The 288,358-nt window shown below is 41.9% G+C and overlaps 12 protein-coding genes across 12 annotated transcripts; 6 read left to right on the top strand and 6 right to left on the bottom strand.

The window, feature by feature from the left end:
* Positions 1–2,116: 2,116 nt before the first annotated feature.
* BCL2L11 (BCL2 like 11) lies at positions 2,117–13,405 on the bottom strand (the record flags this gene model as incomplete). Its single annotated transcript, XM_081997326.1, has 3 exons — positions 2,117–4,365; positions 8,065–8,177; positions 13,039–13,405. The coding sequence occupies 3 exons, from the start codon at positions 13,403–13,405 to the stop codon at positions 4,276–4,278; spliced, it is 570 nt and encodes a 189-aa protein (XP_081853452.1). The 3' UTR covers positions 2,117–4,275.
* Positions 13,406–25,156: 11,751 nt separating this feature from the next.
* Positions 25,157–43,076, bottom strand: BUB1 (BUB1 mitotic checkpoint serine/threonine kinase; the record flags this gene model as incomplete). Its single annotated transcript, XM_081998634.1, has 24 exons — positions 25,157–25,352; positions 25,796–25,902; positions 26,156–26,333; positions 26,424–26,581; positions 26,770–26,931; positions 28,258–28,373; positions 29,016–29,156; positions 29,648–29,871; positions 30,427–30,505; positions 31,059–31,239; positions 31,840–31,921; positions 32,323–32,413; positions 33,082–33,177; positions 34,198–34,335; positions 34,865–34,917; positions 36,366–36,700; positions 37,051–37,211; positions 38,682–38,872; positions 38,978–39,030; positions 40,440–40,546; positions 40,814–40,854; positions 41,866–42,062; positions 42,459–42,603; positions 42,682–43,076. The coding sequence occupies 24 exons, from the start codon at positions 43,074–43,076 to the stop codon at positions 25,157–25,159; spliced, it is 3,627 nt and encodes a 1,208-aa protein (XP_081854760.1).
* Positions 43,077–43,799: 723 nt separating this feature from the next.
* LOC309403241 (two pore channel protein 2-like) lies at positions 43,800–58,371 on the bottom strand (the record flags this gene model as incomplete). The annotated part of the gene is made up of 19 exons (XM_081997308.1): positions 43,800–44,077; positions 44,809–44,927; positions 45,292–45,405; positions 46,167–46,284; positions 46,548–46,779; positions 47,339–47,408; positions 47,711–47,798; positions 48,073–48,137; positions 48,576–48,761; positions 50,259–50,403; positions 51,085–51,286; positions 52,309–52,435; positions 53,413–53,514; positions 53,695–53,813; positions 54,942–55,058; positions 55,244–55,372; positions 56,014–56,128; positions 58,054–58,136; positions 58,351–58,371. The coding sequence occupies 19 exons, from the start codon at positions 58,369–58,371 to the stop codon at positions 43,932–43,934; spliced, it is 2,298 nt and encodes a 765-aa protein (XP_081853434.1). The 3' UTR covers positions 43,800–43,931.
* A 1,933-nt stretch (positions 58,372–60,304) lies between these two features.
* NPHP1 (nephrocystin 1) lies at positions 60,305–78,299 on the top strand (the record flags this gene model as incomplete). Its single annotated transcript, XM_081998384.1, has 20 exons — positions 60,305–60,373; positions 60,469–60,533; positions 61,131–61,191; positions 61,648–61,784; positions 62,232–62,436; positions 62,742–62,843; positions 63,691–63,782; positions 64,325–64,367; positions 64,890–64,974; positions 65,599–65,693; positions 66,357–66,485; positions 67,665–67,739; positions 68,440–68,550; positions 70,253–70,335; positions 71,622–71,698; positions 72,528–72,627; positions 72,790–72,902; positions 75,308–75,381; positions 76,183–76,227; positions 78,021–78,299. 20 exons carry the CDS (start codon positions 60,305–60,307, stop codon positions 78,297–78,299), a joined length of 2,040 nt encoding a protein of 679 aa, XP_081854510.1.
* A 1,936-nt stretch (positions 78,300–80,235) lies between these two features.
* Positions 80,236–82,526, top strand: MALL (mal, T cell differentiation protein like; the record flags this gene model as incomplete). The annotated part of the gene is made up of 4 exons (XM_081997528.1): positions 80,236–80,337; positions 81,483–81,650; positions 81,989–82,117; positions 82,464–82,526. 4 exons carry the CDS (start codon positions 80,236–80,238, stop codon positions 82,524–82,526), a joined length of 462 nt encoding a protein of 153 aa, XP_081853654.1.
* Positions 82,527–83,277: 751 nt separating this feature from the next.
* Positions 83,278–96,643, bottom strand: ASB3 (ankyrin repeat and SOCS box containing 3; the record flags this gene model as incomplete). Its single annotated transcript, XM_081998633.1, has 9 exons — positions 83,278–83,546; positions 85,435–85,568; positions 87,696–87,947; positions 91,055–91,252; positions 92,612–92,789; positions 93,588–93,723; positions 94,312–94,424; positions 95,904–96,062; positions 96,448–96,643. The coding sequence occupies 9 exons, from the start codon at positions 96,641–96,643 to the stop codon at positions 83,278–83,280; spliced, it is 1,635 nt and encodes a 544-aa protein (XP_081854759.1).
* Positions 96,644–97,029: 386 nt separating this feature from the next.
* On the top strand, positions 97,030–107,345 carry CHAC2 (ChaC glutathione specific gamma-glutamylcyclotransferase 2; the record flags this gene model as incomplete). Its single annotated transcript, XM_081997731.1, has 3 exons — positions 97,030–97,199; positions 103,552–103,587; positions 106,962–107,345. Exons 1-3 carry the CDS (start codon positions 97,065–97,067, stop codon positions 107,343–107,345), a joined length of 555 nt encoding a protein of 184 aa, XP_081853857.1. The 5' UTR covers positions 97,030–97,064.
* Positions 107,346–113,782: 6,437 nt separating this feature from the next.
* Positions 113,783–126,537, top strand: ERLEC1 (endoplasmic reticulum lectin 1; the record flags this gene model as incomplete). The annotated part of the gene is made up of 14 exons (XM_081998498.1): positions 113,783–113,959; positions 114,652–114,756; positions 115,079–115,159; positions 115,979–116,056; positions 116,203–116,266; positions 118,210–118,250; positions 120,606–120,829; positions 123,234–123,363; positions 123,797–123,958; positions 124,628–124,687; positions 125,179–125,303; positions 125,730–125,807; positions 125,998–126,073; positions 126,466–126,537. The coding sequence occupies 14 exons, from the start codon at positions 113,783–113,785 to the stop codon at positions 126,535–126,537; spliced, it is 1,473 nt and encodes a 490-aa protein (XP_081854624.1).
* A 5,797-nt stretch (positions 126,538–132,334) lies between these two features.
* On the top strand, positions 132,335–135,937 carry LOC309403528 (toll-like receptor 2). Its single transcript, XM_081997688.1, has one exon. It carries the CDS (start codon positions 133,178–133,180, stop codon positions 135,818–135,820), a length of 2,643 nt encoding a protein of 880 aa, XP_081853814.1. The 5' UTR covers positions 132,335–133,177; the 3' UTR covers positions 135,821–135,937.
* Positions 135,938–141,900: 5,963 nt separating this feature from the next.
* On the bottom strand, positions 141,901–143,550 carry GPR75 (G protein-coupled receptor 75; the record flags this gene model as incomplete). Its single annotated transcript, XM_081997399.1, has 1 exon — positions 141,901–143,550. The coding sequence occupies exon 1, from the start codon at positions 143,533–143,535 to the stop codon at positions 141,901–141,903; it is 1,635 nt and encodes a 544-aa protein (XP_081853525.1). The 5' UTR covers positions 143,536–143,550.
* Positions 143,551–152,234: 8,684 nt separating this feature from the next.
* Positions 152,235–212,011, bottom strand: PSME4 (proteasome activator subunit 4; the record flags this gene model as incomplete). Its single annotated transcript, XM_081998312.1, has 45 exons — positions 211,956–212,011; positions 211,298–211,414; positions 206,332–206,376; positions 204,824–204,973; positions 203,582–203,645; positions 200,238–200,312; positions 199,634–199,756; positions 199,047–199,139; positions 197,902–198,167; positions 196,141–196,327; positions 195,360–195,449; positions 193,532–193,596; positions 193,286–193,436; positions 191,536–191,634; positions 191,076–191,145; positions 190,567–190,634; positions 189,799–190,014; positions 187,634–187,791; positions 185,479–185,574; positions 176,052–176,107; positions 174,858–174,914; positions 174,617–174,672; positions 174,435–174,533; positions 173,870–173,932; positions 173,614–173,709; positions 172,690–172,821; positions 170,961–171,170; positions 170,135–170,271; positions 169,760–169,813; positions 168,818–168,947; positions 168,095–168,176; positions 167,359–167,512; positions 166,765–166,834; positions 165,894–166,019; positions 165,396–165,548; positions 164,519–164,623; positions 163,559–163,650; positions 163,038–163,169; positions 162,233–162,441; positions 161,842–161,927; positions 160,751–160,879; positions 159,541–159,696; positions 154,814–154,976; positions 153,362–153,495; positions 152,235–152,369 (listed from the first exon to the last, which is right to left on the bottom strand). Exons 1-45 carry the CDS (start codon positions 211,994–211,996, stop codon positions 152,235–152,237), a joined length of 5,190 nt encoding a protein of 1,729 aa, XP_081854438.1. The 5' UTR covers positions 211,997–212,011.
* A 24,572-nt stretch (positions 212,012–236,583) lies between these two features.
* ACYP2 (acylphosphatase 2) lies at positions 236,584–279,420 on the top strand (the record flags this gene model as incomplete). Its single annotated transcript, XM_081997074.1, has 4 exons — positions 236,584–236,653; positions 237,353–237,369; positions 239,626–239,735; positions 279,306–279,420. 4 exons carry the CDS (start codon positions 236,584–236,586, stop codon positions 279,418–279,420), a joined length of 312 nt encoding a protein of 103 aa, XP_081853200.1.
* Positions 279,421–288,358: the final 8,938 nt, after the last annotated feature.

The raw sequence follows: 288,358 nt of genomic DNA, 5'->3' as shown, positions 1-288,358 counted from the left end.
AAAAAAACAAACTCTCATGCTTCCCCGAACTTCTTCAGCAACTATGAAAACCAGGGGCGACAGGGAGTGCCCCGCGGGCACGAGGAAGGGCCCAGCGTTCAGGTTCAAGCCCCTTGATGCAGCCCGTGGCCACGGAACCCTGTAAATACATCTGTGCCCATAAATCATAGAAGAGGTTGGGAGGGACCTTTAACCATCAGGAAGGGATGTGGGGAAAATAAAAGGAAAAAAAACCAAAAACCAACCAAACCCAAAGCACTCCCAGCTGGGGCAACAGAGGTGCTGCTTTTGGGTTTGGAAACGCTCAAGGCAACATCTCGCAACCCAGCTTCATTTAACAGAAGCATCTTAGTGTCCTGGGAGCTTCAGAGCAGGTCAGAGCAGAAGGAAACCCCGGGTACATGCCCACATCCTGAACCTGGGGGAGAACCGGTGATAAACAGGGAGAACTGCTGATAAAGCAGCAAATATCCCCTCCCAAGCCCTTCCTCAGGTGACCCTCAAGCCCCCAGAGAAAACAGCTCTCGTGACAAATAGTTGAAAGTTTTTATTCATATAAAACTCATATTAAGAACATAAAAGATTGCATCTTACAAAAAAAAAAAAAAAAGATCTGCGATTATTTACAGCAGTATTGCACAAGTAAAGTGGCAATTACCCTGTCCAAAATTCATCAGTGCAAAACACAAGTAAGCCAGGGAAATTGCAGTAAAAATGCTACATATGCTGGGTCCTGTGAAATGAGTTAGTGATTCATCAGCCCATCAGTGTGCACTGGGGTGGTACCTGATGTTAAAGCTGGTCCAGGGAAAGTGGCCGAGATGGAGGAAAACGTGGCTTTTAAAAGGGGGGGGGGCGGCAAAAATCACAGGGACAGAGAAGCCAAATTCCCACCGAATTTCACTAATGCTGAAGTCTTTGATGTGCCTAAATCACTCCTGGAAAGTGGGACTCAGGCACTTTTGAGGAAAAAAAAAAAAAAACCAAACCCAAAACCAAATCTCATTATTCAAGCCGTGTTGGCTGCACTGCCGGGAGAAGACAGTGCTTTGGAAGGTGACCCATTACTTATTGCAGGGGCAGGGAGGAAAGAAAGGGGAAACAAAATCTTTACAGGAACTTAAATAAGCAGAAAAATAAATATACGACATTTCTACAAGTTACAGCATTATGGAACAGTAGAGTGCATTAATTACACAGGGGAAAAAAACAGAATCTACAGTATTTACCAAGTTCAACTCTAAAAAAGTTTAAGAAAAAAGTAATTTTTTTTTTTAAACTTATTTATAAGCTGTACAAAACTTACATGAGAGAAAGGAAAGGAAATACATTGCACACAGATATTTGGCTCAGATGATGAAAATATACGGTGCCCTACTCTAATAAATATTCAGGTATTTACAGTTCTGGAAAAGAGGAGAAGCGTTAACACATCGTGTGAGATCACCCGGGAATAAATCTGGCTTCCCTGCAACCAAGGAGAACTCTTCATCACATCCTTTTGGCAGAACAGAGACCACAGGTTACGCTTAAAATGACCCGGAGCAGCCAGCCAACGCGGCTAAAACAAGCATAATCACTACTTAAAAACATCATTCTTCTGTTTAGAGGCTTTTTGTTTTGTTTTCGTGTTTTTTTTTTTTTCCCCCCTAAATCTCTCAATTCTACAGTGGTGAAACCTGGTTTTTGGGGGCTCATTTTCCTACGCCTAGCTTTTGGCCAGGAACGCCTCCTGCGGAGAAGTCCCAGGCAGACAGTGCCAATACCTTGATTCCCCACCCCCCCCCTTAAAATTAATATAAATTTTTGTCTCCATCGTTGGCTGGGGCAGCCTGGTGGGGAGGACTAGTAAAGTGCTAGTCCTTTACTACCTTAGAGGGGTAAAGTGCTCGGCGTTTCTTTGGTGTACTCCAAGGGACACATTCTGGGTGGCGGGATGCTGGGATGCTGCAATGCTGCGAGACCCAAAAGCACCGTTTCATCCACTGACGATGGATGAACCTCAACTGGGGAAAAAAAAAAAAAAGCAGCTCATTCGATTTCCCTCGTTGCTGCCAAATTTTGTTGGGTTTTTTTTTCCTTTTAATTTTATCAACGGCCATGCAATTCCACGAAGGTTCCCATGGGAAACCCACAGCGGCAGCCTCCCTGCTGGGGTTTTCTACATAAACCCTACAGAAAAAAACATGATGGCTCGAGCACGGCTGGGGTGGCACGGCTATGGCAAGCCAAAACCAAGCGGACAGTGAGCCAAAACCACGGGGACAAGGAGCAGGAACCTGCCCTGGCCAAGCTCACCAGGTATTTTAACCGCTTGCTCTCTACCAGTGCAAAGGTTCCCCTCACACCCTCTCCAAAATACCCTTTCCTAAGCATCCCCTACTCCTGCAGCTAAGGCCAACTCCTGCAACCGATGCTCATCTTGCAGGTCCAAAAAAAATAAAGATAATACATTTAGAATAAAAATTAAAAATCGCTCCATAATCCTCCAGAGGAGTGCAATCAGAGGCACGCAGCCCCGCACCGACACCACGGCCCTTCACCCGCCCGACAGGCACACGCAGCCAGTGCGCAGAGGTCAGATTGTACAGTTTGTCCATCACTAAAAACACTAATAATCATACATGGCACTCGGAACAGCTTCTCCCTGCACACATATTGCAGGAAAAACCGCTATGGTGGGGTTTGGTCGTTTGTTTTTTGTTTTGTTTTGTTTTTTTTTCTTCCCTATGGTGCTGGTGAAACTAGAAATAAAACCGTGGCGTTTGAAGTGGATTTGAGGACCACTCGCACCAGCCAGAGGAAAGGGGCGGCTCCGGAGGCAGAGAGGGGTACGTTTGTGCATAGATACGGGGGTGGCCAAAGCAGCCACCCCCCCAAAAACGCCCGGCGTGCAGCAGCTGCCCGTCAGCAAGATGAACCGGAGACCACAGCGGGCCCGAGGAGACAGACCCGCTTCTTCTGACAAGCCCTTGGGGCTCCTCCAGCAAGGCTGCAGGGTCTCCAAGAAGGAGATGCCCTGGGACGGCATCGAGCGCCCGGCCAGGTGTCCCGGGGGGAAGGAGGGCAGTTTGGGAGGACACGGGGCAGTGGGTGGGGAGCAGACCCCACATGGCAAGTCCCTGGGTGGATCCGTATCAGGTCAGAATCCTTCGGCCCCTCTTCCAGCTGCATCTCTGCGCACCAGCATCCAGGGTCTTCACGCTGCCGGTCCCATCCCGCTCGTCCCCCTGCTCCAGGCTGTCCTGTCCAAACACAGAGAAGATCCCAGGGGGGGGAAAGAAAAAAAAAAAAAAATCCAGCGCCTTAAAAACCTTCCTGGGTTCAAGAGCAAGGTACAAGCCACGACTTATAACAGTTCCTGAAGTCAGGCAGCAGGAGCTGTCGTCTCCGGGTGCGAAGCTGCGGTGTGCTGGGAACTGTTCCCACCTGCCTCCGAGAACATTTTATTGCTGAATTACTCGGTCACTGACATTATATATTATATTATACAATACATAAGCGTTTTCACATGTTTTATAGAAAGAATTTCTAAAAAAGGCAACCTGGTGGATTTTTTTTTGTTTGGTTGATTATGATATTTTGGACCCTGGGAGTCTGACAGCTAAGTCTTGAAATTCAGAGTGTAAAAAAAAAAAAAGATTTAAAAAATAAAAATCAGTCAGCAGGAAATAGGCTATTTGCATGATGCAAATGAAGGTGGATTTGGGGTAGCATTAGGTATTTACAGGTAAAAGAAGTGCTGATTTAAATCCCTCTGCCCTTCTTCCATCATCGCCATCTTTTTTGGTGCACAAACGCCCAGGAGGCGGAGGGAGAGGGGAGGGCTCCGCGAGTCTCTGCAACAAGTTTTGCAAGGCAAACTAAGGCAGCTCTGCCCATCAGCTGGCTCAGGCTTTCCTCTTCCCCCGCTGCAGGGTTTATCCCAGACGAGCTGACAGGTTTCCAGAAACGATGACAAAGAAATTATTCCATCGCCGTTGACCATCTTCTCTGAGACTCTTTTGAAAAAAAAAAAAAAAAGATAAAAAGTAATAGAAGGGTTGAGAGAAACGCAGTAAACACCACTCTCTGACAAAATCCTGCGTTGGAGAGTCCCAGCAGGTCGGCATGGGATGTCCGCCCTCGTCCGACGGCCCCTGCCGCGTGTCCTTGGGGGAGAGGCAGGGTGGGAGCCGGGCGGTGCAGGGAGCCCCACATCCATCCGTCTGTCCATCCTCCCCGGGCTTTCCCAACGAGTAAACAAGTCCCGGTGCCTCGGGATGCGTCCGACGCTCACTGCATCCTCCAGATGAGGCGGATGATGTAACGCAGGAGGCGCAAAATGATGATCTGGGGGTTTCCCGCCTGGTTATCCAAGAAACCCTAAAACAAAAAAGGAGGGAAAAAAAGGAAAAAGAAAATAAAACCAAACAAGACAGGGACTTTAGCCTCCAGCGTGAAGCCCCCCGTGCTATGAACACCTTGTGCGGTGCCACGCAGCTATTTCAGAGGTGCCAAATCGAGCATTGTACAAAGAATGAAAATAAACCCCGCGACCTTTCATGTTTTTCTTCAATAAAAAGCTTTACAATACTCAAAGGGTCGCAGTTGGCCACCCCCAGCCACGCTTGCCTTGAAGGCGGCCGGGGGGATGTCACGTGCGAGTCCCTGCGCGTGGGCACAGGGAGGCGCGTGATGCTGCCGGGAGGTTTGAACCGTGGCAAAGGAGCCCTGCTAGCAGAGTCAGGGGGTTTTAAAAGCCACAGTGTGAGAAGGCTGAGAGTAAAAAATTAAATTAAAAAAATAAAAAAGAGTAAATAAACCCCCCCTCAGCGGGGAGAGCAGCACGGGTCTCTGCGGCGACGACCTGTGGATTTTAGTTCAGACCACTCCAGGCATAACCACCGCCTCATTCACAAAACACGGCAGCAAAACGCTCCTCCCCAGAGCGAGGGGTCTTTGTATCGCAACAGCATACAAGGAAAAGAAAGAGGAGCAATCGCCAAACGAGCGTTTATTTTTAAGCCTTTTTTTAAGGCAAAAGATCAGCCCAAGCACCCCCTGTCCCATACCGTCCCAAAACAATCCGATCTGGCCTATATTTAGTGCAGTAAAATCATGCCTGTGCATGCCCCGGAGAGAGAAATTACGCTGTTTACACCGATATGCAAACCGCCGTGCCCGCTACGGGGGCGTAACGCAAGAGAGACGACGCTCGAGCATCCCCCGGCCGGGTTCCCGGGCCGAGCGTGCCTCCCGGCCTGGGGCATCCCTGCACCCCCAGGCATCGGGTCCCCACACGAGTGGGCTTTGCCCACTCGGGAGCTGCCCCCCACCAGCACAACGCTGAGCCCATCGACACTGCCTGATCACCAACACAGCAGCGAGCAAGGAAAAAAACAAACCAAAAAAAAACCCCAACAGGCTTAGAGAAGGATGCAAGAGACATGCCAAAATTAGGTTTTCCTTAATAACGGGGTATTAAAAAAAAAAAAAAATCAGGGAGTTGAAACAAGACATTTTCCACCTCTGCAGGCAGCTCAGGTGCGGGCAGGAAAGCTCGGGGTACGTGACGGTGGCCAAGCGATGCACCCTCTGCCAGCAAAAGCCTCGGCGTGGAGCTGGTCTCTGTGGCCAGAGGGGCCCGTGGCCACTGCCACTCACCGCACCCATGAGCTTTGTCGGGGCTAAGAGGGGCTGGATGATGAGCTGTCTGATTCCCTGCTGTCTTGCCCAAGAGACAGTCCTTGGGGAGTGACGTGCAGGGCGCACCGAAGGGGAACGCCGTGGGGAACATGCGGCTCCGACCTGTCCGACAGCTCCGACCTGCCTGGCAAGTGCTATTTTGGCAGGGCAATTAGTTCCCCATTTCTAACCTCGGGCTTAAAGGGCAAAGCCCAGCGAGCCAGCGGCAGAGCCAGGCGTGCCGGTAAGGCTTCCTACCTACCCCTCCTGCAGAAGGGCTCCAGCTTTTCTCCAGAAAAGCAGAGACCACCTTTTTTCCAGAGCAGCCAGACGGCTTGCAGAAGGAAAAGACACCTTCCCGTGAAGCAACAATCAAGCGCGTTGGGGGACAATAATTCTACAGCAATTGCCTAAGTGCTCTGAAACCTCCTCGTTTCTGGGCACAAGACGCGAGAATTGGTCGGATGCTAATTAAGCCAGCTACAAAGTGTTTTCAGGGTCATGCATGACGGCCTCTGCTCAAGTCATCTAGCAAGCAGGACGTGGTCCTCTGCGTTTTCAGTTCTCACCCCGGGGCAGCAGGTTGGAAGCTCAGCCACGGCGCTGGGAACCAGCTCGTGCAAACCTGCGTGATGCTCTGTGACCGGCCACCCACACCTCATCCCACTGCCAGCTTCACCACCCACCCTCTCGGACCCACGGGGAAAACCCTTTCCCCACCCTTCCTCAGCCCTCCGTTAAATTCACACCCTTATAACCCAGGCAGCACGGATCACGGATTTGTACAGGGCGGCGCAATGTGCCTGGTGCAGATTTCCAGCGTGCAGGGTCCCACGTGGGGCAGCACTGAGGGAGCTGGTCCCAAGACAGGTAACGCAGGGAGGACATTCCTGCTCATCCCAAACCTGTTCCCAGAAGGCATTCAAAGGGCTTGCCTGCACTCCAAATTTAAGCCACCGCTGCAAGAGTCAGGGAGGAGAAGGGGCGGCACGGCACTCTGCATTTCTGCCGGACCTTCTGGGTCAGCTCGCCGCTGCCAGGTGCCTTCAGCTTTCTGAACGCTGGCAGGATTGGCCGAGTCCCTACTTTTCATCAAAAAGTTGTCCTTTAAACAAAAAAAAAAGAGCAGGTATTTCGCATCACGAGGGATCAGCCTGGACAGGGGAGGTCGGATGATGCGTATTCCGGATTCGGGCTAAAACACAGCTTATCTCCAGTTTGTTGCAGGTCAGGAAATCCAGAGCGTTCAGAAAGAAAATGGAGCCGATGGAGAAGTCTCCAGCAAGGCGATGCGGAGAGGCCGTGCGGAAGGAGCCAAACCACGGCAGCCTGGCACCCGTTTTGGATGTAAAAGCTCCAAATGCCTACAGGCATCCGCCGAATGGACCCTGGGAGTGGTGAGGAAACACGCTGCAAGAGTGACTCACAAGCCGGGGAGGACGGATAAAGATCCAGGCAGTCAGCATTTCATCACCAACGCTGCTATCTAACGTGCTTCTGACTCCTCTTCCCACAGACGAGCGCAAGGGCGAGTCGATGGAGCAGAAACCACATGCACGAACATGCAGCCATCAATAACGTTTGGCAGGCAAGTCACTGTCTAACATCGCTCTTCTGAAAACTACTGTTACTTCATCTCTCTGGGTTGGTTTGTTTTGGGTTGGTTTGGGGTTTGTGTTTTTTTTTTTTTTTTTCCTTTCATTAGTGCCACCTATTTTTGTTGCAACACTCAGGGGTGAGAGAGTTTACAGTCTTTAATAAATACACGTGTTTCAAAACAGCTCTGGCAGATTCTTCGTAAGAAAAATAAGTTGTCAGACCAAGACTACCCCTGTTTCTTACCTGCAACTACACTTCCATGCACACGATCCTCAGCAGCAGGAATTTGGGAGCCGGATGCAGAAACCTGCTACGTTCGCTCCCTGCCTGTTTTCCTAAAAATGCCGGAGTGGGCACCTGACAGCTCCCCAGCCCCTGGCCAGGCACCGCTTCCAGAGGGGCTCTTCCCAACGCCAAAAATACCCCAACGCACCCAAACTTTCTCTGCCTCTTAACTTTCAGAAGTTTCTTCCTCATCTTTGTCAGGTCCAGCCCCAATTCAGCAACACGCTTTATGGGCCCTGGGTGCTATGAAAGATACTGCGAACTTCGTACCCGAAAACCTCAAGTCCCAGTTTAAAGGTTATTTTTAATTGAGTTAATGATGCTGCGGCAGCAGACGACTCGCCGGCGCAGGCAGCACACCCCTGCGTCCAGGCGAACACAACCACCCGCGCATCCTTTTCTACATTTGAGTGAACGAAACATTCACCGCAGAACTAGTTTCCAGAGATGATTAAGCTTTTCCCTTTTAGAGACCGTGAGTAAAGAAATGGAAAGTAAAAAGATGAAAGTTACCCTTCTCGGACAATAGGAGGCATTGAACTCGTCTCCGATGCGCCGCAGCTCCTGTGCAATCCAGATTTCGGGCTGTATGTCTTCCGCTAACGAGTGAGACTGCCACCGAGAAGCTGCACGGAACAAGACCGGAGCATTTGAAACAGATGAACAACAACAACATGAAAAATACTCTATAAAAAGTTGGCAACTCCTATTATTTTTTATTACTATTCAATTTTTTAAAAATACGGTTCCCTAAGCGTTGTGCAGGTGCCAGGCTGCTAGGGCCTGCACATGGTATGCAGCACCAAGGGGACTTGTTGCACAAGATGTGCATTGCAGGAGAGGCTTTTATTACTTATTATTTTTATATTATTAGGCTTTTATTAATTAATTTTTTTTATTATAGGCTTCCCTTAGGAGCACCTCCTCTGGCACATCCAAGCATTGGTCCCCTCTTAAATAAGGAGGAATGCCGAGATGCCACTCTCCAATTTCTTTCCCTAGCAAACCCTTCTCTCCCCTTCTTTTTAAATAATTCTCTTTTCTTGCAGGCACAGCAGCAACTTCTTCCCTAACCTTGAAAAACCTCTGCCTGGATAGTTTAATTGAATTCTCACATTTCTTCCCCAAACAGTTCTGAAGCGCTCGACGAGAAAAGGAAAACGATTGGTTTTGTCGTACTGAGAAGAAAGCCACAATTGGATTTGTACGCTGAGAAACCACACTTCCAGCAAACTGAGGGACTTTCCGTCTGCAGGAGGGAACCGGGACGCTCGTGTCTCAAACAGCGTCTTCCTGCACTTCAGCAGAAAATAAACCCGATGCAAGAAAACAGTGTTGGCTTACAAAAGGTAAAAAAAAAAAGCTAATACATCAATTATACTGTACTATACATAGCTATTTTAGTCTCCATTTTAAGAGGTTATTAGACACGTGATAAAGCCACCATGCACTCCCCCAAATAGCCGGGGGAGAAAGGAGCAGCCTGTGACCCAGGCAGGACTCCGTGCGGTACCTGCACCACCTCTTCCGCCTCCCGCAAACCCAAGTGAGGGATCTGAGCAAGAATCACAGCCTTAAGGGGAAAAAAAACAACAAAAACCAAACAACAAAACACCACCAAAAACACAACTAAACAAAAAACCCAGAACAACCCTACACAATCCAAAAAAACCACCGCACAAAACAAAACAGAGCGTTTTGGCACGACAGCTTGAAAGGAATCACAAGGGAATAGAAATAGCTTCCAATCTCAAAATATTCAAAGGATTAGTGGGGCAGTAAAAAAAAAAAAGAAAAAAATTAAAATAAAAGCCTGGCTCCAACCTGACTGGAAAATGCATTTCTGAGCCAAACTAGCACTGCTTGGCTCAAGGATCTGTTTTGTTTTCACGCTGTAGTAGCGCAGGAGTAGTACCCGCCGCCTGCCCGGGGACGGCCCCAGTGTATTTATTTTTCTCGCTGGTGAATGAAACGCAGCACAGCCCTCGCGATACTCCACCCCGGCGCTCCGGGAACGCAAACAGGATTTCGGCTGGGGCGGGGCGACAATCCGAAATCCCACTGCCGTCACCAGAACCCCGGGCTGCCATTCCCAACAAGAGCTAAGCTAGGAAAAAAAAAAAAACAACGGGGAGACAGGACAAAAAGATGCAGAGTGACCCAGGGATGCAGCGAAAACGGCGTGGGGGAGAGCTATCACTCCCTCTCCACCCTATCCCCCTGCCCCAGCATCGCGTCCAAGAGCTCATCTGCTCGAGAGATGAAGGCTGGGGTTGGTGGCTGAGAGCGAAATCAGGCTGAGGTTTTCAGAAAGGACTTTCTGTGGCACTGCCGAACAGCGGCGTCAAAAGGGTCCAGTCATAACTGGTCCCAAAACCCGTCAGAGGTGCTTTCAGAGGGGCCCCCCAGTCATACTGCGAGCCAGCGCCCGCCGCCGAAGGTGAGATGGCTGCCGTGAGGACGAGGACAAACCAAGAGGCCGCCGGCACTCCCGGGACGTTGGCATCTTGCTCTAGCCCACGGGATGCTCCAGCCAGGGACCAGCATGGCCATGCTGTGGTCCCGGCTTAGAAACAAAAAAACAAACAAAAAAACCCAAACAACAACAACAAAAACCAAAAACCAAACCAACCCCAAATTGCACCTCCACCTCCCGGGCTTGGTCATCCAAACCCCACCCTGGAGAAAACCTCCTTGAGAACAACTTCAGATGAACTATGCACGAAGCTCAGGGAGAAAAGGGTAGCGGCTCAAAAACGACAGCAACCGGAACGACACCCCCAGCTTCTCAGCTCGAGGTTCCCCCCCTTAGATTCACCTATTACTGGCAGGGGATCTCCTTCAGAGGCAAGAGCAGCTTCACGCTGCTTCTCTCCCCTCTTCCACAGTGCAGGAAAACACACCGGGATCAAAACAGCACCAGGAAACCCCATTTACCGAGCACTTGCATGCGCCTGCTCCAAACACATCCCAAAACCCCGCCTGCAAGCCCTGCACTCCTGCATCTTTAGACCGAGCTGCTCTTTGAGCAAAAAACCCCAAGCAAATAAACCAAGCAGCTCCCATTAAAAGCCAAAGACTTGAAATACTAGCATTAAGACCCACACAGCCCCACCGAAGGGTGGGTTTCTCATCTCGGGTGACTTTAAAGTGAGCACTCCCACATGCACGCCACCCCCAAGCGCCATGGAATCATCCCTGCTCCTCTCCTACTCATCCCAAAAAGTGTCTTGCTGGATACACCAAGCCAGCACTGCACCACTTTCCACCTCCCATCCCACATCCCCTAATTCCCCAGGCAGGGCTGCCTCCGCTTTTTTTTTTTTCTTCTGTCTGGTAGGGGCACTTTCCGCACTTGGAATTATTATTTGGGCCATCATCGCCGAAAACTTTGGGGAAGGTTTTGTGAGATTTAGAAGAGGCAGCTTCTGGGCAGAGCATGAACTTGCTTTGCTCAACCAGCCTTGGAAACAGTCCACCGCTGCCCACGGGAGAGGCCGAGAGCACCTATCGCACACAAACTGCTCTTGCTTACAGGAAACGCCTGTTTATTATTATTATTATTAAAGGCCACTTGCTTACGCTTCCTCAAGAAGCTCTCCATCTCTCAGTGCCTTACAACAGATAAAAATCAGCACATAAAAAAACACAACAAAAAAAATTATACCCTTTGCTTCCTTGCAAACCGACCCGTTTCCGTGCGGAAAACTTAACGGCACGCATCTGGCAGGACACCGCCAAGGCAAGGGGACTGAGGAAGAGGTGCGCAGGGCAAACCCACAGCCCTTTCTCGAGGGGAGCCACACGGTAAGTCACAGCCTGGGAGTTGCAGTCCCTGACCGGGGATAAAACAGCTCTGCAGCTCCGCACTCCTAGCTTAATCGTGCTTGAGAGTAGCCAAGGGTCCCATTTAAATAGCTCGAGTATTTTCCATTTGCGTATATAGTTGTTTAGGATGATGCCCCTAGCAACAATAACAGAACAAAGGCTCCAGTAAAACCAGCATTTCAACAGCTTTCCTACCGCAGTGAAAAAGCAGGAGCTCAGAAAAAAATCGGGGCAAATTTCAATTTCTTCCTGCAGCACCAAAAATAGAGTCACTCGCTGCTAAAACGCTGGCCGCGGCAGTGTCCCTGCCGAGGAACTCCAGCATCCTTGCCTGCCTGTGCCACGTGTGTTTGCACTACACGAGGTTGTGAAACTTGCATTAAGCTGTAATTACTGCAGTAATGTCAGAAAATCTTTCCTAAGGGCATATTACAGTAAGCCCTCTGCAGCTGTAACCACAGCCATTAACCAGGGAGGGGGGGAAAAAAAAAAAACCACCAACAAAAAAAGATGATGTTTGGATCATGTAAAGCTTGGAGTTGGTGTTTGTTATCCCCCAAGGAGTGCTACTGACACGCTACCTGCCTCACTCCCACCTTCCCCTGGTTTCGCCCGGTGGAAGTTACAAGGTTTCCTCCAATTAAGGGGAATTAATCACGAGGGGAAAGGCATCGCTGGACGGCTAGAGCAGCTCAGGCAGGCATGTTTTCCCCGCCACTAGAGGCTTCAACCCAGCCTTACCTGGTAAGCCACATGTAAACACATGCCCGCCCGCTACCACTGTGCTTGCAAGCGCTGATGTCGGGTTTCGCCAAAACAAGCGGGAGCTGGATGACCCCAGCACCTATGACACCGTGTGACTTCTTGAGAAAGAAACAGGAGCAAAAAAAAACCCGAAAACACACCAAACGAACAAACAAAAAAACCAGCGAGAAGGCACTCGTCTCGCAGCAGCACACAAACCCTGGCCAAAAGCAGCGCATAAAGCCTTGCGAGAAGCAAGCCGTGACTAGGAAGCTGCATTAAACAACTTCATCCCCTCCTCCCCAGGCAGGGACTGACCCATCCCGGAAAAGAATAAAAATAATAATAATAATAATAATTACAAAGTGCTGGACGAGCGGGTGTTCCCCAGCAGCACGCGCGCTCGGCGGGCCCGGCCAGCTTGCAAAAATCCCACACCTCCGGCTGCCCGGGCGAGCGTCCAGCCCGCCGCCAGCCCCGAATGGGCCAGGTTGCCCGCCGCCAGCCCCCTGCGTGCCCCACGGCTCGCCCTGGCACAGGCTCAAGGCCTCGCCGGGGCCTTTCGCAACCGCCCCGCAGGTACGGCGGGCGCTCGGGCAAGGCGAGGGTGCGGCAGGGTGCCGCTCCGGCACGGCGGCGGGGTGCTCGACCCCCGCCAGCATCCCGAAAACGAGACGGCGGGATGCAGGAGGTGTTGCTGCAGGTGCGCCGCGGCCTCTCGCATCGCTACAGAAAGATTGCCTTTTCCACATCTTTTAACAGAAAAAACAAACACGGCGAGGAGCGGAAGGTGCTGCTGCCGGGGCAGGGGTTAGGGGGGGGGGACGCAGAGGATGACGATGGGATGGTTTGGGGCACCCCGAAGGGCGCAGCCCCCGCCCCGGTCCCCCCCGCCCCGACCCCCCGACGTCTTACCCATGGCGCTGAGGCAGTGGCTGAGGGCCTGGCAGGGCGGGCTGGGGGTCTGCGTGGCCTTGTCGCAGCTGAGGGGCGCGGGGCTGCGCTCGGCGTCGAAGGAGAAGTACCCGCTGGAGGAGCGCGACAGCAGCGGCGACCTCCGCACGAAGATGAAGAGGGGCGAGCGGGTGGCGAAGGGGCCGGGGCTGGCGGGCGGGCCCCGCGGCGGAGGCCCCGCCGTGGCGGCGGCGGCGGAGCCGGGCAGGGCGGCGGGAGCGCCGGGGCGCAGCTGCGCGGCCGGGCCCGGCCCCTCCGCCGCCGCCGCCGGCAGCCGCCCGCCCTCGCCGTCGCGCTGCGCCTTCACCTCGGGGGGCTGCTTGGCCATCGGGGCTGCCTACGGGCGGAGCGGGGCGGTGTGAGGCGAGGAGGAGCGGAGCCGCCGCCGTCCCGGCCCCTCCCGCCCCCCCGCCCGGCCCCATTGTTCTGCCGAAAGTGCTGAGGCGGCAGCTCCGCGCCGCCCCCCCCCCCCGCCGCCGTCCCGCCGCCTCCCGCCTCCCCCGCACGTCCCGTCCCTCGCCCCCCCCGCCTCGCCCCCGCTCACGGTGGCTCCCCGCCGGCGGCGGCTGTCGGCGGAGCGGAACGGTGCAGGTCGCCCGGCCGCGGGCTGGCGGCGGTGTGCGCAGCGGCCCTGCGCCTGCCCCGGGCCCCGCGCCGCCCCCGCCGCCCCGCCCCGTGTTTACAGCGGCGCCGGGCCCCGCCCCGGCCGCCTGCACCGCCGCGGCCCTCCGCGGGGCCGGGCCGGGCCGGGCCGCGCCGGGCCGGCAGGGTAAGGCCGCGGGCCGGAGGGACCGGCTGCCCCGCGCCCACACCTGCGCTGCGCGAGCGCCCGCCGCCCGCCCCGCGCGCTGGTAGGCGCCCGTCCCGCGCGCACACGGCGCTGCCCGGCCCCGCCTGCGCCGCGCGCGCGCACCCTTACACGCACCCGTGCGCTGCACACACGCACCCTTACACACCCCGTGTGCTGCACACACGCACCTTCACACCCCGTGTGCTGCACACACGCACCCTTACACACCCCGTGTGCTGCACACACGCACCTTCACACCCCGTGTGCTGCACACACGCACCCTTACACACCCCGTGTGCTGCACACACGCACCCTTACACACCCCGTGTGCTGCACACACGCACCTTCACACCCCATGCGCTGCACACACACACCCTTACACACCCCGTGTGCTGCACACACGCACCCTTACACACCCCGTGTGCTGCACACACGCACCTTCACACCCCGTGCGCTGCACACACGCACCCTTACACACCCCGTGTGCTGCACACACGCACCTTCACACCCCGTGTGCTGCACACACGCACCTTCACACCCCGTGCGCTGCACACACGCACCTTCACACCCCGTGTGCTGCACACACGCACCCTTACACACCCCGTGTGCTGCACACACGCACCTTCACACCCCGTGCGCTGCACACACACACCCTTACACACCCCGTGTGCTGCACACACGCACCCTTACACACCCCGTGTGCTGCACACACGCACCTTCACACCCCGTGTGCTGCACACACGCACCCTTACACACCCCATGTGCTGCACACACGCACCCTTACAGGCACCCGTGCGCTGCACACACGCACCCTTACACACCCCCTGTGCTGCACACACGCACCCTTACACACCCCGTGTGCTGCACACACGCACCTTCACACCCCGTGTGCTGCACACACGCACCCTTACACACCCCGTGTGCTGCACACACGCACCTTCACACCCCGTGTGCTGCACACACGCACCCTTACACACCCCGTGTGCTGCACACACGCACCCTTACACACCCCGTGTGCTGCACACACGCACCTTCACACCCCATGCGCTGCACACACACACCCTTACACACCCCGTGTGCTGCACACACACACCCTTACACACCCCGTGTGCTGCACACACGCACCCTTACACACCCCGTGTGCTGCACACACGCACCCTTACACACCCCGTGTGCTGCACACACGCACCTTCACACCCCATGCGCTGCACACACACACCCTTACACACCCCATGTGCTGCACACACGCACCCTTACAGGCACCCGTGCGCTGCACACACGCACCCTTACACACCCCCTGTGCTGCACACACGCACCCTTACACACCCCGTGTGCTGCACACACGCACCTTCACACCCCGTGCGCTGCACACACGCACCCTTACACACCCCGTGTGCTGCACACACGCACCCTTACACACCCCGTGTGCTGCACACACGCACCTTCACACCCCGTGTGCTGCACACACGCACCTTCACACCCCGTGCGCTGCACACACGCACCTTCACACCCCGTGTGCTGCACACACGCACCCTTACACACCCCGTGTGCTGCACACACGCACCTTCACACCCCGTGCGCTGCACACACACACCCTTACACACCCCGTGTGCTGCACACACGCACCCTTACACACCCCGTGTGCTGCACACACGCACCTTCACACCCCGTGTGCTGCACACACGCACCCTTACACACCCCATGTGCTGCACACACGCACCCTTACAGGCACCCGTGCGCTGCACACACGCACCCTTACACACCCCCTGTGCTGCACACACGCACCCTTACACACCCCGTGTGCTGCACACACACACCTTCACACCCCGTGCGCTGCACACACGCACCCTTACACACCCCCTGTGCTGCACACACGCACCTTCACACCCCGTGCGCTGCACACACGCACCCTTACACACCCCCTGTGCTGCACACACGCACCTTCACACCCCGTGTGCTGCACACACGCACCCTTACACACCCCCTGTGCTGCACACACGCACCTTCACACCCCGTGCGCTGCACACACGCACCCTTACACACCCCCTGTGCTGCACACACGCACCCTTACACACCCCATGTGCTGCACACACGCACCCTTACACACCCCGTGTGCTGCACACACGCACCTTCACACCCCGTGCGCTGCACACACGCACCCTTACACACCCCGTGTGCTGCACACACGCACCCTTACACACCCCGTGTGCTGCACACACGCACCTTCACACCCCGTGTGCTGCACACACGCACCCTTACACACCCCGTGTGCTGCACACACGCACCTTCACACCCCATGTGCTGCACACACGCACCCTTACAGGCACCCGTGCGCTGCACACACGCACCCTTACACACCCCCTGTGCTGCACACACGCACCCTTACACACCCCGTGTGCTGCACACACGCACCCTTACACACCCCGTGTGCTGCACACACGCACCTTCACACCCCGTGCGCTGCACACACGCACCCTTACACACCCCGTGTGCTGCACACACGCACCCTTACACACCCCATGTGCTGCACACACGCACCTTCACACCCTGTGCGCTGCACACACGCACCCTTACACACCCCGTGTGCTGCACACACGCACCCTTACACACCCCATGTGCTGCACTCACGCACCCTTACAGGCACCCGTGCGCTGCACACACGCACCCTTACACGCACCCGTGTGCTGCACACACGCACCTTCACACCCCGTGTGCTGCACACACGCACCCTTACACACCCCATGTGCTGCACACACGCACCCTTACACACCCCGTGTGCTGCACACACGCACCCTTACACACCCCGTGCGCTGCACACACGCACCCTTACACACCCCATGTGCTGCACACACGCACCCTTACACACCCCGTGTGCTGCAGACACGCACCCTTACACACCCCGTGTGCTGCACACACGCACCTTCACACCCCGTGTGCTGCACACACGCACCCTTACACACCCCGTGCGCTGCACACACGCACCTTCACACCCCGTGTGCTGCACACACGCACCCTTACACACCCCGTGTGCTGCACACACGCACCCTTACACACCCCGTGCGCTGCACACACGCACCCTTACACACCCCATGTGCTGCACACACGCACCCCCTCGCACTCGCGCGCTGACACACCCCTCCTCGCGCTGTTCACTCGCACCCTTACAGACACCGCGCGCCACGCGCGCACCCCTTAGCTCCGCACGCTTCCTCCGCACGCACGCACCTTACGCGCCCCCCGCGCACCTTGTCGCGCGCCCACCGCCCTGCGTGCCCGCCCCTTGCACACCCGCCCCCCCCACGCATCCCCCCCCCCCCCCGCCACCCTCCGCTCCCCACCTCGGCGCGAAGCTGCGGGCGCACGGCGTCCGCCCCGGCTCCCGCGCGCTGCCAGCGGCCCCGGCAATCGGCGTCGCCCGGCGGCAACCCGGTTTTACCGTGGAAGAAGAAAAAAAATTAAAAATACAAAAAACCACCCCAACCCCCCCCCGGCAGCCTCTTACGATACGTTTTGCATGAACAATCACAATATTATTTTGTGGTGACTAACGCGAACCTGCGCCCCGGCAGCCGGGAGCCGCCGACCGCAGCTTCCTCCGGCCCCATCGCCCGCGCCGGGGAGCGTGGCCGGGCGTCCCGCTGGCAGCCGGGGAGACCCGGGGCCCCGCCGCGCCCCGCGCCGGCCCGGGGGCTGCGGCCTCCTGCCCCCAACCCAAGAACCGCGGGGGGAAGCCCGGGAGAGGCCGGGAGCCGCCTGCGTCTCCGCGGCCGGGGCCGGCGCGGGGAGGTGACCGGGGCCACGCGGCTCCATCGCTGCCGCTCCTCCCGCGGGCCCGTCGTGCTGGCGGATGGCACGGGACCGGGGGTGAGGCTCCGAATAAAGGCGCCGGCTGGAGAGGGGGGCGGTGCGGGGGAGCACCCCAGCGCCGTGCCGGGACGGGAGCCGGTGCGTCCTTCGAGCGCCTGCTTCGACGCCCGGCCCTCGCGCGAGTCAGTAAACGCCCGTCTAACGACACAGGCGTCCGACGCTTTCGCTCACTCCGGGGGCGGCTGGTGCCCTTCGCCTTCCTCCACCGCGAGGGAGGGAATTTTATCGGGGACGCGAAAACAAGCCCTGGCGAAAGCCCGGGGAGCCCCGGCGAAGCGGCCCGAGGCTGCCGAGATCTCGGCAAGCAGCCCGCGGCGCCTGGGGACATCTTGTCCCCCAGCTGCCGCCGCGAGGGCGTGCCTTTATCAGCCGAGGCCGGGGCTCCCCTGCCCCGCCGCCGCGGCCGCCGGCGCCGAGACGGGCTCGCGGGGGACGGCCCCGCCGCAAACCTTTGGGGAACCGGCTCCGGTCCCCGCCGGCCTCGACGGGGCTCCTTAGCCCAAACGCCTCCCCCTCGCCGCTGACGGGGTCGCGCGCCGCGCAAGCGCCCGGGTGATCGACGCGCTCCCGGCGTTCGGGGTGACCCTGCCCGCCGTGACGAGCGCTGCTCCGTCCGCTGGCGCTGGCACCTCTGCCACCGGCGGGAGCCGGGGAGAGCGCCGTCATTTCTCCAGCTGGATCGGGAAGCTGGTTCGGAGAGAGGCAGGAAGGTGGCCCCAGCTCCCGAAAGCTTGCGCTGGGGTTGTAAACCGTCCCTCGCGGGAGGTCCCGGGGCTGAAATCCCCACCTCCAGCCCCAAAAGCAGCCCCGCACGTGCCTGATGTGCAAGGGCCCAGGAGGGACCAACGCGCTGATCTCGCTCGCTGCCGGAGCATTCCCGGCCGCCGGCCGGGCGGCCGCCCCAGCTCCGGCGGCTGTGTTCCCATCCCCTTCGCGCGGCTCCGGCGGGACGGGAAGAAAAAGGGCTTGCGGGTGTTTGCGTGGGGAAAAAAAGAGTTTGGGAAATTTATTAGGAAAACTCACTAGGGGAAAATTCGGAGGCAGGGACCAGGAGCCGAAGGGAAAGGCTCGAGGGTCTCTCCTGCCGGCTTGGCAACGCTGTCACCTTTCCGCACGCTGGCGAGGCAGAAGCGGGGCTGAAAATTAAGCTTGTGCCTCCTTTCCCGGCCCGCCGGCAGCCGTACCCGCAGCACGGGGCCGGCACGGCTCTGCGAGGGACCACCCGCTTCCCCAGCACTCCCCTTGGCGTCCGGCAGCCACCCGAGGCTTTGCCCCTCCGCCGGAGACTGCGGAGCATCCCGGGGGCCCGCGGCGCTGCGGCGGAGCGCGGGGAGGGTCTCTCGCAGACGCTGCGTCTATTTTCTCCTCCTCGTTCATTTTGGTTTCTGTGTGGGTGGCTCATGTGAACAGCAAGGTGATGGGGAAAGCATCATGCGAGCACAGCCCATACTTTCAAACACCTAAATTCAAGCCGGTGATTTCGGTGCCTTTGCCGGGCTCACATGTCCCCGTGATTTTCTGGAGAGCCGCGGCAGCCGCCGGCTTCACCCCCTCTTTCTCCAAGCGCATTTTTCCCCCGTGAATCACGGCACCAGCCTCCTGGAACAAATCTGTTTCGACTTTGTCCTTGTTCCTATTGTTGTGAACCATCTACGAGGTATTTGCGCTGAAGCCGCATCCCAAAGGTCATCCAATTTTTGGCAGGCTGGCGCAGCCCTCGTCAAGTAGACGTGGACGGAGAGAGACGGAGTTTGCAAACTCTGGCTGCTGCCTCGGTCCCCCCGGCATCCGCCCCCCAGCCCCTCGGGGACGCCGGGTCGAGGATGCCACATCTCAGCCCTCGTCCCGCGGCACCGGCACACGCTGAGGGCCAATTAGCAAAGCTCCCCTCGGACCCGCTGGCATCCGTCTGGCAGAGATGCCACCAGCCGCAGGGCGCTTTCTCGTCTCCCACGTGGAAATCAGAAGGGAGAAACTAGAGGGGAAGGCGGAGGGGGGTGAAGAACGGGGACGGCGGGGATCCCGTGCCGCCGCGGCACCCCGGTCCCCCGGCAATGGCCAGCGCCGGCCGGCTGCACCTCCCACCCAGCCCTCCCTCCGCGCCGTCCCAGCGGACGGTCCCTGCCACCGGGAAGCGTGCGGGGAGGCGGGATGGAGGAAAGGAGACAGCCCCCGGCTGCGGAGGAAGGATCCCCGGCGCTGCCGGCACAGCCCCAGCAAGCTGACCCACCCCCTCCCCCGGTGTCGCAAAGAAAAACAACCCCCAAAACACCCCCCCGACAAGCAGCTGCTCACCAAACCCACTTCTAATTATCCAGCACGCTAACGGAAAAAAATGACGACGACTTCTTCTCCAGCTCATTGTGATAAATGTTATTTCACTCAGCGCTGACAGATAAAATCAACTTTAAGCCGCATGCCTTAAATACGAGGCTTTATCTGAGCCGGGTTTTGGAGCCTGACCTTTACGGGGGCGCGGTGCCGCGCGCTCTGCCGAGCGCCGCCGGCTTTCGGCGCCGGGAGCGCAGAGCAGACGCAGCACTCGAGGCACAGGCACCCCCGGGGTGGGATGGGGGCCGGGGAAGGAGAGAGAGGAGGGGCAGGAGGAGCTTTTCCTGGCCAGGGATGGGAGGAAGAAACGGAGGGGCTCGGGGATGGATGGGCTGCCCGGTGGAGCGGGACGAGCGGGCGGCGCACGTGGGTTACGGCAGCCTGCGCCGGGGCACGCAGCTGGGCACAGATGTGGTGAGAGTAGCCGTGGGACGTGCGCCGAGCTGCCACCGGGCTCAGGCACCTGCGGGTGACGTCACCAGCGCCAAAAAGCCCCAAACGCTGCCCACCCCGACCTCTCTCCCACCCGAAGGGTGTCTCTGTGGGAGTGACCGGGCATCGCCTTCCCTGTGCCTCAGGTCCACGTCCCCTGTGCCGGGCAGGGACCAAAGCCGGGTCCTCCATGTCCCAGGTGAGCACTGAGCCACTGAATTAAAAAAAAAAAACACAACAAAAAAATAGAGCCATTGCTCCTCCATCAGCTTGCTCCACGTCCCTAGTGGCTACTGCGAACATGCAAAGGTTATAGATAGATATATACCTCTATATATCTCTCTCTATCTAAAAAAAAAGTGGTTTTTTTAATATATATATATGTTTGTTAAAGAAACATCTAAACCATCTCTACGCAGCGTGTCATTATTCTTCACCCGTCCGTGGTGGTGATGGTGACGTGGTGATGGACCAAGGGACAGTCCCTCAGCAGCGTCTTCCAGAGGCAGCGGTGGGTGAGAACAGTCCCGTCGTGACCCGAGCGGTCCCTGGCCCGGGGCATCCCCCGGGGGCTGTCGCTTTGATGCTGCTGGCCCGGGTTAATTTGTTACCCGGTTAACGGGCATTTTGAGCTGGGTGAAGGTGTTTGTTGCCCCTGGTGGGGCTGAGTGACATTGCCTTTGGGTGACATTAACGCCTCACCTGTACGGGAACCAGGACCGCTGCCTCGTTAGCCTGCGCCTAACTAATTAGTGAGGCGCCTGCAACTTTTAACAACCGCAAACTTTATTTTAATGCCTTAAAAAATGCAACGAAGCAATTATGGCCTCTGCCTAGCGGTGGTAGGGAGACGTTGCCGGCAGCAAGGGCTCGCCGGGGCTGCGTGGTGATGGGTTGCCACCAGCAAGTGACGGAGGACCCAGTGACCCCCAGCTGGGGGTCCGGCTCGCCACCGAGGCACAGCACAATGGCAAAGGGTGAAAAAGTGAGTAAACTTGGGTTTTCTGCAGAAGAACAAGCGAGCCACCCACGCGCCAGGAAATCTCTCCTCTCCGTGTGGGTGGTGGAGGCCCCAAGATGAGTTATCTCTAAAGGGCGACTCTGGGGATACCTAGAGATCTTCATCAGCGTGGATTCGGCGCGCGCCGAGGAGGAAATATCAGCCTCGCCAGCTGGCGCTTTGGGTTTTTGTGTTGTTGGTTTTTTCAAAGCTCTTTTTTAGCAGCTCGTTTTAAAATCGGTTAGAAAAAAGGAGCCTCCAACGCCCCCCGGTCGTCTCTCCGTGGACCCGTTCCCATGGCCCCGATGCCGCTTGGCCCCTCCTGGGATGGTCTTACCCTTCATCCATCCTGCTTCCCCATGCGAGAGGGTGGTGGGACCCCCAAATGAGGGGTTCCTGGTGCAGGGGCTCCTCGTTTAAGGCCATTTAATGGGAAAAAAACCAGGGCACCGGCAGCCTGAACCCAACCCTGCGCGGGCAGGCAGCATCCCTTTAGCCGGCCCCATCTCAGACCTCCGCTCCTCCCCGGGGCTCAGCTGTAACCATTCGGAGCAAAACTAAGAGCCTGGGACGACAAAATCAAGGCGATCGCAAGCGAAAATATCCCGCCGGGTGGATCCCTGAAGGCACCCCGGGAGCCGACGCCCGGCGTCCCCGGGACGCTCCCGGGGGCGGCGCTTGCGGGCGGAGGGGCCGCTTGCCCCGCGAGGAGGGGGGGATGCACGGCCAGGTACAGCTGGCACCCACCCACCAGAGATAACGATGTGAAACTCTGACACCCACGCGAGCTCCTTCTCCACTCGCGGCGGCGGGGGCGGGGGGGGGGGGGCTGACATTTAAGCTGTAGAGGCTCCCGCCCGGCGCAGCTGGCGGGGACACACCTGTACCGCAGCCGAAAAGAAATCACTACCCCGAGGTGAGGCTGGCAGAAATCAGCTTTCATCGGGGGCAAAGGCACAGGCGAAAACGCCGCCGTGCTCATAAGGCGGCGTCACGCGCCACAGCGGCGCTTTTTGGAGCGGCGTATGACTCTGCATCGTGAGATGAGGAACTAAAAATATATATGTATATGTTTTACCATATATATCTATTTTTTATATATATATATATAAAAAAAACCTTGAGCCTGGCAGAGATTTTTGCCTGGACTGAGGACAGCTGACTCCAGCTCAGCTTGTAAGAAAATTAAATTAAGGAGAAAGGGGAGGGGGGGGGGAAGGAGTCTCAGTTTTGGATGTTTGTATTTCCACCAGCTACAAGGAGGCTTCTCCAGCTGATCTGTCTCACCGTGCAACTTGCTACAGCTGACTTCTTAACCAGCTGCTTCGTATCAAACCCGAAGGCTCCTCCATATGCCACAGAAAGCCTAACAAGGGGCAAAGCAGGCTGCATTGAAGGGTAATTTGAGATTTATTTGCCGTAAAGGCAGGCAGAGGAGCCCCAGCTGCAGGGGGATGCTCCCTGCTGCTGGTAGGAAACATCCTCCACGGAAAAGGTTTTCCCAAAGCGAGGAAGGAGCAGTGCTGCCGGGTCTCCCGAAACCGCAGGCAGGTGGACAGGCAGCTGCGCAGCCCGGGGAACGCAGCACCGCGTCCTGCGGGGAAGCATCGGGCCGGGGCAGGTTTGCAGGGAGAAGAGCGAGAGCCCAACGCGGGAGCCGGGAGGAGCAGACGAGCAAACAGCGCAAGGGGGAATTACCCAAAACGACGCCTTGGCTGGGGTCAGCACCCCTCCCGCCGCCGCGGGCGTTTCTGCGGCGCAGCCGGGTTTAGGAGAAAGAGGGAGCGAGCGCTTCCAGTACCTCCGCACGCAGAGCGGCCCCCGCGTCCAGCCTTCCCCGCTGCGGCCCCCAAGGCCAGAAGAGCAAACCCTCCGAAAACCGAGCCCTCCGCCCCCGCCTGCGGCCGACCCAGCGCCCCTCGGCACCCAGGCGGGCTGGGCCGGCTTGGGCTCAGCTCACCCACCTCAGCGCTGGGTGGTTGTCAAGTTGCACAATTTAAGGAGAGGAAAAAGACCCCCGAAACACGACGAGAGGCAGGGAGATTTATGAAAGGCTGTTGTTTGTCTCCCTCCTGTGGATAAACGCACAAATAAAATTAATGCCCTCACCCCCCGCAGCCCTGCTGATAAAACATCCTTTTTTCTCTCCGTTTCGCAGGGTTGTAAAGCAGGGCACCGCACGAAGCCGACGGCTGCGAACCCCTCCCGAGCCCCTCCGGGGAGTGCGCTCCAGCTTCGTGGTGGATCAAGCCCACGCATCGCTCGTATGGCAGTTTGAGCGAGGAGCGTCTACCGGCAGCAAAGGCAGGCTGAGAGCTTTCTGTGGGGTTTGTGTAATTCGGATAATTCAAGTTATTTTGACACTTCACATTTGACAAAATAGAGTCACGCCAACCTCACGCAAACTCGAGCGAGGGACTGGCGTAGGCGGCAGCCATCCAGCGCGTTGGTGTATGGCCACTGTAATTACGAAATGTAAAAATAGATAAAAAGGTATAAGGGGGCACTTTTAAAGGAATGCTTTCCTGGCGTTTTCCCAGAGTATCTTCAGGACATTCTGCCACAGCAAAGGAAAACAAAACCTCATAGCAAACAGAAAATAACCCTTGCAATTCCAGTAAGGAGATGTTTGCCTCTCGGTTTCCCCCCCCCATCTCTAACAAGCGTGTTGTGGCTGGCCAGAAGTGACCTTAATAAAAGCAGCAAGCGCAACTCTAGTCCCATCTAACCTAAATCTAACCGGTCAACCTCGGTTTCTTTCAACTTAGAAGCTCCTGAGAGAAAGGGTAGAGCAGGGGGCTGTGATTGTAGGAGCCCCAAACCTCCGGGAGCTGTGGTAGCGGCAGTCTGAGCGCTGTCGCCAACCCAGAACCCTGTTTCCTCCTATTCGTTAATTATCCGCAGCGGCTCTTTTGGGAGAAGACACCTATGGACCCCCTGTCCTCCTTCCACCTACCGACAATGGCTGTTGCCCTGACCAGGTGCAGAAAGCCACACGAGTTCACGCTGGCATAGCCCACATTCCGTACATGCCGTTTCTCTTCCAAGTGCCCCCTTCCCTTCTCTTGGAAGAGATGAGGTAGTCTTCCACGACGGCAGGGGCTCAGTCTGGAATTACGTTCCCGTTTCCAGCAGCTTGCTCCTCCCCAAAGGCCTCTCCGTTCTTCATCATCCTCAAGGCCTCACGAACGCCTTCCGTTTCCAAGCTCAGCCCACCCTTCACCTGGCTGGTCTGCATTTCTCACGCGCACGCGTCCCAGCCTCCACACGAGAGCTAAGGGGTGCCAGCACAGTTGGGCTGAACTCGGCCTTGACCTTGCTTTAAGGTCACAGCAGCAGACTCCCCAAGGTCCCTTCAACATGAATGGTTGGATAGACTTCTTCAAAAAGCCCAGGGCAGGTTGAAAGCAATCACTTCACCTGTGCAATACTTCTCACCAGCTTTTCCCTTCCCTCACCTTTAGGAACACACAATATTATGACAACTGTCTGCAGTCTCCAGCACACCCCACGCCCCCCAAAATAGACAAGTTAAATTAACAACTAATTTTTTTTCCCCTGAAGTTAAACCCGAGAACATTTATTTTTAAAACAAGTTATTACAAAAAGATTTCACATCAATAAAACGCCAGTCCTCAGTAACTGTGCAAAGCAAACGCTTATTTTCGGGACCGTTTGTGTTCTATGAGCAACACAACAAGTCTGTTCCGAAGGAACTTTATTTCCTTCGCGTATGACTTGCAAAATAAGTCCTTCAGCCTTTTGCGTAAAACTCCTAGAGGAGGCAGACTGTGGCAACTGGGTATGTTTAGCATGCTCTCAAAGAACTCTTTCCACAGGTCAGTATTGGCAAGCCTGCAAAAGAACAAAAATGTGTCAAAAAAATTTCTAAATTCAAGCTGTTAAAATACTATTTCCCGTATTTACCCTGCTCCCTCCCCAGTTACAGGCTGGAGCAGCTGCAGGCATCGCTGTAACGTAACGCAGTTTCCGTTGTGGCGTGCTGCTTAATGAACCAGTGGGATTTTTCCTCGTTTGTTGTTGTTTCCTCCTTCCAGGCAGCAAGTAGCCGAGGACGCCGTGCAATTTGCCACATCCACTGCTGAAACGCTTCCTGTGCTTAAGTCAGTGAATTTTATGAAGCAGTTCCCACGCCCTGAACGCCCACAGTTTTTAGGGCATCCAGAAGTGCACGCCAGCAACGCTGAAAGCTGTACAGAAACTAACCTCAAAGAAACGTGGTGCTAATGACGCATCTTTCTAGACAGGGAAAGGTTTTGAAAAGATTTGATACCAACCTTCTGAAGGCTCCCTCAGGCTTCCAGATACCGTTTTCGTTCTTTACTTGCATGTAGGTACCAAAGAGCATGCAGTACACTGTTGCTGCAATGCCGAAGTAATCCGTCTAAACAAAGTATACACGAGTTTCATATTAAAAATGTATCAAGACCACTAAAAATTAGCTGAAAAAACCCACACTCTGAGGAGCCAGCGGAGCAAGGTCTGTAAGAAGAGAGTTCAGGATCGTATTTTTAAAGCGAGAAGCTGAATCTACAGCTCTATTGCAAAAGACTAATATTTCTATACTCCATTTATTCATGCCAGATGAGTAAATGGAGCAAGCTCCAAACGTTCAGGCTGTCTGTGCAACCTCATACCTGGTAGTTCCACGGTTTCTGCGTCAGCATTTCAACACACTGAAATCCAGACGTTTCACACTTTGCAGTAAATGCTGTTCCTTCAGGAAAGAGTTTCATGTCTATACTCTGTCCCAAGTCAATGAGCGTCAAGCCGTGAGAGAGGCCATCTATGTCACACGTATCGTTGTCCAGAAACCTTCAATCGTGACATGAAGCGATCACGTAAGTACCAAGGCTATGATATCATGATATGCTGGCATCTCAGGCAGCAAAGGGGTATACTTGCCTTTCTCCAAGTATGAAATTGTCAGGCTTAATGTCACCATGAATGATTTTGCAGCTGTGGAGCTCTTCCACCATATAAAGAATTTTCACAGCAAAGTAGATTACAAGTGCTTGAGGCATCACCTTCTCAGGAAGCTTTTTGTAAATGTTTATGGCATTCTGTAAAGAAAAAGATAGGGAAGAACCATCGGCTACACAGAAACAACTCGATATGGATTACAGGTCCACGTTGATAAACACAATGAAGCTCCATAAAGTGGAAAGTAGAGGAGACATCCGAATATTGTAATATAATAGCACTCCAGAAAGAATATAGATGTTCCAGATCACAAGCTGATTACACTTACTAGCAATGTTCCGTAGTTGTAGAGCTCACCAACCAAAATGCTTCCATTTTGAAAGAAATGAGCAGAATAAAAGTGGATGTAGAGATGGCGTATACTTGGATTGAGCCTTTCTACCAGTTGTGTTGCTATATAGAACTCCCAAGGGTTGGCAGGCTTCTGGACCTGTAAGCAAAAAAGTTGATTTACGAGGAAAATCTCTTAGCATTAAGAGCAGAAGTTCTTCTCAGGTTGGGGTTGGTTGTTGTAGCTTTTTAATAGCAAACTCGGCATTTTTCCTCTTGACCAACTAAAATACTTTTATCTACAGTAATTAACCTCGGGTTGATACACTCAATGATTAATCCTCTTGAATCAAGCCTTCGATTACATGCCACAATTCCATTCTGTCTTACAGACTCTTTCGTGTTCTTTAAAATGTCAGTCTTTCTGCAACATTGATGTTTCTGCTGGCAATGGGCATTTTGTGTAAGAGAGAAGGCTTTTGAAGTCAAAACAGGAAAACCCTTCCGATTCCTTCCCCTACATTAAACACCTGACGCTCAAAAAAAACCTTAAGTCACCTTTACATGCGAGAAAGCTCCCAGTTAAGGTGGTACACTAAAAAGATTTTTGCTGGAAGATTAAACGTTGCAGAAGAGACCCACAAAAAGACTCCAAAGGTAGGAAAAAAAAGATCCGACGTGGAGAGGCTAAGGGGTTGTGTGTTTGTCAACTCGCTCATATAACCACGTTTCAGCCAGACTGTAGTAACCGTACACGTGCCCTCTCCGCCAGCAGCAGATGCAGGGATGCATGACCTAGCGCAACCCTCTTGGGCTAAGCTGACCTCGCAGTTGCACAGACTTTCCTTTTGGCAGCGGTTCTGCTGTAAACACGTGCTATCATCTGTTGCTCATTCCTGCACTGAAGCAGCCTGGAAGAAGACAGGGCAGAGCAGAGAGGGAGCTGCTCAATCTACAGTTGCCATTAAGACAAGTGTGTTTATGAATAAAACTGCACCAGAGAGGTATCACCCAGCAAAGCCTACGTAACAGCCAGCTGCCACCAAACAGGCTGGCTGCACAAAGTGCAAAAATGCTTCTGGAAAGCTAGTTGGTATGTATCTGGAGCAGAGAGTGGCCCCAATTTTATCATCAGTCCACAAACATTTTCATTTTCTGTGGACTAAGAGCACTCGCACAAGTAGCTGCCTTTCTTCAGCTGAGAAAGATGGCCTGGCTGCAATTCTTACTGCTTAGGATACTTCTGGGTACTTTATAAAGAAAACACGAAGAGGAGGCAAGCTGAGTCAAGGTGACAAGTAACTTCCCACATAGAATGAATCAGACATCACAGCACTCAACCTGAAAAAGGCTTTGAGGATAGACCGATATGCTTTACTTCGTATTTATAAATAAGAAAACTCAGCAGAATCCACCCAGGGCAGGTGTCGTTACTGTAACACTCCAGAATTTCCCAGCAGAGCTATTCCAAATCAACACTGCTTACCTTGAATATTACTTTCTGATTGTTTCTAGGGTTACTTGCATCCAGAATGGAAGCTTGATAGACTTGGGCAAAAGCTCCCTCTCCTACCAAGCAGTCCACATGGAATGAGCTGGAACCTTTAAGAGATTAACAACATTAAGTCCTGGCTGCAAATTTATCAGAAGACACCATCATCACTCAGGGGAAAAAAAAAAGAAAAAATAAAAAAGCACCAGCCTATATAAGTTATTGCTTTAACCCTAGTGCTAGTCTTTCTCTACAAGTCTCTTCTTGCTAGCCATCCTTTCCAGAGAAGAGAGCCTGTACTCACTCTTGAGAACAAGAGTCCTGTGAAGTGCTATATACTAAAAATCAGTGTTTCTATTTTAGTCTGACTTCCTGGAAGTAATCAAATTCCAAAGTGCATTCCTTAAAAAGTAAACACTAATGTTTAAGTCATACAAGTATGTTGCAATTACTGTCGTACAGATTTTGTTGACACAGGACTGCTGCTGTTCTATACAAAGTTTGAAAGTTGTGTCACAGATTACTAGGAAAGGAAAATTAGGAAAATTCCCTACTCAGAATGCCTAATCAAAAATGCTTATGCTACAAGAGACAAATAAAAAAACAGGTCTAATTTCAAGTCTGACATTTAGATAATCTGGAAGCTATCTGGATATACAAGCAATTAAACTGAATTAAAAAAAAATACTTCAGAGGTTCCCAGAAAAACTTGAAGAAATGCTTTAAAGTGAAACCTTTGAAGTAGCTCTTACCCAGTCGGAGTTCAGCCTTCAGTTTCATGGATGGAAGAGTAGACTTCCATTCAAAGTAGCTGGCATAGGTGTGGAGTGGTTTAGGAAGCTCCGTTAAGAATTTGCAAATCAATTCCTTATCCCAAGGGTTCTCAACAAGGACTTCATGGAAAGAAGAAAAATATTTAAGCTATACGAAAAGTGTCATTTCAAAGAGGTAACACAAGCTTATACTTGAATGACTATCATTGATTCGAGGAAAAAAAAAACCCAAACAAAACAAAAACACAAAGAAGGATAAGTATTCCTCAATTTTGACAATCCAGCTTTTATACCTATGTCTTCCCTGTTAAAGCTGCCCAGACAGACAGATGTTTCTCAAGTATTTGGCCCTCAAATAGCAAAGAACCCTTAGGCACTCCCGAGTACTCCTGTACTTCAGAATATCTTTGGTACCATGTAATACAGGCACGACCCACACTTGTCCTTCTTTACATCACTTGTACGTACGCAGCGATCTCCCTGCAGGAGCCACAAGACAGTTTGCTCGCTGCAATGACCACCATCACGTTGGAACAAAGTGCCGCTGCAAGAACATGACACCGCTCCGGTCTCGGTCTTGACGGAAGAAAACTGTAGGTGATGCTCCGTACCTGCAGCTCTAACACTCCGAGCTGTCCTGTCCTGCCCAGTTCCAGACAGCTTTTCATGAGGAGTTTTGTCCACCCCAACAGACGAGGAATATTCAGTTCTGCTCATGGCAGTGTGCTCATGTAACCTTTGAGAAGTAACTGTGGCAATTCCTTGAATTCCATTTCCTTGTTTCAAGACACTTCTTTGAAGTTCTCCTCGCTCTGCAATGTGTTCAGGAGCAGGGCTATGTATTTAAAACAAAATATTATTAATTGACAGTACTGCCACGGTATTTTCACATCTTCAGTAAGCAAAAAATGTGTCAAGTGTCCGTGCTTGCAACTTTGGCCATAGCCAACATTAAGATGAATAAAATGGACATTTCTTCAGAAAATAAGATTTGGTCATATCGTGCTACCCATAGTCTAATAACTTTCAAGTTCATTGGCCAACAAGTTCAGCCAATATTGAAAATAAAGCAGTATTTTTACACACACAGCCATTAAAACTTTCTGGACAGTTAACTTTAAGTTTAAACTGACCACTTCTGCATTCGATGCCCACACGCGTCAGAAAGCTAAATCATAAGCATTTTCAGGGGCACTATCACCATACCCAGGTTGATTTAACTCCACAAAGTGCTGAGATGTATGCCATGCAGAGTCAGTCTGACACGAATACGTCAGCTCTAGATTACTTGGAAAACTTGAAGCAAGAGCAGCATAGCAGACCTGCCTGCTCTGGCATAGATTAGCCCGGCACTCTCAAGTCTTGAAAATCTCAGCAAGTCATGACATACCTTAGCTGCTTAGTTTTTGTCTGCTTGTGCAGTTCTTCAGAAAACTCCAAATCCATTTGCGGCAAGTCATCCCCACAGGCTGAACAAAGGGAGCAACAACAATAGCAAATGTTTATTTTCCCAAAAGGCACGCACATTTAGAGTATTCTTACCAAGACAAGAAGGTTAAGTCACACTGCAGCTGTGAAGGCTGCTAAGGTATCACAAAAGCTAGAACCGAACAAGCCTATTTTAAAATATATGAGGAAAGACAATAGCTTGATTTCTTTAGGGAGTGTATTCCAGGACTAACGAGGGGCAGGCAAGCATAAAGGTATCCCCAGAAAAAGGTGGCTCTGGCATTTCAGTCAGTTTTTTGCCTAGTTACAACCCCTTGGAACAGTTCAGAACAGCAGTTTGACAGCACAGTCAAAGCCTCTCTTGTCCCTCGCCATCTTCTCTTATTCCCCCAATTAAAAAATCTTGGAAATGCTCCCAGCTGCCGTTCTGCAAGGAGTTTATACTCAGAAGTGGCAGCAGCGGGAGTCATACCTACGCGGTATTTGGCAAGGCCTGCGAGGTAACCAGAGCACAGAAAGGGAGTCACGCAGCACTGAATTAGGTGCTCGCAACCTAAGTATTCATTATTTTACCCTTGCCCTCCGAAGCTTGTCGCGAATGTGCCGACAGGTAATTAAACGGTGTCGATACAAGCTGGGCAGCTCGTGCGAAGTCTCTCGTGTTGTTTGGACTGGGAGCTAACGTTTTATTACTACTTGGTACATTCCACACCGTATAATCATCCCTCAAGAACTCCGGTGTCCCTGTTTCTTCCTAGGTGGGGAAAAAAAAAACAAAAAACAAAAAAATCAAGATTTAAAACTAAGCCATCAAAACTATCCTGCCAGAGCTGCACTGTAAGCTGCCAACAGCCCCTGCAGTCAGCTTCAATAATGTTGAGTCTGCATGTGTCAACTTACAATATTAGAAAAATAAAGGAATGGCAATGTAACCTAAAACACAGGTTTACATAGTTTTGTATCAGACCCGAATGTTGGCGATAATCAATACCACAGCAAAATGCTAGACAACAAAGAATTGCCATAAGAGTCTGAAAAAGCCTAGTACTTAGTGATTACTTATACCCAAGCAGGCTGAAGTTTTATGCGTCTCCTTGGGTATGGAAACTCCCTGTCTTTCCTCCCCCAACAGATGCCAAATCTACACATAACTGCAGTCGGGTTTGTTCTAGGGATGGAGGTCTCCACCATTAAAGTCCTAGAAGTTTTGTGAAAATTAACAGCTGAAAAAGTTCATCCCATTGGCAGGAAATGGGAAAGGGCATGTAGACTTCAGCTAGGTATCATTCATAAGGTAAATACAACCACCTCCGATATCCTCTATAACTACGTAACCCATTTTCAAGACACTCACTTCTGTACTTGCTGTACAGTCAGTCAAGGGACGTTCTCCAATAGTTCTAGGCTCTTCTGGCTTGTTTTTATGCTGTGGGAACCTGACAAAACAGGTAGTTTAGAATAGGTTTTCCCCAGAAACTTTCCCAGGCAGACTGATCATAACAAAGGCTTGCTGTTTTTAAATTTTTTTAAAATTATTTTTTTAAAGAATCCCATTTGCAGATACTTAGAGAAGTTGCAGTAGCTCAAAGGAACAAGCTATCCACAGTTATCCAGAAAATTAAGCATCTCAAGCACGCTGTCCAAACAGGAAAGTTGCGCAATTCCACAGAGAAGCAACTACAGCTTTCTCATGCCACTTCCACACAGCTGCTAGTGATTGTATTCAGGCCAATCCTGATACAGCAAATACAGTCACAGCAAAATTATATGGAACAGAATCAATCCTATATGTAATGCTTAATAAACTGAACTCAGCTGTTACTTTTTCCCTCCTTACCCGCTGTTCTCTTTTTCATTCTCATCTTCAAAGATAGAAAATGCAGGCATGACAGAGGCAACAACATTAGTTTTCAGACTTCCATCAGGCTCTTAAAAATAAGAGATAACCAGTATTATCTTCACCCAATGAAGATTATACACACAGTCACATTTTCACCCCTAACCAGGCAGTTGCTGGTCATGGATACATCCAGCTAGACCAGGAACATCCCCAGAATTGCCATGCAAATCATCTTTCCTATAAGCTCTTGGAAATGGGGAAGATTTTTCCATCCCAAAACCAAGACTGGCCAGAAGGACAGAAGCCTTCTTGGCTGCATCTGACCGGTTGTGAAATATCTCTGTGCTCATTGTCATAAGCCACCGCTACAGCCTGGTGTTCAGACAATTTTCACTGTTATAAGCTGGCGGTTCAGATACTAACACCCAGCCTGCAAAATGTTTTAGGAAAAAAGCTTGACTCATATGAAGTACCAGCTATGCCCTTTTCAAAGTTAGGTTTTAAGTACCAGAGAAGCAACATGTTTAATACACATATTAATAGGCTTGTGAATAGTAAAGTGCTTCTGCCATTCTCACACTGTGCAAAATTTAGAACCTGTCAGTAAATTAAATTCATTATCAGGGAATTAGTGGCTTCTTCACTCCACACATAATCAAACAACCTCTTATCTCAAGCTTATGAGGACTGGTGGGAGGGCTAAACAGGAAATAACGGAGTGAAATATCAGGGACTGAAAAAATAAGTAGTACTTACCACCTTTTCTGCAAAAGACTTCAAATTGCTCCTCGCTTTCTTCAAGAGGAGATGGTTCAGGTAAGATGGGTGTTTGAAACATATCCATTAGAAATCCTAAGGCGGGGGGGGAAAGAGAAGTAAAAACTACAAGAATATCACCCCCAGTAAAAGTAAATAAATTTTCAGAGGTTCTTCCACTGTTTAGTAGTCAAATCAAATCACAGTTTATTATAATATTCTTATAATTTATCAAATGCCAATAAGAAATTATTCCTTCATATTGCATTTAAACACTCCAGACAACTGAACAAACACAGGAAGACCCAACTTGGCCAACACATACTTGTTGGCACCATAGCCTTTTTTGTTTTCCTCTCCAAGATGAGATTTTAAGTTCTCCTAAAGGAGCAAATTCTCCTTTATCTTCTTAGATATTTGGAAAACTAATGAATACCATAAGCTTTTTGTTTTTATTTTTCTTGTTACACATATATATTCAGCTGAAGCACTAATATCTAGCAAACTGCTGAACAGGCTTATTATCAAAACAGAAGAACATGGGAGAAGAGTACAAAAGGGATAAAAAAGGATCAGGATATTATTATTCCACGTCTGACATCAGATATACAATTGCAATTTCTCTTAAAGCATTTTGAAAAAAGCAATGTTTAGAATTGACAAAGCTCATTAAATAATCAAAGCCCTTTTGCATGTCACCCTTGTTTCAGCTTTGGGGGAAGCTCAGCATCAACCAGAGCTGACTTGCTAACTTCCTAACATTCTTCCACATTAGTGCGTTGTAGGTCATCATCCCAGAAACAGGAGTCCCCACCAATGCTGACAAGAGCAGCGCAGAGCACGCGCTGCCCAAAGAAGCCTGGCAGGCCTATCACCAGTGACTTATCCAGGAGTTTATAGGATGAGGCTTCTGGGACGAAATTTCTGGTCAAAAGCTTTGGGTCATCCAGACAATCACAAAAAGAAGAGCACCAATTTAATTTTTTTTGTCCTCTTTGATGGAATGGCGCACATGTCCATCGCTAGATAGCCTCCCTGTGTATTCAGCTACACTAAAATTACCAAGCAAGATCCCATTAACTCCAGTGAAACTCGCATGTTGTTCCAGATGCTTACCCAACGCTTCCTTTGTATGAACTGTAGGCGAAGGCTGCACTTTGAACGGTGTTGCCTGCATTGCTCCTCCCAGCGAGGTGTTTGGGGTAGCTTCTGAAGCATTTCCAGAAGCAAAGGAAGAATTTCCAACTCTAGATGCTAGAAATGAAAACAGCAAGATCATTTGTGAAGGAGCCTGGGATTGTTTATTAACATTTCAGTAGCTAGCAAATTGTTAGTAGAAGAAGTAAACAAGATGAGTAGCAGAATGACAACGCAGAATTTTGGGAGAGATTTTGGCTCGTTCAGAGATCTGCTTGGCAGATTCCCAAGGGACACTGCCCTGAAGGGCAAGAGGGACCCTGGACAGCTGGGTGGCCTCTGAGGACTCCGTCTTCAATTCACAGCAACAATCCATTCTGACACAGAAAGTCAAGGAGGCAGGAAGCCAGCAAGGACAAACAGTGAACTGCTGACCGAGCTTGGACAAAAAGGAATTGCACAGAAGGTGGAAACCTGGACTGCCTCCATGGAAGGGATCTAGAGACATTGCCCAAACGTGTAGGGATGGAGTGAGGGGAGTCAAAAGGCTTAGCTACGGTTGGAACTGGTAGCCGCGTGCTACCGATCCCCAGCCAGTAACAGTCATACCAATAGCATCAGTCTTTATCAAAACTTGGCTTATTACCTTCTTTCACGTCCACAGGAGTAGTTAGTCCAGTGGATCTTTTCTTAGGGTGCCTTCAAAGGAAAGGTTAAGAACATTAGCTTGAAATACAAGCTATTATTTAAATTCCAGCTTCAGTTCAGCACTTAGCAGTACTGCACTCTTAAGCAGTAAGGAGGCCTTTCCCACTCTAGAACAAAGGAAACATCCCAGACAGAGAGGAACTAGTGATCCTATTTTTACCCCCCACAAATGACTGTAGTCACACAAATAAAGCAAGTGAACTATCCTTTAGAATATTATTAGAGACCGTCCCCAGAAAGTTTCTCATCCAGTTGCCAATAGGTACAAAACCTGAAAGGCAGCAGAGTCCTTTAAACAGGTTAAAAAGCTGGCATTAAATACTCTTCTTGGTTACAATTTGCCTCCATGTAATTCCCTAGTATGAGCGAATAACAACCGGTTCCATTTGCTCTTTGTCCTGGTTTCAGCCAGGATAGAGCTGGTTTTCTCCACAGAAGCTAGTGTGAGGCTATGTTGTGGATTTGGGATGAGAAAATGTTGATAAGGTGCTGATGTTTTGAGCTGTTGCTAAGCAGTCAAGGACAATCCAGCTCCTCGTGCTGGGCTGCCAGCAAGGAGGCTGGAGGTGCACAGGAAGCTGGGAGGGGACACAACCAGGACAGTGACCCAGGCTGGCCAAAGAGATATTCCCTACCATACGACGTCATGCCCAGTACATAAACTGGAGTTAGCTGCGGGGCGGAAATCGCTGCTCAGAGACGGGCTGTCGATCGCCGGGTGGTGAGCAATTGCTGCATTGGGCATCATTTGTTCTTGTACATTCCTTTGTCAGTATTATTATTAATGTTTTCATCGTTGTTTCCTTCTCTCTTGCTGTCCTCTTAAACTGTTTTTATCTCAACCCACGAGTTCTTTCCCAATTCTCTCCCCCGTCCCACTGAGGGAGGGGGGAGTGAGCGAGCGGCTGCGTGGTGCTTAGTTGCCGGCTGGGGCTAAACCACGACATTTTTGTTGGCCAAGCCTACTCAGCCATGCTTGCTTTGCCAATCTAGGTTTCTTCCTCCATCCCCCAATTTTGTCTCCTGTATTAGCTAAGTCACACAAGCAAGAGTGAGGAAGACAAATACAAGCTTTTCTTTTTTTCTCTGGGAGAAGCCTTCACGGCCAAGATCTGCATGAACTAAGCATGTACCATCCATTGTTGTCTATTTCAGGCATGCCAGGGACAGCAACGCTGAATAATTCCTTCAGTTACACACTGAATTTCCTCTTAGTTATTACAACTAAAACACAGGGTTAAAGGAATTGAAAATTGAAATGAGGACTGTAAGTTATGTAAGTTTGATCTATGCTTTAGCATTGGTTTCCACAGGCTACTACAGATTTTTTTTTTTTCCAGAAGAGGAAGAAAGAGACTTTTTTAGTTAATTCTCAGATGAATTGTAAATACTGAAGACTGCACAATTTGCAGAACAAGAATTAGCCTGATTATACATACCGTTCTCCAGCGCTCCAATTAAGAGCGGAGTCAGCATGTGCCCGTTCCTGAGCCGAAACATTATTGAATGGAGGGTGTAACAAACTGTTCTGGAGTTCTCCAAGCTCTAGCTGAGGTTTGACTGCATCCTTCTTATATGTTACTTCCCACAGGGAGGTTGATGTCATCTGGTGGCCAACGGGTTTCACTGACTGCAGTGTAAGAGCAGTGGATGATAAAGTACTTGACTGCGGCTGGTCTGGCACCAGATCTTGGGGGTTTTGCAGATCTGAACTCTGACAGGATGCCATCCGGTTCTGCTGTAGCGCTGCACTGGGGGTCACACGTGGGTGCACCTTTAGAGATGAGAAAAGTTCTTTTATGCTCAAAACCCCTCACACAAGTATAGCCATTGCCATTTTCCCTTTTATTTCTGCATAACTGGAACAGTTTTTCATGCATAAGAATACTTTTGTATTTCAAGAGAACTTTACAAAACTCAATCACAGAAAAACAAAAACAAACTTTTGGGTTTAACAATTAAAATACATTTCATCAAGTATATAAAGTTATGCCAGATATCTATACTAGTCAGGTATTACAGCCTGAGCTTCCTGATCTGGTTAACAAACTACTCTGCTTACTGTCTAAAGTATGGTTAAATTTTGTGAGATAAGTTCATGAAGACATCACAGTACATACATACCACCATCTTATTTGGTTCAGCCGATGTTGTAGATGCTGGTTCCAGTCGAGTTTCCTCCAAGCTTTTGGTGAGCTGTGTGAGCTGTTCCAGCTTCTGCTGCAGGGCTTGCAGTTCAAGGACAGCTGATTCTTTTTTCCTGATGGAGTCTCTCTCTTCTTCTTCTAAGGATTAAACAATGATATTAAGTGAAACAGTTAATCAGTATCCAAATGAGTTGTTCAACACGGACATTACAAGCTGCTTGGATTGAAAATTTAGATATATAGTTCGTACAACAATAGGATGACACTCAGCTCCAGAGGCATAAGTTCGGGAGAAAGAGATGTTTCCCACATGACCCACCACGTCTAACCTCTCAGTCCTGATCCCTCAGGGAAGGGCTACACAATGCTATCGCAGCACTCGCCTGGCAACCGGCAGCAGCCAGCACTAATGCTTTTCAGCAGAGTTCACAGGCTTAGCCTACCTCTCACCTGGCGTGCGCTTGTGGTGCCAGGCTCCATCCTCAGCACAAGAGAAAACCAACTCTGAAAAATTCTACCATGACCCTTTGATAAAACGTGGGTAGGGAGGGGGCCTGCTGTCCCCAGGGTAAGAGCTGACCCTGCTGGAAATTATCATACACAACTACTGGACTAAAAAGAAATAAAAACGATCCAGACTTAACACTTGTTTTAAAAATGCACTTTTAAACCCACTTTTAAAACATTTGTTTTTAAAATCCCTCCCACTGAATCTCCCTCTGTTCTACTGACTACAATTTATCCATTTCTTCCTTTACCAAATGAGATAATTACTTCTTTTGTCCAGCAACATCCCATGGCAATTTTTTTTCCCCCTCCATTATCTACCCCCATCCATTTGTAACTGGCCAGATAAACAACTAACTCACCTCTGAGCAGCCGCCCTTTAATTGCACTCAGTTTTGGGCTTGCTTCTCTAAGACCTAATTTTTCTATTTGAAAGCCCATTGCTTTTTCTCCAAAACATCACCATTCAGCAAACAAAGGTATTACCTCTAATTACAAACTTGGCGTTGAGACCAGCCCAGCCCCAAGCATGCCATCGCTGACTGTACAAGGGGCATCCCACAGCTACATTTGCCAAGGCCAAATGAAGACAAGAGTGCTGCTCTCTGCTTGCAGAGTGCCTTTAAATTGGCTTGGGCAAAGTGTGGCATCATACGTAGCCATGTGACAGTTTAAAGCATACTCCGGGCTCTCTCTGATTGCAGCTGACCGATAGGAACATGAAGACACTTGATCTTGAATTACAGGTGGCAGAGAGCCACAGCTAGAGCTCACATCAGGGTAACAAGCACTGCTAAGAGCTGCTCATGCTTTCCTCCTGTTTCCTCAGGAGAAACACCACTCTCTGAAAATCTAGGTTTGAAAAGAGAATCCCTTGGGTTTAGAACCCCTTTGAGTAAATATCCGTGTCAGTCGTTTGGCATGCTACCCGATGTTTCCAAGCTCACCCCACCCTGCTTCTGTACAGGGATGCTAACTTGGGCTTTGAGAAAGTTGTCAGGCTTCACTACAGAGTTTGAAAAGAAATGAATGCAGCCAAGTACTAGTTTTCCAAGAATATGAGAATGTTTCTGAAATAGCTAGATGGAAAGAAAAGAATACCCCATTCTTGCTGTCTTCTGAGGCGCTCATATTTCTTGAAGTATCTCTTGGCTCTTAGCTCCTCAAATGAAAGTTCAGAGCCTTCGCATATGAGCAGGTTTTTATCATACATTGCAACCTGCTCACATTCGACAACAGTAGATGATGACTTTGGAAGAACTTCAGATTTGGAGATGTACGTAACGTACTTTCTGTGAGGAAAAATAAGGAAAAGCTCTATTCAAGTTTATTGGATTTATTCTGGAAGCCTGTTCATTTTCCCCACAGTATGACTTTAAAACAACCCCTACACTTACACTTCTTCTTTTCCACCAGAAGAGCACGACTGAATACCAACAGAATCGGGACCCTAAAGCAGGGCGGGGGAAATAAAAAAAAAATTCCAATATTATAGTTAACCATCCATTTTAAGACCAACAACTACAAAGCCCCTAATATTTAATTCTGATTGAAGAGATGACAATTCAGACCACAAGCACGGCAAGAACAGATCAGAAAGAGAGCTCTACAAGTCATCAGAGCCTGAGGAAGTTCATCTTGAAGAATTAGCCATATAAGAGTTTGCTGTAACCTCTGAAAGCTTTTGGAAGACGAACAAGATCCCAGAGGACTAAGATGGGCAGATGTAGTTCTGGAAATCGCAGTCCAGAAGGACACTGGAACTAGCTGAACAGGTAGTTTCTATTCAAAAAAACAGGAACGCAAGTTATAGATCACTTGGGTTTGTTAAGAACAGACTGAGTAGCCTCATCCAATTTTTTTCTTTGACAAGCTATCCAACCTTGGGGCTAAGGAACCGGCAGCAGACACAGTAAGTTTTAAGTTCTATTCCATCATCCAAGATATCTTTCAGCATTTGCAGGCAATACCAAAACCAAAAGAATCACGAGCACTTTAGAAAAGAGGACCAAGTTGAGAAAGGTCACATCGGTTTCCTACCCGCAGTCTTTCAGTCTTTAATTTCACCCCCTGTTCACCTTTCATCTGACTGTGCCAGAAAGACTGTGAAGAATCATAACGAGCTTTGCCAAACCTCAGAATAATGAGTGCGCTGCGTTCTGGCACTTAGCTGAGTTACAAGCAGCATGGTTTCTTTCTCTGTTGTTTTATTGTGGGGAAGGGGGTGAAGAGAGATGACTACAGGGTGACAGGATTTGGACTGTAAAGTTAACGCAACAGTTCTGATGAACAGAACCTCAGCTGGAACTTGTTGGAGACTGACCTGGCAAGCTAGAGGTGCTCGTGAACTGTGATAAAGTCATCTCTTAGTCACTTCCCAGCTCAACAGACTGACTTCTACTAGAAGCCACCACCCCACTGAGGACCAGCCTGGAAATGTCTCTTGTTCCTCTGGCATTATCTTTTATTCATTCTTAAAGAGGTTATTTAAGAAGTAACTTGTGAGTGAATTCACCAAAATTCAGAGTAGGCAATTTCCAAGAAGCATGACTGGCACAGAATCCATCGATAATATTACCCCTCCAAAGAATGCTAACTAGCTGGGCGGATCACTCTTTGCCTGTGGTTCTGGAAATGTGTCAAGTGACTAAAAAGTGTGTCCCAACGCTTCCCAATTGAGATCTTTCTATAAAGTTGTGATGCCTACAGCAAAAAAAAAACATCAGTAAAACATTTCTGAGATATATTTTTGAGTATATATTATCTTTCTTATTCAGTCAAGCTCATCGATCTAAACTTTATGTGAGGGCTCCACATTATTCTCCATAATGTCTAAGTCACTTATTAATAGTAATTTACCTGATTTTTTGAAGCGGTCACTGGGTCATTAACATTTGAAACACCTTTCCGAGGAGCCATTTGATTCGCAGCGTGCGAAGTTTGAAGTGGTTTTATAACAGCAGGACCTGGGACAGATAATAAAGGTCTGCATTGATGAGTAGAAACCATTTGCTCATTTATGAATTTCTATCAACTTTAAGCATTAGAAAACTAATACCTCATTTTGAATACACTCCCCTTAAGAATTTTAAATATGGGCAGGAAAACAGAGGGGAAAATAAAAAATCAGTTTCTACAGGAAACTTATTTTCTTCAGTGACAAAACTCACTGATGGAGGTAGAAGATTCACCTAATTGAGCTACAGCTCATAGGCAGATTTCTTTAGCCTTACCTTGCAAAGGAGGATTCCGAGGATCATAATTCTGCAGCCAGCTAAATTGCAAGAAATGTCAGTTATTATCATTAAGTCACCTGTCCCTCATTCCTCCCCAGCTCCCAGGGACCTCCGATTTCCTTGTACGGTCATCATGCCATGCAAGACTAAAAAATTCCAGTTAGTTACAGGACACTTGTTACTGTATATGGACATACCCTGTTAGCTTCACATTGACAAAATCAAAAAAGCCTGCAATAGGCAGCAGCGTATGGAAACTGGGCTCTTGTTTTATCATCACCGGAGGGAACATATGTCATCACAATAAGCACCAACTCTAGCGCTTCCAATGGCTAAATGCTAAACTCCAGCAGGCACCCACTTGCAGCTAAGCACTGTGCAATAAGCACAAGAAACTGGGTATTATTGTCACGTATTGTTGTCGGCATAATCCCAAGGCAGACTTAAAAAACCCAGCTCAGATCAGGAATTGATGTCCGATTTCACTGCAGTTCCAGCTACGGCCACAAACCAAAATCAAAGAGGGTCCAAATCAAGCAGCAGCTGAAGCACGCGTTCCACTGGCAGCGTCAAAAGAAGCACAGGCAGCAACAGGGTGAGCTACAGCCAGTTAATGCCCTCTGGAAAGCACACAGATGTCCCTAACTTGAAGAGCCGGGTGTCATTAGTGCGGCCAACTTGCTTGAACTTCCCAGTAATGAAGCTCACACGTAGTATTTCCCAGGTAGGCTGCCTGAAGCAGGCCAGGCTATGCATCTTTATAGTCTGGATTTACTTAACAGACACTAGACAGGAAATGAATCAATTAAGGGATTTTCTCTCTTTCTCTCTCTCTTTCTTCTTCACTGAAGACACTCTGGTACACCTTTTCTCAATACGCTCCCCCCCGCCCCAAACACCCAACAAATATTGAAGAGCAAAGTATTGCTAAGCTTATGCCTGACCAGAGGTCTACCTCTGCTACAGCACAGGGCGTAGGCACACGAGAAAAAAAAATTAACCGTACACTATCCAAATAGCTCAACAAGTAAAAGACACATCAGAATTACCAATACAGCTGTTGCAAGTTCTCTTGTGGCTGTGCCTGGTTGTGAAGTCCTTTTTGAAGGACAGCTCCTGCACACTGCACATCACCTTCGTTTACAAGCTGCTGAGCCCAAGCAACATAGAAGTTAGACACCTTTGCACCAATTCCCTGTCCATACAGGTAGTCAAAATACTGGCAAGGAGAAGTGATGAACTCCGCCTGCGTAAGAGAAAGATGCATAAGCCATAAGCACTTTCAAAAACATCCAAGGAAGTTGCAGGTAAAAAAACCCCCACAATAACAATAATAAAACTTTTTAGTTACCACTAACTAAAATGGGAAAGCATTGTTTTCTAAAGATAAAACCAGTTGGTAGATAAGATACCACTCACAAGCTAAACAGTTTAATAACACAGCTTTAAAAAAATACACTATCCTTCAGCAAGACTGAAAAGTTCTCAGAGCTCCTGCATAGAGCAATACACCTGAATTCCATGCCACATCCCCAAGGGCTTCTTTTCCTCCCACAGCTCTTTATGGTCACAGAACTACAGAATAGTGGGACAACTGTAATTGTTTAGGATAGCTTAATTCCCAAAAAAAGCAAGTACTTACCAGCTTAACGCAGTAGTTAACAAATCTTGGATCTTGGTGGTACCTCTTGTCGCTTAAGAACATCTTCACCAGCTGCTCCAGGAGACCAGGCAAGCGGTTTTGTTTTTCTTGAAGGGGAAGGCATCCTTCTATCCACCGCACGTACCTGAAAGGCACTCGGGCAAGTTACGACCCCGCCGCGCACCCGCAGCGACGCTAACGTCCCAGCCGCGGCCGCCCTGACCTGTCCCATGGCTCCAGCGGGTCAGTCCCTTGGTAGTTCCGTATCTGAGCCTCGTAGCTCCTGCAAGGCAACGGGCAGGTCAGGCTGGGCCAAGGGGAGACCGCCCCGCTCCCCTGCCGCCGCCCGCCCACCCACCCCGCCAGCTCCGGCAGGCTGAGGCCTGCACCCCTCCCTCTCTCCCCCCCGCGCACCTCCGAACCTCCGACAGGCCTGCCCTTTTGCCCTAACGCGCCCCCGGGCCCGGCCCGGGCGGGCCCGGCCCGCTCCCCGCACACAGCGGCCCCCAGGGCGGGTCCCCGCTCACCGCACAACCCCGTCCATCGCCCGCCCGCCCCAACCGCCGCCGATTCAAACCCGCCGCGCAGGCGCGCCGCGGCCCTGCGCCACCTTTCCATTGGCCGCCCCGCTCCGCCAATCCCGTCCGCTTCCGGCGGGAGGTCACGCCTCCTTTATCATCTCATTGGGTGGGCGCAGTCCGGCGAGCGGCCGCCGCCATGCCGGGGCAGAGGCTGTAGGACCCGGGGTAGCCCCGGCCCGGCATGTGGGGGGGAACACCCGTACATATAAACCCGTAACTTCCCGTTTAGCAAAGCTAGAAGTGAGGTAGGGCAGGTCGAGACGGCGCTGTGCGCTGCACCTTGGCCTCGGTGAGCAGCAGTTGGCGTCTGCTTTGCTCGGACTGCAACCGAACACGGCAGTTAGGAGCAGCCCACAGCTCTGCCCCGGCTTTGTGGCCCAGGCCCAACAGGAACCACGTTCAGGACTTCGCACCTGTTAACGGCCCCCAAGGGATATGATGCAGCCCCCACAGCCCCCTCCCACCATTAACGCTCTGATAAGTGGTCATTTTTTCAGACTGCCACATTCAACGTACTAAAGAGCTGTTTAATGCAGCTGACATCGGTCCATAGACACGTATAAAAGTGCTGTAATACAAGACTCCAGTTACAAGAAGTAGGTATTTCATAACACACGGAATACGGCACCGTTACTCGACCAGCACAGTCAGAATACACCAACTCTCCCGCTGCTTTCCTGCAAGAGTATTTCCAGTTTCAACATTTATATGAGACTTCATGTGAGATAAAGCTCCTTTACATGACGAAGCCACTTCTGGCATCAGGTGCCCCTTCCACTGTGTAGTCTGGTCCCCATGCCTGTGAGCTGAAGGCAGCCAGCCAGGGAACATGCTCGAGACCCAGGCAGCTGAGAATTAGCTCGTTCTCGTCGACTGCCGTGGATCACCCCCGTTACGCGGCGCTCTCTGAAGTCAAATTACTGGGTACAGCAGCAGTTGGGGACAAGTTTGAGATCTCTTCAAATGAAGGGCCTTCGTCTTCAAGGGGTATCTCTGCCTCAAACATACGCTGGAGCAGAGCATCAACTGTCCTGTACCCTGCAGGGAGTCAAAAGAAAAGTGGCTGTAAGCATCCCTTCCTGTTCCTCGGCAGAAGTTCAGCAGCTGCTACCTTACGGGGCCTTTGAGTAAGAGCTGTGTGTTTTACACTAAACAGGCAAGAAAACAAATGCTGCAGATGATGCTCCCTGGTATTTTAGCCCATATACTTTCAGCACCATGAAAAATTGTAAAGGATAAGACCATTATTTTAAGATTTTAATCACTTCTATTCCTGTGTGTCCTTCAGTGGATTTGTGATCCTAGTCAGCTGCCATGCTTAGAAGCACAAGACTGGGGAACTGCTAAGGTACAGCAAGAAAGCCAGAAGAAAGTGTTAAGCTAGAGGACAGGAACATATAGTCACCCCGTGATCCAAGCCAGGAGGAATGCAGAATGCATACAGGGAGGAGAAAAGCAGAAAAAACACACTTCTTGGCAACAGCAGGACCTCAGCCACCAAGGCAGTGTCTTCACAGACTGGCTACTGTGTGCGCAGCAGCAGGGCCTAAGTAGGAGAGAGGAAATCAGGTTGCTACAGAGTTAAAAAGAAACAGCAAACATTAGAGCTTCTGCAGTTCTCTCAAGATCTCCAGCTGTGTTTTAGCTGCTTTTATAGCCCAAAGGAAGCAGAAGAGCTTGGGAACTTCACCGGCGAGAGGGCTACAATCAGGGACAGTTCAGAGCCTTGGCCTCTTAAAAAGACAGGCACACTGTAGGGCTGTACTTACGCTTGGAGGCAATTTTAAACACCAGCCCTTTAGACTGTGGCTTTGTTCCACCTTCCCCATCAAGGTCATGCTCAGCACTCTCCATGTTATCAAGGAGCTGTTCATCCTGGAGCTCATCCCTACACAAGAAGGACCAGAAGTTACACCAGGGGCCACATCTTGCCCCAGGGGGCCCACAGGTACCCAGCAGCAATGGATTCTCTGGGGCAGGGCAAGCACCGGTCATGCAGTTAGCCTCCGGCATCTCCCCTGTCCTCTGGGCAACAGCCCTGGGCTGGAAGAGCTCAGCAAGGCAGACACAAGGCCAACACAAGTAGCCTTCTGCTGACATCTAGACCAAGCTTACACGGTCGTGACAGATTAGCAAGAACTATGTGGCAAGGAAGACCTTGGGACAGAGGGAGGCATTTTCCCGTGGTCCCACAGCCCTCATTGGATGTGCCAAGCCAGCCACATCCAGCATGACACTTTTGGGGGGCTTACTCTTGAACTCCCATTCCTAGCTCCTGGATTTTCTGTTCAATAGCTGTTTCTACTTCGCTCTTCTCTAGGGAGTACTCCACAAAGAAAGCTTCCAAAATGAACGACACAAAGATACTGAAAGAAATGATGAGCAGAATTACATAGCAGCATTTCCTTATCATAGAAACATAGAATAGTTTGGGTTGGAAGGGACTTTTAAGGTCACCTAGTCCAATCCCCCTGCCATGAGCAGGGACATCTTCAACTACCTCAGGTTGCTCAGAGCCCCGTCCAACCTGACCTGGAATGTTTCCAGGGATGGGGCATCTACCAACTCTCTGGGAAACCTGTGCCAGGGTTTCACCACGCCCATTGTGGAAAATTTCTTCCTTATATCTAGTCTAAATCTACCCTCTTTCAGTTTAAAACCATTGCCCCTTGTCCTATCTCAACAGGCCCAGCTAAAAAGTCTGTCCCCATCTTTCTTATAAGCCCCTTTAAGCCCTGGCAGGCGGCAGTAAGGTCTCCCCAGCGCCTTCTCTTCTCCAGGCTGAACAACCCCAACTTCTCTCAGCCTGTCCTCACAGGAGAGGTGTTAGGAGTGTTCCTACTGGCACCCCCCTGCTTTTAGGCATCAACTACTGTCTCAGTATTCCCAGGGTCATTCCCCGGCACTCCATTCCCTCCTCTGCTGGAGATGGGGAGCTCGTAAGTCAGAGCAGCAGGAGATGAGAATAGATGCAGCAGATTCCTCTATAACACGTCCTGCCTGTCTCTAAGTCACACCATGTGTGACCCTGGGACCACCATCAGTACCCTGGCACCACCATCAGTACCCTGGCAAGGGGCAGAGCTGCTCTCCCCTCCAAAATGGATGACAGCAACCCAAAACTTACTTGACAATAATTATCACCATCACAATGTGGAAGGCAATGAAATACAGCTTTGCAGGCTGAACCGTCACGTTGGCAAATCCATTGGCAAAAAGTATAATGGGAGTTAAGGGCAAGAGTGCTAAACGAGGAGAACATCTTGCTGTAGGGTAGTGCTAAGGGAAAAACCCGATAATACTGTGCAGCAATGACCTTCTGAACAAAGCCCTCTGCAGGGACCTTCTCTTCTCTAGGCTGAAGAACTCCAACTTCTCTCAGCCTGTCCTCACAGGAGAGGTGTTAGGAGTGTTCCTACTTTCTCTGTTGTCTGGCACTACGTGCATGGCTGCGTGCAATACAAGGGGAAGAGCATGGATCACCAAAGCTCTAGTTTGGACCTTCCACCAGAAAGGATATCATGCCACTGATTGACTACAGTGAGCTCCATCAGGACAATGAAGGATGATGCAAAGTTGTTGAAGTTGTTCTTGCAGTATTTTCCACGGGCAAACAGAGAATCCTTGAGAGCTGGGTTTCCGCATTCCAGGGCATGAGGTGCGTTCGAGTTTGCAGGGAAGAACTGGATTTTCCCATGGAATAACTCCATGCCAATGATAGCAAATACACAGTACACAACCTGGGAAGAGAAACCCCATCTCCTGCTTCTCCGGTGAGCAGCAAGCTCCATGGCAAGTTTAGAGTTCCAGCAGGTTTTCCAGTTTTTACAGACATGGCAAGCTGCTGAGGAGCAGCATACAGCTTAAGAGACCCAACCACTCAAGGGCAATTACCAGGCAGGAATAATAAGCCAAGAACTACAGCTCAAATACATGGAAATGAAATATTCTCAAATCATAAGATGAGATCTTGTTTTTAGGAAGTTATTTGAGAAACAGGTTTCTTGTTCAGCTTCTTGCTCAAATCAGTTTGATTCCTTACAGTGTGAAGCTCAGACCGCACAGAACATCCTCGCTGCCCCATGCAGCAAAAAAGAATGTCCTGACCTGGGAACTAACAGGAACCCAAACCCTTTGCACACATTTACATGTGCAATGACCAAGAATCAAATGGACACTTACAGTTTCAAAGGTCAGCCATCCAGAGATTTGCATTTATCCTCTTGAAAACAGCATGAGACTTAAGACACATTCCTGTCAAACTGGAGTGCTTTGAGCTAAGATATCAGGATTTCTTACCAGAGTCAGCCCGCCAAATGTCAACATTGTTGGTACGATGTTTATCAGTGTGTTCATGATGACACGGAACCTACAGCAAATGATTCATGACAACACCCGCTGTGGGGAGGCTCTTTTAAAGCCCATGCTTGCTTATTGTCACATCCCATCCAGCACATGCTCCCCACATGCCCTTAGTTATAAGCAAGTCTCCAGAGAGGCTGCAGCAACTGGGCTCATCCCAGGCACCTGGGGACAAGGCTTTGGGATGCTTTGTTTAGTGGCCACGGTCAGTCCAAAGCAGCCATGCAGAGCAACTCAAGGCACTGTCTCAGCCAGCCTCTGGCACAGCCTGCCCCAAAAACCATACCCCTGTCCCATTCTCTTCATTACCTTTGAATGCTGTCAACAATCCTTATTAGCCTGAGGACCCTTAAGATGAAGACAATGTCCAGGATCTGTTGGCTGTTGTACTTCGTGGCTGAGAAAGCAAAAAAGGTTTTGTTACGAAAAATAAGCAGGGAGGTTTAGAGATAAGATATGTTCTTATATTTCTTACAATTATGCCCTTGTTAAACACTCTTTATAACAGGTATTTATTTAAAAAAAAGTAGGAAAGACTGGGTTAGTTCTTAAAAACTGTATAGGAAATTCATTGCCTGTCAAAAAGCCTCCCAAGCCCAAGGTGATGGCAAAAGATGACTCAAGACCACCGAGTTTCCCAGATGCATGCAGACTGCTTAAGCTGCACTTACTCGATTTGAGGGTGGTATTGAGTACCGTTGCAGTCAAGGCAGCAAAGATGATGAGGGTATCAAACCTAGCACGAGGGAAGGCAGTGCTGTTAGATTTGTGGCAACAGGGAATGGGCACTTAAGCTGCCACACCACATGTGAAAGTAATAACCCCTCTTCCTCACAGCTGTGCCAGGCAGCCCTGCATCATCTCAAACTGTTTGCACGGTGGGCAGATGGGAAAGCTTTGTTTAGCAAAACACTTTCCCGGGCCCAGCCACTATCTTCACATGCTGCAGAGTCACCTCTGACTGAGCTAGCAGAGCAAGGCAGAGAACAGTAGTCTCTGTCAGAGCCAGGAAAGAGCACAACGTCCTCTGATACATACAATCATTTTAATTACACTCTGGCACATGAGGTAGGCAGCCCATGTCTCCAAGAGACTTTCAGTTCTTGAGAGGCTGAACACAAAGATCTCATCACACTTCACACCACTTTTAAATACAAACATTCATCCCACTCACCAGTTCCAGAACTGATTTTTGCCAAAGAATGCCCTCGGTTCATAAGTGTACACTTTCAGGAGTATCTCAATTATATACAAAGCAAGGAAGACCCACTCTGCATAAGAAATATAGGGGGTTTCCTCATCCAGAGCAATGAAGATAGCATTTATTAGGATGATCACATCATAAGTCCAAACAAATCCCCTGCAAGAAGAAAAAGAGAAATCCATTTGCCACTCCCAAGAAGGTAAAAGTTAGACAGTTATTTCAGGAGCTCTTTGCCTCCTCTCACACATTGCCATTTAGGTAAGCTACTTTCACCCATCAATTCTCCCCAAACCTGAGAGTTTAGGAAAGTTACTCCAGAACTTAGCTTTGCCCTTTAAGTCCAACACAAAGCAGAGCACAAGCTTTCAAGGCATACTACTGCCAAGGCTCTCAGCGTTAAACAAACTCTTAGAGAAAGTGGGCAGAGAGAAATCCCATCATGTTCAAAGGGAAATGCAAAGTCCTGAGTTCCTGAGGAGGAATAGCCTCAGCCACCTGTGCAGGCTGGGGGTCAGCCGTCTGAAAAGCAGCACTGCAGAGGATGGGAGGGAGCCTTGGCTGACAAGTTGAACATAAGCCAGCAATGCACCCTGGTGGCAAAGGCGGTCAACAGCATCCCGGGCTGCATTAGGAAGAGGGTTGTGAATAGGTGGAGGGAAGTGATTTCCCCCCCCGCCATCTACTACTCAGTACTGGAGGCCACATTTGGAGTGCTGTGTCCACAACTGGGCTCCCCAGTACAAGAGAGACAGGAAAATACTACAGCAAGTGTGGCAAAGGGTCACAAAAGCGATTAAAGGATAGGCTAGTCTGACACGTTACATGTTGAGAGGGCTGGGATCGTTCAGCCTGAAGGGGAGAAGGATCAAGGGGGATCTCAGTATGGACAGTGTAGAGAAGACGGAGCCAGACTATTCTCAGCAGTATCCAGTGAAAGCACAAGAGGCAAGGGGCACAAGTTGAAATACAGGATTTTCCATTTAAACAAAAAAGTTTGGGGTTTTTTTTTTTCTCCAAACCAAAGGTAGTCAAACACTGGAACAGGTTGCAGAAGGGTTATGGAGTGTCCATCCTGGGAGATACTCAAAGCCCAACTGGACATAGCCCCAGGTAGCCTACTCTAGCTGGCCCTGCTTTGAGTGAGGGGGTTACACTAGACCATCTCTAGATATTCCTTCCAATCTCAGCGATTTTGCAAGTCTGGGAAGACTCAGATGTGAAACAGAGCAGTAGTAGCTTATAGTACCACCTTGGTAAGAACTGATGAAGCATCACAATGCGCTTTGCAGCGGAGACTGATGAGGTAAGATTGCCTTTAAGTGAAGCATTTAATCTGGTCCTTCAATGCAGGCCACAAAGAGCCTCTTGCTTCCAGTAAAAACTATTTACATCCAGCACCTATAGAAGGTCTGAACAAGAGGGACTAGAAGAGGTAGGGACTTGCCAATAGCCAAGACTAGTTTCTCCACACCACTGAAGGTAGGCTAAGAGCAGAGCTGCTCCACAGAACACTTAAAAACAGAACCCCCAGCATTTGCCTAAATGCAGTTTTCACTTTCCAGCATGACACCCAGATCAGCATTTGCTTGCAACACAACTGCTCTGCAGTCCTTTGACTGTTAAGAGCCACTTGCTCCACCAGTAGAGGCTTACCTGTGCCTAACCATGCTGTGCAGGAACCGACTCACTGCAGACTTGTATACACGAGGCATCCATTGCCCCAGCGGATGGCTGCGTATTTTCAGAGTAATCACCTGGATGTTGAGGAGATCTGCCAGTTGTACAAAGGACTTCTTGTCTGCAGTAGGGGAAAGCGCTACACATCAGTCTACTGTCATTAAAAAAAAGACAGTGTCTGGCAAATGCAAGCCTATACACACACGAGTTGCAGCAATCTGGACTCAGTATCTGTTCACAGCAGCAGGCAACGCACGTGCCCAAAGTGGTATCCACCACAGAGCAGGCTGAACTCAGTACTCAAGCAGCTCCTCTGCCCCATTCCTCGGGGACTGGCTCAAGCCACAGTCCAACAACCAACACAAACCTTTAATGATCAGGATGGGCACCGTCTAGCATGAGACGGACCCATCTCTCTTGATATCCTGTCTCCAGCAGGAACAGAGCAAGAGGCTCCAGAAGACAGTGTGGGAAGCCACATTGCTTGGAGGAATCTGATAACAAGGGAGGCTTGCTTTATCCTGTGCCAAGAACAGGAGGTTCCATTCTCCATTGCGATCTTGGCCTGATGTCAAACGGCCATGAAGAGCCACCCACAGCATACATGACACGGGCTACAGCACAGGCAGAAAGAACAACCTTTTAGGACTTAAGCAATCTGGAAGGAAGCAGGAAGAGGGGCCTGGAGTCCCTCTCGGTCTGCTACAGACCACAAGTCCCCGTGCCAAAACTCTTGAAGCATCAGGCTCCTGACACAGGCTCCTCCCCAGTCCCTTGAGCATAGCAGTGCCCCACTGCTCACCTATGAAACCCTTCTGCTCATCATCTGAGATGCGGAGCAGCAGCTCTCGGTGGGAGCTGCTGATATCAGGAGCCACCAGCTTGACAAGCTGCTTCCACCGGGCTTCTCTAACCACAAACTGTGCTCCTTCCTCTTCCTTCAGGAGGTTGAAGGCCTCTATCATCTTGCGGTGCTTCATGTAAGCAAGCTTACGGATCTCATTCTAGAGAGAATATTGTGATTCAGGCAGCTTCAGTCACCCTTCCCCCTCTTTTTTTTTTTAATGATCTTATTTTCATGACACAGAGATGCAAGAAGAGACTCAGAGGAATACACTTGGTGTGATATTAGACAAAGTACAGCACAGTGGGGGTGATGAAAAAAGCTATTTAACAGGCAACCATGGACTCTGCACAGCACTCTGGAAGGACCAATAGATTGCTTGCTGCTGGGAGATGCATTGAAAAACCGGAAGAAAAGACAAAGGATAGAGTCTAACAGGAAGGAGATGACAAAGATCACAGGATCTGCATGTCCACAGGTCACAGAAGCAAAGAGGATGTGTCCACACATGCTTCCCATCCATAAGTGAATACTGATGAGTTCAGGGGAGGAGATCCTCTCCTGCTCAAGATTATAAGCAGGCTGAAGAACCCTTGGGAGATCAGCCTCTGGGAAGACCTAGCAGACTCTCACCGAGAAAGACCCAATCCCCTCATGGGAGCACCCAGGAATTTCCAGCTCTCACCCTTTGATCACAAGTACCAAACTGCACCTACTCGGTTTGGGTAGAAGCACCAAGAGTTCCAATTTACTTAGATCTCCCTTTAAATTTCCTTTGCTTTAAGAGCACATGCAGTGGCAGAAAAAGTGTGCTATGCACTTACAGCCAACTGAAAACAGTTGGCTCTGACTCTCCTGCATAGAGACATCGTTTCTGAGCTAGGACTAAGCCTCTAACAGCAATAATGCAGACGCATGTGCTTCCTATCTGTTGCGACTTCATGGGTCCACAGCACCATAGAATATTTCGTTGTTAAATGCTAAAAGCAGAACTCAGAACAATCCCCATGAGAGGAAAGGGGGACCTGTGCTTGTTTCTTGCAGAGCAGCAAAGGCAAGAAGCTGTACCCCCCGTTCTCCACACTTTCCAGAAGCTTTCCAAGGGAAAGCCAGATATTTCCTTACAAGGTTATATAGAACAGCAGGCAGTCACTGATCACAATTCACTCCTCCAAACATTACCTTCAGGTGTTTTTTGTAGTTGTTGTACACAACAGCCAGGAAGAGAGACATGAAGATGTAAGTGTTGACAATGACAAAGGCAATGAAGAACAGGGCATACCATGAGCTGAAGTCAAATGCCGGCATCCTAGAGAAGGGGAGAGAGATTGCTACTTGCTAGGCAGACAAACAGGGAAATAAGAGAAACCACAACAAAACAGTCTTCCAGATGGATCTCTAAGTACCGTTTTGGATAGCCAGATCAAGCTTGACAGATAATACCCAAGCTAAAAACTGTGCATTAGTCCAGTTAGAGAACAGTTTTCTTCCACTAGGTTTTCATCCTAATTTATCAGGCCCCAATTGAAGGGATGCAGAAGAGAACGCACCGACATAAACTTAACCACACTGGCAGAAGCTTAAAGTGCAGAGTCTTGAGGCGATGTCTCAGTCATAAGCTGATTATTGGCCTCACAAACCCTCACTGCACTCAGACCTCCTCTTCCACTGACTCTAGGAGGACTAGCAGCTTCTCAGTCTGTATGTCAGGGTCCCTGTAACATCTCAGTTCTGTTCAGTACACCTCCAGCACACAAATGAGCACGCCATTCCTCCCTGCCCCTCTCTTTGATGGCACCTTCACAGTACAAACTGAAATGGGAACCCAGTTAGAACAAATGAGGATGGAAAGCCCAACGCTGACATAAGTTTAACACAACTGTGCAAATTAAAAAAACTTGCACAGAAAGCCCTACAAATATTACAAGAAGAGGCATCTGATCACTAGAGCACACCCTTCCCTTCCAAGAAAGGGTTTTAATCAAAGAGTGTGTGTGTTCGTGCCTCCGGTTGAAACCTTGATCAGCTACTGTGTTGTTTGGAAAGCAGTATTTTTAATGCATCTTTTCTAAAAGTCTTCCTAACCTCAGATTCTGGTTCAGAGCATTTATAAAACAGATGGCTGAGAATTCATGAAACCCCTGCAGGCTGGAAAACTAAAAACTCTGTTGCCGCTCTGAAATACTTTGTTGTGCAAAACACGGTATTGTTCTAACCAGAGATCCTGCCACTAGGAGCAGGACACCGATATTCACAACAGAAAGACTGCAAGCTCAGCATACATACATGACATCCGGACTGTTTGCTGTCGTCACCAGCACATAGAGGTCAAACACAATTTCTAGGTAGTTTTTGAAATACGGCAAGCCTTCTGCTGTCTGGAGGTTCCTAGGAGGAGAAGGACAATTTGAAGTTAAGCACAGAGATCACACATCCCACCACAGGAACTGCACATTTCAGCAGTGCTTGTATTCACTAGTAACTGCTTGGAGTTGCCAGATTCCCTCCTGCCCAAAAGCATAACACACATTCTTCCCACTCAGCATTGAGCAAAAGAAGTATTCACACCTCTCACCAAACAGCTTCAAGGCCATGAGGGAGAACATGAGAAGGCTAAACATGAAGAACAAGAAGACGTAGGTGATCTCTGGCAGCGTGTTGCGGATGCTGCGGAAGGCTCTCCGAATCTGCCAGGGAGAAGGGAAGCATTTAGAGACAAGGTGGTACCCATTTTTCCCCTCACCATCCCATCTGGATCAAACACCTACACAGGGACAGGCAAGCAAAGTGGGACACAGGTACTCTTCTGTCACCTAGCAGGAGTGATTCTGACCCAGATGTGCCAGCCTGCTAAAACTTCTGCAAGAGTACCAGGCCTTTCCTCCTCATTCCCCAGAGGAGATGCTAGAAGGAGAGACCCTACCTATGTACCATCAAGAACTCAGCTAGCCAAGGGACAGAGGGCCCTCTGGCACTGCTGAAATGCTCTTGCTGCAGGGGACTGGTCAGGCACAGAAGCCCATCACTCCAGGCCACAAAACACATGCTCTGAGCCGGAGAGTTGAACTGCTCCTTCCCCCAGGCCTCCACACCACAACGGTTTATTCATTTCTAAGTTAGGACCAGAATGGTCTTGGGCAGCAGGGCAAAGATCTCTCCGTGACAAGAGGAATCAGAGTCCAAATCACCCAAATCGCTGGACTACAAGTTCAGTTTCTGAGAACAGCATGACACTTGTGCTTGTTTGCCTAGGAGACTTCCAGAAATAAGTAACCTGGCCCCTGACCCAGGGCAAAACAGTTTTCTTGTCTGTGGTGCTGCTCATGTCGACACCTCCTGAGGACAGCATCTAATTTTGCTTGCAAACAGCGGCTGCTCCTCCACACAGGCTGGACTAAGCACAGCCCATGGGCTGACCTTACAAGAAACACTCTTCCTTCTCCACCCAGGCTTACACTTTGTTAAGCATGATCTTCCCTAAATCACCACAGCACTATGTTTGGCAAGAAGCTCTAGTTCCAGCCCCAAGCACGCTCAGGGCTCTGGACATCAATAAGCCAGCCCATAGGTACAGGGAGAAGCTGTTTGGTACTTTGCACAGTGCCCAAGCAGCGCCAGTGAGAATGCACCCTTTTCTCCATCTCCAATTATTGCTTCGGGCCACCTCTGAGAGAAACCTTCATTCGTAGGAACTTAAATTCTGCCATTTCCGCACAGAAACCTTTCTACTAAATCCCCTGGATCTCAGAAAGAAGCAAGCTGTCCAAAAATAGGACCCTGCACCAGAGGTACATCCCACCAGACCTCTTCCTTACCTGGCGACTCTCTGCAAAGTTGATCAGGAAGATGGGCCTCACAATTCTTGACCATCGAATGCTCCTCACGTCGTATATCCTGAGGACCCCATGTATGGCCAAGTCTGTTAGGGATAACTGTGGAAGAAAGAAGGAAAATTCCCAGAAGCAACGTTGGAAATGTCTCTAGATGGTGAAGACAATAGCTGATACAAGACAGATGTACACATGACAGGTTTGTGAGAACAGGAAAGCAACAGAAGGAAAAAGCTACCTCCACATCAGCCACTTCAACCTTGGAGGCTCCCCTAGGCCTTACTCACCAGGATTGCAACCATGATGCAGATGTTCTTGGTATCCTTCCAGAATACATTGCGAAGGGTGACTTTTGCAAAATGTGTCAGTCGGCCAAAGAACACCAGAAGGCACAACACTTCGACCAGAGAAGTGACCTGCAGAGAAAGAAAGGGGCTCAAGTCAGGATAGCAGAGAACAGTGCTGGCCCTCTTTGCACAGATGAGGATGTTCAGGCTGGGGTACAGGCAAAGAAAAAACAGGCAGAGTCAGTATAAAAGTTTTTCCAGGGGGTTTTGCTGTCAGCTGTTTTCCAGGCTCACATACCTGGCACTGAGCAATAGTTTCAGGCTTCCTTTTGTGAAATCCCCTGCCACAAGCAGGTTAAAGCCAGTAAATTTGTATTTGCTTAGGACTCAAGGAGCACATCTCTCACACACACACTAGTGCAGAACAAATAAAGGCTACAGAAAAGTTAGTCCTAAGGGCAACACTCCACTTCTGCTTTTAGACATGAGGACTGGACTTGGGTCTTGTCCTCTGAGATGCAGAAAAGCAACACAACTTTGTCCACAGTCACATCAGCCATTGCTGATGGCGATGATGGCTCCCATACTCCCCATCTGGCTCCTACGCCCTTGTTTGTCTCCATTTCCGTAGATCAAAAGATATCAACAGAAATATCAGCATCACTTATCTCTTAACACCTTTGACAACTGATTTCAAGCAAGAAACCCTTGCTTGCTCTACCAAGCAACCCAAAATTAGTAGCATTGCTGCTTCTACACTGAAAACCTACCAGGAACGGGAGCGGATACACAGCAGGTTCTTCAAACACCGCAAGGGACAGGTTGAGAAAGATGAAGAAGTAGGTGGTCGTTCGCATAATCCAGTGGTTATAGAGGTAATAAAGCCTGCAGAAAGAAGGCAGTGGCACCATAAATAAAGGCTGCAGTGCACATACCCGTGGGCTCACCCAGTAGGTCTTGGAAGAACAAGCACATGCTGTCCCGAGCAGTCATGGAGGGAGAAGGGTTAACAGTAGCACAATTTCTGACAGTCAGTGATTTGGCAATTTGTTTCCTGGCCCTTCCTTATAGTCTTATAGCTGATAGATGCTATACTCCCTTTCAGGGAGCAAAAAACGCAGGAAAGTGGAATACAGGCACTCTTCAGTTCAGTCTAAGGCTGCAACATACAGATTAGGTAAAGCTGCTTCCTTTTTGTAACTACCTTGTTCCTCAATTTGAGTGGAAGCTTCTGCTAAGCTCAGGTATCCACGTGAGACAGAAACTAAGTCTGATTAGTTATCTAACACCCTTTCTTTGCAGGTTAAAAAGCAAAGAGATAAGAAAAGCCACTAGAGAGAAGTATGGAGCTGCACAGTAAACTGTTTTTTCATACAGAGCTTAAGCAGTATTCTATCCCCTATGGCAGCAAAACCTCTGGTGAACACTAGCAATAACCATGAACACATCTAGCTGTAAGCCTCCTGCAGGAGGCTTCATACAATGGCATGCAACAGTGGCTCCTTTGTGGAGATGCGGAGCAGATCTGCAGAGCATGTTGTTTCTCTGCCAATAAATAAGCTGACAACATTGCCAAACAGCCACCTCATCTGCCCAGTAACCACCTGCATAAAGGCTACAGGGCAGGTGATTATACAGATGACATGATATTATACTCTTAATATCACCATCAGACACAAACGCATAAAACCTGCTCATTTCTACTATGAAACTCCAAGTTTCTACTTAAAAGAAACTATATGCACACAGTCTGTTTTTCCAAAGCAGAGAGACCTTACAGCCACACAAGAGCACACACCTGCTCAAAGCCTTTGTAACAGACATACGTAACCATACCTGCATCTCCAAGATGCCCAAGAAACTTCATTGGCTAAGACATGAGAACTAAGTAAAACGGGAGGGTGTGTGGGGAGGGCTGCAGGAGTTTTTAACGCTTGCACGCAGCTTTGCTGGCAGCCTGTTGTATTGCCTTTCCCTTTCACACCAGCCACCTTCTCTCAAGTTTTACACATGGAAATAGTTAGCCTAAAGCAGTCCAAGCCTGAGGGAAAGTCACCTCTCTGAAGTTACTCGGCCTTTTACCAGCAGCTAAAAAGGGAAGAGAGTTACTATTGCAGGCAAAATGGTCTTGACTTGGGGAATTTCACTTAACTTACTGCCAATTAATATAAGCTTTTAATTACTCCTGCCCGTAGCAGCTACCACTCTTTCTGACGTACACCTGAGCAGAGGTGCCATACACTCCTTTGATTAACTGAAGCTTTGGTGTGCGCCAGGTTGGTGTCACCAGCTGGCGATGGCTGTGACCACCTGGCACAGGGCTGTTCTCCCACACAGGCCAACTGTGCAGCCCCCTGCTACCAAAATCCTGCCACTTACACCCAGCACGGCCACACTCCAGCACCCCGATCCACACAGGCGAGGGCTGGCCAAGCTTCCCGTACTCTGCATCCCGACAGAGCGCTGCAGCTTCAGCCTTGAAAGATTTTTTTTTTTTGTCTCCAGAAAACCCCCAAATCTTTGTTTCCTTTCCCATCCTTAACATACAGATGCACTAAGCTCCACTCAACAGATGCATTTCAGCTTAAATCCAGTTCTTTGTATCCCACCCACCCAGCCTTCCCTGCAGCCAGCTGGTGAACCCAAAGTCCCCAGCCTTTGCTGGCTGTTGTTCTTTGGACACAGTGGTGGTTGGTTCTCCCCATCCCACCTCGCGCGCCCCATAGCACCACACGCTACCTGCAAGACCAGTGCAGAGCCATGCTCCAGCACAACAGTGCGAGCCTTTGCAGGGACGCAGACCTCCTTACCTGACCGCCTCCGGAGAGGTCTTAAAAGGAATATTTCTGTTGTACTGCGCATCGGAGACAAACGCTGCTGCCAGCAGGAGATCCTGTAGAACGGGGAAAAGCACAGGCAGCCAGTCAGTAGGTGTTGGACCTTGACATAAACTTCAAGCAGATATTCAAAGAAGGTCTTTTTCCCCCAGGGCGCACTACAGAGGCGAGAAGCGGTACAAGGGATGCCGCAAACCGGGCACACGCGCATCTCTCTTCTGCTAAAGAAGACCCATCACCGCCCCAGCCCAGGACGAGCCACTCCGTTACCTGCGAAGCCGCCTCCGCCATGGCGCGGGCAGACAGTACGGCCCCCCTCTCCCCGGCCCCTCCGCCTTTAACGGGGCCCGCCCCCGCCCCGGCGGAAGCGGGAGGCGGTGCCGAGCCCGAGCGGAGCTGGAGCGGGGATGGGGCTGGAGGCCCTGCGGCCGCGGGTCGTGCGCTGGGCGCTGCTGGCCGCCTTCGCGGCCGGGGTGCTGGTGGGCTGGCAGGCCGGCCGTGCCCGCCGCCGCTTCCTCCGCTGGCGCCAGCACCGCCTCCAGCGCCGCCTCGCCGCCGCCCAGGAGCAGCTGGACGCGGCCTGAAGCGAGGGGAGCCCCCGGTGGGCCCCGGCTGCCGGGAGCAGGCCTCTCTCCGAGCGGGTCAGGGGGGACGGCGCGACCCTCCGGTTGTCTCCTCCGGCAGCCTCGCCGTGGTGGACGGGTGCGTGAGCGACAGCGGATTCGCCCCGCGCCATTGTCAGAGCCGGTTTGAAAAGGGACGGTGAAAATGGTGTTGAAGCGCTGGCAGGAAAAGGACAAGGATCCGTGCGATGCCAGGGCCTCTCTTCTGTCCTTCAGCAGGCAACATCCCGAACTGCGTCAGACTGACCTAACAAAACATTGAGGATACGGGAACGACGACACCAAGTGCGTTTCCTTATGTCAAAGGGTTGTCTGCTTTTGTCTTGCTGGAAGCCTGCCGCTGGGGTACGCCGCTCTGCACTCGCCAAGGTGCGCTGCGATACATTAAACTAGCAAAAATCATGACATGATGTTCCTGGACGTGCTTATTTCTCTGATAACTGAAAACACACCTTACGGGCACTTGTAACAAGTGGTGAATCTCATGACAAAAGTATGCGTCTGAAAAAAAAACGTGGGGACGGCTAAGCGGTGAAATAGCTGCCTGGGTTGGTCGGATGAATGAGAAAATTAAATGAATGCTTGTGCTTTGGATTCTGAATTTCTTCTTGTGCTTTGGACAAGGAATTGTGGAGATAGCTGTAGCGTGTTCCTTCTTCCCCTCCCATCATTAGTGAATTCCAGAAGAATTTCCTTGAGTCTGAGAGAAGAAGGTGCTCCTGCGCTGGAGGATTTACTGCATGCTGTACAGGCTGCTGGTTTTCAACTATATTATTGAATTGTGAAAGTTTTAAAAGTTTTGGGGGCAAAAAAAATACTTCCCACCACACCTTAAGATCAAAAAATGCTGATTTGTAGACAGATAAATAGTCCTATGGCTTTTTGGTAGAAATAAGGTTTCAGACCTTTGGAAGTTCCTTCAATGCAAGCACTGGGGTGTGAGGTACCCCATGGGATTCACCGCCCAGGTTGAGCAGAGCTGCAGTTCCTGGGAGTGTGTGGTTCAAACCACACCTGTGCGGTCCAAGCTGTAGCTACTTTACCAGCGAAGTGTTGTACCTTTGTGCGGTGTGTCTTCTGGTGTTACTAACCTCAAGACTGGCAGGCTGTTAAAAGGGGGGTTCTGTGCAGCTCCTGATGCCAGGTCATGGCCTTGTCTGGGTGCCATTTTGTCGGGGTGAGGGGAGCAATTACCAGGAAGTGCTGAGCATGCACTCGTGTACACTTTTCAGCACGAGCTAGAAGCTGACATACCACAGCCTTACGGGTTGCCCTGGGGAGGGCAGGCACAGGACTGCCCTGCAGGGTGGCTGCAGGCCGGCCATCTGTCAGTCCCCAGGCCAGGCCTGCCTGGCCAGCAGTGATGCCCTTGGCTGGTGGGCCAGGCCTGCGTAAGGCCCTTCTGGCTCTGACTTATAGCCCAAAGCGGGGTGCGGCGGGGCAGCCCCGAGCGCGGCCAGCCCGGGCTTGGCGATCCCCGGGGGCGGCCTCCGCCAATTCTCCCTCAGGCGGGGGGCCGCGGCGCCTACGACTCCCAGCGTGCCGCGCGGCCCGGAAGTGACGGCATCTCGCAGCGTCGCAGCGCCCGTTGCCTAGCGACCATGTCGGGGCGGCGGGCGCGGAGCCCTCTACAGCGGGTGCAGCGGCGGAGCCGGGAGCTACAGGCGCAGGTACCGGGGTGGACGGCTGGCTCGGGGTGCGGTGCGGCACGGCGCGGCCCGGCCGGGCTCCGCCGGCGGCTGACGGCGCCTGTCCTGTGTTGCAGGTGGAGGCGCTGCGGGCGGAGAGCGCGGCCCCGGCCCCCGGGCAGCGGACGGCCCTTTCGCAGAGGTGAGGCGCTGTCCCACCGCCCGGCTCCTGCCCACTCCGGGGGACGCGGCAGGCCGCTACGGCGCGTTCCGTGCGTGAGGAGGTGGAGGCCGTGCCCTGCCCTCGGCCTTTATCCCCTCTTAACTTCAGTAGCGCTCTGTGGCCAGGAGCTGCTTGGCTTAACTCTGTGTGGTGGAACGAACCATCTCCTGGTTGCTCTGAGCAAAGCCCCCTGGCAGATTCGCTCCATTCCTGCCACTTGTGCACCTTCGGAGCAGACGATTCCCTGTACAACTTCCATTTTCCTCCTAATTGTACCGATCTCTTCCCTGCCCCTTCTTACTCATCTGTTTTCCAGGCAGAAGCAACACGGTAGCTGCTTCCCAGCCCTCAAGGGCTGAGGTAGTTTTAAGTGGGAACTTGCACATCGCAGGTAATGATCAACTAAGCTGCCGTTTGGGCTCGTATTGGTATTTGTCAAGCTGCATACACACACAGCTGCGCGAGGGTCTGAGGATCAAAATTCACAAGTTTCAGTAAGCACGCATCATTTGCGTCATCCATCTCTCCAGCTTTTAGGAAAACGCTAGCTATCTGTCTGTCTGTCTTTCAATGCAGATGTATGCAGCTGAAGAAGTTGGTGGATGAGAATACAAATGCTCTTCATAGTTTGAGAAAAGTAAGTATGGGGACAAATTTGTTAATGGTTTTCTCCAAAATGCATCACGGTGAGTGTTCACAGAACACCAGCCTCCTTTGATTTAAGATGCCTCAAGAGCAATGCCTAGCACTGCAGAACCCCCAACTGGGATCTCTGAAATCCATTTATATAATTTAAAAGCACATTTTTCATGCTTTATTACGTAGAAATTCTGTTCTTAAGATCTTTATCAATCTAATACATTATAAAATGTTTATCAACCCAAAGCATCATATTGGAAGCGGAGAATGCTGATTTGAAATTTAACACAAAATTTCACTTTGGCAGCATAAAAGGGCAAGAAAGATGTCACTAAACGGGGAGTGACAGCAGACCAGGAAGGTGAAAGTTTGTAAGACATATCTGGAAAACTAACCTAATAGGGGAACTTTAACTTGGATTCTTTGAGCAATTTGTTGTGTTCTTCTTTCTCAGGCTGATGAGCCTGCGCCTGTGGGGAATTATAATCAGAGGAAAGAAGAACAAGAAAAGCTATTGCTAAAACTCTCTCAGCAGCTGCAGAAACTTGTTCTTGTGTTGGATCAGGGTAATGTGACTACGAATTATGCAGTGTAAGTAGCTTAAACAAATACAATCTGCACTTTCATAGAATTGTACATGTACGGTTGGAAAGGACCCTGAAAAATTGTTAGCTCATCCCTTTTATTATCTTAACATACAGTTAAAAAAGAAGTACTGAAGAGCCAGCTCTTATGGGGCTTGTTTTCTTGATACAATCAAGAAGGACTTGCTGGAATTTTCTAAGGGTGCTGGTTAATGGCTGAAATGTAATGTGTCTGTTGAGAGGAGAGGATGCAATGTGGTCTGTGCCCTTAGGGAGGAATTGCCATTGGCATTTTGGAATTTTCTCGGATCAGGACAGATTGTGAAACACAGAAACGAAAATTCTGTATCTGGAGAATGTCCTTGCAGAGAAGCCCATATTGCAAGGCTTTACAGAAATTTCAAGAAGTTTTGTTAAAATAATAAAAAAAAAAAGTTTTATTTATTTTGGGTAGGGATGAGGAATATCAGAAAGATGCTCAAACAGAAGGTGAAAATAAAGATGATGACGAGAGCGAAGATGAAGATAGTAGTGAGGAGGAAGACAGTGGAGACACAGATGATGATGATGAGGATAAATTGTTGGATGATCCAAATGTTAAAGAATGTATTGCAGTTGGAAACTTTAATGCACAGCAGGAGGGGGATCTCACATTTACGGTAAATATGTCTCCTGCAGATCACTCTGTATTAAGCAATGACTATGATTAAATCCTATGCATCTGGGATTCAGCCGGTTCCTTGCAGGATTCAGGGGGAAATGGCTTTTCCCAGTGTACATTTGGCTTGGTGGAGTCCAGTGTCCTTTTGCCACCTTCTGTAGTGGCAAGGTCTGTTGCGGTATTCTGTGACCTCTGTTGTGGGAAAAATTAAGCTTTCATGTTTGTTGGTTTTTTAATTGTGCCTGGAGATGTTTTGAAATATTTGGTTGTCTTTTGTCTTTGTCTCTCCTTCTAATGGCAAAGAAAGGTGAAGTCCTACTTATACATGACAAGAAGGCAGATGGCTGGTGGGTAGCCGAAAACTCAAAAGGGGAGAGAGGCCTCGTTCCTAGAACCTATCTTGCGGTTAGTGTGCTGCAATCATCTTCTGTTTTAGTCTCACCTCTGTTACTTTATGTATATTAATGATGATATAACTGCATAAAATTAGTCACAGTGCTTAAACGGGGACACACAGCAGTGTTTTGCCAGTTATTTGGAAATAACACCGTATTTGTATGCATGTGTGTGGAGATCACTAGCGAAAGCAGTATCTTTGTGCCTTAGGAAGACATGACATATAAATGCAGAAAAGTTTCTTGAATATGAAAAGCATAATCTTTGTCACTAAAGGTCAAGTCCAAGCTGCAATGGACTAATTTGTGCTTTCAGTAATTTATATGAAATGTGAGTCCATGTAAATGTTGGAGTATCTTGTAATTCAACAGATTTTAAAGCTTTGTAACTTTTTTTTTTCATTTTTAAAGTCGCTTACACATGTTAGTTTATGTACTTATGCACCTATATATCCAGTGTACAATTGTGGTGAACATTTAAATGTGGGTACAGAGTTTGGATTGAGTGAGTCCTGTTAGTCCAACCTTCACCTCGTGGAACACAGCTTTTCACAAAGTAACTAAAGAGGATGTTGAGTAGCTAGCTTTTCACTTCAGGATACTGATGTATTTCTCTTTCTAAAGAGTCCATTTTGCAAATGCATTCTCTTGCTTACTTACAGGAATGCTCCAATCCCTTGCTGTAGCTGCAGAACTGAAGGCAGTGTTCTGCAGTTACAGTAGTCTGGAGTCATACATCACAGACAAAAAAGTCTCCTCTTCTAAACCATTAACATGTGCTATGGTTAGAGAAAGCAGAAATAAGAACAGAACTGTGCAGAAAACAAGCACTTTGCCACTTTAAATCTGAATTACAGGTCCATAATGAAGATGGTGAAAGCCAAGAACAAAGTGAAGAACACATAGAGGTGGAGGATGAAACAGCAGATGGAACTGAAATTAAAAAAAGGTAAATGGAGTGATGTGAAAGCAAGTAAGGATAAAATTATTCCTCCTCTTCCTTAAATCTGGCAGTACACTTCTTACAGTGAGAATACCTCACAAGGGTATTTGGTTCTTTGCACTTTTCAGTACAGCAGTCACTTGCTTTTTTTTCAATTTGCAGACACACTTACTTCAGTAGGTTTCTTGGGGAATTTTGCTTTGTTTTCCAAAGATTTTCCTCTTTGGAAGATACTTCCTGTTGATATTGCAGGAAATCATTATTTTTTTTTTAATCTTCCCTTTTTCTTGGAGATCTTTTGGAGTCTCTTCACCGAGTATATTACACATCCCGTATTTTCTTAGTCTTTTTTTTTAAATTGAGTTCTGTTCCAGCTCATGAGACAGTCTAGTACTTAGTCTTAGCGGCTGGAAATATGTCATTATTAGTATCTCAGATAGATATGGGTATTATGCTGCTGCTATTTGAAAACAAGACAATATTTAGTGTTTAAAGTTTTATCCACACGAGGATGATACATTATAAAAAATACATTATTTTTCTTCCAGAACAGATTCTCATTGGAGTGCTGTAAGAAGAGCTATCGCAGAGGTAGATGTATACCTTACATAGCAACTTTATCTACCATAATGTTAATTATTTTGTAGACAAGGTTTGCCTTTTACCAAACACTGTTTCTCAGATTCCAGACCAGTGTTTTTAATCAACATCTCTGTTTTGTTTTTTTGTAACAAGAAATGCTACAAAAATGTTCTCTAATGCTTTAGAAATAGGCTGCAGCCCAGCCCATGAGGTTGAATGAAGATGCAATTAAGATGTCTTTTGTAGTAGTACTATACCATTTCTTTTTCATGAGTGTGGTTTTGTTCTGTAACTGGCTGCTCTGCTGCTGCTTTGAAATGGAAGAGGGGTTTAACAAAAGGGGAGTCTGGCTGGGTTTATACATGAAACAAAGTAAAAGTTCCTGAGGATGGGCCAGACTAGCTTCAGATGAGAAGAGATTTCTGATGCCCCAGGTCTCTGATACCGGTTGTGTGAGAGTTCTAAATTAGAATTAGCTGTTAAATAGCAGGAATACTAATATTCTTTTTTGTTTTGTTTTGTTTGTAATAGAATGACACAGTAGAGGTACTGGCAACCACAGGAGCAGTTCCTGCAGGATTCCGCCTATCCACGCTTTTCCAGCTCTTAGAAGAAGGTAAGGTTTTCTCACCGTAATTGCAGTGCAGGATTCTCAAGTGTCTGTGCTGAGTTTCCTATCCTGGTTATTAGCCTATTGGACTGAATTCAGTATTGCTTAATTATAATTGGTGATCTGTGCAGGCTATATTGACCCATCAAATAATGTAGAAAAGGCTTTTTTTTCTGCTTCAATTAAGTTTTAATTTATCTGTGTGAAATCCTGGCCACATGAAGGCAAAGACAAATTTCCTAATGAGTTCAAAGATTTTCCTCTTTGCAAGATACTTCCTGTTGACATTGCAGAAAATCGTGATTTTTTTAATCTTCCCTTTTTCTCAGAGATCTTTTGGAGTCTCTTCACATCCGGTATTTTCTTAGTCTTTTGTTTAAAACTGTTTCAAGTCAATAGCTCTTTTTGTTATTTAAATTCCTGTGCTTCTGGAATGAAATACTGCAGAACACTTAGACTTTTACAAATAGTAAAAGTACGCTTTTTAAAGGGTGCTTGTAGAGGATACCTCCATAGTTTTGTTTGGACCAGTCAAATATTCAAATGGACTTTAACCACATCTGAATTTTGGGTGTCGTTCATTTTGTGGCAATAAGATTATAAAAATTTTAAAAATTACTCTTTTTGTAGGCAGTCAGTTTCGAGCAAGTTACTTTTTGCAGCCTGAACTTACTCCATCACAGCTGGCTTTCAAGGACTTGGTGTGGAACTCTGAAAAAAATACTGTGAGTATTACTGGTAAGAAAGACATGGTGCTTTTGGTTTGGGAGAAATGGCAGGGTAGATGTGAATTGCTAGCAATATGTCGTGCTGGTGGGTAAATGGTGCTGTGAAACAGGTGATGGATTTTGAAGTCAATCCAGACTCCTTAGGCAGTAGATGTTATCACATCCTACTCTCTAACAGGCAAAAAATCGGTCCAAGTTGTCATGTTGGGTATCTTTTAAGAGTCATGTTTCATCTTAAGTTTGTGGGTTCTGTCCTTGTCTGGGGTGGAGCAGATCTGCATGGGTGACTAATTTGAAAATTTTTAAACCACATACTTCTGCTAGGCACTGTGAAATCACAAATTTAGTTTGTCTTCTTTCATTTTGGCTACTGATTATGTCTTCATCTCCACCATTTTTAGAGTATTTCATTCTTCTCAAACTTTGACAGGACCTTCTAGCTGTGATGTTAAAACATTTGTAGCAATCTCCTTAGAAGAGAGCTAAAGGCTTACGAAGAAATTTTGTTGTTGCTGCTGCTAATACTACACAAGCTTTGTGGTTAGAAGAATCTGGTCTAGGGAACACCATACTCTATCATCTCAGTAAATAAAAACAAACTGGTACCACATTCAGGAGCAGCCTGTAGATTTAATCCTTCTTCTGTCGTCTATATTTCAGATCTATCCTAGACCAACTCGAGTATCCCTGATTGTAACTTTATGTAGCTGTAAAATGATTCCTCTCCCAGGAGTCAGTATACAGGTTCTCAGTAGACATGTTCGACTCTGTCTGTTTGATGGCAGTCGGGTAAGTTGTTTGGCTATCAAAAAAAAATCTTGAGGGGTCGTAGATCTTTCATGCTCCGGTCCCTCCGGTATAGCCAACTCCTCCAGTTGTCTCACTTGAAGAGAGACACACACACACCTGCCTGCCAAGCCGTTTAACTTGCTCTCCCATTAGTCTGGCTTGATACTCACCTGCGATCACATGCTGACATACCCTCACTCTCTCCAGTTGCAGACACCACAGACAGGTAGGCTCCCAGTGACCTGTGGTCTCGCCAGCTGCTGGTACCTAGACATACACACTCATGCATTCAGAATAGAGAGCCCCTTCACCCAGAAAAATAGTTATAAATGGAGTCTAATGAGAAAACAGGCCAGACTGCACTGATCAGGTGCCAGGCACGGCCAGACATGCATACTTATCTCTCTATTTCCCCCCTCTTGTTACTTCACAAAGCACCTTGATCCCCCCCTTTTTCTGCCATTGGTTTCTCCCCTGAACACCCCATAGTAAGTCAAGGCGGTCCCAAAATGCTCTTCCCCTGCAGGCAGTGTCTCATACCCCTAAGCAGTAACCCCTTTCAGTCTGTCAGGTGATCCAGCGAGCCGCTCCTCTTGATTCATCGCGATTGGAGTCACACCCGGCCCCTGGGGCTGAGGGCTGTTCTGGATGGCCCTGGGAGGGGCTGGGGTGGGAGCTCCATTTCTCCATAATTTTGGTTCCCCCACCTGCCATTGTGCCTCTTTGCTCCTTTATGTTTGCGGAGATGAGCCTTTTCTGGGCTGGGCTGATCTCTCCTGTGATGGGCCTGGGAATAGCTGGGTCAGGGTCATATTAAGATTCTCCCACCCGCCATTGATCCTCTGTGCTCCTTTGTGCATATGTGTAGAGCAGCTTTTTACAAGAGAATCTAACGCTGAAGATCTGGCAGTTTTCTTCCTGCTGCACTGTGCTCCTGGGGGCAAAGGGAATATTACTGGTGTATGTGAAGCCAGGATGGTTGGAAAGCGCTTTGTGGCTTCAGAGAAAACTTCCTCTGTAGTCCTTTAAACTGAAATCATCTGATAAAGTTGAAAAGCAATTTTATCTTTGTTGTGTGCAGAGTGTTGGATTAATTGGGGATAATACTGCATTTTCTTAAAGCTCCATAGCTTTCCAAAAAACTTGTCTTAGCTTTTTTTACCACTTGTAATATTTTAGGTGCTGAGTAACATTCACACAGTGAGAGCTACATGGCAGCCTAAAAATCCTCAAACATGGACCTTTTCTCCAAGGGTAGGTATCTTGCTCAGGGAGTGACATAGCCAGTAACCATCTATTTACAGCATCTGTTACTTCTGGCATTTGTGTTGAAATAAAATGTATTGCAACCAAAATGAACATGCAGAAGAGAAAAGACTTGCTGAAGTGCATGAATTAAAATGAAACCAAGTGTTCTAGCAAAAACACTTTGGAGAGAAGAGTTGGAGGGTAGGAAAAGCAGCAGAAGGGACTGGTGATCCAGCCCGTGGCACTGGTTAGCTTTGAATTGATATCAGGCGCATGCTACGTGGTGCTCATGGAAAAGAGAAGACACTAGCCTCTTCGTATGTGAGCTTTTGCTTCAATTTCAGTAAAAAATGCTTCCATGTTCCAGGTGCCATGCTCACAGTTGCATTGACATGTTTTACCCCAGTTGTTCCTGTGTTCTTGGAGGGAATTAGGTGCTTTTTGACGTCTAAAATGCTTTAACAGCTTGTCGTCACACACAAAAAGTGTACCTTGGTAGCACAGCTGTGTTTCATGGCAAGATAAAGAATGAGAGGAGCAAGGTTTCAACTGAAATTGTTTCTCTACTTGGCAATTTCTTTTATGTGCAATGGGATTGGGTCTGAGATCTGATGTGAGGGATGCGTTCGATGGCCTTTAAAAATCAGAGTTTTTTTTAATAGGTATGTTCACCTTATTCACCTTTCCCCCTCCCTCTCTGTATTAGGTAACAGGCATTTTACCCAGTTTGCTCGATGGTGACTGTTTTGTCAGGTCCAACTCTCTGTCTTCAGACATCGGTGTATTATTTGAACTTGGCATCACTTATATTCGCAATGTAAGTGTGTAAAGTTGCAGTATATATCATTCCAAGCACAGATTTATAAAGTGAACCTGCTGTCCCATATTTGATGTTAAGCCGTAGTATCCCAGCAGAAAACTCTGAGATCCGCATGGAAATTTAGCTGAACTTTTCCTAGCTTACTATAAGATTGTCTTCCTTTTGGCTTCTGGGAGGGAGGAGAGAGATGTTGGGGTTTGGAACTTTTAGTTCTAGTCAGCGGTTAGAGAATGAAAGACTTTCTGACTAGTGGACATGCATGTATCTTTAACACTGAAATAATTTCTGTTGGTCTGCCAAAAATCTCACATAATGTGATCGCAAAGGACCAATTCTCTTTTCGCTCCTGTGTTGTTTTTCTATCTTTTTGTCATTTGTTTCAGACTACTGTGCTATATAGTTTGAAAACTACATTTTTAACTGTTTAAATAGTATGGACACTGGTTTCTATCTGTGATTGATACACATATATCCTACCCATGTAGGATATGCTTCCGCAAAGGACAGCGGGTAGTGACACAACAGATGGTAAAGCCCGTAAGAACTACTGTAATAGAAGGCGGATGCATGCAGGAGCATAAGAAACACTAATATTTGGAGGATACAGTGGCTTTTTTCTTTCACTGTTCTGAAAGATCTCAGCCATTTTGTCTACAAGACTGACTTGAGTCTTGCTGCCTCTTACATTTACATTAAGTGGCATTTACATGCTACTTACATTTTCATTAAGGTCACAATCTTCCTTAGATGAATCTTGGAAATCAAATAAATCATGGGTGAAAGATGGAAAGTTAACAGTTAGCAAGCAGGGTATTAAATGGTGGGCAACAATTCTGAAAAGATGCACAGAGAAATTGCAAAGGGGTGTATCGCTGCATTTTCTCTTTCTCTAACACCTGTATGAACTTAGGGTGCAAGAGTGTAGCGCCTATGGAGATGTGGAGTATATGATGGATAAGTGTACATCTGTAGGGAATTGGACTATGTAAGTCCTGGTGATGAACAGCACGTTGCTAAGTAATGGTTCACTGAGACCTAATGGGGCATAATGGCCCTCCTTACGCTAACTGGCGTTGTCAAGATTATGCAAAGTCGTCTGCTTCTATTTACACTGTAAGTTTAAATAAAGGCTGGAGCGTTTGCAAATTCCTACCTGTTGTTAGTGCTTTTGGGGTCTGGAAACGGATGGGCTGGTGCACAGGATCAGCTAGCTCCCTTTCCCAGGCACTGGGTCTGGTACTATGCGTAAAGCCTTCTGATGCACAGGGTCACTGGCTTGGAAACTGTTGACTCTGGAATCAGACAGGTAAATCGTCTGGGTATATTTTTTTCCCCTCCTTCTTTCTGTCCTGCGTTCTTTAGAGCATCAGTGCAGGTTTGGGGGTTTTTACCTTTTGTGTCTGTGCATTTCTTCTTTTTCAGGAGCTTGATATACTTAGGTTTCCCTTAAATATGTATTCTTTGGCTTCATAAATCCTTGTCTCTTAAATATGTTCATGGATGATCAACTTCAGCATAACTGTGTGTGCTGCTTGGTAAATGTCTTCAAACACCTGTGAATGTGACATAGTCAATGTTTGCTTACCACAAATCTGTGGCTTTTACCATTTTAATGCGATTATTCTAAGTAATTGTTTGGTTCAGTTACTAATTCTGGTTTAGCTGCTCAAGTTATTTACATTTCTCTTTTTTTTTCTAGTCAACAGGTGAAAGAGGAGAGCTAAGCTGTGGCTGGGCATTTCTGAAGCTTTTTACTTCTAATGGAATGCCTGTTCCTCCCAAGTAAGTTTATTATGTTTTCCTTTCTCTCTTTCTGTATTTATATATGTATGTATATAAATATATTTTAGGCTAGGAGTAAAGTTCATATTTCATACTTACACACTTATAGGGGCAGGCATAATCCAGTCTAATGTACTGGGTCTTTCAGTGAGAATGCTGGTCCTGCTTTCACACCCAGCGTACGTTCTACTAAGTTTGTGTGGGAAAAGTGCTCCCTGGACCCAGCATTCAGGTTTGAAATGTTGCAAGTTATTATGTGTTTAAAGATATTCTTCAGTGGAATTTTAAAATTATGGAAATGTTTGAGTTAGCAGGGAGTTATTTAGAGTTCTGTTTATACACAATAGAATCATTACCTAAATTGAAGGTGACAATCTCCTTTTTAGTTCTGGCCTCCTTATGTGCACTTTGCTGTATATCCCTTTCCCATTTGAAAATTAGGAGATTGGTTTATCAGACTTGGAAGCAGGAGAGAGTTGTTCTGAGTTAATCCCTTATCATTCATTTGGAGCATGTGAATAAGCTTATATTTTGCAGCTGATTTGTGATTAGTTGATGGGTCCAACAATCTTAAAGAATAACAAAATGTACATATTTCTATTTAATAAAATATAGGAAAGCTTTCTGTTAATTTACAGAAATAAGTCATTGTACATCAGACTGGCAATACTTGTTTTTTACCAAATATAGAGATAGATATATATGGGTATCCTGAAGATATTTGAATTACAGGGCAAAAAAACCCCCATGGGAGACTTCTACTCTTCTATAAGTCTCTAAATCTCTTCTAAATCTGCTCTCTAACATTGTTTTTCTATTCCATTAAGTTGAACATAGTATCTAGAGAGTGAAATTGCATGCTTGCTTCAACAGTGACTTACTCTTGACAGAACTGGGATTACATTATTCTTCAACATTTTAAACTTTCCATATCTAAAATTTGATAACCTAAGCGATGACTCCTCAAATACATTTTAGTGAAACAATTGCTAAATTTAATCTAAGAAAAATATTTGACTCATGTGGAAGAGAATCAGTGTTGCTAATTTCTTTTAAAATCATTAACTAGCTTCCCAATTTAATACAAGTTTCAGATTTATCATTTGAGTTTTGGTTACTTAGTTAGGTGTAGTCATTTCATATCAAACACTAGTCATAACCTCAAGCACCGTGTCAGTTTATTTGAGATAGCAGGGTTTTTTTTTTTCTTTCTTGGAGAGCGATTGTGCTGTTCTCGCACATCCTTACATCCTTTTTATTTTAACTATGCTGCTGCTCTTTCACAGGACGTATGAGCTGCTACTGAATGGTGGTACTCCCTATGAGAGGGGCGTTGAAGTTGACCCATCAATATCAAGAAGAGGTGTGATTTCTCATAAGTGTTATATAAATGAAACGATACAACAAATGCTATACCTATTGTACAACAGGCAGTGCTCAGTCAGGGCTGTCATTAGCATGCAGTCACCACAGCCTGGTTTTGTTTTGTGTGTTCTCATTTTGCATGAGAGAGTTGATTGTTAGGGCTGGTGGCATTCAGAACTGTCTGCCAGTGATAATGTTTCTGTAATTTCCAGTGTTTGCAGGTTGAGGATTATTTCTGATAAACGTATTACATTATTTCTTTATCTGCACTTAACGCTTCTTGCCTATGGGGTGATGGTACAACGCTCAGCAGTAACGCTGGTCTAAGAGTTCCCAAGTCCCACATCATCAATCCCATGTCACTTATGCACAAGTTCCACATGTGCATAAATACGCTACAGAACATCTGTACTGGTTCTTCCCTGCGGGGTTGAATAAAGCTTCCCTAAGAGTTGGTTCAGATGATAGACCACTTGTGTTTTAAATAAGGGCCGCCATGGCTTTCCTCTGGAAGCTGTAATAATACCCGTTTGCCAGTGACACATTCTGCAAGCTAGAGAAGGCCTTTACCTTTTGGGTTTGGACACTTCCTCCACGTTACTTCACGTGTATTATGAATCCACTATCCTAGAGAGAGATAATAGCTTATGTAGACCAAATGTTGACATATTTTCAGATGTTCAATACCTCCTCGGTTTTAGACCATCCTTAAACCATTACAGTTTTAGCAAAATGTCTCTTGCCAAATTTAAATGTACATTCTTGTAATATAATTCTTAATGTTCTTTCAAAATGACTGATTTCGTATTGGGCATTTATTTCTTAAGCAGGCAGTGGTGTTTTTCATCAGTTTATAACACTCAAGAAACAGCCTGTGCTTCTAGTGAAACTGCGGTCATTAAGCATGCAGTCGAAAGACATCCTGAAGTAAGTATGCATGTGTGTTTTATGGAGATTCATGGAGATGCCAATATGAGCTAATAATAATCTCCATGAAGCTATCACTACCCTCAAGTTTTGGTGAACAATGCTTCGTAGGAGCGGTTTTGAATAAAAATCTCAACTGCATGTTGTTTCTTTTCCCAATAGTTTGCTACCAGAAACATTAATTGGCAGTATGTGCTACATCCATCTCTTACTATTTTATCGACAAATACTTGGTGATGCACTCCTGAAAGACAGGATAAGCATGCAAAGCACAGGTAAGAACTGCTGTTGTGAGGAACTCTGTATTGGAGAGTGTGTTGGAGAAAGATCAGGTTCCTAAAGAGAATCACTCTCTCCAGATCTGGTCTCCCATTTGTAAGAGAAAGCAGGGGTCTGCAGGAGCAACTCACTGACACAGGGTACTCGTAGAATTTTACTCCCTGGTATTGCTGGCACTGACCGACCATCTCACAAGGTTAGGAAGTCATGCTCCCTGTGTAGAGGGTTTCAGTGGTTTAACTTTCAGTCTGCAGATGTTGTGGGGACAAATAGAAAGCTGTTGTCCCTTTTATTAAAAGGGAACAACATCTTGCAGTGAATAACCCCACTCGGTGTGTTTGCATTTCAAACTAGTAATATTTCAACTCGCATCTAATGTCTTGCCCTGTTTGACATCAGTTCACATGGCAGAATGCAAAAACCACAAGAATGGTTTTGTTTCTGTGAACTATTAAGTGTTTTCAGTGAAATTCTCATTAAAAAAAAAGTCTATGTGAATAAGTAAAGGGTTATTTATAAATAAATAAAAATAAATAAAAAGCAAGTAAAGGTAAAGGATTATTTGGAAGAGAAATGTTTCCTTTTCACCACCCATGCAATGAGAGATTAGACATGCACACAGGTTTACTCATTCATTTCTAGTGTATGCGTGTTCTCATGAGTTATAGAAGAGATTAGGCAGATCTTTTTGTCACTGAGGCTAAGTCATCCTCTTTTGTTTTTCCTTTTTAATCATTATTTACTTATTGGCCAATGCAGCAGGGAGAGACAGAAGCGGAAGAGTTCTGGTTTTAGAAGTCGGTATCTTGCTCTGATTTTGGAACCCTGTATCTTATTCCTTCCACATCTTTCCTTCAACAGAACTGTAACAGTTTAGTCTCCATTTTAAAATCACATTTGAAATATGGAAAAATTAACATTTCTTTACTGTACTACAGGTGAACTTATATTTGTATTGCAAAATAATTTTCTTGTGCTTTCTCCTTTGTTTCTTCTCCAGACTGAATCGTAAATCTGCTTATGCACTTGCTAACATTTTTAACTTACAATCTTTAGCCATATTTAGGCATCTGAATTACAGGTTCATCTTTCAAAGGTGCTCAGAACTGAACTCCCTGATTTTCTTAAACTTCAATACACATTCTGAGAATACCAATTTCAGTATTTGAAAGTCAGACCATTTAATAAACTAATGCTTTATTTAATAAACTTACCACAGAGAAACCAAAAATGCTTAGTTTATAAAGGCCAGTTGAGAACTGCCATACTCACTTGATTAGATCTTTATAATGTAGGACAATAGATCAGGCTGATGACCTCTCCTGGAGTTAAGTTGCATCCATCTGGATTCAGTCGTGATTTGAAATGGCGTAAAGGGTTTACCCCAGCATTTCAGAAGTTGTTCTGGTAGCCATTTTCTACTTCTTTCTGGTGTAACAAAAGAAGATTTCTCTTGTTTCAAAATGAACTATTGATTTAGAAATAGGCAACTTAAAATGTCTGTTATATTTCACAAAAGCAATCAGTTCTGGCTTGCTTCTGTGAAATGTTTTGTTATTAGTAACTAGTTAGTATTTACAAAACTTTCCATCAACTTCAACATGAAGAAACAACAGTGTACATTAAATTTTTAACATCACAAGAGATACTTCAACCAGAATTCCTCTGTATGTCACTTGTAGCACGCTAACAATCTTATCCACACTCTCATTAACTAAAATAATGAGAGGACCACTGCACCCCTGGGGCTCAAGATTTGCTGTGCTTCGTAACCAAGAGCCTTGATTCCTGCCAGTCATGGGGAGGCAGCTCTGCCCTGCCTGGTATTGACAGAGCAGGTCTGTTCAGCTCAAACAGGAGACCCAGCCATCACCCGGTAGCTAACCTGAAAGGCACGCAGGAGACCTATGTACTTTGATGATGTGCCCCATTTGGTAAATTTACTATGCCACTTGCCCCGTTATCTTAAAATCGCACACAACACAAGCCAGATTAAAGTAGAATGAAAGTGTGTTTATTCATAACATCCAAATCAAGCAGCACAATTTCAGATGTTTATTAAAAAGACAGGTGCAGAAATGAGAAAACACACCTCAATCTACCCTTAGGTTAAAGCAGTAAGGTCTCCTGCTTGCTGCCTTCTCCTGATAAGACAGCAGTTGTTTTTTGTGTCCCTCCTCTCTCAGGTTAACTGTCTCTCAGCCATCAAGAGTTTGCTACAGTCAGAGAATGCAGTTAGAGAGCTCTTCTACCATCCCTGCTACTCTGGAGTACTATTACAGCTAATTTTCCCTTTGAAATAATCTGAGGGGAGAGGATGTGCTGAATACCTTGATGTGTTGATACCTTAGAAACCATCTGTTTCTTCCTCAGCCTTCAATGTGTTTGTCTTCTGTTTCAGATTTAATCTGTAATCCTATTTTAGCAACTTTCCCTCAACTCATGGATCAACCAGACCTGATGGATGCACTTCGGGTATGTTGTCTATGTAGCATTCAATTACATCTGATGCGTCAGGATTTCCAGATAGTTTGCAAAATTTAAGCTTTTTTTATCCTGTAAAAAAAGTGGAAAAGCCAAACAGCAGAAGAGTCATGAATGTTTTCAAGTACATGCAGATCTCGTGTCTTAGTGCCTTCAAAATTGCAAGAGAACCCTTGAGTACATTCAGAAGGGATGCAAAGACCTAAATGGGCTAGTTTGAGCACTGCTAGCCATGTAGCCACAGCAGGAGCGCTCAGGTGGATTAGCTGTCTGAATCTTTGGCTTCTAGGACAGTGCTGCTTTCCTGACAGGTAGGAGCTGACTTAGCTTCTGACTGGCAGGACAGTGCTGACCAAATTTACACTACAGTGCCTTGCAGGTGTCCTAGTACCAGACAACAACAGCTGAGTTACTTCTGCCTGGAGGACACTACTAGTAGTTAGAAGTTGTCAGCCTTTGGGGTTAGGCTGTATTTCTCCATGCCTGTAGGGTGGAAAATATCAGCCTCAGTTATGATTGTTTTTTTTTTTTTTCCCCTGAAAGGTGGATCCCCTTGACTTCATTTATATGGCTCTGATAATTGCAAGTCTCCAAATCCTTGCATCTGTAAAACTTGGCGGAATGGCTAAACTGGCACAAGGGAGGAATGAGGAGTGTAAGGAAAGAAGTGGGACTGCAACAGGAGCTTAAACTACTGTGGGATTGTAGCGAGAGAGATTTTTGCAGCTAAGTAATGGAATTGCTTTAGATCTCCACAATCTTAGTCTGATTTTACATTTCATTTCATTTTAGAGCGCTTGGGCAGACAGAGAAAGAACGCTGAAGAGATCTGAGAAGGTAATAAATCACACATTTTTCTTTGACATACATTCAATCTAATTTGAACTGGAAGCTTTCTGTCAGTGTTATTGCTGGTTAACTTTTCCTCTCACTGTACATTTATTTAGAACATTTAGATACGCTAAATGCAGTTCTTAACATTTCTTACCCATATTTACAACAGTAAACTAGGAGAAGGAGGAATATGAAATTCACTTGTAACTTTTTGTCTCAGTGTTTGTATGTGGTTGTTAGTGGGGAAGCTATTACAGGTTCATATTCAAAAGTGTGGCTCCCTTTCATGACGTGCTTCCAATAGTTGACCGGTAAAAGCTTTCCACTGGTACAAAAGGGGCTATGTATGTCTGTCCACAAAATAACCTTTTCTCCTCCAGCCTCTGAGATCCAGTCCTCCCACAGTCTGCCTTGAAATTCTGCAAATCTCCCTACCTCAGACAGCTATAATCTCCCATTTTGGCGTGTAGACAACTGGAGAAGAACTGAATTGTTCATGTCACCAGGCTTACCTGTACCTTGTCCCACCTCCTGTCCTCTGGACAAAGAGAAGCTGTAGATAACTGCATGAGAAAAGCACTGGCTCTTGATCCAAGACACTTTACTGCTTGGGAGCAGCAGCAGGATATTTCATTCATGGTGCCTGCTACTGAATAGATACACAAGGAGATGTCCCCATTTAAGCAAACAAAACAGAATGCTGTTGAGTCAGAATTGCTTTTTCAAGGCCATTCATCCAAAATTGAAAGCCGATCTGCTCAAAGAACTAGTAACTCCTTGGTATCCCAGAACCATCCAGTTTTACCTGATTTGTCATGTGCCACTCCCATGGCAGGATTGCTGCCTGGCGAATTCTTACTCCTTCTTGCATGGTTCTGTGACGCTTAGCTGCTAAATCTCCTGCTGAAATGTGAGCTGTTCAATGCCAGTCATAGTGCTCACGTTTCTGGAACATTTCTGGAAGAGTCTTGGTGGTCAATGAATTTTCCGGGAGACAGTGCTCTGTGTGTGTCCTTCTTGCATGAAGGGGTTTTTCTAGTGTACATGTGGCAAATGAGGCATGCAAATCTTGTCTAGTTAAAGTGGTTGGGATCTTTCAGTGTTTGATAATTGAGCAGGTGGATTCTTAGCCTCTGGGTTTTGCAAGCTGGCCTTTACAGGGGACGGTGTAATTCTTGCCACACACAGAATATCCTGTCAAAGCGGGAATAACAGTACTTATGGCATGGACCTACCTCCTGCTAAGACCCACGTGCTGCGAGGAGCGTGGGATTGCTGCAACTCTCTGCGTAGAGCAGTAAAGAAGCAAGTGGGGTTTGGGTTTCCAAGGCAGGGAGGATGTGGCAGTTCCCTGTCGGCCATGGCAAACAGTCCCAGTCTGTACCTGCAGAGGCCGTGGGCAACAGCTGTCACACACTGGTGTTTTTAGGAAGAAATATAAATACCCCATGAGCAAAGGGCTCTCAGTGAACATTGTACAGATTGCTGTTTTGTGGTAACACTGGCAGCGTTTGGCTGCATATCGCTGCTCTTTGTCGTTTGGAAAGTACGTGGGTTGGAGAGCAGATCTATAGTTTATATAGTATAGTCCTTGGTGGTGAGTTTGAGGCTTATCTGAGCTAACTGATGTTTATTTAGAAGGTCAAATCTCTTCGCGTTGTTATCCTGGGAACTGGGGGTTAGTTTTCTTATTTGTTTGTGTTTCTGGTTTTTTTTTCCTGTGTACACTACTCCTGTAGAAGCACTTGGCAACTGCATATTTGCACTGAAGTATTTTCAAATACTCTTCTCTGCAGAGAGATCAAGAATTTCTGAAGTCTCTGTTTGTCCTGGTGTACCACGACTCTGTCTTCCCTCTCCTCCAGTCCCCTTTCCTCCCTGCGTACAAATGGGCTGAGGAACAGTCTGAAGCATCTCGCTGGAAGGCGATTGCTGACTTTTTGAAAAAAAGCCGAGAGAATGATGGTGCACTTCAGTACCTGCTGTCGTCAGAAAACACTCACAAAGCCTTTGATATCTCAGAGCTGGCTTACGATTTCTTAGGAGAAGAGAGGCAAAATAATCCTGGAATATGAATGGATTATAGAAGAACAATACAGGCTACATAAGAACAGGCCTACAAATACAATAAATAAATTCTTACAAAAAAGAAACTATGTGTACTATCTGAATTGTAATGAATATTTTAACATGTCTAACATTTTCAGAGACTAAAATTATTTTATCAGTTTAACTAATGGAAATTATAGTTTAAATTTTCCCCTTTGCAATGTTGGACAAGGGGTTGTCTGTTGCTACATGTACCTGTTGTAGCCACGTTGAGTGTCGTATTTTGCTTAAGCTGAGCAAATGCTGAGGCAGCACTTTTATCCTCCCATGCAGCTTCCAATTAACTTCCAGTTTTGTTTTAATCAGGGTGAACAAAAGACTCTTTGTCCCAGTACCCCAGTAGACTGGTAACAGGCAAGGAAAATAGCAGTGATCTTTAAGAATGCTGCTGAGCAAGGTCAGCCAGGTTAGGAAAAAAAAATCATCTCTTGTCCAATCAGTGGACAGCAGCTTGCTCTGTATTTAGACTGTTCTACTGTTTTTCTTTCCCACTCAGGAAAAGGTTGGGTTATTCATAGGAATGTGCTTGACCCACCTAATACAAATAAAAGCTGGTGAGAATTCAGGGCATGCTACGTTTCCCCTGTGCACGGCCCTGCCATACGGTAGCTCCCTCTGTGCTGGCTTTCTAGGGCAGGCTAATGAGCTGCGGGGTATTCCTCAGGTGGACCGGGACCTTAAAGGCTTCTTTTCCCCGAGCAGCTTGTAACCACAGGCCATATGTGCTGCCTTGCTTCCACTGGGAAGTTATTAATCCGATTTCTCTTTTGTGCTGGAGCACCTGGATGCTTTCTCCACGGTGATGGGTACGTTGCCACCTTATCTGATCAGGTAGGCAGGCACCAAGTCACATGTGGGTTTAACTGTGAGCCAGGCACTAGTTTTGTCTGGTGTGAAAAGTTTTAAAATGCCACCTTTCAAAGACCACAGCATTTGTAAACTGGAGCCTCCAGAAATGCCACACAGCACTTCCCCCCTGGGCCTAGGAGGGGCTCCGGCAGTAAGAAACATCATGGATTTGATCTTTGCTCTGTATTGTGCAAGAGGTTGGCATATAAGCCAAATTCCGAGGGCATCACTTAGCTCTCCTAACAGGGAGATATGATATCTTACTAGGATATCGTCCTCCTCCTGCTGCGGAGTACTGCCAAAGTTAGTGGAGTCACGATGTCTTCTCTAGGCCATGAAGCAGAGATGCCACCTTCAGCCTTTCATCCTGCCAGTTATCAGTGCGTTATGGGGTGAGGCACAGTCCTCTGCAACAAACAGCATGTGCTTGTCGAATCCAAAGCGCATCTGCCAGGAGGTACAAATCAAAGCTGTCCCTGTAGCTGCCCTTCAGGCCTTTCTGGGTGCTTAGCAGCACATGGGCAAACCTTCCCATCTTTTACCAGTGCGTTGAGTTGTCTGTAAAAATTGTTTGGCTGCAAGTTTTTGAAGGCTGGATGTGCCCAGTGGGTACGGGTGTGCTCTGAACACAGAGCAGAAACCTGAACAGAAAGGGGAGGAGGTAACAGTGGAAGCAAAAATATTTCAGGCTTGAAAGTGTGCCAAAGACAAAAATTGATTGCAGGAAACGTTTCTGCCCCAGCGTCGTGTGGGATTTTTTTTATTTCCTCTCTCATTAAAGACCTTGAATTGATTGTGTGCTAGTGGCAGGGGTGGGGTCCCCTCGCTCTCCCATCCCGGTGCTGGTGGCAGGATCTGTGGAGCCAGCCGCAATAACTGGAGGGCTGCTGAGGGTTCCTTCAACCGGAGGAAGCGGCGTGGTGCCAGCCTGGGCTGGTTTCTGCGATTACGTCCCTGCGGGTGTGTCGGTTAAAACCCCGCATGGGAGCGGCACGGCGCAGGCAAATGCGAGCGGAGCGGAGCCAGAGCAGTCGTGGCATCAGCTGAGAAGAGATGGCCTCGGCGTGTCCCCCTGCGGCCTCCACGCAGCCCGTCTTGCCCTCCGGACCCTCCGTCTTCAAAACCGTCCCCTACGCGTTCATCCTACCAGAGATAGTGAGTATGCCGAGCTTTGCTGCATTACAGCACCCCACTAATGGCTCTAGCAAGTCATGGGGCTAAAAATCTGGGAGTTGTCCCCAGAACAATCCTGAAGACAGCATTAATGGGAAGTAACGCTGCTTCTTTTAGCTTATTCTGAATACACAAAGGTGATCTTCGTGATGTGTTTTTTTGGAACAGCTTGAGGATACACTTCCGCTCCATCCCAAAACCTGTGCGAGGGTCACCAGCTGCCATGGGGCTGGGAGAGGCTGCAGAGCTGCCAGCACCTCTGTGGCAGAAGCAGCTCTAGTTATTGCACAGAAATTGCTTGAAAATAGAGATAATTTTGTTCTCTGTATTAAGTCTTTCCAAAGGCTTGAAGGCAGTTGGGTGTCTTGTAACGTGTAACATTCCATTTATCTTTCAATTGCTTACGGGTCCAGAGAGCATCCGGTGGGACTGGCTGAGATAACCACTGGTGTTCTTTGACACATTACACAGTGCTGGTGCCCCGCACCACCCATGCCCCACGGGTGCAATCGCTGTGGCTGGGCTTTGCCGTGAGCTACCCGTGGCGGCGAGCTCAGCTGCCCGCTGCAAATCTGGGGTGTTTCATCCACCGGCACTGGAGCGGCACAGGGCAGCGTGAGCTTATCCAGACAACCCCGCGTGCTATTTGTGCACTGTAAATATTTTAGGTGGATCCAGAGCAAGCGACTCACTCTTGGGCTCGTGCGTGGAGTCAGGAGGAGACTTCCTTGTGCCGTGATTTCAAGCCCAGGAGATTAATGAGCGGGCAGGGCAGGGCTGGGCTGACGCTGGCCGTTCACCTTTCCCAGATAAAAGCACATTTTCTCCCTTCTCCGCCAAAGCCCTCAGGGTGAGATGTTTCTTTGCGTCAAACAAGGCAGCAAACCTTTCCCTTTTGTAAGAAAGGTTTTGAAGTATTTCCTAAGAGTTCAGGGAAACTCGTGCCAGCTCACGGTACTGCTGTCATGCCGGCATGCTCCGGGAGGCTGGTCTGCACTGCCCAAAGATGCAGGGATCCCAACGGCTGCCGGGGCTGCCCCTGGAGGGAGGCCAGGAGGGACTCGGGGAGGAAAAGGGGCTTTCCTCATCCTATGCTCATCAGTGGTGCGTGTGTTTGTCCCCGGCAGCTCTGCGGGACCTGGGTGTGGATCCTTGTCGCTGCTACCTCCGTCTCCTTCCCGCTGCTGCAGGGATGGGTGATGTACGTGTCCCTCAGCTCCTGCCTCATCTCCCTGCTGCTCCTCTTAAGCTACCTCTTTGGCTTTCACCGAAACAGCGAGAACTGGAGAGTGCTGGTAAGGAGGAACTGGGACACTGGCAGATGTTGGCAGCAGCAGTGTGGGCACAAGACCACTGTGGCTGGTGACAGGTTAGCTGGCCCTTCTGCAAACAACTGGCCCTTTCCTCCTTTTGCCTTGATTGGAAATGCCAAGGGAAGCTGTGCTGTGCCATGGGTGCTGCATGGGCACAGGGGTGGGTTCAGCATGGTACGAGGGTTTGGTCCCAGCCCCTGTCTGGGCATGTGTCCCCTGTTCGAGCGCTCGCATGTGCAGAGGATAGACCTCGTCCTCGGGGCGAATCAGAGGACAGTCCCAGGCAGGCTTTGAATCCTCACCACTCCCTTGTTTTGCAGGACAGTTTGTACCACGGTGCCACAGCCATTCTGTACATGAGCGCTGCTGTCTTGCAAGCCAATGCGACCATCCGCTCTGAGTTTGGCCCCAACTCGCCGCTTTACTACCAGCTCAACAGCGCTGCATCGGTGAGTTGCTCCAGAAAACCCCAGGCAGGCCAGAGTGCCCGCAATTCCCCTCGGGGAGACGCAGGAGCAAATATTAAAGCCACAGCAGAACCAGCCCAAGCCCAGCAGTGTCAAACAGGTCAGAGCTTCGTCTCCTCATCTCTGTTGCGTTGTGCAGCCAGCATGGGATTCTCCAGCAGCACACAGACAGCCTTGCGTGGCTGCCTCCTGGGAAATGTGGGGGGCTTTGCCTCTTTGAGCCTGGAGAGAGGTCTAGGCTGGGAGGTTTCCCTAGGTTGAGAGCACTGAGAGGAGATGGGCTTAGACTCTCGAGCTGACGCCAGTTTTCACTCTTCTTCTCATGCAGTTCTTTGCCTTCATCACGACCTTCCTGTACATCCTCCATGCCTTCAGCATCTATTACCAGTGAGCCTGGCAGCACCGGCTTCGCCTCTGCAGGATGAGGGCTTTCCCAGCTCGAGGGATGCAGCTGTCTTCCACCAAGGTGTCCCTGCCCTAGCCCTGTCACCCACGCCGTGGGGATGGCGGTTGCTTCTTCACTTCATTGAAGGAGGGATTTTTGTACAGCTGTGCCACGTCGGTATGCTTTTGGGGACGTTTCGCGCCTGGCCCATGGGCTACACAAGGGGAGGGACAGGGTGCAGGCTCCGAGCCAGCTTCCCACTCCAGCATTCCGCCAAATATAGACAACCAAGAAAAGGGGGGCGGGGGGAAATCACTGTTCCTTCAGCAAACAATTTCCTCTCTTATATTAATTTCCTATCTCTGGTTCAGCTAGATCACTCCCCAACTTACAAATTCATAACAAGAATACAATATTGTGTTCCTTGACTTTTATATAATTTAATTTGGTATATGCAGTACTTAGAATAAAGTGTCTACTAACAGTGTCTGACCAAATAGATTTTGACCACTGTATAAGCTACGTTAATCAAATAAGCTCCTTTTACTTCATAAGAGTTAAAAATTTCCTTTCAAAAAACAGAAAATATTCACAGACTTAGAAAGCTACAATAGACTTTTAAAACAAGTGAATCACGGAACTCATAACAAACTTTTAGATAGAGTATAAAATCACAGCATGAAAAGACTTATTACTACAGTTATTTACAGTACTTCTCCGGTGTCTGTTAACTGCCATTACAAAATCTGCAGCGCTGTCACCTAGCACCAGCATTACAGGTGTCCTTCCTCTCTGTATCTTCAGTGCTGGAGTGACTGGTAGAGGGAGCTCCCTCCTCCCTCTGCCCCAGATAATCCTCTGCTTCCAGAACAGCGTTGACTCGCAGTACATCTAAGTAAAGAAGGTAGTCCTGGAGACAAGCTGGCAATGGCAATTCCCGGATAAACCGGTCCGATCGCAGGCGTTCGCTCGTTAAAATGGACCGGATCTCAAGACGACAAAGATGAGACAGGGAAGGAATGGAGGCTGAAACATTAAAAACCAAATTGAACACTGAACAGGACACCATGGGATTACATCGCGTGCCTACAGTTACCTGGTTTAGCTGGATCCTATCTGAAACCCCTCAGCCTCTGGCAGATAACGAGGCAGAGTTCTGGATAGTGAAGGGCTGTTGCCTGCCAGAATCAGTATTTTCAGAATTTCCCTATAGGAGCTAGAAAAGTTACCTTCAACTTCTAGAAACAAAGCGTGAAAGAATCATTTTATCCTTAACCAGAAAGTTTCATCTAACCAGCCTAGAAGAGCTACCTGCGTGGTGAGATAAAGGCCTGTGCCACCTTACAAGAAATGAAAAGTTAAGTCTAGAAGTAAATCAAGCAACAGGGTAACACAAGGAAAAAAACCTCAGGGATAAGTATTAAATGATAGCATGACTCAGTTGGCATATGATGCCAAATGTTCCAACATGTTGCCAAGTAACTTGACTTCGGACAAGCACCGGGCCAAAAGATACACAAACATGCCGCACATGTGCATTCGCTTGAACACAAACTTCCATATTATGGATCAACTTATCCTGATACAGAACTCTAGCCCCTCCAAACTCTCCTAGAGTAGCTAGGAAGGAATCTGTAGTATTAATTGCAGTCATTTCCATATTTCAGTCTAGAAGGGTAAGTATGGCAGGTGTACAACTCCACAGGGTTACACATTTTGCAAGCCTTCATCTGGAGGTGTGAACACCGGTTCTTCAACCCTTCATTTTTAGCTTCCTATGCTCACTCACACGACCAGCTTATCTCAGTTCAAGTGCTTGGTACTTCTCAAGCAGGGAAGCTTGCCTCTCAGCACAGCAGCTGGGCTGCTCGCCCTGACTGCTTTTGGCTGAAAGAATGAACAAGTGAAAGCTTGCAAACTTGCCTCCCCCCTCCCTGCTTTTTCCTCTCTGCTTTCTCTCTTCAGCTTTGGTTACTGGATACTGTTGTAACACAAATAATTTTACTAATAGCAAAGGAAATAAAGAAAGAACTTAATCCACGAAAAGAAACCTTTTTTTTACTCAAAAAAGATATCCTAATTAGCATTAAATATTCCAAAGGAATAACATCAACATCAGGTAGATATTTTAAAAATTATTACAGCCCCCTTTAAAGAAGAATTTGTTTTGAAATGAGTCACTAACAAAGACACTTGAGCACAATTTTTCAATAACAATGCATAGGGCACAGCGCAAAGTCTGTATGTTAAAGCTGCTTTTCTGGAGGGTGAACAGAGTGAGCTCTAGTGTTTTCCTGGACAATCAGTTATTGAATCTTTTTGGCTGACCACATTTTGACTATAGGAGTGACAATAAACTGCTAGATTTGTAGGTATTTAGTATCATGATTTATATGGTTTCTATTTTAATTATGGTCAAATGCTTACAGAACAGGATAGACACTTCATTGGAAATACAAATCAAATTAAAAAACAGTAACGTCAGTGGGATATTGTCTAGAAAATGTAACCAAACCATCTTCCCTTATATTATCCAAGAGGCTGAACAAATCATTTCAGGAAGGCGCAAGTACTAATTTACTGGACTGTATTGAATTGTATGGATTGAATGCCCATATTTTATACCACATGCATTAAATTTGAAGTGGACAAGATAGCCTAAACTGAGAATACCTACTTGAAACATGCTAACTCTGAACTGAACGATGTAATGAGTAAAATTCATTCAAATATGTTTTGCCTGTTTGTTTGTTTAAGGCAATGCTATTTCTGCTCCCCAGTTTCTAGACAAGCAATGTCTATCGACTATTGAACCTTCTTTGGCATCGTGCATTAGCACACAGAGCTGCTCCCCCCTTACAGCCTGAAAGCTGGCATACACGGAGACTTTTTTTCCCCTAACTGTATTGCTTACCAAAATGGCTCTTGGGAGTCCAAGTGAACTTCTCTTTGTAGTCTGAAAGGTCTTGCTCTACAGATGGAGGAAGTCTCTTCCAGTTTGTGAACTCCAGGATAAAATTAAGGGCATTCTCGCTCACAGAAAAAATCCTGCGTAACAAAAACTCCCATTTTACACAATAGCATAAATAGAATAATGGAAACAAGGCATAGAAAGCTTTACTATTTTCTAACAAATCCTTAATATTCTACATCCTAAGCACAGAAAAAGAAAACCGTTAAAGGGAAATCCACAGTAACTCTGACAGCACAACCTTTTACTAATAATGGAATCTTTCTCTATTACTTTTTAAAAGTAAGTTTGACTGTAAGAAAAAAATATCTGCTTTGAAATGAAAATACCTCAGCAATAGGCAGCACTCTCTTCTGCACTAATTTCTTATTCCGTTTCCACTTAAACAGAAAAAACCCCAACCCACAAAATTTGCAAGTGTTTCAAACTCTCCTTCTACCAAAGGTCACATTTATATGTATTCAGAAATCAGTACGATTTACATTTCAAATCGTTAGCATGTGTGAAGAACCTTTAAAGCTAGCTTAGCTGAATAAAGTGTTTAAGGAGGTTTAAGTAACAGCAAGTAAAGCAATTGTTTTAGCATTATGCATGATGAAGAGCCATGCAGTTTCAACAGAGCAGCTTCTCGGCTAGGTGTGTACAATCCTGAATTTTCAAGTGAATGGAAATCTAAATGCTCTAAACACAGCTCTAAAAACACCAGACTAAAAATTTTTAATACACTTGCTTTTTACAAGAGATTAATGTCAAAAGTTATTTTATGTCCTTTCTAATTTTTATTATTTCGTTTTTCATATTTGACTGAACTTCTACACATTCACTGAAAGCCATATGGGAGAGAGATCCGACTGCCTAGCTTTCTTTAAGAAAATGGTGATTTTACTTTTCCCACTGGTAATTAAAATTGTCAGTGCTCTAGGCTGACCGGCTTATGATTATACAATTGTTTTGCACAATGAGCCAGAGACAGTTAATAAATCATATACATAAATGTCATTTGCTATCTACTATCCTCCTGTTATTCTCCAGGACGGAAGAGTTAATATTGAAATTAAACTTACAAAAACATTAGTTTTGTAGATTATGATGTAAAACGCTATTTTAAGAAGTGGGGATTTAAACAAAGGAAGCAATTGGTATAAAAGTATTAGTGGATTACATAACAAAATACAAAGAAGCATCATATATTATCTACATGGACAGTGAGATTTGTTTACTCACTGAATTGCAATCTTGTAGTGTTTACTTTTGCAAGCACTTAGTCTTCTCTCAATAAATCTGACAGAAGCACAGATATACCATGCTTTATATATGCTCCTCTGATTACTATTCAGAAAGCTGTGGATGCTAGAGATTAACAGAATCTCACTAAGTCATAAACGAATGCATTTAAAACTACCAATGATATCCTGACCATGATATCTTAACAGTGTCTGAAATGTACATCAATATTTAAGTAAACCTTAAAATCCTACTCCTGTCATACAGTTAAGTAATGCATATGAGTTTATACATCTCCCATGAGGTTGTTAACAGCTCAGATACATGGTAGTAAAATCTAAGCATCATCTTCATGGACAAGAAAAAAACAGACAAAAATGCAAATACATCATAATTTTAAATGTAAGTTAAATTCTGTAGTGCCTAACTAAACATAAAACATCACCAAGCAGTTATTTGTATGTGGAAGAATTAAAAACAACACAAAAAAAAGACCAACCCAGACTGGAATTTTGGGCACATTATTTTGTTTAACACAATCTCTAACTGCATCCGTTTCCTCTCCTCCTAGCCTTGGCCCAGCTTCACCTTACATTTGTTTCCGATCCTTCCTAACCTCTTCCTCGGTACTTGAAATTCTTCTTACAATTACCGTATTAGACACACACATGCAATTTGCAACTAAATTCAGGGGCTAATAAGAGATGTTTGATACAAAAATTGTTAAATGATGCCTTTCTCCAGGGTAGTGATAAAGCAACTTCCATTCTGGCTTTCTTCCTAAAAGAAATACCTTTTACTGAATCCAGCCATCACCCACCAATGTTTTATTTCAGACTGTCCGAAACCCTCACCATTCCTGATCACGGACTCTGATTATCAAGTTCTATCCTCCAAAAGCATGCGCTAAATAACATTGGCAACAGCTCTGCAGGTTAGCATACAATACTTAAGTAAACAAGGTAACGGTATCTGCTTACCAGAATCTGCGCATTAAATCCACTGGATTAAAACCAGCCAAGAGCAGATAAGGCAGCCACTCCTTGTACTCCTCATGCGCCTTAATTGTGTAACTTATGAACTCCGATAACTGGTCCTCAGAAGGCAGCGAACAGCCCAGCTTCAAGAAGCGTCGAAACAAAGGAAACTTTTCATGGAACAGGCAATATCCCAAATTAATCCCAAGTAAGGCGATCCCGTATTTCAGGAAAATATCAATGAAATAAAAAAACCTAGGAAGTGCACACAAAGCACAGGACATCCTGTTAGTTTTTCCCCAGCAAGCATCTACCATTTTACTTCTTGCTTCCAAGCAAGCAGATTTCTCCTACCAAAAATGCCCCCAAACCAAAGAAAAACCCAGCGTGCCATTCTGACTGCAGTTCTTTCTGGAGAGCATCAGTTTAAAATGTAGAACTACTTCAGGAGACTCCAGTTCCTACATTTAGCACGTTTGTTCTTTCTTTCCTGAAAAAACCCTATGGTTCCAAACAGCTTCCAGCCCTTCAAAGCCAGCCTTTTGATCGCAAATAGAAACTGCCCAAAGGCATCAGTTACTAGTACCTGTAAGGCAGAGGTTAGAGCACTGCACCGCTGATCTGCCACATGCTTGCTAGAAGCAGAAAGCACCGTGCACGCTTTGATTAGGTTTCACCTTAAAAATACGCCACATGCAGCAGATGGACAAGTATGTGAAAACATCAGACGACTGCACCCTGGAACTCGGGGTCCAGGCCTGATGTTCAAACTTGTTAAGGGTTTAATTTATATCCAACTGTACTTGCAGGAAGCTCTGCAACCCGCCAAACTATTGTAAACACTTTAAAACTTTTTTAGTAAAATAATTTTATCAGTATCAATTATACTATGGTAATATGATAATGAATGAGATTATGACTGATAATTAGCGTGTTGCTTTTTAGTTCCCAATTAGATTGCACATTACCTCCTAGAAGTGGTTTTGAAGTGGTGATATATGTTACCTGCCTCATTTACAGGACATTTTAGTAGCTACCTGGTCTGCATCCCTTCCTACATTATTTATTATATACTAAGAATAGGACAGAAGGGGAAAAACGATGTCCAAGGATTTTTAAAGACACTTTCTAGGAGTCTAATGAAAATCAGTAATAGCAAACCCTATGCACTGCTTCACTGCACACCTTATACGACATGTATAGAGATACGGACAAGCACATTCTGCCTCGTACCCCGATGTGTGATTTCACATGCACCGTTTTGCATCTGGATGAGTTCCTGCCTCAAGCAGTTCACAATCACCTGCAGCCTGACCAGAGACACAAGAGGCTGAAACAAGCACAGTCACTGGGATGTACTTTCACTATTCAAAAAAAAAAAATTCTGCCCTTGATTTCCCTCTTTGAAATGAGCCCTTTTAGTTCAAGGAGGATAAACTCGATCAGAGTATTACTGTAGTATTTTCACTTCAGGAACATGATGAATGACTGGCAAGTTATTCATTACAATTACGGCACTGTAGATGGGTGGCATGTATTTGGTGAAGTTAAAAAAAATTTTCCTAAGCCAACTGTAAGAATGTGCAATCCTGTTAATTAATAGCGTTTAACGAGTACACGCTTGACAAACACATATATTCAAACACATTCAGCAAAGAATACCCCAGCCAAGTTAATTCTTTCTCCAGGGGAAAAACACCTCAAGACCATAGTTTTTAATTAGAACAGGCTTTCTTGTAAAAAATAATTTCTCAAATAGCCTCTGCCCATCTGTTATACAAGCCTCAGATGTTTATAGGATTCAGGGCACCAAGGCACGTCCTCTAAAAGTTAGTATTTTGGCTAAAAAAGTTTGCAAGTGATGAACTTCTGGAATCTAAGGACTGCTAAAATATTGCGTATTTTGATTTTTCTTCCTTAAATAAAGGAAATCAGAGTAGGTCACGTGGGGAAGACAAGAAGTCAGAATGAGAAACTGAAATCATGTTTCTGAAACGTAAGCCAGCCCCAAAAGCTACATTTTTGCATCTGCTGGATAAACTGCTTTTTAATGGGGTGAACTAAATTCACTACTACCAAAACCTCATTAATTTAAATGGCAGCATATAAGCACTAAGTTGTGATCCATATACCTGAGATATTCTGTTAGAATCTGACTTTTAAGAAGATTTAAAAGCCTTTATTGAAGATATTTTCCCTAATGCAGCACACCAGTCACATAACATTACTTCACATTAGTATTCCTGAGGAAGAGTATCTACAAAGGGTGAACTAACTAGAATTCTGAAAAAATATTAAATGATAGACAGCAGTCAGATGAAGAAAAAAAAAGTTTCAAATGTATTCTCTACAACAAGAAATTTCTCTGTTGTTCTAAGGCATAAAGCAGTTACCAGGTAAGTGCTCTCAAGTCTCAAAACCTAAAACATAATGACATTACAGCTCTATACAAAGGTCAGAACTGCCAAGAAGTGACTGAGATTTGATTCTCTATCTCAGTTTGAAAAAATTTGAAACTGTGCCACTATTCAATCCTTTGAATGCTATTTTATACATTGAAATAGTTTGGGAGGCGCATAAGGTGAACTTGGGGGCAGCAACATCTAGATCTTTTACAGTAATAGCCCATTCCTCCACAACTTAGTTTCCCACAGAAAAAGGAAGAGGAGGCTTCTGTACTAAAGGAAAAAAAATCAGCAGTAAGGACATGAAGAGCACCTCACTGACATACCATATAGATACACTTAGGAGTAAGGCTTTTATACCTCATTATTTTTACTCTAAAATTATAGCCTTTGCATTATGAAGTAAGCATTGTTTTATTTCCTGTTGGCTACCAGGGGTATGCATCACTCACCAGGCATAAAAAGAAATGGGTCATGAGCTAAAAGAATGTATCGTTCAGTTTCTCAGTCCTCCTCACAGCTATAGTGTTGAGATAATTCATTCTGCTTGTCTTATGCACAAGACTGGCATACAGAAAAGAAAAACACTATTTTCCAATAACTCATCCTTACTGAAAAGACCCTGGCTACTTAAGAGTCCTTTTCACCCAAATTACAGTGTCGAGTCGTGTTCCCAGAAGACAGACACGTGCTGATAAGGCCTTCTAAAATCACGAAAACTGCCGTTATGTTCTACAAGATGACTCTTTAAAGAGCCCAGCTTCCCCTCAGAGATTTTGGTGAGGTTCTTCAGCTCGTGCATGCAGTCCAAACCCTGTGCACCATTCAGATACTTACAGTTTAACTCCAGCAGCTCAAGCATTGAGGAAGGAGAGCAGGAAAACTGCACATTTAAAAGAAGTTAAATAAAGGCCAACAAGATTATTAATAGTTTCAAAACATAAGAGGTATACTTACTCTTTTTGGAAGACCATACACATGGGTGATCTGCAGTCAAAGTTAAGGCACTCTTGAGCATCTGGACTGTAGCCTTCTTTAAGTAACATTTCCAAACATTCTTTATTACCACCGTATACTGCTGAATACACAGGGCTCACTTTGCCTTTGCCTTTGTCACAAATCCGATCAGTAATGGGTATTAGCAACTCCAGTATCCTGCAAATATTTTAAAACACTTCTTATTTTGTCATCTTATGTGATCTTATGGTGATTACAACTTAAGAAGAAAATCCTACCTGTTTATTCACTACTGAGTTTGTATAAAGGAACAACCTTTATCGTCTCTTACATTGACCTGTAACAAACACAGTGCTTTGGCATGGATTTAGGCTGGCAATAAATATTTTAATCTGAATCAGAGAGAGATATTTCCTATTATCCAACAATCCTTTTTACAGCAATAGAGTACATCTGCACATTAAATCCAGACTTCATAGAAGTCTGGAAGCAAACTGAAAATGCGAGGTGCAAATAAAATTAATACTTACTTTGGTTCAACACCTCTGAGATACTAGAACAGAAAAATCATTCTGTTTCGTAGCTTACACCTCCGGTCCACATCCTTTCCAGCTAACACGGATTAGCGGCAAACACCAATTCCTTTGCTACTGGAACTTACTGGTGCTGCTCAGAGGTCACCAGTTACATACTGCTGCAAAAGCTACAGAGGCAGCATTTGATTTAAAGACATTTCTAGTACTGACAACTTTGCTAACCCACCTTCTGTTTCTGAGAAAATGAACAAAAACCAGCTTCCTCAGTATCTACTACAGTCCACCCTCCTCGTCTGTTTGCAAAGAGGCATCAATTTGATGCACAAACTTTAATGACAACTCAGCTGATGACCTCCTTTTGCTAGGTGTTAAGATTAAGCATCTACTAATAATTTTAATTTTGCAGTTAGTATCATCATTAATATATTTGATTTTAGATGTTGTCACACATGTGCAAGTCATGGGGTTCCTGAGAGATGCTTCTCCGCAATGGCCTGCTACTCTGGGTTTTCTGCTACAAAAGCAACTTATATCATTGGGATTCGGCAAAGCTAAAAGCACACTTCTGGAAGGATTAAAGGAAATGTTTTGTGGCTTTGATCTCCTGGCTGGTTCAGCTAATTTATTATTTGCATATGATTATCTCTGCTACTTAATGGTCAGGACTGTAATTCCAATTAAAAGCTGTTTAATTGATGTATAAAGCATATGCTATTATTATTTTTATTTTAAAATATAAAAGTGATATGGCTATTGAGTGAACTGGTATCTGATTCAGCACTGTGGAAACCCCTCTAAACTCGTTCGGATGTGAATCAGACCCAGATTAGCCGCTGAAGTCACACTGGTTGTTCACTTTACTGGCACTAGCAGACATTTAAAATTATAATTTCTAATTGTTTTCATAACTACAAATCAGCTTGAGAACTCATTTTTCTTTCTTTTAGAGCTGAATATCCTCTCTGTCAATTAGGTTCTTGTTCCCCGAATTTTTTGCCTGAATGTCTTTTTAATCACCTACCTTTTATGGCCCATTTCAGCTGCTGCGTGAATAGGTAACTGCCAGTTATCCTCGTTGCAGTAGAGATTTGGATCTGCCCCTTTTGATAACAGCAGTTCCACGCATTCGGCATGGCCTTCCTGCGCAGCAATCAGCAGGGGAGTGGCTCTGTCCTTGGCTTGACAGTTTACGTCTGCACCTGACAAAAAAAGCCAATACTTTACATCACCACTGCACCACACAAAATGAAGAACAAATCAAAGTTAATCAGCAGTTGGTTTTCACAGAGTGACTGCACAACGCAACAGGTCTTCCACAGCAATAAGGAAACATTTACTAGCTTGTTGCTAACTTTTTAAACAGTCGGTATTTTAATGTTAGCTCTGTCAAAGATCAGCACAACATGAGATGAACGTGCTGGAGGAAAGGCAATGAGCTAGGTAATCTTTTGATTGCAATTATTTTTTAAGATTCTCCCCCTGTTTGGTAGATCAGTTAGTACTATTTAACCAGTCAGGCCATGGCTCCCTCAGGCTTAATAGTTATGGCAATTAATTTTGATTGTAAGGATATATGCACTTAGGCACATAAAACCTGTTCATTATGTGAATGAAACTGCTGCTGTCGCTGTCACTTTATGAGCAGAGAGAGGTATCTTCACTTAGCCTGAACGATATCCTATTTACAAGAGAAAGGTCATCAATATCAGACCACGAATGTAGCGCTATGGAGGGCTTCTAGAAGACCCTGATGATCCTTCATCTTTCTGTAGCTTTGATTTATTATTTCCGACCATTACTTCCTGAAAACTACATTAAATTTCTGAAACAAGATTTAAGCAATTAAGATGGTTTTGCATACCCATCTGCAACCAAAATTACATTTAAAAATAGTAAAATCTGAAGTTACGAAGTGCAAGAGTAGAAGTAAAATTGTATACGGTAACAGAATGATGCAAGATTAAAAACAATGAAGCTAAATGAATGATCGCTATTACCATGGGATACAAGCAGTCTTAAACTCTCCAGCTTTCCATACTGCGCAGCAACAAACAAAGGTGTAATTCCAAAGTCATCCTTACATTCCTTGCTTGCCCCTTTCTCCAGGAGTATTTTCATTATCTCAGTGCATCCCTGAAATAAATATTTTGATTCTTAACCAACAAAAAAGTGGGGAATTGACATAATCTGTTTTTCCCAACATTCCAAACAGAAATAAGAAAAAATGCAATATATTTCAGTATCCCAAAAATGTACCAAAAAATAAATGTCAGAAAAAAATTAGACAAGTTTAATTTAATTTTTCACATTTTCTCATTCACATGCTACATACAAATGAAAATTAAATTAGCTTATTAGAACCATTAAGCTAACATATTTCGGTTCCGGGAATAAGTCACACATCTCACTGATGATGGGATACTAAACAGAACTCTTTCCCAAACAATCCTGTAAGAGATTCACCTCCCAAATACAACACGTGAGCTTGTGAGTACATGCAATATTAATAATACTTAAATAATTATTGCGTCCCAACATCAACATCTCATGTAGTTTCACATACACTCTTCAGTGCATTGCAAGACCTTCAGCATTTAGACAACCTTATGACTGCTGGGGTAGGTTAGGAAAAATTACCTGATCAAAAGGCAAAGAAATAGATAAATTATCACTCAAAATACACCAGTTACATGGAAATTGTATGATACACTTACAGGTTACCTGAAAAGAAGCTTGGTGCAAAGAATTCCATCCAGACCAAGAATGAGGTCCTTTAACATTGGCCCCATGTTGGAGCAGAAGCTTTACAATGTCTGCATGTCCATTTTCAACAGCTTCAAATAGAACAGAAGAAGAAAAAAATTCTTATTAACTGGATTTAAAGAACTCAATGAAAAACTCAAATGGTCTCACTGCTAACTTCCTGACACAATAATCACAATTCTTATAAACTTGTCTTATATATGCTTACTTGCCTTTTACATTTATACCCCCAGAACAGAGTGGGGGAATGGGAATTTATCCACAAAAATTTCAGTTAGACTTGTTAAAATTCCACCTAGACTGTGCTAACACAGATAACAGAAGCAAGTTTCTCTCCTCCCTCTTTCCTGTGGAACACGGAGACAATTCTGCAGCAGGCACCTAACTGCATGACAGTTGCAACAGCCTCCTGAACTTGGGAAGCCCTGTGGGGATCTTCCAATAAATTCCCTCAAACATAAAAAAAAAAAAGGTAAAAAACTGTTTTAAACACCTATATAAAATTAATTTATAATGTGTACATTTAACTTATGCTAATGCATTAATTGACAGAGTCTCCTTTAGCACCCTGATTCATCCTCAGGATTTTGCCACAGACAATTCTACCAAGGCACATTTCCCCTGTCACCGTAAAAGCTTGCTATGATCACAAATGACCTGCGAAGAGTTGCTACTGGTTGAATAATTTTTAGAGTATTAGCGCAGGAGCTCGCCAAAGGAGTGCCTCTGCCTTGTAGTACTCAGTGTCCAACACAGAGCTGTGCTATAACCCCATTACAGAGTCTGGACTAACCTGACCATAAACTTTTTCCTTTTTAAAGATCTCTTGGCTACACAATCCAGGACTTGTTCCTTTGTCCTGTCTAATCTATGTAAGCACTTACACATACTGTTAATTACCATTGTCCAGTGTGCTTTTAAGTATGATTTCCCCAAAAGTGCTGCCTGTTACCAACTGTTTGAAGCAAATAAGCTATTTAATTGTTTAAAAAAACAAATGTGGATAGACTTGTAAACAAATGTTAATGAGGCAGTCATCATGTTTGCCTCTGAGTAAAATAAGCATATGTAATCAGATGATTTCAACTCCGAGGATTTACTATAGCAGAAGCTTTAAGTGTTTAAGTATGTCAAACATAAAACGTAGGAAAAAAAACTAAAATAATGGACCTTAATTGCTAAACTAGAATTGCAAAAAGAATGAAGTCTTTTCACATAAAAAGTAGGGAGGAATTAAAAAAAAAGACTTGAAACACCCTTATACAGATATAGATCCTAGATCTTTTCTGTGCTAGAATGAAACAAAAGGCAATGCAAAAAAACCCATTTGGTTTTACAGTTTCGTTTTAAAACACAGTCTGAAGCAGATTTATCCACAGATAAAAACTAATCTCTAAACTCACTCCACCTCTGACTCTAAAGCCTAGTCTTTAGGCCACAAAAATATGAAACATGGTAAGCAGGGAATGAACTCTGGCAAGTTTAAATTTAGTGAATAAGCTTTTCCCCACTCGTCACTTGTTCTGAGACTTCAAGAAGGCTTGTGTCACCTAGGAACAATGCAGTGGTTGCTTCGGTAGTAACTTCATCAGGGTCAGCCCCAGCTTCCAGAAGAACACAAACACTTTCCAAAGACCCGTGGCGTGCTGAAAGATGCAGTGCACACATCCCTTCAAACGTCTTTGAATTTATGTAATCATCAGATGCAGCTACAAATGAGAATAATAAAGGGGAAGAAAAACTGCATTTAGCAATGAATTACAAAACACAGTTATTTTCTTAAAATAACTGAGTTATTTGAGATTTGTGGCCTACAGCGTATCCACGAATGCGCTGTTACCAACTCTTTCAAACAGCAGCATCGGTTATTGCTGGCCCTATGCTGATACCCGCCTTGGATAGAGAAGGTAGAGTAAAACAAATGTCATTCACAGACTACAACGTGCCAATTTGTCTTTACCGTAGCTAGTTAGTACCTGTGATACCACACAGAAATTTACACAAGTTAGAATATGATAAATCCATTTAATTTATATATCGCAGGGGAATTTATCAGAAAAAAAATCACACTATTTCACATTGAATTTTCCTTACCTGCACGAACTAGCAACCTCAGACATTCACTCGAATTGTGAGCTGCTGCTTCGTGGATTGGCACCCACCCCCTGTTATCTGGAACATCAATGCTGTATCCCTGCTTGATTAGTTTCCTCAGCATTTTAACGTTTCCTTCTCTGGCCGCAAGCCCCACGGCAGAACATCGATCGGAATAGGCTTCCGTGAAATCCATCCTTGCATATGGCAAAGTCTGCAGGAGGAAGGCGGAGGGATGAAAGGGAAGGAGAGAAGAAAAAATAAAAGAGATGCCCGTTAGTACAAACTACATAAATGAGGTTTCTGTGTGGTCTGGTTTGTGGCTGTTGAGGGGAGTCTGGTTGTTTGCAGAGGGTTGGGAGGGTAACAGCTCCCCTGCTTGCACGCAGCGGCTCCGGGAGGAGCAGGGGGTACCTCTTCCTCGGCCAGCTGGGATAACCGCAAAGCTGAACTTCCGTGGGCAAGACGGGCAGGAGCCCCCCGCGCCCCTCCGCAAAAGCCCCGAGGCCGGTGGCACCTCAGGGGCCGGCCCCGCTGCCCCGCGCCTGGGGAAAGGGCCGCCCGCTTCTGCGGGCCGCCCCGCCGGCAGTGCGCAGGCCCGCGGCGGCCGGTCAGCCATGTGGGTGTTCGGCTACGGCTCCCTCATCTGGAAGGTGGATTTCCCCTACGAGGAGAAGATGGTGGGGCGCATCCCGGGCTACAGCCGCCGCTTCTGGCAGGGCAGCACCGACCACCGCGGCGTGCCGGGCAAGGTGAGGCCCGCGGGCGACTGGCGGGGAGGGAGCCGGGCGGGCCCGGCGGCGCGGCCCCTCACCGCGGCGGCGGGGCGGGCGGGCCTCGGCCTCCCGGTGCTTGCCGTGAGGGCTCCGCGGCGGGGAGCGGGCCAAGCCTCGGCCCCGCGGCTGAAGCGAAGCGGCCTTCGTCCGGCCCCCGCCGCCGCCGAGCGCCCTCCGGGGCCCGCCCCGGCCTGCGGCTGTCGGCCGGCCCGGCCCGCGGCGCTGCTCGCGGTCCCGGCGACTGCCCTTCTTTTTCGGTTTGCGTGGGGTTTTTTTAAACTAAAAAGTATGTCTTATGGGCAACGTAAGACGTACCAGGTATTCCCGTCTTCTTTTGTAGCGTACTGAGGTGAAGTATTTCCACTTTGACTTCTACTTATTTCATTGTGGCAAGAAGTATCTCCCAGAGCTAAGAATTCCCTTTCTTCTGTACTATCAATTGCAAAAAAAAAAAAAAAAAAAAATTTCAACAAACAACGTAATGGACTTCAAAGAGGAGAAGAATGGTTACAAAATTAACCAGCGGTCCATTTTAATGTTATTTTGAAACTTATTTATCGTTATAATATGTTTAAAAGTTATTATAGACACTAAATAACTAAGGGAAAACACCTCAGTGTGGGTGTCAGGCTTCGGAGGGAAAGGCTGGTTAGTAAGGAGAGGCCAGAAGCATTGATCTGAGCAACTACCTCACTGTTTTTCAGCTTTTTTAGTTTCAAATGAAAACTCATGGAGTTTTCTTGCTGTAAACACTTACTGTTTGGAAAGGGGTGGGCAGAGGAAAAGGCACCAGGAAAAAGAAGCCAGAACGCCAGAAGCAAGCATTCCCAATTTCATGCGAACATATGTATTTTTAAGCCACAGGAGTAAGAATAAGAGTCTTATCTGCTTTGAAAGCCTGTACCACCCTCCCCATAGAAGGGCCATCGCCCTTATATAATTCTAAATAGCTCAACAAATGTGAAAGAAACAACAGGTTACAGAAGCACCTGGCAAGTCAGATGAATGACTTTGATGTGGCAGGACTGTTACTTACGGCTGCAGATGCCGCTCACGATTTAGTCATCAGAAATGCCAACTGATACACTGATAAGTGTATAATACCGGTACTTGCATACAGCTCTCTATAACAATTTACCTACTTTGAATGCTGTTTTTTTATCATGAAAGTATGTTTTCCTGATGCTCCCTAAAGTCATCTAACCTGCACCCTGGTAACTCCACTCTGGAACTGGAATATGGTTTTAAAAGAGCTCCTCCAGAAAAGGCATAAGGATTCTTTTTAAAAATAAAACAGAGCATGCTACATGTGGCATGAAAGAAATATTCATCTAGTTCTAAATAGCACTAGTGAAAGCCTCAAACACCGTAAAATAACTTGCACAGTACTTAATATGAAACACCCTCGCATGCAGTTTCCTGCAAGGCAAATCACAATGCTTCAGGTACTAGCAAGAGTTGGGCATCTAGTATTAAAAAAACCAAAAAAAGTTTATTGCAAAGAAACAAATTATGTGCAAGCGGACTGGGGCTTGGCAGGCATGTTTTTCAGGTTGGAGCAATGCTGTGCTAATGCAGCTTTCCCGATTCTGAACTTGAGCCCCAAAAGCCTTTACTATGTTGCTTTTAAGATTGAGTCAAAGCCTTGCTTTGTCACCCGGCTTACATGCCATCATAAACACAATTCCTGTCTCCAAACCTGCCCCGCTCTCAGCCTCCCCTACTTAGGAAACCAGGCTTTAAAAAAAAAAAAAAAAAAAAAAAATTCATCAGTCAACAGAGAAAGTCCTACTCTTGGGGCTTCAGAAAGGAGTAAAACCTGCATGGACCGGTTTTTCTTCCTTTTTGCAAGTATCCTTGGTGACCTCAATGCATTATGTTCTGCTGGGTTAGCTGAAATTCCGGGGAATACTCAAGAGTGATTGTGTACATCTTGGAAATCTTGCAAAATGGCAACGCCTGGTTACTACCAACCAGCATACACTTGGTTCCAAGAAGCTTAGATGTTTTTATTTCTGCCCCAGTCAAGATCATACCCGGAACCATAATCTGCAGGCGTACAGAGCCTTAACAAAAAACCCCCACACGAGCCCATGCTTTGTTCTGTTTCTATTTAGATGCTTGTTTGGACAGACTGAGGGTACAGGTGACTATTTTTTTTATATATATGTATAAAAACATACTGTATTATATATTATATAAAATAAATATAAAATATATAATATATATTATTATATATTATAGTGTGTATATATATACACACTATACTATGTAAACTGCTTAATGGATTTTATGTTATATATAAACACTTAGCATTAACAAAATACACTTCTTGTCAGCATCAACAAGTTAATGCCTTTTTTAATTCCTGCAGTCCGTGAGTTGTTGCTCCTACTTGCAAAGTAAAAAGGCTCCCTCAGTGCAAGCGGAGAAAACACACATCTGGGACCTCTCATTTCACCAGGCCAAATGCTCTCTGCTATAAAATTTTTTACAATCCTTGACATCAGAGATGAATTACATGTCTTGTGGGTGAACTACAAGTGAAATTGGTCTGTCAGTATGATCACATTTTAAAGAACAGAAATAAAATAGTAGCCAACAAGTTAAAAAAACCTCTCCTGAAAACACTTGTTGCTTCAACATTCCATGGTCAATGCAACAAAAAGATGCAGAGCACTTTTATGTACAATGGCTGCAAGCTTTTAGTACAACAGTGGATGACCTTGTACTCTCGTACTTTGAACTGCTCAACTCATACTGTATTAAGACTGTTAACTAGTTATAAAGTCACGTTTAATCATGGTGCCATATTTTACAGTTTACAGGATGTTAAGTTGGAAAAAGTTTTGTTAGAACAGATTAAGAATGCAAAAAAAAGGAATAACCATTTCTTGAAATATATACGGCAACTTATGCATTAGCTGTATTTAAATATAAGATTTCCAGATGATTATTCCAAATACTACATGAAAGCAGCTTGAATTTTACCAGGCAGTAACGGTGTTCCCTGAAAAAAATGCTGTTGGCTTAGAAAGACCTGAATAAGTAACGTGTTTTCATAAACAGCAATATTAAAATTTCTTAGTGCAAGCTTCAGAAAAAAAGGCAACAGAAATGCAAACCTGCATAAGTTACATATACCTTCTCAAACATTAAAATCTGGGGGCTTGGTTTTGCACGGAACAGCACAGAAGTGTAAATGTATTCAACAGTTGAAGCCATTATTGTCACAGTATGGTTTGAACCAAAGTAATAGCTTGCGGCTGCCAAAACACTGAAGTTTGGCTTCCTCTCCTTACAATCCTCCTCCCTCCCACCTTCGGACCGCTTGCTTTAGCCTCTCTCCTCAATCCGGCACTGGCATTCATTTGGCTGCACGGCACAGCGACAGGCCTGACATTTGGGGAATCTCAGTTCTGGCTCTGCCAGAGACTGTCTTTGTACCTGGCCCTCCAGTGTGCTTAGAAAAAAACCTGGGGGAAATTGATGACATGATTAATGTAGCTCCAGCTGTCTGCTGCCACTGTCCAAACAGCAAACTCTGAGCGTCTGCAAGCGTAGAGTTACTGGATCAGCTTAAGGTTGAACCGTTTTAAGATAATGAAGGGCTTTTAGTTTGTTAAAGGTGAAATGGAGGAAAAAAGGAGGTTGGCCTCGAGGATCTCCAGAGGTGCTTTCCCAGCTCCATGATTCCCCCCGATTTACCCTGGCAGCTTCTTCCTGTTGTATGGCTGCCAGCAAGGCGACTAGGGGAGAGGACAGATAGATAGGCTCCTGTTATGCCATCATGAGCCACAAGAAAAGAAAGTAGAAAAGGCTACACTTTGTTTAAATACACTTTTGCTTTTAAGGAAACCATTTTAAATTATTACATTCCCCACTTATTAGCAAATCTACACCTCCCTTTCTGAAAAAAAATTAAGAGGTAATCAAGCTAAAAATATTTCTAAGGTCATACTTCTTTTTATTCCATCTTACTTTCATATCCAGATGCACAAATTAATTGATTCCTCTACCAGTAAATACTTAGTAATTTTAGTAGCTGAGTAGTTCATGGTACCACTGAAAACAATTTAACAGTGGAAGATCTTACTCAGTTTACCCCACTATTTTCATAGCACACATCAGCTAGACCTCAGGACTGTCCTGAGGAACTTTATCTCCATGCAGATAGACTAAGCCCCCATGCCAGGAGAATGTCGCAGACTCTACACCATGCTAATGCTATTTTCCTCTTTTTACCGAGCCCAGGATGGTAAAGCCTAGAAGAATCTCCCATCACATGCACTCTAAGACAGCAGTATGTTTGGGAGCTCTAGTGTATGGTACAGTTGAGGGCCCGAAGTGAAATACAATGCTACGAGCTGAAACAAGGTGTATTTAATTTGCTGCAATGGCTTCCCTTCTGATTCAGAGAGGTGATGGCTGTTAGCCCTACAGAAGCCTTAGAAAATTCCCACGTGGCTGCAGACCACATCGCTGCTCCCGAGTGATCCAATGCAAGGTTGCCTTTGTCAGCCTTCCTGGTAGTAGGCTGTACAGAACCAACACAAATCCCTCAAAGACACTGGATTTGGGAGATCATTCAAGTTTGCCCTTGCCAATACTCCCTGGGCACAACAAAAATGGTTTTGCTCTATATTATATGGCTGGTCATTTATAGATGTGTTATTTCATTTACTTAGCTAGCGGAGGTAACGCCCATGGTTCCTTAACGGTGTTTGTTCGCAGCGTCCTTGTCTTGCCTGGAACTACCTAAAACAAATACAATAAATATCCTGTCCTTCCCTGGACAAACAGATCATTCTTTCATCACACAACCAGTGTGAAGATTAAGTACTCTTCCGTACTTTACTTTCATTTAGTATTTAGGTTTCCAATACAGGCATTCCTGGTAATAAAGAGAAAGTTGTTTCCCACCACACAATGTCTCTTTAATCTGTAATTTACAAAATCTTAGTGACCAGTGTTGAGTACACAAGTCAGGGCTTTTAGCCATTAATTTAAAGCCAAAAAACTTCAGAAAAGGAAACCATGATTGATCAAGAGAACTTAGGTAACAGATCTATTTTCTCTAAGTACTCAAATAGTAATAATTTAGTATTCGTTTAGTTTTGTTGCCTTATTTTATCTATCAGATTAAGAATAGATGCCTGATGCTGGGAGAGAACTGGCGTGAAAGTAAAAAAAATGGAGCACCTCAGAGCTTACAAATAAACAGCCTTTAAGATTATAAAAGATCTGACACTGAATAAATAATATCTACAGTTGATGGTATCTATAAAGTGCTCTACAAAAACTAGATTTCACATTTGGCTTGTTACCAAAAGAATGCATGGCTTGCCAATGACTCAGTGTAGGGGAAAACCCTGCACTCTTACTGTGTGAGAGAGACAAACACAAGTATGGACTTACCAAACAGAAAAGCATGGATATGTCAACGAAACTGTTAGTGATGAATCATAGAAAGGCTGAAATGTAGTAGCCCAAGACAGAAGGTTAGGTAAGACTAAATGAAAGCCATGCATCCAAGTACATCAAGTTCAGATTATCTCTGCAACTCCTAAGAGAATGAACTGCTATCCTACACTAGAACGGAGTGAATGCTAATACCTCCGCTTTCCCTTTCCTCTAACCGAAGACACTTGTACGCTAATCTGATGGCAAAATTAGCCATTTTAAACTACAGATATAGTTCTCCATACGTTTTTATGTTTTAAAATTTTATTCTCCAGGTTATACAACAAATTTCAACAATTTTCTTTTCAGTATTTACAAACTGTCATCTTAGTCTTCCTGCAAGAAGTAACTCTTTGTAAAATTAGGCCATTACCAAGGTATCCTCCCTCTGCCCAGTAAGGGGGAGTGAGCTGGGAGGGGGAGAAGAAAAAAATTGCATAGTACTGTGGAGAAACAACATGACTGAGGAAGGTGCACTTCTCGAGGACAGTTTTACATTCGTGAATTATTGTCACCATTTTAAACAGGAATAGAATTGAGTCTGAACAGCACAAAGCAAGGACATGCAAATCCTCCCTTTTATTTATTATCCCACCCTTAATTTAACTTTTATGTTGCAGATACTTTCCACTCAGAATTTAATATTTTATCACAATTTATCTAATACAGATCAAAAGCTACTCTCAGAAAATATTTATACTGGACCTCAAAGAAATAGAACTTAATGAGATTGTCCTGGATTAGTTCTCTGACCTTTTCATTGCTGGTTTTTTTTTTTTTTTTTTAATTTTGCTTTGGTTTTGCTCATGATTTAGGATAAAAGCCTCTAAGTGAACTATGATTTTTTTTTTTTTTTAATTTTTAGCCTGGAAGAGTTGTGACTCTGGTTGAAGATCCTGAGGTATAGTACTCCTGTTCTGTCTCTGTAGTGTACAAAATGTCCTGTTGCATTCCCAACCTGTGTACTAAGTCTCTATTGATTTTTGCTTCTCTACAAGCAAATAATTCCGTTATCTGTAGTGCAATGAAAAGTTCTCTCAGAATTTCTTGGCGTTAACACCAATGACTCTTGATTGTTTCAAATAAATCAAGCAATCTAAACTAAGGAACTGGAAGTAGTTTGGGTGTCTTATTACCAAAGGTATATTTTAAAAAATATTTTCCAGAGTAGTCACTTCAGCTATCCAGTTATAAGATGCAGAATTTTATTTTCAGCATATCTACAGTACTGACAATACGCCAATAGTAGACCCCCAGATGTTGTGTCAGAACTGTCATCTTGCCTTCCCAAAATAAAAACTGAAACAAACCAAGATTACATTGCAGTGATAAAAAAGGAGATACCCTTGCTTTATTTTTTGCTACACAGATAAAATGCTTAAGGAATTAAGTGCCACAACTGTATTTTTGGTTTCTATGTAATATTGTGATGGTCATTGTCCCAAGTCTACCATTCTTGCATATCTTTTGACTTTTTCCCTAGGTCTCTCTTAGAAACCGCAAGGGAAGTGTTTGCAAGAGGAGTGTCCAGACTGGGGAGGGAGATCAAACAAGGCCTAGGCTTACAGTTGTGTAAGCTGTAGGAAAATGAAGATTTTTCTGCTTATAAAAGTACTTAGTCTTACATTTACCCATTTCTAATTCTGTTTGATAGTAAAGAAGATATCTTACAACTACCTGGAATTTTTTTTTAGGGATCTTACCCACAGAGAGCTCTCAGTTGGACTGTTCACCAGCTAGGAGAAAAGCACTGAGCTAGGCTGGGGAAGGCCAGGGGAGGCTGTTGCAGGATACACCTTGGCTGCAATTGCTTTCCCGCTCCCTGATGATCCTCCATGCCTGCCACGTCCAGCAGTGCGCTCTGTTCTGGCACCTTGCTGGGGACAGCTGCGATGGTCATGTCCATCCGTCTCTACAGCGCTCCCAGAGAGGGAATCCCTGAAGCTACTAGAGCCTCCAGAGGGGCAAGAGGGAAGGAAGGATGGCATGGGAGCAGAGGGAGAGAAAGGCCACAAGGCACCAGGCCGTAAGACACAGAGGATGGGTATTTTGGTAGTAGGTAGTTTTTATTTGCAGTTGCTTACCTATACAATTATGATACTGCTGCCTTACCTATCTACTTCCCTGAGAGCAGCCACAGAGAGAGGTTAAGTGTAGCAGTAATCAAAAAACTTCAACTGTTTTTTGCAGTTAGCAAAACCAGCAAGATGCAGTGCTTTGTGTCTCATTGCAATATTCTGCACCTTTCCAGTATGGGGTTTTTTCACATTACTGTACTGCTGGGTACCATTATGTTACACAGACACCTACAGAGACAAAGAATGCTTACGCTTGTTGTCACTCAGTTTGTATTGTTAAGCAAACTTACTTGTTACCATAGAAACTCTCTGCCCCTTAGCAAACCATTTTTGTTTGGTTGTGGGTTTTTTTCCCCCTTCTCTCCAGAATGTGGTGTGGCCAGATAATCACTCTTTACACGCAAACATCAAATGATATGACAAGTCATTTGCTTTAATTTCAGTGACTCATTCTGCACTTTAACAAGGTAACCTTATTTTGAAGCTATCTTAGCAGACTGCAGAAATTGCTCCCCTACACGCAGACACTGAATACTGGGGTGACAGCAGTGGCACTTTTACTGGCAATGCCAGCTCCCAGGTCTGTGCTAGCCTGTGTGTCCTTTTTCGCTGGTGATACCCATAGTGCAGCTTGGAAGCATCTCATTCAGAGAGTTATTTTAACTTGCTCCATCTGAATTTCTTTGCCAGTTAAGAGGAAACCACACAGAAGAACAACATCATACTCCTTGTCAGATTTCTGGATTGTAATTTTCCATCATCTGAAATAGGAATCCTGTATACTGAAAACTAAATTAATTAAATAGCAGTAACACTTAAAAGTGTCTGCTTTAAATCCCCATCTATACCACACCCATATATATTTTCCTATCAACACCAAAGCAGGTTTGAATGGCAGATTTAACTCAAGAGAGTAACATGCGTAGAAGAGGGTGTTTTTAAAACTAACATGTTTCCTGCAGGCAGCTGGAGTGAACCCACATCCCAGATGGCTGTGGGAAAGCAAGGAACCCATCTTTGTACTCATTAGTGCTGTTCCTGGCCACGGCACATTAAATGCTGTAACATCTACAAAGGATGCAATAGAAAATGACTCCTGATTTTTATTTTTTTTAAATAAAATGCCTTTGACCAGCATATAGTCTGACTGCAAAATTCAACACTTATGATTTAACACCACCCCCTCAGCATCATCTGATATCATGACTAAATACTAAGATCCAGTTTTAGGGGGAAGAAACCAAAATGTTAATTGCTTTGTCATCATTACCGAAGCACTGATATGTATACCTACTTAGCTGCAGGAAGAATTGACATTTGATGTTGCCAGCAGACAGAACAGACTAGAATTTATTTTAAAACAGCACTTTTAAGAAACAATATGTAGCCCTTAGTGGATAACAGACCATCATCATTTTTCTACGCTACTTCAAAACAAAAATCCATGCAAATCAATCCCTCCACTGATCTCACTGTTTATATAAAACTTGGTCAGAGGGCATAACTAATTCACATCACAGTTAAAGACTTTTTCAGAGATGTTTTCTGTGAAGAGGTTGAAGAAATATTCAAGTTTTTGAAGATGGTAATGAAATATATCCTGCAAATGTTTGCTGAGATACTGGGTATGCCACATTTATTTGTGCAAAATGAAGGTTCATCTCGCAGATTTTTCTTATCTGATTCAGTTTCAGCACAGTTAACGTTACCACACTCATCCCTCCAAGTACATATAACAGATGCGACATCCAGGTCCTTAGAAATGAAACTGCAACTAAACAGAGAAAGGACCCGATCAAAATTACTGTTTAAAATTTTAATTTTCAGATACAAATTTTGTGAGGTCAGGAAGATACTTCGTATCCTTTTTGCCAGCTCCTTGGTAGCCCATGCCAAGGGCTATTTACTACTTCAAACTTAATTGCAACAAGAAATTGTTTTGTAAGAAAGGCCTCAGCATGAGCAAGAAAGTGGATCATCAGTCTGCATCATTACCATTTTGACTGAAGATTTCCTAAATAAAACAACCCTTTTAATTTGGGACTCCTATAAACAGCGCAAGAAATAGCTCTAAAAAGACTGAAAATTGAAGAAATTTTTTTAAAGAGAGTTCTGTCTAAATACAATAGAAATACATTAATTTGTGAGCGTCTTTATAAACACTGCTTGGGTTTTCTTTTCTTATGTTCTTCAACAGGGGTGTGTATGGGGTGTTGCTTACAGATTGCCAGCTGGACAAGAATGTGAAGTAAAGGCATACCTGGATTTCAGAGAGAAAGGAGGCTACAGGACTACAACTGTCATTTTCTATCCAAAAGATTCGTCAGTAAAACCATTTGATGTCTTGTTATACATTGGAACCTGTGACAACCCTAACTACCTTGGTCCAGCACCTCTAGAAGAAATTGCTGAACAGATTTTTAATGCAGTTGGTCCTAGTGGAAGGAACACAGAATATCTGTTTGAACTTGCTAATTCTATCAGAAATCTTGTACCGGAAGATGTAGATGAGCATCTCTTCTCTTTAGAGAAACTAGTAAAGGAACTCTTGGAAAAGCATCAAAACATAAATTGTCTATAAGTAACTTCTCACTTTTAATGATCTTGCTTCACCTTCAGAGGAATGGTTTCATTGCACAATTGGGGTATGACTTGGAGGCATGTTTCTCTGTACTGTGCTATCTTATTTATTTTAATATTGCATTCAGAATAGTAGTTGGTCATTAAAACACACTGTTACAAAAATCATTCTTTCAGGAGCCTATAGAAAGGGGAGCAGGGGAAGTATTTTAGGTGTGCATTTGGTATATTGGGTTTTTATCCAAAGACTACATCTTTATGAAAATCTCAAGAGAACCACTTAAGCTTTGCTTTGTTTGAAGATTTTTTTTAAATTATTATTATTTCAGGTTTAAAATAAATCTTCAGAATATTTTTAAGATCAAAAACTGCATTCAGCTACAACTCCGACTGATTTAAGTGATAGTTCTTTCTGATTCAAGACCACAGGCATGGAGCTTAGTGCAGCTAAAGAGATAAATGTTAAGTAGTTATTGTAAATTGCATAGTAAATGCATAGCAGAACATTTATATCCTCAATGTTCAACTTCATTGAAATTAAGTTATTCCACTGAATTAGTCATCTTACCCTTTATATATTAGTTTGTCCTTAAATGCAGAGGATAAGCCATTTCATTGTCCAGGGAATAATTCTTTCCCTTTGTTCATTATGTCAAGCCCCTGAAAACCAAAGGACACGGTACTTTGACACAAACAAGCCATAACATCTCAGTGCCACATTTTATTTTTTTAAGATTAATATAAAGAATAAAGCCAAAATGTTAAAATTAACTGAGAGTTTGACTTGAAGCCACAATGCAGCAAGAATGTTCAGAAACTCTCATCTTTTGTTATTTACCTTTAGATGGTGTTGTAACCCCATCTCTTAAAAGATCCTCCAATCTCTGAGGATAGTTTTTTAAGCCACTAATTTTCAATCACTGTTTCAGGGAGTCTCAGACAAAAGGTTATTGAGAAAGTAAGTTTTCAGTAAACTTACTGTGTGGTCTGGACATCCAAACAAAGAGCATTAGAAAGCCACCAGTTTAGGCTAGTAGGCTTACTTCATGCAAAACATAAGCAAACAAGAGTTTCCGTCCCAACAAGGACTTTATTGCTTCTCAAAAATTTAAGTTATTTTTGTTAACTTTTAACAAAGTATATTTTTGTATATTAATATAGGAAAAGTGCTATTTCAAACACCACGTAATGTCACATTTTCTTGAACAGAGAATGTATAAGTTGTTAGGAGTAGCTTGGAATCCTTTATTTTGCGTCAGTAATTGCAAATACTGCATGTTTCTACTACGCAGGTTGTCCCTTTCTCTTCTTTCCATTTTCCTGTTTTATATTTGTAATTGCTTGAAGATATCAAGGTTATCAAAATAACAAGCTGCTATTATTTTACTTTGCTACCTACAAAAGCCAATGAGAACATAAATGAATGTTAAAAGGAAACATTTGAGAAAGGTGGCCAGGTGAGTAGAAAACAGGATATTAAAATTCCAACCTGAATTTAAGATAATTAGACCACTTAAATTTTTTAGCCAAGAAAGCTGTATGTTTTACAGAACAGATTAAAACCTTAGTGTGCCTCTGAAGCATTGACTCACTGAGGGGAAAAAAAAGTGTATTAGTTTTTAGAAGCTACTGTTTACTATTAATAGTTGAATGCCACTATTTTAAGAGTACATAAGGTACCACTTGATGGACTGCTCTAAACTGCAGAATCAAATGCTCTGATCGTATTAGGAAAATAATCGTATGTATTGAAGCCCCATTTTTCCATTAGTACACGACTTACTTGCAGACTGATGGACTGTCCTTCAAAGGTCTTGACTCTCCACTGCATTGTGCTGGTTTAAGATAGACATAACTGAGTGGAAAAGCAACCCCAACTAATTCAGCTGTACAGCGGGAGAGGAGTATGATCAGAACTTCCAGGTTTCTGTACGTAATGACAGTCATTAAAATGCCCAAAGCTGGAGTTGTTTGAGTGACTTCACACACCAAAGATGGACAGTGATAACCATCACCCAAGTCACCATTAATGAGCATGCTCCATTATGCATTCACCTTGACTTAAAGAGCAACTCTTAAGTGTTACTGGATACTTAACTGTTAACTAAAAATGTTATGTATGATTTATTTCAAGAATATCAGTGTTGAAAAGAATAGTACCCTTAAAAAACCTAAAAAAACTGGCTCTTCCTTTCTTGCACTTACTTCAGTTTTAAGCAGGCTGTAGTAAAGCTAAAACATGTATGATGACATGTCCACTCTATGCATTTTAAAAATTTCTTTCCTCAAAGGCTTATCCTTGTTCCTTAAAACAGGACAGGGGAAGCTTACACTCACTAATGATCCAAAAACATCAGCGATGGAAGTCCCTCTTTAAAACTCCTATTTATTTAAGCACTGTGTTGGGGCATTGTGATTATGTATGGCTCTATATTTTGTATCTTTAATTATATTCAGGACATTGTTGGTTCATTTGCTTTCCATATTCATAAAACTTGCGATACCCAGTTTGTGCATACAACTTCAGTACAATAAAAATGCATCACATTTACTAATGCTGTTGGAGAAAGAAATTTCCAGAAATGTTACGTTTATTTAAAGCGTATCCATATTAGGATGGACATCAATGTGTGTCTTAATTGCATCTGGTTATAAAATGCTGTTAGATCTAATGATGAGAAACAATATACAAGAGCTAGCTGCTATTATACAGTCTTAAACTGTGTCAACATTAGGAATTAATTAAAGCATTGGAAATACACATTTGTTCTTGCTGTGTGGGATTTGAGCCACAACTCTGCCTACAGCTTCAGTCACCAACAAAAGCCCAGTATGCTTTCAGATCTGTTACTTTCCACAAAAAGAAAAATTCACATACTCTTTTTATATGTCATATATGCCTAATTTTTTTTCTCCTACTGGCTAGAACAAAATCTAAATTTGTGACAAATTATAAAGATTTTAGATATGGTGTCATTATGCAACCACACACACACACACAAACACACACTAAGCTACCTGAACTTGTTTTCAAACAGTGTTTGAGGAAACAATAATTATATCCCTCTTGTCAGATTTTGCTCCCTGGGATCCACAGACTCAAATCACCAAGAAAGTCAGCATGCACTTCTGTCCTTCCATGCATGAAGGAAGCAGTATGTAGTAGTATGCAATGATGGTCTTCCCTGGTGTGACCGTAAAATTTGTAAAGCCATGTGTAGGAAAAGGAACTTGCACAGCAGTTGGTCAAGTTACACTCCCCTTATGATGCTGAAAGAGATTATCTTTGAGAAGTACATAGTTGACATATCTGTAAATAATTTTGGAATCTCCCAAATAAAAGTCCTATGTTAATTTAAGGTACAGGAAAAAAAAAGTAAGGTCTGTACAAAGACTGCAATAAGACAGTTTGATTTGATTGTGCTATAATGTGAATTAAAATTAAAAAGCAGATACTGAAAAGTAATTTATGTAATATCTGGTATTCCTTAGCATGATCAATTAACCATTTAATAGCAACAGTCATTAAATATGTAATACTCTTCTGCAAATACATTAATCTATAGCTTGAATATGCAACATTTTACTACTTTTTTTTTTTATTTAGCTTTTGATAATAAGCACACTTCATACCCATTTTGACTGCTAGTGACAAAATCAATGTGTCATCTGACTCAATCATAAAACTTACGTGAACAGATTTGCATCTCAACGCAAGAAAACTCATGGACAAGGGAAATCAAAACATTCTGTAATTACCAGATACTCTGTAGGATCCCAAATAATAATTTCTGTTTTTCCTTCTTCAACCATTTATGTGCTCCGTATTTCCCAAGGATGAGCAAACAACAAAGATCAGATGGGAGTGACCTAGCCTGTTCTAATTTGGAAACTCTGCTGGACCATCCAGGTACTCAGGTATGTATGTGTATCTATCTATCTATATAGACACAGAGAGAACCCTTAGAGTTCTTTTTTTAAACACATAAACCTAGATTTTCTTGTGTTCATTGGTTATGTTTAACAGCTTTTTTCATAAACTAACTACCGAAGTTTGGAGGGTCATAGATCTTTCCAATAACTCTCATGCCTTCACTACACAAAAAGAGGAATTGTTAATGACTTCCTTACTTTTGTAACACTACATCTTTATCCCAACTTTCATGCCCTCAAATTTCTTTTTTCACACAGGTACATAAAGACCAGACTCTTTCTAGACTAGGCTGCTTTCTAGAAACTAAAATTTGATGAAACTCCTTCACAAAGATAACTAAAGTGCAGTTTAGTCCACAGAAGAACACAATGTTTGGTAATCTTTAAAATCACTTTAACATGTTCAGTAACACAACTTTCACCACAGGAATAGCATCATGTCATACTGCAGTTCTTTAACAGCGGACAGAAGAAAGGAAAACATACGGTCCTAACAGAAGCTCCACAAGTCTGAACATTTCAGGGAATTTTGCTAAGACGCACATGAAAAAATGTACTTGTTTGCTTAAAATACGGATAACTTACCCCTTACAAGCTAAAGCAACACATTTACAAAATTGATTGCAGCATCCCCCATCAATATTTTATCATTATTTTATATCATTATTTCCTGCAGTTCGTCATGTCACCAGTTCTCTGATTTGTACCCCTTCCCATCCTTTCCTTCTGGTATGTTACTCAAACGAAGGGGCCGAGGATGTTGAAAAAACGGAATACTACAGCTCCCCCATCCGATCAATTTTTGTACGTCTGTTCTGAGTAACAAAAAGTGTCCTTACGAGGCGATTTTCCCCCCTGTTCAGCCAAGGTGCTGCCTGGCAGAGGGGATGCAAACAAACATCACGGTAGCAAGACCCCAGCAAGAAGCCCTGCATGCAAGTATATAATTGCCACAAGATTAGAAAAAGGCTGTTTTTTCAAATAATGATCCTTCTCTAACAGTCTTCCGCAAAAGCTGGACATGACTGTACACTCACTTTGATTACCAACTACAGTTACAGCCGCAATTATTCCAACTTGGTATTCTTACATTCAAGTCATTTCCTTGCTCCTCCGCCCTTTTATTCGAGCAGCTTCCCTTCACTTGTTCCCCTTCTTTATCTCAAACAAATGTCTTCCCTGCATCTTTCTGGCCTTTTGCAAGTTAGGTCTCGTCTCTGCAGGTATTCATTCTCCTGGCACTCTCCTCTCATTGTGCATGTACTTGAACTGGAAGAATTCATCTCCCACCACAGCTTTATCTGCTTTGGCACCAGTTTAACAGGAAAAAAAGTTACACTCTTAAGCAAATTAGGGTAGCAAAGCTCAGAAGTATTGACTGAATCTGGCGCAGCCATTTAGCCAAGTTTTAAGCTCTCTCACCTGTATTATTACAAACCATTGACTCCAACAGTTCAGACAGACTCAGCCAGTTTTGCCCAATGTAAATGCAAAAGCGCTGGCAAAATAGCAGTAAAGAATGGCCTAAGGCAAACCATCTCAAACCAAACCGCCTGAACTGACGATGCATAATCCAGAGTTATCTTCCTCTGTCACCACTGGGATTTTTCCTGGTATCATCTGCTTCCTTTGCCTTTATATGCTTCTCTTGCTAAACATTTCAGTGCCTGCTGAAATGAGGGTGCATTAAAAATCGCTATGTCACCAAAACGTTACTGCTTTCCCTGTATGTCACCTCATCACCAACTGCACAGCAGACAGTAAACTTACAGATCCGTCTTAATTGGAGATAAAAGGCCTTCATTTTATTTACTGCAACATTAAACGCTGTTCCTTACTTTGTGTCTTCCAGTCTCACTCTATACCACAGAAGTCTTACTGGCACTACTCTTATCAGTAAAAACTTGTGGGAGAAAGAAGAGGAAAACACAACACAACCTAGGCACAGAGGTAGGTCAGCGCCCGCTGCATACTCTTGCGGTAAAAGCCGCACGGTGACCATCCGTTCCGCCGGTGCAGCCTACCGGGACCGAGATCCCGGTATTTAGCTCACTTACAGAACTAGTGCGACTGCAGCCGCTGCCCTCTGAGAGGCTTCTTCTTCTGCTCCTCCTCTTCCTCCTCCTCCTCCTCCTCAGCCAGCCGAGCGCCGAGGGACAACACCCGCAGGGCGGCGGGGGGGGGGTGGGGAGGGTGTCCCTCAAGGCGCTCCTGGACTCCACCACAGCCGTTAACGAGCCCAGCGCCGCCGCGTTTCCCGCTTGTGGGATGGGGGTTTCCACACAGAAACGGCGACTCCTCACACCCCCGGCACCCCCCGCAGCCACTCGCTCGCTCACTGACTGACCGATCGACCGCCCGCCCAGGCGGCGCGCGGCGGCTGCCCCGGATGTTGATGCGCGGCGGCCCAGCCCCGCCCGCCCTGCCCGCCGGAAGCAGACGTGGCGGCGCCGCTGCCCGCCGCTCCCTCGCTCCCTCCCTGTCTCCCCCGAGCCGCCGGCCGGCATGAGGGGGTGCCGGCACCGGGCGCCCACCCCGGCCGCGCCGCGGGCGCTGCTCTGCGGCCTCCTGGCGGCGGTGGCGGTGGTGGCGGCGGCGGCGGCGGCGGGCGGCCGCGCTCTCCCTCAGCTCAGCGACGACATCCCCTTCAGGGTGAACTGGCCCGGCACCGAGCTCAGCCTGGTCGGTACCGGGGTGCGGGCGGGCGGGATGTTGGGGGTCTCTCCTGCTTCGGAGCCTCTCTCGCTCGAGGGGCCGGGAGCTTATAACCGTTAGTAGGTAGCACGGGCGGCAGGAGTTCGGTCCGGGGGCCGGAGCCCCCTCACGCTTGGCGGACATTTTTGAAGCCCCGGCGCCACAGAAAAGGGTGTTTCCGTTTGGGGGTGTTCTGGGCACAGCCGTGCCGGTGCGTGCCTGAAACATCACCCTGTGTTTCGGCAGCGGTGACCGGCGCGAAGCGCGTACGCAGGCACCGGGCCGGAGGGTGAGTTGCAGGCCGTGGCCGGCGTGTGGCAGCTGGGGGAAATGCCAGGGAAATCCGTCCGGAAAGTCAGCGTGGGGACGGCTGGTTGCAGGTGTAACGGTTGGGGGGTGTTCCGTTAATAAAAGTCTTTGGTAAAGAACTGGAAATGAGCGAGCAGGAGTGTGGTCGGAGGTAGAAGGATCGACGCAAGGGAGAAGGAGAGCAGATGCTAGCCAGCCGTTTCGAGCTTAAATGCCAAAGCCCAGTCCCGTGATATAATTAAGATCTAGGATATACTCTGGACCACGTGCCCTACAAATTAACAGTGCCACTTAGAAATGCGGGAGTATTTCTGACAAGTAGCATTAAAAAAAACTGTCTGACTAATCCATAGGTTGGCTGATTTTTTTAGCCTACAACTGGTGTCCTGTACAAAGAGGATAACTACATTATAATGACCACTGTGGATAAAGAAAAATATAAATGTATACTTCCGCTGATAGCAAGCGGCAATGAGGTAAGTTCAGTCAAGTCTTTTTCATAATTATAAACTGTGGACAAGCCTTACAGCATCTTTTCAGTTCCTTTTTTTCTTCCACCCAAAAAAAAGACTTTTTTTTTTTTTTCTGCAAAAAATTTATTTGTGACTTTTATTGGCCCCTTCTTACTAAACCAAGTTATCTTGTTCTTCTAATCACCACACAGTTCTTTCAGGGCAGGAATTAATGAGGTTTTGTATCTTTTAATTTTCAGTAAGGTTTTTTTTAACTATTGGAAATGAATATTAACTAACCAAACTAGTTTCTATTTTAATGTAATGAAATACCCTTCTATTCTAGGAAGAAGAAAAGGACTATAAAGGTCCCACTCCAGGAGAATTGTTGGAACCTCTTTTTAAGCAAAGTAGCTGTTCATATAGAGTATGTTACTTCTGTGTTGATAATTTAAATTCTAATCTAAAGTTTACAATCCTGTGCATTTCAAGCTTTAGTGTAGTAAACTGTTTGGATATATATGTCTCAGACTTCAGGTTCTAATCCAATCCAAAATAAATTCTCCACAACTTTATGACTAGATCTTAATATTGCTGATAAAATTCTATATAATTGAACATCTCAGGATTCAAATAAATTGGGTTGCTCTAGTAGCAATTCAAAAAATGTGGATTTAGAATATTTACTTCCAGGAGTCAACCCATAATGTGTGACAGTCTAATGAAAAGCATTTCTTGGAAAGTGTTAGAAGACCGAAACAAACATACTTCTAGATATTCTCATCTGGCACTGAGAACCAGAGAGAGCAAAAGTGGCCACATATTATACTGATGCAGCATCCCACACAAGTCCTTGAGGAGGGAAGGGTGGGACAAGCACAACCTGTAAACAACCCGTATCTATGGCAGTTACCAAAACCAGTCTGTGCTGAGTCACTACAGCTTAGCCCCAGTGATTTTGGGGCAAGTTTAGTCTTTGCATCTTGTTTATATTTTTTTTTCCTTTATTTTATCTGTGTGTAAATTTAAGGAAACTTTGCCGGTTGTGTTTATGTGGCACTTCATCAAAATGCTTGGGGAACAGTGAGACCATTCACTGTGCTAGTGTTTTTGAGGGTGCCCAAGCCCACTTTCTCAGGCTGCGTTTTATTGCTGTGAAAGCCAAAATTTGGGGGGAATTTTTTTGGAGGGAGGGTAATGTATCTAAACAGATTATTCTTAAATTTTTTATTTTATTTTTTTTAAGATTGAATCTTACTGGACTTATGAGGTCTGCCATGGAAAACACATCCGTCAATATCACGAGGAGAAGGAAACGGGACAGGTAGGCTTGTTACTATTTAGTAGTCTCAACCCCCTTTCCCACTGGCATGTTCATGCTTGACTCCTCTAGAAGACTTGGATTCCTGTACTCTTGAAAAAGTACAGAAAAAGGTAACTGAAATTTGTTTTGACCTCTCTTCACTGTAGAAAATTAACATCCAAGAATACTATCTGGGGAATATGATGATAAAGAACCCATTATCGGAACCAGGTTTGTCTTAGACTATTTTATTTTGCTCATGCTAATTTAATTTTATGTTTTTAAATTATTACTATCTGAGAAATATGCTGTAGAAAACTGATCTGCAGTGCAATAGAATAGAATTTTATAGATTTTTTTTTACAAGATGTATTGTTTTCAATGAATTCCTCTTCAGCACCTTACATTGCATCCGTCTTGTCAGTTTTGCCATGCTGACTGATTAGAGTAACTCATCTGCAATAATTAGTGTCAGGGAAAGAAAATACATAGTATAAGAACTAGAACCAATATATGCCAGACCAGACTTTGATGGTATAGCCTGTTGCCACTCTCTTTCTGGATGGGGAGAGGTGTCTTTCAAACTGTGAGCAGAGGGCAGAGTGTGTAGCACATCTTGGGCTCTGCTATTCTGTAATAAAACGTAGTCTGCAAACCCAAACGCTTATAGGCTTTGCAGGTAGATTTGATCCTTGGAACTCTTTGAGCGTCTTTTTTAGGGATCCTGGTGCAGATCTTTGGAAATACTGAAATGCCTAAAGTGGGACTTCGGTGGAAATTAGGTAGCTGAGCCCCAAACTCAAACTGCAATTTAGAACAACTCATTTTCTGAGCACTTCAGGTTGTTTTTTTGCCTGTAAATTATTGGAGATGCTGGAAATTCTGTGGTTGTACCTGACAAAATCTGCTTCCCTGGGTGAGCACTTTGGCAGTATATTAGTCCAAAGAACTCAAAAAATCCACAGACTAAGTGTTCATTCGTCAGAGTTGATAGAAACAATACAAAAAACATAATCTAGTTGGTTGGTATTTTAATTCTAGGCTGGTATGTAAAAGGTGGGCACCACCATTTTTCTCTTCCTAAAAGCGATTAACTTGGAAGCCTCAGTCTTTTAGGGGGTTTAGCGCTATTAATCCCATTCCTTTGAATTCCTACCCATAGCCTTCAGTTAGGTGTCTTAGACCTGAAAAGAAACATGACTTCAGAAACTGCATTGTTTGGCATTTCTTTATTAGTGAGCTACAGTGCTTGTTTGTGCTGTCAGTAGTCCTGTGCAGAGATGCCTCATTCTCCCTGGGTGCTGCTGTATGGAAAACAAAATGTTTAGCGTGAGTTACCAATTCTTTTGTGGGGCTAGATGTGGAAGTTACGTGTGATGATACTTCAGGTCATCACATCTGAGTCTGTTAGGACGTTGACCCTTTGTCCTTTCCATTTAGGTGGTAGACTGTATTCTTTCTATGCTTCCTATACAGCAATTCCTGCTATTTCTCTTAAAAATAACGTAGATGGTTTCTCAAACCATTGTGAGGCGAATCCACAAGTGTGATACAGTAAACGTGGAACAGCTGCATGGGTGACAGCAAAACAGAGTGGCCTTTTGCTCACCTAATTCTGAATGGAGTCCAGACTGTCTACTGAAGCAGTTTGGAAGGCTAAGGATAGCTCTCACTTGTGATAACTTGCAACCCCTGCTCCCTAACGATGTTTACTCTCATGATCATTAGCATGGCACGCAGCCTGGCCTCACTTCTTCCTACCAGTGTACCCTCTGAGGCTGGCTAGTGGGTGGGCTGAAGTACTTGCCTGTTTATCCCAGCCTGTAATTTGGTCACTTAGAAAAGAGTAGTCAGCTACCCCTCGAAGAACCGTGGTAGTTCTGCCCTGGCTGGCCTTCCTGTGCTGCTAGGGTTGGGTTTGGCCTGTCCTACAAACTCAAAATTGTTTGAAGACGTTGCTAACTCATATTTTGTTCTGTTTGCTCTGGACCCCAGATCACTGTTTGTTTCCTTTCTTTCCTCTTTTGCACCTGCAAGTTCATGAAATTAATTCTTGGCAGTGTATACACAAAGTACTAGCAAATACACAAAACATCCAAACTTCTCTGTATATAATTTCATTTTATTTCAAGTTCACAGACTTTATTCTTACCTCATTCTTAATTATTCCCTAGATCAAGAAGAGAAGGAAAATCCAAAAGAGAGTGCAAAAGAGGCAAGTGAAAAACATCCATTTTAATTTTTGCCATCAATAGTGGAGGCAATTTATATATGATGAGATTATGTAATTAGTTCCCTACCAAAATAAGCATCAAAAAGTGAAACTGTTCCTGAGCTGCACTCCTCCTCACTTTTCATTATCAGTCCCAGCTCAGAAAGCTTATTTAATCTAGCTAGTCAAATTTCTTGCCCTTCTACTTATTTACATTAAAGTTATGCTAATCTTAAACTTAAATGAGATGAATTATATATTCTTCTTCTGTGGAGACAATACACATAACCACAAAGTCACAGTATGGTCTAGTGACAGTTATTTTTCCAGCTACATCAGAGACCCCAGTTCCCTTAATGACACTTTTGTGCATTTTGAGTAGGGAGAAATGCTTAACAAAATCCTACAGCACAAAATCCCTGAAAGATTTCTTACCTGACTTGATGACTCATCCCATAAAACTCTGTGTTTCCCTTTTCCATTAGAGAACTTTTCCATTTGTTTAGGCCCCAAAACTCAATTCTGAGTTACTAACTTTATAGCAAAACAGTGGAAGGACCTGAAGCATGCTGGAGTTTGGAATTAGCAATAGCAGATTTGGCCTGTGGATGGACACGTGCCTTCCTTATTTCCAGTTATCCTTCATTTTAATTCTGAAATTTTTATCCACATGTTCTTTGTAATGCAGATTCACATGGCCCAGAGTAGTTCCTCTTCTGCATTGGATCTCAGAAAATACACTGATAAGCGTTTTGGAGGTAGTTGGGGGAGCAGACCCAAGTCAGACTTTTGGCCCATGCTAATGGCAGTGGCAGTTATGCCTCTTGGAAATTAAAGAAAACTAGATTCTTTATAGTGTAACTTTTAAATTTTTTTTTTACTTTCAGAGGAAGTTAACTCTTCTACTGACTTTTTTTTTTTTGGACAGTATTTACGATGTACATAGGCTGTCTTTGGTTTCAGTCCATAAAGAATTTAGACTTGTAGTTTGCATGGAATCTCTAGTCCTGAAAGGGAAAGAATACGTAACACAGCTGGGTGGTGCTTAAAGGAACCAAAACCTGCTCCGACTTGGAGATTTATCTTCAGTCCTACCGGGGTGCCTTTTGGTCGAGTGCAAACAGCAGCTACCTCCACGTAGATGTCATGAATAGTTACCTTCAGTGAAATGCGTAGGTGTAATTTGTCAAATTTTAAGGAAAAAATCACTCGTTTCATTCAGAAAGATAGAAAGGGAAGGCACTGATACCCTTTTTGTCAGTTCTTTTGTACGCAACCAGAATGTATCTTCATTTCCCACCTTTGAATATTGAAGTATAGAGTGGAGAAGTGACCGGAAGCGCCCGAGCAATTGAGCTGCCGGCACGTGCATTCTTTAACTTCATGAATGTCTCATTGCCTCATTCGTGATGGATCAGTTTTCAGGGAGCCTGTGACAGGGTAACGTGGTTTGAAAACCAAAGTAGGTGAGAGATAGAAGGGTGTCGGGTCCCTGGGTTAATGTCCTGACCACAGAAGGCACCACTGCCTTTTGGCACAGAGCCTGATTTGTTGTGCACTGAAAACCTTCACTAGCTCAAGCAACACAGGTAGAAAAAGGTCTAGTTTGTGGGTTCCAGCATGGCTTTTGCACAAACAGAACTTTTGGTACCCAGGAACTCTAGCTACTTCCAAGATAGGAGCCAGGAGAGGGACTTTTGCCAGTTTAGGGAGTTAAATTCTTAAAGTGGAAGCTGGGTAAAACATATGAAGGAGCAAGTCTGAAGAGAGCTTTCTTAAAGTGTGTACAAAAGTGGGATTTACTTTGTATATATCATTAACTTTGTTAGCCACAATAACAAGTGGTATGGGATGCTCTGGGTAAGGAACAACCCAGGCTGGGTACGCCAAGAGGTGCAGTGCGGGTATTGGGATGACTTCGCTGGGGCATTTTTAGATTCTTTATGGCCTGGCACTGAAGGGAAGGTAACATGCCTGGCCAGACCCGAGCCGAGTCTGGCAGAGCTACGGCCATCTCCCTGTCTCCTAGACTACCAGGTGAACACAGCTGGCTCGGTGCTGTTCCAAAACATTGCCCCCAGCTGGCAAGCTTTCTTAGAACTGAAACATCAGGCAGCCTGTGCAGGGAAACCAGCTGCTTTGTGCAGTCAGAGCTCATGTGGCTCGGCGCATTTGTATGTGTGGTGCTGGAGATAACAGACCAGAACATGTTTGGATGTTGCAGAAATGCCAAGTAACTACACAGGGGCTGGTTTCAATCCAGTAATGCTGGCTCTGCACAATGTAATAGTGCGTTTTGTTTCAGAAGAGTCAGAGGAGCTTCACTGTGATTCTTAACTTCTACTTTCTTTCACCTAGATACCTACAAAAAATATAGAAGGGCAAATGACCCCATACTATCCTGTAGAAATGGGAAACGGCACACCTTGTAGCTTGAGACAGAACCTACCCAGATCAAGTACAGTGATGTACATCTGTCATCCAGAGGCTAAACATGAGATTCTTTCAGTAGCAGAAGTTACAACCTGTGAATATGAAGTGGTTATATTGACACCTCTGTTATGCAACCATCCTAAATATAGGTACGGTATTCACATTTTGGCTAACACTATCACTTCTAGTTTGCATCAATTTCCATGCATGTCTGCGTTTTTGTAAGGCATATATCCAGCTGTGGTTTCTGGTGCAGAGCTGGGACGCTTCTATGTACGCACTTTGGCAAGTGCAGTTTTGCCAAGTCTTCAGTTTTCGTGTTAAGTTGCACAGTATTTGCATTTTCTAAGTCTCTGCTGATGGAGCCTATATGAGAAGCAGGTGGGTAAGTTTCTAGCCTTGCCATTCTGGAGGAACACAAACTAGAGCATTAAGGCAGATAAAGAACACCCTGTCTCCTCTTAATTTATCATTTCAAGGTCTTGGGGGATCATCTTCATGGTACTCAGATGCATATGTGCAATATATGTGTGCATAGACTTTGACTTCTCCAATTTCAGCAAACAAAACATCTTTTAGCCATAACCTTAACATCTATTTTAGCGGTGCTCCCAACCTGAGGAGCTCCCATCTGTCTCTGTCCTGCTTCATGGCCTTACCTTCAGCTGTATAAGTCATTGTCATACGAAGAATTCACAATTTCAGTGTTATTTTCCAAAAATCAAATTTAGGATTCTTTTTTTTTTTTTCCCCCCCTCTCCCTGAACTGTACCATGTATCTAAGGGATATTCTTAAGTCTCAATAGTACAGATTTTTGACCTTTTAAAGGGTGTGAACAGAATTGCAAAGTGCATGACATACAAATTAAAGGGGAAATAATGGACGGGAGTTCTGAATTTCCCATAAACACAGACGTCAGAACAAGCATTTAATTGCAGCTCTGAAAGAGGCAACAGAGTCTAAAGGCCAAAATTCTCAATGGTGCATTTTATAAACACTTGCCAGATGGAGTAAATAAGTTACGCTGTTGTTAAATATTTAGTATCAATTACAAATTGTCTCCTGTAGGTGGGTTTGGTAGTAGGTTACGTGTTGCACTTCTCTATTGCGCTATTGGCTGTTTACTCCGAGTCTTTTAAGCCTCTGTATCAGCAGCAGAACAGAAAGTGCGCAGGCAACTTGTTCTGTCGTTTGGTAAGAAGAAAATCTTGTGCTGCTACCAGGCCACTAGCAGGAAATACTTAAAATAAACATACAAGATCTTTACCAAGATGATGTTAAGTGGGAGAATGAATAAAGATGGGTGGGGATAGCAGGCTGGAAACGCTGCTCGGTGTCAGCAGAGGTAACAACAAACCAACCTCATTTCAAGTGAAGTGCACTTTTCCTCTCATGTGTTCCCTGACACAGCACTGGGCAGTACTTTAGCCACCAGCACTTTTCTTCCACACCCGTTATCTCACCCAATAATGCACTTGCATTGGCTTAGCAAAAGTATATCCATTAGTTTTAGTAGTTGTTCCTATCTGGGTACAATTTGACTTTTTAAAATTGGTGGGAATTGGGGGACAGGGAGGAAGGCAGTGAAAAGTAGTATCTGTCTACTGTAACTATTAGTCTTAATTTGTTTAAATAAAATTCAGATAAAACTAGGCTTCTTCAGAAGGAAGAACTTAATTTCACCTAGAGTGTAGTTACTATTTAGGAAGCGTTTTCAGATTCTTTTAACTAAAGTGGTGATTATTATACAGCTGCTGCTGTGTGTTATCTTCCTAGGAGCACATCACAAAAAGCCACCTTGCCTCTGAAGCCTTATCTGCTTGGTTTTGTACATTTGTACAAAACATTTGTACAAAGTACATTTGTTTTGTAAATGAGCTTTCTCTAACGAGGACCTTGTCAATGAGACGAGCAAAGAAAACGGAACCAATGCTTCACTTGTCAGTATGATTTTCACTTTGTTGTTCACTTTCCTGTACTATTTTCTGTTAAGGCTTATTTGGTGTTTGAATGAGGCCTTCATCGCATAAACTGTGCTACTCTGCTTCATCCTTTTGCTTTTTCTTTCCTGAAATAAGCTGCTTTTTGCAGACATGGCTCCTGACAAGAGTGACAAAGGAATAATGGTGTACATGCAGCATGAAAGCCATACGTGTCAGATAATACAAGAATGTATTATTCTCATTCTGTAGGAACTGTATCTGTCTAGTCTTACCTTTGCCATTTCCTGGCCCCAAGAGAGTTTTGCAGAGCGTTGGCGCTACGTCATGGTGCGCCTAGAAGGCAGTTGGCCTTTTAATGTGCACCTTTGTCATTTTGAAAAGGGGTTAGATTGCATTGCCAGTTGTCTGGCAGCATTAGGAGCTGGGCAAAAAGCGTATTTGCATCAATTGTAAGAACAGCGTAGCTTTCAGACGGTGCAAGTACAAGGTGGCGGGGGGGGAACCCACAAAAAGAACCCGCTCAGCTCAGTCAGAAAGTTAGAGCAATAAAAAAGTATGCCTTTACTTCAAAGTATAATAAAATTATGTATTCCTAACTTGTCTGGGCAGGTTCAGGGCTTCCCCTGTGAATGACATCTTTTGCCAGTCCCTGCCAGGATCCCCACTTAAACCCCATAATCTGGAACAGCTGGAGAAACAGCAGGAAATGATGAAGATGCCTTTTAGGAGGGTTAAGGAGGTAGGATCTCTTTACTTTTAAAGAGGAAATTACTTATTTTCCATGTTACAGCACATACAACTTTCAGTTTTGTGGAATAAGTTCTCTTACCCAACTCTGTCAGACCATGTCAGCCTTTCACATGGTCTTTAAGCTTGTTGAAATCATCTGTAACTTACCTTACTTGGGAGGAAGACAAAACAAGTAAGTTTGGGCTACTGATTTAACACTTATGTAGCCACCTTCATGTACAGTTTACAAACGTGTGAAGTTTTTGACTTTTGAGCTTTTTTTCAGCTATGCTGAAGACAGTGAAAACAATGACAAAATGTTTTCATACTTTTTCCCACAGCCTATGTCACTTAATATTAAGTAACTAAGACTTTGCAAGGGACATATAAAATCTAAATGAATGTATACCTTGTGTATATATTTGTGTCTGCTTTAATTTCAGGAAGAAGTGCATTCAACAAAAGAAGAGAGATTTTCTTCCATTCATAAGCCCGTTGCTGTTGGAAGCCATCAACTATTAACTGTGGGAACAACCCACATCTCCAAATTGACCGATGACCAACTCATAAAGGAATTTCTTAGTGGTTCCTACTGCTTCCATGGGGTGAGAAATAAAGCTATGTATAATAAAATAGCTACTCCTTAATTGCACATACTGGTTTACGTATTTGTTTAGTTTTTCCATTAACTCTGGTAGTTGCCTTCATTATACATGTAATAATTGCTTTTCTCTGCACTGATATAGAGGAGACATATATGAAAGTCTGTGGCACAGAGGCACCTTTAACCTTTCTGTTGAAATTCAATTTATTTGAGCAGAGTGAAATGAAAGTAGATCATGAGCATTGTTCAGTGCTGATTTTGTTAATGAGAAGGAAAAAAAAAATCTGATACAACTTTTCTGGAGAGAACAGCCAGCAGAGAAAAGGCATCTGAAGTTTTACCCATCTTTGAAAGAGAAAAATATTTCTTTAGAAGATGAATAGGGGGTATACTAATAGCTTAAGGAATCGAGTCCTGTGTGGCTCTTCAAAGAGTCTCCATAAAAAATGAGATCCTGATTGCTTAAGCTCATCTTGGAATAGATGGAATTCCCTATGTCAGTCTAATAAGAGATTCTCTCTTAATGCAAATCTTGAATCGACATATTTGAATAACAGACACTGAGTTTTACAGCTAAAATAGCCAGTGGTTTTGGGTCCAGAGGGAAATGGATAGCGTTGTTTTGGGGGGTTTGGTTTTGTTTTAATGCTGTGATTATACCTCTCCCTAGGGTGTTGGTTGGTGGAAGTATGAATTCTGCTATGGCAAATATGTTCATCAGTATCATGAGGTATGTTTAAATAGTTTTATGTTCTGCCCCTGTGGGTGGCTGGGGGGGAAAAAAAAGGGTTAGAGAATCTGTCTCTGTCTTGGGGACAGTGGGAAGCAGAATCTTTTTCTTGGATGATCAACGTCTTGGGTTTAAGAAATTGGATTTCAGGAGAGAAATCCTCCATGTGCTGCCTAGGCTTATGCAGGTGGATGTAAGTACCATGTCAGGCAGAGCATAGCGATAATCAAAGCTGCAAAAATGTGGGGGGGTTTGTGGGAATGCTCTTCTGGTCATTGAAACACTTCTGTCAGCTCACCCAGCCTAGATGGCTGTTCTGAAGAGCCCATCAGCTCAACTCTAATACCAGATCAATCAGCTTGTCCTGAATGCGAGAACAGGTTATGTTGACAGAAGCAGACTTGCTCTAGAAATGACATTCTACTCATTGTTAAAAGAGCCTCGCTGCTAGTATTATAATACAAGGTAATTATCAGCTTTTCCTTTTTTAGGATAAAGAAAGTGGCAGGACTTCAGTGGTTGTGGGTACCTGGAGCAAGGAGGAACACATTGAGTGGTCGAGGAAGAATGTTGCTAGAACCTACTACCTTAGAGAAGACGGCACCCAGACAGTTAGGTACGGCTGCCATCACCATGATTACTACTCCGGTCTCATACTTGCGATAGAGAAGAACAAACGCCAGGGCCCACTTCTGCAGTGCCTGAATATTCACTTTACAAATAGATACAATAAACTGTCAAGAGCAGGGTGTACGGATTTATTTCATTTCCCCCATGCCCCTTAATCCGCTTGCAACATCAGAAAAGGTAATTCAACAATTTGTGTACGACGCAGAGAAAAGTCTTCCACCAGTGAACCAACTGTTTGCTTCTGCAATAACTGAAACAGCATATTACTAAACACAGCCTATTACTACTTTGTTTTGTATACTTGAGTTAAATATTTGAAGAATAATGAGATACTGTATCACACAAGTTAGCTGTGTGCTGAAGAATTGTGTTTACCACTTCCGAACATTTTCATTCCAATCTCTTGTGGCAGGATGGTGTCTCATTTCTATGGAAATGGAGATGTTTGCGACTTAACAGACAAGCCAAGGCAGGTGACTGTGAAATTGAAGTAAGTTAACCTTTTTAGTAAACTGATGTTTTGTGCCTCTGCTTCCTCTGTCAGAGGGGCAAGCCTCTGTGGTCTTCAGAACGCCATGAGTGTTAGCTTAGTAAAAATGCTGTCGATACTAGGGAAATACTTGCTGTAGTTTTGTGCTTACCACATGTTAAACACTCCAAAATTTCTCTTCTGTTTTCAGATGTAAAGAATCCGATTCCCCTCATGCTGTGACCATATACATGTTAGAGCCTCATTCTTGCCAATACATCCTTGGGGTACGTAAAGATGTCAGGTGCCACCTTGTAGAGGATGGCTCCAGGTGCATGTTTAAAATGGCCCCTTCCTTCCTGTGACTCCTCTCAAGAGGGTCCTGTAGTGTACTTTAGCCCATGGACGTAGCTGCTAACTAACTACTGCTTTTTGTGCGCTTGCATTGGTGTAGAGAAAGGGAGGTCCGTCACTATTAATTACACTGGCTACCTTGTTAATATGCTATAGAGTTCACACCCAAAAGTGAAAAGCGCTTACTAAATTTTACAAAGTGATGCTCGAGTACTGTGCAGCTGCAATCTGTTGTCATTAATCTCATGATGGCTGTTGCAATCTCCTGTAAAAGTTCTATCAATGATTTCGTAGTCTTTTAATGTTCTGATACCTTCCGTTCAAGGTGGAGTCTCCAGTCATCTGTAAAATTCTGGACACAGCAGATGAGTATGGGCTCCTTTCAGTACCCAGCTAAAGCCCATGAAGCAAAGCCATACCTGCCGACAGCCCCGCTGGCGTTTTCCGCATCAACGGCCCATCTATGGGAGGACCGAGGCAGAGCGAAGCTTTCAGCCGGCCAGCCTCACCAGCAGAATCCCGTGAGGGACTCGTGAGCCACTTTGTGTATAACTATGTGTATATAAGAGGTTATCGATAAACTTTTAATGATTAAAATCTTGTCTTGCACATCCTGTTTGACTTGTGTATGCCACGTTCTACAATGAAGATCATTAAGATACAAATTATCAACTTGAAAAAGGCAAAATAAACAAGGTCCAGCTTCAAGGGAGGAGTTCACCTGCGTGCAGAACGAAGAAGTGAACCGACACTTCTTGCTCAGGAGCCTTCAACAGCCGCTACAACACTAATGACTGCTCTACTGCCATTACTTACTCTGTCCAACCACCACCATTACCTTGGTTTGACTGCTTGGAACTGTATTAATTTCACAGTCCTTCCTCTTCTTACCTTACCCCCCTTCAACTGTTATTTCTTCTCCCAGCCTGGGCTGCTTTCCAGGACTTTTTTTTTTTTTTTAAATACATATTAACACTGTAGGGTTCATAATATAGTTATTTGGCTGAACATCAGCCAGAGTTGCTGCTAAGGATGCTAAGGTTTGATACTAATGATCTATTATAGGCATTTTTTGTGGTGGAGTTGTCAATATTAGCTAAACCTCTGGGCTCCCAGTTGTCTGTAGTCAGCCACATATGCTGCATCTGTGCCCCAGTCCCTTCCTTTTTGGTGGCGAAGGCTCAGGACACCCGCCTGCCTCTTAACGGGCCCCACAATGATGGACATTCATTTTCCGGTAGCATGCCCACCTCCCAAATAAGACGTTGAAGTCTTAGTCTGTTGGCAATACCCACTCCTAGAAGTAAGTAGAGGAGTCCAATAGTTGAAATTCTACTTAACAGCAGTAGCTGAAGTAGATTTCCATTCTACTTCTAAAATAGTCATTTCAGTACTTTTACCAGGTGTTTTGTGGATGAGTTACTCCAAGTCACACACAGACCAACCTCTTCCATGCATCCTTTAGTCACAGTGCCAGCACATGCCCTGTGCTGAGCCTGCCTTGGAAAAAGCCCAGAAAAGCAAGTTTACAGCTGAAGCAGCTTACTGAACGCTCCCGTTAGTTAAATTCTACCACAGGGTGCTTGAGAGCATCATGTAAGATCTGTAACACTGGAAGAGCAAAAGCTGGGCAGCGTTTCAGCTGTGTATGTTCCATGTCCTGATCACACATGTAAGCCCACTACACTTCCTCTTTTCTAAGGCTATTGCGCAAGGTGTAAGAATTCTGTAACTGATGTCAGACGGAAATCCGCCACCCCTTTGGCATATGACTAGTTGAATGCTACCCAAAATACCAAGTCAAACTGCAAGAGAACCTGTTATTATTGTCTCATAGAGTAGAAAACCAAAACAGCAGCAGCACGATGATACAGCATTTGAATTCAAAGTCATCGTTCCTGATCGTATCCTTTCCGATGGCTTAGCAATGTGACAGAGGAAACTGAAGGGGGGGGGGGGAAGAGTCTTCTACCCAGATTTTTCCCCCCAATCTCCTTGTGAAGCATTAGATAAATAAGCAAAAAGTTGGTTACCAAGTTTTAATCCTGTATTCAGCCAGGAGCTTTTAGAAAAGAGAAGATGTTAAAAGCATCTGTTCTCCAGACTTTAGATCTTCAACTTTGTCTCACTAAAGTTCTTTTACTTGCCTGAACAGTCAACTGGACCAATCCTCCCATTAAGCACCTGGCACTAGGCGGTATGAGTCTGCGCCCAAGGGGGATTTTGGCCACGCTCGAGCCACGTGTTGGACAATCTGCAAAGCTGTGGGGCAGGCTCCCCGCCCGGCTTCCGCTGAGCAGTGCGGCAGCAGCTCCTCCAGCTGCACCGTTGCCCCTTTAGCTGCCTTAATCCCAGCTCTGGCCTGCCAGAGGGGTCACTGGCTCCGGTCCACAGCAGCAAAGGGGCATCCCAAGTCAGCACGCACTAAGAACAGATAAAAGCGTGTTTAGGCTTAGCTAAACTAATCGGTCTTCGCAGTGGGCTGGCTGAATCCTCTCATTAACGCTGAGGTGGAAGTATCAGATTCCTGCAATCCCTTGCCATAGTTTTATTTTGAATCCAGGCTGCCCCGTAGCTGCTCCTAGGAAAGTATAGGTGCTGTGCCGAGCTCTCGAGCACGGAGCGCTCAAGCCCCAGGTGGGATGCGGACCTAACGTGGCACGGTGCCCCCCTGCAGACGGCAGACATGCAGCGTGGGGTGGGACGGCAGCAGGCTTCCTCGGCATCCATGGGGCTAGGCCACATGGAAGGGCAGAGAAACCACAACGCGCTAAACCTTCCTGCACAGCCCTCACTTGTGGTCGTTGGATGAGAGGAAAAGATAAGAATAGTTACTTTGCAGAATGCAAAGAATTCCACTTCCCTGCACAGGAGGGAAGTCCCCAGCGCGATGGGGAAGCACAACCCCTTTGACTAAGCAGCCACAGCACCATAGTGCGCCGCTAATGCCAACTTTTGCCATTTTATGAGCAAACCATGCTGTTGCCAAACCCATGAAATCTGTACCCGGTTCCTCCTATTCCTCAGCCTCTACTTCCCCTTGCACGGGAAGCAATGTGCTCACGGATGCTCCTACCCCGCGTCCGAACCACCCGCTAGCAAACAAATCCACAAAGAGAAAGAAGGTGCTTTTCTCTTCCGCCCTCTCCCATCTCTCCCCGACCAACAGCTGACGCGGGGGAGAACCACCGAGGCCAGGAGTTGATATGGCTAGAAATAATTAATTCCGACATAATTTGATGTTCTAACACATTTGAATCTAAAAGAAATGTGCAATTGAGAGCAACTTGCTGCTTCAACCCTCTCCCAGACAAGCCCTGGGGTGCGGGAACCTGTCAGTACCAAAAACGGGGAAAATAAGCCACTTCTGGTATGCGGAAAGCACAAAGCACACCTGGAGGGCTGCAGGTTTCTGTGCTGATCGGCTTAGGTTTATGCCCAAGATACGATGCAGGTTTGCTTCTCGGCCTGAGAGGTGTAGCTGTTTCCGTGCTCGTTTAAGAATCAGCAACGTGGAAAAGAATGCGAATGGCAGACAGCAAATTCGCAGCAACGGTACTGATCTCATCTGCAATTAGTCAAAGGAAATGCCATCAAAGGAAAGTAAATTTGGGAAACATGCCACTTAGAGAAGACACTTACTTCTATGAGAGGAGTTCAAAAAATGAGCTGTTTTTTAAGCACAGGATTTCTCCACACAGAACGAAACAAACATCAGTAACAAGCACTTAACAAAGCCCCCAACTCACCTGCACGGGAATGCTTAAAACTCGCTTGTGGGCTCCTCCTACACAACCCAAACCAGCGCAGGGACGGCAGCGGTCACCTCTTGCCAAGACCTGCTGACTGAAGATCAGAAAATGAAATCAGAATCTTCCATGTCATTATTGCTATGTCTTTATTTGCAATTCCACCCAAAGACACTGCTCAAATATAGCAGCCGTTAAGACTTCAGACAATGGGGATTCATTCTAAAGCTCATTTTTAATTGTCATTTAAACTCACAAATTATTAATTAGCTGCAAGGCTGGATCAGAAAGCAGGGAGAACGTTTAAGTAAGACATCTGCGCCGACAATGGACACGGCTGAGAGGAGTCAGCGGCTCAGCGTGCGAGGCGAGACAGTCCCTGGGAAGTTTCACATCGCCAAAGGGGTGAAGCAAGACAATCAGCCTGGGAAGGATTTTCTTAAGTGGTAGAAATGCGGGATATTATTCCCTCTCCCTGCGCGGAGGCAGACAAGTGCATTCCCTGGCCATAAATACTGTATTTGTATAGCTACACAGATATGACTTACGGCTGTCATCCAGCACCCAAATCTAAGCCCACCTTACTAAAGAGAAGCTCCTTTGAGGTCTGGTCTCCTGGAGGCTGGTGCTCATCCTCTCTGGATTTGAGCACATCTTGCATAGGTTCAGCTCTCCCCCCTTAAAGTGCATTTCCAGCACAAAAAAAAATCCCCTGCAGAGAGACAGTGAAGAAGTAGAAGACCACCTGTTTCAGGAAAGAAATCTCTTTATCGAGTCCTTACAGGGAACCACGACCCTGCCTCAGTTCTGCTCTCAGCCGCGCTGTGTGTACTTGCCCTGCTCGCTCACACAGACCTTCCTCGTGCGCTGCTTTTCCTCCGCAATCCCCCAAATAAGAAGTTGCCTTCAAAAAACCAAAAGGAGAATACATGAACACACAGAACACGTGCTGGATGAAACAGATGTTAGAATAATGCCAGCATGGCACGTCGATAGAGTAACCATTCTTGTACAAAAAACTATTCTTTTTCACTTTGTCACTTCCAACCGTGATTTAGTCTCCCCGCCAGCCAAAGAGATGTGGTTTGATGGCCCCTGTGCTAGAACATAGCTGCTCCATCTTCCCAAAGAGGGAACTACAGACTGGGTTTCAAGAGCAGCTGTATTTAGATGAAGGAAGAAGACCCGTCGCAGAGAAATAGCTGTCTACAGGGGGTCACCCCAAATTGAAAGGAGCAAGAATCTCTCCTGACGTCCAAAATGCTCTTAATTTCCTGCCTCTTCTACTACAGCAGGTTAGGATCTGTCTGAAGAACGGATGACTTCAGGGCAATTCCCAGAACCTGCCGGGGCAGGAAGGTGCCCAGTCAGACTAGAAAGAGAGCACAAACAACTTTGGGGTTTTCCAGCCCCCCGGGACTGGACAGGGGAGCCTCGGGGCTACTGCAAGAGTTTCCGGTCACTGGCAGTTACAAAAGAGTGGAAAAAACCAAAAATCAACAGTGGAAAAAGCAGAGCAGATGACAGAGCTCTACACCTTGTGCAATCTATTGACCCCCCTTCTGTGGGCATTCCGAATCAAGCTAGCTGCAAAGAGCGCATCTTTCAAGGCAGCACTACAAACACTGAGAAGATCTCCTGTTATTTTTTTCCCCTAGTTAAAGTGTGCAAAAGGTACGACTGCTCACTCCACAGGAGCCCTTCTGTCACGCAAGAACTTGTATACACTCAGAAGAGACCCCAATATAGAAATCTTAGGAAACACACCCCACAACACATCACGTTGCGGAAGTAAATCAGCTTTATAACTCTGTGGTCACGCCTGGTGCTTCCAGACCTTCCTCGCAACACTCGGGCAGGAACGAAGCCAGCAGATACCTTGGGACGACACAGTTCGCAGCGTCTAAGCAACAAAATGAGCAACTTCTACCCTCAGATTTTCCCCTCAGCAATGGGCTGAGCAGCACGACAGGGAAAACTCGACAGATTTCACTGGGGAGAAGCATCTCTGGCACAAGCCCCCTCCACCAGCCTCGCCAAGGGGAACGGGGCTGCTGAAGCTGCTGGAACTGGTGGGGCTGGGCGGTTCCTGGGGGCGTCCCAGCCTGCCCCGCCCCGCCGCCGCCGCTACAAGAGGTGGTGGTGGCGGCGGCTGTGGTTACCGGCGGGTGAGCGGCACCGAGGACAGTGGCTAAAAGGCAGGTAGGAGGAACGGGGAGTGTCGCTGGAAGTACGAGCGAGCTGTTAGCTGTCTTCCAGCCTTAAATCTGCAACGCTTTTAACGCCCCGGGGACTCGCTTACCCGGTGGTGCCTCAGTTGCGGGTTACGAGGCGCGAGTGAGGGACGCGGGGTGGTCTGGTGGGGTCCCGCTGACGGCGCAGGGTCCAGGGGACAGAGCTGCGAAGTCGTTGAGGTCGCTTCTCTTCAGTTTAAACTCGATGGTCCAAGTCTGGTGGGTGGCAAAGGGGACTATGGTAACACCAGGTTGCTCATCTGAAGGTCTGCACCGTTGTTTCCAGGTAATAAATACAGGACATGGACCAGAGGTGCTGGGAGAGTAGCGACAGACAGAGCTGGGGCAGGAGAGGAGCTGGGCAGTGATGCTACCGGGCAGTGGGAAGTCTCTAAAGATGACTGATGCCCAGGCAGTGACCCCTCCTGGCGCAGGCTGCCTCATATAAGCCTCTGATAGCCTTCTTCAAAGCAAACTTACTCTTTTACTCCGATGGGTAAGGCTAAATAAACGGTCACTGGTAAATTCTTGGCAGAGAGCAAACCACCAAGGGGATGGGATCGCAAGAAGATACGTGGTCACACAGTTACACGGGGCTCCCCGCCACATTACTCTTGAATACGCTACTTAAGCGGCTGAACAGGTTTTGGATTGGACAGGCTTACCTGGTTGTTGTGCACCGGGATGGGAGATGTAAAATCCGACTCCCAGGCAGTGGTTACAAAAGCACATTTCAGATTATGCAACAGAAAGATGGTATTGCAAAGGCTGCTCGCTACCTGCCTGGGGGCGAGAGGGGGAAGGAATAAAAAAGAAAAAGGAAAAAAAATTTCTTCAGATTTTATCTACCATGATCTGAAACGAATAGCCCTCTCCTTCAAATCATTCTCTGATGCTGTCTTTTAGCATTGCCTCCTAAAAACAACAACGAAGCAAGATGTATTTTTTCATGCAAGTAAAAAGGGATTCATAGATACAACTAATGAAACAATTTCTGTACTTGCAAGGAAACTAGGAATTTTTAAGGGTACTCATTAATGTGGAGCATCTTATAATGATGGATTTTACATTTCTCTTCTCCAGGATGAGGATCCTTATTGGAAGCCTTCATTTCTACTTCATTTCTTTCTTATTCAGTAGAGCAAATGGATTCCTAACTCTGAGAACACCTGCAGCCCATGTCTTCCCATTCTATAACTACTCCTATTTAAACCTCTCTTCTGTATCAGAAGCACAAGCTCCAAAAACAGCGAGAGCTCTCAATGTCTCACATAACGTAATTGAAAAAATAACCAAGAGAGACTTGGAAGGTTTTGATGCGCTGGAAGTTTTAGACCTCTCCTACAACCGGATTAAGGACGTTGAACCCGGTGCGTTTGAGAGTCTGCTCAGCCTTGTTTCTGTGAATTTATCATTTAATGATAAGAAACTTCTTGTATCGGGTCTTCCACCTCACCTGAAGCTCCTACCCACTGGGGCTTTGCAGCTTTATAAGTATTTTGACAAATCCTCAGAGGCTGCTCTGGAGCCTTCTGCATCCGCCCAGGAGCTGCGGCATTCAGGAGGTCCATCTGTCCTGCAAAATGGTAATCCGAGGCTCAGACGAAGTACAGAGAATCTTCTTCGAAAAGCAGAGAAAAATGTAACGGTCTCTCCAGCAGCCACGTTAAGGCCTAATTTCTGCGGAGCACCAATAAATGGGATACTCGATCTGTCAAACAGCAAACTCTCCGAGGAAGAGCTGACATTAAAACTGGATCCAGACCTCTGCCAAGCTCAGCTGGATGGTATTTTGGAGCTGGACATTAGTCACAGCGAACTGGAAATGGATCTTCTGTCGCTGTTCATCCTGTTTTTGCCAATGAAAAATCTGCATTCCGTTGATGCCAGTTACAACAACTTAACAATTAACATTCTAGACGTTGAGGCGATCTGTAACTTCCCATTCAGCAAGCTTTTGTTTTTAAATATTAGCAACAATCCCATAAACAGCTTGGACACACTGTGTCTCCCTTCAACCATCAAGGTAATTGATTTGTCCTTCACCAACATAAGTCAAATACCCCAAAATTTTGCTCAAAAAATGTTTAACTTGGAAAACATGTACGTTCAAGGAAATCACTTCATATATACCGTACGTCCAGCAATCACTAACGCAGTTCCAAAAATTCCCCCTGGAACTGTACACATTAACGCCATCTCGTTTGTCAGAAACGAGGCTGGAACACCCATCGAAAGCCTTCCGAAGAAAGTGAAACACCTGAAGATGTCCAACTGCTCCATTGTAGAACTGCCAGAGTGGTTTGCCGGCACAATGGAAGAATTATTATTTTTGGATCTGAGCAGCAACCGGATTTCTGTGCTTCCTGACTTACCCACCTCCCTCCAGCATCTCGACATAAGCAACAGTGATATTAAAATAATACCCCCTAGTTTTAAATCTGTCTCCAACTTAACCATATTTAATATTCAGAATAACAAAATTACAGATCTGCATCCCGAGTATTTCCCGTTGACTTTAACAAAATGCGATATTAGTAAAAATAGGTTGAACCTCTTGTCATTAACTGACGCCCTGGAGAAACTGGAGTATCTTAATGTTTCTGGAAACCTAATCACCAGACTGGAACCCGCCAGCCACCTCGCTGCGCTCGCCAACCTGGACAGTAGTCACAATCTAATTTCAGAACTCCCTGATCACTTTGGGAAGTCTCTTTCAATGCTGAAATATTTTAATTTATCAGGGAATAAGATCTCCTTCCTACAGCGTGGCTCTCTCCCAGCTTCTCTGATTGAGTTAGACATTAGCGACAATGCCATTACTACCATAGTGGAGGACACTTTCGGCCAGCTAATGAGTTTGAGTGTTTTGACTGTTCAAGGTAAACATTTTTTTTGTAACTGTGACTTGTACTGGTTCGTGAACGTCTATATCCACGACCCCCATTTGCAGATAAATGGCAAAGGAAATCTCAGGTGCAGCTTTCCACCAGACAGAAGGGGCTCGCTGGTGGAGAGCAGCAACCTCACGCTTCTGCGCTGTTCCCTGGGCATCCAGATGGCCATTACGGCTTGCGTTGCCATCCTGGTTGTTTTGGTGTTAACAGGCTTATGCTGGCAGTTTGATGGGCTGTGGTACGTGAGAATGGGTTGGTACTGGTGTATGGCGAAGAGGAAGCAGTACGAGAAGAGGCCGGAAAACAAGCCCTTTGATGCCTTCATTTCGTACAGCGAACAAGACGCAAACTGGACGAAAGAGAATCTACTGGAAAAACTGGAAACTGATGGATTCAAGATATGTTACCACGAGAGGGATTTCAAACCGGGGCATCCTGTACTTGGTAACATTTTCTACTGCATAGAGAACAGCCATAAAGTCCTTTTTGTTCTCTCTCCCAGTTTTGTAAACAGCTGCTGGTGTCAGTATGAACTGTATTTTGCTGAACACCGGGTCCTGAATGAAAATCAGGATTCCCTCATCATGATTGTGCTGGAAGACCTCCCGCCCAACAGCGTGCCGCAGAAGTTCAGCAAACTCAGGAAACTGCTGAAAAGGAAAACCTACTTGAAATGGAGCCCTGAGGAACACAAACAGAAAATGTTCTGGCATCAGCTAGCAGCTGTCTTAAAAACAACCAACGAACCACTTGTGAGAGCGGAAAATGGATCCGCTCAGGATATGTATGAGATGGAATGAGATACAAGAACGTGTAAAGATTGTGCCCCAAAAGTTTGCAGTCAAATAAAAGCGTTTCTGTGTTTACCTCCTGCAAAGGCTGCAGTGTTGCAATGGGGTTTGTCTCCGATCAGTCCCAGGAGAGGTTTCTAACAGGTTTGCAGGATGCATGTTCTTCCATCTGATAAACAAATCTCTTATCCAAAGGGCTGAGACCCGAGCACTGATAAACAGCCTTTTGCTCCTGGGTGCTTGGTTTTCTTCAGCTATTTCCAGCATTTTTTTAAATGCTGCGGATGTCACCTGGAAGAAAGAACAGCTCGAATCACACTGCATGTGCTAACTGGTTTTTTTGTTTGAGAGTATCGCAGTGAAAAGCGATGTCATTCAAAGGTAAGGCTGTAGTTCAGGTTCTCAGTTCTAGGACAGCTTAAGACGGGAACACACACTGTGTACACGTAAGAAAAACGCAGACCACGACAGTAGGCAGGTAACAGCTTCTTTCTGTGGCGTAGACAGAAAAGATTAAAGATTTACTTAATGTAGCCATCTGAGAGGTGCCAATGCAAATCCATGCTGCTACATCATTTGCTTTAAGTAACTGGTGGAAGAGATCGGATTTTAAAATCTTTTATAATTACAGATTAATATATACAATGAGACAATCAAGAAAGAGCCAGCTGAGCGTGTCAGTCTCTACTGTTAAATAATTAGTGTGAGCTTTATTTAAATGCCATTGTCATCTGAAGAATCAGCAAGAAAGTTCTGTATATTGTTATTTAGACTTGACAAAATCACTGTGACCCATTTCAAATTAATTCAGTGCTACCTCTGTATAGCCCTTGTCATCACCTACTGCCACTTAATAATTTTGGTGGAGGGGGAAAAAAAAAAATCAGTTGATCTCATTTTCACATTCAAGGAAAATCAACAGTGACAGAAAATAAATACCAGGTGAGAACACATCATTTAGTGTAGCACAATCTGGACTCGCTCATAAGATGAGCAAACCCAAATGACTTACCAGCAGAAGATCACAGACCCAGGAATGCAGAACATGTGTACAACATATGGGACAGCACGTTTGAAACACATGCTCGGAAAGTGAATTAGCTCTGCTGTGACAAAGTAAGACTAATACCAATGTATCTGATGCCAAAAGGGGAAACACGAAACAAACATAAGGAGACGTCAGCAAATACAATTCTCTGCAATGTATTTTGAAAGGGAAAAGATCCAGCTGGAGCAGTACGTGGTTTTCACCCTCCCTGTGCTGCTGCGTAGGAGAAAGGAAAAAAAAACCTCACGCTGCAGTGTGCAGCGTGTTTGACTCAGAACCAAGGTTCAGGGACAGCTTTTGTAATGAATGAAAGCGTTTTTCTCATACTAAATATAAATGCATTTTAAATAGGATTTGACAATGACCTGTTGTCAGCATTTAGCAGCACACAATAAAAAACATTTTTAAGCCCATTTGCCAGTACTGATTAAATTTATGGATACTATACTTGGTATAGCCATGAAGCACAGCGCTTGAAGCTGACAATAACCAAAGAGCTATTCAAATCAAAGAAATCCGCATCAGTTGCGCCACAGAACAGAACCTGTGCTCACAAACCCCAGAAGCACTTTGAAGTCACCTCCTCTCCCTTTGTCCCACGGTGCCGACTCTCCAGTTTTCCACCAGTGCAAATTATGAGCAGCAGAGTAGGACTTGCCCTCCTCTACTACCTCCATTTACGGAGAGATCTCTTTGCACTCTGTGCAAACTCACCTTTCCTCAGACGAGTCACATACACTGACTATCGTGAAAACAGAATTATTTTCCTGTTCTTTAAATTGCTGGCAGCCAGCTAACTGGTGAGAGAGAGAGCTGGGACCCTTTTTCCTGCTACATGCGGCGTGAGCAGAATTGCTTACCAGCGCTCAGCAGCAGGACCATTTATGTAATCCTCCATCCACCTGTGGCACCAGTGCAAACACAGTCCTCTTAAATACTTAAAAAATTTTTTTTAGAAAACCCATTTAAGGACAGTCAGAAGGCAAACCTAGAAAACATCCGTAGGACTCCACCTTAATCCCTGCACGACTATTCTATTATTTTAAGATATTACAGCACCTGCCTTTTCTTCGTTTCCACCATGAACATCTCGGGTTGCTCTCTGTAGCCCTGCTTCACTACCTCGTGGAAGAAGGTGAAGAGATAATGGTGCAGGTAAGCACAACCCTCGCAGTTCACAAGTCTCTCTACTTTTTATTCCCTGTGCTGCAGGTGGGAGGGTACTGAAGATTATATGGGGGATAATTTTCACAGCTTTGCTAAGAAGTGACAAATTATATACCTAAACCGTACATACCACAAAGTGCCACAAGATACCACAGAATTATCAGACACTGATCCTTCTTGACTATCGTTTCTCCTATTTTTGCACCCTGCCCTCCCCAACTTGTTGAAGTCTTATGCTAAGGCAAGCTGTCTCTGTGACTAACAGAAATCTCTCTGATCTCTAATCTAAAAAGTTCTGAGGTGGTGCCCAAGTGTTGAACATACTTTTTAAGGTTGTGTACATAGTTTAAAATTACTTGGCATTAGCAGCCTTTAGGTTTAATATATAAATGATTAAAAAATACAATACTGCAGGCCACCAGCTGAAAAAGTCAACTCTGATCACCATAAAGCAAGACCTATGACTTAAAAAAGACTGAATTATAAAATCTTCCAAATACCTTTGTTCATGTAAACGTGTTATTGAGATCAGTCCCAGTAATCCATCAGCTGTTTTTTTAACAAGCTTCTTTATGCTTTCTTTGAGGCCACTCCTTCTTAGCCAAACTGTTAGTAGTACACCTAACACCGCAAACACAGATTTTCAATAATAAAGCATAAACAGTCCTCGGGCCAAATATCGTGACAGCGGCCAACACCAGCAACTTCAAAAGAAGCTGAAAAGCATACTGAAAACATACGTTGGGTAACCTGTTCCACCACAATGGGCTCATCCTAACCCCAAAAATCAAAGATTGCTTTAATTCCTGGAGTAGAAAATGTTATACATATGCCAAAACATGCCGGCATTAACTGTCAGGCTCCTGATTTCTGTATGACCCACATGAAGCACCCTTCCCAGTTTCTTCTAACCAGTTCTATAGCAATGAGGGCCAGAGCGTATGTACAGGCAGTAAGGAAAGTACAGCACTTTGTGAGTCTTGGATTTGCCACCTTTCATGTTTGTGAGATGCCTTCTCGTTCTTGTGTTACGGACCACACCAACTACAGACCTACTTTTTCTAAACCATTCAGTATTCACGTACTCTCTTACCCATCTCCTCTCTTCACGTACATTTTCCACCTCCTTCGTCCAGCACTCCTGAGTTGCTTCCCCTCTCAATTAGATTGCTGCTTTTTTAACCTCGCAGTCACACTTCGCTGGTTCTGTGCTCAGCAGAGGAAGGTTCTGCTACAACAAGGGGGCTAAAGGAAAAAAGAAAAGTTATATTCCAGAAGAGTCTAAAATAATTACTTTATCATGATAATTGATTACTTCGGTTTATGATTCACTTCAAAGAAATTGCACCTACTTATTTTCAAAATCCAATCTCTACTTACTACATTCATAAACCTCCCCCAAAACGGTTATTATTTAGTACAATTGACAACTTAAACCGTGTTTTGTTCCTAGCGCAGATTAAGAGGCATTGGTAGGCCTGCCGACCTGACACCACAAACATATTAACAGATCGGTTGTATTAAGAATACAACTGGCACCAGCAGGTAACAGAAGAGCAATATTGCAAATCGCTTTGAAGGGACTTCAGTTCTTTCGTCTTAATAATACATCACGTAAAAGCAATAAAACCTCCTTCTCTCCTACAGCTGTGCCCTTCTTGCTTTTCTCCCACATGAATACTCAATCCAAACTACCTTTGTGAATAAGGTGCAAAGGATTTAATCTCCTACCATGTGATGAAGTTCATGTGACCCAAAACAAAAGCACAGTAGGAGTCGTACGTACATGCGGCAAACCTCAAAACTGCTTGAAGTTAAAACCAGTCTTAATGCCTATCTTCAACTCCCCTGAAGTACATCCAGGACCCCATCTTGCAACCACTTTTGAGGTCCTGCCCTATACTCCTTCTGATCTGAAACTGTAACTGCTGCTAAGAATGGATAGTTTGACACAAAATGAAAGGATCTCACATATTTTTTCCCTCCAAATTAGTACGCTTTGTACTAGAGAGAAATGCAAAGTCAGAAAAACAAAACAAGACAGATCTTTTAGTTATCTTTTATAATTACTTTAGAAAGAACCATGTTATTTGTTTATACAGAAAAATATCTGGACAGAGAGAAAAGACTTATGGAAATAATTTAAATTTTACATTTGTATTAGAAAGTTATTCATATCCATTTTATTGCAAGAAAGCTGTCTTGAATTATTCAAAATTAATTAAAATTCAGAGTGTTAAACAAAGAACAGCGTTCATAACGTAATAGTCTTCCAGGAAAATCTCAAAAATAGTTTAGTTAACAAATAGCCTAAACCAACAACAACTCACACACAGCAATGATGGGAATGGTCTTTGTTTCTAAAATAACAATCATCTCTCCATCGCTGTAATTTTGCTAAGGATGTGGCATTTTCCTATAATGAGGCACCAAAAGTCTGTGGCACAATTATTTCAGAGGTACTAAGGCTCTGCTGAAGTCCATATAAGTTGAAAGGTGATTGCTTGATTTGAAAAGATCTGGCCACTTAAAGTGATAATTGTCAGGAATTTAAGTGCCTCCGAATCATTCCGTTTCACAAGGAATTCCCACAACACGTGACACAACACAAATGGTCGGATTGATAAAAAAATATTTAACTTCCGTTATTTGCTCACCGTGTAGACCGAACAGATTATAAGTTAAGTTTAGTACTAACTATAAATTAACAGATTATAAGAACAGTTTATAAGTAGACAGATTAGTAATCTTTAAATCAAACTGATGTTAGACTTCTTAAGAAAACCTCGAAAAAATTCTAGTCCTCTTGTTACGCAGTCATTCTGTTTTTGAAAATGCTAATAGCTGTCAGTTCTACCTGGCAGGAATACCACAGCCAAATCCCCGCAATTCCTGCTTTTATACAAAGTCATAGACAAAAAAGCAACCAGCAACGCTACTATTTCTGTAACAGTTTACGAATTAGAAAATTCCAGAGGTGACTGTATTACTAATAGTGTATCAGGATCATAATATTGCAATATTCATCTTTATCCTCAAGTAAAACCTATAATTAGGTATTGCACAGTTACTTCTATCAGATGTAAAATACTTCTCCAAATACATTGTTTTGGGATACAGAACGCCACCGATCCTTAAAAGAAATGTACAGCGGAAATGAATCTATATTCAGAGGTTTATTACGGTGCCACAACGCTTCTCAAAAGCCCTTCCCCAGTGGCAATATAACGCTGTTTGTAAAATGCCTTGTCGTGCTTTAGGAAGCGGAGACTGAAATCCTGAACTTCACTTGAAGTTCATGGAAATGTTGCCATTTACCTCAACGGAATCAGGATTTCACCCTGCGAATAGAAAGGACCTCTATTTTTACTGACACCGGCTACAATAAAATACCACCAATTCTCTCAAACTTCTGCAACAGGAAGAATTTAAACTTGGGTATCATAATACCAAGCATCCTGCTGGTTCTTCCTTCTTAAAATACAGCAAGTATGCAATTTAACAGGTAATACTTCGGTGCAGCCTCAGATTATTCTCAGAGATATTCTGCCTCGTGTCGTAATGAATCGTATAGTTATAACGCTTACTTTTTTTCACTTGTCCAGCAGTAAAATTTAGTAACAAAACCACCCTCGTGTAACAACTCCAAATACAAACCTAAAATACCTTCCTTCTTGACTTGCCGCAGAAATTCAAGAAAGTGTCACGGAGGTAATATCCTAGTATTCGCTTCAAACACAAGTATCTGGATATTAACATTAGCGGCATTTTTCTTAACTGGCAGCAGTACTGTATCACCGAGTTCAGAATAACCATTAACAAAAGCAACGAAGAAGACCCACTGGATCAGCTAGATCAGAACCCTTTCCTAAGGTTACACCGAGGGCACTGGTATCTGCTTAGTCGAAGCACTGTCACAGTCTTGCACCACGTCGTTGGTGGTGTGATAATGCATGGCAATGTAGGATTTGGCAAACCCGAAGGTCGAGTTCACTGGCTGTACGCTATTTGGGGTGCTCACTTCCTGGGACGGGCTGCTGTTATAGATACTGTAATAGGGCTCGATTCGGGTGTTCAGGGGGGTTGAGCTGCTCTGTGCATACTGCTGATGCCCGACAGAAGCCTTGGGACTCAGCACACTTTCCTTGGAGTGGCTAGGACCACAGGCTTGGTCCACAAACTTTTTCTGAGGTTTTGGAGACAGCATGTATGCTGAATTGGTCTCATGGTGGGATGACTTGTTCCTGTTGACTTCCAGGCTGCCTTTGCCCACGGCCCGAAGCCTTGTCTTCTGCTTGCAGCAGAAAAAGACAAGAGCTACGTACTGTAGGCACCAGAGGACTCGTCTCCGAAGTCCAGCGCTGTTGCGGGAATATATAAAGGGATTTAATCCAGATTTGAAAAAAATTAGGGTAAATCCACACAGCTCGAACTGGTAGAGAACAAAGCCACCACTGCTGGACAGCACGTCCTGCACCAAAGAGATTCCCAGGGGCAGGCAGCAAACCAAGACAGACAGTATGATGACAATGCATGTCACCACCGCTCTGGAGTCTTTGGCTGTGGACAGGTTGACCGCCGACACCAGCTGGAGCCGGCCGGCAGCGGTGGCTGGCGGCTGGCCGAGGTTCGTGGTGTGGCTGTGCGTCTGGACGTGCTGCGGCTTGCCGTAGCTCTGGTTCCTGTACAAGGCGGGCACAGCACTCTGCAAGCCCTCCCTGGCCCCGGCGGCCAGGGGCCCCATGAAGGGCTGCAGTCTGGAGGCATCCACAGCCACCACGGGCGGGCACTTCCTCACCTGGGCATTCCTCCGCAGCGCCTGGGCGATCATGACGTAGGAGACAGACACTACAGCCACGCAACAGATAAAGTCGGTGACGTAGAGGTAGAGAATGATCTTCCCCTCACCGCTGGCGAAGCTGGACATGGGCAGGCAGAGGTGGGAGCTGCGGGTTTTCAGGGTGGCCAGGGTGGCCAGGGTGAAGCTGGTGGCCCAGAGGAGCAGGGTGAGGAGGAGGGTGCAGTGGAAGGAGGCGGCGCGGTGTGGCTGCTTCCCCAGCACCATGCGCAGCCGGTGCAGGGCGATGACCGCCACCGTCTTGAGCGACATGATGATGAAGCCGGAGCTGGTGAGGTGGAAAGTGAAACAGAAGGCACCTGGGATGCCTCGGGCTGAGTCGAAGAAGAGGACGAAGGCGAACATGGGGGCGGCCACCCCACAGATGAAGAGGTCGCAGAAGGAGAGATTGAGGATCATGAAGTCAAAGTTGGTCCTGAATTTCCTGAGGGCCGGGTCGAAGAAGGACAGGAGGACGATGAGGTTGCCGTAGGAGCCCAGGCAGAAGACAAGGGCCAGCAGGGAGGCGCAGGCCGCCAGGGTGGCGGCGTGGGTCCCCTCCCGCAGCTCCCCGGGGCCGCCACCCGCGCTGCCGTTCCCGCCCAGCGGCAGCAGCGAGGCGCCGGGGGGCTCCTCCTCGCCCCCAGCCGGCAGCCGCCCCGACGCGTTCATCTCCGCCCGCCGCCTCACCGCGGCTGCGGCCGAGGCGGGCCCGGCGGCGGGGCGGCCCGCCCGCCGCCCCGCAGCACGCACGCGGCCGCGCCGCCGCCGCTCCCTCAGGGCTGCCTCCGCCATGGCGCCGCCCGCCCCGCCATGGCGCCCGCCGCCGCGCCCGGCCCCCTCCCCGCTCGGCGCCGGAGCCCCGCAGGCGCCGCCCGCCCCGCTGCTGGCGGGCTGCGGTCACGGCCGGCGTGTGACGGCAGGGAGGGGGCCCGCCCGCGCACGCAGCCCGGCCCACGCGGGGGCAGACCCGCGGCCCCTCCGTGGCCCCGAGCGAAGCGGCGGTGCCGCACTAGGACGCGGTGCGGGCACCCCCGCCGGCCTCTCAACCGCCTCTGGGGCTGTACCCGCCTTCCCAGCTTGGCAAGAAGCCGCAGCGCACACCCCGACTCCCAGGTGCACAGGCGGCTGCTCTGATGCGGGGTCCTGTAGCTACAGGGGCTTTGGTTTTGATCCCTTCCTTCCTACAGTGTCCACCAAGTCTCTCCCCCTTGACTTCCATCAGCTGTCAAAAGTGCCCCAGAGCCTGTCCAGCCTGACACAGAAGCACCCTCGGAAGCCCTTCCTCCCCCCTGGGGGCCATGCCTCCACGGGGCAGCAGGGCAAAGCTGGCTGGGTGGCCAGGGACACTGCAGAGGCTTACTCCTGAAGCAGAGAAGTCAGATAAAACCAAGGAGGTTTTGCTGTAAGTCATGTCACGGCCATGCCCTTACCCGGATACCAAGCCAAGGCTTTGAGGTCTCTCCATGTTGACCTAACACCAACAAAACACCTGCCCCAAACCAAAAGCTGTTAATCATCAAAATTTAAGGCAGAGTTTTGCACTCCGCGCCTGCCCCTGCTTGCGCTTCTGCATTGCTTTCCCGAGCAAACTCAGCAGGGTAAGGATGCCCTTTTTGTTTGCCAGGCTGCACCCAGAAGCACAGGATCTAAGGCAAAGGATCTTCTGTATTCCCAGGGGGAAGGGGGAATAAGCGGTATGATTTCCTTATCCGTTTACTGCCAACTGCTACTATCACAAATACAGTAGTTGCCGTTTAAAGTGATGGAGAGTGTTGGATGTCTGAGCACTTAAAGGGATCGCTCTGAAATACTTACATGGGCTTGACGATGAGGAAACGCTCAGCGCACGTCCTCCGAGGCAGCGCAGGCTGTCACAGCCGAGGGACCTCAATGTCAGGCACTGGAAATACAGTTGGAAAAGATGAAAGTCCAGCCAGGCAAGGCACAAAAGTACTATGAAAATACAGCAGACCCAATACTTCTGACTTATGCATGGACACTTGTCTTACACTGTACATTTCTACATATACTCATTATATATATATTAATCTGTGTATTGTCTTAATAATCTTCCCCTAGCCCCAGCAATCACATGGAAGCATAGTGGTGCTTCGTAGAACCATCAAGAGAGAAAGAGAGCCAGGTTGACACCTGAAAGCTTGTTGGTGCTACCTGCTTGTTTATTTTTCAATGCATTTCTTTCTAAAACCGAGAGCAGGTTTTTTTTAGTAAAGCTATGACTCACAATGGCAGCCCGGCCTATGAGCCTTGCATGCTAGACACACTTCTAGCTGGCCATCGGTCCAGATCTGTTAGCCAGGTCTGTGGCAGGGAAATGGCAGCAGCATCAGAGCAGGCTGCAACAGTGTCTTGCAACCTGGGCACCTGTGTCAGGTGCATTTGGCCTTGGTTTTGTTCTCAAACTAGTTGCATACAGGAGGAGGGAGAAGGTCCAAAAACCAACACATGACGTTTCCTGTGGCTTCAAGCTATGTTCTCTCTCAGCTTGGCTATCATTTTTATTTTCACTCTTAAATTTTTGTTCTCCAGTCAAGGCTAATTTGAATTCTGTGGGTGAATCCTGTCCCTGTGAGTTGTTTTTACATTGACAAGCTGGGATCTCCCTCCTTGAGTTTTCCTATTTATAAACAATCAGAGCACACTGAACTGCATGATTAAACAAGACTGACAAAATACCAGCCTAATGCAAGAGTGAATTACTTCAAAGTGATTAATGCTGAGGAAACAGTGATGATTGTTCTCTTCACCTGAGACTAACGTGCACACAACATCCACGTCCTTTCAGAGCGGGTAATGCACCCCATTTCAGCTGTAAGCAAGACACACCATAAAAGCTGACTTTAGTTTCACACACTGTCTAATCCCCGAGTTCACATTAGGCTATGACAGCTTCTGGGGCATCACTTACCGAAAAAGGAGGAGTAAGAACACATTTTGCCAAACAGAAGTCTTTTAAAGCATTGGGAAGGTCTATGTAATTCCACATGTTATTTGGCCAAATGCTCAAACCTGGGTGACCACAGGTGAGACTTCTGAACTTCCCACAGTCCCTAGATTAGCAGGTGGAAGCACACGTACAGAAATAAGGCCGCATATGCCTAATGGATAGTTTTTAGCAAGCTCATGGGGTTTAAAGGAGTTGGCAAACTGAGACTCTGATCTCTTAAATGCTTTTGAACCCCACAGCTGAGATGCTGAAAAATGGATTTAAGAGTCAAAACTGTAAGGCTTGGGCCTTACTGCAAGTTAGTTATTTTAGAACTAGTTATGCACAAAATAGCAAAAGAAAAGTCTGCATTTTTCTATCAGTAATAGGTTCAGATTGTCACTCATTTCATTAATGCAGTGTTTAGCAGGCCCATGAGGAGCAAGGGTCTTTTCTTGGTTTTAAGAATGTAGTTATTAACTGTAGTTTGAAATGAAGAAAAAGGTGTTCCTCGTTACAGCCTTCGAGCCTCAAACATTTCGGCAGAAAAGCGCAAGCCAGATAGCGTTTTGGTGGGCGATGCATGTTGAGAAACGCTGCGGCCGGCCGCAGGCGTTCAGCAGAGAGCTCGTGAATGCTGCAGGTAGCGGCGAGTGTGAGAGAAGGTCATTGAACACAGGGCTTTTACTCAGGGAGCGAGGGGATGAGCAGAGGCAAAAAGGATCTCCATGGGAACACGAAACACTGCACGGTCTCTTTGGCACAGCAAAGCATCTCGGGGGCCTGCCCCTTTTTAGAAGAACTGCCAAATATTGCTGCGAGGTAGAAGAGCAGGAAAAGAAATCAGTCTCAGTTTTGCAAAGGAGGAATCACAACCGCAACAACTTTTGCAGCACCTTGTACAAGGCACTAGTGTATTAACTCTTTCTTTGCACCACTTTTAAGCCCTTCCCTAAACTAATTCATTAAAAAACCCAGCACTCTCTAGTACTATCTATCAAGCTTCTCAAATATTAGTCTTGGAGTTCCTACTGCATATGAAGAAATTATGTTCCCAAGACATTTTTTACCACAGCATCAAGTTTTGCAGTTATTTACCACATGAAACTGAAAATTACTTTTAATTTTGGAAGCCTGTCCCCGTCTCAGCCCAAGAACAGTACCTTATGATTTTAACAAGAGTTGTAGGGGAAAGAAGCGGGAATAATAGGAGAAGTTAACCCAGAAAGATAGAAATAAAAGCCAGGAGAAAATAAATAAAAGCTTTTAAGTGATACTCTTAACAGAACCTTTTCTGGGTAAACTCACCTAGGCTTCTACCTAGACTTATTGCTAATCTGACTACACTTATTGCCAAAACAGACTTATTTGGTTTACTGCTTTTTCTCCCAAGTATGCCAATCAGAAATGATTGCACCTCTTATTTCTCAGTACCCCTCACTATCTCCCCAAGGGAAGCGGGTGTCCAGCTCCATCTCTAGCAGCAAAGTCTGTTCAGGTAATTTCTACAAAATACCTGCAGCAGCAAGGGTGCTAAGAGCCCAAGCAGGGAAAGCAGGCTGAACTTCCACAAGCCTTTTCTGGAAAAAGAAATGTCATCTAGAATTAGAGAAGGATCATGGCCAGGCAAGGCTCCCTCTCCTTTTCGCCCTTTGAAAAAGTCTGCCTTGTTAGAATGCAGCTAATTCCTCTAAGCACTGTGCTCTAATCCATCAGAAATCAAGGATAATTTTGCTAATAATCTTTGTAGGCAACAGTCTAAGCTTTCCTCTGTGCTGAGAGAACTATTGATTCACGACTGCTTTACCAAGAGTCACTCTGCTTCCCAGGCAGAGAATACTAACCTTTTTTTCCTCTCACTCATGGAATTTCCCTGCTAAAAATCTTTTAATAGCTCTGAGAAGCACCTGTTGACCAAGAGAGAGAAAAAACCCTCAGTGCAAACCAATTACAATTTGCTTGTAATTTGTGTGCATTGACATAAACAGCTTAGCAATATCCCATCTTCCACACTATTTAATTTTCTTCTGTAATCAAACCCCCAATTCCTTGCAGTAGACTGAAATTACTGCTGCCCTAGTGCCCAGGGGACCTTGTTTGATTAACCACCACAAAACCCCGTCCTTGGAGCATGGTTACCTCTAGCCTGCAGACAACCTGGAAGTCTAGATCAGGTTCAGGTTGACTTCTCCCCTCTTATAGGGAATCCATTTCTCTCTGTACAGCAAGTACTTTGTGATAGGGAAATCCACAGAAGCCACCTTCCAGTTACTGTACAACGCCAGTGAGAATGTAAAACAAATTAGTTGATAATTCACAGCAGGGTTGAAGTTAAAATCTTGCAAGGATGACAGCCAGCAAAATTTTCTACTGCTGAGTAAGTTGGGGTTTTTTTTCCCCTTTTACGTCTTACCAGACTATTGTGTTTTCCATGGCACAGGGGAAAAGGAAGCATGAGTCTCTGCTGCAGAATTCCAGGAACTCTGGAGCTGTGGAAGAAACTGCGAGACTGGACGGAGCGTGGGATGCTGCGGCTGCCTAACTGAGAATTAACTGACAGGAGACATCATCCATGTGTTCCAAGCACAGGACTTCTAGCAGCCTGGTAAAGAAGTAAAATAGATGAGAGGGCAGATAGCTGGACATAAGAGGAATACCGTATGTCAAATAATGACCTTTATATCTTTTCCCCTTTCATTTTTTTTTTTTAAATTCATATACAGATTAGCTTGTTAATAATACAATCCACCAATGTTGAGTCTGTGGTGCCACCCAAAAGCACAAGTTTAAGTCTTATTGCCTAATTGAGAATTTTCTTATACATTTCTATCAAAACAAGCATTATGACTCTGCTGTGATTTCAGCACATTTTCACATGCACAAAATATATCCATTCAGTTATGGAAATACTGGAGATCATGCCATCCTTAATACTCTAGCAAGACAGTTACTGAACAGTAAGTCACTGCAACTCGAGGCAAAAAACCCAACAAATTAATTCTGCCTTGTATCATCACCATTCTTTGGTGCTTTGAACAGTGGTGGTCACTGAGATTATTTGTGCAGAATGACAAATGGTCACTAAGGCTGTCAAGGCTACCAGACCATCTCCAAGATATTTTTCCTTCTCACTTGCTGTTCAACTGGAAAAAGTCTCCCTTCTCACTCTAGAAATGCCTCCCTCTGCAGACGGAGGCAGGCTGTTTCATCACTAAGGCTTTAGGGAGAGACAGCATAAGACAAAGTGATGGAAAGCTCAGAACTCAATACATGTGTATATTGCTTGGGGAAAGTTAAAGAATAAAAGTAGCAATCGAGTTGCAGTATTTGGTGAAGAACTCAAAGTTGTTCCCACGTTCTCAGAATAGGAGACTAACATTTCATCTTTCACCCACAAAAAGTCAATTAGTACAAGTTTGTTCACACTACCATAGGTATGTTTGATCCTATAGAACTGTACTCTGAGCAGGTCCTACATTTTCTGGGTGATCTGGTCGGATCAAGCCATTTATTGCCGATTTCTGAACAGCTATTGTGAATTAAAACCACCGACTTATTTGCCATCATAGCTCTGACTGCAGAACGATTCTCTACAACGCGCTGGATCCTCAACACTGCAACCAATTCCAGCTACACTTTGACTATAGATACATAAGAAAAGAAACTCCCAACTACAGTAAAAAGCAGCGGAGCTGGATCCTATAGTTAGCTGCCTTTCCTGTAGGCAAAATGGCATATATGATCTGCTCCATCAGTTAATGAGCCAACATATACTTTAAAGATGATCCTCTGCAGCAAATATTTTCCATTAAAGGTTTTTTTTTTTTTAAACTCTATCAGCAAAACCATCTCCACTTCAAACTAGTTTCTCCAATTTTAACTGTACTTCTCAGAAGTTAGTAAATTTTTTGGCGAGCCTCACGAGGTACAAGGTATTTTTACACAAAGATAAAAGCTAGTTTCCCAATCATTAGAACTAGACCTTTAATTAATCCTTAATGTTGCCTTAACTCACTGTCAATTCCCACAATAAACACATGCCTCATACAAAAAGCTCAAAAGCACAGTAAACAGTAAACAACCTTAAGTTATATTCTCAAAATAAGAAATTACCACCTCAGAAATAAAAAAAAGATGCAGATGTTACAAACAATCCATTTATTGGGTCTTAAACTACGTACACATTTGAAAGAATAATTTTGGCACTACGCTCTACAGTGGTTACATCTGTGTGCTGACACTCATTAAACACTGCACCAGGAACACTGCTGTGCTTTGAAGTTCGGAATGAGTCACACGCAGCAGGCAGATCACTCGAAATGTATCAGTGCTCCTGTAGGGTTGCATGAAAGTTGAAACACACACCAGTTTATGAATTATTTCAACATACCTCACATTCTATGAGCTTATCATACGAGAATATGTGATGTCAGCATTTAGAGATGGCCACAAGTGTTGCATTAAAATCTGAATGAGACACAGTAATAATGAGATACAAGAAAACCAAAACAAAACCTCTGCCTTTCAGACACGAAGAGATATTCTGTTAAAGAAAATAATTTAAAAAACTAATAATGGCATTTGATTCGTTACAAAAGCCAGAACTACCACAGTATTAACATCTAAGTATGAATCTTTACAAATTAATCTCACGATGGTGTTATGTAAAAGGTTGCAAACTGTACAATGTTTTGTCAATGCAATGCCTCTACAATTTATACAGTCTTTTACAACTATGTAACACGTATTAAACATGTTGTTAAATAGCCAATAGATACCAGTCTCTGAACAAAGCTGCAGGCAAAAAAATACAGAGCTTCCGCAATCTTCGAACAAGATATGCTTGCTCAAACAGTGACAATCTTTATGAGAATATGCTGTTGAAAATAGTCAGCCATTCAGTGCCTTTTCACACTGTGCATACACTGAATTCTGTGAATTCAACCATCACTTGATAGTCCTAATTTCGTATCTGTGGGCTCTAATCATCTGGAAGCATCCATAGTCTCTCACCCTTAAAAATATGTAGGATAATCATAGATTTTTATTCCACACGTGGTCAAGCTATCTGTGAAGACCTGGCCAGGCAGTAAGAGCTTTCACTCCCCACGTTTTGTCCTGCCATCATCTACACTGCACAGAGAAGATCAGCTATTTACATTTTGACAAGGAAGATACAAAAAGGCAATCCTGCCCTGAGGTGGACTGAATGATACAGGGCCCATCACCTGATGGGCACTCAAATCCAAGTAGTGAAAAATAAACTCTGAGAAAGACAGGCTCCTGGTATTGTATGCTGACTAGGTAAGAAGTTGCATCAACAGAATTGGAGAGCTTCACTGAGAATATTCTGGTTTGCAGCACTCTGGTTCTGCGTATCTTTGATGTCAGAAACAGCTGGGAAGAAGGGTCAGAAAAAGAGGCTAAGAAATGTGCCGTGTAAGTCACTGTGTGCAGGAACGCAGAAACAAGACTGATGTGTGATGCAGGCCAATGACAAGGGTCTTGCAATAAACTCACGATCGGGCTCCGCGCACAGTTGCAAGGAGACTGTGGGGCTCCCACAGCTGCTCACTGGGGAGGTGAAATTCTTTTTGAATAGAGCCAGGTCTTTATGTTTGTATTTAAAAGTGGTTTTGATTAGGCATCAGGATTTCCAACACAAAGGTTTCTACATGATAAATTTCTTTCCATTTCCTTTATTTTGCAGAAAGATTCCTACACCCTCATTTTTCCAGGAGAAGCCTGAAAAGAAAGAAAGAAGAATTCACAACAAGAATTCAAAACAAGATTATCATCTCATGCTATTACCACAGAACAAAATGCAAATATCAATTAAAACTTCTTTTGGAATACTATTACAAAACATCACAATACAATAGAGGTCAGAATCTTGTAGCGTAACAAAGAGAAACTCCAGCAATGGATTCACTCTTTGGGGACATGCCTGTGTGAAGAGACCCAGAAGCAAAGCCATAATGTGGAAGAGGTAACAGTTTGGTGGCAGTCATTCCCCATCGTGAGGTGCAGATGATATACTGGACTGGGTGGTAGGCTAAAGTCCTCAAAGGCATCAGAAGTACAAAGAAGCAAATACCCTGCCTTTAGTGAAACTGCCAGGCATTTAAAAGGCAGCCAACTGGCAGAAAATGGAGAAAAGGAATATCAATATTCAAGTAAACAAGTGAGAGTGTCTTAGCAAAACACTAGTGTAATAAAAGGACACACAAAAAGATGGACAATATTTAACCAAATTGAACATGATTCTGGAGAATAGATAGACCACTGGAGGTGCAAGGGCCTTAATGCTCCCTGTGGTTCAGGGATTCCTCCCAACTCCATGATAGACTGGAGAGCTAGCGCAGATTTCGTAAGACTGATGTTTCTGTCAATTTATGCCAAAACAAATAATCTTACCTATCTATGCATAATAGCATGGTGAAACCAAGAGGTCAGTAAGCACTAGCAGCTGGTCATCCGTGAACTGCTGTTTATGCTCCTGCCAGTTGTCATGATGGGTCCTCCGGAAATTTGACAGGGTTTTTTTCACAGTCATCTGCATAGCAGACAATCAGTATCAATCTGTATCATTTATGGATTTAAGCTCCATGACAAAACAAATGTTGAATACAACAAAAAACTGCTGAGTGGAGCGTAGTGTTTGAGCAGTTACAAAGGTTAGAAGGGCTCTGGAGAATTCAGCTCAGTTCCCCAGCATTTTAATCTTTACGGTTCTGGTTTAAGTCTTTTGACCAGTGGCACAGCTCCAACATTCTTATAAAAAGGATTCTTTGACCTACTATTTTGCATTTGAAAAAAATTAATATGTTCTTTTAAGTGCAATGCTTTTTGCCCTCTTCCTTTTCCTTGGTTATTTCAAGCCAATGGTTTGAGTCTCAAACAATGAGAAATAGTGGACGAATCACATAAGGTGCACAGAGGAAACAAATCAGAGGAAAACAATCTTCTGTTATTAAAATAATTAAGATTACTGTTAAATCAACAAAAGAAAAGTCCTATCAGTTCAGTTTCTTGATTCAGGAAAGCACACCATAGTAAAGTTTATTAAATCTAAGGAATTCTTCAGCCACAAGCTCACTACTTTGGTTAAAACAGGAAAGGTCAACAAAACCAAATAGGGTAAAAAAAATAGTTAAAGGTAACTATTTAATTAAAACTTGTTTCTAGGGCTGCTTATAAAACCTTGTTTTAAAAATTTTAGAGCCATTTCTTGGTTCAGGTTGGTATTTTCTAGAACAGCATGCACAAAAGTGACATTTTTAATTAAAAAAAGACTATTGTCTCATGACAGATATAGTTCTTGCAGCTTTTCTTGCTTTAAATGTGAAAGCAAGAACAGAACTACCACAGAAAATACTTAAAAGCAGGCCATGACTTAAAAGGTATTTGGAACCATTTAATAAAAAGCAGCTGAAACCAAGTTTCTTAATAGGTTACCATTTTTTTCTAGGAAAGGGGAACTAAGGATGAGTTAAGCATATCTCAGATGTGTTATACTGAATAGAAAAATGATGTAAGTATTTTTACCTCAATAGGCTGAGGATCATTAAGATGGGCACTGAGATCCATCAAGAGCTGTGGCATCCAGGTGGGTACATCATACGGACTTGACAAAATACACGCACTAAGTCCCAGCACACCAGCGTGGCGTTTAACCAAGTCTGCAATTGCAGGATATTAATTTACATTTGGCAAGGTGCAACTATCTTGTCCAAGACATTCCTCAATGAGACAATCAAACTTAAAGCTGGTTATCATGGAAAACAAGGCAATTTTTAACCGATGGGAATGACTGAGAAGAGCCTATATATTAAACAGAGGTGATCCGATTAGAATAACATACTGATACTAATATTGAGTGAGTTTAGACCCTGAATTAAACACAAAACGAAAAAAACCCTGACACAATAGAGAGATCTCCAGCTTCTACAGAAAACCAGATAGTTTTACAGACCGTATAGTCAAATAAATTCACACAAGTGTATGGACCTCTAGACTGCTTCTGCTTTCTTATACAGAATCATAAATTCGTTGTATGATTCTAACTTTCATTTCTAATGGAAGAATGTGAAAAAAAAAAAATCAATCTGCAACTGCTGTGTACTTTATAAACATTTCAAATAAGCTCCCTTCTCTCAAAGAATCTTTCTCTCTTCTCAGTAAATAGCTTGTGAACTACATCTCCACTGTTCCCTATTTCTGTGTTCTGAGTGTTTTCTCAAATACTGGAACTATTTGACAGTATAGCAACCCAGTCCTTCTGGGTCAAATGAATGTGGCTCAGATGCACTAATGTTTGGTCAGAAGCCAAAGGTCCTAATTAAGGTTAACTAAGGGTTTTTTTTGTTTGGGTTTTTTTTTCGTGTGTGTGCACGCGTGTGTTGGGTTTTTTAGAATCAAAAACCACACTGCTAACAAACAGAAGGTAAAGTGGGTAAGAAGTGAAATTATGTTGTGGTAGCTAAGGAAGTTTATTTACCGAGGAAGGAGCTATCCCCTATCATCTACATTCTCAACTATGTGAACTGTGCACACCATAAATGGAGAAATCTCTTTAGTGTTAATTCTGGAAAAGTAATAAATTAGTTTAATGTAGGAATACATCATAAAAAATTATTTGCCTTTTTTGTAGTAGTGTATTCTTATTCATCATTTCTGATGTAAATCAAATTCTCAAAGCACTTAAGGATTAGGATCTGCACTACATACACACAAATAGACAATAAGATACATAAAGACAAGTTACTTGTCAGTATAGTTTATGGATGCTTAGGAAGGAAGAAAAACTTGCATGGACAACAAGGCCTTATGTTTCGCTGTGCTTATGTTAATTTTCTAAATACTGCTTAACCAAAGGACAAATCCTATTCCATCTGGAGCGCCTGCAGAATAAACATTCCAGTGTAGCAAAAGATACTGATTTCTTCCTAATCTGCTATCAACACACATAGTTTTTGTCTCTGAAGTAAATTTTCTTACCACCACAAGGAATTGTATCCACCACTGAACCCAGGTCTCGCTTTCGTTTTTTCGGTAACCTCATTTTGCACAGCTGTTCAAAATGGGTCTGCATGGGCCCATCCATAGTGAGAAAATTGCACTGTAGCAGACCACTTAGTGTAGTAGCAGCCATTTCTCTCACCTATGAGCAGAGAGAGTACATACCACAATAACTAAGCACATGTGCACAGCAAGAAATAGGTATTTATGGTATTACTATGCTGCACATCAAGTCAGGCCAAGTTACCAAACTCTGACTTGTCTTTACGATATTATCCTGTTATCTCATAGATCATAAATTACTAGTTTACTGTATGGCTCTTTACAGATTAATAAACAGAGTTTTATTGTAATATAGAACTACTTTCACATAATCTGTCATAAAGTGACCTGAGCATTACAAATAATGTAATGTAATTTAACTCCACTGTTGAAACATATATCATCGACAGTTAGCTTTAGAAAGTTTAAAAATAGGCTTTGCATGAGAACAAGATGCCCCACTCCAAATAATCAATCTGCTTTACAAAATTTGTAATAGCCTCTGTATTAACATTAGTTTTACTAAGAAAAAAAGGTATATTTTATTCCCCTCAAATGTACGTGGAGACATTAGAATTGACAGAAGCAGAAGAGCTTTTCAAGAGAAGGTAGAAGGTATGTTCATGAAACAAAGCTGATTCTGTTCAACCCATAGCACAAGAATTCTTTGAGAGGTACAACAGATGCTGGATTAATAAGCAATGGTAACTAACTTCAGTGGTTTATGGTTAACAATTCAGTTCTATAACACTCCAGCATTATTTACGCTGTTGTCCTGAGTACCAGTTCTTTTCACGACCCGAATAAAAACAGAATTCCAGGTTGGAAAAAAATTCTTCTCCTCAATAACACAGAAACCCAAAAGAACAAGTCTAAACTAATTTTCCGTCTAATTGCCACACCATTCAAAATACAGATCACCTTTTCGATTCCTTTTAAAACAGCCACAACACATCATTAGTGGATTACAAGTAGAGACAACTCAATCACTTGCTTTTAAAAGTAAGTATAACCCAGCAGTATTATTAATATATCTCATCCACTCAAATCTCCCCAAACCATAAACTTATAGAACTGTAAGACAATATTTTAACTGGAGTCCTTCCGAGACTCACTTCCACTTTCAGTAATTGCAGGTTGACAAAAACCTCCCAGCATTTACAGGCTTGAAAACCAAATCAACTTGTTGAAACACTGACAAGCAGTCGCCAGATTTTTGGAGAGCACATACTGTTACATGTAAGTGTAAACAGAACATTTGTCTATCTGGAGTACAAACACCTACCAACGCTCTGAATCCAATGCAGCAGATTATAATAAATTACATCCTTGAACATAATGTTCTGAACCTCCAAAAAGCAGTAAGTATAACTGCAAGTGCTGCAATAATTAAACATAGTAGGTTAACAGTAAGCTCTTGAGACTTCACTTCATTTAAATTTCTACAACATGATATTCTAACGTGATCTACTTTGTTAACAGCATAAAGAAGTACGAAGTGAAAGTCTGCCAGTATTGTTTATCAGCAATTTGTGAGTCTCTTAAGAACTAAGCTATTAAATGAAACACGATGTGCTAACGCAAGACCTAGAATAGAAAGAAGCTTGGCTGTAAAGTGGACAAGCTCCCAAGTGAACTGTGCTCATTTACATCACTATTCACTGTATTAAAACCACTTTAATTTCTAAATTAATAATCTTACTAAAAGGAATGCTTTGCTGTAAGGAGCACCTAGAAGCAAAGCCTTTAAAACCCTACATTAACAAGTTAATCATTCATCACAACATCTGACACTAAATAATTTACAGATCATCATACTCATGATCACTTATAGAATATAAAACCTACAGAGGAGTAGCAGAGGAATATTCTCTCAATCAAGTATGATTTGGGTGGGTTCTTTTTGGTCAGAACTGACTGACCAAGGTCTACAAAAAACTGCAACAACAGCAGAACAAACACACTCAACAGCACAAGCAAAACCTAAGTGCAGTACTTGCAAGTGGCTACTTATGCAAAGATATTCCCACTACTGTAGCATTGCAGCGTAATATGAAAAATGTTTATCAAGACATGAGTGCTATGTATTCAGTACACTGATTTATAAAGATACAGGAAGCTATCTGGGTAGGCGCTTCATACATCAAACTATGGCTGAGAAAACTGAGAGAAAGATGCTTTCAGATTAACCAGGCTATCACTTTAAGCATATCTCCAAGTCAAATGCAGTCATTTTCACTTTTCCTCTACTTCTGACCAAGGAGACAGAATTTAGTGCAAAACATGCTTTCCCAAACAAATCATTCCTACAGCTCTCTCCAACTGCCTATATGACAGGAAAATTAGATGTGATATTCAATGGTGGTTATACTGCTGTACACAGATGTTATTTTTCAGGACTGTATACTTTTCCCTTTATGAGCTGCAGGGTCCCGTTAGGCCTTAGATTCATAGTACTCCATCAGCTCCATGATGCCTCTGACTTCCCACAATACCCTTTAAGTGCGGCTTTCTTCAATTCTAGAGACCTGTGCCTGAAGCTGGATGCATTAAATTTGCATTCGATAGAAGACAGACTTCACTTTGTACTGCAGTCACATGGCTATTTGACATTCAGTGTGGTCATTTGACATCATCATTTGCTGAGGTTTGTTGCAATGATCTTATGAAAAAATATGAAGTCACGAGGAAGTTTGAGAACAGTAATTCTATCAGTATTAAAAGTGCAAACTAAACACTCAAGCAGAGAACAAGACGGGCTGGATCATTAGGTCTGGCACCTTTGTATCAAAATAAGCAAAAAAAAAAATTATCTTTAAATCCAAGAAACAAAATCTCAGTTCTACAGCGTAAAGACACCAAATACTAGTTAAAGCTAAGGAGTCTCATCTTAAAAACCCAGCATTAAAAAAATACATAGGAATTAATTGGCAAGATGCAGTGTCTTGCAGAGTATTATCAAGAACGAACAAGATTACTTTGCAAAGAAAAGTGAAAGCTTCCATGGTAACAACATGATCGTAAGCAGTTAGGAACATAAGATAAGCTTTTTTGATTTCCATCTCTGTAACGCAGAAAAATAGTTTTGTACATTTAAAATAGCCAGATAAATTGTATTAAAGTGAATAAAAGGTATTTTTCAAAATGACATGAGATTATGAGGTAAGTGTTCTGACTGGTGTGGGAAACAACTTATCTAGGATTGCAAGGTGTTGCTTTCCAGCTCGCTATAACAAATAGTGACCTGAAAGGCATGAGAGCTCATCTGAAGACTGAAGCTGGCATGGTTGGGTGAGCAGTCTAAGTGCTACTGTTTTTTCTTTCAAACCTTTTGAGCCAGAAATTTTAATTTATATATTCCAATTGTTTCCAATTCACTGTTCACAAAAGCAAGCTTCACATCTTGGGTGTAACTACTGTTTTAAATGTAGCTTCAGGAAGACCTAAACCAGGATCCTTTATTTTGGCAGAAGGTTATCACACTTCAGAATCTTCTCTTTCTTCTAGGAAGAAAAAAGCACCCAAGCACCCAGAAGAACTTCAGTGGTATTTGCCAGCAGCACAAAAAAACGACAGTGAAAGTGATGGCGCAAGGTAAATGGAACAGACTGGAGGTTAACACTAACGATTCTTCACTGCACTTGAACATGATCAAACATACTTAAATTCACATAATTTAATGCAAACCTTCACTTCAGTAAATTAGCGATACAGAATAAAACACTTCCATGATTTTCCCCCAGCTTTTGGAGGCCTGACAAACAAGACTTGACAATTCACATCAGGCACCTTTTGGTTCTCTTGGTTTTTGGGTTTTTAGTATTTTTTTTCTTTCTTCTCCTGAGAACAAGCTTACGATGTTGATTGCACTTCTAAGAGCGTACCGTGCATTCAATACACGGATCCTCAACAGTACGTGTGTACCACAGCCAAGGTTTTGGATTTTATCTCCCTCCATTTGTATATACTGAAGTATCACTATCTCAGAGAGATGCACGAAAACTTATCAGACTGACAAGCAAGCTTACAAACTATTATCTTTTTGATTCATGTAACACCATCAACAATAGCATTCGCTAGACAAATTCGGTCCTATTATGCATGCATCTTTCACAAAACCAAGGAAAATCTACTTATAACTAAAAAAATACTCCTCAGTGAGCTGGATGCATTAAAACAAGTATTTTTGTCATTAATAAGCTGATATGATTAAATGGGAAACAGACCTATAGAGTAATAAATACTGGCTTTATACAGTTTTCACACAGGAAGGCATTTTACCTTGTTGGAAGTTGAATTTTCTACCAACATCGATGCTAATATTTACAGTAAAATGATGATATCCCTATCTCCACTGTACTTAAACCAAGAATGAAACAAAGCAATGTTCCATTCTGTTGAGAAAGTAGTAACAATGGAACTTTTAAAAATCACTAATGAAGTATCTTCTAAACAGCTGTTTTGCTGGAATGGAATATTAAAAGAAAAAGTGGAATATGAAAGAAATAAATCCTATAAAGCTAGTTATATTTTCAAAATAGGAAGAATGCTAAGCTAGAAGTACTTGCTGTATTAATTTACAACCAGTAGCTTTTTCATAAAACTTGACAAGGGCAAGAAACCAGTCATGTGAAACAAAGCACTTCAGAAGAGGTATTACTTGCCTCAAGCTGTTCATCTTCCAGGAGTTTTATAACCAGCCATCTGATGTCATTGACTGCTTCTTCATTGTTGAGAAAGATAAAGAGATTGTAGAACACCATGGTCTGGAGGTAGGTTAATATGGTATACCTAGCATGCCAAGAATTGCTTCTTGCTGTCTACAAGTGAAAATAAATAATAAGTATGAGAAAGGAAGAATGTGAAGGAAAGAAGCTACCTGATGTAAAGCCAACGATATTTAAGAAAAAGCTTTTGGGGACAGTTGCAAATAACTTCCCTTATTCAGATATTTTTGTTCCCTACACTCTTCAATTTCCAAAGCACACAATTATTATTTAAATAATAATTTATTACAGGCTTAACTTCCAAAGCACACTGTTATTTAACGGATACCTCATTATTTAGCAGATACCTAATACTGTAAAAGACAAAAGCAGGCAAGTTTCTCCCTTTAATTTCCAACATCAGTCGTGAGGCAGACACAAATAAATCAGAAATTCCGTTCTGCTTGAGCATATATATATTCTGTACAGTGGATTTGGGAAGCAAAGTCTTTTCAACTTCCTTTACTTCCATCTCCACATGCTTATGGAAGTCCAAATTACTGGAAGCATCAGGCATGGGTGCAGCCTGGCTTGCAGTTACTATTTTGTCTGTGTGTACAGCTTACACCAACATTTTGCAATAGGTAATTTGACTACTGTAGATCAGACTTGAATGACTAGCAAAAGAAGTGCATTTCTTGCATGACAGACTGTATACAGAATGAACCATTCAATTCAAGAGTGCATTTTCACTTGTGTTCTTCAGAAAGCCAGAGCAGTTGATAAGTACACTGTAAAACTATAAAAAGGCAGAGATTCAAGGGCAGCTCTTTATATGATGGCTCGTTTTCAAACTGGATTTTGAATTGTTACACTCATGAGAAGACATGTTTGGCTTAAAACGATCCACTACTGAACTAAATTTTAATTTATTGAAATACTGTTCAAATCCTTAAGATACAAGTTGTTTAAATGTTTGGAAGTAGGAAACAAAACAAAACACATTTACAAGAATGCTTTAAAGCACTTCTAATAAACTCTTTCCTTTCACCTCTAAGAAAAACAGTATTTGATTCTCTTCAAATCACTATTATTGTGTAATCTTTGAGAAAAAAGATTAGAGCGCATCAGGTAATGAGAAGCTTTACGCTGTTTAGACCATACTCACTTGTTTTAGCACCTGAAGGACCAAAGGCACTTGCTGAGGATACAGCAAACCCTGAGACATTAACGACAAACACATCTTAGCATCTCTTTTGAGCTCATCATAGCTATTGTCATTTTCTACCGGTGCAATCTATAGAACAAGATCAGAGAGAGGGGAAAAAAAGCTAGCGTTAGTAAATAAGCATTGCTAACAGCAAAATCCTTAAACTTTCTAGTTTAATCTCATGAAAGGCAAGTCTAGGAAAAATACAATCAATCCAATGCTGAAAGATTAAGTTAACTAGGAAAAACAGTCAATCTAATGTTAAAATGTTCTCAGCAATAAGCTGTGGAAAAAAGTGAATAGAATCACGAGATCCTTGTTCCTTGCACCATATATTACTTACCTAAACAGCATGGCTAGTCTGAAGCAATTTAGGAGGATTAAATGGGTGCCACTAAGACTTCAGTTCCCCAGTGCAATTCTTTTGGTGTCAAATCCAAGTATTTTAACATTTTAGATGTATGTCCTAAACTGAGAGTGTGCTTTATCAGTATTTCAAGTTCACTTTCACGTAAGTGAACCTTTATTTTGTTCACATACATGATTGTTGGATAATTGACTGATGCTTAAATAAAGTAAGACATATGCTTTGGAGCATGCAAATATGTATTATTTCAGATATGTAGCACTGAATGACCCAGCTTAATAAAAGAATACAAGGATTAGAGGTGCCAGGAATAACAAGAGAAGTACCACCATTTAGAAAGAATTGTATAATCATGGAACAGAAGAAAACAACTAAAGGTAAGTATTGGAACGGAAACAAAATACACTCATTCATGAATTAAGCACTTTTTTCCCCCCAAATTAAACACATACAGAGAATTCACCTACAAGTCATTATTGTCAGGAGAGCCTTTAACAGGCTAGATTACCAGCTGTAAACATACAAAAGCATAAAAACTCCATTTGGGCCTCCTTGGTATGCACATTTTCTATTACCATTAATGGTTTTCTTTTTATATGAAAAGTCCCTTATAACTTTGCTTTAGATCTAGAAGCCCTTTTTAATCAAACTCGACTAATAAGGTAGCAATTAAAGCACATACCTTGAAAAATAAGGGTAAAAGCTGTAGTTGCTCTGTGACAGCTGTCGAGAAGGACCGTCCTGCACTTGCCATCAACCACTTGAGAACTGTTTTTATAAAGAGAAATGATCACTAGTTAAGAAGATAAAAAATAGTAATAATCCCCCCCAAAATTATAGACCAAATTTATTGCAAGACTCGCCTGGGAGATTTACACACACTAAAGTGGACCTTCACTAGTAGTTAAGTTTGACCCTGTAGAGGTGACTTTATAAACCTCAACCCTGAAACAACAAATACCTCGTTGCAGCACAGATCTGAGAGGAGAAATTGTGTACTGCAACTGTACGATTTGCAGATCTCAATTGTCATGTCCTTAAATACCCCCCATTTCTTAACCTCATTAACTCACTCGTTTTCAAGAGTTTAATGCCCTGAGTTCGCTCATCTTGTTCACCAACTCCATTCTCTTCCATAACATGATTCTGAATTTCTTCATCTGCTTCCATGAGGGGTTTAAGATTTTCAAGTATCCGGGAAGTAAATTCATGGACACGAGGAGATTTAGTTGCAGCAGTATTTGGCAAGGAAACATCTATCATGAATATGTAGGTCAAAACACTAAAAAAGGCAAACAAAGAAAGCAAGAACATACAGTTAGCATGACTACTGCCCAGGGACCATAGCTAAAAGTGATCTGAGATCAACTTGTTGAACTTTGAAGTTTAATACTTACAGAAAGTTTCCTCTTCGCTTCACTTCAAAGTTATTTAAAAACAAATACTTTTCAAATACCCTCTTTGTAGATATTTGAATCAAGCAGGGTTAGATGACTACTACGCTACAACCCCCCAAACAGATCTGCAACTAGTTTTTAAGTCATTAAAATGCTTCCTAAAGGATTCCCTGTATATTTATGGCTTATTAGAGCTTAGATGCAGTAAGGTGGTTTGGATTTCTTTGGGGTTTGTTTCTTTAAAGAGCTTTAGAGATATCAAACATGACAGGCCACATACAATAAAAGACAAAAATAGATAAATCATCTGAAGTTTCTGAAGCAAGTCTGTTAACAAAATTTAACTGATTTCTATTATCAGTATAAACACACAGAGATAAGCAGTCACCACTTCAGTGTAATTACTTAGATACTCAATTACCCAAATAAAATGAAGAGGAAAAAAAAAAACAACCCAAGAACTGCAGATGAAAACACTGACCTTCCTATTCTCTCTCGGACGTTTTTGTAAACCTGCGTGAGTTTAGGTTCCAAGTACTTCAGCAGTCTGTGCAACAGCTCTGGTACTCTCCACTCTTGCTGTGCAAGGCCACCTTGTAGTACATAAAGTCGGCTGAAAATCAGAACCAGCATAACTGTAGTCAAACAAAATTGTTCCTCCATTCCCCAGTCCCCTCCAAGCCTCGTTTTGGAATGTTTTGTATGTGTCAATGGATGAAAGTGTCTGCGTGAATTGCATGTAAAGATCAGCAAAAATTACAGAATGAAACAACAGTACTGCTGCTATGCCAGTTCCAAACATTCACATTCTGTTAACTAGATGTAATTACATTAACAAAATAATGAAGAAACAGCCACTGTGTGGGGAACGCTAATTGGAAAGCGGTGCTTTTGTTCCCTGCTTGTTCAAGCCAGCTGGCACAATATGCTCTCAATACCTTTTATCCATGCTTTATTTCCTTCTTTATTAAGCCACAATAAAAAAGTTAAAATTAATTTTACCATGCATCTACAAATGATCCTCCTTCACCACTCAATGGAGATTCCAACAGCAATTCAAATAACCAGTGCAGTTTCCTAGGATCTCTGCTCTCCTGAAAATAAATGAGTATAAGAGATACAAGCAAATTGGGGATTTCTTTTTTTTTATTTGTAAATAATGTATAAACAAGGAAAGTTTTGACAGAGATTTTCTCTGCATCCCTTGGGTTTATTCTATTAAGCAAGGGCAAAGCTAAATATCTTTCACAATGAACCTCAATAGGAGGAAAACACAACAAAACCACACAGTTTTAATTATTTGGTAAATACAATGATAAGAATAGAAGGATTTTTAGCTTTTTTTTTTTTGACATACAGGAATAACGATGTCTAAATTTTGCTAATTAATTGCCAGGGTTCTGGCTGACAAACTATGCTGAATTTTGCCAAGTGATTTCAAAGAATTGCTAATCCAAGATATTTGTGGCCTATCATTTACCCTGCTTCTGAGACACCACAACTCTCAGGCCACCAGAGTGTTTAGGAATCTCACTGTATGTTCGAAGATAACTTGAGACTCAGTTTTCACAGCATAATGCTAAGCTGCACACTTTTAAAGCAAGAGAAGCTGTGTCATTTGAGTTCAAAAACTCCCACAAAACTGAACACATAGCAAGCATACACATTAACATCACCCACTAACTGTATACAGCTCTTCTAAAATACTTAAAAGGAAAACCAAGGCTTCATTTCCTTTCTAAAATGTCATATTTAACTGTCTTCCAAGAGGAGAACAAAATTTAAAAAAAAAAAAGGGTAAGATTTTGAATGGGTGTTCTTTTTATAATGTATTTACATTCTCAGTTTCGGCTGATAAAATATAGCCAAACACCTCTGTTCATAAAGCTCTTATTTACATATTATCTGTAAAACTTGACCATCTGGATATAGCTTCACAAGACTAAAAAAAGGGGTACTTACACAGGAGGTTGCTATGCATGTGCCCCAATCATTGTATGTTTCCACTGTAATGTTGGATAAAGCTGTTCGAAGCAATGGACAGAGAAGCTTCCAAAGTTTTTCCACCTGCTCAGCAAAAAGGCAAGAGACAAGATTTGTCTATTTAAGGACAAATGGCTGTCTAACCTCTGTGAACCCAAATTCCTTCCATCTTTTCAAATAACGGAAAAACAATACTGATTCTGGAAGTAGCTATAGTACGATATTTATAAAAGGAAATAAATACTATCAGGGGTAAGATTTCAGGAATCTTTTTAGTTTTGTTTACAAGGTGTTTGAAACATTGTGGACTATGTATGCAAAAGCATCCTGGTGATTTAAGTATAATTGTATCAGAGACTGCATACACTTTGCTTTTGGTAGGCTAGCAGTCTTGTACACCCCAAGGACTTCCCCTCCCAGTTTTAAAATTTCTTTCTTATTTTGTATTAAGGAACTGATTCTCCCAGAATTACTTTTCAGCACAGAAATTCATTTAAAGTTACCTAGAGAGCTAGATCGAGACTAAACACAGACACAATAGCCTGAGGTGGACATAAGCACTTACTCCAACTGGATATTACAAACCATGAGCAGCTTTGCTGTCTCCTTACCAGCAAACTGCTTAGTTTTCATCTTGAAGCTTTTTACTAACAGCTGGTATTACATAGGCACCAAACCAAGCTATGAATTGCACTCAAAGTTTGGCCATCAAGCAGTAAGTGTTGCAACGTTTTCCAGTCCTTTCTTGAACATAGGTGACACATTAAAAGCCCTCAACTTCATACACTCAATTTGTTTAACAATTCAAATTTATCCCTTAACTTCCATGAATCACTCAAAAATACTACTTCCACACCTTCTCAAATGTCCAGTGTTTAGAACCTCTTATTAAGCCAGCTATAATTTCAGCTACACATCGCTGGGTGCTTTCATGGGAGTCTGCCACAAGTTGTTCTAAATGGGGCTGGAGAACTGGCAAAAAGGCATCATCAAAGTTTCTGAAAAGGCCCTGTAAAACAAGATGCGAAAGTGTCTTCAGTAATTATCTAAAACATTGTCTTCATAATAAGAACATGAGATTGTGAAGTCCCTGAGTTTTGAATATGCAGAAAGTGAAATTACTTTACTTTTGTAATAGAATTATATACAAGTGTCCTACCTACTTCTGTATTACTCTAAATGTTTCCTTAAGTAGTTAATCAGAAGAGAGGATTAACAGGATTAAGAATAGCAGCCTACCTTCAAAAAATCAACATTTTACAACAGTGGGGTATAAGCAAGTAGTGTGTGGCTTTTCCACACTTTGATAATTACCTACAAAATAGAAGCAATTTAGCTATTGAACTCTAGTTACCTTGAAGAGGCAAAATCTGCGAGGATTAAATTTGTCTTTTCCTTTTCTGTCTTCTAAAGACAAAAATTTTATTAACTGCTCAACAAACTTGGGATCAGAAAAGTGATCATATATAATTTGTTCTGCCTGCAACAACAACAACAACAACAACAAAGTATTAGCTTTGACACAGTTGATTGCCACAGTGATATCCCAATCTTTCCAAGTCCCATTTTTCATTTTACTTCTATTTTTGGCAAAAATCATGTCTTGGTTGTCCATTCCCCCCATCATTTTATCGGGAATATTGGGTAACGTCTTGCAAGACTCCTGATTTTTGTTAATGACTTTAGATTGTCTTTCCTTTCACTAGCACAACCCCTAAAAACTAGTCATTCCCACTGTCATTAATTACCTGGTGCTAAACTCTGTTCTAAACTGATAAAGATTTGAAAGGGAACAAGAAAGTGCTCATTAATACAATAATTCCATAATTGCTGACAGAGAAGCTGCAATAGCGTAAAAGAATAAATTATTAATGTAACACAGTAAGTATGAAAGCGTAGTAGAAAAATATGATTAAAAATGTCTTGTGAGGATCTAGGTTTCAGAATAGTTGTCACTTATTGCTTGTTAAAAACATGATTATATCCACACAGCCATGAAACTGCGTAGTTGAGTTCAATCTCCATCTTAGTTTGCAATTAAGCAAAACAAATCTGTTTCCACACATTGTGTAAGCACTCTCTAGATGGCAAGCAATACTTTAGTTAAAAGACAGAAGGGCATTTGATCTCCACAGTAATCTGTGGACAGTATTAAAAAAATAGAGGAGGAGAAGTAGTATTAAAAAAACCCAGAAACCAAAACTGAAACACACTGAGACCCTTACCTCTGTCAGCTCATCTCTCCTTCGCCCAAGCTTTGGTTGATGCTCAACTGGAGCATAAACTGTCATAGTTCTGAATATTAAAAAAATAATAATACAGTAACACGTTTCAAAGTAAAATAAAAGTTATGATTATTTCTATATTCTCTGTATTAAACAGGATTTATCATCAACCCCAAAAGAGCAGAACTTCAAAGAAAGTTTACAACAGAAAAAATTAAGCCTGTTATTTTAAAGGTTTTGCTACAGCCAGCAATCCAGAATTATTACTGATATAATACTCTGCATATTTTACAACTATATCATTTTCAAACATCTACACTTCATTTTAAAACAGGCAGTTAAATAGCCATATGAAATATAGGCATATAGTACCCACAAAACCCAAACAGGTAGAAAATAAATAATAATTAAAAAAAAAACACACCCCCTAAAAACCACCCAGAAGTGCTAAAGCAAGCAAGGAGCACAAAGGATGACAAAAATTGTATTTTTGTTTCAATTAAAAAATTAAACCTAACAAGCATTATTTCATTTCCCACAGGGTCTTTTCCTGCTGGCTTTCACAGTTCTATCTTAATGCTTAATGATACTCACCGAGGCCAGGTATAATATCCCCAGTGTGTTTTTTCCACAAAACAAGATGACTCCCAAGCTTCCTTAGTCTTTGGTAAATTCTGACTGTCATAGTGCAGCCACTGGTTATCCGGTCTGTCACCAGCCTGAATGCTGGAAGGCTTAGGGTTTCCACCTGGTTAAAGTGGAAATTATACTCTATCAAACTTGTTCATTAACAGTCCCAGCAAATGTTATGACTTTTATTAAAAGATTCTAAAAGGCTTTGATGTCTCTCTCACCCCAATCAAATCTGTACAGAGATTTGCCCAAGGAGATTAAAAGTAACACCAACAGTAATAGAAGAGATACCTTTAGTAATTTATATATATGTGCCTTTTGAAATGATTAAAAAAAAGATTAAGAAGGAGATATACAAATTATCCTCACAAATTACAAGGCTTTCTGAAAGGAGAATGACCATATCTCTGAAGTTTTAACTCACTTCAAATAAGTGAATAGCTTAATGCATGCTTGCATGTATACCACTGCTTCAAAAAAACCCCAAAACTGAAAAATGACTATTATTGACCTATATTGACTGAAAAATACCATCTATTCTGTTTGCTTAGGACATTAGCAACTAGAGAGAAATGAAAAACTTGTGATTCTATGTTTAGCTTGTGATTCTATGTTTAATTTGAGCACAAAAATATGCTTTTAAAATTTTTTTAGGATAAATGTTAGTAAGACATTTCTTAGATTAAATAAAACGTACTTATTTCATAAGGGCAGATGGGCACTTTCTTGTGTGTTCTCTTAAGCTGTTTAAGAATACCAGCCACAGCTGAGATGGCCACCTAAAAGAAAGAAATGGGCATTAACATATCCATTCCATACGCTTACCTCCAGAAGGATGTGTCTAATCATCTCATCACAGACACTTTTTAAGCCAGCTATTCAGCGCCCTAAAAAGCCACTGAACATTACAGTGAACTTTGTCAGCCCAGTGACTGATACTTCCCATAAAGAAGGAACCTCACTCATTTCAGGGGATACAGTACGTGACTTAAGTGTGACCTTTATAGCCCAGAAAAATCTCTCCACTTATTTTCAGGGGAAAAAAGTGATGGCCATTAGTTTCCAGCCTCACTGAGGGAACAGACAGAGTGAAAGGTACAAATATAACACACAGATAGCTCCCCTCAGGTAATAAGCTGCAGATGGAAAAAACAGACATCTGCAAAAGAATCCTGAAATAAGAATAAATAGCTACGTTCCACATTTTCACAGTTTATAGACTTTACATCATATGTCATGGCTACAGTACTGCCAAGACTGTCCTCTTCTTGGATTAGGAACTTTCGTGCACATGCATGGCTGGAAGGGTGAGGAAGGATTGTACACCTCAGTTTTTGTGCTTTGTCACAGCAAAACATCACAAACATCTGATTTAAACCCCAGTGAGCTGCAAAATAATAAGATATAATTATGGTTTTACCTTACGAACTACTATTGCGTCATGGTTGAGACACTGCACGAAAAATTTTATGGCACGGACAGGCAGTATCCTATCATCCCTCAGAAGCAGAGATAAGAAACCGATGCTTATGTGCTCGAACTTCCAGGGACTAAAAACAAAATAAACATATTCAAAACAGACAGTAAGTAGCATAGTTGCATGTACTACTTTTGCACAGAAATGGTTAGATTTATTAAGATTATGTAAATATGTTTGGACTAACATAGGTAACATTCTACGCCACTGCTATAGTCAACAAGCTTAACTGTCATTTAGTGAAACACCCAGTGTTCTGGGAACACAAAAGTGCAATCAAACACTCGGCTAATGGTGCCCTTTTGATCTTGGCATTTCAATGTAAGATACAGACCTATGGGGATACTCTTTAAAAGTTTTTAAACACAAATATTACACTACCAACAAAAATCTATTCGTATGTCAGTATTATGCAGACAGAACCAGAGCTTTTTTCCCCAGAACAAAAAAACCCCAGGTCAAACTAATTAACAACAACTCCCAAGATGTGATGACACCTTATATAAAGAAATCAAGCTCGCAGTGAAAATAAATTCAGGACTCATTCATTTCTTTACGTAGGAGACAGTAATGCAAGATTCCCCTATATTGGCCTTTACGTTCCTGTTTGGGCAAGCAGAATCCATACGCAAATGCACGAGGACCTCCAGAAATTCACTGTCTGCAGATCCCTTTGCAAAAGCTCTCCAAGAAGCTAGCCACAATCCATTTTATGCAAGACTGCTACCGACATACTACTTTCGGACAACTACCTCGAGGGTGAAAAAATATTACTAGATTCTGGTCATGCTGGCTGCGCTTCTTGATGCAACTGATATTTATTCATGTAGCCACCTCCAATCCACCCCCCAAAACAAATTCTCATGCACAGAAAGCGGGACTTACAGATTTCTTTGTTCCACACAGTCCAGCAGCATGTTGACCAAATTTTCATAGTTCCTGAGGGAAAAAGAAGGAATCATCAAGCAGATGCTACTGAGAGAATCATTTAAAAATAGAATACAAGTTTCTCAACAAAAGGTGGGTGAAGGCAACGCAGTAAACACAGCACCGACTGGGAAGACAGGGAAGAGGAGGGAGGAAGGAAACATGAGTGTAGAGGAGAGAGGCTGCCAAGTCAAGAGAAGATACACAAGAACAATCCTTGGGCATTCTGAATTTGTGGAGCTTAAGATTTAGTTTAGCGATTTTGGATTATTACGTTTAATGTACGGTAAATATTAGGTAGCATAAGCTGGCATTAAGGAAAGTTTAACTTACCGCAGAGCCTCAGCATTCTTTTCTTTCTGCCGCTGAATTCCTAACTGAATTTCTTCTGAACAAAGACCTGTGAAGTTTGAACTTGGATGTTCTGATTTTTGCAGCATAACAGCTATCTCAATGCATTTCTCTGGAACCTAGTGACAGAGAATGCAAAGATTTGGAACTGAGCAGCAGCTTACAAGTTTTCAATGTTTACTTCTGTTTTGAAATAAGCAGAGTACAGAATTTCCTATCCACAGACAAGTCCGTGAAGAAGTAGGGAAGACAACTTTTGTGCTCACATAGCAGAATTATTTCTCCAAGTACAATGTTTTATTCTATTTTAAAATAAAGACAAACTTTCTTATTTCATTAAGAATAAAAATTGTTTATGAAATATTTTTTATTAATTGGCACAAGGTTTTTAAAGTAAGTACCATGCCATTTATGCCACTGATTAGGCAAGAGGCAGTTGTGTAATGAGTGCTGTGTGTTAGCACAGTGGGACAGCACCACAAATACTGACAATGTTCATTTGGTGACACTGTCCTACTAACACCTATCTTCATGCCTGCTCAGCATGACCCGCACTAATTAACACTGAAGGGCAACTTAAACTTCCTTTCTGTAACAGGCTTCCTTAGAAGTTAACAAAAAGTTACCAGTTCCAATAGTATTACAGGAAGCTCTATTACTTCCGTCTCAGAAATACACATCTACATTCCCCTAACAGCAATCGGAATGCCATCAACAGAATAACTCAAATATACATGAGTCTCAAGCAGTTACGTCATCAAGTGCTCTCAGAAACCAAGACATCAACACCAAGCAATCTGTCACTTACTGCAAAATCCAATCCAATTGTTTCATACTGCCTATGGATTTTTTCTGCTAGGTCATCAAAGAGTCTAACTATGGATGGTTTTTCCAAAGACATAGCTTTGCTAAGCCCAGAAGAAACAATTGCTGGCCACGTCTGGGCAATACAGTCCCAGTCATGAAGATTTGCCAAACACACTCCGTTGTGATTTCCAAGGAGACAATATAAGGCACCCTGTAAAATGAAAGATGTAATTTTAGAAAGTTAAAGCATTGTTCGCATATAAGTGAACATAAGGCATAAGCGTGTGCCCACACAGAATAAACTTTAATCTTCACATTACCATGTCATTAGAATGTACCATAAACATTCAGCTATGTGGCTTCATTGTCAAAATACTGAAGATTTTTCACAAAATCCTCTTCATGCTAAAGAACTGTTTTAATAAAATTGGAAGCCCTGCCAATTAATTTAGCCACAGACTGGCTGGCTGATTTCTGAATTACATTATAAAGGAGATTATTCAATGATCAAGTACCACACCTGGCCTTTCTGTGAACTGATTCATGTTTGGGCTGCAGGCAAATCATAATGCTGCTCCCTAGGCACCTGAAATGATGCTGATTGAAGAGGATGCGGATAACTACTGGACACGACACAAAGAACCGGTGAATGCGACAGGTGATTGTGTGAGAAGCTGACAGAAGTTACACACAGTGAGATGAAGACGGGGCTGGATTTCATAGGTGATTAAGTGGGAGTTATGTGAGAAATGGCCAGATTTCACAGGCAATGGGAAGGAAGTCTTGGGGACCTTTTGGAGAGCAGCGTCTTACACAAACAACAGTGCCTAGGTAACCACATCAGTAATATCATATAGGCTAAGACTGCCTGGTAGCAGCATCAGAAATACCAAATTCAGGTACGATAGCAAATGCTTTAAGTGTAGCAAAACTGAGACCAATCCAGAAAAAGTAACTAGGCATGGGTTGCTTATCTGGGAGGAGACCGGGATGGATAAAGGGAGGTACAAGGATGGCAGGAAAAGAAAATTAAAAAATGAAATAAAAATTAGGAAACAAGAAACGGGATAAGAAGATACACAAACAATGTAATCAAATGCTGCCTGATAACACCTATCGGGCAGCTGGAGCAGGATAAGCAGCCATTGCTGCTGTTCTGACCACACAAAAAGAGTCCAACTTGCCTCTGTGGCCAGGAGGACTGAGGAGGGTGCAAAGGAAGGAGGGGAGCACGATGCTTTCCAACACCTGGACGGATAGACTGCATCCTGGCATCACTGCATCAGGATCATTTCCAGGCCTGACAAAATGGGCAATTACCCACCACTTCATAACGAAACTCACCTGATTTAGTATAAATTTTATGGGTGATCAACTTTTTGTCTAGTTCACACTATTTTCTTATACTGCTACAGCTGACAACTGCTTAATGTGTTTTACCACCTTGGACTATAGCTTCTCAACTTCCATTTCATAATTTAAAAATAGGTGTTAACATACATTTTTGTAAGACCTGAACACACAATGGAATGAGGAACACACATAAACACAAAATTTATCTTAACTGATCTAACCCAAATAATTCCTTATGCATTTGTCCTGCATAAGCTATATGCCATGAAAATATCAGTCATGCTGATAAACAACCAAATTCCACTTTCACCATTAAGAATTCTCCTATAAAAACACTTTCAAAAGACAGACATGAAACAAAGTTAATGAGACAGTACTTTAAATTGCTTTTGAGTGACATCTTGCCGGTCTGGACGCAAGAATTCCAAAACCAAAGGAATGATATCTCTGCAACAAAAATTGTACGTTCCCAGAGCTGTGAAGAATGCTTGCTGAGCTTTACTTCTGACCTGTGGGAAGAGACACATTACTAGAAAGTCTTCCAAATCAAAAATATACTACACAAAATAATATCCAGTTACTTATGCATACAGTTTCTGTGATGTATTTGTGCATAGAAACAAAATTATTTGTGAGGAGTTGTAATCCTTGTCCACAGTTGTTCATAAAAAACCTATTTCTTTTTTCTAGCATTTAGTTGAGAACATCTACAAAGTTAAAGAAAATTCTTTATGTTGCCAAAAGCAGTCATTGTGTTTTTAAGATCATTTGAGAATCAAACATCTCAGCTAGAATAATAGACGCAGTCAGCATAACTCTAAAGAGCCTACAGACATTGTGGATGGATCTGAATTCATACACACGCACACACAGAGTTCCCACTGGGCAAAGAGTTCAAAATCCAACTACTGGCACATTTGTTTTGGATGTTTTTAAAAGCTAGGATGCCATCATAGCTACTTTGTATAAGTAGACTTCGCATTCCAAATAGAGTCAACCTGGTGTATTTTTACTGAACTTTTTTATTGAATTATTCTTTAGAAGCATTGAGTTAAGTCGCTCAAAAAATTTAAAATTTGTAACTGGAGTCAGTAGGCTCTCCACCCAGTTAAGTTCTTTATTTGACAAAGAAGGGGCTTAAAGCAAAAACTATGCCAAAATTGGCAACTGTTGCAAATGACGTAAGTAAATATTTCACATTGCCATGAAAACAAATTGAAAAGCAAAGATTTGAAAAGCATAACTTGAAGAGATCAACAAAAAACTCCATATATTTCAGTTTAAAAGGGGTTGTTCCTTACCTGACCATATGAACTTGTAGACAAACACAAAAGATCTCTGATCATCTCCTGGTGGGAAGTTTTATATTCACAGCCTTCCATAGTTAGTGTTCTCAGCTAAATTGCACAGAACACACAAATAAGGGACAGATTGTTTTACATTTCACACATGTAAGAGAAACTTAGTGCAGGATTATTGCATCTTTTGCTAAATGACAACATAACAAATCAGCTTTTCAATTAAAATAGTTAGTGAAGATTTAAGTGAAAGTATTACCTCATGCTGCAACATAACTCTGTCTATCAGCAAAGCTCTGATATGCTGTTTCTTTCCTTGAAGCTGTAAATAAATACATAATTTGGTTTAGATTTCAGTATTCATATTCGCAATTTGTACTGACTGAATTCCCCATGTACTCTTTTTCTTCTAGAAAAAGGCAAATTTCGTGTACAAATTCTTGTCAGACAATCTGGATTTTTTTTTCCCTGGTAAAGTTTATTTGCCTATTACTCTGTAAGAAAAAGGAAGCTCTGGTCACAGAAGTTTCTCAGCTAGCAAGCATGAGAATGGAGCACCATGCCAGATCTCAGACTTTGGTCCAAGGATATGTACAAACTGAGGGTTAATACAGTTCAGAAATGCTAAGCTATTTAGATTAGATTTACATCACATTTCCAAATGAAGGTATAAAAGCACTGCAAAACAATATTCTTATCAAGGAATTAGATTTCAAAGTTATGAAAACTGGTTAGGAAAGTAACAAAAATATCAAAAAAGTCTTTCTGAACATGGTAAACTATTTCCATCCCTCACCTAAGCTTCACAAAGAAAAATCACTGACCCTGTTCTCCATTGATTTTTTCACTAAATTAAAGCTTTTCCATCGTGAATCAAACTCATGCTTGTGAGACCCTTGGAACTGTAAAACATCACTAATAATCTGTAGAAAGAAAAAGATGACAAAGAGTTATTATTTTGCAAAACAAGTGATCTTGTCTCAAGTATTACAAATTTAAAGTATACCTTTATTATTAGAAATAAAGACTTGGTATCATCTTCTGAATTATCAAGTATATAGCCTGCAATTGGAAGAAAAATCATCATCAGACAGGAAAACAGCTTTAAAAATTAACAATAATTTTATTTCCAAAAAGCTTAAATTTAAGAATTATAGACAAAGTAAACAAAACAAGTTTCTCATCTATTAAATGATACTTAAAAGCACACCACAGTACTTTCTAGATAGAGAAGTGGTTAAACTTACGCAGCAACTTCCTTGTAACCCTTGCAATCGTTTCTCGATAATTCTCTCTTGATAAATCTGCAAAAAAATTTAAACACTTTATCTTTATTATACAAGAGCATAAAAAGCTATTTGTAGACAAGTAAACCAGTGGAAAGCCAGAGCAGACTATTCAGAAATGGCACTAAGGACTATTACAAAAAAAATAATCTTCTTGTATCTAAGGACACTAGTCTCATAAGGGCCTTCTTTTGTTTATAAAGTCAACAGTATGTTTTTTTATAGGTACATAACCTTCTTTATCTGTCTTGACACTCAACTTTATTTCTAAGCACAGACTGAGGCAGATTATTTAGCATATGCAAATTGAGTAACAGGGTAAAAAGTTACCCAATAAAGCAGGGTAAAAAAGAGAGTTAATAGCATACAGATTTTACATATCCAGTAATCAAGCCAGTAGAAGACTAGGGACTTATTCCCCTTCAATACAGGGAGGGGAACAGACTTTCCCAATCTAAACAACAAAAAACGCAGAAGAAAGGAGGATCAATGATACACACAGTCTCCTTGGAAAGTTTTAAATCGGAATAAACTTAATTGCTGCAAAGGAATACTAAACTAAAGCCCATTCTCTATTACATGTTATACGGCCACAAACTACTCACCACTTGCAAACTAACGGACCAGATATTAAAAGTATTGAAGCACCTAAAATCATTTCATAGTCTAATAAGCAGTTACTGTGTGCCTCAGTTCCGTATTTAAGTAGTCCATCTTCACTTGGAAGATGGTCAAGAATACACACAATATAGCCCGAAAAATGCACTTTTATTGTAATGGAGCTGTCACAGCCTTCAGCGGGTTATGCCCAAACTCCTTCTGTCTCTCAAGTGCAGTCCTTGCGTGATGGGTGTCGTTTCCTGCACCTCTTATGTGCGTGGAAGTACACGGGCCCAATCATTCTGGCCTGGGGGGTCGGACACGAGCTCCCATTCCCAGCCATATTATTGCAAGAGATATGTATTTTGTATGCCATCACTGAAGGTGAAATGGTGTGTGCACAAAAACTACTGTGTTGGCCAAAAAAGCCTATTTAATACAAAGAGAAGAATCAAAATTATGCTCTCAAAAAAAGCCTATTGTTTTTACAGCAGAAAACAAAAAGAATTAAAACACCGCTTACAATGTGTCTGAACAGAATTAGGATCTACTTACCATATTCAACACCAGTGTACAGTTTTGTCTCTTCCAAAGACACCAGACTTGGGACCCTGTATGAAAACAAACTAAGTATTAGTACACATTATGGAGATCATTGACTATGTGAGTTGCACTGACATTTAATTCATTGTAACAAGTAAAATTTCATGCCAATAGCACCAAGAACGTTTGGATTTACTAGCTGTAAAATCTACTATTTTTATATAAACCAGCCATACTTATCAGTCAGATTGTTTGGCAAAGGCAAGTACACCATAAAGACACCTTGAACTCAGAATCTTGATTTCTCATGTAACAGAATCTCACCAGTTCTATGAAATAGCCATGTTCAAACCTACACACACAGTCATCAAAACAAGTGTGGCTCCCAGTCATCTTAGACTAGAAAAAGATGAATTTGCCTGCTGAGGCAGAAGCCTTTCCTGACAAGGTAAGCTGATGGAGCTTTTCTGACTTTGGTCCCTTCTTTATAAAGTAAAGAAATGTACCCATTATCTACAGAACTTATACTTAGTACTACATGAAGTTCACTATTAATAACCATACCAAAAAATAAAACCACGCTTTTTCCAGTTTCGGGGTCAAACTTGATCAATCCAAAAAAATTTTTTTAAAAAAACTGAATTATTAGATTTTGTGGATTTGCTTTATATGTAACCACGCAAAAAACCACAGACTCAGACATCACATGCTAATGAATTTAAAAGACATAAGAACATATCCTGCATACACTTGGGTTTTTCTGTTTGTGTGAGTTTGTTTTGGTTTTATTGTGGGTTGTTTTTTTTTTTAAACCTACAATCTCACCTTCTAAACATTACGGTAGACAAATTCAAGCTTTCAAGGACAAAATATACCAATGTAATGTATTAAACAAATAGCATCAGCAAGTAATTCCTATAAAAATAAATATTCACATAAAATTGCATTGACAGTATAATTGGAGCAAAGTTAGGTGAAGCAATGTGAATCTACTCCTATTACAGATGCTAAATAACACATCAGAAAACATGACAGATTCTGTAACTGAGCACGTGCCACCAGACACTAAAACTTTCAGATTTCAGAAAACGGCAAACTACTATCTGTCAGAACCAGAAATAAGAGTCATATTTCTCCTGTAAATGTGAACACATTAAAACATGAGCACTACAATTGCTGCGCTGATTAGATGAAGGAACACCAAACCCAAGAAAGACCTTACAACCAAAAATCAGGTAAACAAACTGACTTTGCAACCCCTGTAACAGCCACAGCGGCACCAACAAGAGTCAAACTGAAATGTCATCTTCTCAATTGATTTATACATCAAGAAGTAAAGTCTTCATTTCATTTTCCTTGTCGTATTTCTGGTAGCACTAACTTAACTTGAAAATAAGCAATTCCAAAAGTTTTCCCACTGTTTTTTCCCCACAAAACTGAGCACTGGCATAAATGCTTAAGGTACAACTTGGCCACTAAGACAATTTCCAAAATACCCAACATCAATCCAGTACTTTGGTCCTGAAAAAATAAATATATAAAGCTTTTGCGGTCTCACACACTTGGTCTTTTAGAATCATCTACATGATTGCCTCTGACAGAGTTTGTGGTGTGTTTCTCCAAGATAGAATCTTCCCAGTTGGGAAGATACAGAGAGGGGATATATCTGAAATAAACATCTGGAAATAAACAAACAAAATAAGAGTGGACCTTCCCACCCCAAATACCTTTATTTTTTTAAGAAGTAATAGTAACAGATAAATCGAACAATCTCAGGCTGTTAGACATTAAGCAGTTACTTTTTTTTGTACGGTATGTTGGATATATTAATAGGTAAATGAGCTCATAACAGCAAATTTTCCAACAGTATTTTAATATATTTTTACCCTTAAAAAGTTTTCCCTGATGTAAGTACACAAACTAAGTTCATGTAAGGCTTTCCTACCCATGAGGCAAGGAAAATTAAAGAATTTCCCAGTTGTCCCTCGGATAGCCTATAGAAAGATTCCAGATCTTCATGCTTCCTTCCTGCTCCCGGCAAAATGCATTCAACTGTTCTTTGCCAGCTAACCAAGTCCCTAATATTTAAAACAAAGGAAAAACAACACTCCAAGCCCTCTTTACACTTCAGGTTCCTGAGCAGATCAGCAGACTTGACACATAGCATCCAGTAATCAAGAAGTAGCCTGGTATTGTCCTTACACTCACCATGACATTACTCCACAGGCAGAACCATTTTATTTCAACAAAGCTACTAACTTGATGAAAACATTATTTCAAAATGCAACCATGTTTTCTAACAGGCCCATAAACTAAGATCCATGCTAGCAATATTCAGCATTAAAGTGTCAGCCACTGAGCCAAAGAAAACTTAAGTGTTTACTCAGGAGACAAAAGGAAGAGCCATGAAATGTTTTTCTTAGCTTCCATCGATACCGATAGCAAGATTCTCACAACAATGCTGCATGCAATGTATAAATAATACCATGCTTCATTCTGAATCAAGTTTTCAACACAGAAATTGCCAAGAAAACTTATGAACAAAGAGGATCTGAAATTATAAGTAGAACAGAAATCCCAATCAAACAGAACTTTGAAGAATTCATCCCCTTATTTGCCAAAAATTGATGCATTTTTTTCCGACTTCCAGACATTTACAGAGCACTTTATTCAAGTCTCTGTGTACATAAGTACAGTTCAGCAATCAGAGACAGCTTTTCAGAAACAAGTAACTTTTAGCATCACACCACTGAACCAACTGCAGAAAAAAAAAAAACCACCTGTGCCGTGTTAAGGACTAGATCAAGGGCTGCATCAACCTATTTGGACAGAAGAGATTAAGAGACAACAGTCGGAAGGTGAACAAGGAGAAAACAGGGTTACTCACCGTGGAGGAGTAACTGTTTCCTTTTCTGTGTGCAGCTCCCCCAGCAGAGCTGGGAAGTTTCCTGGAGATGCCAAGAGAGGTTAGCTAGCCCTGCCCCTCAGCATACGGTATCACATCCTTACACATTTAAAAGAAGTGGTCTTATCCTTGACCTGCAGTCTGAACACCTTCAGTGAAAGGACAGTAAGAAAGCTCTGACCAATGTCTGTAGCAAAAGTAGAACAATACTGCATCCTAACTAACCAAGCTGTATTTAAGAGGGAGACAAAAAAATGGATGTTCTCCAAGTAACATTGGTTTTGCTTCCCTAATTCAGCTGCTTTGTGTTACCTCGTTAATAAGTAGGCTGCAAGGAAGGGAAGAGGAACTCAACATCAGTGAAAGATTTCTCAACCTTAGAGAGCTTTATACTGTCTGCATTTGAAATAATCTTTATTTGCATACCATTAGAGTCATTATAACAAAAGGACATTGATATCACTTAAAATTACAGTGGCCCCTTAAGGAAAAGGGTAGACTGTGTGTGCAGAAGCATTATGCATACCTGTACACATCTTGTGTGGCAGAAAAAACATCACATTTGTGTTTCTGCAGGCGCAGAGAAAACTGTATATTCATTTTCCCCAACTAGGTCAGGATAATTCACCATAGCTCTGACTCTGTGGCTTTGAACACCTTAATTCAGCCACAGAGATCTGCTGCTGTCATGAAGGATTGCTCCTCACAACTTCTGGCAGCCTCCTCAACTCCTTTTTTTCCCCATTCCCCTTGTAACTATCCATTTTGCATTTAAAAAAATAATTAACAGAACACACCTGAAATCAATGGCATCTCTACTAAGGATAAAGAACACTGTATGGAATAATAATATAAATACACACTGTTGAGTCATGAAATAGCTTTCTACTAATTTGTTAAGCAAGGCACTTCAGAAGACAATTCATTCCATCCTCCAAAAAAGATGAAGTTTGAATTCCTTGCTACTTAGAGGCTAAAAAATAAAAATACCAAGTGACATTTATTAAAGTTCTATTTCCTACTGAAATTTAACTATTCTTTTAAATTCTGACAAGTTTCAATTATGCAGTTTATTTGTGCATGGATTATGCACAAATTTCTTTTCTACTGAATTGTCTATCTCCCTAAACACCTGCTCACATGCTCATTCATAGTAACACTAAGCATTTAAAATGCATGAGCTATTTTTTTAATTGAGCTATGATGGGACTTGCAGATTATTTGGGTCATTCATGTGAAAAACACATGTGAACTTTGCTCCCAAACCTGAGAGGCACGGGGGCCTGTGGAAATTACAAACTACACATGAGAACAGCTTGGTCTCCAAAAAAGTTGGAGTATTATGAAACCTAAACTACGTATGCTTAAGTTCACTAAACAAGGAAATCTCTCTTCAAGCACTTCACAACAGCTATGCTGACGTGTACACCGAGTGAATACTTTTGGGTATACTGAGCATACTCAAGTCAAGTGTTGACAATGTGTTTTTAATTTAACAATGTGTTTTCTGTACTAAATATATCACTTTTCAGTTCAGAGGCTACCAGTCATCAAAAGATAAAAAAGGAGTAAGAGCAGCTAATGAATCAACATGAAAACATTAACCTAGATTGACAGGAGATTCATGAAGGCTCATGCCAATGTACACACTTGTAGATAAATAAAGTTTTGAAACCTCTACTCTAACCAGGATTTATTAAGCCATGAAAATAAGGGCATGATTTCATTCTGTCTAACAAGGAGAACATACTAGACCAATGCTGGAGAATTTTATTCAGTTTCAGCTTTATAAAGCAATAAATAAAAATTAAAGTAAGAAGAAACCAACAGAAAAACTTTGTATGTTAACTATTGAAGAAGCAAATCTATCTTCAATAGGTAATAAATAAAATAAACACACCGCTGAGACACAAACCAGACTATTCTTAAAAAGGAGAAATGAAAAAAGACATTTTGAAATTATTGGATAGTCTCAGGTGTTTGACACCGAGGAACAAAAAAACCCTGTAAAAAAAGTCCATAGAAGCAGACCAAGCAACTTCCCACAAAACTTTTCAGGATGAAAAGTTTCTTTAAGTAAAAAGTACAACAGACTTTTAAACATTATTTCCATAAAATGATGTTGATGAATTGTAATACACCATCTATAATCAAACAAAACAGAATCCTGGCTTAGCAGTACTACTGCAGTAAAATGTGGTAGCCTCCACACTAGTTGACAGGCCTCATATTTGCAACAGCTCTATTTTCATTGTAGAAGTAGCAACAACAAAACCCTAAGCAGCAATAGTTACCATGTAAGCAGTCTTGTGCATTCATCTCTGCAATTTATTTTAAAGCAGAAAGGTTTAGAACTCAAATCCAGATTCACTCATTTCCTTCTCCCAAAACAGTGCTCATAAATTTTGTTATATTCTCATCGCTGTAGAAGACTACCATGTTTATGTAATACTGTGATTTAAAATTCATCCATCAAAAAAAACCGACTACCCAATCCTTGCATCTATGCAACAACACAGGTCAATTATGACAACCAATAATGAAATAAGCATTTGGCCAGCTTGGGACATCTGTGACATACAGTCGATACGTAATTTTCATAATTAGTTTTCCCTACTAAAGCAAAAAAACCCGTACTTCCTCCCCCAGTCAAGTCATCTTGCTTCGTACTAGTCACTGTTATGACCGAGTCACTCAAATTAATGATCGAATCGTATACAGCGGTCTCATGCTGTTACAGCCTGCTCCTAATGGAGAAGGCAGTCCTTTCTCCTTTACTCCTGCCACTGCCTTCCCCTGCCTGTCACTCAAGCAAGATTGCAAACAGACCCCAAAAACAAGGTCTGCAACTATTGGGGTAGCTTTAAGCTGTCAAACAGAAAAATAAACCCTATACATTCAGGGAAAAAGCATCTTGGTGGCAGAAGCGGACTGCAGGCAGATAAGAGTTCACAGTACTAACCGAACCATCACATCTAGTTCAACACCCCGCTGCACACAAAGTTTTAAAGTTCATTTACCCACATAGTTCTTTTGCTGAGGTTTAAATTATATAGTTCCAGGCTCTCCCCCACCTGTGTGACTTTCATACAGTGAGCAGGCTAGAGGATTATAAAGGAACAAATACTCATCATCTGTCTGTCTTGGCAAGAATCTTCAGGTATCCTTGACCATCAAGATGAAGGAAAATCTAGCAGTTACACCCACTCGGCTCTACTTTACAGCCAGTGCAAATAACAAGTGCTGTACTACATGGTGCATAATCAGCTATGGTTCATCGAAATTAAGTGGCATAGGAGGTATCTGACAGGAAATCTCCTGTGCCAGTTTGTTTTAGAAATATACGTGTAGAATTTTTTTTTTACTTAAATGTATCAAGCCATTTACCAATAACATTCAAAGATATTCCTATGCTGCCACATTAGGAGAATGAGTATCATCACCACTAGTGGTAAGTACTAACTGTGAATACACAGTACTTAAAATAAGGGCATTCAAGGTAACTGCCTTACTTTCAGTAAAAGCCCTTCAGTTTCAAATGTGAGGGCTTTGTGTGCATTCCTACTATAGGTAATGAGAACAGGCTTGGGAATGTGAACTGGTATTTTACAAAAAAAATAACCCAGGTACTTGCAATACGATAACAATTAAAATCAAACTTTTTTCCCCTGTTTTAATAGCAAATTCATCAAAATGTGAACTGGTATTTTACAAAAAAAATAACCCAGGTACTTGCAATACGATAACAATTAAAATCAAACTTTTTTCCCCTGTTTTAATAGCAAATTCATCAAAATGTGAACTGGTATTTTACAAAAAAAATAACCCAGGTACTTGCAATACGATAACAATTAAAATCAAACTTTTTTCCCCTGTTTTAATAGCAAATTCATCAAAAGACACCTCCTACATTCAAACTGGGTATAACTTTATGGACATATGGGATAGAAAACAGTATTCACAGGAAGTTGTTTCGTACTGCTTTTTAAATCAAGTGATTTAAATCTCCCTCATTACAACTATTTGAGTTATTTCTTGGGGAAGGAAGAGGAGGGGGGAAGGCAGCAGAGAGGACATCTTCCTTCTTGGTACAATTCCCTGCTGTGACCCTTGCTTACATACAGTAACCCAATGAAACAGAATATACATTTCCTAAGAGGCATCACTAGAATGAACACTATCTGTCCTGGATGGATCAACTCAGCCTCATCTCTCAAGATGCTAAACTGATGTTGACCTTTGTAACTGTTCTTGCTAAGTAACTTGAATAAACTGACAGGAATTTAACATTCATTTGATATGAAGTGCAACGGGATTTCCTGAAGTATTTAGTCCACCTTACCAGGCTAAACCACAATCCACTGTATACAAACCCACTCTCCTTCCCTCAGATTGTCTCCCTCATTAAAAATCCACATTTCATCAGTGATAATTCAAATCATACACAGAATGAGAACTAAAGCTTACTTAAACAAAATTCAAGTTTGTCAGGCAAATTCCAGAGTCCTGTGTAAAATCACTGAAAAGATAAATTAGCTTGACAATGGCTTTAAAAAGCCTTAATGTAAACATAAAAAGGCTGGATGTAAAACCTGCTCACAGTGGGCAGAAGATATTTCATCAATATGCATAAAGTCCGTCCAAAACCAGATAACGGTGGATACCAAAGCTCTGCAGACATTTAGTAGGATGAACTATCGAGTTCCAAAATTCAGATTATGTGAGAAAAGTCTAATTTTGATTTCTTTAGTAACACACTGATTCCAGCGTGTTCTCATGTAAATGGTATATATTTAATAAAGCAGCAGAGATAACTAACAGAATGAAGCAAATCTTTCCACAAAGTATACAAGTAATTTAGAAGCTGATTACAGGCTAATGTCCTAATCCGTACATTAAGAATTTACAGACCTCGATCAACAATATAAAAAGATGATCCTAAACACTCCACCCCAAAACAAAAGCAGAGACAGCCTACATGAAAACATTCTAATAGCAGCTGCAATTCACTCTTCTTCACAGGCAGCAAGATTCTTTCTTGTCCCAAATGAAGCTTCCATTACTGACAATCAGATAGCCTAGACAAGGGTGCAAACCCACTTACTCTTATACAGGTGTTTCTTCCTTGATAGTAACTTATTATAGCTAGAACAGATTTTTTTTTTTTTTTTTGTGGTGTTAAAAGACTTCTTGGGCCAAGATAGCCTTGTATTTTGAAGTCTAAGGCACCCAAGAACAACAAATCCTTCCTATGAAGGACCAATACCAGAAACTCTGTCCTTGAATCTGCGAGCCATACAAATTGCAAGCATCTAGCACTCGCTGCCTAAGAGATGCCAGGGCAGGATTCAGACTGAATCAAGAAGCAAGGCTAACATGCTCCTGCATTTTCCCCAATATGGACCAGCAGCACATTGCTGGTACAGGAACAGCCAACATCTCCTGAAAGGTGTCGGAGTCCTTGTTCTAGAAGATAGTCATAGTCATGCTGAATGCTGTGCACTGCCTCTAATTAAAAGACTTTTCCCTGAATTTCTTACATAGCCAAAAGTAAGAAGACGGCCTCTACAAAGCTCTCCATCTTAACAAGTGTTCTGACATACACTCAAGAGGAGCCTCTCTCACTGTACCAGCAGCTCACAGAAGCTCAGCACCTGAAGTAACGCATTTGAGACTGTATCAATGCTCCTTGGCACTTTCAGTAGCTGGCACTTTGGCAAAAAGGTCTCAGCAACAACTTTATAGTCACCAAATACAGACTGTCGTCATAAGGTTAATCGAAACCCTCCATATTTTAAACATGATACGTAACACCACGAGTACTGAGATCAACTCATAATTTCCTCTAAGTTTAATATTTCAACATACTTTCTCAAAGCAGTCAAAGCTAAACCAGCAATCCCATCTATTCAAAAATAGTCTGTTTTAAAGCCTGGACTACTGCAATGCAACAGAAAGTTCTTATTACTTCCAAAATGAAAGTTTACTCAAGCGTTTTTGCTACAGTTTTCTTCTGCATGCTGGCACCAGTAGCCAGGTTCTGCTGTGACATTATTCACAGGGGTTTGAACATTCAAAACAGGACTTATTTCCTATTTCAATAGAAGACAGCCGGCAAGCAGTTAAGTTCAGAATGTTTAGGATTTTACTCATTCAGGGTGACAGGAACATTAGTAAGACGGCAGTGCACTATGGTTTGAAGGCTTCTTTTAGAGGAAGGGAAACACATGAGGAAATGCCTAGCTTCCATTTCCTTTACATAAAGTAGCATCAGCAATGCAGTGCCATCACCTACCTTTTTTAAACATTTTCAGAGTCTTGCCTGAAAAAAAAGCACTTAACATTCTTTCATGTTTTAAGTACTCAAGCATTTCTGGAAGTCACTACTTCAAATTTCTCTATCTTTAGAGTAGTATGACAGTTCCTTAAAAATAGCCACTAGAAGCAGTTGTGTGGTAATACCAATAAGCACTAAAAAACAGTATGAATACAATTCCTAAGAATGTTTGTGATATAAAAATCAATTTTACTTACAGATGAGCCACCCTTTCTCCTTTTAGAGGCGGCAGAACATTCCCAGAACCAATCAAACAGTTATGCACTATAGCGAGACACTGCTGCACATCATCTCTTAAACAAAGAAGAAAACCCGATTACTTATCTGTTAAACGCTTGAAAATATACAAGCAATAATATTTTTTGGTGAAGTTTTATAAAAGCCCTTTTCTTTAGCTGCATCACTTCTAAACACAAGAGGGAGCACTACAGAAATCAATCATTTTTTGATCCAACCTAATCCCATTACAGAACTTTAACATTCAACTTTGTTTTCCAAAAAACTTGTTTTGGAGATTTTACATTCTCAAACAGTGAAGGAAATGTCAGTGATCTCAAAACAGACAGCTTTACCCCCCCAAAAATTGTTCTAAAGACTTTTATGTAAATCTCAGATAAAACCCATGAAATAACTCTCTACCCCAAGGCCAAGAAAAATCCTTCCCATGGATAGGATGAAGGAATATTTTGCAGTCTGAAGACAAATTATAATGCAACAATGTGAACAACTTACCTTTCTCATCTAAAGTAGTAGCATTTAGTAGAGCGCTACAAATTTTTCCCTTTGTTCTCATCTTTGTGATAAGCAGCTCTGATATGTAAAATAACTCCTTTCATCCCTCTTAAGAGGTTTCCCTAACTAAGGGGCTTTTAGTACTCATGCATTACTTATCAACTCTCTAAATACGTGTGTTTAACAAAAGCTGTTAGAATTTTTCATATTATCTTTTGTAACAGAAAAGCTTACTCTGAAGCTCCTAAATACACAAGAAGTGTTTGATTTCCAATTATTACTTCGTGGAATACCGGGGAAAAAAAAATCTGACAAAAATTCAAGCTCCAGAAATAGTGCGATTCAAAGCAATAGGAGGCTCACCTAGTGTCCCATTTATTCACACCTGTTACTCCCTCAGCAACTAATGGTACTCTCTACTCTTGCAGCTTTGCTACCATGCCTTCCAATTTAATTTGCAATTCATGCACTTGGCTACATTCTCCCAAATCACACGATTTATTTATATTAAGTAGCACACTGAAACCTTGACCAAATCAAAGTCCAATTCTGTTATAAATTAATAGCTTTACATACAAGGTGTTAAAGTCAAAAGGAAAAAAACTAAAGAAATTATTTACAAATAAACCAAATACTTAAATAGGAAGCATCTACTTTCTTCTTTTAGTCTAAGTATACTTTCTGATCAAAGTTTGGTGGCATTGATTTGTCAAGTATATAGTGCCTTTTTCAGGTTAAAAAAAAGCAGGAGCTTGGTCAGACAGAAAAATAGGAGTCTGATACACCATGCCCTGCTTCTTGCAGGGCTGCACTTTACAGCACAAGGTGTAACATCCCATGCTGTGAACACCGATTGAGTACATACAGCTTCAAGGACGTGACAGTTTAACACAAGAAATAAAGAATGTTTGAGATTTAATGCTTGTAAACAGCTTTAGCTATTTGATACTTGTAAATGCTTTAGCACACACTAAACTCATTATTATCCTGTGCTTTGGAAACTATCCTTATGAAGCCACAGTTTCACACTAACAGAGTTTAACAAGATTGGGCAACAGTATTCTTGCCTCCATTCCCCCTTGTTATGCCACTGACTCTGCACTACCTCCTCAGTTTCAACACTGCCACTTTTTTGCGGGGACACACTATATACCTTTTACTCACAGGTAGAAAGTGGAGAGAGAGAGAGAGAGGCAGGCAGATTCCCAAGCCAAAACAGTTCTGTGTTCCACTTCATAGTTTAGGAACACAAACAGTTGTGCCAAAGTAACAGGACAAGAGTCTAGAGGAAGGGCTTTTTTTATTGCTGACTATAGTTAAATGGGAACATAATTTATGGTATGTATTTAAAAAAAAATCTGGAACAGAAAAGTCTTTATACCAACATGAAGTGTACTAAGATTCCCCCCCCCCCCAGCAATTCTGTTCAAAATAATGTTATCCATTTTATGAAATGCACTTCCAAGCTATGGAAGGATACTTGGAATAACATCCAAGGCAGCGTAACATTATAGCATTTTACTCCTTAATTTTTGTAGTGCCAGTATGATTGGCAATAACTACTTAAAACAGACATGAGTGGATAGATATACCTTCTCCATATTACGTATCACCACTAACCTGGACATTTCTAGTTTTCCAATTGCATAGTGCTCCAGTCTGGTGAGCTCAGGCTGAAGAAAAGTATCCAGCAAGTAAAAAGCAAAGTTTATTTCCTCAGATGAAGGAACATGCCACTGGATGTCCAAGTTCCACAGGTCACCCGGTTTACCCCAGTCCTACAGAAAATAAAGACATTTCCTATTAATCAAACTAGGAACGAAATTTTCTTTTTAAAAAATTAGCATTTAACTTTACTGAAAAAAACAAATACATGCACTATCTACTGCTGTAAAGCAATTATCCTGACAACTCCAGGAAAAAAACCAACACAATAAAACTAAACAGAAATCCCAAATTTGCTGTAACATCTACATGTACCTAGAAAATAATACATACCTGAAAGGACTAAAAGGCAAAGGATTGTACTGGTCTAATTAAAATATAACTTTGTTATTCCTTTGGCTGGATACAAGTTCAGAAATATTCTTAAGTACAACTCAGACTTTTGATACTCCTATAAAGCAGCTAGGCCATTTAATAATACTCCTTTTCAGTTTTGAACCACAATCAGAAAACTTAGTACTTTCATTTTAAAATTAAAAAAAGAAAGCTAAAATTTAAGTTGGACTTTCCATACAATGTTAGATCATCCCATAACAAAGACAATTTTTTATATTTTGGCTTACAAAGAGCTCACACTTGCTGTAGAATTAACACCACTTGAGTACTTAGAAGAAAAAGTCAGTATTTATTACTAGTTCATGTTCAAAGATGAAGTCCATGCATAGGACTATATTAATAGATAGGTCTTGGCAGTCTTCACCTACCACTTCCTGCCTTTGTCCAATTTTATATGGTAATTCAATATTTCAAAACTTCACCATCTGTTCTTAAAATGCCTGACTAATCTGACAGGACAAGAAGTATGAAGAACTACAGTAATACCCTTACTCAATGTAGCCTGCTATTACTTCTCTTCCTTGGAAGAGCAGGCTAGTCCTCCATGAATATTACTTGACCAAGTGATAGAACTGCAGTTTTATACTGGGGCAGAGTAGGAAGTATTTAAGTGACAAACTTAAGCTGTTAATAGCAATTAAGGGTTGATATAATATACACTTTCTAAAGTAGCCATGGATATATGGAACAAAGTAATTATGAATTTTTTCAGTATCAGAGGAGGAATTTTAAAAAAAAAAATCTATTTTTGCGTTGAGGCATTTAATTAAGATTTTTCTGTTTGTTTTTAAGGTATCTCTGTCCCAACTGGATGTTTCCATCAGTTTATAAAATTGCACTAGCTTTCAGTAACAAGCATTATCCGTGGTTGTAAAGTTTCATAAAAGAACACTTTTCAGCAAAATGTAGCTTTATATTCAAATAGGCCAACTGAAAACTGCCGCACTGTTCATCTGTAATACTGATACATTGACCTCAAAGTCTTAACAGAAGACTAGCATATTACTTTTGACAGTCTTAGTAATTTTTAACATTGACAATTCTACTTTAATATTATCTCAAGCTCAGTGTAGAATCGCTGTTCATCTGTTTTTCTGCCTGTAAAATACTGTATCTCCTTTTGTGCAATTGTTTTGCACCAATTTACTAATTTTTCCATGTGCTCACCATTACTTTTTTTATCTCATAACCACACTTAGACGAAGAGGAAAAAAGAAAGGCTGCAGCTCTCATCCGCAAAAGCAGACGAAAGACTAAGTTTGTCCTAGTGCAACAATACTTTCTATGACTGGATACTTAAGTTAATGTGAACAGTAAAATTCTGCTGCTGAACTCCAAACTTAGTGGTTTATACCACTGTACTTCATGATAGCTGGGTCTCAACTGCATCATATATTACAAGATTAAGACACATGAGCAGGCACTCTTACTTTGTATTATCTCATTATAGTCACGCAATCATTGTAAAACACACACCATAAACCACTAATATGTCATGCTATAAAACTACTCAAAACAGTCAGTATTCATTTTTTGCTATCAATATCATTTTAAGTAACTTGTCATTTGCTATACATTTCAAAGCCCAAAGCATCTTTCAATTACACTTTCCGTTGCTGCTACCTATGTTCAGAAATCTCCAAGTAAAAACATAATATAGTGTATGATTGTTTTTTAAAAAAGAAAGTCAAATCCTCTAATCCTGAATAAATGAAAATCCTTGCCTTGATAGGAAAGTATTCAGAAAGAGGCTTGTCAAAGCCACCTGGCACACTGCAGTACTCTGTGGGGTAGATAAGTGTAGCAGAACGAAGAAGATGGTGCAGTAGGTTACAAGACAGAATGTAACCCTGCTTACAGGTTAAATGTAGGGTTCGCTGCAGTATCTTCCCAAGCTGCTCCCTGTACGGTAGCAACTTCTTTCCATCCACTCGAGTGATCTAACAGGGAAGACAAACATTTCAGAGGTAAATATAACTGATTTTGTTCTAGAGGACTACAGAGAAGATTACACTGCTCAACTGATCCTGTACCAGGTTTCATTCTGTAGGTCACACTGAATTCAGTTAAAAGACTGAACTTGCACTTCTACTGATGTTGGGAAAGTTTAAGTAACACATAAGAACTGCAATATCCATTGCTGCTTGATCTTGTTCAAAGTTTTCTAGCATTACTCACATACAGTTTGAGATTCATTTTAAAAGATTTATCTTTACCAAAAACATCTTATGTTTTCGCCTGCATTGATCCCTCTTCTTTCTCTACCCCTCAATAATTGTATTAAATACTTTAATTCCACATACACACCATACATTTATTTTCTTCAAACAGCATCCACTTATGTCCCGTTTAAAGTGAGGTAAGAAACAGAAGTTATGCACTGTCATTCATACATTTACTTTAACAGCAGAAGTTTTATTTTCTTCTTCTTTCAGGGGTATTAAACAGGATTCAAGGGTATACATGCACGGGGAGAACATTCTTTGCAATACCTCTGACAAAAGCTGAAGATTCCAAAGGAGCTCCTTATCTAGTTCTTCATCATGTAGTACATCATCATCTAGAGGAACAAGTGATAAGCACTGCTGTAACTATGCTGCAGTCAAATTTTCCAAACAAGCTAAATCATAAACCAGATGCTTGCATCCCAGAAGTTTACACCTAACCCTTCCTTTTATTGCAACCTTCCAATTCATCTTGCACCCACGTCCAACTGGAAGTTACTTTAGCTAACTGAACATCTTGAATGCTTTTTGAGAAATTGAGGAATATCTAGAGACATTTTAAACTGCCACATTTTTAAGAGAAGCATGCTCTTGTAGCCCAATAGAGTTCTGTCTTGATATTCCACATAAATAGATGTGGTTCATTTTTTTCAGAAGAAATAAGGGACAGAATTAATTTCCCATCGTTGAAACAAGTTGTGGAAACCCCACAGAAGTTGTAAATATTATTTTCACGTTTAAGAACAGTCAATCCAAAAGAAATCTTATAAACTTACTGACTGTAAGGTGAGTTATAACACTGCAGCAATGTGGTACAAACAGCTTCAAGGATTCCTCAGGGTAGCACTGGAAACAGCATCATAAATAGCCCATTTTAAAAAAAAATGACACCTTATAGAACTCAGTGCACACATTGATAAAAATCTTCTAACAACGTTATTGAGAAAGAGAAAAGAATAGACTGTATCTCAGCACCAATTCAATCTAGAGTCAGCCTGACTTCATGATTTTTAAACACTCAATAAAACCTAAATTTAACATAAATGCAAGAAAAATACTTTGTGAATTAATCTCTTGAAATATTGCTATATGCAGCCATCCAATTTTGGAAGACATAATATTAAGAACCACGTGTATTTACATGAAAAATAAAAGATCTTACACTATAAAAAGTAGTATTATTGGCTTTTCTTTTTTAAACTAAAGATCAAGTGAAGTCAGAGCATTTTCTCTCACTTTTACTGCAGCTCGGCACATATCGGCAACCATTCGACCAGCAACTCTCGTTTCAAATATATTTGAAACAGCAAAGTTAAAAACCTTCTCCAAGGCAACCTAAAAATGAGTACAAAAAGATGATGGTAACTTTTTTAAAAAAAGAAAACTAGGTATCATAAGACGTTTGGTGTTACACAGAAGACAGCATCTATACATAATATTGCGTTCTTTTAAAACAGAAGACTGCAACCATGATTCGCATGAAATAAATCAGAATAGAGACAGAGAAAGCAGCTCCGTACAATGCCTAAAGCTGAGTAAAATGTAACTACCATCACAATTGAAGCTGACAATACTATAGAGTAGAAAGATTAAAAACTTACATGAAAAGTACTGCTCAGAAAAAAATCCTATGTTATCAGTACACATGACTTGCAGTCTATACAACACCTATGACTAATTGTACAACTACTGCCTTGAGCAGAAGAATAAAGGCTGCTACAGAAGTAGCAATGACAAAAGGTTTGTCAAAATAGTTCGTCTGCAGATTTTCACTTCTTTTTCTTCTTATTTATTGCAACACGCAGTTACAGTAACACACTGTAGCAAGAAAATACATGACAGCATGAACTACCATTAAAATAATTCAATTACAGGAAGGTCTATACTCCCCTCCTCTCCTCAAGAGTTTATAAACAAAACACACTGAGTGCTTTAACTGGTGACATAAGAGGACACTGCCTTCAGCTGGATTGGAGACACTGCTCAAATGTTCACTTGGGGAAGAAAGGAAGTCAGATAAATCTTGTTGACTAATGTAAGCTTGGGGTGCTTCTGAGAAACCACATAGAAAAACAGTTTTCCCAGAGTAAGTCACAGTCCACTGAAAGGAAAACTATGCTATCTCACACGTGAAAGTGAAGTAAAGCCAAGATATCCCTTAGTTAACAAACAAACCCCAAATTAACTATCAACTATTTAAGTGGCCAGCATGTTTTAAAGTAGCTTATTACCATCCAATACCTTGCAAGGAAAGCTGAACTATATACCGTGTATATCGCATATGATTACTTTAATAATGAACAATCAGGAAAAATACATAAATAATTAATGACAATGACAAATTAACTTAAGACTTGCATTAACCGAAAGATTCCACACAAAAATCGTACAAAGCGTTCAATGCAATGGTTCAAAATGTACGAAACCTAGCACCTCCAAATATATACATTATGTATAAGGTGAACAGATTAAAATGTGTCAACCCAACCTGCAAGGAAAAAATTTGTCTGTGTAACAACATGGATTCTCCATCTCCCTCCCTTAGAGTTATTTTAATCCAGATGATTTTTCTGATCCCATTAGCCACAAGGCTCCTTGAACAGCTTCTTTTGTCCAGCTGAAGAAGTGGCAGGGAGAAGGAAATAAAAGGAAAGCAGGGGATCGGGTAGGTTAGCATTACCACCAAAAGACATTAAAAATCACAGCCTGAAATGATGAAGTGATAAATAGGCTGTTAGAATGATTTCTCCTAATGTTTATCATCCATTGGCAAGAGAGCATCAACAACCTAAGAGCTCTGTACTGATGTGTACAAAATCATAAAGCAAACAGACATTAAGTCCTGAACTCCCTGCCTCAGCCCTTTCCTTGGTTAAACATGAAAGTTCACAACAGGACAATGAAGGAAGGAAGAATCGGAATGCACCAGTCATTCACAACAGCAAATTAAAGCCTCAAAGTTAGAGAAAGCCCATGTTCTACATACCTTAAAGATATCCTTTGAACACTGAGTAAGGATTGTACTGAAAGTAGAAGAGAGACCTAATTCCACTAGACTCTCTAGATGAGTCATTTTCTCAGTTTCAGTCTCCTCTCTCGTTTGTTCTAGTGTGCTGCTCTCTATAAGTCCAAAACACCTACAGAAATACAGTAAGTACAATGGTAGCAAGCGGAACTTGAAAGTTTATTAAGTTCTTCATGCCAAGCTTTTAGCTATCCTTAGCTTACTTACCTATCCATAAACTGAAGTACAAAATCCTCAAATTCAGCAGTTGCAGAGCACAATTCTCTTTCCACCTACAGTTTCCGACGCAAAAGAAGCACAAAAGATTGGCTTTTCTTAAGGAAACATAAAATAAAGTTTATCTCCTACATTAACTTCTTCAAAAAACCTTCCAATTTTTAAGTGACTACAGCACATTTCCCATTAAAGTTTGTATAGTCTCAAGTACACTACATGAAACCATTAATACATTTTCTTTACAGTGTCCTGTTCGATCTCCTGGCCTTGATGTCTAGTCAAATAACCTTTAAGGGTGAAATCGGGCCTGCCTCCATGGATACAACCTTTGGCCTTACTACTGATCCTCCTTTCCTGCAGGAAGTCAGCGAGTGCCAGCTGTGGTGGCAGACTTAGTGCTGCTGACATATTTACATTAAACATTCAGCGTACAAACTCCTCTTAATTTTTGAGTGCTGCGGCTCAGAGGCAATGAAATTAACCTTTTCCCAGTAGCTGAGCGTTCAGAATCTGTGCAATCTCTAGCTACTAGCTGTTCTCTGAGCTACAAGAAGAGTCTTCTAGCAGTGGACAAGACATTTCACACGGCAGTTGCAACCACCATACCAGACACTGCTGCTGCTGCCTCATTTGTAGTATGCCAGATAAAGCTTTGCTACCTGTGCTTCAACTGCTGTATCAAAAGCAGAATCATGAGAGTCATCATAAGTAGAAAAATAAACACCATTTCCCATTCTCTCCTGTATTTTCTGCTATGTGAGAGAGATAAGGACGAAGTATTAAATCAATGCAGGAGAAATGGAGTGCAAGGAGCTCTAAAACCAGCGATGTATACGAACAGCACTCCAAAGCAGCAAACAGGTGGAGTGACCAAGTCTAGTAACAAAGGGGCAACAAAGAATAAAACACACAAGAGGAAGATAAGGCTCAGTGTCTAATGTTGTTACTATCTCTTGATTGGAAGAGCTTAACAAGCATCTGAAAAGAAAGCAATAGAATCTTAACCAGAAAAGAAAAGCACGACTGCAGAACACTTTAAAGAGGAGCGAGTGTTCTGAAATTATTTCCCATACGAGGAGAAGAACCCTGAAAAGTTGAGGAGTGCATTAGTTTTCTCAAAAAAAAAACAAACAACCCCAAACCCAAAACTGTTTAACTCATACGATGTTTTCAACAGCAGGAGATCAAATTCCTTCCAGAGTCTCCCAGACAAACTTGTTACCTTTTACCTCACTCTAAGCTGGACTAGTTTTAAACTAGAAATTATGTATATACCATATATACCTCTTACAACAACACTGCACTCACCTGCTTTATTTTGCCTGTCTTTATTGTTATCTAAATGTTTCATGGTGACAAGTTTCAAAAATTTCATGGTAACAAAGCTGCTATTTTATTAGACTCAGAACAATTTAGATGGCATGGGATCTCTGGAGATCACATAGTCCAACTTCCTACTCAAAGCAGGGCAAGATCAGAGTCAAATTACACTACATGGGGCCTTGTTGCAGCTAAGTTTTGACATAAAAATATTGAACTGTTTGAATTTAACATTACCTCTACAACAACCTATCACTAAGCAGCAATGCTAAGAATACATGGCCAATTTGCAGGCTGATGTCAGCTTTACCACACTGACCAGAAGCAAGTGTGATCCACATCTTTGGGGTTTCTTGCTGCATTTGTGTCTAACATAGTTTTACATATACAAAAAGAGAGTAGCAAACCTGTTACAGTTCTGAAGAGATTATTACATTGTTAGAAATTCAATTGAAACCTCAGTTATAGTTTTGTTTTTATAATGGCACAACACACTTACCTCTGAAAGATCATCTCGTTCTTGCAATACAGATGAACAATCTACTAAAGGCACCAAAGTAGAAAATGTTGCAATGAACTGGAATGTAATCTGTTGAGAGTTGCAAACAGCTCTTTAATAAGTATTACCGTATTCTACACATAAAAAAGCTTTTGCAATTAAGGTATGCGAGCTAAAGCAAATCATTATGTTAAAAAAAATTCCACAGCCTAATTCTTCCACCCCAAGACTTCAACAGTTATTTCCAATTTCATATATAAAACTTACCAGTCAGCACGGTGCAAAACACCCTCAATTTTCTAAGTAAAGTAACACTTAATTTGTGCTGAACTTTAAAGTTAGAAAAACCCTATAATGTTTACATTGTTTGAATAGTCAATTAATATGAATTCTTGAAGATGTGGGCTTTTAGGACCTCATTTAATAAAAACCTAGTGATAAAGGTCTTCCAATTGATCTCAAAAGACTAGGACTATTTGCTAGGAGCTTTGGAACATCTATTTTATCTTGTTTTTTAGAACTGCCCAAAAGTCAGTACAATGCTTATCAGAATCTGGTGTTAAAGATTCACTTGGCGTTGTCTGACAAGCCAAAAGCACTATCATAAGTTAGAGGCTTGTAATATTAACTTTTCACAAATAACATTGTACAGGAGCAAAATCAGGCTAAGAACTTCAGGAAGCATGAGTTACTTGCTTTCATACGAACATTAAAAAAACGCTTTCAGAGTGAACTAGTTGGCCAGCTATCTTCTAAAAAAAGGTAAGATTCATACACTCACCATACATTTGCTAAAGTCATTTGGATCCACCCCAGGCAACGCTCGCATCAGTAGAGGTAGCATGTGTGTTGGACCTTCAGGAAACCACTTCCCCCCAGACACCAGACTACGAGCTACTCCAATTACACAGCTTAAAGTAGCTGTAAGCTGATGAGGTTCTGTCAATGTCTCAAGTGCAGGATATGTTCTATAAAGTTTAAGAGCAGTCATATTAGGAACAATAATGTTTCTAAAGTCTTGAAAGAAAAGTTGATGGCATATGTTATTTTCCTACAGAAAGGGTACAAAATTTGTGCAAGAAAAATTCAAGCTAATCAGGGGTTCCAAAGTTTTTTCCTAATCTTTTTCCAATGGACTTAATATTGCTCTATTAGAAAATGTTCCCTTCATTTGATCAGTCCTATTCACAACAAATTCAGGATTAAATAATTTGTTAGCAGTTGCAACACAGGAATTAATAACTGCATGAGCTTCTAGATTCAAAGCTATTATGATTTTCATGTTTGAACTTTAAGCTAATGCAAGCTGTGTACTTAAAAGTGTAATGTTCTTGTGGCAAGCATGGAAACTTGGCTGACTGCCTCTAAACAGGTAAGGGATGTATTACTTAATGTTATATTAAGTCCGTATCTTTTTTTATAAAAGCCTGTTAAATTACTGTGATTTTTAAAGCTTTTTTTTTTTTTACATTAAGTACTTTTTAGCAAACTGCTTAACACTTCCTGCTGTTATCAACAACCCACAGTTCAAACAAGAGTCATAGTGCTACCCCTGCCCTACATCATTCAAAGCACAAAGGACCTACATCTACTCAACAAAACAAATTCAGAACTGCAGCCAAGGCAAACATACCAGTGATAGTTTGAACTACTGAGCAGACATTCAGTCTGCTCTCAAAACAGGAAAAGTACCCAATACGGGCAGTCCATTGCTGTTCTTCCTAGAACCATTATGCTTGAAATGTTTTCATACAAGAGCAGATTTACCAAGCTTTTACAAAGAGTTGAGTCAGTAAGGTATGGAAGTCAAGAAGGGCTCTTCCAGACAAACTCATTTCTCCACTGTTTTTACAACACAAGTTGTTAAAAGTACAAAAGACCACACAGGAGGGGGAACATGGATAGGGACTAGAAAGAAAGCTTTTCATTGGGGCAGGAAGGAGTTTGTCTTTTGGAATTTCAGGCACCAAGACATTAGTGATTGTACAAAGTATTATACACAGGCATGTACTTCAGTTGCTTAAGAAGTCAGAAGCAATGACAGTAATTTTAAACAGTCTATAACTATAACATACTCTGAGACAAAACATAAAAATAAAAACTTACCCTTATTACTACACAAACACACAATACCCTCATTTGTATTTGGCCCAATTGAAAGCTAGTGAAAATGCACAAGGTGGCTCATGAATAAAGGGTACAAAGTTGCTCTTTCAACCTATCCACCCACTATCTGATACAAAACACTAACAGAAATGCAAACCACCTGAGCACTACCCTATATTGCACAAGTTATGAACAGATCCCAGAACACTCCATTTGCCAGATGTTTAAAAAAAGGAAACAAAACAAAAAATCAAAATAAAAAACCCAAAGTCCTCCCTCACTCCCTGTCCTGACTCATGATCACTCAGAGGTGCGTATTAGCAGCTCCTCTCACTGCAAGCATTCATTTGCAGCAAGGAAATTGCTTATCATTTAGTATGCCTGCTTTGCATATTTGTTGGGAACAGGGAAGATGCAATGTTTCTGCAGAACTTACTTCTCAAGTACAGGTGGAATTACTAATTCAGGACGCATCAGTGCGAGGTTCTGCAGGGCCTGGGCAGCCTCCAAGCTCCCAGTTTTACTAAACATAGCCAGAAGAACAGGTTGAATAATGCATTCTACAAAGTCTGTAACATCCTGATCAGTAAGTTTATGACTATCAGGCACAGGAGTTAACCAAGTCATTTTCTTGTAGCGCTCACGATGAAGCCTTCTGACAACACCACTGGGTAACCTCTGAAGTAGTTTCATCAGCTTGTTCTGTTGAATATACAAGAAATGCTATTCAATTACTTGGTAGTAGCAGAATCTGAGCTGCTAAGTGTACAACAGAAAATAAGCCAAGAACTTGAAATTACACAACTGCAATAAAAGAAAAAAGTCAGAACAGCTCTAAAATTTGCCACTAAACTTCAGTTCCCAAAATATTGACAATTATGCTGCCATCATTATGCCTTATGATTTAAAAAAAACCATGAAAAATACATACAAACGATATAGTCAAGGATCAAGACTACTTACAAGTAATTAGGGTATCTTTGAGACCATTCTCTGCACATTCATGTGTAAGCAAATACCCTATTCTAGAACAAGTCAGCTCACTTGGCACTGCTTTGACCAGCCTTGCTATTTTAATCTGTACTTTCTACTAGCTGTCTCAGAGAGATTCTTACATTCTCTAACAGAAGACTCCACTAGCTACATCTTCAAAAAGTTATGCTTCATCAAAATAGATACGCATTAAAAAAATCTTTTTTGTTTTGGTCAATCAAAACTAGATTTTGCTAACTTGGAGATGGTAGGTCGGTAACACAAAAGCTATGTCACACAAGTAATACCGATGCTGTATACTGCCCTCCCTTAAAGCGCTGACTTCTTTTTCCTAGCTATGTATCAATTAGATGTCTAGTGTTGGACTTCTAAACTGTACTTGGATTAGACGTTTGAAGAATACTCCCATTAGCTGTGGTCTTGACATCAGAATAAAAGTAGGATTTGAATGACAGTACAAATCACATATCCTAAAAGCCTCATAATGTTACACAACCAACAGACAATCTGCCTGTTGGAGCATATCGTGCATCTCTCAACATGTGCCCTTACAGCCAAAGTTACTGTCTTGACATGCAAAAAGCTCACCAGCCAGCGCCCATTATTTGAAGGATGGTAAAAAGAGGCAATGCTATTGAACAGTCCAGACAAGTGTTTCTGCACTAGTTTACTTGGTCCACCCTGTAAAAAACAAAACACAGAATTTTATTACATGGAGTAAGTTAAAATGAACAAGTAACACAGTAATACGAGGTACAAGTGAGCACTCTCACTTACCACAGCAATACCTCAAAGCATCAAATTACATGTGCAATTTCCCTCCCTCCCCCACCCTCAGCTCAGCACCAAGTAGCAAGTTCTCTCCATCAGATCTGATGAGGTTCACCCTAAAAGAGTCATTCAACTGTTCAGGAAGCCCCACGTATGTACCCACAGTGGCACTCATACCTGGGTGTTCATCTCCAGAATGCCACAGACAGAAGCTGTGAAAGAAACCTTTCCATCCACATTCCAAACTGACAGTGAAACAACGTACTTTAAAACAAACTTGGGCAAAAGATAGCCTAAAACCACCCTTCTGCAGTGAGCTAAACAGAAGCAATATTAATTTTAAATACATACTTGCTTAAAGCTTTGCATTACTTTATGTTCCACTTTATGAAAAAGTTACTAACCATCATGGCTGTGATCCACATTACTGCATGTCCTACATCATAAGCATTTGTTAAAAATCTTGGAACAACAATTTGATTGCTTCCCACTGGAAGATTTAAACTCCTCAAAATTCTGGTAAAAATCTGAAAAAATAAAAAGAACACACTGACATAAATTAATTTTTTTGATCCAAAGTGTTAGGTGGTTCCGTTTTTTTTAAACAATGTAACTGCTATGAACATCTTTAAAAAAAATCCGTAAGCCCAAAGATTCAAAGGTCATACATCCTATTTATCAAAAGAGTATCATTCAGGGCCATTTCCACAAGAACATGGGATTAGTTATACAACCAGAGAGTACTTATATAGTAAGGTACATTGTTGCTTTGGTTGGGTTTTGAGTCAGGTGATAACAGTAACAACTTGCAACCCTGTCTGTCCTTACAAAAGGATCGGTCAAATGTTCAAACTTGAACTTAAGTCTTCAAATGAATGCACCTAATTTGAAAAACTGGGCTACTGCGGTGTAAGACCTATACAAGGAACACAAATTATTCTTAGCGTAGTAACAGTGAAGACTTATCTGAAAGTAAACAAAATAATTTCATACAGTAAGAAATATTACCTTTGGTACATACGGATCCCAGTCTATGTACCCGATGTTGTCAGTGGCCAAGCGAGCAAAAAGATTTACTAGATGCTGAAAACAACCATAAAAGAAGGCAATATTCATTAGAATATATTTGTAATAAAAGATGCACAAACCCCTCAATCTACTTTACAGATGCAAGATAAAAGCTACCCGTGGCACTAAAGCACTTGTAAAGGGAGATTTCACTCTGCCAGAAGCCACCAATACCATATTTCATAACACACCTGAATTTCAACCTTCAGGAGTCCAACTCATTACTCAACCTAGCACTTTACAAAGCAGGTAATTGTGATCTAAGTTCTGGGAGAGGCAGCCTCTCAGAATATACACCCCTACCTCTTCAATATTTTTTTTCAAACGTTGTCCTGGTTTTGCTGAGATAGAATCATAAAATCAGTTTTCTGTTTGGGAAAGCTGCACTTCTAAGAAGACTGCAGCACCCGTTACTGTGAGAACAAAGTTGATAAGACACTTTGTTTTAGTTCATGGCCAGCGATGGTATGTGGGTTTCCACAGAGATCAAGGCCTCTATCAGTCTCCAGCCAGCCAGGTGCTAAAGCTAGGAGGAACAGAGGCCAGGGCAGCTCACCCAGGGTGGCCAACAGAAGTATTCCGTATCATAAACATCATGCTTCTAAGAAGATCTGTTCCATGATCTTCCCAGGCACAGAGGTGAGGCTGATCGGTCACTAGTTCCCAGGGTCCTTCATTCTACCCTTTTTAAAAGTGGGTGCAATGTTTCCCTTTCTCCAGTCTCCAGGGACTTCACCTGACTGCCAGGACATTTCAAATATCATGGAGAATGGCTTGACAACTACATCAGCCAGTTCCCCCAGGACTCTGGGACGCATTTCATCAGGTCCCATCGACTTGTGTACGTTCCGGTTCCTCAGGCAGTCTCAAACCTGATTTTCTCTTACAGTGGGAGGGACTTTGCTCCTCCAGTCCCCGTCTTGCAGCCCATCCCCTTGAGAGGTGGAGGAAGAAAGACTGCCAATGAAGACTGAGGCAAAGAACTTGAATACCTCAGCCTTCTCCTCATCTGTTGTCACCAGTTTGCCAGTCTCGCTCATCAAGGAGGGTACGCCTTCTTTGACCTTACTTTTCTGGCTGACATACCTGTCGAAGCCCTTATTATTCTTTGCATCCCTTGCCAAAATCAACTCCAGCTGCAGTAGAGCGCTCTCGCGTAAGCCAAATGTGGATATTGGTCTAAAATAGCATCTATATATATGCATTGAAGAAAATTGAACCAATGCATCTTGAAGGACTATTTAGCTTCTGCAGGATCCACCCTACTTAAACCACGCTTGCCTGTGCTGTGGCTGTCACATTTGTAAGCTTTGGTTTATACACATCCGTGGCTTGTAAAAGTCACAGGCATTAGCTGTCAGATGGAATGGCAGTACATGACTATCTATGAAGAATTAGATAATCCATTGCCAGAAGACAGTCTCATGAGTCCAAAAGGGAACTGAAAGATGTCCTCAGGGAAGAGAGTTATCAGGACTAAACAAAAAAGGACATGAAGTCTCACTCATACCCTGACCATGAGAAAGCATGTAATCCACTAACACTCCTTTTATGAGCTTGTCCAAGTGGGGAAATACCTATCAGGTCTCCAAGAGCATTCATGCTTCTACCAGTACCTTGAAGCTATGCCAAAGGCAAAAGGAAGAGCCTTAAATAATCCTGCCTAATTCAAACACAGATATTCACAGAAGAATAGTTCTTCTCTCAGACTGAAGGACACGGTAGCTTTGGAAAACCCAAAAATTCAATTCCGGACAGTCACATCTGACACAGCCTGAAGACAAGTGTTACATTTTTATAAATGACCTCCTTTTGATACCAGGAAATATCCACTGAAAAAAAAACAACCTGAACTGCTTACCATGCACAAAGGCAATTGATTCTATAGCTCCCCTTCAAATAGCAAGTCTAACTCCTGCCAAAGCAAGCTGAGAAAATGCTTGCAGTGTACAGAGCCTGAAATTGGATTGCATAGTCAGAACCCATATGTCTAATTGTCTGCATCCCAGCTTGATGAAATAAACAAGCCTGCCCTTAAAGAAGTGGACAAGACAGCAAAGGAAACAAGAAGTGAAAGCTCTGGGGAAAAAAATAAAATTGCTTGGGCCTTCTGAGCAAACTGTCAGAATACAGTGGAAGAGGGAAAAAATATCAGAGAGAACTTATGAAAGAGTGTTGATGACTATTTGTTAGACCATTTGACAGAAACAAACCAAATCATGGCATTACAGTGCAGGCTGTCATCTTTCTGTCAGAAAGAGTAGACAGAATTGTGCTTTTTTGGATAGCCATCAGAAAGACACAAAAGTGTCTACAGGCAATCTCAAATAAAACTTCGGCAATCACCCCTGTTCAAATCTGGACAATTGCCAACCGCTGCAACAAAGACTCCCTTCCTCTATTTGTGATGAAACATAACTCAAACCAGAAAAACCTAGACACAGGCCTTTGCACAAAGAAAATGCCAGAAACAGAACATGCTACAAAGGTAGCATTCAATGGAAATCAGCTTTCTCCAAAGACACCGAGAAGTCCTCCTGGTGTATATAGGCAGGAGATTAGTAAAAGGAGCCAGATGGTCAATAAGCTTATGTTCATACTGAGTATGGAAAAGATCTGGTAATATGCCAAGGTTCACTGCAGTAAAGCCAAGGGACAGGTCAGCTGACACCAGCAGCACCTAAGCTGCTAGTGGTGTTGTCTCAAGAATGACATTTTATTTCATTTCTCAAGAATATGTCTAGTCATATGAGACATACACAAAAAAACGCAGACAGGTGCATGGTAGACTATTTTCCCTGAAAGATATAGCCAAATGGTATTTTTGGCCAAGGGAAGTACAGGTTCTTTACTGTGTCTAAAATAAGGATGACAACAACTCATTGCAGTCAAGGTAAAGCATTATACTCAAAATTAGGGACCATGAAAGACATGTTAAGATATAAAAGACAGGACTTCACAGAATTATAATTTATACAAATCACAATAGCACTTCGCATGATTGTAAGCATTAGCAGGCAGTCTGGAAAATGCCTGCATTCCCAAGGCTGGAAAGAAAAGCTGCCCAAGCTAGCCATTAAACAATGTTCAACAAGCACAAGTGCAGTCTCATTTCAACCAGTAATTGCTTGCTAACAATCATGAAATGATTGCCTCTGCTTTCTTGTATTAGTTAAAGGAAAAAAAATTCCATCCTATCATTGTTTGACTTCAATGCCTTGCAGGCACATTGTAGGAATATTTAAATGGATTTCTTCCAGTGTAGGTGAAAAGTAAATACTTACCCCTTCCCATTGAGGAAGGTTTTGAACTGACACCCAAAGGCCTATAAATTCATCAAACCAAAGCCTGCAAAAAAACAGAATCAAAATAACTTTGGTTTTGTGAAAGCAGCTCTCTCATTGGATATTTATCCCTCACTTTGCCAGGTGGTCTCAGGAACTCATCTGCCCCTCGGCTCATTCAAAAACAGCAGGGATCAACATGGACATGCTTGTATCACACTGTCTCCTACAGCATCCTCCTTACCCGCAAACTGATCCCGAGTTTCAGTCCTTGCTTCTCCTACCTCTCCTCCTCTTATTCACTTCTAATTCCCCCTTTTCACACAAGTGTTTCACCAGGAGTTTCCTTATCCGCTTCAGTTTTGCCATTTCATCACATATTGCCATCCCAACACAGGTAAAACAGATGAAAATAAATCACGCTTCATTTCCCTCTACCTTAAAATCTAACATTAGTCCCTATTGGCCGATGGTTACAAGTGCCATTAGCTTCTATTCTGAATTCACATGAGGCCAAAGATGCAAACCCTTCATACCAGCCCTTTAGTTAAATTCACCTTTATAAACCACATTCACTTCCTTCCCCGAAGTTTTCACTAAGCCTATATCACAAATATACTTCTAACCTAAGTAATCTCTACAGGCACTAAACACCACTGCTTTATGGTTTGAAGTTCAATTCCTCTACCTTAAAGATGAGCCAGATACTGTCCTGTCTTGTAAATGTTTCTCCTCTTAATTCTCAAACTCATTTCCTATAGCAAATCTTCCAACCGTCTCACATTTCCACATCTTGACAGCGAATTGAAGACCTCTACCTCACAATCCCAAAATTGTAGTAACAGCTGTACTTGACGTAACTTCATGTAACTTACACGAGGGACTCATCAGAAGCTACCCCAAATTAAAGAGAAGGTAGGACAAAGCTGTGCTCTGGTTAACCATTTTAACTTCTGGGACTATTCTTTCAGAATTAAAGTGCATTTAATTCTGTTTGTTCTGTTGTATACTGCGTGCTTTACTCTAGAGTAGGGAAAACTCATTAGAGAATAGGTACTAAGATTTCCCCAGGTCACTGCTACAAAAGAAGAATGCTGACAGAATTTCTGTCTTGAACTCCTGCCAAAAATGCTGTTAAAAGCCACCATTCGTTTTGCTGGTTGACCTCAAGTCATCCTGTAAAAGATAATCGCTTGCCTTTGCAACAGAATACTACACCAATAGACATTCAGTTATGCTTACTTGAAACCTTTCTCGTGAAGTTCAGGAGGAAGGGTAGTAGGTAGAAATAGTTCAAAGTAGGTAATAGCCTTTTGCATGGTAACATCAAATGGACACATTAAAGGCCTCCATTCATCTAGCATCTCTGCAGTGGCATCTTCTGGAAAATACCTGAAAACAAAGAAACCATTGAACATATACAGCCCTGGCTTTAAAGTTTGGGTCTTTTAAAACATATTTAAAACTATCTATTAATTTCTCACAAAATGTTAGTTTTACAGTAAGACCATGCACCCAAGGGCAATAGACAGGCAATCCTCAACTCCATTTAACCTTCACAAAACACAAAGTCAAGATGAAGGACGCCATGGTGCATCATTTTAAGACCACAAATGAAAGAACATTTTTGTCTTGCTGAACCGGAGAAGATTCTGTACAATGCAAAACCATTTCAGTGTGAAGGCTGGTCAAAACCAAACAACTACTATTTGCATTTGATGCAATATAAAAAAAAAAAAGTTAATTAAGGCATGAGGAACATTTATCAGAACATGACAAGAATTTCTTTTAAAAGAAACTAAATATCCATGCAATGCAGTATTTAAAATGCGTATCAGATACAACTGTTTATACAGCATAATTATTGCAGTTGATATGGGGCCAACTGGAAGTAACATTATCAGCGTCCCAACCTTAGGTTGGAATTTTCAAGAGACAGTAATCAAGTTTGCATTTTTAAAATACTCTGCTTTGGTGACTTTCATATTCATAACAGATACCAGAAAAATCAACATTGAAAACTAAAGGGTTTTATTTAGCTGCAAAACCAAATATATCTGAGAAAACTGTAAGGTTGCTTTATACTTATGTTGCTCATACTAACAGTATGTCTTTAGATGCATCTCCCATAGCAAAGCTCAGTGGAGCAACACCACTATGTGAAACAACTGCTCCCATGAAAGCAGACGGTAACTACAAATGACCATAAGAATGGTAAGTAAAAAGAGAACAAGTCTCTTCTCTGTATCTTTGCAGTATCTTAAGCTGTTAACAAAGTACATTAGTGCGGTTAGCAAGACTGATTCAGGCACACACATTCTCAGTGAAAAGAGTACAAAAGATCAAAAGCAATGGTGGCCTCAGCTAGTGATATCCCCGCTTAACTAATTACTAACATATTTTCAAACAAGGCTGTTAAAAAGAAAAAAAAAAGCAAAACAACTTACACTTTGTTTAAATATTATACCACAGAATATGCCTGTCATTTTGTTTTCATTTTAAGCAACCTATAAGCCTGAAGTATTGATCATTCATAATGCAGTAAACCAGAAAAGCCTGTACCCTCCACCCCAAGCTTCTTAGATGAGTTGGGACAACATCAGCCAAGGAATGCATAGTAGGGTGGGTTTTTGGGGGGTTTGGTTTGGGGTTTTGTTTGTTTTTTAAAACACTTCTCTTCCCCCTCTTAAAGTAGTATTAAAGATACAGGCTTAAAAAAAAAAACAAAGTCAACAACAACAAACACTTACGGTCTGCAGCTCTTCACCAGTGTTTTCAGAACACTTTCTACAGAGCTGAAACAAGAAAGGAAACATTAGGGATAGTGTATTACCAAATTTCAATGACACAGTAAAATAAACAACTATTTGCTGATTTTTCCCTCAAGAGCTTAAGATAATATTGATGCAATTAGATGTCTTCTGTGAACATGCAGCAGCTAATTGCCTCCTACACAGACCTAATCATAACGATTAAAATTGCTCTGCTAAACTCCTGGTTCTACTTTTCATATACCACTCTAGTATTTACTGCATTTAAGTGAAGAATTTATTATAATTTCTTGTAAGTAATATCCTGCATTCTATCCATGAATAACCAGCAGAGCAAGATAACTTCTTAGGGAAAATTGAAAAGATAAACAGAAAAATAATGGATTTATGGACTTCATAAATATTTGTAAGATAAACAAAGGCAACAGACTTCAGAAAGTTGTTGTTGTTATTGGACTCCAAATACCATATCTGTCTTTTTCAATCTAGTTTCAGTTTTTGTCCAGTGGTTCTAAGAAAGAGAAGTGAACTATCTGCAAATCAATGGTTATTTCATTAGCTTCCCTCACAATTAACAGCTAATTTTAAAAAGTGTTCTCATCTGTAGCAAGAAAATTTATTTGAGAAATCATTTTAACATGAATTGTCACAGGATGCCATCAAACCACTTAAAATGACTAAACTTCGGCATAAGGTCAAAGAATAAAAAGGGTGGGGGAGAAGACTGATTGATCAATGGACCCATAGAGGTAGTAAAGTGTCATGTTCTTCAAATCTTCTGTTTATTACAAGATGAGCTCAAGACTTAATCGTACTTTTACCGAAAAAACATTCCTTGAATGAAAAAAAACATTCTGGCAGAAGACCTTCCTACATTTCTTTTAGATGTACTTCCTGTACTCTTAATAGGAATATGGCATACTTTATTTAATCAAAAACTAACATACAGAAATGCTATTTTGATGAGAAAAAGATGATGCAAATGTATCATCTTTTGAGTTTTAGCAAAGATCAGTTTAGGTCATTAAATTTTGAGACACACAAATACTAAGCATGCACCCACTCTCTCTCTAGTCCTACACAAAGTAAACTGATCCCATACAAGACGGGAGAAACATAAAATGGATAAAACGCTATTTCCGTTCAACACCTCAACATTCACTGCAAGCCAGCAAAAGCCCACCCAGCCCTCATACCACTACTTCATTTTAAGCAGCGCTCCAGAGGATGCAAAATTCTGTGCATTTTATGCAACAGTGACAAAGTAAATCCATGATCTCTCCCAGGACGAAAATTTTCAGCTGACTGACAGCTTCTAAAATTTGAAGAGGAATGGCCAACCACTCATTAAGCAAAAATAAGATCGAACTTGGCAAGAAGCTCATCAAGATTCTGGGTTAAGGTGAATACTGTTCTTGAAAGAGTTAGGAAAGAGGTGACAGTTGTTCCAAGAGTGGATAAATAAAGCATGAACCAGCAACATTCCTTAAGAGCATTAAAGATTAACATGAAAAGAGTGCAACAAAACAAACAAAAAAGCTATCCCCATAGTTTCACACTCCACTGAAGTAAACTATTACTAAGGAGAACCTGAAGGACAGAGGAATTTTAAGACACACTGGTACCAGAGATCAACAGGTCTTTCCAGTTCACAGATTTTCAGCCAGAACTCAGCATTTGTTAGTGGAAGAGAGCAAAGGAGAAAGACTGGAAGGAATGCCCCCTCCTGTCTTCTGATCACAAACTTAGGATGGAAGCTAGAAAGAAAAAAGCAACAGCAGACAACTTTGTATGTAAGGAAACTTCCATCTAAGACACAGTTAAACTATAGACCAACTGTGGAAGACACCTTGTAAGATTCCTGTTTGATGACTACTAGTTAGAAAAGGACGGGACAATATAGCTGGGGAGAACAAGAGACTGCTGGTTACTCTTTTCATTACCACTTTGAACAAAATCTCTCAAACTTCTTAGCAGTGGCTTCTGTTCCAGTTTCGGTTAGACTTTCTGCACACCCAACACTGCAGAATTGCTCAAAAGTACCTGCAGGTATCACACCTGCAAATTTCTGTATGCTACTCTACCACTAAACCTAGCCATGGATTAATAGAGCACAACAGCAAACGACTTTATAGACATAAAACACACCAGATTGGATCAGCATAAAGTAGTTTGTACTCTTGCCCTTGCTCAGGTATTCAATGTTGACCACTTGGATAGGGTATTAAAACCTTTGTAATTGAGAGATAATGAAGCCACCTACACTGGAAGGTATCTCCTATTAATTACTGAAACAATAGCTTATTCAGTGAGATAAAGGAAGATTTCTCATCCTATTCAGTTTTATTTGCTTTCAGTTCCTCCTTATTACCTGACATATTATTAGCTTATTATTATCATGTCTTGCCACATGGATACATAGACAAACAACCAACCAACCAACAATAGTATTAAACCCTATCACTAGTCAAAATTTTGGTACTACATGATTATTTTCTTCTTTTGGAAAGGACATGACCATATTAATTTGTGTATCTGGGTTTTTTCCCCTGCATTTTCAGAGACAAACATGTTTCAGTTAAAACAGTTAACATAGAAACTGACACTGTTGACTGACATTATGAAAAAGCAGTAAAAGCACAGTTTTCAGTTTTTCAGGACAGATTCAGGCCTTAAGTGAAATTCTAGCCCTGCAGTGGGCACTCCATTACAAGAGTTTAAATCACGACAATGAAAAGAGCAACCGGCTACAGTTTCACAAATTATTTTAGTGAATTTCTAACTCTGGTGAGCCAAATATGCATTCTCTCTCTCATCAATCTCTCACTGCATTAGTACAACTAAAAATTTCTTCCTAAAAAACCCCAAACAAAGCAAAACACACTGCAATTCCACTTGTACTTATACCAGTTTTCCAAATTTATATATACACCAAAACTCCTGATAGGTTTCTCACTGCAAAAATTCACAGTAAACTCTTCCAATACAGAAACTTTGTTTCACACTTCACAGCTACAAGGTTGTTGCTGGGTGTATTTTCCAGAACCTATTACCTCACTGCTAAAGCACTTTCCATGATTTCATCGTTTTTAATAGTAAGGTACACTTACTCAGTAACATGCACTCCTACACCAATACTGATTTTGTCCATATTCAGACACAGCAGTTATTCAAACATAAAATTTACCTTTCATTTGACCCTTGAAATATATACACTGGTTAAATTAGTTAGCATATAGCCACTTTATCAGCCACTTCACACACGCTATCTTGTTCCCCAATTAGAAAGGTTTACATACAGTGCGACATTCTCATAAACAGTGGTGTAATGTTAACATTGGTTTTCCAATACAATTATTTATGCAGAAAATTACACCTGTGTGACAAGTGTTACAATCTAACAGAACATGCAGAAGATTACACATCGGCCAGAGCTGAACAAAACAAAAAGTCATTCTTACCACCTATGTAATACATTAAGCACAAATGTTTTAGGTGAAGACAAGCCTGGTCGATATGAACTGAATGTAAAAAAAAAAAAATAAAATATTAAAACAGTAGTTAAATTAACAGCTATAAATCAAATCAGCTTTTAAAAGCATCTCTTGACTTCCACCAAAAAGATACCCCTCAAAATTGATGTTAAGAAAAAAAAACACCGTATGAGAACAAATCGCACTGCATATTAAAATGGAGTGTCTGATATCTAATACAGCTAATAAAAGCTAAAATTTTCAGACAGACAATCACAACTGATGCCCTCCTCCCAGCTTAACCTTCTTTTCCCCCTTGCAAAAGTCTCCTCCCCACTACGCTAGTTTCTCACACAGTAAATGAAAACTGACTGATCAACATCCCCACGGAGCAAAGTATGCAGTGTCAGTAAGTGCTGGCATATGCATAAATTAAACCAACTAAAAAAGGTTCTGCTCTTTTGGATTTTCACTTACAAGTAATATCTACAATTAGCAAAACAATGCTATTTAGAAAAATTATTTTTCCAGCTACGTAGCCATGACAGAAGTTCAGCATGAAATGCTCTGTAACAGGTTACAAGGCTACATATATTTTCTGTTCATGCCACTTATCAGTAGTAGGATCTTCCAGTCAGTAGAAAGAATCAATGTTAGTACTTCAACATCCCTGGACAGAAAAAAAAAAAATTTAAAGCCAGTGAAGTACTTTCACCTGCGTTTCTTTACGCAAAGTTTCAATACAAACATAATGAGTTATCCATATAGTATCTTTTAAAGTCTGTAATTTATAAAGCAGGACCTTCTCTAATTGGAATTACTATGAAAATTGTCATTTTGGAAATGTGACAGATGGGGAGGGATTGGCAGCACAAAGAAAGCAAAGAAAAGATGTTTTTATTTAAAAAAAATCAGTAGAACATTTCTAGAATTCTTAACTGGGAAAAAAATTATTTGTCCATATCGTATTATCACTTTGAAAGATTATATATGTATTTCCTATAGAACGCACTTACTTTTCTTTGTACGCATACTGATTTACACCTAGATTACAGATATTGGGAATGCTTACGGTACATATATTTAAGAACAGTACCATTTTTTTTCCCCAAACGCTTACTGTGCTATGAAACTGAAAAGCAGACATTTAACATGAATGTTGTTAAAAATTTAATACTAAATCTGTTAAACTGTAAGTTATCATCCTAAAGATGAAGGCCCCTGTTCCAGCATATTTAGAAATGAACTCAAACGCATTCATGAAGAGAAACATCACAACAAACACAATTCACTGGCAGAAGGATATACATGATTTAGTAAGTCTTGCATGCAATTACTGAAATATACTTCTTGAAAATATAAGCAAAATATTTACTGTGTATCAGTTTCCAGGTATTAAAAGCAAGTTTTGAAGTATTTTCAAGCATTACAGGTACTTATAGTCTATCAAGTGTTTTAAAATGCAAGCTTACTTGGGAAACCAATTTAATCCAAGATGTTCTGTTTTGGAGTACAATATCCTTTCCAACATTTCATAAAGCGGTCTCCATGGTAACTCTAAATCACCCCTGGAAAGCAGTTCTTTTTTCCTAATAGAAAAAAATAACAAGGAACACTTCAGTATTAAGCATTTACATTGATACACTGCACATCAGAATACCTCAGATCACTGCTCTGAATGATGTTTATCTCCTGCATTTGGCACAAACTGCAGGAAGGTTAGGCAAGACTAAAGCTAGCCACTTGCAGCATTTCTGCATGAACAGAAACTGTCAAGTCTTCAGGAAAAGCCTGACTAAGTGACATAAACATTATCAAGTTGTGAGACAGTCTTCATCTTCTCCCTATGTGAGATTCAACCTTAACACTTGGCTCTCTGAGATGTTTTCTTTTCCTAACAGGAACAAAACCTGATGTTCTTTCACTTTCAATACCACTCCTAAAGCTTTGAAAGGGACAACATGTTTGCATAATGAGAACTCTTAACCAACATCATCTGTATAGGGGAGATTAAGTGAATTAACCTGTAATAGAACACACTAGTACATTGAAGCATGTAACAACATTAAGCAAGTGAAGTGATCAACTACTTGGAAACAAAAGCAGTAGTCAGCAGAAATCTGTACGTACTTTAACAGGTTTATCAACAGGCGTGCAAATCCCTGCATCATGCTGATCTCCAGTTTTGGAATTGTTACCAACTCATACAACAACTTGATAAAAAGCACATGATCTTCTCTGCTAAATTTTCTCCCATATAATCGGATGTATCTAGAAACAAAACACAACATGAGTCAGCAGTATTTTTTAACATTTCCATTTTATCCAAGACCTGAGCCAGACTCTGTCCAACTTGGTGTTTAATGAAACAGAAGTAAAACCTAGTTCACAAGTCCAACAAGTAAGACCCTGAAGCTGTATAGCAAAGGAAGATTGACAACTGAAAGTACCTAGAGAAAGAAAAAGGATGATCAAATAAAGTTTACAGTCTTCCAAGGTTCTACAAATAGTGTAACTTCATGCTTACACCAGATACCACAAAAACAAGGATCATATTCTTTCATGTCAGCTGAAAATGTACTAGACATTAAATTTAGTATTTCCATATCCCCACGTATTTATTTCTCTTAAAAAAAAAACCCAAACCAAATCACAACAACTGTCACAGGCAGTCTTATTATACTCTACCCTCTTCAGCTGGGGCACTTTAAGGAGGAGACAGGACACAACCCAGAAGCTATTAAAAAAAAAAGTATCAAGTAAAGTCTAAATCTGATAGCTTCCAATAAGGTTGAACAATTGATTTAGACACTGAGCTTCGCTGGTGGTGTCCCCCACTGCTATCCCTTATACTTACTATTTAAAGAAAGTGTAAATTCATCGGGACTAACTCTGGAAGAAGCGTTTGCTGTTTACAAATTGAGATTGAAAAAAGAAATACATTTGAAGTCTTAAAAATATATTCTGCACCAGCAAAATCCATACAAGGTCCTAGTGCAGCATTTTCTGTGTCACACAACTATGAATTACTACTCACTTGGGAAGCATGCTTTCCTTTTTATTACTGCTCCAACTATTCTTAAAGATACCTAAGAAACCTTACTAATATGCTGTTCAACAAAGTATACAAGATATGAGCTCCTAGAAACCAATTTTTTGAGAAGCTTGTTCATTGTTTTTGTTTAAGATTTGGTAAAGGCTGGGTTGATAAGTTGCTAAATATACACCAGCAGAACATCAAGGCCTGTTCTGATAATGTGAAGAACGCCAGATCTCACACTGCTTATTTGGTATGCAGGGCAGCACGTGTTGCAGAATCCTACACTAGAACCACCACGTGAAAAGATTAGGAAGGAAACATCTCTGAAGGACTCCTACTTCAAAGTAATAGAGGCTAGGTAATTTTAAAGGGGCAAACATTAGCAGTGACTGATCTAACAATGAGAAGGAACTATCTTGATTCCTGAATTCAGTTTCCAAAATTGACTCCTGCGACACTGAGGAGTTTGGTTTAATATTATATCTTCATGCTTCATGCTCCTCTATAAACTTCTATTCCTCACAGAACTTCCAGTGGAAGAACCAATTACTTGAGAACTAAAATTCAGATTCCTTAATAAAACACACTTACATGAGGCACACTTCACACAGCAACACAAGAGCACATAGGATTTGGACTCAACTACTTGAGTATTTTTTTCTTCCCCTCTACTTCCCCACATCCCCCATTCCTCAATTTAAAACAAAATTATAGCTGAACTTTCAGGATGACCCACACCTAGTAATCTTACCAAAATGAGTTAGTTTCCTTAAATATACATACACCAAGTCCCCTTGCTCTTTCCTCACAAGATTTTTTCTTTCAACCTTCTTCCTCCAGTTTCCCTTGAAGACACAATGAAACAGCTACAGGGCCCTGGCAAACTGATAATCACTGGGGAGGGTGTGTGTGTGTGTAAGAAACTAACCAACTCTACAGCACTTTCCCACTTCCCTTTTCCTACTGATTTCAAGGGCAGGGAGGTTACATTTGATGGGCAGTATTTTCACTAATGCTCATTTCAATGTGTTCTACTTATTTCAAATACAGCAGGAAACACACACAATACAGGACAACCCACTCTTCTACCACAGGAACCTAAATTCTCTTGACTGGCCCCTACCTACCTATAGAATGACACCATGAGCAGTTGAACACCTACACTTTCCACACACATAAAACGGACATGCGAAAGGAATCCTCAGGGAAAACTACAGGGGACAGTTGATTTTCTGAGAGCTAACAGAAGCATATAACTTAGTCATACTTATTTTAATCACAATATTTTACCTTCTAAAAGCATACATTCCTCGTACACTATATGGGAAGAACACAATGTAAAAGCCTGGAAGCTTTTTCAAGATAAATGGGGTAATAATCAGGACAACACAAAAATTTCATAAACAAACATCAGAGCTATTCCCAGACTCTCAAAGGAAAAGCACATGCCTTGAAAACAGCCTGCTAGACTTAAGAGGCAAATCAAAGGCATTTTATATGACCATGAGAGAGGTGACCAGCCACACAGTCCTATCACTCCCACTTAGTCATTCCCTTACTATTTAATAAAAGGGTAAGACAGTGTTTGATGCAATGACCAAACTTTACAGGAGTTTGCCTGCAAGAGTGTTTGTACTTTTATGACAGGAAAAAGGAAGGAAAACAGCAACACCGAAGGCTCACTCTGCTGTGGAAGAGGGTTCTGAACTAAAGTTTAACCTTTAATAACTTCCAATTCATTATTCTTCAGTCCCATGCACTTGCATGTACTTCTCCACTCTCACAATACTAGGCATAAAGTAACAAAGAACATGGTTTTCATTTCTTCATGTATGATTAAAAAACAAGAAACTGCAGAAGCCTGAAAAATAAGTTTTAACTACAAAGAAACACTACATTAGAAATCAAATTAATCTGTCAGCGTTGCTATATATGCCAAAAGAAAAAAAAATGTTTGGCTGGTTACCTTTCTTGACATTTGCTAACAGCAGTTCTATTATACAAAATGCTGTTAATTAAGAAACAGAAGGAGTAAAGTACACAGAAATGTACTGAACATCAAGATGTCACTATGCCCAAGAAGCAGAACTAGATGCCAAATTGCTCCCATATTTACAGTTCCTTCATGTCGGGGGGGAGGTAGATTTTAAAATTGTCAGTTATTTGTCTTAATTCAGCTGTGCATTAAGACAATGGCAGAAAATAATTAGTTATTATTAGGGGCTAATCACCTTTTCCTCAAGATTAAATAAGCAAATGTAGCAGAAGGCACCTGCAACACTTTCAGAATATCCCCTCACAAAGGATGAAATATCACCATTACTAAATAATATAGGCAGAATTTAATGAATCCTGAAGAATGCCTAGGGGCTAACCACACAGGTTTATCTTCACCATACAAACAGTGGCTCTTAGGCATTAAAAAAAAAATTGGGTTATTGGGGAAAAAAATTAATTCTAGAACTAAATTACTGCAAAACAAAACACAAGACTTCTTATATGAAAGCAGGTAACACTACATTGTGATGATTCTTGAAATCTTCTTTTCTCATTCCTCCTTTAAGAAAACAGTCAAAAGTTTTATGAGCTTTCAACCTCTACCAGACAACTGCAAAAAGGATAAGTAAATTGTCCTTCATTGTGCAGGTCGACTGAAGTCTGATTTGAAGTTCAGCTACCTGGAGAGAAACAACACAACAAAACCCTCCCCCAAAAAAAACATGATTAAGAAATTAAAATTCTGTTTGCAGCTCCATTTTTTCTGCACAGAGTACAGGGCCTCTGAACATGAAAAAAAAGAAGCCAATTCCCTATTCTAAAAGCATGAGGTATCCAGTCTCTCACTCCACAATTACAATAGACCTATTTTTAGGAAATGTACTATTGTATCAAGTGGACATCTTAAATTGCCCTAGAAAGTTGGCAGCTCTGCTACAGTTAAAAATTGCCTTCATTTACAAAGCTGAATAGGGCACTCTCCTGAATTCCTAGCTACCCCTTTTCATTTCTTAATACACAGGACAGGATTATGACTGATCTAAAATTCAGTTTTTAACAAACGATATGAAAAAACAATGAATCATGCTTCACAAGACTTTAAATCACATGTACATCTACACAGTATACACATACATCCCTTCGGCACCCAAAAGGAAACCTTATATTTTTCTAATGAAGTTGGAAGGGAAAGAGATATAAGAAAATATTGATATGCAACAGTGATAAAAATACTTGAGTAAAGTCCCACTGAGATGTTTTCATCCTCACTGTAACTTTGTGTCCTGTCATTCTAAATCCAAACAGTTGAGCTGCACTTTTTCCACAGCTTACAGCAAGACAGTTAAATATCATTTTGTAATAATCCTATACCTGACAAGCACATAAACATTGTCAGGAGCAGAAACTGTGTTCCCCCCACCTCCAAAAACTCTACCCTTGCCTACTGAAGAAGAAAGCACAGATGGACATTTGTGCGTTTTCCAGAACGCAGAGTCAACTACATGTACAGTAAATATTAAATGTTCATATACTAATCTGCTCATTTACAGCCTATGTTCTAAAAAAGTTTAAAAAAATTTATGCACAAAGTCTCTGTATAAAACACGAAAGAGGGAAAAATTGAAACAGCAGCTTATTTTTGACTTTGAGACCATAAAAGAGTATGACACAAGTCCATTTAAGCAAATTATTCTGATGCAACCTGCTTTTTCCCCCACGCACAGACTGCAGCAAGTTATACAACTGAGATTCAGTCTTCTGCTTTCACAACTGGATTATTGTTCTGTAAGATACAGATTTTACTAGCCAAAGCTGGAGGAATCTTGGGGTAATGATTACAGATTTAAATGCCAGTCTTTGAGGCAAGCAGTTTTACTTGCATAAGAAGTCCCACTAAGTCATAAATTACTCCAGTAACTGCACTATTCCTGTCTTCACAGGAGAGAAAGGTCTCTCACCACACTCCGCACATGCATCCCAACCAAAGAACCAGTTTGCTTCACTGAAAATCATGCATAAAAGAATTACGCAAATCAGACTATAGACATTATATCTGATAAACTTCACTTTTGCTCTTTCCCCGCCCCACTACTCGGTTTGTGACATCAGACAGTCGAAACAGCTGCTCTTAAGATAACTATGTACAAGTCATTTTCAGCTGCTAGGAGTAAAAGAAATACAAGATCTCAGGTTCAGCTGATACTCAAATTTTTAATTCAGAAAAAAGATTTGCGTTTCACTTTCATTCTTCATACTCTACAGGGTTTATGCAGGTTGTATAAAGTTGTGAGTATCTGAGGAGGTGTAACTATAGAAGTGTATACTCTGTATGCAATTCTTTTCTTTACTCATTTATATGTACGTACATATTACAACGTTTGTATTAATATTTGTATCTGTACAAGAAATAGGTTAAAGACATGTCAGCCACAGTTCTGAATTATAAATTATTTCACAGAATATTGTGAGAATACTGGCTTTTATAATTCAGACATTTGAAACAAAGCTAAGCAGAGATCATACCATTATGAAGATTCTGGGCATTTTTTTTCAATCAAACAAACATTCTATTTTAGCAGGGCAAAAAAGTAGTAAGTTGATTCAGAGTTGAATTACACACTATCAAAAGACAGAAAAGCTTTTATTTTATTGTCATTATCCTATAATTTGACTTTGGTATGACATCAGAAAACCATACGGTTTGGAAGTGTTTCATCTAGGCCTAAACTTCTATTAACATATCTCATCCCGTGGAAGTACTTTGTCAAGTTAAACTAAGCAGCAAAACATCTCTCACATTAAGTACACCAGCTTATTTTTAAACCAAGCCCACTGTTTCCTTCCCTGCCTACATCCAAACATATTCAGAGTCTTACTGCATATAATATGCCACAAAGAAATCTTGGGACTAACAGGCATCAGACAAGTTGCAAACACACAAAATAAATTCAAACTTCAAAGAGTAAGTGGAAAACCACAAATCAGAACCTCCTGACCTTTCTGTGATTCATAAAGTAGCATTGCAGCGGTTCTTGGTAGGCTAAATTCACTGCCCTGAAGCCTAAGCTAGTAATAGTAATTGCAATTTACAGAGTGAGTAATAGGGTGACTCTAATACAACCCATTTTCAAGGACTCACGTGCCACATTTAGCCTATTTAGCTAATGCCGATCTTTCTCATAGTAAGAACTGCTACAGTTTATTACAACTTGGTTAGTATATGAAGTTCTACCACAAGTACAAAGGCAAGAGGCAGCAGTGAAACCAGTATGAGCTAGCAGACGGCTGGGGGGGGGCAGGAAGGGAAACGGTATCGAACAGATCCCAAGCAGGTTCAAACTGTCACATAACGCAAGCACGTGAGTCATTTTGCAACCATCAGTGTAATTCTATCTAAGAATGCCTCTTGGCAAATATAAAGACTCTTACATTTCAATAGATACATATCAAACAGATTTGACTGCCAAATGTGTATTAAATTCTCAATTCATATTAAAAAAATTACTTAGCAGAAAATTGTGAGCGAAGATCATGAATTTTTACAAAACACCTGTATTTCATCATTCCTAGCACGTAGGGAACACCAGTTATGAAGGTACACAGAGCATTCAACAAAAACACAGGATAAACATCCACAGAAACGTGGTTTACTGATTGAAGCTACAGGAGTCATTGTCACGCAATGCCATTTTCACCGTCAGAGTGCCCAAAATAGCAGCCATTCAGAAAAGAGAGATAAGTATGCTTTGTAAAATTCACTACGAGAAACCTACGTTCTACTCGGTGCTTTCTATGAAACCACCGTGGTTTTATCTGTATTAAAAACACCTTGCCAGCAAGCACAACCACCGTGTTTTTTTCTGCATTAAAAACACCTTGCCAGCACGCACAGCTGAGCCAAGATCAGCATAAACTACACCGTGCCACAGTGCAGGCAAGATATCAAGGGCACCAAAGGTGTTTACACAGCATTAAGCCAGAATTTAATCCTGCTAGCACTGAACAAACAAATAGCCTGCCTTGAGAAAGACTTCATGTTCCTACAGCAGAAGTTACATGGAGATGGTATCTTGCACAACTTGCTTAAAAAGGCAAGACGTGAAACAGGTGGCCAAGTAGGCATTAAAAAAAACACCAAACAAACAACAAACGAACCCACAAGAGCTTTAGTTGGAAAATTCAGAAAGTTTCAGGGACGACAGGCGAGCTCTTGGAAACGAAGCCACCTTTGTCCCCATTTCCTACGCCGAAGTACTGGCGGGCCTTGTGTAAGACACGGGCCGACGCCTAGCTACCGACGGGGAGTGCTGGCCCGCCGAGTTCGGCGGAGCTGCCCAGGCCCCGCCGGTGGAGTTCGGCCCTCCTCACCGGCCCGCAGCCCCGCCTCGGCGGCGACGCCGGCCGACCCTCAACCCAGCCGGTGCCCGCTCGGCACCGACTAAGCGGCGCAGGGAGGAACCGTTACGAAGCGAGCCTGTCTTCCGCCGCGCTCCCAACAGCCCTGCGGGAGAAGCCCCGGCTTCGCACCCTCCTAGCCCACAGGCCCCGCTCTGAGGCGACTTAACCCCAGGCGCGACACCGCCGCCCCGGCGGGGACGGAGCCCCAGCAGTCCCGGTGAAGGAGGAGGAACCGTTTCAGGCACTTACGTCGAGAGTTTCCTGGTCCAGAAGAGCCCCCCGGGCCACAGCTCTTGCAGCTGCACGGCCCGGGCCAAGTTATCTTTGATCTGCGTGAGGAAGCGGGCGGCCTCGGCCTCCAGGCGCTCCCCGTAGGGCAGCAGCTTGTTGTAGACGATCTCCTTCTGCGGCGGCGGCGCCATGGCCGGCGCTGCGCTGCTGCGCGCCGCCCTCCCCCCCCTCCCCGCCCCAGCTGCGCGCCCGGCCCGGCCCAGCCCCCGGCGGTCACCCAGCGGCGCGCCGTGACGGCACACCGGGGAACGGCCGGGGAGCGAACGCCCGCCCGCCCGCCGCGCCCCGCCCACTTCCGGCGGAAGGCGGGGGCTGAGGGCCACCCCCCGCGCCCCCCCCCCCCCCCCCCCCCCCGTTAACGGCCGCGTCTCCTCGCTCTACGGCAGCAGGAGCCGTTTTCCCAAGGAGAAGCGCCGCGGGGCCGAGCTGAGAGGAAGCGTGAGGGGGCCGGTGCCGGGGCAAGGCCCCGGCAGAGTCGGGGAGCCGAAGGGGAAAGGGCGGCGCCTCGGCGAGGAAGACGGTGTGGCGGAAAGGTCGCCGCTCCCACCCGACTTCACAGTGCGCTTTCTTGCGGCTTTGCCGCTTCGTAAAAAGCCCTTTTCGTCAAGCTGCCGCCATCCCAACCCGTCACTCGGAATGAAAACCCCTTCACCTTCCAGCTCTTCTCAAGAGCAGAACTTCGAAAGGGAACCGAACGCTGGTCTTCACCCACGGAACCTTCTGTAATACCAAATGGGGATGGGCTTCCTGATGGCGCTAATTAGTCACGGTAATTAGTCACGGAGCTGGGCAGCAGATTGTGTGGCTGCCTAAGAGGCTTATTGGAAATAATAACGCTAGTCAGTAAAGTGGAGCTCAGTGGTGCCTGGCCCCGATGCTGGCCCGTGGGTGTAGGATAAAGCTTGTGATGGATATGTGATAACGGCGCTAGCAGGACTGATAGCTGTTATCTCCAGCTGTCTCCTAAATATAATTGTTAATTGAATTTTCCCTCAAGAATTACATCGTGACCACACAACAGCTGCAAACTGATTAGATTTAAAGCTACTGACAAGAGCAAATCCTGTTTTCTGATCTTTATGCTCAAAGTAGCTCTGCTTAAAATTAAAAAAGGCTAACTAACTGCTGAAACACACTACAAATAGAAGTGCCACAGAAAACCTAAGTATGATAAGCAAAGGCCATAACGCTCAGATATTCTCATGGCGTTTTCCTGAAAAGTGCATTTATACCATCTTGTTTCAGGCCTTTTGCATCAGGTATTATTTTTATTTCCAGTCCACTGCAACAGGAAGCGATCCGGTGTGTTATACTGATGTACACCTGTATAAGCAGAGTCACACTAGTGTGGTTTGCAGTCACCCCAAAAAATAACCAGTGCCAAGTGCTATAGGTTTCTTCTGACAAAGCGTACTAATAAGTCAGCATTATATAAATAAGGTTTTCCTGGGTGCCCAAAGGAGGCTTGATACTACTTCATTGCTCTCCCCTTTAAGTATTTTTCTTGTAATACCTTGGGAAAGTGAAAGTCTATAACCACTTTAAGCACACCACATAACTCCTTTCCCCAGAGGTTCAGTTGAAGTAATTGTTCTGGGTTATGGGATGAGACCAGGATAAAATACTTTGCTAATTTCCCTTGATTAAAGTGCTACAGAGGGTCAAGCCTTTTCAAGCAGGTATCAAAGAAATAAAGTTTGTTCTGCCTTTTCTCACTTTCCTAGACCTACACTTTTTATAAGGGAAGTGCAACAATTTTCTTCAGTGTTCAATACTTTTGAAACACCCTTCCATTCCTAGAAGTTTTTGCATCACATAATCTTGTAGATTATGCATATCAACTTTTACATTATTACAAAATAGTTGGACTTTGCTATAATTTTTGTTGTGGTTTGGAGGATGTTTGCTGACACCTTTCACAGTGGCTTTACAGTTACCTTCTATTGCCTCATAGCTACCTGATGCAAGACAATTTATAAGTTATTTTCTGTCTTTTCTGGACTGAATTAAAAATGAAACTTGATTACAGTCAAATTTCTATGGTGATAAAGTACATCTTGTTTTAGTGCTTTGTTGGTGAAAAGAGGAATAAGCAAAAGGTGTAGCTAAACACTACAAAATGAATAGTTTTATCATCAATTCAGGCAAGGATAAATTGGATAACTGGACCAGAAGCTGAAATTAAAAAAAATTCCATGTTTAAGGATAAATGAAAAGAGATGTGCCTTGAAACTGAAAAATCTAAAGTTACTTATTTTCTGTCACTTAGGAGCAATTCTTCTTTCCTACTTAACTGCAATGGTGGTTTGTCCAAACAGCCATTTCCAATGTGGGAAAGTGTTTATTAAATTTGAAGCATGCAGAGTTTGTTTTGGACTTGGAGGGAAAAAAAATTATAGCCCAATTTCCTGAAATTAAAGTTGGCAGATACGTAAGGAACTTCAAAGCTGCATTCTGTTGCTTCATAGCTACATTATCACAAAAAATACTCCTGCAGTTTCTGCCCTTTCTAATGCAAGTTAAAACTGAAGCTTGAATTTTCACACATTTCTAAGTATTTTGCAACATGAATAAGCACCCCCAACCTCAGGGAACCTATTTTATCTGAACCAGCAAGCCTCCTCATCTGTGACCCTTGCACCTCAGACACACAAGTGCCTTCCACTACAATGAAACACCTACCTTCTGGGGAAAAATGTGCAAAGTATGCCAGCAGCTCTTCAGACAGTCATTGTACTAACTAATTTGACCACCGCCTTCTCAGAAATATGATTCCCGGTTTCAGAATCTGAAACAAGATGAAAGGACATTCTGAGTCCATTTGCAATTACAATACGTAAGCACACATATAGTACCAGCATTTTGAAAGTACTTTCTGCATATTGACTAATTTACTAATTATATTTACTAATTATTAGAAAACTAATCTTTTCCTCCCTATATGCTGGCATTCTGCTATTCAAAAGGAAAAAAATTATACATTTTGCCAAGTGAGTCAAAAATAAATTTATTCTTCAAGTTTGCAATATGTTTTGGCTGCAGCAGTGTGTAAAAGCACATTTGGTTCCCGAGTCATATGATGGACTAGCTTTCATAACAAGGAACCAGTCTGTGCTACTTGCATCAACAGCTTTTTCCTCTCTTATTAGGTAGGAGGAATATGAATTGAGAGCAACCCAAATATGGTTGCCACCTGTTGTTTTTGGCATTAAATCTTGAGAATTGATGAATCCAAGTGTTATAGTTGTGAAAAAAATACAATCTTTCCATTCATGAGAAATTCCGACTGTTAACAGTGGCTTAAGTCACGTTGTGCTTTGTTCACACATTGCCTTGTTGGATGGCTTGCTGCCTTAGGTCAACTAACACCAGCACTACCATCACTGTTCAGGAAACCTGTCAGTCAACCTTAACCATGGCTTCTAATATTTCAGCTCTCAAGCAACTACTTTTCCTATATAGACACTTTGCTTGGTGACCCAGCTGTCCTTTCCAACCGAAGTTGAAGAATTTTTGAGTAACAGACTTCTACATATTTTACAGTTTGAAAAAATACACCCAATCCAACAGTAGCTTCATATTACCTGTATGATACCTGTCTTGGTCTGTGACCCCCTCCCCCCGTATCTCAAAAAGCCCCATTACAAAAATAAAGAGGAATAGCTTGCTTTTTGATGTTGTCAGTGATGAGAATCCTCAGACTTCCCCTCTGTGTTTCTAACTTGGTCAGTCATCCAAAGGAGGCACTGGAGATGCTGAAGAGAGTCAAGAAACTGCTGCCATCCCGCTCACCAACTTTCAGACAAGATGGCAGTAACTTTATCTAAGGAGAAGCATCTGTGATTACTAGCTGCAAGTCTTTAGACTAACAAGGGCATCTTCATTGCAAGGAGCTGCTCCATCCCTTCAGGATGGGGGCATGAGAAGAATCTGTAATTACAGCCTGCTCTGAAAGAGTTTACTCCCCTGCCCCTGGGAAATTGAGTTGCTCTAAAGATCTTGGGTAGCAGCAGTTCTTCGTCTGGTATAAACAGTGAAGAGCAGTAACTACAGCTGCTCGTCTCCCCTCCTGCCCCTAGGAACTCAACTGTGGTTATTACTTTCTTGAGAAACAATTAGCAAGATGGCAGTAGGATTAGTCAGTCTAACCAATCTTCTGAAGTGTGTGAATGCAATTTAAATCACTAGTTTTAAGTCAAAGAAACAGAAACACTGATTTTAAAAACAGTGTATCTATGCTGGTTTGTAGCTAGACAATCTCATCTAGACACGTGACCTCCTTTCCTTTACCTTATTTAAAAAAAACCAAACACGAGAAACACTGCTCTACCTAAACAGAGAAAATTTTCATGAGCCAAGAGACTACAATTTAAAAACATACCTGTTGTATAAGCTTCTACTTTACAGAGAATTTCTCTATGTGGAGGATGGGGGCAAGAGGAATTACAGCATCTGAATGAGGTGCCAAGGAACTTAAGCTTCCTGTACAGTATGGGACAAAAATACATTCTTCTAAAGCATGATTCAGAGTAACTCATTTTAGGTCCCTAAAGTAAGGCTGTCTAAATACTCTTTACATGTTTCAAGTTGGATGGGGAGGTGGGTTCAGCATCACCTAAAGCACTGAACACTGATACTGTTCTGTTTCTATAAGGCCTGTTTAGATACACATGTTGTAATGTAAGTGTCACTTTTCTCTGTCTAGGCTATACTGAACATAAATAGAAGGCACTTGTGAAGGGGCTAAAGTGTTAATATGGGCACCTGTATAACTTGTGAAACTTTATTACACAGATAAGGCTGACTGAATGCACACAACACTGCTATCCTTCACTTTACATTCTTGGTGGTTTTGTTTATGAGAGTTTGGGTGGTTAAATCCATTCTCAGTTATATCAATTCACAAAATATTATTTGGCCTCCTCTCTTTCCCAGCTAAAGTTAGTGGGTTGCTGTTCTTACAGGGATGGACAGTCACTGTTTGTGCAAAAGCAGGGCCAAAATCCTCCTTGGTGAAATAAATTAATTTACAGCAAAATTGGTTTTCCCTCTCCACTCCCTGGATCTGTTCTCTTTAGGTGTCCTATTGCCTAAGATTTGGAAAGCAAAATTGCCCCAAATCCACACAAGAGAATCTGGCTTTGACAGTCTGTTTCCTGTACCTATTGGAAAATTCTACAGATACCCCTAGAAACTATTGTGCCTGCAGGGAAAAAAGTAATAGACTTGAGCCTCATTATAGGAGCTTACTGCTGATTTCTTTAGAAATTATCCATAGCTGTTTGAAATAAATAATAATTCCTTGGACATGAAATAAATGCAGCTAGAAAGAAGGGAAAGAAGCATTACTTATTTTTTTTAATTATTGTTCCTCTTGAGGCACTGAGATGGATTTTTCCGTCTCACTGACTTGCCAAACAGAAACCAGCTGCAGAGGAGCATGTCATGACAGCAAACTCACAAAGGTCAATTCTGGGGAGTCTGCTGTTCTAGGAAATCAAGAAAATGCAGTCCCTTGGCAGCCTGCAGTCACTTGCATAGTGACTACAGACTTTGCAGTTTCATAAAGCTTCTCTGTGTTTGCCAAAGCAGAATTGGGGCAGACTTTAACCCACGTGCTTGAGTAGCTGATGGTTATTTTTTTCAGTAGTAAATGCATCTGTTGCATCTTCACCTGCAGTTCTCAATTCTCTGGTTTGTCTGTTAATTTCTCTCATTTCCTTCCAATTCATAGGTTATCAAAACGACAACAATATATAACTTTTCTGGGCAGGATTTATCTCTCAAAATAGGAACAAATTGTGAAATACCAACTTGTTTGATAGTATCCTACTTCACAAATAGTCCCATTGACCTCAGTGGGGTATCACACACAGCAGCGTGCTTCTTTGCATTAGAAGATCATAGATATTTTGTTTTAGAAAAGCCTTCAAAGCCCATTTGGATATCACTGATGGGTGAAACCTACGAGCAGGTACTCTTCATCCTAAACTATCTGCAGTCTCTCCTCTTTTAAATTAGGCATTAGCCAAAAATGTACAGTCTTCCATGTTGTTCCACTTAAGAGAAAAAATTGGCAATGTCTATTTTAAAAAAAGAAAAAAACGATAAGGTCTGTTTTCCTAGCCCAGGATAAATAAAAAAAAAATTTAAAAAATCTTTGTTCAGGTTTTCAGCCTTGTTTCAGGCAGCATTCAGCACAAATAATTGTTGTGTTTATCATGGCCATAGCTCAAGTAGTTGTTCAGGCTTTAACTCTTTGGGTGGATTGTGTGTTTACTGTTTCAACATGTGGATCAGAAATATTTAAATATTTATGAATTCTGGAAGAAAGGCCAGCTCACTTAAATATTCCCTTAAGCAACCAATCCTTTCTCTCCTACGAAAGCATTATGTATACTTTGCTTCTGACTGCATGGTTTTATGCACTGAATCTGCATGGTAGACTTTTTGGCACATTTCTAAAGCAGCAGCTTCGCTCACAGGGTATTACGAAGACATCCGGCAGATTAACAAACCCTTGAGAGGATCACGTGAAAGAAGCTCAGAGCTATCTAGCATGCATTTGGTCTAACGTGGCAAGTTGTTTATGCTTATATCCTAGTAACATGGGGATAATAAGTATAATTGTGTCAGGGGCATGATTATAGCTCCCACGGACTAAAACTAGGATTCAAGGAGCTGCAAATTGATGGGGTTTATTATTGTGTCAGGTGTCCTCTCAGGAAGAGTTCAAGGTGAAACAATGACTATGAATTAACACTTCATAACAACCTTGGAAATTTAACTGTCAAAAAGGCCATTTAGGATAGAAGGAATATTCTAATTAAGGAACACAATAGGACTACAAATTCAGAGAAACCCCAAGGAGAAAGAAAAGTCGCTTTAGCCACACTTGTATATAGTAACTTAAAGGCTAAGCCCACTGGAAAACTGAGCCATATTTAGTATAAAGCCAGAAGCTGCCCTTCTGCTGGGCAAAGTACCAAGAACTGGGTGAAAGAACTAAGGAAGCTTAAAAGACTCAAGTGAGAAAGTGTCTTGAACAACGAGATCAGAAAAGAGAGCATATAATCTCAAGAGAGCTCTGCAGGACAACACCGTAGGCGTTAACTGTTATTTCCTCAGACAGATAGCAATATCACTGTCTACAACCCCCTTGTGTTTTCTTTTTCAGTAACATCGCAACAGATGAACACAGAATCTGATTCATGCTTTCTCAGCTTCGCCAAGTGTATGCTCAAATCCTATAACCGTGCTATGAATTAATCTGTCTGATGAGACACGGTTGGAAAAATGGTTGTCCTTGGAGATCCAAGCCCTTTTTGCCTGTGAAAGATGGAGTAAGGAACTGGTCATCAGCAACTGGAATGGCATCAGCAGGCCGCCTGTGAGGCTCTGAAATTAGAAGAAACTAGGTCAGAGTCACTCTGGTTATTCCTAGCAAATGAACACCTCTGAAAAGCAGGGCATTTTGAAATGGGAAGTTGGGAAATTTGGGGTGGTGTCGGGGGTACCAGAGGTATTACCAAGTAGCGATCATATTCAGATTCCAACAGAGCATACAGCGGCTTGATGAGCTTTAGCTGCCGAGACCACCACCTCTGCATCACATCAGCTGCAGCGCTGACACTACAGGCTACGTGAATGGCAATACCAGCCAAGACCATCAGCACTGTGTACCTAATGCCATCATGCCTCTGCACAAAACATGGGATAGCATCCCCCAGCTCTCCAGGGGCTTTCAGGGAGTAGTTGGTACCATCAGGGTTTCTTTGTTCAGTACCTCCTTCCGATTCCCTCATTTTGATTTTTTTTTTTTTTTAAACTCACATATTTACCTCGCTTGTCATTAGATTCCCGGGCTCTGTGCCTTTTTCTCTCTCCAGCCCACGCAAACATTTATTTTTTCCAGGAAAGCTTTTAGTTTCTTTGAGACTGACCTCACTCTTTGCTCAGTCAGTCTTTGCTGCAGAAGCATGCAAGAACAGTTTCCTGTGACGAGACTAAAACTAAGAACTAAAGACTAAGAACTGGGAGTGCATACAATTTTACTTCCCCTCTGTATTGTCTCCATTTTCTTCAGTTCACAGACAGACATCCTAAGTCACAGGCTACTTCGTTGTGTTTAATAGTGTTAAATTGTTTTTTCATCCCCTCATTCATCTGCTTTTTAAGCTCATTATGTTTTGGCATCGTTCTGCAGCTGCAATTTCTGATTCATGCACAGTATGAAAAGTTGTTCCCTTTCGTTTGTTATTAACTTATTACCTGGTAATTTTGTTTGATGCCCACAAGTTCTCATGTGAGAAATAATGAGGCCTATTCACCATATTAAAAATCCAGAAACACTCTATCACCCAAATCGCCCTTTTACACAGAATCACTGGTTTCCCAAAAGCACCCAAGCTGATTCGAAACATGAATTCTTGCTACAAAAATCATGCTGATTCCTCCCATTTTATCACAACTACTGTTTTCACTAGGTAGGATGGGCAAGATGGCATCAAGGTAGTATAAGAATGGATGGAAGTTTGGGTGCTACAGCAGCAACCTTTTAATCTAAGCATAAACCCTGTGTAGCTAGGACAAAAGAAAGGGCACACAGGCCCTGATGTAGGGGTCTGTTTCATTACCTTTGGCATGCACTAGGTCTTGCCTCCTGCATCTAGATAATGGGATATGTGTTTCTAGAGCTTCATCCCACCTTTCGAAGTCAAGAGAGTGTCTTTTCATCCAGAGGCTGACTTTCACCAAATTTGTCACAAGTTAATGCCTTTGAAACACACTCCCCTCATTTGATTGGAGTTGGCCAGCAGATTCAAACTTGGAGAAAGATATGGGAGGCTGACAGGCAGATGGACACGCATAAACGTTGCTTCTTCAGGGAACAACTGTTATTCTTATCAGCTTATTCATACCAGTACGAGGTCCTGTGTCAGGGAACTACGAAGCGAGAGTAGAAGGACCATCTCAAACCATCTGAGAGTTTTCATGTGTTACAGTATAGACAGTATCTTTCACACTTTCTTCTTATCTTAGCAAGATGAGCATATCAACATGTTTTCATTGTTATTACTATAAATTTACCATTTATTTTTCTAGCAGAAATAATAAGTCCATGTACCAATTCAAGGAGGCAATATTATGGGAACTTAAAGTAAATGTTTGGAACAGACTATTCAGTTTCCTAGAGAATGTCTGCATTAAAACTACAATATTTATTGCTAAGTCTAAAAAGCCATTGCCATCCCCTCACTCCATGAACACCAGTTGCTTGGCCATCACTGGTTCTCAATACCCTTAAAATGAGCAACCTGCTATTATTACGCCTATTTAAACACAAATTGTAACTTAAGCTTTTGAAGTCATCCAGTTCCAAGAACTGAAGCAGTAATCAATTCAGCGAGACTTGACTAAAATACCTGAAGGCACAGGCTGCACTAATACATTTCAAGATTCCAAAATACTAATTAGGGTTTCTCTTTGTTGCTTTTAATAAGAAATAGTGGGCTAATGCAGTTAATGAGACTGAATCAAATAGTTTCACAGAACTGCAAGATTTAATAGCTGTCAACCCACCTCCATTATAAACTATTCCTTTACCAACCCACACTCTTTTGTGCTTTCTTAGATCTTTTATAGAGCCCTAAATCCTCCACAAAATCTGACATCGTTGTTCTAGTGGCTGTGGGAAGGGTGATGTTTAAATTTCCCACATTTCAATGGGCATAAAGAACTAACTTTCTCAAATGACCACACCTCCTCTTCAGCATGTTGCATAAGAAGAGAAAATATAATCATCAGCAGCATCTCAGTCATTGTTTTCCTCAAATTTTAATGTGTTTCCTGTGAAAGGATATTTTGTAAATGAAACATCAGACAAATCTCCTTCCACTTTCCTATCAAACCACGTGACTAAGACTTCTATGTGCTCCTTCTAAAAGTAAGGGCATGGCCTGGGATCCCCTTCTTCACCAAGCCCCAACCCTTTCCCACTCTTTTCCTTTGGAGCTCACTGATGTCTCCAGTAAAACCTCAGGAAGCATGACATTTCAAATTGTTAAATAATAATCCAGGTAAAACAGAGATCACAAAGACAATAGCAAAAAAGCAGCTTGCTAAATTGAAGAAATTAATATCCTGTTTGCATGCAGAATAAACTTTTTCCTGAATAACATTGCTTTTACATGTTTGCTAGTTTAGGAACTAATCTAATTTACATAGAACTCCGAGATCTTGGATTCGCAAAATTAAAATACTATGGTTAAATTGTTCCTTTGTTCACAAACTGCTTATAAAGCCAAGCTATACTTATCTTCTGAAATTAAATAATGAATTATAATGAAATTATACCCAGTGAATTTAAATCCTTGCAGGCATTATAGTAGGTGGGTTTGTGCTTAGATTTAATCATCAAGCCAAGGCTTACTCGATCCACCTTGCCAGCATAGGACTGACAGACTTAACTCCAAATTGCACCCCCTGATTCTTATGCTTTAGAACACAGTAGTGTAACTTTATCACTCACACTTTTGAGAAAGATTTTTTTTTTGCTATAGGATACATGAGTTCATATTCTCATGTTTTATTTGCCAACACTTCACAACTTAAGAGAACTTCAGAATGATGATGCAAGTCTCCATGGCTGATATCATCACATTAAGCATTTCTTTTTACCTAGTGGTTTAGTTCCTTATTACGTTTCCAGATTAAAATTTTTACTACTACTAACTAGAACTGATTTACCTGAAGATCCTTTTTTTTTTATATATCAGTAAAAATAGTTTTTAAAGCTTTAGACTGAAAAATCTGAACTTTATTTTCACGTGGTTTTGTTGGTGGAGGTTTAGTGGTTTACTGCCTCAGGTCTTTATGTTTTAAGCAAACTAAGGACTTTGATATAGCAATGATAAAAAAATGTAGAAAAGTAGTTAGAAGTCTAGTCTCATCAAATATTCCTATCTATATATAATGTCAAACAAAATGATTGAGCTGTGAATAGGGTCACAAGCAAAAGAACTTTGAGGATTACTGCTTTAACTTAAAAAAATAAAAGCCTGTTTTACAGAAAAATACAGTCAATGGGTCTTCATGCCCTAGACAGAATCAGGATGTAGTGAATTAAGGATTTAATAAAACAAGAAGTCTTCCATGCAATTTGCTGTACAGGAACATGGTTGTTCTACATAGTAGGCTCTCAGAATAGCTGCTTGAAAAAGCACAAAGTCCCACAAAATCTGCACAATATAGTCTAGCCACAGTGCAATAATGTCTTCACAATTTTGTATCTGTCACCATAAAACTTGGGTTACTTCATGTAAGCAGTCCATGATTTTAGAGCACAAGGGGGACAAATTTAGGTCCATCCGCACAAAGTTTGGCAGCAGCCCTGTAATCTGATCTGTGTAGGCATGACCCTTCCTCTGCACAGGTGTGTGGGTCCTCCCACGCAGATCAGATTGCTGGATTTGGATCTTGCATTACACATGGATCAGGAGACAAGTGTTGTAACCAGGTCATTTGCCTGTGCTATGGATATACTATAGATTCATCTGTAACTTATTTCATCAGTCAACCACCAAGAACATATTTCAGCTATTGTTATTTTCATCCATGCATTACTACTTCAACACTGTTTCATTTTTATTTTTCCAGAAGAGTAAGCAAATCCTCTTTCAAAACTGAAAGCAGTACTTCTTTCAAATATTCTGTTGACGTTTTTCACCAGGTTACATAGTAATTATTGCAATATAAGTATCCAGGTAGATCACCGTCAAAGATTTTATAAAAATCTATATGCTTGAATTTCAAGTTTTGCAGTTCTATAGTACAAAGTAGTCTTTTTGTTTATGATGCAGCTAAAGAAAACAGTCCCCTCCTATGTTGTTCTACTGTAACAGAAGACTTCATTTTTGCCAAACACTACCTTGTTTTTTGGATGGTTAACTTATATCCAGACTCTCTAACAGATGCCCTTCTTCTATGCTTCTCTACGGGGCGCTTAGACTCTTTATGGTATGAATATACCATATGAAAGGTACGTAAAGCCTAAATCTTGACTGCAGTTGACACTTTGCCATCCATTCCACTTGATTTCTGATTTTCTTTAAATAAGCTGACTCATGGCTATAGGTAACAGTATTAGCAAAACTCTTACAGGCAATGAACACTTCATTGTCTTGTGCTAAAGTGTATGGAAAAAAGTTGTTTTGTGTTTATTTCTGCACAGCTGCAACATTAGTACTCAGTAGTTCTGCAACAAGCTATTGTTTTATATCTCATAAAGAAGAAACAAGATTAAGGCTCTCCAAGAATCCCACTGTGTGCCTGTCTTGGCCTTCAAGCTTCTAAATCTAATCTTTAATGCTTAAGAGAAAACAACAGCTACTGATAGCTAGTGATCTGTACAGAGAGAAAAAAAATGGGATGAAATGAGGCCATCTCTTACTTCACAGCTAGTCAAGATTAAGCCTTCCAAAAGTTTTTGGTATATTTAAATGTGATTTAAGTAAGGACTGCAAAATGAAGACCCTGAAGAAGTTTGTACAACTTGAAGTAAAAACTCTAAAGCTGAACATCCTACTCATTTTTATTTAGAAGTGAAGTAGTGACAATAACTGCAATTTAGAAGAGGACGATATGATAAAGGAACAAGAAAAAGAGAAAGGCCACTGGAAAAGGGAGAAAGTTTATAATTTCACTTGAAGAAATAAACACAAAGAAAGGGCAGAATATTATTTTAAATGTGATAAAAGAGGCTGATATATGTTGCATTTGACAAAAAACAAAGCTAGAAAAGACAAACTAACCTTCCTCCTGGGTAATTCAGTACTCACTAGATAACAGTAATAACCAGGCAACAGGAGCAGTAGCTTCTTTTATCTAGAGCCTTTGGTATTCTTTGGGAAACCACTCATCAAAATCAGCTGGGGACAATTTGCAAATGACTCAGGTTTAGAGTTTTGTTTGGATAAACACAGTGGTGAAACAATTGCCCAAATATTAAAAATTCTAAAGAAAACGTATAGCTGAAGATATCAGCTAGCAAGCTGATGGCTGAGAGAAAGGGGTGAACTCCAAAGAAAAGTCATGAATGTTAATAGTTTATAGATTGTGCAAGACACTCTACAAGAAGATAGCAGGAGAGCAGAAATGTAATCAAGGACACGCCTGAGGAGGAGCCATGTTAAGTTAAAATGGTGCAGGAAAATAGCAGCATAGTTACAAGTTGAAGGATGAATTAAGACAGTAAGGCGGCAGGTTATGTGCTTGATGGGACACCTGCATGAATGCCAAAGACAGTAATTTTAGGAGTGGAAAACATCAAGTAGATACAGTGGTGTGAGGTGACAGCCACATAGAGAGAGACCAATAGTGGGTATTGAAACAAAAAAGGGTTTTAATGGTTTTCCAATTGTTCTGTGCCAGAGATGAGCAAACAGCATAATGAAGCTACAACTTTCAGAATAACTTTAACAACCAAAACAAAAGCTTAATAAAAGATTCTTTTATCAAAAAATTTTACTGATTGCGGTCAGTGTCAAGGGCACCAATAGGTCTTATTGTCCCAACCAGTATCACCTGGGACCTAATCACACCCCTCTGCTCCTTGGTCCAGGAGCTCCATTTAAGCTCAGGGCTGAGCATATCTACTTCTTTTAAGTCACAGACAGGCTTCAGTCCTGTCTTTAGCCTTGCCTCTTGGATATACCTTGTCCCTATGTTGTAGCTGTATGTTCAATCTCCTGCTGCTTCTAGATGGACCCTGCTCAGGTACTGTAGGACTGGGTCATCCTCAACTCCTTGTATTACCATGCTTGTGCTGTTCCCTGATGTTTGGCTGCAGTGGCACCATTGCAGGTTTTTGGTGTTTTCCAGTAATGCTATTCTTTGCTATACACTTTTTCTACACTATGGTTAAAAACAGGGAAAATTTTACTGGAATTTTAATTGGAAGTAAATATTTGTAAAGCCTTAATGCTCAGAGAAGAAGCAGGTGACCTAATGATAAAACTAGACTTTTCTGCAATTGAGTTTTTGCCAATTGCAAAAAGCTCACCAAGTAAAGCACCTTTCAGAATAAAAAAGCCCTTCTGTACAAGCTTAAGTTGCAGTAATAGTTGTTCCTAGATGATGCTATACTGGGAGTGAAAGGCAATCTGTGTATCAGAAGCAAGAGCACAAAACAATGTCTTCTCTAAGAGACACAGAAATCAAGCTGGCTAACAGATTTGAATTAACAAGGATATGTAGTGATCAGAAAATAAAACGTACAGTGAAATTAATATGGTGAAATAAGAGATGCAGCTTAAAAAAGCAACTGCTGTGTGCATAGCAAAGGCCTGCGTAAACTGGCACCACAATGGTCATCACTGGAATTCACTGCAGCCTGGAATGTCTCACTCGGATATTAATAATGCCTGGTGCTGCTTTGTTTTAGTAATAAAAAAGGTCACCCTTATTTACTGAGTATAGCAAACTGAGTCCAACATGTGGTAACAGCTAAGCTGGTGGCAGTATGAAAGACTCTGTATTTTATCTACAGATGTTATGGCATTACATTTTCTGTTCATTCTCAAGTTCATCATAAAGGTACAATAATTTGTTTGTTGCAGGAAATGTTTATTATCATTTGCATTGCTCTGCATTATAACCAAGGAATATATGTTATACCTTAAGAGATGTAAGTGTCCAGCATTTTTTACAATTAGCTGTAGCTTTAGGAAGTGCAACTAAGCTGATTTTTCTCAGGCCAAGGCAATACAGAACTTTATTGACTTTATACAGACTGTCCACATTTGATAGTGTATACTAAAGCTCTCTTGCTAATTAGGGTATTTGAATACTGTTTGATTACAGATATTGATTAGTAGGACTGTAAAATATTAGGTGTTTCAGAGTATCATCTGGAGTTCTTCAGGCTCTGCATAGTATCTCTGCTACTTGTCATGAAATAATGAGAAACTTGGACTCATCTAGGGAAAGCATTGCAAGATGTTGTTATGGCAAATAAAAAAGATAAATCTTAAATTGACGTTTCTGAAAAAAGACAATAGCAGTAGGAAGACAGGAGATGAGAGCATCTGAGCCAGGAAGCTCTCAAAGACAGTGACAGGGATGGCTTCCCATCCTGAGAATGAGCCAGTGCAGATATGACGACCTGAGTGACATCCAGAAAACTCACTGAAAGTCAAAGATTCTCTTGATAAAACAAAAGTGGGTATTGCCAGCACTGGAATGTGCAGATAGCAAAGTGCAATCAGTACCAGAATAAGCTCTGGTTTCAAGGCTTGCGTTAAAATGCTTTAGACAGCAAATAGGCTGCTATTGTTAATTTATTTTTACCTGTCTTGCTCTTCACTGCTGATAGATGGCAGCAAATGACGACAGATTTTTTCAGTCTATACTGCATTCTGTTCCTCTTTCAATAGAATCCTCCTTTTTAAGAACAAAATGGTGCTGATTCCATACCAGCAAAATGTATGACCCCTGTAGAAGTCAAGGGTTTGATTTAACATGTTATATAGGTAAAGCAAATGATAAAACTTTGTTCATTGTGTTCCTATGCCCTGTAACACTAGAAGCTTTCTGAACCTATGTGAATATTTTTGTTCTGCACTGAATTGAGTATTGTTTCTCTAGTTACTTGACATGTCTTGGAAAAGCAATTTTACTTTTTCTAGGTCTTGATCTATTTTTAGTTTCCCTCTAGTCTTGAGATCTAAACATGTAAACAACTCTGGTTATGCTGCATTACTGCTAGGACACAAAGTGGTGTGTGGGAGGGAGTTGCCTAATGGAAAGAGCAAATAAAATTGTTATTTTGATTCTTATTGTAAAGTCATAGTTAACCTGGCTTTATGTCTTGGTGAGTAAAATGGGTTGGTTAAATGTTGTTTCTAGTGTAGCATTCTGCCTGAAGACACTTAGACTTTTTAGAAAAAGCAAATCTGGCCAGGGGGAAAGTTAAAGTGGAAGCAGACATAGAAAAATCTTTGTGGTGTTTGGTTGGAGACTCAGGCTACTGAACCACTAGTTTCTGGCCTGGATTTTTGCACATGTAGCATTTAAATGAAAGAAATTACACGCAAACACTTCTGGAAAGGTTTGCTAGTGAAAACATGAGCACTAACAGTTATCACTGAATGTCTGGTGGATAGTTCGCATGAGGTGAGCTTTCCATGCCCAACGCCTGCTGCTCCAGCCGAGGAGCCCAGCCCCTCGCTGGTTTTTGTATTTGCCTCAGCAAATGGCTGAGGCATGAGTCCATGGCTGAACATGGAAGAGAAATGAGCTTTTAAAACTTAGGCTGAAAGCTTAAGTCATGGGGAGATGTGAGAAAAGTCAGTCATGCAGCCTCACCAGAGAGGGACGCCCAAGCTAAATTTGGGTGGTTTTGTATGTTTTAGCTTTCAACTACTTAACTTTCCACCTCATCAGTCAAAATTACCTCATTTCATCCATGTATGACAAATACTATTTTTGTTTTAATGATTCTTGTAAATGCCTGAAAAAGGCTAATGCTGGTTACCTGTCATGAGATGCTTGAGGTGGGAAACCCGGCAGGGCATATACGCCTCCTGCACCAGCCCTGCAACAGGAGACAGTCTCGTTCAGACCCTTGTTCTCTCAACGTATTTCTAACCGCAAATATAAGAGGGAGTAACGCCTTTACGAGGGCTCACTGAAGGACCTCAGGCCAGGCCGTCTGCTGCAGCTGCCGCAGGGCGCTGGTATTCCGAGTAAGGCGGTGAAGGGCCGCGCCCTCCCTTCAGAGCCGTGGGGCCGCGTAGCCCACGGAAGGAGAGGTTTTTCCCGCCACCGGTCAGGGGTCAGTTTGGGGTGTCGTGCCCCCTCTCCCTCCCTCGCCCCCGCCCCCCCGCCTCTCTGTGAGGCGGCCGCTTACGCGGGAAGCTTGAGCCTCGCGCGCTCCCGTCCGGGCGCCGCTCGCCGTGAGGACGCGGCCCGCGGCCCGGAGAGCAACGCGGGAGGCGACAGCGGGCTCTTCCTTCGCCGTGCGCGGCCGCCATGTCTGCCCTGGCGAAGGCCTCCGGCGCGCTCAAGTCGGTGGATTACGAAGTGTTCGGACGAGTGCAAGGTAAAGACGGGCCCGGCGCCGCGGGCTGTGCGTGTGGGGAGGGGGGAGTGTTGAGAGGCGCCGCGCTAAGGCGGTGCGCCTGCGGCGGCGCCAAGGGCGCGCGTCTGCGGCGGGCTGCGCGTGCGCGCGGGGCCGACTGAGGCGGGAGGGGACTGAGGCGACGGCGTCGTGTGGGGGAGCGGGAGCGGCCGCCGCCGCCTGGTCCCCGACGGGAAGGGGAAGAAAAAGGAAAGGCTGTATACATGCCGCCCCGTAAGGCTCGCCCGGTTCCCTGGAGAGCACAGGCTGTTCTTTTAAAAGCTCTTTCCGTTACTGGCGCTTAGGCTTGCGTCTTCTGTCAGAGCGGTTATGTGGGAATACCCTCCCTCCCCTCTCCTCCCCCCCCGGGCTGGCAGCAAAGCTTTTAAGTGAAAATTAAGTCAAAGGCAGTTCTCATGCTTCAGCGTCTTCATTACAGAAAGCCACGTACGCTAACTGCGTTAATTAAAATAATCGTTTGTCGAAGGGAAGGCTCAAGGCCAGCTTGTATCCAAATTCTGTAAGAGTTTTCCCAGTGTTAAAATGTCGTAACTGCTCTCCAAAATGTCTGTAAGAAAAGACCACAGATGACTTCTATACGGTTTCTCTTAATATAAAGTAAATGCCTAGAAGTGGTAGTCTTTAAAATTATTTTAATGTCTTGTTTTCTTTCTTTTCTAGGTGTTTGTTTCAGGATGGTAAGACACTATCTGTTTTACCAGTTCTACTTTACAGTATAGTATTTCCAGTGCTAAAAATATGGCATCAGGTCTGTAGAGTATGAACATATCCAACTGCTGTTTTCAGTTCTAGGTTAGGTGGTTAAGTATTGCAAGTTTATTTAAAAGGGAAAAATACCTGATTTGTATGACTGGTATATTAAAATGGATTTTTAAAAGCTTACTAATGTGTTAATGTTTGTATGGTATATAAAGGTTGTGTTTGGATTACTTGTGATAAAACAGCCACAAGAGCATTATAACATGTTAATCTTTAGAAAGGTTAAATCTGAAGATCTTGATAATAGCTTCTGAAACAATGTGTTCCAGTTTAAATTTTTTTAGTCGCAATTAGAGTGCTGCTATTTAAAGAAGCTTACTGTGTTTCCTTGTAACGATGTGCTACAAATGTGCAGTCTGTGGCTCACATCCCAGCCAAACATCTCCACCAGCTCTGAACCTGCAGCAGGTAGTCTTCTCACAGAAACCCAAGAGAGAGGAGGACACATTTCAAAAAAGAACAGTTCTTTGTCTGAAAATAGTGGGCCATGCTTAATATTAGACCTAAAAGTTTTTATGCATAGTTTATATGTATTGTGAAATAGTGCAAAATTGAAATGGATAGAGGATTACAATATGGTATGTCTTGAATTCAATTATTCTATCGAGTGAATAGTGTGTGTCCACACATTGTGGTGGGCAGGTGCAAGCTTGCTGTGCCTTGTGTTGAGCTGACCTGCAGCCATGTGAACACACCACAGTGCCAGTCCTGAGCTAATAAGCAGTATTGAGAAACAGGTGGTCAGCTGCATTACCATTCTTTTGGACAAGTTTGTATGAAGAAGCTGCTCATAATCAAATTGAAAAATACTCTTCATACTTAGCAACACCTTTTTCTTGCCTAGATTGCCTCAACATTTGTTTAATCTTTTGGAATGTAGTCATATTGACCTGAAGTTTGGCTGTTGGTGTTAGAAAAGTGTCTAAAGATGCTGATAATGCAGCATGTGCATTTAGTATCTGTGTACTGTTTTGGGTATTACTACACATGCTCAAAAAATTTGGTGGCTATTTCTCATGAAAATGTATTGAAAACTCTCAGAACTTGTTAGAGCTATCAGTCTGTTGGTGTTCTGTAATAGACGATAAAAACATGGGCCTCAGCCTTATACCTCTTTACTAAACATGCAAGAAGCAAAACAAAGGCAGTGCCTTTAATGTAAATAAACTTGGTATTAATGAAATTAAGTACTGTGTATTGGCTAATAGTGTGTTTATTGGCCTACATGGAACAAAAATTTAATGGATTTCTGCCAAAGAGCCTTTCTGTTCCTTACCATTTCACTGTTCAGACACAAATTGTGAAAACTGTGCATGTATTTCATATGTACATGAAAGAGAATGACAAAGTTGAAAAACAACACCCCACCTCAAAAAACAGGGTACTTGAAAGTTCCTGATATCATCAAAAGTGCATAGCTGGGAAACCATAATTTGTTCTAGTATTGCAAATATATTTGAAAACCAGTATAATTGGATTATGACCTTTGCTGCTCTTTGCTTGTAGTAATGCAGCAGCTGAGGGTGGAATTTAAGGCATGAAAGTCAGGTGGAAAGGATTTAAAATGAAACTATGAAGTTTGTACATGTAGCAAATTTAATGGGTTTAGACACTGTTATTACTGAAGAGGCAAATGAGCAGTGATAGGAGCTACAGAAAGGAACAGAGTAGGTACAGGAGAGTGGTGTGGCATTAGTAGAGTCCTTTGTGATCAAAATTGTGTTAAAAATCCCTGAAATAAGGGGAGCAAGTCTTCAGCCTTCCTGTGAATGGAAAAAAATTGCCTTGCACCATCAGAAGGTTTCTATGCATATACACATGATAAAGCAAAGAGGAAGATTACTTTTGTTACAAGCAGTGTAGTGTCTTGGTGGGAGCCATTGTATCTGTAGTTTTTTTGAAGAAAAGTATTAAAACCTGTGAAAATGGAAGTGGGAATTAACTCATGTACTTATTGTATATGTAAAAACTCATTCTTGTTCAAAAGTTAGCTGCTTCTGCAACTTCAGAGCTGACAAGAATATCTTAATGCCTGAGTATGAGCATCGTCTATGGCTAATTTTTTTCTTAAGTGTAGGTCTTAAAGCTATGAAAATGAAAGTGAGGTTTTAAGTGGCATATATGTGGTGTATGTGCTGATACTGATTGTCCTTTTTTGTTGTTTTTCAAATCAGTACACAGAAGAGGAAGCTAGGAAATTAGGAGTGGTTGGCTGGGTTAAAAATACGAGTCAAGGAACTGTAACAGGCCAAGTTCAGGGCCCAGAAGATAAAGTAAATGCAATGTAAGTATTTTTGTGGGGTTTTTTTGGTTTTTTTTTTTTTAGTCTTAAAGTCATTTACAGAAGCATGTTTAATCCAAAGTGACAAGTAGATTCAACTGTTAGTAATGTAACAGTACTTTCAATAATCAGTTTTGGTTTTGAGGAGTTGAAGAGGTAGATTCTTTTAAGCTGTAAAAATAGTGTGGCATCAGCCAGTTTTAACTTCTAACATCACACAGTTTGTATTTCCCCAACATACTCTTTTCTTGTGAAATGAAGAAACAGCCTTTATTCATACACATGAGCAATTCTTCAAAACATCTCTGTAAAGAAACAGACTGAAGGACTTCTCGAAATGCTTGCTCAGCCTGTGCTTAAATCAATTTAAAGGAAACTGGGTTTAAGTAAGATTTTTTTTCCTGATTTAAAAAAAATACACATTTCAGCAAAGGCCTGTAGTCTCTACCATCTAGAAATAAACTTTGAAATACATTAGTGTCTCTAAAAGAATGGGTATTTTCTTTATTAAACTGCCAGTTTCTAAGTGCTTACAGCTATGACTCTGAGGAAATGATGCCTGGAAAAACACAAAGCCCAGTTCAGTTGCTTCCAAGTATCATTTTTTGCAAGTGTTTATACGGAGGATAGGGAATTTTAAAAAACTCTCCAGTGGTTTGTGTTATCAACAAAGAATGAGTGATGGTGAAACTTTCCTTTGTAAGCTTTGTGGATGGGCAATTATTAGTGCAAATTCTGCCAGCACTTTCTGATACAGGAATTGCCTCAAAACTGAATTTAAACTGAAGTTGGCTCTTTGCAGAGAAAATAGTGTTACATTTTCTGGTAAAGAGATTTGTATGCAATTACCTAATGTGGCAGAAGTATTTGTAGCAATTTTCTTTGGTCTTGAGCTTAACATTAGGTTGCTTATCTTGGGCTGCAAAACACTTACAAAGCCAGAGGAACATCAGTTGTTTGCTTCCTAGGACAAGCTTATACTTATTTTCTGGAAGACGTTTGTTATTAGCCTGATCTAAGCATTTTGTAAACTTAGTAACTTGGTGCTATCTCTCTAGCTAATTTAGAACACCAAAAATGAACGTGTGAGCAATCAGGATTTGCTTTCTGTTTGTTGGAGTACTTTTTCATTTAAAAATTTCTCGTCAGTTGATTTATTCTCCTTAAGGAGGTTTAAGTGAAAGCACAGCTTAGCTCCTGATATTTCTTGTCTTTGCATGAACTAATATTGCTGCAGAATGGTGTTTTTGTCAATCCTTTTCCCTTTCCTGGTACCTATGTTAATGGGATTTAAAGGAAACTGCGCTTACCCCAACACCAGGTGGTTTGTATGCACTAGGAGATCTTACAGTAGAGCTGCAAAATTAGACTAACAAGACTAAGCTTGTTCTTAAAAGATGAGTTGGCATACAGACTATTCCAAAAGGAAATAAATGTTTATATGTTCATTGCCCTACAATTTTAAGTAGGGTCAGCAAGCTGGACTGTGACCAAGAAAAAATGTCGAAGCTTTTGATGTATGTTGTGGTTGACATTCAGAGCAATTAAAAAGCTGTTTTGAGTTGCTGTTTCTTCATTTCATGCTGGAAATCAATGTTTTCCTCTGTGGGAGTAATGTTGCAATGCTGAAGTTGAAGTATGATTTTAAAGTTTGTTTTGAGGTACAGATTATTGAATTTGAGATCCTGGAGTAGAATGCTGAGGGAGAAAACAGTTTACTTTTCCTTGCTCCCTGTGTGGGCTCTCATATACTGAAAAGGTAGTGAGTTTATTTTTGGCATTAAATTGGTGAACTTGCATATGAAAAGGGAGCTATTGTGTATGAACAGCTCCGTGGAAAGGCCCTTATTTCTTTCTGCTAGTATGTGTTAATAGAAGATAAAAATAGGTTTGAGTTTTTGAAGTCTTTTCCAGACTTAATAGCAATTTTTTGTAATCCTCAGTCATGCTTCCTAGGAATTTGCAATACTGTGCTCTAGATTCAAGAGTTGTTTAACATGCTATATTAAATAAAAACAAAATGGGACTTGCTTCTGCTGTGGCAAATTAAACTGATAATCTTAGACTTACGTTTGTATTCAAACTCTGATAAATAATCAGGAGGAAATTCTGGCTCCTACTTCTTATTGCAAGCTCTGATTTGTATTTGCTAGGTACCCAGAACTTAAGAGACTGTAAGACACTTCTTAAAAATTTGGAATCTCCATGTTCAAAGAAATTGAACACTTTTCAAAGAAAGCCAGTACGTGAATCCATCTTGTAGGATATGTTAAGAAAGGTTCCTGGTGAGTGCTATTTCAAATATTGGAACAATGTGTTACCTTGTAGAAGTCTTTCAAGAATAGTTTGTGCAGTATCTTTTGGACAAGTATTTTCATGCTTGCATAAGTTTCCAAATTAAACTTTAAGCACAAAATAGCCTGATTTTCAGGAGGTGCAGTACTTGGACTTTTAAAAATCATGTATTAATGATAATAAAATGATTTCTCTGTTGTTTTACTGGTTCTGGCTTGTTAATGTTAGTGTTTTTCAGGGGGCAGGTGGAAGGGGTGTTTTGATATATCGTAAACTATGTTTATCTTTTCATGATGCTAAGAAGAATCGAAGACATAGACTAAAAAGAGAGTAGGGATGCCATAAGAAAGTACAGTTCTAGAACAGGTAAATAGAAAAAGCAGTATGGAAGGGAAGAATGAGGGATAAGAGTTTGAAAAGGATAAAGATAGGGGTAGCGTACAAAATGTGGGAAAAACACCATGAGGCAATTCAATGTTACCAGAAGCATGGAGTGAAAAACAAAGCATGCTTTTGTTCTGGAGCAGTAATGCGTCAAACCTCTAAGCCAACGGTTTTCCAGCAGCAGTCCTTTGCTCCTGATTTTCTGACCCCTTTTATTCTGCTTGTATCACTACTTGTATTGTGAGGCACAGCTAGGAAGCGTCCAGTACGGGCTCAAGAAACAATGCCTTTATGTGATTTTTTTTTTTTTTTTAAATGCAGGCTGCAAGGTAAAACACAATCTGGAAGGAATTATGAGGATATCCACAATGATCTATTTAAGCATTACTGTCATGCATGTGTAGAGTTTAGATGGAGAGTGTCCAGAACCAGTATAAAGTGGAGAAAATAAGATTTAAAGCAGGAAAGTTGAAGGTATGACTATCCATCTGCTTTAAAGCTCTGTAGTGAAGTGAGAGTATGTTAGAGAAAATCTATTTTGAAAATCAGTTGGCCAGGTAGCTGATGATCTTTGGAAAGACTTGGGGAGACAAATACAACTTTATTGTTTTAGAACTGAGGGATTAGGTGCAGGAAGGCAGCCGGAGGCTATGTATCTACTGCTGCAGATGCCACACAGAAGAGTGTTTGCTAATGCATGCAAGGAGCTGTGCATTTGGTTCCTTCCCATACTACTAGGAAAAAGAACCGGCCTCTTTTACCTGCACCTGGTGTAGTTTCTTGAGCAGTGTGCTGAAGCCTGGATTTTGTCCTAAAATGTGTAAGTAATTGTTTCCCTGTAGACATAAAAATATGATTATGGTGAATTACTTCGAAAAATGACATGCAAAATATAGCTTGCTCTGGCACAATTAACAACCTAGCAGGGGCATTCTGACTCTTGCAGAAATAAGTGGAAAATGATAGGTTAAGTGTGAAGGATTGGGCCTGAGAAGTGCTGCATGCGCAAGAAGCTTCATTCCTTATTGGACCATTCGCTTAGTGTTGAACATGGGTATAGATTTTTGTTGAAGCAATGCTGGAAGGCCTTGACTTACATTCTGTGGTGGTGAAATCTCAAGCACATGGAAAACTGGCAAATTTTACTGACTTCCCTGAGGCTAGGATTTCAGTGTGAATTTCACTGCAATGCAGGAAGCTTAAGGTGTGAATGAGCAGGCTTTGATTTTGGGTATTTTCATTCCAAGATTTGACTTCAGTTTGTTTTTAATGAAAAACTTTCAGATTCTTAAAGATCAGGTGACTTTTATGTAAAAACGTGCTTTGAAGCCTTTTTTTTATTTTAATTGGGAGATCTTGCAGACCGTTTTAGAGGGTATTTTTAAGAGGACTTAGAACCTTTTACCTGTAAGCTTGCTTTAACATTGCTTGATTTTTAACCTCTAGATGGAGCTGTTTGTTCTGTAGATACTTTAACTTCAAATTATGTATAATTGAATCTATTTTTAGACTGTTATGGTAGAATCCATCTTTTTCTTCACTACCTCTTTCCCTACTGTATTTTATAGTTCTGTTCTGTTTGCTGCTACTGCTTCATGTTGAGTAACACCTATTATCCTTAGATACTAAAAGATCATTTTCAGTCTTTTACCTCTCTGTAAGCCAAAGAATACTAAAGTCACAGGAAAAGCAGAGTCACAGCATTTCTAAAACATAATGACATCAGGTTTTATGGGAAAGTGAAGGCTCTTTTGCCAGCCCAGATACCATTAAGTGGGGTAGAGGAGGTCGTCCTTTGGTTTAGTCTTTTCAGGAAGACATAGTACAGGGTTTTTCATTATAGTATCTTGTGATATTTTTTCCATTTTATTGATTAAATAAGGTTAGAGCCTTCATAGTCACTGTGGTTGTTGCCATAGCAACTTGCATTGACAGGCTAGAAATCACTTTCCTATGAGAATTTTTGAACTTTGAATGATGACATTACTTAGTTATCCATTAAAAAAGGAAGGTAAGACTCTTGTCGGTTGCCAAATTCAGGATTTATTCCAAAATTCAAAGATTTCAAATCAAGGTGACACTTTAAAATGTAAGATCTTAGGACTTTTTTTTTTAGACACAAGTGGTATAAACAGCATAGTAAATATTCTTCCTGTCTTTGTAGAAGGATATGATATTAAATATGGACTGCTTGACTTGGAAATTGTTTTTAATTAGTAAATTGATGCTAATTTAATTTAAATGTTTTAATTTTTAATATCAGTGTCAGTTAAGAATTAATATTAAATATATAAATGACACAAGACTTGAGAATTACTTCAGTGTGTATCTGCATAGAAAAATCTAGATTTTTACCATGCGAAAGGAGAGAAGGGAACTCTATTGGTTAATATTGCAACTGTCATTCTGTCCATTTCATTAGTCAGGTGTATCCAAGATTCCTATCTGTACCAGCTGGCATGGAATACTTTTTTCCTCAATATATTTTTTAATTGTTTGAAGAGAATAGCCCTGCTGGCATGAAATGGACTAAATGCTAGTAAAAGAAACCCTCCATATCTAGACTATGACTGGGTTCCTTGAGCAAAATTCTACATCTTAATACCCAATTTATGTTGAGATATAAAATAAACATATTTTAGTCTGTATTTTGAGATTTTTCTCCATCTTAAAAGGATATTTTTTAAAATTTTCAGCTCAGTCTGAATGTTGTTTAAGAGAAGAAACTAACACTTCTTTGCTCATGAACTTACATGTAATGATAGAAATTAATCTGCAGAGGACATTTGTACAGACAAGGAAGTGTTTTAGGTTTTTAGATACATTTGAGACATCTGTGATATACCCAGGAGCCTGCTATTGAGAAGATAAAGGCAGTTTAGTGAAAAGTTCAGAGCATTTGGACATAGTATGTCCAAATTAATAAATATTAATATTGATGGATTAAGGAGAGAATATGGAGGTTGATTTGGGTTTGGCAACAGCTGATCTGTAAAATAATGTGATTGCAGACAGGGAATCAGTATGCTCAAAAAGTGGTGAGTAACATCAGACTAGCAGAAAAGGTACGAAACTTTGAGATACTTTTATGTCTAGGGGGCAGAGAGGCAATATGATACAGTAACCAAAGGTGGTTGTTGCAGGAAAAAGAAATCATTATGGGAGATTAGTCGTAGAGATGGAAGGAAAATTCTGAACCCTATTAGAGGTAGGTTAAGCCACAACACTGCAATGATTTGATTACTAGCCACATTTACTGAAGACAGTGGCTGAAATTCCGTTGTATCTTTTATGTGATTAAGGAATGTGTAGGCCAAGTGAACATCAGCATCCCACATGTCTAGAAAAGCATATAGACACAAAATTGCAACTGCTAGATTCAAAGTTGATTATGCAAAGAACAATGGTTGTTGTATGCTTCAGTGTTAACAGAAGACATAAAATTGTGAGGATTGATACTTTTTGCCATGCTAATTTTCTATAAAAATACATCTGCTCTGGTGCAGAATGCTTAATGTTTACCTTGTGTCTTCTTGATGAGGCAGCCGAGTGCCATAATAGTATGGCTGAAATATTTCCTGGATGTGCTGTTCTTGGGAAGCTGACGGTGATATATTTTGAAGGAAAAGAGAGAGGGAAATTAAAATCACATTCTTAAAGCTTTCTTTTGTACTTTGCTAAAATATTAATTAGTGAAAAAGGGTTAGGATATGTTCTCATTTATGATTGTAACGAAGTACGGTTTTTACATTAATCACTGCTGAAGATGATTTACAATATTTCAGTGGCTCAATAGCAGTCAGATGACAAGAAATATGATGGGGTTTTTTTATAGTTCAGTGTAGGTCCAAGTATAATAAGGTCATTTTATTTTCATTTTATTTTTTGGTTTCATTTTATTTTTATTTCCTCAAAGGTAAAAGTAACTTATATTGGAAAATGAAATTGTGTTAAACTATAATCTTTGTGGCTAGTATAATGGTAAATGTGACCATCTCTCTTCATACCAAATGTTTGAGGTATTAATTTCTTATCTATGATTATTTGATTGTTGCTTAAAATTAACAGGCTAAATTATGAACTAAAGTTATGCAGGCTCAGAGCTTGGTCCTGTACATTAAATTTACTAAATGTTACTGATGATGACCTGGGAAAGAATAGAATTAAATCTTGCTGTTTGGGGTTTTAGCAGTTCAAAACTAGGTAAATGAAGAACTAATTACAGTTTATTATAGCAACTGCACTGTGCTTGCAAAGACAAGGAATGGGTCAGGTAAGTCAGAAAACACAGGCTTTTTGTTACTGTTTTTTGAGAATAAAACCAATAAGAGACTAATAATGCTTAGGTGAAGGAGAGCTGCATGCTTCCAAGAAAACTGGAGCCCTAGTGGCTTCTTTCATTCTGCCCATGACATTTCCTCCTGCTGTGCAGACTGCCCCTAAGTGAACTCCCCTCTTGTTAGTCGCTTGGGGGCAGACCAAGAGTGGTTGAGGGAAGAGAGGTGTACCTCTCTACTGAAGGTCACACAGCCCACCAGTGACAGAGTCAGAAATAGAAGTGGACTCCTGGCAGAGGTCCTGTCCTTTAGACTGTGCTGGATTGTCACTGTTCTTTACTTTGAAATGCTATAAACCACTAAAGCTTTTAACTGTGGTTATGTCTTTCTGGATATGGAATAGTGCAAAAAGAATGATTTCCACACCCCTGTTTCTTCTGCTGGGGTAGAGACATAGCTGTCTTTTATGACCTTGCAGATTTTTTAAATCTTAATTTTTACAGTCACTGTGAATTTGCAGTAGCTCAGTGGAACTAGAATTCTTTATGGAGTGTCTGCTTTCATTTCTGATCATTGAAGTGTTTGTAGTAGTAATGTGTTTTGATAAAAATACAGGTTATATTTTCTATAAACTCCAGTGAGTTTATATACAGGCATCTTGACCACAGTTTGCATGTGATGTTTCAAACAGGGTGGTTCTTAAGAAAACAAATTCAGAAATGTGATTTTTTTATTTTGCTTTTCTTGATTCAAACACATCTTCTTTGACCTCAAATTCTGAAGTATTTTTTCTACTGAAATTAATTGGGTTGTTTTAAAATATGGGGGTTTTAAACTGCATTGCTTAAGGGTAATGTGTTTCATCAGATTAGGCACAAAGATTGTGTAGGATGGTTTTGACTTTTTTCAATGTCCAGGAAGCCATGCCAAAAGTATGATATAAATCCTGGTACGAAAATTTTTTGTTTGCTTTCATGTGAATTCTGATGTTTCTTCCTAGGTAGTTACTAATTGACACTAGCATGAACCAAGAAATAGCCAGGAATACCTACACTGTAGTTGGATATCGTAGTGGATCTTTGCCTTCTGAACAGTGCAAGGCATAAGAATTAACAAATCTTCTGTATGCCAAGAGGATAACTAACGTTTGTATAAACATAATTTGATAAAGGTGTCTACTTGATGTTCTAACTAACAGAAGCTTACTGAGAAGGAAAACAACTCAGCTAACTGGTCTAAAAATGGAGACTAAATGTGCAGAGCAATGTTAAAAGATTATTACAGAACTTGTAATACCAAGCATTCAAAAGTCAGGGTAGACTAGAAATGAGTTGTGCTACAGTGCAGTATAATGTCTGCTTTGTTCTCTGATCTTCCCACTTGATGGCTGAAGGGGTTTGTTTTCCTTTTGTGTGCTGGTAATATTTGAAGATTAGTAGTCCAGTAAGTAGGGAACAAGACTGTTATGACCACTTTTCTATCTTAAGAGGGATGAAGGGTGTTATTCTTGGTCTAGAGATTTGTGTTTATAATCCACAGAAGAAAGCAACATTAAACTAATATTAAGGTTGCATAATGCAAGGGTGAAAAGACCTCTACAAGAATGTTGCTGCTGTCCCCAAAACAAGTGTTATGAACCTAGGCAAATGGATTCAGGATTAAGTGAGTAGTAGCCCTTTCAGATGTGTTACAATCATGCGTATCGTACCAGATGCAAGAACTCTTCCATGGGAATGCAAAGATTTTGTAGTCCCAATGGACAGCATACACAGGAAGGGGCAGATAGTTACCCATGAATCCTGTGTGGAGTGGGTGGATTTGATTTAGTTTTGAATTCACTAGTGTAATTATGCACATACCCCTTGGATCTTGCTACTACTGATCTTATCAACATTCTGGTGGTAAAAATGCTGCCTTGGAAAAGCATAATCTCTCTAGGATTTAAGCATTTAATTAGCTAGATGAATCTGAGACTTTAAGAAAAATCTTTACTTATGGCAGGCTGCACAGATATCCAGAAAGGAAAAAGCAGCTAGTTAGAGCTTGTTTTATGGGGAAAGAAGTCTGAAGCCTTTCTGTGTTGCTGAGAGATACCCATTTGCTTTATTCCACAAACTACTGTAGTACTGATTTGATTCACGGGCAAGCTGGGTTCAGTTGCTGTACCATATTTTTCTAGACGATGAGTAGGTTTCATGCTTACATACTTAAGATATGCCCTTTGCCAACAGGAAAAAAAAAAACCCAAACGAAATTGCTTCTGATGCTGTTCTTCTCTCTGCCACTATTAGTGCATTGCAGCAGTAGGAAAAATGTATTACTGGGTAGCTTCATTATATTATATATAACTCAATTTTACCTTGTTCTTTTTTCCCAGCTCTTCCCTCCACTCCCTTTTCTTACACTCCAGGGGAATAGAGTGTTTATTTGCTTAATGTGGTGCCCTGAGATTTTTTTCCTTGAACTATGCTGGATGTTACCAACTCTACTGCAGGGTTAACATCACTTTTTGTATCTTTGCCTTTCTGTTTTATGTGGCCCCTCTAAAGGGGATACTGAGATCTCTTTATAGAGAATCATTTATATAAACTTGGAGAAGACACTGGGTTTGGTCTGACCTCCTTTTGCTCTTGAGTTGATTTACTATATTCACTCTGTTACTGGATTAGAAGCTTTCTTTTCAAAGCTGGTATCCTCTGTGATGTTTTTTCTGTAGTCGGGGTGAAACAGCTGGCTGTTTTAATCTGTAATGAATACTCTGCTTGTGTACCTTAAATGCTTTCTACTGGTATTCAGACTTGTGCTGCTACGTTGTGATTTTTTTGGGCTCTTCCTGCCCGTTTCCCTGCTGCTAAAGGAGCAAAGGAAAAAGTCTGAAAAGTATTTGGAACTTAATGAAAGAAAATCAGGCTTTAAAATGGGCTGCTGATACTATGTTTGGAAAAAGATTCCTTGAACTCTCAGTGACCATTCCGATGGGAGAGGGTCCTGGACAAGTAGTTTTCTTTCCATTTTTTGACTCTAGAAGCCATAGAATTATAATACTTAAAGAAAACAAACCATCTGGAGCAACAAACCCAATCTATTCCAGCTCACAAAGCTCCCAGCGATCATTTAATGACATTTCAGTCGTCATATTTTTGGATCAGAGCAGGTTTGGCCTACCACATAGGAACTCACCTGAAATCCTGTTACGCTATACAACTGCTAATCCTGAGCCTGTGGCCCTGCTCATTGTATAATATAAGCCATTCCTTGAAATTAGATTTCAAGGTCAGTACTAGGAGACTTTTCAGATGGCACAGCTATTCCCCACTGTCAGTCTGTGTAGATTTAAAATATTCTTTAAATTTAGGTAGCTCAGTGTTTTTTGCAGAGGAGATTTTTAAGAGTTTATGAAAATGTGATGATTTGGCTCTGTGTTCTGGGAGGGGTGGAGAAGAGCAGCTGGCTGCTGCCAGTCTATCTCCCTGCCCTGCTCTGCTTTTGCAGACTGAATCCAGAAGTTGGAGCTTGGAAACTGAGATCTTCCTTGTCAGTCAAGGTGGGGGCTGTAAGGACTCTTGCCCTAAGAGAGCTCTGCAGAGGCTGTTGCAGAGCCAGGAGTGTTGGAAGCATTGGTCTTCAAGTCTGTGTAGCACAACTATGCTGGGGCTGTGAAACTTGAAAGCTTGGGCTCCCCAGCAGCCTCATAGACAAACTGCTAGCATGTGCTGAAGAAAACCACTTTATTGGAGTGCAAAATCAGTTCCTTTTGGAGATGAATCTGTTCAAAATCTTCAGTCAGCTGCCTGTTTTTCAGTGAGTCACACTTGTAACCTGTCTGTGGTTGGGAGTATATCACAGATAGAATTTTTATTTGTGCTGCTGCAGTTTACTGTTGCATGTGCTATGCCCTACTTGGCTGGGAAGCTGTGCTTGAGCAGTATGCTTCAGTGATAGGAAAACGCATTTGCTGTTCCCTGCTGTTCTTCACAAACATCACTCGTGATGTTGTCTTATGTTTAAATAAAGCCATCGCTAGGATGTGGTCACCTTTGCAAAAGTGCAGGCAAACAGGGCTCCCATGATGCCTTGCAAAATGACTGCTGTCCATTTGGCTGCTTTTCCAGATCTCTTTGTTAGAGCATGAATTGCTATATTACACGATCCTGCTGCCTTCACGAACACTCGGCAGTAATCCCCACAATGTGTTGTGCAAGACTTGCTAGGGAGAGCAAAGCTGATTGAATGCTGGCTGTCCTAGTGATGAACCCTGCTAACACAGTTGTATTTATTTGTGTTTTCAGCTTTCCTCTAACTGCTGTATCCTCTCAATTAGAGGGAAAAAGTGCTGAATATTAGTGTGAGTGAAATGAAATACATCTCTGCTTGGTTTGAAGATTGAAGTGCTTTGTATGCTAGGTGTGCCAGGGATGTCAGGGTATCTATTAGGACCCCGTGAAGAACAAGATCTAATGGATTTCTGTGTTATCCAGTTCACACAACATATCAACTGTTTTGTGTGAAGTTCAGCTGTCAGGACCTACTGTTACCCAGCCTAGGTGGTGTTTGCTATTATGGCAGTTAATTATGTCATAAATACATCAGTAGCAATATAGTGTAACTTCAAAAAAAGATAGAGTTCATACTTACTTTTATACTGTTGTAATGGTGCTGACATTGATAACCATGAAGGACCTGTTGGCATCTGGAATGAGTGCTGAGGCAAATTTTGGTAAACACTTGTCTCTTTAAATTCCTAGCATAAATGTGAAGGAAAATTGAAAACAATTGTGTTGAGTAGCTGCATATGGGTTACACCCATGCTGTATGTAGAGGAACTGGGGCACAGAGCAGCATCAGTACAGTCTCGTACAACAAATCTGTGGTGGAGTTGAGGGAAGTGTAGGACTGTTGACACCCAGTCCTACACTAATCATTAGAACAAAGTTTCTGCCTTTAAGTTGGGGTTCTGTGTGTTGACTAGCTAATGTCAATAAAGTGCTCAAGAACACCTTGCTCAAAGTTCAGGGTATAGTTTGCTTTTATCTAGTTTTTAGTAACTGCATTTGGACTGTTTCAAACTATATATATTGCATTATTGTATCAATTGATTTCTGTGGGCCAGCTGGAGCAGTCAGTTTCTGCTAGGTGCAGTAGAAATCATATCTTTCCAATCTGAAAATCCCCCTGATGTTAAACAGTACAAAGGAAAAAAATTATAGGCTGTAGTCCGTCAGGATCCCATTCTGCTTTATTAACATGTTATAAGAGATTCCTACTACTGAAGAACAGATAGTAAAATTAAGCCATAGAGCCGGAGAATGAGAATTTTACAAATGGGAACCTGTAGTGCAAAGATGAACTGATTGGCTCAATCGCACAGGAGTTCTGTTGCAGACTCTGAATTCAAGTTGTTTTCTGCCTCCCAGTCCAGTCCTTCACCACTCTATTCTCTATGCCCTCCTGATCCTCTGTAGTTTAAAACAAAACAAAGTTGTTCAACTTTGTCTGTATTTTATAGCTATTAATAAGAAAACAAATGCCTTTTGTAGTTCTTGCACAATAGAAGTGAAGTGATTGTTATGTATGCCAGCTGGCAGTTTTTTGTTAAATGCTAGCATTAATAATAATTAATTGGATAATTACATAGAAATTTTCTATCTGGCTGATGCCCATAGTATAGGCAGAAAATTGAGTCATGGCAGTGTGGAGTGGAATGTATAAGCAATTAATGGTTTCAGTGAGTACTTGTAAACGAGGTCAGCTCAGCAGGCATTCAGGGAATCTCTTATGAAATGTGATGCTGTCTTCATTATCTTTTTAATGGGTTTTGGTGTAGGACCAGAACAGTGGGCAGGATTTATCTCTGCTGTGCTGTTTGAGTACATACAGTGGATTTCTCAAGACTTGCAGACCCATAGATAAACATTGAAAAAAACCAGACCTGTAGTCTTTTATTAAAACTGTATGTTACTGTCATCTTCTGAAAGCTGTTCTTTTGCCTGAGTTTAGTCACAATTGTCCAGTGAATTTAGGCTAACAAAAATCTATTCAACTTAGTGTCTGGTTTACTGTTTTAGCTAATATTAAGAGATGTTCCTGTTACTCCCAACCGGAAACATGTAGAAGGCTGACAGCCTAAATGGAGCCCCACATGCTATGAGACATGTTAAATATTTTGATTGTGTTGTGTGTGATCCAATAGAGTTAAAAATCATCTCAAGTTTTCTGGTTGTCAGGCATGTAAGGCATGCCTGCTGGACACAAATGGAAATTGCAAAGTATTGAGCACATACAGGATCTGGGCATGAAGCAGCATATTGATGGGACAGATGCCAGCATTTGCCTTGCCAGGTGAGTTAAAATGCCATGTTGCTGTGTGGGAGTGATGTAGGGGGGGGATGCTGGAGCCTGTGGGACGGTGCTGTGCTCTGTGCAGGGATCACTGAAGAATCGTTCCCACTGGAGACCTGCTTGATGCCTTTACCCTGACAGCAGTACTCCTAAGGAAGCTGTGCTGTGCTATTTGCCCTCCTCTTCCTGAGTGTGCTTTAACTATCCTCCCAAATGGAGGTAAAAAACAAAGTTAATGGCTTTAGTTGGACTCTTGCATGGAAACTTGTCTTCTCCCGAGGGGATTGTGTCACTGGGAACATGACTCCCTGTAGAAAGGCATAAGAGGTCTGTGTTACCACATAGTTTGAAAATAGAACTTACTGAAATGCTTTTCCAGCTAATGTGGCTATCAAAAGTTATGACATTAATCTTGAAATTGATAGCTTTGTTATGAATATGGAGCCCAGGTGCCTTTAGTGGGACTCTGTTGGTGCAAGGGTCTGTGCCTATCTCCCTGACTGCATCATGGCATGTGTTAGGGAAACATTTGCCTTACTCTGCTTCATTGTCCGTTTGAAATCACAGCATGTGCTTTGAGATACGGGGGACTTGATATAGTATATAGCATATTTTCTTATTCTTTGCCATGTGATACGTGCTGTCTAACCCAATATTTTTTTGTTGAAGAAAAGCAACAGAAATGCCAGAGCACTGAAGGCAGTAAATATGTAATCCCTTTGGTTAATGTGAATCAGTGTTCCACGGTAGCAAAGTGTTTGTTTGCAGCGGTGGTTTCCCTGGTGGGCAGTTGCTTATTGTTGCTGCTTTTAGAAAAAAGCTCAAAGGACAAAGTGGAAAAGGACAGAGAATTTATAGTAGTTTCAATAATGCATTGATGTCAATAAAGTATATCTGGTATGTAGCAAGTGTTAATTTTAAACAGCTGTCTTTAGGTAGAAATAAGTTCTCTGATCTACACCTCCTAAAATAATTGTCATGTTCAGCTGGTCACAAGATTAGGCAAATCTACAAGTGAAAGTTAGTGGTGAAGTGAACGCAAGCAGAGGTGACATGGGCTTGCCTGAGGGTGGAACATGTAGTCTGTTTCAAGTTGAATGTTGATGCCACTTGTTTAGAACACTGTGGTTGGTAACCCTTTTCTCTCAAACTGCTTCACTGTTCTTCAAGTGGATAAGCAGTGTAACATGCCAGTGGCTTTCGGAATTAATCTCAAGGTCATATCTAAATACAGGAGTACAAAATGGAAGGGCTGTGCTGCACATTTCCCTCTGAGTCTGCTGTAGGCAAGCATAATGTGTACTCTGGATCATTATTACACAGTTGTCCTGGCCTTTACAGTGAACTTGGCATTTCTAAAAAGTTGCTATGTATTTAAAGAAAACAAAATTGTAGCCCATGGCAGTGTAACATAAGCCTCTTACCTTTGCATAAAACAAACATTTATGTTTAAATAATTAGTATATAAGAAAAACTTACCACGTTTACATTAACTTGTGCATTATTACTGTTGTAGGCTGTATTTTGAACAGGACCTTGTGAGTCTGCCCTCTGCTAAGGGTACAGGATTGGTACAGTAAGCAGCAAGACCTTTTTCTTAGCTTTGGAGTTGGTGGGGCTATGAGATGCAGTTCACTTAAGAGGAAGGCATGAAATGAAGTACTCTAAATGCTGACATAAAGGAAAATGTTAGTTCTGGTTCTATAACCAGCCCAAAGAGGAAAGAGTAAGATGGGCAGGAGAACAAAGTACTTCAAAATTCCTTGATTCTGTCACTCTCCAATAGAAAGAAGAGCAGCTGTCTTAAGGCTGGCAGACACTGAAATCCATGAGCGCTTTTGCCCTCCCAGTTCTGGCTCTACTACAGCTTCACAGCAAACAAGTTCCTCTTGTGGCAATTTAAGTTCAAGTTTTGGCTACATTTATACCACTATAGTGGGACAAAGTGACTGGATAACAAAGAAAGTCTGCCTTGATGAAATTCAAATAATCTAGTGATATCTTAAAAATTAAGAAAGCCAGCCTCATTAAGGGTTTTTTCAAAGCATGTGGATCTTGGTGGAAAGGGTTGGGGTTTTTTTTCCAAGAAAGGTGAAGAATTAAATTCCTTTGGGAGAAAGGGCTATAACTTAAGGAATTATGCAAAGAGGGCTATTGCTCTAGCAAATAACTTCTGGTGTGTTTTAATTGGTGAATAAAATAAAATGTCTAGAAAGGGAGTTTAGTTTTTCATTACCTTTGTAGAGAACACGAACAGTCTGTTTTGTGAAGCCTATCTTCAGGCATATTGATAATATTTAATTCACTAATGACTCTGCATCTTGATTGACTACATTGCTAACTAAAGATTTTTTGTGACAATACTTGATGTTTTTTCTTAAAGCCCCACTGCTTGGTACAAACCTCTTATGTAGGAATTGAAGTTCTGTTTTTTTAAAGAAAGGTTTCCAGCCTTGCATATTGCAGAGAAAAAGTTGGCACTGTTAAGATAATGCCAAAACCCAAAGGCAAGTGAAAACTCTGAATCTTACTTTAAAGATCTCATAAGACTTTAGATGGTCTCATGATTTTCTGGCACTCAATTAATAAATCGGAATGTATGGGATTATTACTAATCTTTAGTGAAGAGGAGATTATTATGAATAGTTTCCAGGTATTTCTTGTTATGTGACATATCTGTTCAGGTTCATTGCACATTTTGTTCTGATGTCTAATTCTAATAGAGAAGATGGTAACATTTTTTTTTAAAATTATGTTTAAGTAATGCCAACATATGTTTGTCTTAATTTTTTAATCATACCTAGCGTAATACTAATGATAAATAAGAAAAAGCAGATCCTGAATCCATCCTAGATCATTGGTTCAACTGAGCTCCGAATCATTTTTCTCAGAAATGTTCAGCCAGAGCTATATCTGAAATTAGAGGAGGACCTGAATTTCTCAGCCTTACAACAAAGTTAAAATCCAGTGCAGTATGTGTAGCTTATAAACCAATAAAGTATGATATGAAGTATCAACCGCTTCATGATTAGAGATTCTCCGCAGTGGGAATCTCATACGTTGCTTCTAGGTGTATTCACTTGTTTCATCCATTCTGTATTTCTTTCTTCATCTCCTACAGCCTTTCTTTGAACTGTGGAGGTTTTGTATCTTAGGATGTAGGGAGGTATATTTAATTTGTGGTTCGTGTTGCGTTTCTCTTCCTGTAGTTGCATATGAAAGATCTCTAGATTTATTACATTTAAATTATGGTGGTCTTTAAAATGCCTGTGTCCAGTGAAAGAATACATATGTACAGAGTAGGGTGCTAGAGGAGGACTTCAAGTGTCAGAGTTCGTGTGTGAAGAGGACATGAGACACAAACTGCTTTTGGCAGGAATGAACTTTAGAAGTTACATGATGACCTATAAATTACATGTCTAATGTGTAAGATGTGGTGAATGGAGTCAAGTAAATATAAAGGAACTTATTCCTTTTCAGATACTCAAGGAAAACAAAACTTAAGCTGTTTGTGTGAAAAATATGGTTTTTTTCATTTGTTTTGTTTCTGGAGTAGTTGTCTTGGGTGCACTTGTGGATCTTTATTGGGCATGTCTGCAGTTAGTTTCATATTGGTGGGTTGCTAGTACAAAACAAAAATTGACAAGCCATGGATTTTTTCCTCAGGGTCTGCTTGTTTGCAGTTTCTGAAAATCACTAGCTTAGGGAGCAAAACTGGATACATTTGAGATTGACAAGGTCTTTGGTACTGAACAAATTTTTTTAGCTTTTCCCTTTAGAACTGTCTAGGGTTTAAATGGTGCCAAGAAACTATTTTCTGGTTGACTTCATGTGTACAGTATAGTTACTGTCAGGAAAGTTTTACTTCAGTGTGTACAGTTTTTCTGCTCTGTGCCCTTGCAAAAATGGCATAGTGAGCAGCTACTTGTTTTGGTTTTTTTCAGATGCATTTAACATTTCCAGAGCTTATCCTGAAGTAATCATTCTCTTCTGACTCATTGCACAGAGGTTCCCTTATTCCTAAGTTTTCCTGAGTAAAAACAAGCCTTTGGTCATACATTATGACCATTATGTCATATTATCAACTTTAGAAGCTGTCAGTTGTTTAATGATTAACATATTGAGTCAACGTCAAGCTAAGGAATCATATTTACTCATAAAAAAGAATTAATTTTGGCAATTAACCATCACTGAGGGCAGTAGGTTATCAGAACACAATGTGACCACCAGTGCTTTTGGATTTGAGGCAATCAAGAGGAACAAAAAAATTTCAGAGTTGAGGAGTAATGGGAAATACAGAAACTAATGGGAGAAAATCTTTATCTTGGACAACGTATGTACCATTTACTATATCTGCTGTTTATTGCTCCTTAATATTAGTTTCATAATATTAGGTGATGCTAAATGCAAAATGAAATGCTGTATGTGGCCTGAAGGCTTCCTTGTGTGAATATTGATGTTTACTCAAATATATAAAACAAAATTTCTTACCAGTATCCTTAGGTTGCATTGCACCTATGCGTAACTATTTCCATGCTCCTGTCCCTCTCCCTCACTGCCTCTTCAAAGGCTTTTTAATTGCAGAATTTGGTAATTGGGAGGGAAATGAGATAGCAATGTTTGATCCATCTGGTATATTCATACACCAAGCATAAGGATGGGGGTGGACAGGCTGAGAGTGTGGTCTCTAAGAATACCTGAAGGGAGAACATATATGTGGTCGACATCTCAAGCAGCTCCAGCTGCTGCTGTGTAATTCCATGGTTGTTTGGTAGGAGACTTGTAAAATGTTTTTGGCTGGAAGAGTGTGTGTTCTGTTAAGAGCTGTTTTCAACAGTGACACAAAGAGGGGACTGCACAGACAAGGGCCATCACATAAATACTAGCAATAGGCTGATACTATTGGTCTCTGGAAAGCATCTAATATCTAAACATATGTGTGAAATATGTTCATCTGATTCGTGTGATGAAGTGTAATCTTCTGTACTTTCATGGATTTCTCCTGCACCATAAAAAGGGGTATTTTACAGGAGAAAGTTAAACTACTTTGCTGGTATATCAGCTCAAACCAGTTTGACCACTGACCGCATAGTATTGTGTAAAGAAAGTGTATGCATAAGGTTTGGGGTCATCCTGGGGGCACGCCGAGGAAGATTCGAGAAGACTCTAGTAGGAGAAGAGGGCATGCGCTGAAGAAGACACGCCTGTTCATTAATATGTATTAGAAGACACGCCTATTCATGAATATGTATTAGCGAACAGGATCACGCTGAGGAAGATTCGAGAAGATTCTAGAAGGAGAAGAGGGCATGCGCCGAAGAAGACACGCCTATTCATGAATATGTATTAACGGACAGGATATAAACCAGGAACAGGAACTGTACTGCGTGCGTCTTGGCGGAGCAGAGGCTGCCGGTGCACCCAGAGGTGTTTGCTTGCCTCTATTCGCTTAATAAATTGTAAATTTGAATTGGAATCCTGTTTGGGACTAAATCATTTATAACATATGGGTATGAAATGAATAGGCTTGAGGAGATTTTTGGCAGAGGCCAGAAGAGATGTCCTAATATTGTTATAGTAAATGAATCATAAGTGGGTGGGGAGTTGTAGTGTGAATGCACTTGTCAGCTTTTCAAGATACTATTTTTTAGATACTCCTTTTAGAAAATTAGTACAGACAAGAAGGTGCAAATAGGATTGAAACTTCCAGGAAAATGTGTTTAGGTCCACAATCTCTGCCAATGCTACCATGACCTTAGACATGCTACTGGTATGAATGAAAAGGTGACAAACACTTTTGAGATTACATTGCAGGAATGAAAGCACCTTGGACTGAAGATCTTGAATAAACTGAATTCTAGGATAATGATGTTGATACTAGAGTCCAATCTTTACCAGGATGAGTATGAAGTCTTTTTTATCTGTTCTACAACATACAGACTTTGTTTTTCATGGCTATATGCATTGTGCTAAAGAACATAGTTGTCTAGAGAATACTTACACCACTCCTTATGACTCCTTGGGCCTACATCACAGAAATGAAGTTATTCAAGATCTTTTTCAGTCATCAACTGGAAGACAAATCATGCAATCACTCTGCCTCTGTCTTTAACTTTTCTACTTCACCTTATCCAAGGCTAGAAAAAGAACTTCTGCTTGACCAGCTAGTCGGTGCTCTTCTCAGTCTTCCTGAGTTTGTTTCCTGATTTTTCTCCTTGGCTTTCAAGATTCACTGCTAACATCTTGCTTCTCTTTTAGAAGTTACATGTCCTCAGTCACTACTACAATGTTTTTGGCTCTGTGTAGCTATTTGAAAAAAAAATATAATAATGCGTTTGTATTTGGAGCATTTGGTTCTTTTGTCACTTAAATATACATGTATTCTTATTTTAAATTCATCCTTGTTTATATGCAGTATAGACTTTGTAGTTCAGTGTTTTCACACTAGATGTCAATCTACTTGCATATATAGAAGTTGCTATCTATTTTTGCCTTCTAGATATTTCTTTCACCAACTGGACTAGTAGAATCCTGTTTTCCAGGTTTTGCAGGGTAATCAATGCCATGAGACAATGGATGAGATAAAATACAATTTTCTTTTGATGGCTAATAGTGAAGAACACTTCTTGCAAATGAGACAACAGTTTTGGGATTGCAAAGTGTAATTAAAATTTTTTATTTCAATAAAACTGATTGACAGCTTTAATTGGAAATGAAATTTCAACAACATGGAAGCAGAAGTTGAAAAGACTTAGAAATATTTTTTCTAATTGCTGAACAGCAATTTAATATAATTAATTAAATTAATTATATAATAATTATATTAATTTGACAGATGTTTCTTGCTATTTGAACATTGTAGGTACTGAGTTTAGTGAAATGGCTGAATATTTGTGTGACTAGTCTCTTGTTGGCTGTGTAAAACTTCCGTTTGCAAGAATAAATTCTTAGTTCCCAGAAAATGCAGGCTATAAAGATATGAATGCTAAGCTAGAGGGAATCACAGATGTGTGCTCAGATCACCTCAGCTTTGTTCTGCTTATTCTGTTCCTGTAGCAGGCGGTGTGTTGAGGGATATAAGATGAGCCAAATTAAACTTAGTAGGAGCACTGCTATCATAACAGTCAGTATGAAACATTTGTAAGTTTGGAAACATTGATTATAAACGTGCATATAATCAATCTTGTCTACTGTCTTGCATAGAATAATGTATAATTCATAAAAATGCAGAGAAACTTGTTTCAGTGCTTATTAATCTCTTTCCCTCTTCAAATACCATTCTTGCAAGGTCTTATTAAAATGAGAAGATCTTTGAATTAAAGGAGGAACGGTGTGATATATTGTGGTGTGCTTGCAAAACAAAGCACAATACAATTTTTGGCTTACAGTAGCAGACATGATGAGGTGTTTGAAGTCCATTTAACGTGGTGTTCATCTATAGGTGAGGAGATGCAAATCTTGGCTCACATCTGTGCGTACTTAAGGATGAATGTTCTTGATGGAGCTGTCTGTGGCTGATGGAGGTACTTAACTCCAGAGGAGTCCTGAAATTTTCAGGATTGGGAAACCTTTGAGATGGGCAGTAGTACTGGTAGAAGCCTCTGCCTCCTACTGGTTTTTCTACATACCTTAAATAGTATTTTACTCTGAGTAACTGTTCAGAAGTAAATGGACCTAATTGCTGCTATGAATGCTACTGACAGAATTCAGTGAGTTATGTGTAAGTTTCTAGCACAGAGCAAGTAATAGTGGTTGTAACAACATAATTTCCTTCCTCATTACCTTAACCTCTTTCTTTGTGTTACAGCTCCGGTTTTGTGGCAGACCTTGTCTCCCTCTTCTGAAAAAAGCCCGGTGCATTTTTAGATACCACTAAAATAGCTAATTGGTCTAACAACTCGTGTAAATTTTTTTCACAAAGGTAAACGTGATTCAATATGAAACTGTTGCTAATATGTGTTGTCATCTCTGCCATCCTGATCCTGGCTGGCTTCCAAAACTAGAGTTGCCTCTTGTAAATGTCTATGGAGGGTTTCCGGGGGCAGGCGGGCCTGCCCTGTGGGCTGATGCACTGCTTGGCATCTCTAAGGTACTACATTCTGTTGTCCGCCACCTGAGCTGCCTCTACTGATTGCAGCATGTCCCAGCTTAAACCCCCGAGTTCGAAAGCTTTTTTTTCCTAGTCAAGCAATGTTTTAAACATGTTTCAATTAGTGTCTGTGTAAGATGAACTTGACCCTAGCTGGAAATACTCAAATTATTTCCACCATGAAGATGTCTTGTATTATACTCTAATTCTGTCAGATTAAAGCATTCAAACAACAATAATTCTGCCCTTAATTGTCATGCAGGAGTCTTGTTATAATTTGGGTGTATTAGTAGTGGTATACCAATGTAGGTAAAATTCTTTTTAAAGAAACATTGTATTTTTTGCATGTCCCTACCTGTTTGGATCAGTGTTAATATTTTTGAATGTGTGAGCAAATGAATGAAAGTTAACATACTTCTAAGTTTAATAGGCTTTGTAATTGCATTTACTACTGAATTCTTCAAAGCTTTCAGTGTTTTGGGGCAAAACAAAATACCTTATGATTTTTCTATTTTTGGAGTAAATATCGGTACCTTATTGTTAATAAAGTTATTTTTCAAGATTTTTCCTATTTCTTTAAAAATCTGAGGTTAAAAATTCCAGACATCACCGAAGAATCAAAGCTCGCCAGTGTTCCTAGTGATTTGGAGATCCGGTATATTGTTTAGAAATTCCTGCAAGGTATATGGTAGAATGTGGTCTTCATAGTTATGCTTCATTTATTTTGTGGTGTTTCATAGGGCTTAATATCAGTTGGAGAGACAATCCTGCACACAGAGTCACCATCCCCAGGGAACGAACTGAACAGGGCCGTTGCTATTACTTTGTAGTTGACTGATACCACCCCTGTTAAAAGCTAACCACTGCTGTGCTGAGAGCTCTTTCTAACCTAAGGTGGGAGCGCAGAGTCACTTGGACCATATTCCCTGGATACTGCTGATAAAAATAGCTATTGAATGTATATTATTTTAACATGAATTTGTCTCAAATACCTATTAAAATTGGTGAATTTCCATAAAGTAACAATTACTGAAAAATAATTTGCTTTTTAAAAAATTCTTTTCATCTGCTGGAATTATTTGTATCTTCTAGCCTGCACCTATGATGCAACAGTTTCATTATCCCAAAGAACTTTGCCGTAACAGCAGTGTTTTGTACTCCTTAGCAAACATAGTCTCTTCCAGAATCCACTGGGGTGCTGAAGAAGATTATTTACTGAAGAACAGTAAATAATAAGTAATTGGTTGGGACTTGGAATTTTCTTTAAAACTGAATTTACTTTAAAAATGTATCAGGAAAAAGTGCAATTTGAGTGTTATGTAGTAATGTCATAGAACAGATATTTAGGTGTGCTTTATCAAATTTTACACAAAAATCCCCAGTTTTAAGAGCATGTTACTTTGGAGCAAGCTACAGAGTGATTTCTGTAGAAGGACATGAGTGATTCTGTTTATATACGTCCTTATTTGAAAGAATACGTAGTTCTTTGTTCCTCTTGCTTCCATACTTGTGCATATGGATCAAAGTGAAGGCTTGTTCATTTTCACCTGTCACTTGAGCTTCCATCGTACGCTGGAGGTGATGTTCTGTCTCAGGTTTTACCCCTGATGTGAGACTCTGGCTTCCTGCCGTCTACAAACTCCCCAGCATCCAAGTAACCTCATCAGGAGGTTTAAGGTGGTGTCCTCAATCTCCATAGACTTGTCTGCCAATGTTCATGCAGACTGTGGTTGTTTTGAGCATAATGGTGAAGACCAGAGGATGTGAATGCTCGTGTGTTGCAGAGTGCTGCTGTAATACATTCTTCTGTCTTTAACTGTGCATATTTAGGCACATGATTGCTGTTCATACTTGCTTGCTGTCTCTTCCATCTTCAGCTGCTTAAAACAACTTCTTGTTTTTCCTCTGTTCTTTTTTGCTGATGTTCCCTTCTGTCTTATGTACCAGTAGTTCATAAGGAAACATTGTGCCAGCTGCATCTTTGACCTGCGATTTTTTGACTGTCAGAACTTGCTTGTGGAGCTAATGGCAAGCAACATCAGTTAGAGCTGTGTTCACAGCGTTCAAGTTGTGCAATATAGTGTATCTGCAGCAAGATAGCCTTGATTTGTAAGAGTAACAGTAATAAAGAGAGAAAAATTGGAGGGAGCAAAAGGTATTTCCACATATAAATGAATTGGAAATCTAGACATTTTTCTGAACTAAGTGCCCCTAGCATCTATGTTTGGGTCTGGTGTCCAGCCAGTTTTCTATCAGAATTGTGTGGCTGTTCTATTTAAACATAGCAACTTTCAACTGCTTATGGTTCATGTTAAAACTACAGCCATGTAACCATTTTTGTCCCATGTGCTCATAGTAAATGTAATTGTATTAAAACTATACATAGAGCTCAAGGCCTGAATTGTTTATGCATAGTTTTCTGTTCTGGTGATTTGTTCTCCTTGGGGTTCTCCCTGTTACATTTTTTTCCGCTGTATTTTTTTTTTTTCTTAAACACATACACAACCATTACAAAATTAGGTAGAAGAAAGTTTTTATTATCTTCCAAGTGCTCTGTTGCTTTAGGGTTTTGTCTGTTACCTAGTTGGTAGTTGCGGGTCATACCAGTAGTGTACCAATTGTATATCTTGGAAAAATGTATGAGTTTTTTTTCCTAATTGTTCCAATGTTCTGCATTTTGTGAAAGGTAAGAAACTGTCATCCCTTTATCCAGTTCTTGGATGCCATCCAACCTTGTGGATACATACGTGCTGTGGGTTTTGGAGAGAATCTGCTCTAGCAATTTGAGTGATCTTTCTCTGTCTCCAGACACCATGAAGGAGCAGTAGACTAAACCCAGCACTGTAACTCAGGTTTGAATGTATGGAGAGGAGTCTTGGGTTTTTTTCAGCCATCAATTACAATATGATTAGTTGGGCAGGGGTTTTTTTGCTTTGTTTTTATAATTTTACTGCTGCTGCAAGAACAAGGCAAAGCAGTAGATATTAATATTTAATTAAACATTCTGAGTCTCAACAGTAATCACATTGCTTTTTTGTCTGGATTAAAAAGGGTGTTGCCTCTTTTGAGTTCATACTGGATTTCTTTGTCTAAGAAGCTAAATCCAGATTTCATAAACAAATACAACTTAATCCTTGAGTTAGTTATATTGAGATACGTTTACCAATTGTTTGGGTATATTTGTAATGGATCAGGCTCTTGGGTTAAAAATTCTAAATGAATATCCTGCATAGGAGACTATTTAAGTGGGTGGTTAGCTTTCATAGACCTTCACTGAACTGAGTCTTAACATACATTGAAGACGGAGCACTGTTAGCAGCTGAAGTAAGAAATGGACCCTTTGCTATTTATGAATTTTGGGCCTTTATCTTCCAGTTTTGGAAAGCTAAGTCATGAAAAATGTCCAACAATTAAAACAAAGTGGGGTGGAAATAATTACTTTAAAGCTGAAATGCAGAGTTTTGTCTATTTTGGGGGATAAAATCAAGAAAACATGGTAGTATTTTTCTACATACTGTATGAGAATATATGGATAAATAAGCAAAATTGCATAAAGGAGTAAAGGTGGTTTCTATCATTAAAACAAAGGAGAATGAAAGAACAGAATGATTTGTACCCTAGTAGTAAAAGGTCTGTCAATACTTGAATTATGAACTCTTGTTTCCATTGTTGAAGTAAACCAGAAAATATGTAGGCAAGACTGTAACATCCTGTATTAAGTTTAAAGCCAAAACGGATGTACTGTTTTAATTAAATATCCTTTTTGCTTCTTTATGTTATAAGGAAAAAAAAATTGTTCTCTAAGAGTAGGGATACATTTCTTTTTACTTGCAGGCATCTTCATAATAACTCTTACAGCTCTTGCAATGCTCTATTTGTCATGTAACAAAGGAACAGGAGAGCCAAGTTAAACATGGGAAATTTTAACTTGCAATACAGTGTTGTTGCTTTATTGATGCTACACAGTATACACTGAGAATTTCATAGAGGGGCAGGAGAGTTAGACATATGTTCTACTTTAATGAGAGTTCTGTGCTAAATTCCCTGTATTGCAATGAAGACTGAGTCAACAACTTTGTACTGGATTGTTTATGGCATTATATATGTTTAATTCTTAGAATCAGCATTATGAGTATTCACTGCCTAACGAATTGCTAGTAGAAGTCCTTGGTGATTGGGTTTTGACATCCACTGATTTCTGAGTACCAGGATTTCCAACCTCCTGGAGGAGTTTGGTGTTCCAAAATAATTTAGCACGTGGTTTGGTACGTGTGTCCAAAAGGAAATGTGCTCTGGTGATTAAGATAGCATTGGTATCCAAGAGTTTGAGGTATGTTTTGACTGACTCTGATCTTTGAAAATGCAGGTCTTTTATCTGAAAAGATATTCTATCTAGAAGTGTCACAGTAAAGATCTAGCTCTTTATATATTCTTGTCTACTGTATATTCTTGTCTCTGTATAATGCAGGTTTTGCCCTGTGTAGGATTGTATCTGTCCCTCTGTTTACACAGTACTAGCAGTTGTGTTACTTCAGACATCTTTGTATGTGTGTTTTCTAATGAAAATTCTTATAGAACACTAAGCTACTAACTCCTCCAAATACAGGAGAATGCTTCAGTAGGGTGTCAGAAATGAAACTATTACTTTACATTTCTTGTATTTCTGTAATATGTTGAATGAAACGGTGATCATGGCTGCTTGTTGGGGTATAAAGGATAAAATTCTGATTCTGTGCGTTGGAAAGACTTCCACTGGTTTGTACAGGGTGAGAATTTCACACAGTTGTGTTCTTTTCCTACAGAGAGTGCTCTGGCATGGCCATCTCTCTGTGCTGAAAGCAACATTGCTCCCAAAAGGAGTGGCAAGTAGTAAAAGGGCAAGGAAGAGTGCATTATCTAAGCTAGGTGGAGTAGCAGAGGACTTTTACAGTGGTGAGGTTATTCCCAAGTTATGTACTGAGGGAAGGAAGGGGAGGGTTGATGGTGGGGATGCAACCTGTAGGGTTAGGAGAAATGGTGCAATTGAGTATGTTTGTCAAAGACTTACTAAATTGTAATTCATTTGCTGATGTATGTCTGTCCACCCAGGGTTCAGTTATACCATCACAAACTTCATTTTTCATAGAACCACTGTTCTATTGTTCCGTGTCCAGGGAAAGCTTGTTCAGAAGAGGCAGTGGGCTTTGTACAGTAGAAGGGCTTGCAGCTTCTGATCATGCCTTCTGTTGTCACCAGCCTTAGCAGTGAATAAGACAGGAAGAAAAGAAGGGTGACTAAGACAATTAAACACTGCTCTGAAAGGTGGGGATTTCTTTCCTTCTGCCATAGATTTCTACCATGGTGCCAGTCGAGTAGTTTAGACTAGGCTTTTCATGTGTGATCTGTTTTTTCTCCTTTTGAGAAAAAGGAGTTTACCCAGTTTGAGGCCCTGAAGTGTGACTTGCCAAACTGATGTGTGCTGAGCTCCTGGCTGATCTTAGTTACATCCGTTTGGTGGTGTATTTTATAATGTAATCATAAGTATCTTTGAAAATCAGGCCTCATCTCAATGGGCATTTGAATTCCTGAAGGCTTTTAGTGTCTTTGTCTAGAGCTAAATCTGTGGTCTAGCCACCCTTTTCATCTGATGTGTACTATATCCTGAATTTCATTGCAGCTGTTTTAAAGTTCATATTTAACTGATAGGATTTACATGAAGTGCTTGGACTATTTTTGCTGGACAACAAGCAAGCTGGAGCATACTCTTGTTTTTATAAAGTGCATAATGACATGAACTGTTCTAATACAGATTTTGCAAAATGATTATTTTAGAATAGCTCCCCCTAATGATACACTGGTAATGTTTGTAAACTTGCATAACTTTTCCTCCTAAATTACTCCATTTGTTATTTTGCTTCTGAGGTCTGGGTGTTGCAAAAACGGAAATATCTTTTATTCTCTATGCACTTATAAATGGCCAAACAGACCTTCATGAGCACATTCAAAGAGCATTGAGTGTGTGCCTTTTGAAAGGTTTTATGCCAAGAAACTGGCCAGTCTTCAATGCTAGTGTTTCAACTCTGCCTTTGGAAATCTTTGTCACTGGAAGCACCAAGGAACTCAAAGTTTATTTTGAAATGAGTTCTTTGAAATGAGCTGTTTTAAATACTTCAGTTATTTCTTCACTTTAAGAAAGCAGTAACTTTGGACTGCAGTCCTGAATCCTTTCTTAATGTATATGTCAGCCTAGTTGAGTCAGGAATGTTACAGTTAGCAAGGAAAGGTCCAAAGCCTGTACCGAGGTGATCACTCTCACACCATGACCATCACAGGAAACACTGAGCCAGGAAAGACGTAATGTAGTTGAGCATCTGTGACTATGCCAGTGAATTATCCCAGTTCTGTGAATTCTGTTGAAAGGCCCTTTCTATGGGGTGCATGAAAGCTTTGCAATGGAAAAGAAAATTTGTTTCAAAGTGGCGAGTCATGACTAGCCTGGTAACATTCAGTACACATCCTTTCTTGCAGTAATGGAGCACTGGCAATTAGCTATAAAACCTAGGTTTGTCAAGCATAATATTAATGAAATATTTGTACATAACAAATTTCAGCAAAATTAGCTGCTAGTAAACTTACTGGTTTTCTAGGCTTTTTCTATAGTTAGTTCACGTTATGAAACCTACGTAGTCCCTGTAGCAGCCTACCGTCTGAACGTGGTCAGAAACAGATCTGTCTGCTTTAACTGTCCAGACAGAATGAAATTTCAAAAAAAGAGGAATGGAAAGAAAGAAATGGCATAAATTACAGAAAACAAATGAGATGTTTGCTTTTTGACAGACCCTGAAGCTTGAGGGAAAGATGAAAAAATGTGAAGATTTATGAGTTTAGGTACATGTTTGTACTTTGCCAGTAATTCTGTTCTTACCAAACATTTCACAAAGTATCAAAACCTGTTGTATATTAAGAAATTACAATTTATTACTCTCTCTGCTGTTATCCACCTTTGAGAGACAGTAGTTAGGTGGCAAGGTGGCATTACTTGAAAAAAATCTAATAGTTAATATACTCAATTATAGGTGAAATCAGGTCTCTACTTTTTATATAACTCTTACTGCTTATTTAAAAAATGTCTTAGTGTTTCATTATTAAAGCATATGTTCTTAGCTCATTGCCCATAGTTCTTCTGAAAATGTTGTTTTTAAAAATTAAATGGAAACCAAACAAGTTCATTTGGACTAGAAAATACTAGAGAAATGTTACCCATGTCAAAGGAATATAAAGTTATCCTAAAAAAGGGATCAGTATGTTTTCTAAAATGGGAATTCTTTGCAGTGGAGAACATTGCCCCGCTTGCTGCACATGTAACGAGTTAGAGAAGTGTTTCCTGGGCCTGTTAATGTGTTGACCCAAAACACCTTTTTTGCACATTTGCCTCCTGATGCACACTTCTGCTCTGGCAGCTTACATCACATGAAGCATAAGTGACAAAATTAAAGTTTTCCTTTAGTGAGCAAGACAGGATGCTCATTAATAGTTAGCAATGCCTCTTTGGAAGGAATACTTGAAAATAGTATGGGCCAGTCATCTTCCAATGGTGGTTTTCTTGGTTTAGGCCTTTGAGATGTTTATTTCTTGCAAGTAGTGGTAGATATTTGTTTAAGTTTTGTAAAAACAGAGGTCAAGTCTATCATTAGATAGACTTATTAGTCCTCATTAGAAGCGTCACTGTTGAGTAGAAATAAGATGCTGTCTTCAGTGGTATTCTGCTTTTATTCTAGTTGTTGAAGTCTGAAACTCTCAATAACAAAAAAATCAACTGCGAAAGGGCAAGTTCTAATGAGTCAGCAGGAAGATGTCCAAAACTAATGGGAAGTTTAGGAGGAAAGATCAAGCCCATTACCATCATAATAATAATAGAAATAATCAGTAAATCTGGTTTGCTTTCTGTAGGTAGTAACTTTAAGTAGCATGTACCATAGTTGACTCAAAGGTGATAGTTTAGGATTTCCAGTCCGGGTTTATTTTTGTAGGGGAAAAGATTTTTTTTTCTGGAAAGAAATTCCTATTTCTTGATTCATTTTATCACTGTTGCAAATAAACAGTAAAAAAAAAATTAGAGAAATAGTCTGAAAATCAGGCTTAATAAAAACATGATGTAGTACTGCAGAGGAACCACTGAATAGCAGAGAGTCAGATCTTATTTCAATAAATATGAAAAGCCTTGTTTAAAATAACAATTTTTTTACATAAAGAAGCATTGAACCAAAATGTGTGTTCATGCTCTGATAGCTTCCTTAAATAGCTCAGAGCTTTAAGTGTGTTTATTTCTACTAAGTGAGTATATTCATAATGACAGTTTATAGACCACAGGAATGGACTTCGCCATAGGCGTGCTTGCAGCGTTGTTGCTGCTCACATGAATAGGTCTTTTTTTTCTATTGAGCTTTTTGTGATATTAACTGAAAGTATAAAGCCTAATAATTAGAGATGTTACAAAGCAGATTTGAATAATGTAGATATGTAGGAAATCAGGTAGCTTAAGGTTGAGAGTTACTTTTGTTATCTCTTATTCAAGATCTCAGCTGATATGATGAGATGCCTCCTGTCAGAGTAGTTTGGCATCTTCAAAGGCTTCTTTAGATGATGTGTTTAATACCTACTCCTGAAGATTGCCTGTGTCATCTTATGGACTTAAAACCAAAGTGCCCACAACAGTAATGATAAATGTATGGAACTTACAAAGCCGCCAGTGGAGAAAACCCAATCTTTTTAGTAGGTCTTTCAAGAATGTTATTTCTAATGTATATGAAATAAGAAAAACATCATAAAGAAGTAATATGTTAAAGACTGAAAATAGTTTTCTTACTGTAAATGAAATACAACTCTGTGGGATGTGACTTCCATAAGGTATGGCTGTTCTTCCATACCGGATGGCATGCCAGAGGCTTGGCACATGCCGTTTTTGTGCCTCTGCTGTGTTAGGCTGTTTGTTGTGTCTGGAGGTTTACCTCAAGGCAGATGAGGTAAATATACTTTGGGAAGTATACGACTGTTTCTAAATACAAGATCTATTTCTGTTGTTTACAGAACAATACATAATACATAACAATAAAGCCTAGTTCTTGGTAATAAATCTAATCAATTGCAAAGGGGATTTTATTTCCGGAGAATATTATATATAATCTAATACCCATGTATACCGTGGGTACAGTGTTACCTTCCTTGTAAACATACCATGCTGGGCTCACCTCAAGAGTATGTTCTGGTGTGCTGGAAGCCACAAATAGCTCTTGTCGAATAAAGAACATAACGGCTGTAACATATACTTATGTTAATATTTTTTCTTCCTTCTTATTGTAGCTATATTTATAATGCAAAAAAATACAGCGTTATGAAAGAAGGTCTTGACAAAGCCCAAATCTTCTCATTGTGTAAAATTTAAGCAGACTGTTAGCTAGTATAATCTACTTGGTGTTTTTCTGAACAGTTGTGCTCTCTAATAAAACATTATTAAAACATTTTCCTGACCTTTTAATTAATATACTAAAGTGTCTACTATTTTATATCACAGTTGCTTTAAAAAAGCTCCTTGAGATTGCAGGTTAAAAAGATGGGTGTAACTGCTTCCTTTGAAAGTGTGCAAATTAAATTACCAAGTTAAATCTCATGGTGTAAAGTCAGTGGAAAAAATGGAGCTGAGCTAGCTGAATGCTTAATAAGAAAATTCTAAAACACTTTTGCAAACTATAGAGAAAAAAGTATTCTCAGTTGTTACATATTTTACTATCAACAGCATCCACTTCTATAGTGGCTAGACACCATATGTGTTGCAGTTATCTATAAAGGTAATTTGTAAGTCCCAACATACATTAATCCATTGGCTGAGTAGTAAGAAGAAAATGTATGTGTAATGCAAACATATCTGAAATATTTCAGCTTTAAAGAGTTCTGGCTGAGATTTTTGTGACTATCTGAGGGGTGGTGTTTGTTTTTACTATAAAAATGGGCAGGCAGATGCTTCATGCATATGAAAGCAATTGTACATGCACTTCAGTGTAAGGAACAGCTGGATGACCAAGTACCTAACCTGTGCTCACATGTGGATGCCTATATAAGGTACTTTGATGGAAACAGTCACTCTTGCATGTTTTGAAGTGAGCCTACCTGAAGTACTCCAACAGTGGTGTTCTAGGGAAAGGTAAATTTCTGCACACTCACCGCAACACTATTAAATATTCTCATTCAGACTTGCTCAGTGCTCTTTGACATAATGCTTTAAAAATGGTGATGCTTCCCTTTTAAGACCTCCATCTTTTTGAATTGGAAAGGGCCAGTTTGCAACTTCTCAGTGAGTTGTCTTTCTTTTTGGTCTTTTAGCTATGCTAAGTACTTGTGAAGTGAGGGAGACTTTTGAGGAAAATTGCAAGAATCCCAGTGGTGCTTAAAGGAATTCACTCTGTTTTGGTCTGGCATTATTTTTAGTTCTTGTGTAATAAATCAATCTGTGTTTTTCTGTGTAAATCTGTCTTCTGAGAATTACACAGAAGATACAGGAAACATGATAATGTGGGGATTGGTCTTCATATGGCTTTTATGTCAGTCTTCCTTGTTGAACCTCATTACCAGAGAACAGAACAGTATTGTCTTTCAAATTCTTGATTGCATTTGTCATCTGCAGTTTTTTATCTTATTGGAATGCTTTCCTGGACTGTGGATACATGTTGGTTTGATATGAATTCTCCAACTGGATGGCTGTAAATGGGCTCCCTTTACTGTATTGGCTGTTTTATTTTTACCAGGATATATAATGAAATGGATTTTAAATAAAACTGAATTGATCAAAGTGTGATGATTCATTATGGTCCTCCAGTAGGGTTGCTTTGAAATGGCCAAGGTAAGGGTTTAATTAACATTTTTAGATATAAAATTGATGGTCAGAGGCAATAGAACTTTGTTCTTTGTTCAACTATAATACAGCCATTTGTTCCAAATACAGTTTATGTGGGTGATGGGTGCCAATCAGTTTTGAAGCAGTAGAGCTAGCTTTTCTTTTCCAGAAGCCTGAATTGGTGTGCTAACAGGGACAGTTCCTCCTTATTTAAGCTTCCTGTGGCCTTAGATTTAATAGATGTGGAATGAGAAATAACTTTCAATTGCATTCTGTGCAATGGAGTGGAGCTAGCCAAAATTCCTGGTCTGCCTTGTGAGCCAAATTGTACCCTGTAGAGGCAGACATATTACAAGGAAAAGACACAATAGGCCTTTTTGCTGCTTCTGGCTTTCCAGTACGTTTACTGCTTTGGGAAGATAAGACGCAAGCTTAACAGGAAATTCTCTTTTGTCTTGTACTTTTTGTAGGTCAGTGTGGACATAAAAGCTGTTTTGAGTTACTGAAATGGCTGAACTTGGTTTTACTTTTCATTTACTTCTTTACTCTTCTTTGTTGGAACAAATTTCTGCAGCATTGCTTAGTTTTTTCCAATAAGATCTATGAAAGCAGCCAAATGTGACTTGCCTAACATGGTTTAAATGAGTTATTCTGATAACTTTTTAATAAAAATACACTTCTTATGAACCCGTGTTTAAGTAAAAGATTAAATTCTACGTGAAGTTTACCAAAATTTATTAATAGGAAAATCCACAACAGGTCTTTGCATTGCATACAAGAAAAAAAAATTCAGACTTGGTTTCAGTCATTCTGGGATAATTCCTCCTCCTTAAGAGGTAAAGACACTTAACACGGGTCAGATATGAGTAACAAAGTAAATTTGAGGAACATAGAGTCAAATTCTGTGCTAATGCAAACTAGTAATGATAACTTTTACATTAAAAAAAAATCTTGCCAATAACATACACAATGTGATGAACCTTAACATACAAGTAATTTTTCTCAGGTTTATGAATAGAAATGCAACACCAAAATACATTTGAAGCTTATTCTGCATTGTGTCACACAATATCTGGGAGTCTGCTAATATGCCCTTGCTGTTGACATTACTTTCAAATAGTACCTTGAAGAAAAGCACTTTGTGTGTACTCTAGAGAATGCTGGCGTTGAGTACAGCAGGGTTTGGCAGAAAAGGAAGAAATATAGAAAAATTAACAACATTCATCTGACAGCTGTGTTTAAAAATACAAAGTCAAACAATAGTTTTGATTAAATATCTTTCTCCCCTTCCTAAAACAGTTCCAGAACTTCTGCTAAATATCTAATGGTCTGAGAAATTCCTGTTGTTGGGATGCCCAGAGCAGTTAGGGAATGGGCAGCAGCAGTGTGGTCTTCCCCATGCCTACAGGCTCCAGCTGTATTCTGGGGCACTGTGCCTATGCCCGAGCAGGTTCCTTCGACTACTGCTGGCTTTCTCTTTTTTTTTTTCTCTTAATCCTCTGAAGCAGCCTGTCACTTGGCTTTGATTTGGTGGACAATAAAAACTATTTATTTGTTCTAATGAATGTGCTGAAATTACCCTTCCTTGCACTTTGCCTTGTTCTCCCTCTACTACTTCCCCCTCCCTTTTGCAGGTGTATATATATGCAAATGGCATGGCCATGCAATTAGGTGCAGACGTTTGATCCTGACCTAGTATGGACTGCTGCCAGCAGTGGTTTTGGTGGTGTATCAGGCAGTAGGTACAACAGTTTAAAAACAAGCCCATACCCTTTGCCTGAGGAGGTGCAGCAGTTTCCATGGCAGCACAGAGACCCTTTGAGCAGAGCTGCATTTTGGGTCAGATGGCTTCAGGTTTTTACCCCAAGCTAGTTTTGAGAGCTAAAAATTACTAGGAACAGAGGGTGAAGACTGGTAGGAGAAATTTGACTGCATGTGTTGCTTGAGTCCTCTTGACCTTATCCCGCACTAAAATGGGAGAAGTAATTCTCCCTAGAATACCTCACACGTTTTCCCCAGAATCCATTTTCTCTACCTTTCTAAGGCCTTGATTGCTTTTGCTGAAATTAAAATGATAAATGTGGCTTTTTTCAGGCCACAGTATGATTCAGATCATGTCAAACAAAACAATATTTTCAAACATGCTTTTCTTACAAAGTTTTTGCCCTTCCTGCTACTCTTTCCACAACAACACTGAACCCTATAAATCTTATTTCTAGATTCCCATTTTTGCTATTAGGCTCCTGCAGCAGGTGTTAGGGACAATGGAATGGCTCTACAGTAAGCTGTGAGATATCTTTACTATACAGGCTACTGGAGGCTTTACCTAGATGTTAATTTCAGGTTTATAAGAACAAAGGTTTTTAGTAAAATATTCTTAGCCTTTTTGATTGTAGAGCAAAGCTTGAAAACCATGGCTAAAGTTCCTCCCAAAAATTCAGAAGCCAGACAGCAATGAAAAAAGAATTCCACATTTCTTTTGCAAAGATTTATATATCAGCATTTATGAAAACTTGTTGTATTCTGAAACAGTACTGTCAACATTTTGGAGGTATTTTATAAATATTTGCAATCCTAGTCTATACGCTGTCACAGATGTAAATACAATCTTCAAAAAGCAACATTCTCTCCAATATTTTATCCCAAACAAAGGGAAATAAAGCATAAACAAGCCAGTGCCTTTGTTTTCTCTCCCTCTAAATAAAAGCACACATTTCTCTTGTTCCACTGTAAGTGGCACTGGTTAAGGTGAAGAGGAACAAACATATTCCTAAACTGTGCCTGGCTCACCAAGTATTAAGGTAATTTTCAGGTCTGTTTCTAGCACTATAGGCTGTAAATTGCTCCAATCTCAGGATAAAATAGTTTGGCTTTTTGCATACAATAAATGAACCTACTGCAGAAGCTTCCTGTGTATATCGATGGTTTGATACAGAGTCTAGCACAGGAAAAATGAGTAGTTCATTTACGTGCTTATTTGCTGTGCCTGCTCTGTAAAGGTGCAGAACGGCCCATTTCTTCCCGCATCAGAGTTACTTTTCCCTTACGGAAGTACGAAGAGGCTTCAGTCAGAGGATAGTGCCAACCAGGCCATTTATTTTAGAGAAATCTGTTTTATAGCACAGATTTCAGTTTGATTTCCCTGAATAAGATTTGTTTGTGTTTGTTTTTTTTTTAAAGTTACTCTTTTGCATGGAGTATTCAAAGCGTGGTTTTTTTTTTTCTAAGGCTGTGCTAGTTTTATCTTGTATTACAGAGGCAAGGCTCCTTAATTAACAGCTCCAGAGAACTCTCCAGGCTTGACCGGGTCAGGCTTCGTTCTGACAAGTTAACAGGTAGGCATGTGCGCCTGGGCTTGCAGGAGACAGCGGCTTGGAATGCTGTAGGCAGCCAGGCTGTTTCTGCAAGAACCTGAACTGGGGTGGTGCAAACCTGGCTCTTGATGTCCTTTTCCAATAAGATGTTGAAGGGGAAGTGCCCAGTTGCCTAGGTAGCAAGCCTGAGTCACTTAGCAAGGTTCGTTTTAGTTAATGAAATGATAAAAGATTGATGGATCCAATTTTTTTAAACTCCTAGGAGTAAGCCACCATGAATATGGGGATAGCAAAAGCGTGTATTTACGTTTGGCTGGGAAGCTGTTTCAGGCAAGCTGTCCTCACCGGGCTGAGGAAGTAAAACCCAGACCTGAGAGAAAATCCCTGTGCTCTGAGTGGCTTCTGTACCGATGGCTGCAGTGTCAGCTGTGCTGGGGAGTGGTGTTCAGGTTTGTTTTGGGGTATTTTTGTGAGCAGCCCTGCCCAGGTGTGGCAGCTGGGGCTGATGGGGCCTGGTTGCAGGGGATCACCTGGGAGTGAGGGGTGGTTGCTGGCTGTGAGGCTGTGGAGAAGCTTCCAGAAAGAGATGGGTGGTCCATGCTGCCAACAGCCAATTGTCAGGTGCCACCTGTCTGAATGAATCAATCAGCTGGGTGTTTTCAACCTTGTGGCAGAAGGTGGGAGAGGGTTGCCAGGAGTGCTGCACAGCCTGAGGAGAGACCCTGGGGTGCTGGCCTGCCTGGCTTCTTGCCCGGACAGGGAGGTTGTATAACTCATAAATCTGTGATTAAAGTGTGTCTGAGCTGGTCTAGTCCCTGCACAGCCAGTTTGGTTTCGAGCAATGAGATCGGAGCATGGCCAGGACCGGTTGCATGGATATGCAATACTTGAGAAATAAAACATGATAGGAAATGGCTGTTTGGAGATTAGCTCTCATTCCAGACTCACTGAAGCAGTGTAGCTTTAGAAATAGATCTTTCAAAATTGAAGAGCAAGCTCTATACTGTCCTGTAGCAGACTAAAGGAATGTCCTCGTTTGATTCAGATGTACCCCATGTGAGAAGCGAGGTGCAGGCTGTCTTTCTCACTCCTGAATAGAAGTGGGTAGCAGCAGTGAATTTTAAAATGGGTGCTATAAATGGCAAGCTAAAACTCCAAATGCTAGTAGTTGTAACTAATGTCTGGCACACATTGGGTGATTTGAAATTTATGGTATGTGTGTAAAAAAAAAAAAAAAAAAAATTAAGAAAGCTGAGTGAAGTAGGGAGGATACAGAACCTGTTCTTAATTCAGGTCTATTGATCTGGTTACTAATTGAAAGTTAAAACCATTTTAAAAATACTGCCCTTACCAAAGATATTGGAGATGACATTTTCTGCTCTGTAGATAAATGAGAAAACCACTATAACTGTGTCCTACTTCTAGCAAATACTGATTTCCTGCTTTCTTAGCTTGTAAAAAATGTGCTGCTTCATAGTGTTCAGTGAATGGTCTGTCACCTGAGCAAAGTGAGGGAAAAATCAATGAAGAAAGTCTTATTGCAAAGTATTTGCATCTTGGTGAAGAACTGAGCCCCTGTAGTCATGCAAATCCTAGGTAGGGAGCAGTTCTGTAACACTTGCCTACCTCATGCGTTAAATAAGGAATAAAAAATGTGCATCCTGTAAAGAGTTTCCATGGAGCTGGATTGTTTTAATTGGATTCTCATAATTTGTGCTTTATCCTTATTCATGTGAGAGTATATGGAGCTGACAATGAATAATGTTTGCTCTGTGCAACATTTGCAGAGTTACTTTCTTTCTGCAGTAGAACTTGGAAATTGAAAGCAGCCATGGATTAATTTTGGTTTTAGGTACAGTTGTGAAGACTAGGCAAGGAATATGTATCTTTTGGTTTTGTCTAGGACAAGCTCACCTTGTAAAATGAGAGGAAAAAAAGGGGAAAAAGTCTGTTCACTTGTGGATATCACGCTGGTCTTCTAAAAATAGTACAGATTTTTTTTTTAAAGTAACTCAGTATTTCAAATACATGTGGGTTTTTTTTCTTGCTCAAGGAAATTCAACTATATTAGAGACTTCTGCTAAATAAACAGGGGGGTCTTCAGATTTTTCATAATGTGGAGCAAAATGGACTGGTCTGTTACTAGGCTTTTTTCCTCCTTGAAAGATGTGGTCTGCCTTTAGGGCTCTGGTGTAAAGTGGAAAGTTGGATTCCCCCGTTTCACTCGCATACTCCTATTCCTGTGTTGTACTCCGTACTGGAAAGGCTTCATCTAAAACCGACCAGAAGGGAGGTTGTTCACAACATGAGGCAAAGAACAAGAGGTGTGAAGATGCAGAAACATCTGACAAATATTTATTACTTTTAATTGCTGTATCCTAAATTAAGGCTTGTCACCCTTTGAACATGAGATACCTCTATCTGGTTTGTGTTTTCTAGGAAGTCTTTCTATATAGAGCTTTTACTTCAGTGGTCAAACAGGAAGGAGCTCATGGAGCTCTTTGGCACCGCAAGTCTATAATCCGCCAAGTTTACTCCTAGTGTTCTATTTCAAAACACATGAGTAGTAGGACATACCTGCTTTATTAAGTGGTAAGGATATAAATATTTCTTAATAATTAAGAGACTCTGTGGAGTTTGAAAAATGAGGTTAGTTGCGTAGGTCCTGAATACACGTTTGGAACTGTCTGTGCTAGTAATGAGACCAATCTTATGAAGGACGGGCACAGTTTGGAGAAAATTACTTGTCTCTGGTAACCACCTAAGACATACAAGGTGTTTTGCAGTGTTACGTTGTCAGAAATTGTCTAAAAAAATAAAAATAAACCACCCTCTTGTCAGCATAGGGTCTCTAACAGGAGACACTGCTATACCTCAGGTGTTTTATTTACTGGCTGAAGATAAGCAATCTCTAGGCACAATTTTCATTATAAAGATACCGAAATCAAGTCTCACTGCAAGAACATTGCATTTTATAATGCTCAGTGTGATTTTTTTCAATGGATTAATTAACTGTTAATAAGATAACTTTTGTGGTCTTCAAATTGGGATTTAAATTCGTATTTTTTAATACTAACCACACTTATGTATCTATACCGCTTTGTGTATCGTTAAAGTTATAAAATGTAACTGTGAGAAAATATTTTTCCTTAAATATGGTACAGTAAAATACTTTCTCTTTCCTATTTGTGAGACTTCAGTACAACAGAAAATGCTCGGAAAGTATTTTTTGTAAATAAACCTCTCTGCAAGCAGTGTCATCTGCTGCACTTCAAGTGTTTGTGCACCTCCTTTTATCACACAATAGTTTCATGACTGAATTAGGGAATTCCTGCAGGATCGGAATATAGTGGGCGTGGGTGTAGGAGCAGCCATAGCACTGTCAGCTTCCAGCCTCAATTACCTCATGTTAAGTTGTTTTCTGCACTATTTTTCTAGTGTGCTATGGAAGAAGGTGAGCACCAGCATAATTAAAGATTGGTTTGTAATGCAAATACATGCAAAATCACCACTTAAAAATTAGGAATGCCTGTGTAAAATTCAGAATTTATTATTACAATTTAGTATTGCGTTGTGACATCATTTTGACTTTTTGTTTGCTCTATGTCTCTTTGCTGGTTTTGAACTTATATTTTCACTTCAGTTTCCATTTCTCTTAGTTGTTGGAAAAGGATAAACTGGCTGTTAGAATTCTTTCTTCATACTATTTTTCAATTACAGTGCTTTTAGGTTCTTGCTAGTAGTATTGAATCTGCAAAGCTAATATTTGAATGCTATCAGTAAGTACTTTAAAGGGAGCATTAAAGTAAACCTGCTTTAGCCTTTAGTTGGATGTAGTTTTATGTAATATTCTGTAATACTTCTTGAAATATTGAAGTTTATTTAAATAAGCCCCTTTATTTAAAAAATAGGGTTGGGGGTTTTTTTGCTTTTAAAGGAGAAAGGGTGTGAAAACAAGAGAGAAGTAAACTTATTCTTTATGTGCTAACTCTCTCATCTTTCTTGCAGGAAATCCTGGCTGAGTAAAGTTGGAAGCCCAAGTTCTCGCATAGATCGAACAAACTTTTCCAATGAAAAGGAGATTTCCAAGCTTGACTTCTCAGGATTTAGCACTAGATACTAATAGAAGAAAACATCACTAAGCACAAAGTGATGACGTTTCTGCTGCATGATATTTTCTTGGCCTCTGTACAATGTCACAAGAGCATTTGGATGCTTTCTATACTAGAGATAAAGGTCCCTGTTCACATGAAGTAAGAATTCTTATTTGACACCATGGAAGTCAACATCTAGTATCTAAAATGCCAATATCTGATTTATTTAATCTTGAAAGCTAGATAAGTGGTTAAAAGTGTCAGTGATTATTCGTGCACAGTGAGATTTGTTATATATAACTATATGGAACCTAATCTTTACACTGATTCATATTTTAGATGCAAAAGAATAAATTTAATTTCTACTGTTTGTAGAATAACCGAAAATACTTAATAATAATAACCAAAAATACTTAACTACAGAACTGGAACACTGAGAGCTCTATTGGAACAGCCTTGTATTATAGATAATGTTGTTTGTGATAACTAGTTAAGATATAGTGGCAATTTAAAATAAATGTATGTTGTGTCAAACTAAGATTATCTTAACCAGCTCTGATTTAAAATTCTCTATAATAATGCAGATGAGTCTTGCAATGTGATGGTGAAATGCATGGCCCCTCACCCCTTTTTCCTTGTCTACCTACATCTTTCATCCATACTGACTATAAAGGACATTTTGGTCTTGCTTTTTGGATGTTCTTGCTAAAATTGAAGATTTCAGTTGTTACCCTTACGGATGATATGTGTTTGCCCCGTAATTAAGAATGTATGTTGGAACCTGACTCAACATGATGCACCCACATACATCATATCAAGTACATGAAAGGACCTGAGAAACTTGAGTTATATGCTTGCAATAAATATTGGATAAGTCTTTGCAGTATTGGATGTAATTCTCATATATAGTGCTCTCTTCACAGGCACCAAGGAGTCTGTAAGGGCTGGAACAGACCTATAGCCTCACTTCTAAAGTACTTCTGTGTCAGGATTAGTACACACACTGGAAGACTTTTGGTTAGATCTCTGATATAGCCAAGGAGGCACCTGCATGATCTGGCAGTACTCTCAGTTAATGAAGATTGGTGCGATCTATGATGGAAGCTCATGCTGTAAGTCCCTGTAAGAAGTGTAGTACATAAAGCACAGTAATACTGCAGTAATGTTGTCATAGGGCTTCAGGTTGGCTCTGGGCACTGACAGAGCACTGGTATTTCCACTGGCTGGTCTTTACGTCTGCTAAGGGTAGATGGTGTCAATCTAGGCAAATTCTCAAATTTAATTTCTGGATTAAGTAATTCTGTAAGTATTGCGCTTTTTCCTCTGTGCAGAACAAGGTGTGCATAGAAACGTATTTCTACTGACTACTAGATTTATTTTCACTGGGCCTTTGTGCATTAAGCAGTAAAATGTCCTTCCTAGAATTTGCAGGAGTTATTTATAAACTGCTATGTTCAAACTGCACTTGACTTCTGTGATTATACACAAGCATCCTTTGTTGAAGTCAGTGTCAATAACTCTTGTTCAGCTCAAATGGTAAATGGCAAAGTTCAAGTGTAGCGGTAGCTCAGTAGCTGTTACATCCTTTCTGAAAACTGTATCCTGCCGAACAGAAGTAGTTTACATTTTCCTTGAAGCTACCTGGCAGAAGATACGCCCTCAGTCAAAGGCGTTTCCAGCCAAGTTGCTTTGCTCTTATTTTGAGCAATAATGATGGAGGAAGGCAGAAAACAAGTGGGACATTAGATGCGCAGGAAGAGGAGCCAAAGATGAAACAGTTGTTTTGACGTGTTGGCATAGGTGGAGCTGGATGCTCACAAGGACTCAGTAATTTTGCCCTGACTCCACTAGAAATGCAAGGCTTGAGGAAAGGGAAGCAGCTATGTAAAATGCTCACTTTTTGAGGGGAGAAAATGTGCAGGTAGAGAACTTTGAGAAAGTTGAAAGATGATGAAATCTGTATATAACTGTTTCTCACATACTGAGAACCAAAAAATATTTAAACTCTTGATATGCACTACAGCAAGGGTTTTAGAATGCTTTTCCTAACCAAGAAGTAATTCAGCAGAAGTTATTTATAATATGGTATTAAGCAAGCGTAATACCTGCAATCTGCAGCCTATATGCTGTAGGCCAGATCTCTTGTTGAGTCTGTCACAAAGGTGGTATTTTTCCTGTATCTGATAACACTCAGTCTCTGCTTTTGTGCTCATTCTGAGCCTATGTGATTGAAAAGGTTGATTCTGGAATACATCTATAACCTTCTTTGAGTTTGAGTCAGCAACACTGATTTTTTCCATTTTCAATATCCACTTCCTTCACATCAGTGATATGAGGCAAAAAATATATGCAGGTTCTGTAGTGAGTTCGTCTCTGAGTGCTTTTGATGTTATTCAAAACAAATACATGTACTTTGTGTTGTGCCATAATGTATTTAAGTTTTCTAATGGTGCTAAATAAATTGCATGTAGTATGTTTTTCATTCTTAGAGAAGCTAAGATGTTGCTGAGCAAATAAGCATTACAGGTGTGTCAATGTTTCCCAGAAACCCTGGGTAGGGTTTTCAGAGGAAAAGGGAATGAATATTGCATTCTGTACCTTCAAAGTTTTGGGAAGTCTTATAGCCAGTTGTACCTCTGGAGCATACCCGTGTAGAGTTTTCTGAAGTGAATGGAGTTCCAAGGGGCAAAGGGATATCTTCCCTTATACTTCCTCATTCAAGCTGAAGGTGGAGGCCCAAGATGGTGATAAGGGTAATAATGTATTACATGGAAAAAAAAAAAGTATGTGCCTGTGAATTTAGGGGTTGCTGAGGCCAAAGCCCATCTGTTTATCAAGCTGAGGAATTAATACTTGCTGGCTGCTGCTGGCATCTTAGTGCAAGGCAACAGGGAAACACCTTCACAGACATTTTAGGCTTTTTTTATGTTCTATTGAAATAAAACTTTAATGCATCATATCTGTTCTTAACTGTTGTTGCATAGCCATGTTTTATTCATGTGAATGCCTGCAGTACAGTTAGGAGCCTGTATTTGTCGAGGCATATAGCCAGCTTGAAGTAACTTGTTTTATGAAGAGGGAAATGTTTGATTTGCACAAAATGGCACCTGTCTCACTTGTGGGTAAGTAAAAGCTTGTAGGACTCTTGCCCAGGTGATCATCAGCAATAAGCAAATAATCCTACATCTCCTTGGGGATATGCTACACACAAAATGGAGGCTTGTACTGGCTGCAAGAAAGAGAATAGATTGAAGTTTGTAAGTAGCTTACATGAGATGGTGTTGTCAAAAGCATTCTGAAAAGTAGTTGTCTAGAAAACAGTGTGTCATTGTTGCTCTCCTGAAAAGGCTGTTATAAGTGAACAGATACCAGTTTGTCTTTTATAACTTGGGTGACTTTTTCCAAGACAGATACTTGAAGACTGTTCAAAGTAACTTCTGTTCTCTGTCTGAAAGATCCTTCAGATCGAGGCAGGATGCAGTCCTGTAGTTCCAGCAGGCCAAGGCTTTTAGTGGTGAGCCTCTGGCATGGCGGGAGGTAGCAGTAGCTTCCTGGGTAGACAAGTGAGGCTGGCTTATGTGCTAGTGAATTTGGGGGTTCTGAAGCTGCATGAAGAGCTTGTCAGAGGGTTTGGATGGGTCTGAGCAAGACACCTTCACATCTGGGGAGATTTGAGCCCTCTGTAGAATTCGGCTTGGAAATATTTTTCCATGCTGCAAGTAGCATGTTGCTGTGTTACTGCAACTAGTGAAGTGTTGTCTCGCACTGCATGCATTAATCTTCTAATTTTATTTAATCCTCAGATTCTGTTAAAGTATCATGAGTCCAAAATCATCCGATTTGTGGAAATAGAGTGTGTGCAGAACATCAGAGCAGTATCTCTAGATTTAATGAAAACATCATTGATTTTGAGGAGACAAAGAATTCCAATGGTAAGATAGAAAAAAAAGGGCAAGGACAGTTGGCTAATTAGACATCAAAACTAAGCTGGCACCTTTTTCCTTTTCTACTGCATACTAATATCACTCAGTTATAACTGTAAATATCCTTTGCATTTTTTAAGAATAATTCAGCAAGAAGGAATGTATAGGCCAGCTCCATTCTTGCTGTAAATGGAAATAGTTTCCACCTATCTAAAAAGGGTTGAGACTTTTGAAAGTCTGTTCTCACTATTTTCAAGTTATTTGTGAATTCTCAACAATGCTGACTTTCTGGGGGAAAATTTTGTGCTTGACTTTTATTCTTCAGTAACTTAATGAAAGCTCACATCGTTAAACCTTAAGACCAGACATGTTAATTAAAATTGGAGCTTAACTCCTATATGGCTGGGCAATTTCAAAAATGTATGTGTGATTAAAGAATAAAAAAATAAATCTTCCCTAAGCAGTGAACAGAATGAGAGCATTCTGCCTCATCAGGAATAATGTAATCTTGTATTACGCTCTTAACTCTCCATACTTACAATGTTGTAATGCAGAATAGAAATGTTCTGCTATACCTACTCATTCTTGAGCCTTCATACAGAGAAAAGCATGAGGGTGTTTCCTGCCATACTTTCTCTTATGTGACACCAATCTGTCACTTTCTATTTTCTTGATATCCTCTGGAGCTGCCTTTCTTGGCTTGCTGCTTTGAAAACTGATTGTGTGTTTGCTGCTGGAATCCTCTTACTAGACAGAATGAACTGGATTAGTCAAGAGAGCTTACTGATTAATGCATAGCTACATACTACTACCCACTGAAAGTACTCTAATTAGAAGGGAATGCTGTAATGAAAGATGATGAAGGCAAAAATGTACACTATATTTTTTAAAAGTCTGTTTATACTGTGGCAGTATTGTAAATTGGAATTTCTGTAGTATTGTTGATTCTTAAAGGTTCTTCACAGTATCTTGTGTAGTGGGTATAAGCACTATAGTATTAAAGAGTCGGAAGTTACTTCTGCATCAAAACCAAAACACATTGCAGAGACTTAAAATAACTTGACCCAGTTCATTTGATATTAATACTGACATAACTGAATAAGAAATACTGAAGTGGAAGATCAAAGGAACAGCAACCTCACTTTTGGTTAAAAGGGCTGCAGGAATGGATTGAAATGTTTTACTAGTCAAAATTCAAGAATGGTTTAAGCAGTTATGAGTATACTAGTTGTCTTCCACAATTAGGTGATCTTACTAGAATAGTTAATATACGTAAGTACAAATACAAATACATTAAAATGTTTTCTGATTAATTACTTCCTAAATCAGTTGTGAAATGTAATTGCTTTATATCAGAAGGTAACAGCACGAAGAATTACACTCTAAACAGCATTAATGGAGGAGCATGAGAAGTTTGGCCCAATATCATCAGAGAAGAGATCTGCTGTTTGAAAACGCAGTGCAGACTCTTCCGTAGCTGTGCAAGTAGCTTCTTGGTGTTAACGAATGCCAACGATTCCTCTGTTTAAGAAATAGGACAGCCTTGTAACATTTCTTCCTATGCTTGAGTTGTTCCTGAATGTGCGCAGTAGGACAAATGCCACACTTTCTGAAGCTGTTTTTCACAGTAGAGACTTACTGATGTGCACAACCAGTTGAGACACAAATTTGTTTTGCAACACTAAAGGCTTTAAGCAATGTTTTTGATTCACAGACACTTGATCAGTGTTAAGAAGTAAATTTTGTTCATCATAACCATGCACTGGTGTCTAGTCCAGAAAAAAGGGACAGTGCGCTTCAGGCTTTTTGAGACCCATTCTTTCTGTACCTGATACGTGTAGTACACTAAAACCAGGCTGAATTAGAGATGTACCCAGAATTCCTAGGTTTTTTCATTAGTTTGAAAGGTAACCTGGCATTGACTTCTATTTGGCAAGAAGATAACAAAATAAAAAATGGGGAGAGACAAGTTCTGTCCTCAGAGGCACTAACTTATGTTCCGCTGGAATGCTGCCATGGACTTCAGTGAGAACAGTAATTGGTCATGCAACTGGAGGAGCACTACCAAGCAAGGAAATGCATTATTAATGGGACAGTGTTTGAGAAGTGGTAGATAAGATAAAGGCACGAAGTCACTTTCTTGGTGCTGGCTGTGTTTTTTTCCTACTTAAAGTATCATCATGGCTTCAGGAACATTGTAAAAGCCTGAACTTTCTTGCGTAAAGTTCACCACTTGAAAACATGCCAGATGCTGCGTTATCCCAGGCAAACAAGCAGTTACAAATTTGTAGTTACGAAGTTGTTCTGCAGAGTGGGAGCAGAGATAAGTGGATGCATACAGCCCTGTGAAGCGTTAATAGTAATAATAATACAATTCCAGCTGGGGCATAGGGATGGTACACGGAGGAGGAAGAGTGCAGAAACTGGACTTTTAGAAAAGCTCAACACACAGAAATTTATCTGAGTTTGTTTGGAGCTGCAGTCAATGGCGTCACTGGCAAACTAGTTCCTGGTGAGCAGCATAAACAGAAAAGGGCTAGCTGGGGAAGAGGGTCTCAGCAGAATAGGTCTTGAAGGAGTTCTTGAGCATGAAAAGGCATTCAGTGGTAAAAGCTCAGGAGATATGTTTGGAGCATGAAAAGAGAGGTCAAAATAATATATCAACTGTTAAGAGAATCCTCTGTTTAGATGGCAGCATCTTGGTGCTCTGGGCAGATCACAGCTGGGGACATTGTACAACTGTTGCTGATATTTTGCATTTTTTCCCTGTTTAAAAGCAACTAGCCTCATAAAATTTCTATGACATATACTACTGAACTGTACAACTAGCATACTGCTGAGCAGCTTAGCTCACTTGAGAGGAGAAATCTTAGTACCAGGTAGGAAGATACATGTGAATTGTGATGTGTATCTCCAGATGAGGGAGGGGCTGTAATAGTAACATCTCTTATCAGAAATGACTGTGCCTGCTCTTGGGAAATAGGCAGGCAAAATATTTGCAGACCAAGTTAAAACTAATTAATGACCCACTATATAACTCAGAGAAAAAAAACCTGTTCAGTTATCTAAGTTTGCTGACACTTTCAAAACAAAATGATGACTAAATAGTAATGTGTACTCCAAAGAATGAGTGATATACCAAGATGAATAGGATTTAGGCACTGTTTATCACAGTTAAGCCATAGCCTGAATACCGTAATGCTGATTACTTAAATTCATTATGCAGACAGTATAATCTAGCAGTCAGTAATGTGCCTGTGAGAAGGAAGAAACTATTTCTATGGTTTTAAACTGAACTGTAGGCACAGAGTGATGATGATGAGATTGTGCTTTCTCTTATTTTGAAGATGCAATACTAACTTTTGTAACAACACTTTTGTCTGAAGCAAAGTCCATTAAACCCACTGAATTCTTACATTCTACTGTTTAAAGCATTCAGCAGAATGGTGAAATTCACCACCGCTGATGAAAGACCCATTTTCTACCTTCAGTCTCTCTGTAATACCATGACGTTTAACCTAGTCTGAAGCTGATGTTTCTCAAATTGAAAATGCATTTTTTGATTCCTCTGGACTCCTAGCTCTTCAAGTTTGCTGGATCCAGATAAGTGTGCGGTGTTTTCTGTGATAAATGCCTTCCCAAAGCTTTCCTCCCTAGAACACCAAATGAATAAGAATACTTAGTACCTCTCAACTTCCAGTCATGGAACTACTTTATCAAAGGTAGGAAGTGTGATTTGCCAGATGTGTGGAAACTAAGGCAGAGAGAGGTTAAAAGATTTGGTTATATAGTAATTTCAACTGTAAAAAGGAATCTTTATAACTTTGCAACTCTTAAACTTTGAGATAGTGAAGCTCACTCAGCACCAAGGTGCAGGTTAGGAATAGAGTGTAGTACCTTCCTATGCAGGAACCAGAGCAAGCCCTTGTATATTTGCACTTAATGGATATAGGGTTATGTCACTCTGTACATGTAAGACGTGTTGGTGATGCTTGCAATATCTCTGTTTAAATAACTGGCAGTGCATGCGTGCGACCAGTCTTTGTCTTGTGGAATAAATAATCATTTTTATGGTGTTAATACTAATTTCCAAGATTCTTGTGAGCAGAGTGTTACAGCCCTGCATGCAATTATTTGTAGAAATTATCATGTATGAAATAGCAATTTTTTTCTGACCTAGCCATAAAATTTAGTCTTTGGGTGGTAGAAAATGTTGCACTCCAGAGCTGCCCTTCTCTTCAGTGGAAATTCTGTAATATTTTGGAAAGAAAAAAAAAAAAGACAGAAGTAGTCAGCCACAAATTCTGAAATTTTTGCCTTAGTCAAGGTACCTTTAAAGTCCCCACATGTTCTGAATGAACTAACTTAATTGTTCTGAAAATACTGGGATGACAGTTCTACTTAGGAGAAGTGCTTACAGGTTTTCAGCCAGGCAAAAAGGGCAGATCCTGATGAATAAGGCCTGCAGTGCTTATTTTCCTTCTTACACTATCTAATACTGAAGTAAATCAGCAAAGTGTTTTATGTACACGTGCAGGGTGGGTTGCAGTGACTGCTTTTAACCTTTCGGACCATTTGTGATACAACTGAACTATTTTAGTGTCTGATGCAAAGGCTAGTTAATCACTTTAGTATTGCATCTGTTTTACACCTAACGAACCCCTCTTGTGCCAGCAGTGCAAAATTTTACCTTCTGTTTCCAGGTTATGTACTTTCCCTGCTGCCCGGTCATGCACATACCATCCTCTTTACCTTCTTAGAAATTAGTGAGAAGGGGAAAACAGAAAGCCCAGCAGCAAATAAGCTTTCTCCTGGCAGCCATGCTGACTGGCAGCTGTTTACCTCTGGGTAGCACTCTTCACTTGCTGGTTGTTTTTTAACTTTTGGAGATAGTATTGATGAAGCATAGGGAATGAAATCACATGGGAAGGCTGAGATACTTTTTTAGTACCCTCTTGTTTCCTTTTTTCTAAAAGTCATGGCCAGGACTTATTTGCATTTTTAAAAACTGTCTTGGGGGGGAATGGAGACACTAAAAGCTGTG

Source organism: Phaethon aethereus (genome assembly GCF_964289735.1).
Source record: "Phaethon aethereus genome assembly, chromosome: 3".
In the NCBI taxonomy this organism is placed as follows: Eukaryota; Metazoa; Chordata; class Aves; order Phaethontiformes; family Phaethontidae; genus Phaethon; species Phaethon aethereus.
Note: the sequence above shows the minus strand (reverse complement) of the source record. Positions and strands in the feature narration are given on the sequence as shown.

Excerpts from the sequence above, each read along its gene's own strand:
- LOC309403528 (XM_081997688.1), top strand. The coding sequence starts at position 133,178 with ATGATGGATTTTACATTTCTCTTCTCCAGGATGAGGATCCTTATTGGA.